Source organism: Bufo bufo, chromosome 6, assembly GCF_905171765.1.
Source record: "Bufo bufo chromosome 6, aBufBuf1.1, whole genome shotgun sequence".
Classification (NCBI taxonomy): Eukaryota; Metazoa; Chordata; class Amphibia; order Anura; family Bufonidae; genus Bufo; species Bufo bufo.
The window spans coordinates 225,632,576-225,920,933 of NC_053394.1; positions in this window are offsets into that span (position 1 = coordinate 225,632,576).

Consider the following 288,358-nt stretch of genomic DNA (forward strand, 5'->3'; position numbering starts at 1 on the left):
TATATGTGTTGAAAGCAGTTAGTGGCCAATTTCAGTACAAACAGAAAAATGCATTCTCAGTTCACATTGGTGGCAGTTATATGTGTTGAAAGCGTTTACTGGCCTATTTCAGTACAAACAGAAAAATGCATTCTCACTTCACATTGGCGGTTATACAGTCAGGTCCATAAATATTGGGACATCGACACAATTCTAAGATTTATGGCTCTATACACCACCACAATGGATTTGAAATGAAACAAATTAAATTTGCTTTAACTGCAGACTGTCAGCTTTAATTTGAGGGTATTTACATCCAGATCAGGTGAACGGTGTAGGAATTACAACAGTTAGCATATGTGCCCCTCACTTGTTAAGGGACCAAAAGTAAGGGGACATAATAATAATAATCATAAATCAAACTTTTACTTTTTAATACTTGGTTGCAAATCCTTTGCAGTCAATTACAGCCTGAAGTCTGGAACGCATAGACATCACCAGACCCTGGGAGTCACGGATGGTGTTGCAGAAAGCTGGAACTTATAAATAAACATCCATCTGGCTTGATCACAAACTAAGGAGCATATGGGTGAGCCCTATAAAATTCCTAGAGCTCTCCCTCACTGCTATGCCCATGCAAAGGTCTTTATGGTAGTCGATTGCATGACCACATACCTTATACTGTGTGACACCTGAAAACCCTATAATAACGAGGGGACACGACCACCGGCTCCCTGCACTTAATACGGACGGAGTCAGGGTCACCTAGAATCAAGCCAGCAAGGAAACACAAATAAAGGAAAAGGACTTATCTAAGAAATCAGCAGTAGCAGCCTCCAGCAGGGAACAACTCATCCAGGAAGAAGTATAACTCCAGCACACACCAAGGCTGGAGTACAACTGACTCCTGGCCAAAGGCCACAGGTATAAGAAGCACCTAGTGACCACACCCAATCAGGGGGTTAACCCTTACAGCACCAGACAGGGGAAGGCTACAACTTAAAGGGGGAGTGCACACACAAGCCACCACGTTGCCAATGGCAACAGCATGCGTGGCAACCATGTCACGGCGCACACAGCCAAAGCCAAGACACTGCCACCACATGCCATAACAGCAACACAAGTGTCACGGCGCACACAGCAAAGGCCGTGACACTGGGTTTCATCCCTGGTGATGCTCTGCCAGGCCTCTACTGCAACTGTCTTCAGTTCCTGCTTGTTCTTGGGGCATTTTCCCTTCAGTTTTGTCTTCAGCAAGTGAAATGCATGCTCAATCGGATTCAGGTCAGGTGATTGACTTGGCCATTGCATAAAATTCCTCTTCTTTCCCTAAAAAAACTCTTTGGTTGCTTTTGCAGTATGCTTTGGGTCATTGTCCATCTGCACTGTGAAGCGCCGTCCAATGAGTTCTGAAGCATTTCGCTGAATATGAGCAGATAATATTGCCCGAAACACTTCAGAATTCATCCTGCTGCTTTTGTCAGCAGTCACATCATCAATAAATACAAAAGAACCAGTTCCATTGGCAGCCATACATGCCCACGCCATGACACTACCACCACCATGCTTCACTGATGAGGTGGTATGCTTAGGATCATGAGCAGTTCCTTTCCTTCTCCATACTCTTCTCTTCCCATCACTCTGGTACAAGTTGATCTTGGTCTCATCTGTCCATAGGATGTTGTTCCAGAACTGTGAAGGCTTTTTTTAGATGTCGTTTGGCAAACTCTAATCTGGCCTTCCTGTTTTTGAGGCTCACCAATGGTTTACATCTTGTGGTAAACCCTCTGTATTCACTCTGGTGAAGTCTTCTCTTGATTGTTGACTTTGACAAGCATACACCTACCTCCTGGAGAGTGTTCTTGATCTGGCCAACTGTTGTAAAGGGTGTTTTCTTCACCAGGGAAAGAATTATTCGGTCATCTACCACAGTTGTTTTCCGTAGTCTTCCGGGTCTTTTGCTGTTGCTGAGCTCACCGGTGCGTTCCATCTTTTTAAGAATGTTCCGAACAGTTGTTTCTGCCACGCCTAATGTTTTTGCTATCTCTCTGATGGCTTTGTTGTGTTTTTTCAGCCTAATGACGGCTTGCTTCACTGATAGTGACAGCTCTTTGGATCTCATCTTGAGAGTTGACAGCAACAGATTCCAAATGCAAATAGCACACTTGAAATGAACTCTGGACGTTTTATCTGCTCATTGTAGTTGGGATAATGAGGGAATAACACACACCTGGCCATGGAACAGCTGAGAAGCCAATTGTCCCATTACTTTTGGGTCCTTAACAAGTGGGAGGCACATATGCAAACTGTTGCAATTCCTACACCGTTCCCCTGATTTGGATGTAAATACCCTCAAATTAAAGCTGAAATACTGCAGTTAAAGCACATCTTGTTCGTTTCATTTCAAATCCAATGTGGTGGTGTATAGAGCCAAAAATGTTAGAATTGTGTTGATGTCCCAATATTTATGGACCTGACTGTATGTGTTGAAAGCATGGCTGGGATTCAGCAGGATGGGAGGTCGGGAGCCTAACGTGTCCGTGGTAGAGCACCTGCTTTGCAGCAACCTACCTACCCGGCAAGTAGTGGTGCAGGGGTCCACGGAAGTAGCGGCGGTAGCAGTCAGTCAGTGCTGCAGTTATATCTGGTAAAATCTTTATTGAAGTATTTTGTCGAAAAACAAAATGTATTCATCGGTTAGTGCTGCGGTTATATGTTGTAAAATCTCCATGATGTCTCCATGATAATACTGCAGAGTGCTGGCCCTGTGTGGTTTCTACACACTTTCAAAATAATACTTCAGGAGAGCGAATAGATGCCGGATGACCGGAACGCTCCATGACTTTCCCAGGAGCTGCTGTCCGGAGCAGCAGTTCATTTCTGAGATGTCCGTATAGTGCAGGGGGAATCCGAAGACACTTCAGCGCTGCAGTTAAAGGTGGTAAAAAATGTTGCGACTTATTTCAGTGGGAAACAAAATTGTATTCAGCGTTCAGTGCTGCACTTATATGCAGCAAAATCTTTTCTGAATTATTTTGATGGAAAAATTTTCACCTCCTCCATTAACTTCCATCTCTCTTCATTCTCATCCTCAACACACACACACTGACTTGACCCCCCCCCCCCCCCAGCTATACAGTACAGACCAAAAGTTTGGACACACCTTCTCATTCAAAGAGTTTTCTTTATTTTCATGACTATGAAGGCATCAAAACTATGAATTAACACATGTGGAATTATATACATAACAAACAAGTGCGAAACAACAGAAAATATGTCATATTCTAGGTTCTTCGAAGTAGCCACCTTTTGCTTTGATTACTGCTTTGCACACTCTTGGCATTCTCTTGATGAGCTTCAAGAGGTAGTCCCCTGAAATGGTTTTCACTTCACAGGTGTGCCCTGTCAGGTTTAATAAGTTGAATTTATTGCCTTATAAATGGGGTTGGGACCATCAATTGCGTTGAGGAGAAGTCAGGTGGATACACAGCTGATAGTCCTACTGAATAGACTGTTAGAATTTGTATTATGGCAAGAAAAAAGCAGCTAAGTAAAGAAAAACGAGTGGCCATCATTACTTTAAGAAATGAAGATCAGTCAGTTAGCTGAAAAATTTGGGAAACTTTGAAAGTAAGGGCTATTTGACCATGAAGGAGAGTGATGGGGTGCTGCGCCAGATGACGTGGCCTCCCCAGTCACCGGACCTGAACCCAATCAAGATGGTTTGGGGTGAGCTGGACCGCAGAGTGAAGGCAAAAGGGCCAACAAGTGCTAAGCATCTCTGGGAACTCCTTCAAGACTGTTGGAAGACTATTTCAGGGGACTACCTCTTGAAGCTCATCAAGAGAATGCCAAGAGTGTGCAAAGCAGTAATCAAAGCAAAAGGTGGCTACTTTGAAGAACCTAGAATATGACATATTTTCAGTTGTTTCACACTTGTTTGTTATGTATATAATTCCACATGTGTTAATTCATAGTTTTGATGCCTTCATAGTCATGAAAATAAAGAAAACTCTTTGAATGAGAAGGTGTGTCCAAACTTTTGGTCTGTACTGTATATTTTAGTGGTGCCAGCACCACCAAGTGTGAATAAAGGTAAATGACACTGCCAGCCTGTTAAAGGGAATTACAGCATGATACCACAACACATTTGATATGACATTTAGAAAGAGTTTTACGTGCCCACATATAGCACATAGTAGGACACTGTATCAAGATGAATCAGGCGTGGATCAGCCAGGATTTCCACACACCAATGCTTGATGCATCAGGCTAGATAATCCATGGTGCCACACCAACAATTTGACAAAAGAGACCGGTTTCTTCTGGCTAACTGCCTCAGCTACTATTCTGATGCTGTTACCCGCCTGGTGCCTCACATCTGATGCCAAGTGCTCCTTCTTTCACCCACCATCTTCAGTGGGTACTGGTATTGCCACCCACCTCCACAGTATGTCACTTTGCCACTCTGTGGCCTCCTGATGCTGATGCCACCTCCAGACTCTGTCTTTGTGCCGCTCTGTGGTCTCTTCATGCTGCTGCCACCTCCAGACTCTGTCATTGTGCCACTCTGTGACCTCCTCCTGATGCTGCTACTGTCGCCACTGCCAGACTAGGGCTTCTGTAAACAATTATTTTAGTAATCAAGTATTCTATTGATTATTTTTTACTATTAATCGAGTAATCTAATAAGAAAAAATGAATTAATAGACTGTTTTCCTTTATAAAAACTCAGACCCCCTGTCATCAGTCCCCAACACCCTTCATTCCCCCATGTGCGATCAGCCCAAGTGCCATCAGCTCCACTATCCCCCAGTGCCATCAGCTCCCCCTCACCCGTGCCATCAGCCCCGTTCCCCCAGTGCCTTCAGCTACACTGCCCCAGTGCCATCAGCCCCTCCAGACCATCAGTGCCATCAGATCAGCCCCTCCATGTCCCTCAGTGCCATCATATAATGCCCTCTATGTCCCGGAGTGCCATCAGATCAGCCCCTCCATGTCCCTCAGTGCCATCATATCAGCCCCTCCATGTCACCCAGTGCCATCAGATCAGCCCCTCCATGTCCCCCAGTGCCATTAGATCAGCCCCTCCATGTCCCCCAGTGTCATCAGATCAGCCCCTCCATGTCCCCCACTCCCATCAGATCAGCCCCTCCTTGTCCCCCACTCCCATCAGATCAGCCCCTCCATGTCCCCCACTCCCATCTGCCCCTCCATGCCATCCATTGCTGGCTGTCACCTTTCAGTGCCATGTCCCCAGTGCCAGTGAAATAAAATACCTTTCCTGTAGGGGCACCGCTCCACAGCTCCTTCCACTTGCTGCACTGGATCCTGACGTCACACAGCGTCGGGTCATAGTGTTAGCTTACGTGCACTATGACCTGACGATGTGTCAGGATCTAGTGCAGCGCGGTACGGGCCGGCGGGTGACCATGGAGCGGTAAGAAATAGCCCCATGGTCACATGACACAAACCAAAAAAAATTTGCATCAATGATTTTTTTGTGTCGAATAACTTGATTCAATCGAGTAATCGTTTCAGCCCTACTCCAGACTCTGTCATCATGCCACTCTGTAGCCTTCTCATGCTGCCGCCACCTCCAGACTCTGTCATTGTGCCGCTCTGTGGTCTCCTCATGCTTCTGCTACCTCCAGACTCTGTCATTGTGCTGCTCTTTGGCCTTCTCCTAATGCTGCTGCCACCTACAGACTCTGTCATTTTGCCACTCTGTGGCCTTCTCATACTGCTTCCACATCCAGACCCTGTAATTTGGCCACTCTGTGGGCTCCTCATGCTTCTTTCACCTCACTACTATGTCATATGTCCACTCTGTGGACTTCTCATGCTGTTCCCACCCTCCCCACTTCATGACTGGTCCACTATTTTGGCTTTTGGCCTTGCTGACATCATCACTTATTTGACACTTCTTCTAATCTGTCAGAAGGAAGGAAAAATGAGACGCACAACGAATCCTGTCTGTGTAGCAGCTTTAAGGCCTGTATGATCCCATCAGAATTGGCTTATGATTTAGTAGCTAAAAGCAGGAGTGGGTAGAAAACACAGAAGACATGCAAATATTCCATTCATGTGTCATCTCTGACCGAGTGAAAGCATATGCTCCACAGACATGATACATTTTTTCTGGGTAATTGTTCTGACGGATCTGAGAATGGGCAAAATTAATCAGTGACGTCAACACAAACTTACCGCTGACACCCTCTCCACTCTGTCGGGGGGCTCTACTTGTATAAGCGTTTAAGAGAACAGGTTCTGTAGACATCTAAGTGGAATCAGCTGACGACGTTGTAAAAGGAGTGCGCTTCTTCTTGACGCTAACATCTACCTGTAAGGCTGAGTTTATACTTAACTTATTTGGGTGGTCAGGGGGCCAAAACTGACCAAATAACTCAAGTATGCAGTGATTCTAAGAGTGACGCCTGTCATCTGCATGTCATATAGAGATAGCAGTACTATTTCACTACCAAAGCAGACTCCCTATGCGTGCTACTGCAAGGCACAGTGTTCTACACCACTATAAAGGCTCTCAGCAGCCAACCGTTTTTTTTTTGTTTGTTTTTTATAAATTCTTTATTTTCAGTATTTTTAATAAAGGTACAAACAGATAGTATCCTGAAGGCATTAATATGCCAGCTATAGAAAGGAAGTTACAAATTTTACAGGGATAACAAAAATAAGTAACACAAAGTAATGTCATATTCATTCAAAGGATAGCTGCCAGCAATGATGAAAAAGGTACATAACCTTGTGCTATATCTAAATAGACATTCCTAGTTCCAAGGTACCATAAGTCTGACTATTTAGGGTCGTCCTGGCATCATGAATCTATGTAGAACAAATTTTAAGTATATGCAGTAGGAGACATATACAATAGTACAAAGAAAATAATATAAGATAAAGATATAAGAAAAAAGGGAGAAACTACGGGAAAGAGTGGGGAAGGAGGAGGGAGGGGGGAGATGAATGCGCCGGTTCACAAGAATAGTGCGTCTATCAATGTCCTGAGAAACCTAACAAATGTTTGCTCTGACGATTGTGTAATGGTCGTCTCCTCTGAGTGTGGTCTCGATCCATCCCTAGATCAAGCCACTTCACTCACCCTCGTTCAGTGACCTCCAAGGTTGCCAAGTTTTTAAGAATTTCTCGTGGCTTCTATTAATCCAACTCGTCATTTCTTCGAATTGGGCTATTTGATTGACTTTAGCTTTCCATTCCTGTATTGAAGGAGTATTGGTTTTTCCTCCAATGGAGGGGGATAATGGCCTTGGCTGCCGCTATGAGATGAGTCACTAAATTACGTTTAGATGGCCTATATAAGTCAGTTGGTAGGGAAAAGAAAACCATTTCTGGTGTGATCTTGAGCTCAGGAGTGGTAACTTTATTAATTATCTTGGAGATATTCTCCCAGAAGGGTATAATGAGTGGGCAAGACCACCATATGTGAGACAGTGAGCCTGCACCTCTGCCACATCTCCAGCACAGCCGATCAGGGGCCATACCACACCTGTGTAAGAACTCTGGAGTTCTATACCATCTGGAGAGAAGCTTGAAATGATTTTCCTGTAAACGTATACATGGTGATGTTCCATCTGAGAAAGCTAGAATCTTTTTGAGATCCTGATCCGACAAGACAGTGTCAAGCTCTCTTTCCCATTCCCTGATGTAAAGAGGTTTCTTCGCCTCGCCCTCAGCTCCCACCAAAGCATAAAGTGATGCGATTCTCCTCTGCTTAGGGAGTGATGAGGTTATGATCTTTTCAAAGTCAGTTAAAGATCTACTTGGGCTGCACCTCTTATCCAGTCCGCCACACAGCACCTCGGCGAGTTTTTAATTTGCTCCGGAAGTCTGCTCAAAATATCTGATTTTGTGTCCGGAAATAAATCTCCTATTTTAACTTGGGTTAATGAAGACCAGATTTCCGGGTGGATATCACTGCTTTTACCTAGTAGGTCAGGGATGAGGTTTGCTGGCATGAGTGGAGATGGGTTGGGGGCTAGTGTTTTATTTAGCTCTTTCCAAGTCTCCCTGAACCCTTTCAATAAGGGGTCGAGATCTTTAATCTTGTTGTGGCTTATGTCTGGTAACCAGAGGAGTCCCTGAAGCATGGGCCCTACATTTTGTCTCATTAAGTCTTGTACATCTGGTTGTCTCTTAGGATCCACTGATTCTAGCCATCTGTTTAGCTGTATAGCCTGATAATATTTTGAAACTTCCGGGAGACCCAAACCACCCCTATCTTTATGTCTAACTAAAAGATTGTGTGAGAGTCTAGATCTCTTCCCGTTCCATAAGAACCTAGAAAAGATTTGTCTTATCTCCTGGAAGAATATTTTTGGCAAGTGGATCGGGACCATTTGCATTACATACAGTATCTTGGGGAAAACATAAGCTTTAATTACATTCTTCCGACCCATCCAGGATAAATATGGCAAATTGTATTTTTGTAGCAGTCGTGTGATATCGCCTTTGAGAGGCTTAAAATTGCATCTAAATAGATCCTCCAAGTTTCTTGGTATCAATATCCCAAGGTATTTTAGAGGGCCCTTGGTCCAATGGAATGGAAGTTGGGACTGTAGAGAGGTTGCTCTTGATTCTAAAAATGAGATGTTTAATATTTCGGACTTAGAATGGTTGACCTTATAATCTGAGATTTGGCTAAAAGTTTCAATCTTTTCGGTTAAGTGGTGTAGTCCTGTCTCAGGGTTAGTCACCAGAAATAAAAGATCATCTGTGAAGGCAGTGCATTTCAAGTCTTCTTGACCATGACTAACTCCTTTAATTTCCGGGGCCTGTCTGACTAGCTGGATGAGCGTTTCTACAACCAAGATAAATAGGGAGGGGGACAATGGGCACCCCTGTCTTGTACCGTTTGAAATCTCAAAGGTCGGAGACAGCATGCCATTGACCTTCAGTCTAGCATGGGGCTGCTGATAGAGAGTGAGTATTGAGTCTATGAAAGGTTCTGGTATGGCAAATTTTTCTAGCGTCATTTTCATGAAGTTCCAGTTGACCCTGTCAAACGCCTTCTCAGCGTCTATGCTCAACAGGGTCAACGGGAACCTTTTTGTTTTAGCTGCATGAATTGCATGGAAGATTCTATGGGCGTTATCTTTCCCTTCTCTACCCTAAATGAATCCCGACTGTTCTGGGCCTATTAGGTAGGGAAGTAGCTTACCTAGTCTGGTTGCTAAAATTTTGGCCCAGATCTTCAGGTCTAGGTTCAGGAGGGAAATCGGCCTGTAGCTCCCACAATTCTGGGGATCTTTGCCTTCTTTATGGATGAGAGTGACATAAGATTCTTGGGTCTGTCTAGACATTTGGCCTCCTCGTAAAAGCGTATTACATACGTCAGTAAGTCTGGGCGATAGGATGTCTTGAAAACTCTTATAGTAGAGAAGAGGCAGACCGTCTGGTCCGGTGGGAAACTGCTCATAATGGAGTTCACTTCCTCTAATGTAATTGGGGTAGTTAGGGAGTCTAAGTCAGCTGTGCGCACTACCGGAAGCTTTAGGGAATCTAGAAAATTTTTGATATGTGTCCGTCTAATTTCATTTTGGTTTAGGGGTTTATCTTTGTTTAGGTTATAGAGCTCTTCATAAAATTTTTGAAAGGCCTCAGCTATTTCGGGTGTTTCCTGTGTGACGTTTCCGTCTGCCTTTTTTATTTTGGGAATGTGTGACATACTTTTGGTCTTTTTTAAGATCGAGGTCATGAGTTTGCCTCCCTTGTCACCATGTGCGTACACTTTGTGCTGAAAATTTAGCCACTGTTTCCTCACTCCTTGGGTTAATAATTTTTTAAGCTGGGTTCTGAGCTCCACTAGTTCATCTTGTTTTTTTTTTACATGCAGACACTTTGTTTAGCTTTTCAATCTTCGATATCTGAGCTAGTATGGAATCGAGAACCTTCTGCTGCTCTTTTTTGACCCTGGTCCCAATAGAAATGAAGCATCCCCTAATGTATGCCTTGTGTGTTTCCCATTCAATAGGAGAGGTGCTGTGTGTGGTGGAGTTGGTCTCAAAGTACATCTCCAGTTGAGATCTAACCTGATCAATATGTAATCTGTTGTTCAGCAGGGATTCGTTGAGTTTCCAGTTCCACTCTCTTCTTGGTAGGGAGGCCAGGGCGAGGGTCACATGGCAGGGAGCATGGTCAGAAATGGTGATACTCCCAATCTCGGCCGCGCTAGAGATAGGCAAAAGAGAAGCAGAAGTTAAGATGTGGTCAAGTCTCTGATAGGAACCATGTGGATTGGAGAAAAAGGAATAATCCTTAACTGAGGGGTTGCTAGTTCTCCATATATCAATCAATTGAAAGTTCTGTAATTTTTTATGCAATCTGCTAATATGTTTCTGAGCGATGTGTGATTTGGCAGTAGAGGAATTAAGTTCTGGATTCAGAACCAGATTAAGATCAGCGCCCAATATCACCTGGCCCTCTGCAAAATGTTTGATGGTTTCCAAAGCTTTGAGAAGCCATTGGACCGTAGCCTTGTTGGGGGCGTATAGATTAACTAAGGTGCATTTTCGCGAGGCTATTTCCCCTTTCAGGATCAGAAGTCTACCTTCTTCATCCGAGTGTTGCTTGTGTAGTATGAATGGTATAGAATGGTGGATGGCAATAGAGACTCCCTTGGAGGCTGAAGTAGGGTGAGCGCTGTGGAACCATTGGCTAAATACGCGAGATGGTAATTTTGGTATTTTTTTCTGTCGTAGGTGTGTCTCTTGTAGGAAGACTATGTGAGCACCCATTTTTCTTAAGGCTAGCAGTACCTGAACTCTCTTTTGAGGAGAGTTGAGGCCTTTGACGTTAAATGTTGTTATTTTCACTTCCGCCATTAACTCTTAGGTGACAAGACTGTGATTATTCTCACTAATGTAATGGAATCGTGAGTGTCAGCAGAATGGGGAGGGGAAGGGGGAGGGGTGGTAGTGGATAAAATAGAACTAAGGAGACAGAAGGAGGAGAGAGAAGAGAAAAAAACAAATAAAATGCAAGTAATAAACAGTACAACAGTATCTGGTAAGTAGGAGTCGGGAGAGAGTAAGAAACTTAACTTACCCCTCACACTCCAAGCCTGCAAACCAGGCTACATTTTTCTAACTGGTTGGTGATCCCACTAACTAAACAAGATTTCACCTTTTCCTTGGGGTGAAAAGAACATTATTTGTCAAAATCTATTACATGCAAATGGGTCGTATACCTATGCGTGCCAGGTGTGGCAGGTGGGGATGTATATCAACATGTATGTTGGGGTTATATTAGCCCTTTTTTTTTTTTTTTTTTAGGCTTAAGTGTAAATAAAGGGATGTGGGGAAGAGAGGAGGGAATGAAAGAGGGGGGGGGGGTGAGGGAGGGTGGGGGATAGGGAGACAGGGGGGTAGAAGGTGGGGGGAGGGGGAAGAGGAATATGTAATAGTGGTCCAGCTACTGGGAAGCATTAGAGTACCACACAATATAGGGATAATTTCAGTCCGAACACACTGGAATCTGTCTGGACTATTACAATATAGATATACATTAGGATCTAGAATAGGCGCATTAACCCTCCTTTTTTTTTTTTTAACAAACATCAAAGCTCCCATAATAGCATGTTATGTTAAATAACAGGTGACTAAAACAAAATGGAGAAACTCTGAACTCAAACCCTGTAGAAGGTAGCAGCTCACTAAGGACCGGTCATCCACTATTGTTAAACCGACTGTCCTTCATACGATGTGGCCTGTGATCTCAGGTTCCGCTTTCAGGTCGGAGGGGAACGCATGTCAGCCGCCACTCTGTTCATCTTGGACTTCTGTTTCTGTGTCTTCCTCCAAGGTTCCATCTGCGGGAGGCTCGGTAAGTCAATAGATTGCAGTATCGGCATCCATGAGGAGACTTCTACTGGACGAATGCCGATGGCATCCCAGGCTCTTTCCAGGTCGTCTGGGGTGTGGATCGCGATGCGCTTTCCGTTTTTTATAATCGCTATTCCGAAAGGGTATAGCCAAACATATGGAATCTTTTGCGCTCTCAGCTCATTCAGAAGTGGCTTCATTGTGCGCCTCTTTGCAAGTGTGGCAGGCGCTATGTCTTGGTAGAGTGCTATGTCTGTTCCTCCATAAATTATTTGCCTTTTTTCCCTGGCAGCTGCTATTATGCGTGCGGTATCCACGAATAATAACAGGCCACAAATGACATCTCTAGGCCTTTCAGTCGGCTTCGGGGTAGGCCTTAGTGCCCTATGGATCCGCTCAATTATTATCGAGCCCACAGACTCCTGAAGCATCCGGTCGCCATATTTGATTTGTACATGACTACCCTATATACCCTATATATGCTGTAACTGCACTGGATCACGATGATCATATGATGATATGCGATTAAAACATAACTTTATGGCAAAGAAAAATACTGTGTGCTGCAATTTTCTACTACTTGATTACGACTAGGAAGTCCTTGCAGGCCCCAGCAAAAATGGTGTGCGGTACTCCAAATTTAACAGATTATTTTGTTAATATGTCATGACTCATAGACTTCAATGGGCATCACGGATTAAAGTAGTGTATGTCGTCGTGATATTTTCACTGACCCATGGTCAGTAAAAAAATACTGAAATGTGAACAGACACATTTAAATCAATGGGTACTTGTGCTGTCTGCAGAAAATGCGTACCGCACATGTTAGTAAAAAATAGAAAGGTGAACGAGGCCTTATTGCTTAAAATGCTAATCACTGTGGTACTCTGTAAATCTTGAACCTGATGAATCATTTCTACCATCATCTTTTCTATAATAGGGAATTTACTGAGGACATAAGGTACAGCATGATAGAGTGCGAGAGATTTGCCATATCAGACATTGCATATTTAAACAGAACATGCCTATACAGTTTTATGTACAATATAATCGAAAATAATTACATTATTTAATTGATTTCACATAGTTATGAAATAAATCTGGGTGTAATGCAACAAGTGTGGACCCAATGTCCAACTGTATGGATTTGACTTAGGTCTATTTATATGGCTATTTATGAGTTTTCAACCTTTTAAAAATGTCCAGTGATGTGGACTTTTGTTTTTGGGGAACCACCATTCCACTACTTTTAACGTAGTCTCTGTCGAGGGCGTACATAGAAATCACTGGGCCCCATAGCAATAATCTGAATTGGCCCCATAGCCCCGCCCACTACTCACCTCTGGTCCATCCCACCTCCTGTCCTGGCTCCTCCCATGCCACACCCCCATTTGCTAATAATGAAATGTATACATGACCTACTGAAACTGTTAGGGATAAATCTTTTTATTTTATTTTTATTAACCAACTTTGTTGCAGTAACTAAAAAACAATGAATACATATTTTCCAATAAGGATTTGACCTGTGAAATACAACAGAAATGAAATATTATAGATAAGCTATATTTAAAATATCCGAAAAAAATAATAATATAAAAATGATTAATTTACTTTGAAAAATATGTTCTGCATCTAAAAGTCCAAGTCAAAAAAAAGTGGCATGGCAGGGATCAGAAAATAAACCTGAAAGAGTAAAACATTCTGCATATCACATGTTAAGTCGAGCTGTTACAGCTTATTCAATGCATTTGTTGTCAATAGTAATACTGGATTTACCTCCTGTTATATTAGCCAAAACAGACGATCCTGCCAAGTTTTGTGCAAAGTAAACATTTCAAAACCTAAAAAAATATTTTCTTACTACAAATTTTACACAGGATATCTATTCCATTTGTGACCATTCACACAACCATATCTGTTTTGCACAAAGCAAATTGTAGTTCTACAAAATACGAATGATATATGTGTACTATCCACATCTATATGTCCGTTCTGCAAAGGATAGAACATGTCAATGGCTCCACATCAAAATGTGGATGCCAAATAGACTGCAAAATATATAGGGTTGTATGAATGCACCCTTACACTCAGAATACTTACAGTAATTACTGGTGAATTTTCAGATATAAATCAAGTGACATTTTTCATCCAGAACCAACAGTAGAGCTTCAGATTTTCCATATTCAACAAATTTTGATAACTTTCAAACTTTATATTAGTTTATTTTCTCAGGTTTGAATTTCTGTTCCCATGTAATATGTACGGCTTCTTTATATCCTACAATCAAAAACTTTAATATTGACAGATATTATTGCCATCCTCTTCTTTAAGATCGTACACTGATAAATTTTCAAATACATTTTAGTCAGGCCTGAAAACTAAGAACTTATTTTTAATTAACAGGCATGGCACTTTTCTGTGCAATATAACAATCGAAAAAATGGTACTAATCATTGTACCATATTTTTCGCCCCATAAGACGCACTTTTCCACCCCCAAAAGTGGGGGAAAAATGCCCCTGCGTCTTATGGGGCTGATGCTGACATTTTACATCGCAGTCTGCGATGTATCAGCTGGACAGGGGAGGGAGGAGGGGCCGGTGTCATGCAAATGCGGCGGGGCCGGTGCGGTCACTGTACTCCGGCCCCACCGCTCACTCAATGCTTTATTGTCTAAACATTTTATAATAATAGCTTTCATTGAAGTTCCGATCCCCAGCCCCATCTGTACTACTTACTAAATATCCTGTAGCAGGCAGGGCGGCCGGCCGTAACTCACTGATATCACGTGGCTGCTCTGCCTGCTACAGGACATTTAGTAAGTAGTACAGATGGGGCTGGGGATCGGAACTTCAATGAAAGCTATTATTATAAAATGTTTAGGCAATAAAGCAGTGAGTGAGCGGCGGGGCCGGAGTAAAGTGACCGCACCGCCCATCCGCATTTTTATGCCACCGGCCCCTCCCACAGGTTATTAGGGCATCTGTGGATGCCACTATTATGGGGTGGGGGATCTGTGGATGGCACTGTTATGGGGGGTGATCTGTGGATGAAACTATTATGGGGTGGGGGATATGTGGATGGCACTGTTATGGGGTGGGGGATCTGTGGGTGACACATATATAGCAATGCCATCCACAGATCCACCCCCCATAACAGTGTCATCCACAGATCCCCCTCCATAACAGTGCCATCCACAGATCGCCCCATAACAGTGCCATCCACAGATCACCCCCCATAAAAGTGCCATCCACATATCACCCCCCCATAACAGTGCCATCCACAGATCACCCCCATAACAGTGCCATCCACAGATCACCCCCCATAACAGTTCCATCCACAGATCACCCCCATAACAGTGCCATCCACAGATCCCCCATAACAGTGCCCCCCTCAGATCCCCCCATAACAGTGCCCCCTCAGATCCCCCCATAACAGTGTCATCCACAGATCCCCCCATAACAGTGCCACCCACAGATCCCCCCCATAACAGTGCCATCCACAGATCACCCATAGTAGTTTAATGCACAGACCACCATTAGTTCAAAACCAACCAAAAGCACACCTTTTAGTTAAAAAAAATAATTTCTTCTTATTTTCCTCCTCAAAAACCTAGGTGCGTCTTATGGGCCGGTGTGTCTCTTAGGGCGAAAAATACGGTAATTAGTGGCATCTACAAAATCATAAATTTAAGAGCTAGATTTATGTGAATTCCTTTTTTTTTCCATTGTTATTTCACATGCTACAAGCAAAGGCATATAGTTATATTAAATAGGGCATACATTAGCTGTATACATATCTGGAAAAATATAACTTTTAAGGGCTGCAAGGAGCAGAACAACAAAAACAGCGGAAATGCTGGATAGGGCACATAACTGACACAAACAAAGCTGAACAGATTCTATTGACTACAATGGAATTTGTTCTGTTTCCATTCAGTATCCATTTTTTTTTTTTGCTGTTTTTTACTGGAGAAAAAAGTCCTGCATACAGGATTTTTCTTTCCGCTTTTTCTGACAAACTCTATGTGTCTGTCAGGAAGGCCCCAAATGAAGCCTCCAACGCAGACATAAACAAGCCCTAATTAATATGAAAAAGAACAAGTTCATGTAAATATCACACTACTGATAGAATGAAAACTAATCAACTTTCATAAACAGAAAAGGGTGAATTAATGAAAACTGTTAACATTTACAGGTAATCTGGGTTGGTATGCATTCTGAATATGAAACAATAAAATTTGTAATGTATAAGATTGAACCACTCTGCCAGGTTTGATATATGACTTAGGCTAGGTCTACACGACGACATTTGTTGCGCAACATTTTGACGCACCAATGTCGCGCAACAATTTTTATAATGGTAGTCTATGTTGTCGCACTGCTACATGCGACATGCTGCAACTGCGACACGACAGTCACAAAATAAACATTCAAGATGGATTTTTCTTCGACTGTCACATCACAGTCGCAGCATGTTGCATGTCGCAGTGCGACACCATAGACTACCATTATAAAAATTGTCACGCAACTTATTGTTGTGGTGTAGACCTAGCCTATAACCGATTCAAACCCTGGCAAATACTGTAGTAAAAATCACTTAGTCACCGATTTATGTAAGAAAAACTTTTCCAACCTGCATGCTCACGGTGTACATTAAATTTCAGAACTGTTGTCTACGTGCTTTCTGCAAAAGTGTTTATTATGTGGTCTATGTCTAGCTGTTTTGCCCTGGCATTTTTATAGAGGACCTTTCACCAGAATAAAACATCTAAACTAACTATACAGACATGTAGAGTGGCGCCCAGGGATCCCACTGCACTTACTGTTATACCTGGGCACCGCTCCGTTCTCCCAGTATAGGCTCCGGTATCTTCATAGTTAGGCTCCACCCAGGGGAACCTGACGGTGTCTCATTCTCCCATGCTGTAGCGCTGGCCAATCGCAACGCTCAGCTCATAGCCTGAGAAAAAAAAAAACTCTCAGGCTATGAGCTGAGCGCTGCGATTGGCCAGCGCTACAGCATAGGAGAAAGAGACGGCGTCAGGTTCCCCTGGGTGGAGCCTAACTATGAAGATACCGGAGGCTATACCAGGAGAACGGAGCGGCGCCCAGGTATAACAGTAAGTGCAGGGGGATCCCTGGGCGCCGCTCTACATGTCTGTATAGTTAGTTTAGATGTTTTATTCTGGTGAAAGGTCCTCTTTAATGCTTAGGATAGCAAGGCCAGAAAGTCTTTGCTCAGACATTGTACTTCTCCAAAAAAAATATATTAACTTGAGTTTTGAAAAGGATCTTTCTGTAGAAGCCATAGTAACTGGTAGAGTTAGGAACAACAGAAAAGCTATCTGGCAGATGGGATGAAAGTGCATTGTTCTCCACGAAAAGCAAATCTGCAATCTTCTTTCACAGAAGACTACTTTTCAATTTCAGTTTTAAGTGCAGACCTAAAGCTAAGAAGCTGCCCTGGAAATTCTGGTGACAGATCTTTTTCATATTTTTTTTTGCAGATTTGACGCAACTTCAAACAAAGTGTCATCTGATACGGCAGCCAAAGCTGCTGACTGAATGATATTAAAGCGCTCCACAACCTTCATTCCTTAAAATCTGTTAGTTAGTTGATGTATGATGATGCCTAAGCAGTTGTAAAAAACTGTGATTTTGAACCTCTTTTCTGGATTTCGCAATCTGTGATCAACACAAATCTCATCAAAATGAGTTTTCACCTTGGGAGTTTGTTTGTTTTCAAAATGTGGAGACATGTTTCAAGTGCTTGCTAGTGAGACAGCACTTTTTTGGCCATTTCAAAATTGTTTCTGTAGCTTGAAAAATCATCAGCTACATTCTTTTTCAAATTTGCTGCTTTGGATAAATCCATGCTTTTAGCCTGGAGCATGATAGACAGAGCATTAACAATCTTAAAAACTTTTGTCTGAAGGACAATCAGGAAAACAAACTGAAATGACTCCATTTTCTTTTTAAGTCTCATTGCTTCATCTTTTTCACTTTTTTTGGTGGAAGTAAGAATAAGTTTTGACAATGATTTCAAAACATCTGGAAAGCGAAAAAGAAGGGCAAGCAATGTTTCATAGAGAGATCGTGTTGGGCACAATTTCTTTAAAGTTACAGAAGACTAACTTTGGAATGAAGAAAGAATTTCCCAACGCCTTATACTTATACCCCAAGCAATCAGACAGAGGTTAAACAATAGTGAATTTATTAAATAAACGGTATTACAGTCCAAAACAGTAAGCATATACAGGTAACCAACCCGAATAATAACCAGTGCAGGGAAACACCAAGGGGATAGCCAGTGACCAGGTCAAAGTTCATATGCACAGTATTAGTCAGTGTAACATTGTACCTAGGGATGAGATGTCAGGATTTCCAGGGTCCGATCGAAGTAAGTAATTATAAAAATAAAAAAAACGAGTATGATAGGCAATTTTATAAGATTAGGCAGACAGAGGCCAAACAAGTTATAAGAGAGCTTCTAAAGCACAGGCAGAAGATAAATTAGATACATAAATGAAAAAAGGAAACTAAAACAAGGCATTACCAAATTAAAAACAAAAGAAGGAAGGTATATGGAAGAAGATAAAGAACTAGCTGACTGCCTCAATAAATACTTCTGTTCAGTTTTTTCAAAGGAAAATAAAGGAAAAGGACCTCAGTTAGGAAGGAAGACTAATGAATCTTTTGATGCTTGTGTCTTTACAGAGGAAGAGGTTTTAAGTCAGCTGTCTAAAATTAATAAAAATACGTCACAGGGGCCTGATGGGATACACCCAAAGCTATTAAAAGAGCTCCGCGGTGAACTAGCAAAACCATTAAAAGATTTATTTAACCAATCACTGGTAACAGGAGTCGTCCCAGAAGATTGAAAATTAGCAAATGTTGTGCTTATTCACAAGAAATGTAGTAGGGAGGAATCGGGCAACTATAGGCCAGTAAGCCTGACATCAATAGTGGGGAAATTAATGGAAACGATACTTAAGGAGAGGATTGTGGAACATCGAAAATCCCATGGATTCAAAAATGAAAAACAGAATGGGTTTACTTCAGGGAGATCATGCCAAACTAATCTTACAGATTTTTTTGATTGGGTGATTAAAATAATAGATGGCGGAGGTGTAGATGACATCGCTTATCTAGATTTTAGTAAGGATTTTGATACTGTCCCACATAGAAGGCTTATCAATAAATTGCAGTCTTTGGGCTTGAACTCCCATATTGTTGAATGGATTAGGCAGTGGCTGAGGGACAGACAACAGAGGGTTGTAGTCAATGGAGTATATTCAGACCATGGTCTTGTTACCTGTGGGGTACCTCAGGGATCTGTTCTGGGACCCATATTGTTTAATATCTTTATCAGCAAAATTGCAGAAGGCCTCGATGGTAAGGTGTGTCTTTTTGCTGATGACACAAAGATTTTTAACAGGGTTGATGTTCCTGGAGGGATACACCAAATGGAAAAGGATTTAGGAAAACTAGAGGAATGGTCAAAAATCTAGCAACTAAAATTTTATGTTGATGAGTGCAAGATAATGCACCTGGGGCATAAAAACCCAAGAGCAGAATATGCAATCAGTGATACAGTCCTAACCTCAGTATCTGAGGAAAGGGATTTAGGGGTCATTATTTCAGAACACTTAAAGGTAGGCAGTCAATGTCATAGAGCAGCAGGAAATGCTAGCAGAATGCTTGGGTGTATAGGGAGAGGCATTACCAGTAGAAAGAGGGAGGTGCTCATGAAGCTCTAGAGAGCACTAGTGAGACCTCATTTGGAGTACTGTGCGCAGTACTGGAGACCAGTATCTATTGATACTTTTGAGAGAGTTCAGAGAAGAGCTAATAAACTAGTACATGGATTGCAGGATAAAACTTACCAGGAAAGATTAAAGGACCTTAACATGTATAGCTTGGAAGAAAGATGAGACAGAGGGGATATGATAGAAACTTTTAAATACATAAAGGGAATAAACAAGGTTAAAGAGGAGAGAATATTTAAAAGAAGAAAAACTGCTACAAGAGGACATAGTTTTAAATTAGAGGGGCAAAGGTTTAAAAGTAATATCAGGAAGTATTACTTTACTGAGAGAGTAGTGGATGCATGGAATAGCCTTCCTGCAGAAGTAATAGCTGCAAATACAGTGAAGGAGTTTAAGAATGCATGTGATAGGCATAAGGCCATCCTTCATATAAGATAGGGCCAGCGGCTATTCATAGTATTCAGTATATTGAGCAGACTAGATGGGCCAAATGATTCTTATCTACCGACACATTCTATGTTTCTATGTTTCTATACACAATACAAACTGTTCAGCAAAGATGAGGTATCCAGAGGCAGTCTCTAGAGATAAATCAAGGAAGGCAGAGGTCATGTACAGGTAAGTCTGGGAGAATATGAACCGCGACATACACCCGGGTTTTCAAAACAACAGTGGGCATTGACCAGCCAGGGAGATCACCTTTTAAGTACCTACTAGCCAATCACAAAGTGTTATGTGTCTATTCCTCATAGGTCATATAATGATCCTAATCCCTGACACTTGTGCAGCCTAGGCTGATCCTTAGTCACTTAACCAAGGCTTGCCCTCTAATCTACTAGAATTTCCGTACAGGTATTTTCCCTGTCAGCGGCCAGCGTAGCGAATAATATGCGCGTGCGTTCGGCCGCATATCCTTTTGCGAAACTCCTCTCGAGCATGCACGCGGATGATCGAGCGGCTGAGCGTGAATACACGTTTGCGTCGGCATGGACGCCGGAACAGAACCCGCAGGTGATACCAGAGACAGGACCGGCCGCTGAATGCTGCCACCAGTCCAGTCAATCTGCCTCCGAGACCTCGGCGGTCTTCCCCTCTGGCGATAATGCGGGCGCACTACCGCGTCTGCCTGCAACGGAGTCGGAACCGAAGATTCCCCAGGCACATGCGTGACCTGTCCCACTATTCCAACGGGGACCCCACAGGCCAAGCCCCACAAGGACCCCTGGGGGCCCCAGTGGATAGCGGAACAGGAGAGTGTCTTACATTACCCCCTACTCAAGGAGGCAGCTCGGAAGACTAAAAAATGGGCTTTCCTCGAATTTTTACTGTGGAAAGCTGTCACTAATTCATCCGCATGAACCTGGCGGGCAGGTACCCAACATCTCTCCTCTGGACCATAACCCTTCCAGTCCACTAAATACTGGAGGGACCTCTGGACAAAACGGGCGTCCAAAATCTTATTGACCTCAAATTCACTCTCCCCTTGAACCTCCACCGGAGATGGAGTTCGGATGAAGGGAGCTGACTCGGCTGCCAATTTGAGCAGTGAAACATGGAAGGTGTTCACTCCATGAATCGACGGAGGAAGAGCAACCTTGTAAGTAACCCGGTTGATCTTCTGTGTCACCCGGTATGGACCAATGAATCTAGGCCCCAAATTGGCAGATGGTTGGTGCAAGGGAATGTTCCAGGAGGAGACCCACACTGGATCTCCTACCTTAAACTCTTTATTCCGCCGCACCAACAACCAAATGGGTTTTCTATCCTGGAACTATTGGTCCACCACCGGTAAGTTGGTGGAGGCCCCTGCCAGAGGAGAGTCTTGGGTTCCTGCCCTACAAGCACCTAAATGGAGACATCTTGGTAGAGGCATGTTCGTAGTTATTATCTTTTCTTTTCAAAATCTTTTTATTGATTTCAAAGGTATGAATAATTTCAAAAGTACATAGACTTTTAAATGTATATAAACATTTTAAATGTATGTAAACATTTCAAACATATGTAACCATTTTAAACATACGGCATACAAAGAGGAATGAATGGCATAACCAATAAGCGCACAAACATAGAGACAGATCAACATTGTCAGGCGATCCAAAAGGTACATCATATCATAATAATACCTCTCATATCTGCAAATATATGACACATTAAGGTTCAAAAGTATAACTTATAGTACCAGTGTGGTCAAAATAGCTGTGTTGTTCACAGAAGATTAGTTAGGACTAAAAATAGCATGAAGTAAATCTGGATGCTTCAGAGTAGAGGTGGGACAAATCCAATTTTTTTCAAATCCGAATCCGAAAAGGTTCTAGAATATATTGAATCTTTCGAATCTCGAATCCTACGAATCCTGTACATAATTGTGTGAACGGTGTAAGAAACAAAATCAGACCGCGTCAGTTTGTCTGAACCTCCACCTCCCAGTCACGGTCGCACCCTATATGACCACGATCGTTACGCCCCTGCTCCTATCACTACAGAACATACAGGGTGATACAGCGCCACATACCTCTTACATCCAGTGACGTCTCCTTTGATGTAGATGTTCTCTTTCCTCATCTTCTCCTTTCAGACCTTCAGACCAGACCACCATTTTTCAGCCATTTTTCGTCTCTGCAGTTTGACAAAAAAAATCTTAGTTTACTACTTTTCCATCATCCTCCCATCTTCTGGACAAATCATCCTAACACCCCCAATACTGTTCTCCTGTGCTCCCCAATACTATACTGCAGAAACAGATAATACCCCTGATAATACTAGTACCACACAGAGCCCCCCATATAAAATACCCCTTCTTTGTGGCCTCAGTAAATGCCCCCATAGTGCCCCCCAATTATGTGCCAATAAGAAGTGGCCCCACAGTGCCACCCAATAATGTGCCGGTAAGTTTCCCCATAAATGCCCTCCTAATCATGTGCCAGTATCAAATGCCTCTCTCCTCCCCCATGTGCCAGTATCAAGTGCGGAGTGCCTCTCTCCTCCCCCCCATGTGCCGGTATCATAGTGCCATCTCCCCCCCAATGTGCCAGTATCATAGTGCCATCTCCCCCCCAATGTGCCAGTATCATAGTGCCACCCCCCAATGTGCCACTATTATAGTGCCATCTCCCCCATAATGTGCCAGTATCATAGTGCCATCTCCCCCCCAATGTGCCAGTATTATAGTGCCATCTCCACCCCATAATGTGCCAGTATCATAGTGCCATCTCCCCCCCAATGTGCCAGTATCATAGTGCCATCTCCCCACCAATGTGCCAGTATTATAGTGCCATCTCCCCCCATAATGTGCCAGTATCATAGTGCCATCTCCCCCCATAATGTGCCAGTATCATAGTGCCCCCCCCCCAATGTGCCAGTGTCATAGTGCCATCTCCCCCAATGTGCCAGTATCATAGTGCCATTTCCCCCCATAATGTGCCAGTATTATAGTGCCACATCCCCCCATAATGTGGCAGTATCATAATGCCATCTCCACCCATAATGTGCCAGTATCATAGTGCCATCTCCACCCAATGTGCCAGTATCATAGTTCCATCTCCCCCATAATGTGCCAGTATTATAGTGCCACCTCCCCCCATAATGTGCCAGTATCATAGTGCCATCTCCCCCATAATGTGCCAGTATTATAGTGCCACCTCCCCCATAATGTGCCAGTATCATAGTGCCATCTCCCCCATATTGTGCCAGTGTTATAGTGCCACCTCCCCCCATAATGTGCCAGTATCATAGTGCCATCTCCCCCATAATGTGCCAGTATCATAGTGCCATCTCCCCTCATAATGTGCCAGTATCATAGTGCCTCCCCCCCAATGTGCCAGTAGTATCAGTGCGATCTCCCCCCATAATGTGCCAGTGTCATAGTGCCTCCCCCCAATGTGCCAGTAGTATCATAGTGCCATCTCCCCCCATAATGTGCCAGTAGTATCATAGTGCCTCTCACCTCTCCCCCTCGCCAATGTGCCAGTAACAGATAAAAAAGAAAAAAACACTTTTACTTACCTCCCCTGCAATGCAGGCCTCTTCTGGCCTGTGTCCCGCGCTGTACGGCTCAGGCGGCGCGATGACGTCATCGCGCCGCCTGCACCGGCCTCTGATAGGCTGCGGGCCTATCAGCAAGATTCGAGGGATTCATGGATTCGACGAATCCCCCGTCCCATCTCTACTTCAGAGGAATCCAAGTTTTAATGTCAACAACCTATGCCATAAGATAAAGCCATGCCGTGTGGCAGGGGAGGGAAAAAAAACAGAGACATACTATTTAGACAAGGGAATAAGAACAGGAGGGAAGAGGGGAAGGGTAGAGGGTAGAAAGTGGATATTGTAGACTGGTCTATGCAGGAACCTGCCTCGAAATGTCCTATATATGGATAGAGGGTATAAGTCAGCCAGCTATGAAGACTTGTCTCTACTAAAGGTCAACAATGGTGAATATAAAAGTGTAAGGTCATAGGAAACTGAAACAATTAATTGTCATTTATGCCTACCCCCAAACTTTTTCTCCAGAGTCTCCATCTATGCCATATGGCTACATATTTATCATGGTATCTCAGTTCCCAGTGGGATAATTCTAGCAAGAGATTCTACTCTGTCAACCCAGTCTGACACTTTGGGGGACACATTCGATTTCCAATTTGAAGCGATCAGGGTCCTAGCTACATCAGTTGTCTAATTAACCGTTTCTGTACGTAGGGAATAGTGTCTGGGAGTAAATTTAAGAGAGCTATTTTGGGGCATGGAGGTAGTGTGCGATGTTTGTCATTAAGGATGGTGTTGAGAATGCCTAATATTTCTGTCCAGAAAGTACCTATTTTAAAGCAGGACCACCATATGTGCAGGTATGTGCCTCTATCAGTATGGCATCTCCAACAACGATCAGAAGCGGAACTGTACATCTTACTTAATCTGACCGGGGTAAGATACCATCTAGTTATTACTTTGCATGTGTTTTCTTGAATAGTAATAAATCTAGATGTATTTTTTGGCGATGTAAGTATGGTGTTAATTTCTGATTTGGAGAATTTCCTATTCTCTCAGAAAATACAGAGAGGGTGGGAATTCTAAAGTAAGTAAGTTCTTGCAAATAACAGACACCAATTTTGAAGGTTGTTTAGTTTGTATAAGAAGGTCTTCAAACCATGTATTGTTTTTTAACCAATTATCATTTGAGTATAAAGGTTTTAGTGTGGTGCGTAGGTATATATATTGGAGGTCATTAAGTGTTGGGAGTTTAAATTTGTCCTTGATAGTATTTAAGTCTAAGATAGCTCCATCAGGATCTAATAACTCTATAAGGGCCATTTGTGAATTCTGGAGTTGAGGTGGTAAAGATTGAAAACCATCTTCGGACGTTTTGAAGCAATCTCCGATGGTTAACAGTGGAGATGGGTATTTAGAACAAAGGTCTCATATTTCCGGATGATGCCAGATACCGTAGGTAGCTGAGGGAAGGTTATTATCTCTAGGAGTAGGGATGAGTGTTGAATGGTCTGAGAAAATCAGCTTCCTCAGGGGGGATTCTATTAGACTCTCCTCTAATGTTATCCAGTGTTTTTGGGCTGGTTTGTGAATCCAGTCAACTATACGGCTGATGTGAAATGCTTTGTAGAATCTTTCTAAAGAAGGGAGTCCAATTCCACCCCTATCTGAAGGGAGTATGAGGATTTTATGAGCAAGCCTGGGTTTTGTCGCTCCCCATACATATGATGAGCAAATCTTTCTAAAGGAGGCAAAAAAGCTACGCAAGAGTTTTAATGGGAGTGCTTGTAAAAGATATGTGACTTTCGGGACTATTAGGGAATTAAATATATTCCTACGTCCTAACCAGGATATAAAGGAAGGTGACCATGAGCTAAGAGTCTCCGGGATGTCTCTCAGTAGTGGACGGTAATTAAGCTCATAAAATTTGTTATAGTTCGCTGAAATGTTGACCCCTAGAAATTTTAAAGAGGAGGGGGTCCTTTTAAAGGAAGAGATGGTCTTTAAGGTTCGGATTTCTATATCTGGGATGTTTACACCTAGCGCCTGTGATTTTGAAATGTTAATTTTAAAATTAGAGATGTAGCCAAAGTCATGAAACAGGTTAACAATCGCCGGAAAAGCTCGTATGGGGTTAGTGATCATTAAGAGAAGGTCATCTGCGTAAGCAGCTTGTTTGAATTCCATTCCATTGCAAATTAAACCCTTGATTTCCTGGGATTGCCTAATGGATTGTAACAAGGGTTCAACTGTCAATATGAAGAGAATTGAGGATAAAGGGCAGCCCTGTCTAGTTCCATTGTTAATATTCACCGCTGAAGAAATGATATCATTTATTTTAATAAAGGCACTCGGTTTTTCATACATTGTGAAGATTGCTTTAATGAAAGAAGATGGGAAGCCCATCGCGGACATCGTGTTTCTGATAAAGGGCCAGGCCACTCTATCGAATGCCTTCTCTGCGTCTGTACTTAGTAGAACCATGGAACCCTTAACTTTTTTCACTAAAGCAATAGAATTTATTATCTTGTAAGTATTGTCTTTCCCTTCTCTCCCAGGTATAAACCCTGTCTGATCTGGGTGTATCAAGTCTTTTAATAGCGGTTTTATCCTTGCTGAAAGAATGCGAGCAAAAATTTTAATGTCTAGATTCAGCAATGAAATAGGTCTATAACTTGAGCACATTGTAGGATCTTTCTGTGGTTTGTGGATTAGGGTTATATGGGCATTTAGAGTTTGTGGTGAGAACGGGCTACCAGACAAGGCCGCATTATATGTCTTAAGCATAAAAAGTGTTAAGGTGTCCCTGAAGGCTATGTAGTAAAGGACAGGTATACCATCTGGGCCAGGGGACTTTCCCTTGGCTATTTGAGAAAGAGTTGAGGTAATTTCTGTTTCAGTAATAGGTAAGGTAAGTTTAAGAGCTTGTTCTTTGGTGATGGAGGGTAGGTTAATTTTCTGTAGAAAATCTCTAGTTCTAGCTAGTTTATCTGCTTTGACATTTTCAGAGTCAGACTCATTTATATTATATAGGTCAGAGTAAAACTTTCTAAACGCGTCTGCTATGTCTTTGTCATCTTCAGTTAATGTGTTGTCTACTTCGACAACAATGAATACTTATTTTCAGTCTTTACAAAGGAAAATGAAGGGAAAGGACCTCAGTTAGGAAAGAAGACTAATGAATCTTTTGATGCATGTGTCTTTACAGAGGAAGAGGTTCTAAGTCAGCTGTCTAAAATCAATACAAATAAGTCACAGGGGCCTGATGGGATACACCCAAAGCTATTAAAAGAGCTCAGCGGTGAACTAGCAAAACCATTAACAGATTTATTTAACCAATCACTGGCAACAGGAGTCGTCCCAGAAGATTGGAAATTAGCAAATGTTGTGCCCATTCACAAGAAATGTAGTAGGGAGGAATCGGGCAACTATAGGCCAGTAAGCCTGACATCAATAGTGGGGAAATTAATGGAAACCATACTTAAGGAATGGATTGTGGAACATCTAAAATCCCATGGATTGAAAGATGAAAAACAGCATGGATTTACTTCAGGGAGATCATGTCAAACTAATCTTATTGATTTTTTTGATTGGGTGACTAAAATAATAGATGGAGGAGGTGCAGTAGACATCGCTTATCTAGACTTTAGTAAGGCTTTTGATACTGTCCCACACAGAAGGCTTATCAATAAATTGCAGTCTTTGGGCTTGGACTCCCATATTGTTGAATGGATTAGGCAGTGGCTGAGGGACAGGCAACAGAGGGTTGTAGTCAATGGAGTATATTCAGATCAAGGACTGGTTACCAGTGGGGTACCTCAGGGATCTGTTCTGGGACCCATATTGTTTAATATCTTTATCAGCAAAATTGCAGAAGGCCTCGATGGTAAGGTGTGTCTTTTTGCTGATGACACAAAGATTTTTAACAGGGTTGATGTTCCTGGAGGGATACACCAAATGGAAAAGGATTTAGGAAAACTAGAGGAATGGTCAAAAATCTGGCAACTAAAATTTTATGTTGATAAGTGCAAGATAATGCACCTGGGGCATAAAAACCCAAGAGCAGAATATGCAATCAGTGATACAGTCCTAACCTCAGTATCTGAGGAAAGGGATTTAGGGGTCATTATTTCAGAACACTTAAAGGTAGGCAGACAATGTCAAAGAGCAGCAGGAAATGCTAGCAGAATGCTTGGGTGTATAGGGAGAGGAATTACCAGTAGACAGAGGGAGGTGCTCAAGCCGCTCTACAGAGCACTAGGGAGACCTCATTTGGAGTATTGTGCTCAGTACTGGAGACCATATCTCCAGAAGGATATTGATACTTTGGAGAGAGTTCAGAGAAGAGCTACTAAACTGGTACATGGATTGCAGGATAAAACTTACCAGGAAAGATTAAAGGACCTTAACATGTATAGCTTGGAAGAAAGACTAGACAGAGGGGATATAATAGAAACTTTTAAATACATAAAGGGAATCAACAAGGTAAAAGAGGAGAGAATATTTAAAAGAAGAAAAACTGCTACAAGAGGACATAGTTTTAAATTAGAGATGCAAAGGTTTAAAAGTAATATCAGGAAGTATTACTTTACTGAGAGAGTAGTGGATGTATGGAATAGCCTTCCTGCAGAAGTGGTAGCTGCAAATACAGTGAAGGAGTTTAAGCATGCATGGGATAGGCATAAGGCCATCCTTCATATAAGATAGGGCCAGGGGCATACTCAGTATATTGGGCAGACTAGATGGGCCAAATGGTTCTTATCTGCCGACACATTCTATGTTTCTATGTTTCTATGTCTGGGCCATTAATAGCTGATATTCTTTGTTTGCGTTTACTTTGACGTAGTGTGGCTAACATGAATTTAGTGGGCTTATTCCCATGAGCAAAATTTTTTGGTCTCAATGACAGGTATATTTTAGCTGATTGGATATTTAATATCTTTTTTAACTCATTTCGGGTTGACATAAGCTCTTCTAGTTTTTTACTATTCAGCGATCTTTTGTGTAAATTCTCCAGTTTGGATATCTTACTACAAAGATTCGCTATTATCTCTTTCCTTTTCTTATTTAAGTAGGAAGCCACAGAAACAAATTCTCCTCTTATCACTGATTTATGTGCCTCCCAGACAATGTTGGGGGAAGTATCTTCTCTTGCGTTAATAGAGAAGTATTCCTCTAGCTTATTCTTTATCTTAGCTTTTACCTCTGAGCTATCTAAAAGTGTTTCATTTAATCTCCACAGGAAGGTCTTGGGGTAGGTACTATGTTGTTTATGTGACATAAAAATTGGAGCATGGTCTGAGTGTAATATTGAGCCAATATGGGCTTCCGTGCATACCTGTAGTTTGTCTTATGATATTAATATGTAGTCAATTCTATGGTAAGAGTTGTGTGGCGCCGAGAAATGAGTGAAATCCACTGAAGTGGGGTTAAGAGAGTGCCATACATCTGCTAGGGAACTTTTATGTAAAAGTTTTTTAACATTGACTAATGTGGACTTCGGAACGTTTGATCTACCTGTAGACGTATCAATCCTTGGGTTGAGAGCTAGATTAAAGTCTCCAGCTAAGATCAGTATGCCCTCTCTGAACCCCTCCAGTTTTTCCCAGAATGAACTAAACCACTGACTATGTTTTGAGTTTGGAGCGTAGATGTTTGCCAATGTAAACCTTTGCTTATTGATGTTTCCTTTCACGAGAATGAATCTACCTTCATTATCAACTTTGGAGTCAATTAAGTCAAAATCCAGATATTTATGAAAGCCTATACTGACCCCTAATCTGTTTGAATATGGAGATGAGCTATGGAACCATAGATTATAATAAGAACGGGACAAATTGGGTATTTTATTGTGTTTGTAATGTGTTTCCTGTATAAATATGATGTTAGCTTTCTCTTTATGCAGTTGTTTTAGGATTTGACAACGTTTAGCGGGGGTTTTAAAGCCCCTAACATCGTACGAAGCTATCCGTGTCTCAGCCATAAAACAAGTGCATGGCTGTGAATGTAAGACTCGTACATACCCCTGAGTGTGCATGTTGTAGTTGACGTCTTCCAGACAAGGCTGAAGGCTGGTGGACTTAAATATCCCAGGACACAGAAAGGAAAGAGGGGGGGGGGGGGAAGAGCTGTAACAACTAAGACAGAACAAAAATAAAACAGAATATTATTGAGAACATAAAGACAGTTGGTCCTCCTGTTTGCTAAAACTGCAGGAGGAGCTGTTAGTCCTAAAAGGGACTTAGTAAATGTTAACCTTCTTAAAAGTATCAGAGGAAAGCAGGTCACTATAAATTTAGGGAGCTGCATAGTAGTTGTAGCAAACCCTGAAGAGGCAAAATTTAAAACATTTGAACTGAGTCATAAACATAGTAAGTGAAGGAGTATTCATGTGTTAAATGAGATCAGGCGGACCCACTTCAGCCCATATCATCTCTCCAGATAGGAGACCATCTGTGAGATGAACAAGGCATACTAGGAAAAAGAAAAACCTGTGGGAACGCCTGCTCGTGAATCAGGCCATATGAGATCTATAATGTGTTGATGCAATGCCTGCTTATTTGCAGGACTGTAAGGTCTCATCTGGACTTTTCTGTCAGTCCTCTTCCATAATGATGCGTCGTGGAGTCATCTTCCCATGTTTCTTCTTATTCTTCAGAGCTTTTCCCGTAGGTACCGTCTCCCACGGTGTAGATGGGGGGATCTCCTCTGGAATAATGACATCGTTAGAGGTGGTCCAATCAGAAATGTCCACATCCACAATATTCATGGCGGACAATATCTCAGGTAGGTCCCTCGGGGTTCTAATGATGAATTTCTTATCTCGCCAGGTTGTTAGCAGGCCAAATGGGAACAGCCATCGATAAGGGATGCGTTTGTGTCTCAAATAGTCCGTCAAGGGTTTGAGAGCGCGTCTTTTGTTGAGGATGACTGGTGCAAGATCTTGGAAAATAAGTATTGTTGAGCCCTCATATTCAACTTGTGCACCTTCTCTTGATTTTTTCATAACTTGTTCTTTTTGAGCAAAGTTAAGGAGTTTACATATGACATCCTTGGGTGGTTCATTCAATTTAGGTTTGGGTCTCAAAGCCCTATGTGCTCTTTCAATAATTATAGGATCTGAGTAATCTTCACCTAGCAATGATAGACAGATCTCTGAAACCGCTTTTGGTATTGCGTCTGATGCTACTGTTTCTGGAATTCCTCTTAGATGTATATTATTCCATCTGCCTCTATTGTCTTGATCTTCTATATAGTCATATAACTGGTCTATATGCAGTTTGTAGACAGCTAGGGCTTCTGAGTTTTGTTTTGTGTAGTTGATTAAAGTCGACTGTGTAGCTTATAAAGCTTCTACTCTGTGGCCGATCTGTCTCATTTCATTTTTGATTACATTAAGTTCTTCCATCACTGGGTTTAAAGCTTTTGACAAAGCTTGAGAAATGAATGACCTGGATATAGGTAGGTCTGATTGGGTCTCCACTTGATCTTCATCATCGCTATCTCTTTCAAGGCGTTCACTTTCTAGGTGAGACAACGTGCCTTTTGTTGCGGCTGGGTGCAATGATGTTGGTGGTTGAGATTTTTTCATGACGTATTTGTCTACGTCGGATTGAGCTAAAGCTGAATTTTTGTAGGGCTTTTGAGACTCCTGCATATGGCCCTTATATTTGCCTATTTTCACCATATGTGCACGTGTGTGGACTCTTTTTATTTAGCTTCTAAATGCCTCTTCTGGTATGTTAGGTTAGTACATTGGCATGTGTGAGCTGATTCTCTGGATTAGGAGGTGGGACTTCCTTTTATGGTTGACGGGGGTCCCAGAAAAAATTAGGGCATTGGCCCTTTAAATAAAATTGTTTATGCAGAGTGTCTGATTAATACTATCAGTAGTGGACTTCTCACAAACAGGAGTGCAATGTCCCTTTAAATATATTTGTAGTGTAGATCTCCTATATTAAATGTGGAGATCTAAAAAAAAATTAAGGCTAGGCCTTCAGTAGGGGTGAATGGAGCGTGGTTTAGGAGATGTGGAGGATGAAAGACCACTCAGTCCCGTGGGGATTGATCTGAATCCCAATCAGGTCAGTACCTCTTTACCAAAACCCTCAGGCCAGCACCTTCTCCTGTGAGAGCTCAGTAGCGCTCCTGAGGTCAGTCTGACCAGTTTATCTGTTAATATGTATGTGGCCTGGGGTTAAAAGGTGGGTGCTTTATGCTGGGGGATCCTGTCGCTATATCTGCGACTGACAATAAATTGGGTCTTCTTAGGTCCTAGTGGGATTACCGCAGCAGCGCTAGGCAGCTACGCAGAGTGGTGACAGAGAAGCAGATCTCTTACCGGCTCCCTCCTGCAGGACAAGATGGCGGGTCTCCACGTTGCCCAGGTAAGTGCTGTTAATGGCAGTAACCTGGAATGCGGCACTTGTGATGATTCTCCGCACGGCGGCTTAGTGAAGATTATCTCTTCCGATCACAGGGAAGAATATATAGGATGTAACCGCCGGTTCTGTATATAGGTCTACCTCGGTGCTGTGTGCTCGCACCGAAACTTCAGGACGCTGCCTTTCTGCAGTGCAGGCCCGAGCTAGCGCACCAATCTAGGATGTACATGGCTCCTCCAGGACAGGTCGGAATGTGCCTTGATGTCCCACAACTCCTCCCGTGTATCAGCGGCGCTGTAGTCCCTGCCGGTTGGGTCAGAGGTGGGGTTCTGTAGTCATCCGATCAATCTAGGCCGGGGATTCCTCCTCCGCTAGGCCTCACTTGTAACTCCGGACCGGAGCTGTTCTGTGAACCCAGACAGGTCTTAAGTCAGAGCAGATGTTAACAGCTAACACTGGGGATCTGAGATGAGGCCTCTTAACTTTGAATAATGGATAGATTGTGACCGATTAGGACTGCAGTAATGGAGCTGAGGAGAGAGACATCTTCCTCAGTCAGCAGCTAGCCACGCCCCCGTGTTCATAGTTATTATAAGCAACCTCTGCAAAGGGGAGGTGAGCTGCCCATTCCTCCTGGCAGTCTGACACGAAACACCGGAGATATTTTTCCAAAGTCTGGTTCGTTCTCTCCATCTGCCCGTTGGTCTCTGGGTGAAAGCCAGATGAAAATGACGGCCCAATCCCCAACCGGGAGCCAAAAGAACGCCAGGATCGGGAGATAAACTAGACTCCTCTATCTGAAACAATATCCTCCAGCTCCCCCGTGTAATCGGAAGACATACTTCACAAACAGATCTGCCAACTCTCCAGCCGATGGCAATCCGGGGAGTGGTATAAAATGGGCCATCTTACTAAAACGGTCCACCACTACCCAAATTACCCTACAACCGGAAGACCTAGGCAGATCTGTTATGAAGTCCATAGACAAGTGGGTCCATGGTCCCGAAGGAATAGGCAGTGGAAGCAAAGTATCAGAGGGGGGCGGACCGAGCCGGTTTACACTGAGCACAAATACTACATGCCTGAATGTAGGCTTTGATATCAAAAAACATGCCACCAGACATGGAATTTACAAAGGGACATGGTCTTTTTTATCCCCAGATGCCCGGCCGACTTAGAATCATGTAACTGTTGTATAACACTGAGCCTGAAATTTAAAGGCACAAACAGCCGACCTTCAGGTTTGTTAGGAGGGCTCTTCGTCTGTAAAGGTAGAAGAAGAAAAGACAAGTCCTCCATTATACCTGGGGTGTTCAAAGCGGCTACGAAGCACCTCGCAGGAAAAATGGGCTCAGGCTCAGAGTCACATACCGAGATAGTTTTTGGGAAACATCGGGAGAGAGCATCTGCTTTGACATTTTTGGGCCCCGGTTTGTAAGTTACCCGGAAATTAAAGCGAGTGAAAAATAATGCCCAGCGAGCTTGACAAGAATTTAACTTAAAGTAGTACGCCAAAGGGAGAAAAACAGGGCTCGCACTCAATAGTATTATATATGTATAAATTTTATTAGCGTCTCCATATGAGACAAATCACAATAAAAACACATAGAAAACAATAGATGGTGGTAAAACGAGCACACAAGATGGCACGGAGCATGACTAACACCTGGAATGGCAAATGAATACAGACAATAGATGTATAAATATAGCACATATGTGCATGTAGGCCAAGCCGGATATCAAAAATACATATAGTCAGGCAAAACTATAGAGGCTAAATAAAGGTCTCATATATGGTAACCAAGATATACATATAAAGTGCAAAGTGCAAATATAACAAAGTACATGGATAACTAAAGCTAAATAGTTCACTGTAAAGCCATAGACAAAATACCTGTGTAGTGCTCCAGCAACCCCAACGTACGTTTCACGCAAGGCTTCTTCAGATATAATTTAACTTAAAGCTCTTGGTACCTTCGATGTATTCAAGGTTTTTGTGGTCGGTGTAAACCGTAATGCTATGTTCCGCACCCTCTAGCCAATGTCTCCATTCTTGAAAGGCCAACTTAACTCCCAGAAGCTCTCTTTTGCTCATGTCATAATTGCATTCAGTTGGTGAGAGCTTCTGGGAGAAAAAGGCACAAGGATGAACCCTCTCAGGATTTCCAAAATACTGAGAGAGAACGGCCCCCACACCAACCTCAGAGGCGTCAACCTCGAGGACAAAAGGTCGAGAAGTTTCTGAATGAGTGAGGATTGGTGCGGAGCAGAAAGCTTGCTTCAGCATCTCAAAGGTTTCACCAGCCTCTCGTCCACTTAGAAGGGTTCGCTCCCTTCTTAGTGAGGTTCGTGAGATGCACTATCACCGCAGAAAAGTTCTTAATAAATTAGCGGTAGAAGTTGGAGAAACCTAAGAAACGCTTTAATCCCTTCAGGTCCTTAGGGTGAGGCCAATCCAGAACAGCTGAAAGCTTGGATGGATCCATTGCCAATCTGCGTCCAGAGACAATATATCCTAGGAAGGGCAATTCTCTCACCTCACACAGGCACTTCTCAAGTTTGGCATATAGGCGATTCTCCCTCAGCTTCTGGAAAACCTGAAACACATGATCCCGGTGAGTCTGCAGGTCCGATGAGTAGATTAGTATATCATCTAAATAGACGACCTCAAATCTACCCAAGAGGACATCATTGATGAACTCCTGGAAGATCGCGGGGGCATTACAGAGACCGAAAGGCATTACGAGATACTCGTAATGACCGTCCCTGGTGCTAAATGCGGTCTTCCATTCGTCGCCCTTTCGAATGCGTACCAAATTGTATGCACCTCGCAAATCGAGTTTCGCACCACCGCAACAGGCTGGAAGAGGCAGTGGGGTGACAAAAGGAAGAAGGCGGGCCACACCCAACAGGCCCGCAACTGTTCCACGGAGCACCCCCTTGCATAAATCTCACTTGCCAAGGAGTAGGTGTCCCGCAGTATGGCGCTTTTTTTAGGAAACTGTGGACGACAAAAAAACTGTAGTTTGAAACCTGTGCCACACCAAAATGAGCCGGGGCGTGACCACAAGCAACCTCACCACCACCAGCATGATCCACCACATGGCATCCAAGTTCCGTAATAAGTGGGATGAATTCCTGGGTCCCCAATCTGTGTCTGTGGGTTACAAAACTGCCTCCTCTTCCCCTATGGTACGTACTGGCCAATCGCCTGTCGAAGGGGCAGGCGAGGATGCCTCCCAGCCTTCACCTGGACCTTCGTAAGCACCATCAGTGACCACATCCACTCCCCTGTTCCAGCGCAGCATCCAAATGTCCTTACGCCGGGTATTTGAACGCAAGCGCAAATACCCAGCCACCCACCCACAGGCCATAGCACTTAATGCACACCTTTCAAAATTACTGGCCCTGAAAATGTTGCCATTTAGGCTTGTGGACACTGAGGTCTTCCGAAGCCTGATGTTGGTGGCCATCCCCAGTTGCCACTATTTTTCAAGGTGTGCCGTGCCCACCTTACACCAACATGTGTCCTGAAACGTCACATGTGCCCTGACCAACGCAGTTACTGAGAAGGTCCACTTAACCATGGACACATGGACAAGTGCATTTGGCCAGGGACGCTACATTTCCCTGAGGGCACACTGGGTGAACGTTGTGGAGGCCTGGAGCGAGTCATACCCTGGGATGGCACAGGTGCTACCGACGCCGAGGAATGCGGGCCCTACATCGATCAGGGTTTCTGCCAGCACCTACGTTAATGGCTCCAAACCCCACTTCTCCTCCTCCGCCTCCTACTCCACTTCCACCTCTGAATTCTCATCTTGCAGCACCAGTCAGCCATCAGTCAGTAGCTGGAAGCAGAGTAGCACTGCAGTTGGGAAGCGTTAACAGGCCGTGCTGAAGCTGATATGCTTAGGAGGCAAACAGCACAGCGCCGCAGAGCTGTTGCAGGGGATAAGACACCAAACTGAGCTGTGGCTCTTGCCACTCAACCTACAACCAGGCATGGTTATGTGTGATAATCGCCGTAACTTGGTGGCGGCTTTGGAGCTCGGCAAGCTCACACACATTCCATACCTAGCCCACATCATAAACTTAGTGGTTCAGCGTTTTTTCAAAAATCTACCCCAATTTGCCTGAGCTACTGGTCAAGGTGCGCCGCGTGTGTGCTCATTTCCACAAGTCATCGACAGCTTCAGCCGGTCTGTCAATGCTGCAGCAGAGGTTGTAATTGCTAGCTCACCGGCTGTTGTGCGACTTGAGCACGTGCTGGAACTCCACGTTCCACATGTTGGCCAGGCTTTGTGAGCAGCAGAGGGCTGTAGTGGAATACCAGCTGCAACATGGGCGTCGCCTTTCCAGTCAGCTTCCACTATTCACAAGCGAGGAGTGGGCATGGATGTCTGACCTCTGTGAGGTTTTAAGAAACTTTGAGGAATCAACACAGATGGCGAGCGGCGATAAAGCTATGATCAGCGTAACCATCCCTCTTCTGTGTCTACTCAGACGCTTTGCATATGGAATAGGTGGAACTGGGGGAAGACATTACACAGGGTGATAGCCAGACCACCCTCAGTTCGTCTTCTCAGTGTGAATTGGATGATGAAGAGGAGGAGGAGGAGCAGGAGGCGGTTGCCTCCACTACGGAGGGTAGTACCCATGGAAGTTTAATTCTGTTCAGCATAGGTGGGCAGAAGAGGAGGAAGAGGATGAGGAGATTAAGAGTCATCCTCTGATGACGACAGCGAAATCTTGCCTGTTGGTACTCAGGCACACATGGCTGACTTCATGTTAGGCTGCCTTTCCTGCGACCTGCGCGTTATACGCATTTTAGACAACACGGATTACTGGGTGTTCACCCTTTTCGACCCCCGGTGGAGAGGTGGAGAGGACGAGCAGAACGATGCAATACCAGAAGGTCCTGTAAAAAATTTCCATCTGACTACGCTGGCGGCAGAGTCCGTACTTCCTTGGCCAACCGAGGAGGGGAGACAAGGGCAGCAAACAGCAGTTCCAACAGAGGCAGGGCAACACTCTCCAAGGCCTGGGACAGTTTCATGACACCTCGCCAGCACCCTCACCCTGATGCGCAGCCTAGTGTCACAAGGAGGGAACAGTTCTGGAAGATGATGAAGGAGTACGTAGCAGACCGTGTCAGCGTCCTCAGTGATCCCTCAGTGCCTTACAACTACTGGGTGTCCAAGCTGGACACGTGGCACGAACTGGAGCTCTACACCTTTGAGGTGCTGGCCTGCCCTGCCGCCAGCGTTTTGTCTGAGCAGGTATTTCGTGCTGCTGGTGGCATTATAACAGGTAAAATGCTGACAGGTTGACTCTTATAAAATTGAACAAGGCCTGGATTGCCCCTGACTTCTTCGCGACTCCACCAGAGGAAAGCGGATGAACATAAAGGCACTTTAAATGTGTTGTTTATAATGTACTGAATATTCTGTATTCCCATGCACCCCTTCCACCACAAAAAGGGGTATATGGTTGAATCTTCCTTTTCTCCTCCTCCTCTTCCATCATATCAACATGCTTATACGTCACATTTAATGCCCTAGTATATATGCCCTCTTATATAATTTTTTACACGGTCAGCTCACCCGTAGGCCCTCTCATTTAATTTTTTACAGGGTCATCTCACCCGCAGGCCCTTTCATATAATTTATTACAGGGTCAGCTCATCTGCAGGCCCTCTCATTTAATTTTTTACAGGGTCAGCTCACCCGCAGGCACTCTCATATAATTTTTACAGGGTCAGCTCACCCGCAGGCTCTCTCATATAATTTTTTACAGGGTCAGCTCACCTGCAGGCCCTCTCATTTAATTTTTTACAGGGTCAGCTCACCCGCAGGCTCTCTCATATAATTTTTTACAGGGTAAGCTCACCTGCAGGCCCTCTCATAAAAAATTTTACGGGGTCAGCTCACCCGCAGACCCTCTCATATAATTTTTTACAGGGTCGCATTTAATGCCCTCGTATATATGCCCTCTTATATAATTTTTTACACGGTCAGCTCATCTGCAGGCCCTCTCATTTAAATTTTTATAGGGTCAGCTCACCCGCAGGCCCTCTCATATAATTTTTTACAGGGTCAGCTCACCCGCAGGCTCTCTCATATAATTTTTTACAGGGTCATCTCACCTGCAGGCCCTCTCATTAAATTTTTTACGGGGTCAGCTCACCCTAGGCCCTCAGAGAAAATCTTTTAGAGGGTCAGCTCACCAGCATGCCCTCACCCATAATGTTTTAGATGGTCAGCTCAGCAGCAGACCCTCACCCCTAATGTTTTTGAGGGTCACCAGCAGGCCATCAATCATACTTTTTCCATAGACGGTGTCCGCTGTGGACAGTTAAAATATCCACGCCACATCTGCTGTGTAAAGTGTGCGGATATATAAAAATAAATTCTTTTAGAGGGTCAGCTCACCAGCAGGCCCTCAGTGGAAATCTTTTCAAGGGTCAGCTCACCAGCAGGCCCTCAGCGGAAATCTTTTAGAGGGTAAGCTCACCACAGGCCCTCAGCGGAAATCTTTTAGAGGGTCAGCTCACCTGTAGGCCCTCGTATATCTGTGAGATACAGTGTACCTTTGCCGTAGATGCTGCGAACAGTGTCATTACTTGTGGTACCTCTCCTGTATAACGTTTCCTCATCCTAAATACCTATGATATTCCCTGTAATTTTTAGCACTCATTACAATGACAGAGCCTCTTAAGAGTCCTGTATTGTTATTTATCGTCACTACTTCCCTAAGTTAGGAGTGGGTAATTTGCGCGCCCCAGCCTGTTTTTCTTGGAAGTGGTAGCCGTAGGCGTTACTCAGGCTCATTCTCCGGAAGCAAACCCTGATTCCCCGTTACCCGTGGTCACTATGGTAGGCGCATAAAAGAACATCGAAAGTTGATAGGGCAGACATCCAATTGGATCGTTGACATCACGGGGACGTCCGATTACCCAGAAGTTATCTAGAGTCAACAAAGCGGCAGCAGGCCCTTGCACATAATGTTTGAGAGGGTCAGCTCATCAGCAGGCAATCACCTACAATCTTTTACAGGGTCAGCTCGCCAGCAGGCCCTCAACTACAAGTCCAGTCTCACTATCCAAGAGTCTGGTCAACACAATCCTCACCACCGGGAGTCACGTAACTACTTAGCACGGAGGAGTATCATTGGTTATCAGAATGAACCACACAAATCGTCTCAATCCACCCACTCACAACGACCATGCACCACCACCCACAGAATCTAGAAAAAGGTAATCTGTCAATCCTTTTCGTGTCCGGGTCGGGTGAGGTTTCCCGTGCGTAGTCAAATTAAGCCGCAGGCTCCACTCCTGGTGGTGCCCTTCCATCAATTAGTTTAAGTTTCAGCTTTGCAACCATACTCCCCCCGGAACCCAAAAAGTCTGTTTTCCCAGAAACTGCTCGGCGGGTAATGGGAATAACGCGGCCGGATCGCCTGTGGGATCGTCTCTGAACCTCCGACTTTCATTGTTGATTAATGAAAACATTTGTGGCAACAAATGCTTTGGCTGTGGTTCGTCTTGCGCCGGTCCAAGAATTTCACCTCTAGCGGTACAATATGGATGCAACAGGCTGTCCCTCTTAATCATGGTCCCAGTTCCGAAAATCAACAACATTTTTGGCTGAACTTGCACTTTATATACAAGAAAATATACAGGAAAGAATGATTACTAACAATTTTTACTCTACAATCGATTTTATCTTTGGTTTTGTGCGTATTTTTGTCAGTCTGTAAAAGTGGCGTACTACTCGGACAACATCGCTCCTAGCAGCAACATGGGAGTCCAAGATGCATCCTCCCTATGCTGTTCCCGAACCGTTTCGGTGGTGTTTCCATAAATTTCTGAACTTTTCATATGAACCAGGCACACTGCCCTTTTCAGAGCAGGGGGTGTCTGGTTTATAGCTCAGGTCCTCCCATTGACTTCCATTATACCAAACGAGCACCCGAGCATCCTGATGTGTTCAGCCAGAGCACCCGAACACTAAGGTGCTCGATCATCACTAGTAAGCATGTACAGGTAACCAACCCGAATTATAACCTGTGCAGGGAAACACCAAGGGGACATCCAGTGACCAAGCCTAAGTTCATATGCGCAGTATTTGTCCGTGTAACGTGGTACCTAGGGATGAGACGTCAGGATTTCCAGGGTCCGATCCAAGGTCATACACGATACAAACTGTTCAGCAAAGGTATGATCCCTGACACTTGTGCAGCCTAGGCTGGTCCTTAGTCACTTAACCCATGCCTACCATCTAATCTACTAGCATTTAAGTACAGGTATTTTCCCCGTCAGCGGCCGGCAAATAAGATGCGCATACATTCAGCCGTGTATCCTTTTGCAAGCCTCCTCTCGAGCGTGCACTCGGACGCTCGAGCGGCCCAGCATGAATACACGATCGCGTCAGCACGGACGCCGGCACAGAACCCGCAGGTGATACCGGAGATGGGACCGGCAGATGCGTGCCGCCACCAGTGCGTTCAATCTGCTTCCGAGACCCCGGCGGTCTTCCCCTCCGGTGACCATGCGGACACACTACTACGTCTGCCCGCAAAGGAGTCCCAGGCACATGCATGACCTGTCCTGCTATTACCATGGGGTCCCCCACAGTCCGAGCCCCACTAGGACCCCTGGGGGCCCCAGTGGATCGCGGAACGGGAGAGTGTCTTACAATGCTTATATTATATCATTAAAACTGGACATTTCTGTGATTTCAGAAACGGCATCCTGCAGCACTAAATTCAAATTATGCTCTGCACAATGAACATAGAGAGTATTTTCTTCTCTTTGGAAAATGCGAGTCTGCCAAGAGTGTGCAAAGCAGTAATCAAAGCAAAAGGTGGCTACTTTGAAGAACCTAGAATATGACATATTTTCAGTTGTTTCACACTTGTTTGTTATGTATATAATTCCACATGTGTTAATTCATAGTTTTGATGCCTTCAGTGTGAATCTACAATTTTCATAGTCATGAAAATAAAGAAAACTCTTTGAATGAGAAGGTGTGTCCAAACTTTTGGTCTGTACTGTATATACATACAAACTTCTGTGGCTCTCATGTTTTTACATGGTCTATCTTTGCAGCTAACTTTAGCTAATGTGATAGAACAGGCAAATATAAGACACTTTAATATATACTCTGTATAATCAGGAGAAAATGCCCTTATCTCCATTTATCAGCTCCTTTCTTCCATCCCTCACCTCCTAATTTGGTTTTCATTCTGCAAAGGCAGCTGGGGGTAATACTGAATTGTCAGATTACAGGTAATATAGAGGTCTATGGAAAGGTGAGGGGGCATGAGTGAACTAAAGAGTGAACAGTCATAGGCAGAGAAAGACACATACACGCTGCAGCAAGAAATAGTTTTATATCTTACTGCCAAGTTGTTGTAGTTAAAATTGTTCAACTTCCTTATAACCTACATATGCAGCAAAATTTAACTTGACCATAAAGGGATTCAGCTGCTACCTGGCAAATATGGTAGGATTTTGGGGAGCAAATAATGCTACACGCAAAGGTTTTTGTCTGACCGATTCCTGGCATTATCTGCCAGAACAGCCTGCAGGAGAGTTGTGCCGCACATATGAAAGAGCAGACAGAGAGAAAGAGGAAGAAAAACAGGAGAGAGCAGTGTCCTTAAGACAAATAGATTGGAGCATACCAAATAGAATTGGTGGTCTACAGTGTCAAATAAAGCAGAGAAATCCAAGAGAATGAGGAGAGAGTAGTTGCTGTTGCATTTGTCTGTCAGGTGGTAATTTGTCGCTTTGTTAAGGACAGTTTCAATGGAGTGTAGGGTACAGAAATCATATTGTAAGTGGTCAAAGAGAGAATTAGCAGAGAGATTGCAAATAAGGTGGGAGTATACGGTGTACCTGTTGTGACAGAAATTTAGAGATTAGGCGGAGGGTAAAGACAGTTCTGTAGTTGTGTAGCTGTGCAGAAGAGGTCATGAAACTTTTTCAGTATTGAAGTTATAACATAATGTTTTAAAGAGGAGGGCAAGATACCAGAAAAGATAGAAAGGTTGAAAATTCTAGTTAGGTGAGTAGTGACAGCAGGGGAGAGAGACTGGAGGTGTGAGAGAATAAGGGCAGTAGTATAGTTTGAGAAGAAGAGATGAGCCTGCAGACTTTTGTGACTGGGTCAAATGTAGAAAGAGAACCAGTGGAGGTGTGGAAGGGAATAGGTGCAGCGATGCTTGGAGACTGGGAGCTAATTTAATGCTGGATTTTTTCAATTTTTTCTTTGAAGTAGGTGGCTAGATCTTCAGCACAGAGGTCAGTGATGGTCACCTGCACTTTAGGACTGAGGAGCGAGTGAAAGGTGTTGAATAGTTTTTTTTAATTATTGGATAGTGGAGAGGTGAGAGAGGTAAAGTAGGTATGTTTGGCGAAGTGGAGGACAGACTTATATGTCTTTAGTATATACTTATACCCATCTTCGGGTATGTTAGCTTTTCTCCATAGATGTTCAGCACTCCTGGAGGGTCATTGAAGAAATCGAGTTTGAGGGTGTATGCCAGGGTTGGTTTCTTCAATATGGAATGGTTCTAAGTTTAGGGGCTGCCACTTCATCCGGGGTGCTTCTGAGCGTGTCATTGTAGTGTTTTGCAGCCAATTACGGACAGGAAAGGGAAGAGATTGGGACAATGATGTCTGTAAGTTTCTTAATGTTAATGGCATGTAGATTTTTGAATATGAGATATGTAGGAGTGTGCTGAGATGGATGAGGGTTTGAGACAGAGAAGGAGAGAAGGTTGAGGTCATAGAGTTTGAGAGAAGGGTTAGTGAAGTTAGAAACAGAGCAAAGCCAGAAGAAGACCAGGTCAAGTGTTTCACCATCTTTATGTGTCTGAGAGTTAAAAAGTTGTAAAAGGCCACTGGAGGAGAATAGAGATAAAAGCTGGGATGCAGATTGGTAGATAGACCTGTCTATGTGGATGTTAAAGTTGCCTAAAATGAGAGCTGGTAATTCAGAAGACAGGAATTGGGGAAGGCAAGCGGAACGTGATCCAGGAATTGGGTGTGTGAGCCAAGGGAAAACTCTGAGGTTTTGAACCCCAAAAGATAGAAATGTACTGTAAGTGATGGTACTGGGGGAATGACTTGAAAGGTGCGTTGTGGGGAAAATATACCGACTCCACCACCAAATCTGTTCTCAGGTCTGGGGCTATGAGAAGCTACAGTAGCTATGCATTTCTCTATTGTTTTAATCGGAAGAAATGGAAACAAAGGCTTCAGTATCATTGAGTTACATCAGAGATATACAGTAGTGAGCCTGTGAAGTGTGTGTCAGCTGCTACTACCAGCTTTACAATTTATTTTTGTGTTTGAGGAGTAAAATCAGTATTGATTATATCTGTAGCTGTAATTGAAGCTTGAAGTCCTTAGGGAGTCAGAGCAGTGAGAGGAGATACATTGTACTAGAAGGAAAAATGCAACTTTCTGCAGCGAGAAAAAATAGTAATGTCTAAAGAGGATGGACAACAAGATCCTTCCATTAGTTTTTTTCTTTTCTTTTAGGTAGACTGATTGAACAACAGATTTTATGGTTGCCATTTGCTAGTGACATAATCTATTAATGTCTTATAAAACATAATTATTTAACCACTTGTGGACTGCCCATACACTATAAATGTACAGGTGGTCGGAATTTAAAAAGAACCAGTCACCTCACCTGGGGCAATGGTGCTTCATGCTCCAGTTCCAGCGATTTCAATGATTGTCAGTAGAATTCATTCATTACAAAAAAATATATAAAAATTTGTTAAAATGTTACTTATAATGCTTCAAAAGTTATTTTATGACTTTAAGGGAGGCACAAAGTGTAAGTTTAAAAAAAAACTAAAAAAACAAACAACAACAAATAAATAAGGACAAAATAATAAATTATATAAAATAACAATAACAATGAAAAAAGAATGCGACTAGTAGCTCACAATGCAGCTTTTACCCTCGCCCCAGAAATCATATACTATATATGATGGAATGGAGAAACAATAAAAAAAAAATTATATTAGTTATTTGCATTAAAAATCTGAATAAATACATAAAAAAAACAAAATGCAGACTATTTACACTTTTTTAAAACATTTTTCCAGGTATAAACCATTTAAATCAAAAATGGTAAAATAAAAATTTCTTAATTTCAGGCACACTAACAGCTTAGCATTATATCAATTTGGTCGTGGAACTGCCATTTTTTAAAGTGGCGAAGGAGCCTTTTTTCAATGCCAGGCCGCATGTTGCTCATGCTACTATGAGCAGCTGCATGGCCTAAACATGCTACCATGGCCTCGTCATCTCTGGACTCGTCACCTATTGCTCACATCTAGGACATCATTAGTTGACAAATGCAAAGGGAGCGTGGCAGGACCTCCCTCAGAAAACCATTAATAGTGTAATTGATAGCATGCCAAGGTGTGTAAAAGCATGCATTTCTGCTGGTGATGCTCAATAAATTAAGGTGTTTGAATATTTTGTCTCCATTTTTCATCATTTGCTTATAATTAAAATATCTATTGCACCTGTGATTTCCATATTTTCATGACTTTTCCTTTTTGGTCTTGCAATTTCAATGTTGAGGAGGGTATTTAAAAAAAAATTATATATATTTTTTTATATTGTGCATGTCCCTACCTATATTTAAAAAATGCTAAAATAATGCAGATATCACACTGGCCACTAAGACTAAAATATGTCAAGACTTCTGATCCTTTGAGAGCAGTCACATGGGTCACATATACAATAGACTAGAAAGCAGCTCATTGATTTCTAAGGGAGATTTTGGTAGGCATGCGACCTGTGTAGAGATAAAGAGGGCTGGTTAGTGTGTTATCTATATATGTATGATATCTGTCTTTGTAAACCTGTCTGTAATGATAATGTGATGGCTGATGAAAACTTACCTGTAGAGAGCAGTACTGCATTATTTATTTTTTATTTATTTATTTTAAATATCAATGGTGACATAAACACATGATTTAAACAATAGGTCATTTTCTAGATAGTGCAACTTTCAGTACCATATCTTTTCTGAGACAACTGATTGGCGGGGTGGGGAGTGTCAGGATGTCAACATAAAAGGAGTGGACAACCCGTTTAATATGTACTATCATAAAGCTGTACAACCTTTAACAGATATTTCAGGCTGTACTATATTTTAAATTTCAGCCCCTCCCCATGAGACCTGTGAAAGGAAGCATATATACCTGCTTCCTGCGGCTGTGTTCCAACTCCATGAGTCTCTGGATATCTTCACCGTTCTTCAGTCTCTGTATGTAAACTTCCAGCATGGACGAGATCAAGTACACGCTGCAGTCAATGACTGGCCTCAGTATGACCTGTCCCCAAGGAGCACGTGACCCAACAATGGAATGCCACTTGAGGACACATGACCTTGCCCATGCCAGAAAAATACCTGTCAAAATAAAGTAAGTCAATCCTGGAATAACTCTTCATCCCTTATTACGGTATTAGTGTTGAACAAAGCATCTGAAGCAGGATTCAGTCCGAAGTTTTGGATAACTTTGATTTGCAACAAAGTTAAATTTCCTCACCCTTCGTGGTAACAAATCAGTTTAACTAAAATGGTGGCTTTGTGTTACAAAGTGAAAGTAAGAAGCCCAGGAATGTGAGATCACAGCCCTATAAAAGCCTCATTCCATACTGTCTCCGTCATCTTCCTGTGAGCTGAGCATAGGGAAAGATGTGGCAAGCGTTCATACGCTAGGGGCAGTGTTGCTGCAAAGTGTTAATAGGAAAATATTGGAAACGGAGAGTGCAAGGACAGTGTATTGCAATGTGCATCACTGTGCATTGCACTGACATTCAGAATTAATCCGTCATTTTAGTCATACAGTTACTATGCCTCAGTATTAAGGGCAGGTGTCATATATCTCCGTGGGCATCACATTCTAGTGCCCCGACATTCACAGTAAATCTGTCATTTTAGTGATCCATTTAGAGTGCCATCAGTATTAAAGGCAGGTTTCATATCGTCATGTGCATCACAATGTAGTGCACTTACATTCAGAGTTAATTGGTTATTTTAGTGATACAGTTAATGTGCCTCGGTATTAAAGGCAGGTGTCATAGATCTCCGTGGGCATCACATTCTAGTGCCCCGACATTCACAGTAAATCCGTCATTTTAGTGATACATTTAGAGTGCCATCAGTATTAAAGGGTACAAACACAAACAGTGTTATTATGTTCACCCGAAGTCTTGCGCGACTTCGGGTGAAGCGAATTTTGCCTCCACGGAGGCAATACATTTTAATGCTGTACGGAGACAGGTCTCTGTATAACATTAAAACAAAGTGTCAGAACAAATCAACTTCAGATCTATGATCTGAAGCTCTATTCACTCAACACTACTCTTGACACTTAGGCCTTTTTCAGACGGGCGTTGCGGGAAAATGTGCGGGTGCGTTACGGGAACACCCGCAATTTTTCCGCGGGAGTGCAAAACATTGTAATGCATTTTGCACTCGCGTGAGAAAAACCGCACATGTTTGGTACCCAAACCCGAACTTCTTCACAGAAGTTGGGGCTTGGGTTAGGTGTAGATTGTATTATTTCCCCTTATAACACAGTTATAAGGGAAAATAATAGCATTCTGAATACAGAATGCATAGTAAAATAGCGCTGGAGGGGTTAAATTTTTTTTTTTCATAATTTAACTCACCTTAGTCCACTTGATCGCGATGCCCGGCATCTCCTTCTGTCTCCTTTACTGAACAGGACCTGTGGTGAGCATTCATTACAGGTCAAGGACCTGTGGTGACGTCACTCCGGTCATCACATGATCCATCACCATGGTAAAAAATCATGTGATGGATCATGTGATTACCAGAATGACGTCACCACAGGTCCTTGACCTGTAATGAATGCTCACCACAGGTCCTGATCAGTAAAGGAGACAGAAGGAGATGCCGGGCATCGCGATCAAGTGGACTAAGGTGAGTTAAATTATTAATTATTATTTTTTAACCCCTCCAGCGCTATTTTACTATGCATTCTGTATTCAGAATGCTATTATTTTCCCTTATAACCATGTTACAAGGGAAAATAATAATGATCGGGTCTCCTAGCAACCGTGCGTGAAAATTTCACCGCATCCGCAGTTGCTTGCGGATGCTTGCGATTTTCACGCAACCCCATTCACTTCTATGGGGCCTGCGTTGCGTGAAAAACGCAGAATATAGAGCATGCTGCGATTTTCACGCAACGCACAAGTGATGCGTGAAAATCACCGCTCATGTGAACAGCCCCATAGAAATTAATGTGTCGGTATTCAGTGCGGGTGCAATGCGTTCAACTCACGCATCGCATCCGCGCGGAATACTCGCCCGTGTGAAAGGGTCCTAAGTCTCAGCAGTATTTCCCCCTCCTGGCAGTAAGCAGGACCAGCCCACCCGTACCAAAAGGGGGGGAACAGGGTGACTAGACCTGTTCCTTGCTATCCATAACATTACTGGAACAGACAACCATAAAATACAAAATACATAACAATATATAACATAATACACTGCTCAAAAAAATAAAGGGAACACTTAAACAACACAATGTAACTCCAAGTCAATCACACTTCTGTGAAATCAAACGGTCCACTTAGGAAGCAACACTGAGTGACAATCAATTTCACATGCTGTTGTGCAAATGGGATAGACAACAGGTGGAAATTATAGGCAATTAGCAAGACACCCCCAATAAAGGAGTGGTTCTGCAGGTGGTGACCACAGATCACTTCTCAGTTCCTATGCTTCCTGGCTTATGTTTTGGTCACTTTTGAATGCTGGTGGTGCTTTCACTCTAGTGGTAGAATGAGACGGAGTCTACAACCCACACAAGTGGCTCAGGTAGTGCAGCTTATCCAGGATGGCACATCAATGCGAGCTGTGGCAAGAAGGTTTGCTGTGTCTGTCAGCGTAGTGTCCAGAGCATGGAGGCGCTACCAGGAGACAGGCCAGTACATCAGGAGACGTAGAGGAGGCCGTAGGAGGGCAACAACTCAGCAGCAGGACCGCTACCTCCGCCTTTGTGCAAGGAGGAACAGGAGGAGCACTGCCAGAGCATTGCAAAATGACCTCCAGCAGGCCACAAATGTGCATGTGTCTGCTCAAACGGTCAGAAACAGACTCCATGAGGGTGATATGAGGGCCCGACGTACACAGGTGGGGGTTGTGCTTACAACCCAACACCGTGCAGGACGTTTGGCATTTGCCAGAGAACACCAAGATTGGCAAATTTCGACACTGGCTCCCTGTGCTCTTCAAAGATGAAAGCAGGTTCACACTGAGCACATGTGACAGATGTGACAGAGTCTGGAGACGCCGTGGAGAACGTTCTGCTACCTGCAACATCCTCCAGCATGACCGGTTTGGCATTGGGTCAGTAATGGTGTGGGGTGGCATTTCTTTGGAGGGCCGCACAGCCCTCCATGTGCTCGCCAGAGGTAGCCTGACTACCATTAGGTACCGAGATGAGATCCTCAGACCCCTTGTGAGACCATATGCTGGTGCAGTTGGCCCTGTGTTCCTCCTAATGCAAGACAATGCTAGACCTCATGTGGCTGGAGTGTGTCAGCAGTTCCTGCAAGACGAAGGCATTGATGCTATGGACTGGCCCGCCCGTTCCCCAGACCTGAATCCAATTGAGCACATCTGGGACATCATGTCTCGCTCTATCCACCAACGTCACGTTGCACTACAGACTGTCCAAGAGTTGGCAGATGCTTTAGTCCAGGTCTTGGAGGAGATCCCTCAGGAGACCACCTCATCAGGAGCATGCACAGGCGTTGTAGGGAGGTCATACAGGCATGTGGAGGCCACACACTACTGAGTCTCATTTTGACTTGTTTTAAGGACATTACATCAAAGTTGGATCAGCCTGTAGTGTGGTTTTCCACTTTAATTTTGAGTGTGACTCCAAATCCAGACCACCATGGGTTGAAAATTTGATTTCCATTTTTACATTTTTGTGTGATTTTGTTGTCAGCACATTCGACTATGTAAAGAACAAAGTATTTCAGAAGAATATTTAATTAACTCAGATCTAGGATGTGTTATTTTTGTGTTCCCTTTATTTTTTTGAGCAGTGTACATACATAATACAAAGCTATATACAATGATAATACCCCCAGGTCTGGGCTACTACAAATGGAAAGCTTCAAAAATGAGAGCAGCTCCTCATGATGTTTTCTCTGTTCTGAAAGAGGAGACTCTATCTGATCATAGATCCCTTATTAAAATATCCCGTGGAACACATTGTCCAGAGCTGGCAACATTATAAAAAATAATATTGGCTTCTAAGATGTTTTGCTGGATGTCATTACAAAGCAATTATTAGCATTCAATATTAGATCACGAGAGTTAGAATTTTAGTACTAGGCCAATCGGTTGATTCAAAGGACTTCTTGGGAGAATGCTTTGGCCTCTTCATTTATTACATTGCTCCATACACCTGACTGGCATACATTTAGTAGGGGTCATACTGAATTTTGCAGATTTGTACCATTCACTTGTAGGTAGGCAGTTAATATTGTAATCCAGGAAAACCCCTTCAGGTGTAAAGATATGGATCATTTGCCTATTCTGTTGTACACATTCTGTAACATGTTACAGTATACAGATGAATAAACTGAGCAAACAAAATGTTAATTTTCTTAGCTTTTTTTTTAATGTCATCTCATTGCTAGATTTACTGCAGCATGTGTTTAGTGTTTGACTTTTGGCATATTACATGTAAATAGATGGAGATAGAGCAGTAATTCTTTGCATAAGCTATTCAGCGCTATCTAGAAATGAACATAACATCTGGACAGTCTCCACATGATCCTCAGCACAGTCAGTAAAACTCATCAGTCTTGTGTAATGAAGCACACCTATATTGAGCAGAAATGCCCAGGTGAAGGGCTCCCTATTGAGTCCTAATGTTTAAAATATACGCTCCAACAAATGGCCGCTAAAGCAGCACGTGGATCACTCTGGCACAAAACTGCAATTATCTCTCTGCTGGCCATGTCAGCCTTTTATTTTGTGAATAAATTAGAGTCCCCAGTTGCACTAACGTGGCATAAGATCTCACTGTCATGAAAGTATTCGGCCTCACCAGATTAGCTTACTGTCAGTAATCTTGTTTAATGCCTGTAATGTCTTTTGTTCATTTAAGTGTTTACACATATTTATTTCTCTGCCAAATAATCAAGCAGTTTCAGCAGTTAAAAGATTAGAGTCAAATTCAGAAGGTTGTCATGGCAACTGTTCCGACTGAAGGCCGACAGATCTTTGTCATTTTTATTGCATCATCATCTGGATGGAATATTCAAATTTTGTTTCTTTAATAACTTGGAACAGCTGCAGACAGTTAAACATCTCCCAGATTTACCCAGCAGCAGTGAAGGGGCAAGTATGGAAGTCTGGGATGCCATGTTGTTTCCTATTAATTGCATGCTTACAGACCATCTGGGCCATATATATATATACATACACACAGTGCCTTGCAAAACTATTCACCCCCCTTGACTTTTTTCATATTTTGGTGCCTCACAACCTGGAATTAACATGGATTGTTTGAGGATATGCATCATTTAATTTACAGAACATGCCCACAACTTTGAAGATGTTTTTTATTTATTTATTGTGAAGCAAACAACACATAGGACAAAATAACAGAAAAAGTCAATGTGCATAACTATTCACCCCCCTAAAGTCAATACTTTCCAGAGCCACCTTTTGCGTCAATCACAGCTCCAAGTCACTTTGGATAAGTCTCTATGAGCTTGCCACATCTTACCACTGGGATTTTTGCCCATTCCTCTTTGAAAAACTGTTCCAGCTCCTTCAAGTTGGATGGGTTGCGCTTGTGAACAGCAATTTTTAAGTCTGACCTCAGATTTTCTATTGGATTGAGACCTGGGCTTTGACTAGGCCATTCCAACACATTTACATGTTTCCCCTTAAACCACTCAAGTGTTGCTTTAGTAGTGTGTTTGGAGTCATTGTCCCAATGGAAGGTGAACCTCCATCCTTGCCTCAAATCACGTATAGAGTGGTACAGGTTTTGCTCAAGAATATCCCTGTATTCAGCACCATCCATCTTTCCCTCAACTCTGACCAGTTTCCCAATCCCAGCTGCTAAGAACATACCCCCAGCATGATGCTGCCACCACCATGTTTCACTGTGGGGATGGTGTTCTTTGGGTGATGTGATGTGTTGTGTTTGCACCAGACATCCAGACATAGCGTTTTCTTTGATGGATGAAAAGTTTAATTTTAGTCTCATCAGACCAGAGCACCTTCCTCCATACATTTTGGGAGTCTCCCACCTTTTTCGCAAACTCACAACGTGCCTTTTTGTTTTTAGCTGAAAGTAATGGCTTTCTTCGGGCCACTGTCACAAAGCCCAACTCTTTGGAGCGTACGGCTTATTGTCGTCCTATGTACAGATACTCCAGTCTCTTCTGTGGAACTCTGCAACTCCTCCAGGGTTACCTTAGGTCTCTGTGCTGCCTCTCTGATTAATACCCTTCTTGCCCAGTCCGGGAGTTTTGGTGGGCGGACGTCTCTTTGCAGGTTTGCTTTTGTGCCCTGTTCTTTCCTTTCGGTTATGATAGATTTGATGGTGCTCCTGGGGATCATCAAAGATTTGGATATGTTTTTATAACCTAACCCAGACTTTTACTTCTCAACAACATTGTCCCTGACTTGTTTGGAGAGTTCCTTGGTCTTTATGGCAGTGTTTGGTTAGTGATGCCTCTTGCTTTTCGTTTACGTTCTGTTTTTTGCGTTCCGTATACTGTCCGTATGTGAAACCATTCATTTCAATGGGTCCTCAAAAAAACTGAAAGTACTCCATATGCATTCAGTTTCCGTATTTCCGTTTTTCTGTTCCGTTCAAAAATAGAAAATGTCCTATTATTGTCCGCATAACGGACAAGGATAGTACTGTCCTTATTGTGGCCAGATGTTTCGTTCTGCAAAAAACAGAATGCACACGGATGTCATCCGTATTTCTTGAGGATCAGTTTTTTGTGGACCGCAAAACACTGAAAAAGTCATACGGTCGTGTGTAATAGGCCTTAGATTACACACAGGTGGACATAATTTCACTAATTATGTGACTTCTGAAAGTAATTGGTTGCACCAGAGCTTTTTATGGGGTTCCTAACAAAGGGGGTGAATTCATACGCACTTGGCAATTTTATGTTTTCTATTTCTAAGCAATAGTTTTATTTATATAGTTTTCTCATTTCACTTCACCAACTTAGACTATTGTGTTCTGATCCATCACATAAAATTTAGATTAAGAAAACATTGAAATTAAGGCTGTAATGTAACAAAAAACAAAAAAAAAGTCAGGGGGTGAATACTTTTCAAGGCACTGTAAATATATACAGTGCCTATTAATTGCATGCTTACAGACCATCTGGGCCATATATATATATATATATATATATATATATATATATACACACACAGTGCCTTGCAAAAGTATTCACCCCCCTTGTCTTTTTTCATATTTTGGAGCCTCACAACCTGGAATTAATATGGATTGTTTGAGGATTTGCATCATTTAATTTACAGAACATGCCCACAACTTTGAAGATGTTTTTTATTTATTTATTGTGAAGCAAACAACACATAGGACAAAATAACAGAAAAAGTCAATGTGCATAACTATTCACCCCCCTAAAGTCAATACTTTCCAGAGCCACCTTTTGCGTCAATCACAGCTCCAAGTCACTTTGGATAAGTCTCTATGAGCTTGCCACATCTTACCACTGGGATTTTTGCCCATTCCTCTTTGAAAAACTGTTCCAGCTCCTTCAAGTTGGATGGGTTGCGCTTGTGAACAGCAATTTTTAAGTCTGACCTCAGATTTTCTATTGGATTGAGACCTGGGCTTTGACTAGGCCATTCCAACACATTTACATGTTTCCCCTTAAACCACTCAAGTGTTGCTTTAGCAGTGTGTTTGGGGTCATTGTCCCAATGGAAGGTGAACCTCCATCCTTGCCTCAAATCACGTATAGAGTGGTACAGGTTTTGCTCAAGAATATCCCTGTATTCAGCACCATCCATCTTTCCCTCAACTCTGACCAGTTTCCCAATCCCAGCTGCTAAGAACATACCCCCAGCATGATGCTGCCACCACCATGTTTCACTGTGGGGATGGTGTTCTTTGGGTGATGTGATGTGTTGTGTTTGCACCAGACATCCAGACATAGCGTTTTCTTTGATGGATGAAAAGTTTAATTTTAGTCTCATCAGACCAGAGCACCTTCCTCCATACATTTTGGGAGTCTCCCACATGCCTTTTTCGCAAACTCACAACGTGCCTTTTTGTTTTTAGCTGAAAGTAATGGCTTTCTTCAGGCCACTGTCACAAAGCCCAACTCTTTGGAGCGTACGGCTTATTGTCGTCCTATGTACAGATACTCCAGTCTCTTCTGTGGAACTCTGCAACTCCTCCAGGGTTACCTTAGGTCTCTGTGCTGCCTCTCTGATTAATACCCTTCTTGCCCAGTCCGGGAGTTTTGGTGGGCGGACGTCTCTTTGCAGGTTTGCTTTTGTGCCCTGTTCTTTCCTTTCGGTTATGATAGATTTGATGGTGCTCCTGGGGATCATCAAAGATTTGGATATGTTTTTATAACCTAACCCAGACTTTTACTTCTCAACAACATTGTCCCTGACTTGTTTGGAGAGTTCCTTGGTCTTCATGGCAGTGTTTGGTTAGTGATGCCTCTTGCTTTTCGTTTACGTTCTGTTTTTTGCGTTCCGTATACTGTCCGTATGTGAAACCATTCATTTCAATGGGTCCTCAAAAAAACTGAAAGTACTCCATATGCATTCAGTTTCCGTATTTCCGTTTTTCTGTTCCGTTCAAAAATAGAAAATGTCCTATTATTGTCCGCATAACGGACAAGGATAGTACTGTCCTTATTGTGGCCAGATGTTTCGTTCTGCAAAAAACAGAATGCACACGGATGTCATCCGTATTTCTTGAGGATCAGTTTTTTGTGGACCGCAAAACACTGAAAAAGTCATACGGTCGTGTGTAATAGGCCTTAGATTACACACAGGTGGACATAATTTCACTAATTATGTGACTTCTGAAAGTAATTGGTTGCACCAGAGCTTTTTATGGGGTTCCTAACAAAGGGGGTGAATTCATACGCACTTGGCAATTTTATGTTTTCTATTTCTAAGCAATAGTTTTATTTATATAGTTTTCTCATTTCACTTCACCAACTTAGACTATTGTGTTCTGATCCATCACATAAAATTTAGATTAAGAAAACATTGAAATTAAGGCTGTAATGTAACAAAAAACAAAAAAAAAGTCAGGGGGTGAATACTTTTCAAGGCACTGTAAATATATATATATATATATATATATATATATATACACAGGGAGTGCAGAATTATTAGGCAAGTTGTATTTTTGAGGATTAATTTTATTATTGAACAACAACCATGTTCTCAATGAACCCAAAAAACTCATTAATATCAAAGCTGAATATTTTTGGAAGTAGTTTTTAGTTTGTTTTTAGTTTTAGCTATTTTAGGGGGATATCTGTGTGTGCAGGTGACTATTACTGTGCATAATTATTAGGCAACTTAACAAAAAACAAATATATACCCATTTCAATTATTTATTTTTACCAGTGAAACCAATATAACATCTCAACATTCACAAATATACATTTCTGACATTCAAAAACAAAACAAAAACAAATCAGTGACCAATATAGCCACCTTTCTTTGCAAGGACACTCAAAAGCCTGCCATCCATGGATTCTGTCAGTGTTTTGATCTGTTCACCATCAACATTGCGTGCAGCAGCAACCACAGCCTCCCAGACACTGTTCAGAGAGGTGTACTGTTTTCCCTCCTTGTAAATCTCACATTTGATGATCGACCACAGGTTCTCAATGGGGTTCAGATCAGGTGAACAAGGAGGCCATGTCATTAGATTTTCTTCTTTTATACCCTTTCTTGCAAGCCACGCTGTGGAGTACTTGGACGCGTGTGATGGAACATTGTCCTGCATGAAAATCATGTTTTTCGTGAAGGATGCAGACTTCTTCCTGTACCACTGCTTGAAGAAGGTGTCTTCCAGAAACTGGCAGTAGGACTGGGAGTTGAGCTTGACTCCATCCTCAACCCGAAAAGGCCCCACAAGCTCATCTTTGATGATACCAGCCCAAACCAGTACTCCACCTCCACCTTGCTGGCGTCTGAGTCGGACTGGAGCTCTCTGCCCTTTACCAATCCAGCCACGGGCCCATCCATCTGGCCCATCAAGACTCACTCTCATTTCATCAGTCCATAAAACCTTAGAAAAATCAGTCTTGAGATATTTCTTGGCCCAGTCTTGACGTTTCAGCTTGTGTGTCTTGTTCAGTGGTGGTCGTCTTTCAGCCTTTCTTACCTTGGCCATGTCTCTGAGTATTGCACACCTTGTGCTTTTGGGCACTCCAGTGATGTTGCAGCTCTGAAATATGGCCAAACTGGTGGCAAGTGGCATCTTGGCAGCTGCACGCTTGACTTTTCTAAGTTCATGGGCAGTTATTTTGCGCCTTGGTTTTTCCACACGCTTCTTGCGACCCTGTTGACTATTTTGAATGAAACACTTGATTGTTCGATGATCACACTTCAGAAGCTTTGCAATTTTAAGAGTGCTGCATCCCTCTGCAAGATATCTCACTATTTTTGACTTTTCTGAGCCTGTCAAGTCCTTCTTTTGACCCATTTTGCCAAAGGAAAGGAAGTTGCCTAATAATTATGCACACCTGATATAGGGTGTTGATGTCATTAGACCACACCCCTTCTCATTACAGAGATGCACATCACCTAATATGCTTAATTGGTAGTAGGCTTTCGAGCCTATACAGCTTGGAGTAAGACAACATGCATAAAGAGGATGATGTGGTCAAAATACTCATTTGCCTAATAATTCTGCACACAGTGTATACACATATGCAACTGCAACTGCAAAGGGCAGGGAGAAAGCTGGGTGAGCTATTCATTAGTAGGCACGGACTGACAATCTGCCCATCTGCCCAACTATGCCTGATCATATAATGAGCTATCTGTCTTGTCCCCAGGGGCGTTGCTAGGGTCTCAAAAGATCCGGGGCCCAAGCATCAATGCATAGGGCTCAATTCTCTAAGTTGAACAACCGCATCCCCCCCTCCCCCGCAAACACTAGAACTGAAGACATTTTACTGTACTTGCTATACCTCTTACATCCAGGGCCTCCCAGGGGACGTCTTTTCTGATAAAGATCTTCCCTATCATCATCTTCTCCATTCGGTCCGGTACTTCTCTCAGTCGCCTCATCTCTGCAGACACACATCTTAGCTCCCTTACTTTTCTGTACCCTTAAATACTATCCTAATGAAAAATGAGTGCCCCCCATAGTAACAGTACTCCTCATAGTCCAACCAATAGTAATTCCTTTCTAGAATGCTCTCATTAGTAATACTGCCCCCTACTGGACCCAACAGTGATAATGCTCCACAAGACTGCCTCCATTAGTAGAAGAGCCCTCCAGTATTAATAATACCCTCACAGAGCCCCCAGTAGACATAATGCCCCCTATTATTCCCCCAGTGGTAATACAGCTCCCTACAGACCTCTCAGTAGTAATAAGGCCCCCATTGTGCTCTTAGTAGAAATAATGCTGATCCCTCCTATAGAGCCCCCAGTAGAAATAAGAATGCCTAATGTCCCCTGGATTTAAAATGCCCCCACAGTGCCCCAAGTATTTATACTGCCCCCTACTGTTATATTGCTCACCCTGAAGTGCCCCCAATACTTATAATGCTGCCTGCAGTGCCCACTGAAGTTATATTGCCCCCTACTGTTATAATGCTTGCCCTGAAGCGCCCCCAATATTTATAATGCCACCTGCAGTGCCCCTTGTAGTTATATTCCTTCGATTAGTGTCCTCAGAAATTATAATTCCTCAGCACCTCCGCCATACAGTCCCATGTTAATAACACTATTTCCCTCCCTCCGCCATAGAGTCCCATATAAATACCATCACACCATCTCTCCAGCCGCCTCCAATATAAAGTCCCATGTGAATAACATCCCTCTCTATCTACAGCCCCCTCCAAAATACAGTCCCATGTAAATAACATCACACCATCTCTCCTGTCCCTTCCAACATACAGTCCCATGTAAATAACATCACCTCCTCAATATGCAGTCCCATATAGATAACATCACTCCCTCCCCCAGACACCTTCAACATACAGTCCTATGTAAATAAAATCACCCCTCCCCAGCCACCTCCAACATGCAGTCCCATGTGAATAAATAAACATTTCCCCTAAACATTCAATCCCATGAAAATAATATCACTCCCTTCCACAGCTGCCTTCAACATGCAGTTCCATATAAATAACATTACGCCTCAACATACAGTCCCATGTAAATAATATCACCCTACCCCAGCCACTTCCAAATTTCAGTCCCATGTAATTAACATCACTCCACCTCACTGTCCCATGTAAATAACTTCTCTCCCTTCAGCCCTAACACAGTCTCAGTTAAATAACTACAACTCCCAACATTGCTCTGCCTCTCCCACTGAGTAATCTTCACTTACCTCTCCTCATGTAGCAGACCTTACCTCATCCTCTTCCCAGGGCTTCTCTTCACTGCTGAGCCATCCTCTCCTGCACTGGTCACATAATGGTTGTATCATCCCAAGTCCTTTTCAGCTACTGCTTTTAGAACTGATCACATGACCTGTGAGGTCATCACAGGTCCTTCAGCTCTTGCAGTGCATTAGATTCAATTGTATTGCCATCCTGAGGACGGCAATACAGGTATATCTAACAGGCAGGCAGGGCATTCGGGGCCAGGGACAAAACATCAGAGGCCCAGGCCCTGAATGTTTTGACCTAGCAACACCCCTGCTTGTCCCCTTTAAATTTCATAATTGATATCTGTCAGTTTCTGTTCCTGATGGGCTACGCACTCACAAAGTCCTCCAGTCAGGATGTTCTGGGCAGGTGGAGCTACAGCTGCCTGTCACTGTCCTATGACTCACTTTACTTTTGTCTCCACCTCCTTCTGAAAACCTCATTCACATGTCCGTGTCCAAATCCATGAAAAGTTGGTCAGTGATTCCTCCGTTAGGCATTTCTTCCTAATGATCCGTGAAACAAGGATGGCATCCGTGTTGCATCTATGGTTTTCACGGACCGACAGACTATAATGGGCATAATGGATTTGCGAACACAAGCAAAATAGAGCATGCATCTGTGCTAAAAATACAGACCCACGGGCCGTGTTAAGAAACTAATGTGTGAATATACATATTAAAATTAATGTGCACATGTGCTGTCCATGGAGAAGACATACGGCACACATATGTAAAACACTGACATGTTAATGAGGCTTAACTCTGGCACACTCCTGCCGTTCCTTCATGGGGAAATCAGATGAGAAGTATAGACTCTTGCAAACAATCCACTGTACTCTTGCAGACAGACCACAATCTGTTCCTGGTGAATGTGAGAGTCGGTCCAGTAGGTTATCTCTGTGGGCCAGTGTCCATGTGTAGCGATAGCAAGAACATCATTAAGCAGCAGACTAAAGCCTGTATTACACCAAGCAATTGTCAGGCCAATCATCCCAAACAAGCATCCATATGAACAGTTGTTAAGGATGATCTGGCAGTCTAAGGCCTATTGCACACGTACCATATGGCTTTTTCAGTGATTTGCGGTCCGCAAAAAAACGGATCCGCAAAAAAATACAGATGACATCCGTGTGCATTTTGTGGAACGGAACATCTGGCCCCTAATAGAACAGTACTATCCTTGTCCACTATGCGGACAATAACAGGACATGTTCTATCTTTGAACGGAACGTAAATATGGAAATGGAATGCATACGGAGTACATTCAGGGTTTTTTTGCGGACCCATTGAAATGAATGGGTTTGTATATAGAATGGAAAAAAACGGAACGTAAACGAAAAAAACAAAAAACGTTTGTGTGCATCAGGCCTAATACCGCTGCCGAATACTAATTGGGATCTATCAGAACAAGGGATGTAATTTACAAAGACTGGCGTTTTACACTGTTAGTGCCTAATTTATGACAAGGTTCAGAGTTTTCACTCTGCTTTTATGCCTGTGTGTCAAAGATAGTAAATGTGTTGGGCCCTACGTCCCGTCCTCCCCCACCCCCATGTCACTCCCTCGATTCTACTAAGTAGTGAGCATGGCGCAAGAACACCTGTATGACAGAATTTTGTCACATATGCACTTAAAAACGGGGTCCTTATAATTGCATACTGTGGCACCCATTGTAAATGACCCCAAAGAGCTTTGCGGCTATTGAGACATAATTATACAGGCAGAAGCATTTTTGTGCTTGGATGGTCCAGGGAGACCTATAAATAGAGTACAACGTATTTCTACAGCACTCCAAAACTAAAGTTGATGTAAAAAGGTATTTATTGACTCAACATTTCAGTTTTATCACAGGACGTTTATTCTCTAACATGTCAAAAAGGTACTGGCTAAAAAAAAAATCCCCTTTTCAAGATTTTACTTTTTGAGTGCTTTGTTTGTATTGGATTTGACTTTCCTGGTCATCTTTCTGCTGGCACTATTTATTTTAATTTTTTTACACTGTAGTGTTGCTTCTTTTGCCTGCTCTATATACAGTATATATATCAGGTCGGTGGAGGTCTGACACCAGGCAGCCCTCACCAATCAGCTGTTTGAGAGGGTCTCAGGGCTTGTCTTTGTGCTGCATCCTCTTCAGTGTTTATCTACATGCCATTGAGATTGTAGTGGTGCTGCAGGGTAATTTCATCTTCCTTTCACCTTCCCTTGAGTAGGATTCAGAGCTGTAATTACACTGCACAGCCGCTACAAAGTAGTTGGCATGCAAGTAAACGAGGAAGAGGATGCAGTGCTGTTGCAAAATTGATGGCCAATTCTGGGGATAGGCCATCAATATCCTGACACTGCACAACCTCTTTTATGTAATTCCATTAATCCTTGATTCTGTAATCGGGGTGAAATTATGGTCTGATACTACTGATTTTGGGGTGTTCACGTAGCTCATTTACACGTCCGTGTCTGTGCTTAAATTTGCGAGCAGATGGTCAGTGATACATCCGTGAAGCTGTCCATGAAGGATCTGTGTGTCCATTTTTTGCTGTCTGTGTTGCATCCGTGTTTCACTGACACTAAACAGCTAAAAAATAATTTTTAAAGAATATCTTCTTAATGATCCGTGAAACACGGATGCAACACGGATGGCATCCATGGTTTTCACGGACCCATAGACTATAATGGGCGTAATGGATCCGTGAACACGGACAAAATAGAGCAGGCATGGACAACCCGACAGGTGTGATGTCACACAGGAACCGTTCTTGGACTTACTTTCTTTGGCTTCCCCGTGCTTACACCAGCTACCGGCCGGAGCGGCGCGTGCAGGAGAGGGGAGTCGAGAGGACAGAGCAAGTTAACTACAATGAGGAAAAGTAAAAGGAAGAATAGAGAGAGGAAAAAGGGACTTGGGACAGTACACACATCCCACTTACATCACCGGGAACTTGGAGTCAACTGACAACATTCTATTGCAGGTGAGAATGCTGCATATACAGATTGTGTCTAACAGGATTGTTACATCAGGTCATATCTTTTGTAGTATCCAAGGGAAGTGTCTTTTTAACCTTATAGTTTATGTTTTAGATTTTAATTGTTAAGTCCAGGCAGGGCTTTCTATCGGAACCCAGCAGCGGCCCCCGGAATTATTCCTAGGGCAATATCAAACATGTGGGAGCCTCATGTTCGAGTTTCGCCTAAGGCCTCACAAAGTCTAGAGTCTGACTGTAGGCCAGTACAGACGCAAAAATTAGGCCTTTACCTGACACAAAAGAACAAGTGATTATGTGGCTGGAGGTACTTTAGGCGGTCACAGGATAACAATTTTACTGTAGGCCACTGGAGTATAGGCCCCAAAAATTTGGTCTTCACCTGACAGAAAAGGCCTTTTATGCTGCTGTATATACATAAGACAAGGACCATTCTTTGTTATGTGTGGTGGCGGATATGTATGGGCTGGCATGAGTAAATTCAATTACACGTGGTCATCATAGGTGTTGAATTCTTCCGAGATCCATGCCTCATTCATTTTTAGAAATGTGAGGTAGTCCACACTGTCGTGAGCTAGGCAAGTGTGGTTATCAGTCACAATCCCCCCTGCTGCGCTGAATGTCCTTTCGGACAGGACACACGACGAGGGGCAAGACAAGAGTTCCATGTAAATTGTGCCAGCTCTGGCCACAGGTCAAGCCTGCACCCCCAGTAGTCCAGGGGTTCCTTGCTTCTCAAAGCGTCCACATCGGCCGTTAACCCGATGTAGCCGGACACCTGTCGATCTAGGCGTTCCCTGAGGCTGAATCTGGAGAGCGGCTGTCGATGGGTTGGTTGCAAGAATGATCTAATATCCAAAGTGACCAACACAACTTCAAACCGCCCTCTTCTTGCAGGCGCAGTAGGATTGGTAACTGCACCTGTTTCGCTGTGGGTGGAAATTCCTTTGCCAGCGCCTGCAACAGCAGAATGCAGCATCTTTCACAGCAAGGCCTAGAAATGCTGCATTCTGACAGCCCTCTGTGATGCTGGTAACATGTCCGCCATTTTGTGTTTGTACCGGGGGTTTAAGTACATTGCAACCCAGTACTGGTCTTTGCCCTTTATGCTTTTTATACGGGGGTCCCTCTTCAAACACTGGAGCATGAAGGCCCCCATTTACACTAAATTGGAAGTGCTGGAGCAGCCTGGCTCCTGCTCATAGCCCAGGAGAATGTGATCCTCGATCTCCTCCCCCCATCCACGGACACACCAGGGATCCCAGAAAAGTTTAAAGTCCCCCTCAAAGACTGCTCTTCTTGCTCCACCTCCTTCTCCTCCCCCCAGCTACCATCCTCCTCTGACTCCTCTTCAGACTAATGCTGACTTGTCTCAGATGGAGTAACCCCCCCCCCCCCCCCCGGAATTCATTCAGCATTGCGACTTCCTCATCTTTCAGTTCCTGCTCCCCGACGGCTTAATCAATGACACGACGCAATGCACGCTCCAGAAAGAAGGTGTAAGGTACGATGTCACTGATGATGCCCTGGCTGCGACTGACCAGTTTGGTGATCTCATCAAATGGTCACAGTAGTCTGCATGCGTCGCGCATGAGCAGCCACTGGCGTGGTGAAAAGAAACCAAGCTCCCCAGACCCTGTCCTGCTGCAGAGTTCGTACAGGTAGTTGCTAACGGCACGTTGCTGTGGGAGCAGCATATCTAGCATATTCAAAGTGGAGTTCCAGCACCTCGGGCTGTCACAAATCAGACGTCTGACGGGTAGGTGGTGTCGCCGCTGAGTGTCAGCAAGGCGAGCAATGGCCGTGCAAGATCTTCTAAAATGGCCCGAGATTTTCCTGCCCTGTCGCAAGACGTCCTGGACCCCGGGGTATTTGGCAACGAATCGCTGCATGACTAAGTTCAGGACATGTGTCATGCCCGGCACGAGTGTAATTTTGCCCTGTTTTAGCGCGCTTAGCAGATTGGCACCGTTGTCGCACACTACTTTACCAACTGTCAAATTGAGCGAGTTAGCCACTAATCGGCCTGTAACCACAGAGCTGAGAGCAGTGCAGGACCGGTGTGGCTCTTGGCTTACAGGAACAACAGCTGCAGCACAGCATGGTAATGTCTCACCTGGCACGTCAAATATGTTCTGGAGAGCTTGGTCGGTGCAGCGGAAGAGGCGATAGCAGTGGAAAAGGAGGAGTCAGCCGAGGAGGAGACAGAGGATGGAGGAGGAGAAGAAGAGGCATCCTGCATGCAATCCATGGTGGTAACAGCAAATCCACACGGGTGCCATGAGTTGCATGCTTAAGGGCCATCACAAGGTTCACCCAGTGGGCAGTAAAAGTTATGTACGGTACCTTCCCTGCCAATGTTTGCTAGACCACGTCTCGGAGGTCAGATGTATCATGACACGACACTGTGTGCCAGAGATATATTCACTTGCCACTGAACGTGGCCATATAGCTCTGGGATGCCCTTCTGGGAGAAATATTTCCTTCCCGGGACTTTCCATTGTAGTGTGCCAATGCCACACATTTTCTAAAGGCCTCCGAGTAAACCAGTTTATTTGGCAATAGTAGGTGAGCTAGCAGTTCTGACAAGCCAGCGGTCAGCAGTTGTTCAAGAGGGTTATCCGGCGTCATCAACTTTTTACGCTTGAACATTTGGGCCACGGAAGAATGCCTTCTGCCAGATGAACATGACGATGACACGGTGGAGAGAGGAGAAGGAGAAGAGGCAGGACGTGGAGCGCTGGGAGTGTGGCTTTGTGGGTTCTGACAGTGTTGCTCCCACTGGGGTCGGTGATGGGAGGCAGTTCTCGCTAGGTGAGTGTTGGGCTTACAGCGACTTATGCGTTGACAGCACAGGCTGCAGATTGCAACACTATTGTCAGCAGCAGACACGTTAAAAGAAAACACACTGCAGAGCTTTGTGCCGGTGTCCTGGAAGTGCCAGATGCCACCTTGCATGGTGGATGGCTCATTCCAGATACATTAGCAGTCTGCTTTTTGCCTCCTGTGCACTGTAAGTTCTGTCTGCTTATGTTCTGAACTCCCCTCCTCTTCCTCTCTTGTGGGCACCCTTGTGACGTCCATCAACACGTAATCATCGTCACCTTCACCAACACTGACATTAGAGATCTCGGAGTAGGCAGCAACAGCGAGGGCCACCCTCCTTGGGCTGATCTGGGTACTGTCCTCCGAACACTGGGTGATGGCTGTTGCTATCTCCTCTTCCTCATCCAATGCCAAGAATGACTGCGCATTGGTAAGGTCTGGAAATGGATGGAAAATTATTCCTCTGACGCGAGTGGAGGGGCTATGGTGGTGGTGGTGTCTTTGGGGGTGCACATAGCAGAGAGTGAGGATGGTGCAGATAAAGAGGATGAGGAAGGTGCAGAGGCGGAAGGCTGAGTGAGCCACTAAACGAACTCTGGTGCATCCTTTGATGTAATCGCACACACCTTCTCCAACTTCCCACTTAGGCTCTGGCCTGGTGCACCTGACCGAGCCCTACCACCCCTGTGGAACGGACTGCCTCTTCCTCTGCCTGTCATTTTTAAAATGACCCTATGCCAAAGTCCCTAGAGAAGAGCAATATTTATGGAAGCAGATATATCGCAGGCCTCAATCAGTATTTGGTGGAAGCTGGTATATCAAACCCCTTAATCAGTATTTAGTGGAAACAGGTATCTCGCAGGCCTCAATCAGTATTTGGTGTAAGCAGGTATATCAAACCCCTTAATCAGTATTTTGTGGAAGCAGTTGTATTTTAGGCCTCAATCAATATTTTGTGGAAGCAGGTATATCAAACCCCTTACTCAGTATTTTGTGGAAGCAGGTATATGGCACCCCTCAATCAATATTTTATGGAAGCAGGTATATAGAACTCATTAATCAATATTTGGTGGAAGCAGGTATATCAAACCCCTCAATCTGTATTTTATGGAAGCAGGTATATCAAACCCCTAAATCAGTATTTTGTGGAAGCAGGTATATCGGACCCTTCAATCATAATTTTGTGGAAACAGGTATATAGAACTTCTTAATCATTATTTTGTAGAAGCAGGTATATCACACCCCAAAATCAGTATTTTGAAGAAGCAGGTATGTCACAGGCCTTAATCAATATTTGGAAGTAGGTATATCGCATCCCCCAATCCGTATTTTGTGGAAGCAGGTATATCAAACCCCTTAATCAGTATTTTGTTGAAGCAGGTATCTCACAGGCCTCAATCAGTATTTCATGGAAGCGGGTATATCAAACCCCTTAATCAGTATTTTGTGAAAGCAGGTGTAAGGCAGGCCTCAATGAATATTTGGTGGAAGCAGGTATATCAATTCCCTTAATCAGTATTTTGTGGAAACAGGCATATCAAACCCCTTAATCAATATTTGGTGGAAGCAGATATATCGCAGCCCTCAATTTGTATTTTGTGAAAGCAGGTATATCAAACACTTAATCAGTATTTTGCGGAAGCAGGTATATCGCAATCCTCAATTAATTTTGTGTGGAAGCAGGTATATCAATACCCTTAATTAGTATTTTTTTGAAGCAGGTGTATCGCAGGCCTCAATCAATATTTGGTGGAAGAAGGTAAATCAATCCCCTTAATCAGTATTTTATGGAAGCAGGTATATGGCACCCCTCAATCAATATTTTATGGAAGCAGGTATATAGAACCCATTAATCAATATTTGGTGGAAGCAGGTATATCAAACCCCTCAATCTGTATTTTATGGAAGCAGGTATATCAAACCCCTAAATCAGTATTTTGTGGAAGCAGGTATATTGGACCCCTCAATCATAATTTTGTGGAAACAGGTATATAGAACTTCTTAATCATTATTTTGTGGAAGCAGGTATATCACACCCCAAAATCAGTATTTTGAAGAAGCAGGTATATCACAGGCCTTAATCAATATTTGGAAGTAGGTATATTGCATCCCTCAATCCGTATTTTGTGGAAGCAGGTATATCAAACTCCTTAATCAGTATTTTGTTGAAGCAGGTATCTCACAGGCCTCAATCAGTATTTCATGGAAGCGGGTATATAAAACCCCTTAATCAGTATTTTGTGAAAGCAGGTGTAAGGCAGGCCTCAATGAATATTTGGTGGAAGCAGGTATATCAATTCCCTTAATCAGTATTTTGTGGAAACAAGCATATCAAACCCCTTAATCAATATTTGGTGGAAGCAGATATATCGCTCCCCTCAATTTGTATTTTGTGAAAGCAGGCATATCAAACACTTAATCAGTATTTTGCGGAAGCAGGTATATCGCAATCCTCAATCAATTTTGTGTGGAAGCAGGTATATCAATACCCTTAATTATAATTTTTTTGAAGCAGGTGTATTGCAGGCCTCAATCAATATTTGGTGGAAGAAGGTAAATCAATCCCCTTAATCAGTATTTTGTGGAAGCAGGTATATAGAACCCCTTAATCAATATTTAATGGAAGCAGGTATATTGAAACCCTCAATCTGTATTTTGTGGAAGCAGGTATATCAAACCCCTTATTCAGTATTTTCTGGAAGCAGGTATATCGCACCCCTCAATAAAAAAATTGTGGAAGCAGGTACATCAAACCCCTTAATCAATATTTTCTGGAAGCAGGTATATCACACCCCTCATTCAGTTTTTTGTGGAAGCAGGTATATAAAAAAACCTTAATCAGTATTTTGTGGAAGCAGGTATATCGCACACCTCAATCTGTATTTCGTGGAAGCAGGTATATATAACCCTTTAATCAATATTTGATGGAAGCTGGTATATCACACCCCTCAATCAGTATTTTGTGGAAGCAGGTATATCACAGACCTCATTTAATATTTGGTGGAAGCAGGTATATCAAACCCCTCAATCAGTTTTTTGGGGGGCAACAGGTATATCACACCCGTTGCAAATTGTTATTCCAATAGCGCTTGTCCCTCTATATACCTGCAGTATTGCAGCAGAACTGCACACAACTGCTGCACAATACAAATGAACTATATACTTTTTATGTTAGAAAGTATAATATAGGTATATCACAACCCTTCTTAAATTTTTTTTGGGGGCAACAGGAAAATCACAACAGTTGCAATTAGTTATTCCAATAGCGTTTATCCCTCTATATAGCTGCGTTATCGCAGCAGAACCGCACACACCTGCTGCACAATACAAATGCACTATAATATACTTTCTATGTTAGAAAGTATATTATAAGTATATTGCATCCCTCAGTATATCACACCTATCGATAGCACACCTATACCAGTCCTTAAAAGTACTTTTGTGGCCCTATTAGCTAGCGTTTGGTGTCCCTAACAGTCTGTCCCTGCTCCACAAAGCAACCTCTCCCTACACTGGCAAAACACAGAATGTAAAATGGCTGCCAGATCGGGTCCTGTTTATGTTGGGGGAGTGTCCATGTGCTGAAATGTCTCAATTGGCTGTCCTGTCCCACCTGATGTGTGTGTCATGGGTCAAAGTTCAGTGCAATGCAAAAGAATATGGCACCAGTGGACATCGCCATATGTTTGCATTTTCAATGAATCGCGAACGCACAAAGTTTGCCACAAAATGACCCCCGGACAAACCGCAAGGCCATTTCTAGAGCTCAGGAGGTGTGTGTGCTGGGATCTGAGGCTTGTGCCATACTGAAGGGCTGAGACCTGTCTGTAAGAGAAACGGGCCCCCTAAAAGCCTGCTATGGACTGCTAGAGGCAGAACTGCCAACAAGGTGATTTTTCCTATGTGGACTTTCCATTGTTTGTGAACTAACATCAAGACTGCAAAGTGACATTTTGTTTTTGCTAGAGGTGGGACGATGAATCCGTCGAATCCATGAATCCCTCGAATCTAACAAGATTCAAGGGATTTGTGGACTCGAATCCCGACCTATTTTGTAAAATTTGAATCCGACGAATCCCAATAGCAAGGACCGGTGCAGTTCCTGTATTCCAATGCACCAGCCCCGCTCACTGTTGTATAATCTTATTCTTATCTAACCTATAGGCATTGTTATAAAATAATAATCATTTGTAATCCAACTGTACTTAAGTTCAGTAGCAAGGAGGAGGGTGGAGGCAGGCAGGAGGCAGGCCGGGAGGACAGGCGGGCGGCGCATCACTCACTACGTCATGCGCCCGTGCCACCTGCTTCATTTATAAAGTGGGTGGCGCAGGTGCATTTGAATACACAGACTGCACCGGTCCCCGCTGTCAATACTAATCCAGATGCTGGCCCGCAGCCCCTGTATTGGGGGTCATTCCCACTGCAGGGACACTGTTATGGGGGGGATCTATGGATGGCACATAGCATAAGATGCATATGTGTCATCCACAGATCCCCCATCACAGTATCATCCAGAGATCCCCATAACAGTGCCATCCAGAGATCCTGCCATAACAGTGCCATCCAGAGATCCCCCATAACAGTGCCATCCACAGATCCCCCATAACAGTGCCATCCACAGTTCCCCCCCATAACAGTGCCATCCACAGATTCCCCCATAGCAGTGTCATCCACAGATCCCCCCCATAAGTGTTTGGATCACTTTGTTTTTTACACCGTTCACACAATTCTTATGTACAGGATTCGTAGGATTCAAGATTCGAAAGTTTCAATAGATTCAAGAACCTTTACTGATTCGGATTCGGATTAGAAAAAAATTGGATTTTTCCCACCTCTAGTTTTTGCTTTAGGTGTGAATAAATACGGAAGTTTGATTTAAGACCTGGTAATTTGCCTCTATACTGCGTCCGCACACCCAGTCTACCAGAACGAATCCCCACAATTGGTGGAGGATGAGTGCAACAGCAGTGAGGTTGGTGTGAACGCCAATATTTTTGGGTTCTCCATTTTTCCAGGCACGGTTTCAACCCCGAACATCCACCATGCCCGTAAGGCAGTCCATGCCACGATTCCTAAGATGAGTCCCACAGACGACATCGAAATCTATCTGGCGATGTATGAAAAAGTGGCCATCAGGGAGAAGATGCCCCGAGACCAGTGGGCTGAAGTCGTCGCTCCGTTCCTGGCATCCGATTCCAAGCAAGTGTATTTCGACTTGCCGGACGATCAAGAGGCCGACTACCAAAAAGTAAAGGGTGAGATTTTCGCAAGACTGGGGGTGAATGTGTTGGTCTGGGCCCAGCGAGTACATCACTAGGGGTTTAAGCCGGTAGAGCCTGCGAGACGCCAGTATTATAACTTATTCCACCTCTTGCAAAAGTTTCTACAGCCTGATATACTGAGTCCCACGGCTATGCTGGATAGTCTATTGCCTGATATGTTCTGGAGGGCTTTGCCACCCCCTCTCCAGCACTGGATCGGCCAGGTGTCTCCTGGCAATGCCCTGGAAATAGTGGAGTGCTAAGAGGCTACTAAGAATCTTACGAGGGGTTATTTTGGGAGGGGGGCAGTCAAACCCCGTAAATATCCATCCCAGACCCGGCAACTTAACCATATTTCTTTTTATTGAAAGAAAAAGCAAAGGCCATAGGCCTAGACATGACAGCAGTATGATGACAATACGTTTCAAGATGGCTATCATACAAGCATATCATGTATAAAAATAAAATATGATCACATTTGTCAAATCAGAGTATAATAGCAAAAAGGGGAAAAAGGAAGGGAACATTCAGGAGGTAAGGGGGGGAAGGGAGAACAGGGAAGTAGGGAACTTCTGCTCTTTCTATGTAAAATTCCTATATGCTTTCCACGGAGACCATAAAAGCGGTAGATCTGGTCCACCTTATCAGTCCACATGGGGAGATTCGGAGGGGAGTCATTTTTACAAAGGAAAGGGATAAGCAATTTAGCTGCTGTAAGCAGCATCGTCGGGAGATTATTTTTGACAGGCGTGAATGTGTTGTTAGGGCACCATAACAGTATAAGTTTAGCATCCAAGATGATCTTGGTGTTACATAATTGATTAATTAGTGTCTTAATTGACTTCCAGAACGGTTGGATTTTCTGGCAGAGCCACCAAATGTGTGACAGAGAGCCAGTTTCTATACCGCATCTCCATTCTCCAACATGCTTCTGGAACTTCTGGGTTCAGTCTGTGTAAGAACTCGGGTGTTTTGTACCACCTACTAAGGAGCTTAAAGGAATTCTCCTGAATCCTTACGCAGCGGTTGAAGCCGTGCGAATGTGCCAGGATAAAGGGTCTTTCCGGCTCCGTGAGGCTCAAAGAGAGCTCCTGTTCCCAGGATGTCACAAAACGGAGTTCCGGGGGCAATGAGGAGAGCAGTTCTTTATACATAAGAGATAGCGGTCTAAGAGGAGGCTTAGTGGCCATGATCTTCCTCTGAAGCCAGGAGGGTGAGCTTCTGCCAGAAAAGGATCCAATACATAATTTAGTATCTCTTCTAAAATTCGCTATATGGTATAGTGGCGCATCCTTAACCTCCCAATTTAAACTGCCGTCCGGGAGAAGGACATCTCGCAGAGTTATATCAGCGAGCCTAGACCAAATCCAGGAGGGGGTTAAAATGGAAGGATGAATGTGGCTTTGTAGTAGTTTAAGTCGCATACAGGGATTGGGGAAGCTAAACTCCTGGGACTGAACCATTTTGGACCACTCTACCAGCATGCCCTTCCAAACCGGGGAGGTGGAATAGTGATTGGCTGAGAAAGGTCTAACACCCCATAAAGTAAGTCGTTCTTGGTTGGTAAGTAGTGCAGTCTCGAGGCGAGAGCAGAGGGAGCTAGACTGATGGGACACAACACCTACACATCTACAGAGTTGAACAGCAGTATAATATAGTTTTACATCTGGCAACCCAAAACCTCCGAACCTCCTATCTCTTGTGAGAACTGAGTAAGCAATACGAGGTGATTTGCCATTCCAGAGGAAGCGTGTGAACACTCTGCGGACTTCTGTAAAATATGAGTTTGGTAGCCAAATAGGGAGGGATTGCAGCAAATATAGGAATTTTGGGAGGATAAAGGTTTTAAGATAGTTTTTCCTTCCAACCCAGGAGACAAATGGAAGTTTCAGATTTTGTAGGTGGGTACGGACTGATTGAAGGAGTGGGGTATAGTTAAGGGAAGCTAGGTCTTGGACATTAGCCGATATATGTGTCCCCAAGAATGTAATGTCTCGGGAGGCCCAAGTGAACGGAGTACTATGCTTGAGAGCATTGATCACAGATGAGGAGCAGGAGATGTTGAGTGCCATAGATTTCCCATAATTAATCTTAAAGTTGGAGACAAATCCAAAGTCTTCAAATATATTCAGCAATTTGGGCAAGGCCTCTCTAGGATTGGAAGTCATGACTAAAAGGTCATCCGCAAATGCTGCAGTAACATGAGCCCACCTGGAGGCCTTTAATATCCAGGTCCGCCCTAATTTTACATAAAAGAGTCTCCATAACTAATATAAATAGTGCAAGAGACAGGGGGCACCCTTGTCTTGTCCCATTGGTAATGTGAAATGGTGGGGACAATGCACCATTAACTTTCACCATGGCAGAGGGGGCCGAATATAAAGTGTGTATGGCAGTAATAAACTGGTCAGGTAGGCCAAACCTCGACAGGGTCCGAGACGTATACTGCCAACTGACCCTGTCGAAGGCCTTTTCCGCATCCGTGCTCACCAAAACCAAGGCCTTCAAGGATCTCTTGGCCCAGTTTATAAGGTGGAGTAGCCGCACTGTGTTCTCAGACCCCTGTCTGCCATGGACAAAGCCTACTTGTCCATTGTCTTCATGAACAATGTCAGGGAGAACATCTTGAAGCCTAGTGGCCAAAATTTTCGCCCACCATTTTACATCATTATTAAGCAAAGAGATCGGCCTATAGTTACTGCAGCAAGTCGGATCCTTATTCTCCTTATGTAGGACAGTAATGTGTGCCAATAAGGAATGAGGAGCAAGGGAGCCTCCAGTGAGAAGGTAATTGCACAAATTCCTGAAACGGGGGATTAAGACGTCCTGAAAGGATTTGTAATAAGTGATGGAAAAACCATCAGGGCCCGGTCTTTTACCCGAGGGGATAGACATGAGAACCTTATGGATCTCAGAGTCAGTGATGGGCCTAGTCAGGTGAGATGCCTTGGTTGAGGATATGGAGGGAAGGTCCAGGGTCTTCAAAATTTATCTGTGGCTTCTGAGAGGTCACTAGGAGTGGCCCCGTTAGGGGAAGGTAAATTATATAGTGCCTCATAAAAGGCGCAAAATGCCTTGGCGATGTCTGGGGTGGATTTATGTACGTTTCCCTTGGAGTCCTTAATAGAGGAAACAAAGGAGTCAGAGAACTGCTTCTTAGCTATGGCCGACATCAGTCTGTTTCCTCTATTCCCATGGGCGTAGGTCTTAAACCGTGAGCGCAGCACCAGCTTCGCTGAAGTGACATTTAGCAAATTTTTCAGATGTGTTCTGGCTTCGGTGAGTTCTGCTAGGGTGTGAAGAGCCTGTGATTCCTTATGAGAGGATTCAAGACGGGCAATTTTTGTCAATAAGGCATCTAAAGCTTGTGTCCTCTGTTTTTTCACATATGCCCCTAAGGCAATGAGTTCTCCCCTTAGTACTACCTTATGAGATTCCCATAATATGGAAGGAGAGGGGGGGAGTCCTGTGTATCATTAAGCATGAAAAATTCTGAGATTGAGGCTTTGATTTTAGAAGCGTGGGTGGTGTCTAATATCAAAGTGTCATTTAGATGCCATAAACGTTCCTTTCTCTGTGGGTTAGACAGGGAGAAATTAATGAGAACAGGAGCGTGGTCGGATAATGTGATGCTACCTATTTGGGCCCCAGAGACATTACGTATATGCGATTCAGATAGGAACAGATAATCCAATCTGTGAAAGGAAGTTTTGGCATGAGAATAATATGTAAAATCTCGACCATTGGGGTTCAAAGTGCGCCATACATCTAAGACTTTTAGTTTTCTCAGGGAAATTTTTAGCCTTCTCAGGAGCTTATAGGACACAGATGGTCTGCCTGTGGAGGTGTCGATAGCCGGATCCAGGGCAACATTAAAATTGCCCCCCAAAACCAGTAATCCTTCAAAAAAGGATGCCAATTGATCAAGGGTCTGAACGAGCCATGGTACTTGGCCTCTATTAGGGGCATATAAGTTGGCGAATGTCACTGGGGAATCACCTAGAACACCTTTTACAAAGATGTACCTGCCCTCTGGATTCACAGAGGTAGCGGTGTGCTTGAAGGAAAGGCGTTTGTGCACAGCCACACTTATCCCCCTACTGGTAGAACTATATGTACTGTGGAACCATTGGGCAAACCGCCTAGGAGGGAGGTTGGGGATTTTACCCGATTTAAAATGGGTTTCTTGCAAAAAAGCTACTGAGACTTTGTCTCTCAAAAGGAGAGAGAGGATTTGAGACCTTTTGCATGGCTCGTTCAGCCCATGTACATTTAATGAAGCAACTACAATAGATGTCATTTCAACAGGTAATCACGGAGTTGCCTGTATAGGTTATCCATGGAGGCGCTTAGTAGCATACAATAGGCAGGAGCAGAGGGGGGAAAAGGGAAAAAGGGGAGCAAATAAAATAAAATAAGGTAATAAACATTTAACATGTTGAACCGGTAGGTAACCAGCTCAGATGGAACTAAAATCTAATGTGAAGTGAGTGCTTCACTTGTCACCAGTCAAGACAGGATTGAGCTGGCGAGGGGGCAAGTAAAGCACCTTGCGGTCTCAAACAAAAGACCAACAAAAAATATGTCCAGCACAGGTAACTAGCCGGTCTTTACCCTTCATGCGGGGAGCAGGTTCTGCAAACAGCCGGAGTAAAGTTAAGCAAAAACATAGGAGTGCCTCCATTCCGTCGTGCTATGTTAAGCAAAACATCAAGCACATAATACGTAACATACTCCAAAAAGTAGAAAAGAAATAAAAATAAAAATTGAAAAGGAGACAAGTTCTTCCATAATGAACAATTAAACAGGAAGATGAAAGGCAGTCATCTCCAAGCCTGGAGAAAGTAGACAGCGACAACACAGACCTACATACGTAGATTAAAGAAATGGAGTTCAGGTGAGGGCCTTATCCATCCTACCCCTTCCCGGACGGTCCGGTTTGCCGGCTGAGGATTTCTGCCAGGCAGCAGCACGAGGTGGTGCCGGTAAGGGGCCATCTTGGTCGGCTGGTAGCCATGAAGGAATATCAACAGGAGGGACATCCAGAGATTTCCAGACAGAAGCGAGATCTTGGGGAGAACATACGGTAAGTAGTTTACCATTCTTTGAGCCCGCCAGACCGAAAGGGTACAACCATCTGAATGGCGTCGATGTTTTCTTCAGGACATCCAGAAGAGGCCTCAATAGGCGTCGCTTGGCCAACGTAGATGGCGCAAGATCTTGGAACATTTGAATCTGGGTGTTCTCATACTCCAGGACCTCTAACTCCCGTTGTTTTTTCAGGAGAGCTGCGGTGTCGACATAGCTCAACAAGCCACAGATCACGTCCCGCGGTGGTTCTTGTGGCTTTGGTCTGGGGCGCAGTGCCCTATGAATCCGCTCTATAACGATTCCAGTCGCCCTGTCTGGGCTTAGCAGCTTAGAGAATATTTCGCGCACCACTGTCGGCAAGGCCTCAGCCGCGATCGTCTCTGGTAAGCCACGTATGCGGATATTTCGCCTGCGGCTGCGGTTCTCTTGATCTTCCAGTTTTAGGAACGCTTAATTCAGCAAGGTCTTGTGCGCCGCTAGCACCTCCGAAGCTTTACCTTCATAGGCCATGATGGTTTCTCTTGATCTTCCAGTTTTAGGAACGCTTAATTCAGCAAGGTCTTGTGCGCCGCTAGCACCTCCGAAGCTTTACCTTCATAGGCCATGATGGTTTCTTGGGCGGACTCTAGTGTGACGACTCTCTGGCCTAGATGCTTCAGGTCATCTTTTATGTCTGACAAGTCCTGCTTAAGAGGCGAGAGGGCTGATTCAAGGACTCGCCTGAGTGTCCGTTCTGATATTGGCGGGTCTCTGGGTCGCCTTTCCGAGACATCGGAGCCACTTCCCCCGTCGGAGAAGTCTCCTATATCGGAGTCGTGCGTAGTGGACGCCGCCATGTTAGAGCCTTTCTGTGCAGTAAGCCTCTGCGTTTTCCGAAGAAACTTTTCCATCTCCGGTTGTTTGGAGTGCAGTGGGGTTGTCTCTGAACTTCCTCTGGTCTTATCCTTGCCAGTCTTCCCCATAATAGGGCAAATTTTAAGCTAATTTAGGGCAAATGAGCCGGGATGCTGGAGGAGCTCAAGTGTGTGTGGTCATTCAGCAGCGTGGCTAGGCTCCGCCCCCCCAGACCCGGCAACTTGTACCAACCAAACCCACCCGGGATGTACCCCCTACGAATCTGGCTCCAATAGTCTGCTGGTGGTGTCAGGAGCCTGGGATGTAAGAGCTGACTGTCCACATCAGGTGGAACCCATGGATACTAACTATGGCTACCGTCAGTCATTATATGCCAGGAAGCTGTGTACAGCAGGTACCCCAGAAACTCTAAACCACTTGTGCCGGGTGGAAGTGGAAGACACTCCAGCGGAGGCTCTGCTGGACTCAGGGAGTCTGGTGTCCCCAGGCCCGGCGCTATAATAAGGCAGACCAAGCGGTTGCCTTAGTGCGCAAGACGCCGAGCCAAGGGGGAGGGGCGGATAAATGAAACTTAAAAAAAAAAAAAAATCACAGTAAGTTCCTGGCCAGGTGGCAGGGGCCCTACGAGGAAATTGAAAAAATTGGAGAGGTAAAATACAAGCTACACCAGCCAGGGAGGCGAAAGCTGGAGCAGGTGTACTATGTGAATCTATTCAAACCATGGAAAGATAGGGAAACCTATACTAAAGACAGCCCGCGGGCAGGTTTTCTAGGGGAAACGGTTTCGGCCCCTCTGTCTGAAGCAAGGGAAGCAGCGGTCACAGTAAGAATTGCTGACAGACTCTCCTGTAAGCAGGCTCAGGAGGCCAGGGAGTTTATTAGCCGTAATGCGGATGTGTTTTCGGATCTTCCTGGACGCACTTCCACAATTCGGCATGACATTGTCACTAAGCCTCAGGCAAAAGTCTGGCTAAAACCATACCGGGTACCCAAGGCTCGGCGACAAGCCATCTCAGATGAAGTGCAGATGATTCTGAGGCTAGACGTTATTGAGGAATCTAAAAGTGAGTGGGCTAGTCCTACAGTGCTAATACCCAAGCCGGACGGGACACTCGGGTTCTGTAATGATTTTCGTAAACTGAACAAGATTTCCAAACTCGATGCATATCCCATGCCCCGGGTGGATGAGCTTATCGAGAAGTTAGGACAAGCCCGGTATTTTTCTGTTTTGGACCTCACGAAAGGGTACTGTCAGGTGCCCTTAACGGAGGCTGCCAAAGAGAAAACTGCCTTCATCACACCTGAAGGGCTGTATCAGTACAAGGTGCTACCCTTTGGTCTGCATGGTGCCCCCACCCCTTTTCAATGGCTTATGGACATTGTGCTGCGTCCACATCGTCGGTACGCTTCGGCATACCTGGACGATTTTGTCATCCACAGTACCGATTGGGAAAGTCATCTACCCAAAGTGCAGGCTGTTTTAGACTCCCTTCGAAAAGCTGGACTAACCGCTAACGCAAAAAAATGTGCGACAGCGTTAGAAGAGACAAAATACCTGGGGTATGTCATTGGGCACGGAGTGATCAAACCCCAAGTAAACAAAATAGAGGCGATAAGAAATTGACCCCGACCTGTCACGACTAAACAAGTAAAGTCATTCCTAGGAATGATAGGCTATTACATGAGATTTATTCCCCACTTTGCTACTGTAGCCACGCCATTGACAGGGAATGCAAGTCAGTGATGGTTCACTGGAATTACCGGGAGGAAGAGGCTTTCTCCACTTTGAAGTCGGCCCTTTTTGGGTCTCCGGTTTTGGTGTCGCCCGACTTCAAGCGGGAATTCATATTGCTGACAGACGCCTCCGAAGTAGGCCTAGTTGCTGTACTGTCTTAGGAAGTCAACAGGAAGGAGCATCCCATTTTCTTCCTAAGCCATAAGCTCACCCCAGCCGAGACCAGGTAAAGTATAGTGGAGAGAGAGTGCCTGACTATCAAGTGGGCACTCGAGTCTCTCCGCTATTATTTGTTGGGGAGAACATTCCGCCTGGTGACTGACCACTCCCCTCTCAAGTGGATGAGCCAGACCAATTAAAGAGAGAAATGCCAGAGTCACCAGGTGGTTCCTGTCCTTACAAAACTTTAAGTTCTCTGTAGAACAGAGTCCCGAGTATACTGTAGGACATGTGTTTACCCCCTCAGGGTTGAACAAAGGAGGGAGTTATGTAAGAAGGTACAAGGAATCATCGTGGATGATAGGTACGTGTCTCCGAGGTTCCTGGCCTCGGTGGAGTAAGAGACGTTTTTTATGTGTCAGCAGCAGTTGCTGTTTGACACCTTAAATGGGATCTTTCACCTAAAGTCACCATTATAGAACACTAACATCAGGATCTCCATTACATTCCCCATATTAGAATGCTACCTTCCATATTGCTGTTCATCGCCGAGTTTCTCAGAAAAACACTTTTATTCAATATGTTAATTAGCTTCTGAAGGTGCCCAGGGGCGGTGCTCATGAGGCGGTGCTTATGAAAAGCGCCGAGTGGCCTGGGCAATGGCCGCATGAACGCCGCCCCTGGGCAACTTCAGAAGCTAATTAACATATTGAATAAATGTGTTTTTCTGAGAAAACCGGCGATGGACAGCAATATGGAAGATAGCATTCTAATATGGGGAATGTAATGGAGATACTGATGTTAGCGTTCTATAATGGTGATTTTAGGTGAAAGCCTCCTTTTAATACTTAGTATGGCTGTATAGCTGATCTGGGACGGCTGTTACTGGGAGTAGTTAAAGTGCTGGACGGGTGACTACTCCCCATATTCCAGGCCAGGTTTTGCCAGGCCTAAAAACTAGCCAGAAGAGCCAGGTGAGGAGGATTACCTCAGTCTGACAGTGGAGCTCAGGAGGTGTGTATGCTAGGATCTGAGGCTTGTGCCGTGCTGGAGGGCTGAGACCTGTCTGTAAAGGAAACGGGACCCCTAAAAGCCTGCTATGGACTGCTGGAGGCAGAACTGCCAACAAGCTGATTTTTTCCTATCTGGACTTTCCATTGTGTGTGAACTAACACCAAGACTGCAAAGTGACATTTTTTTTTCTGCTTTATGTGTGAATAAACACAGTTATCCCACCTTCTCATTTCCATGCCGAGAAACTGCTCAGTCAGGGGGGCGTTTACTGACTCTGCCTCCTTGTTTGGCATGCGCGCTCCCGTGTGAGCAGGAAATCATTCGCTCAGCCGCCGCAGCTACAAGCACAGGAGAACTAACAAGCGCGCAGGCGCAGAGAGTTCTCTGCAAAAAAAACACAGGACGAACTAAAGGAATTCACCGCGCAGGCGCGAAAATCGGGCTGCGTAAAAAAAAAGAAGAGGATAGCGTGCAAGCGCGACAAATGCTCAGATGTTGCTGGGGTGGCCGTAACCTATAACGACCGGCAGTAAACAAGGCTACAAAAGAAGGTCAAATATATAAGAAGGGAGGACGAATCTCTAATAACTTCTATTGGGTAAGTTGATACTGGTGTCAAAAACTACACAATTAGGCAGACTTCAAAAGATGGGATAACCCCTTTAAGAACTGGTAATTTGCCTCTGTACTGCGTCCGCACACCCTGTCTACCAGAGCGAATCCCCATAACACATTAAAATGAATGGAGACGTGTGCTGTCTGTGGAGAACACGTACATCACACGTCCATGAAACACTGACGTGTGAATGAGGCTTTATACTACTGATTTTGGGATGTTTGATGATTTTGGGATGGTGCAATTGCAGTCTAATACTACTGATTTTGGGGTGTTCACATTGTTTTTTGCATAAGTAATTCCCTTAAACCTTGATTCTGTAATTGGGGTGAAATAGAGCTCGATTTTTTCATGCATTTGGTTTTACGCCTTGTGTTTTACATAAGTAATTACACTAGGATTAGTTTTTTGGGGGTTGTTCTTGTGACGGATCAGAAGAAAGGAAAAATAAATAGTGAAGTCCACACAAACTTACTGCTGACAACCTCTCCACTCTGTCATGGGCCCACTACTTACATCAGCGTGTAACAGAACTGGCTCTCTAGCATTCTATGTGGAATCAGCAGATGGTGTTAAAGGAGAATGCTTTTTCACTCTACAGTAGAATCTTGGGTCACTGCACAAGTAAGTTCTTTATACTTAACGCTAACATTTACTACACTTCAGTTATTTGGTCAGTTTTGGACCAAGTTTTATTTTCATATTCAATTTTTCTCATGCTGTTGCTTGCATGTTTACATAATCTCTAGAACAGAATAATATTGTATCTTCACTATTATGAGAGTTTTACTGCTTTTTGGCCTAGAGCCATAATGTGTCACGGCACAGTGTGGGTGGCAATCTCCACACCGAACACAGGAGGGAAGGGAAGAGGTACTAGGCCTGGAAACTAGGGAAAGGGGAAAGATCACCACCTAGTGAATCCCTAAACCGCCCTGAATACTATCAGTATGAACAGACCTCGATGGTAGGAACGTTCATACGCAGAAACCTAAAGCCCTATCTGACCCTCAAGGGCCCTGGAAATAGTGTCAGGACAAAATATGACCTGTTCCTTCCCAGCTGAAGGAACAGGAGACTCCCTAAGGCCTAATACCAAAAGATAGGGGAATACAACAAACCAGAAATAGGAAAAAGACAATTAACTCTGAACATTCCTGCGGATGAGCAGGAACTCAGAGGAGAACCAAACACCAGCACTTCCACAACCAGAAAGGAGCTATGAACCGCATAGCATAACGGGGGGTAGTGATGGACGAACATCGGCCGGGACGATTCGAGAACCGCGTATTCACAGCGGGCCCTATTCACTTTAATGGCAGGCAAATCTGAAAAACCTTCAGGTCTTATTTGCAGCCAGCAAACAATTACTAGAAGTACACAAATAGTTCCACAACACAGACACTTATATACCAAAGGGGGATCATTGGCAATCATTCCCAGAAAAAAATATGTATTTTAATCAGGGGCCATTTTTATGCGTCTTAAAGGGAAACTCTCAAAAATATGCCATGCTAGAGCCTAGAAATTTTTTATTTTATGCCACGGGATTACGTGCCCCAAAAATTAGGCATTCACCTGACAGAAAAGTACTTGTGATTATGTGGCTGGAGGTAGATTAGGCGGTCACTGGCTAAAAAACGTTACTGTCGGCCAGTACAGGCCCCAAAAATTAGGCGATATATAGGAGGCCACGCGTTTTCTTCAGCACAACTTATCACAGGTATTATCACTCTTCCTCTCCCACAGAGGATTCGAGGAGAGTCGATGAGAGGACGCGGGAGTTTTTATATTATATGCTTGTTTTAAAGGACCTTTGTGAGTATAATAAATGTATTTATATCTACTGTGACTTACGGTACTTCACTATGGGGAGGGATTTTTGATATCCTTAGGATTACGACAACATCAAAGACAGGAACAGAAAAACAAAGTAGATTTCTATTTACCTGATGTGCCTACATTCTGTCTGTGCTTGTGAGTATGCTTGTGAAGTTACAGCTGGGATTGTATAAACGGTGCTTCACCATCAATGCACCTTCTCTGATGTTTCATAGGATGTTTTAAAATAGAAGACGTCTGTCAGACTCGACTCCTCTGAGGGAGAGTGATAATACCTATGATAAGTTGTGCTTAAGAAAACGCACGGCCTCACATACTGTATATCACACTTTATTCTGTGTGAACTGAAGCCACATCACGTTTGAGACACGCAGCGACAAGCCATCACAATTAACGGACAGAAAAGAACTTGTGATTCTATGGCTGGAAGTACATTAGGCGATTACTAGATAAGAATAGAACTGTAGACAACTGGAGTAGAGGCCCCAAAAATTTGTCATTCACTGGACAGAAAATAACTTTGGCTGATGTGGCTAGAGGTACATTAGGCCCCAAAAAGTAGGCATTCAACTGACACAAAAGAACTAAGGCCCCTTTCACACGGGCGAGATTTCCGCGCGGATGTGTTGCGGGAGGTGAACGCATTGCATCCGCACGGAATCCTGACCCATTCATTTCTATGGGGCTGTTCACATGAGCAGTGATTTTCACGCATCACTTGTGCGTTGTGTGAAAATCGCAGCATGCTCTTCTTTGTGCGTTTTTCACGTAACGCAAGCCCCATAGAAATGAATGGGGTTGCGTGAAAATCGCAAGCATCCGCAAGCAAGTGCGGATGCGGTGCGATTTTCACGCATGGTTGCTAGGAGACGATCGGGATGGAGACCCGATCATTACTATTTTCCCTTATAACATGGTTATAAGGGAAAATAATAGCATTCTGAATACAGAATGCAAAGTAAAACAGCGCTGGAGGGGTTAAAAAAAATAAAAAATCATTTAACTCACCTTAATCCACTTGATCGCGATGTCTGAATCTCCTCCTGTCCCCTTTACTGAATAGGACCTGTGGTGAGCATTAATTATAGCTCAAGGGCCTTTGATGACGTCACTCCGGTCATCACATGGTACGTCACATGATCACGGTAAAAGATCATGTGACTTACCATGTGATGACCAGAATGACGTCACCACAGGTCCTGTTGCTGCACAGAGATCAGATGAAGCCAGAAGGAGATGCCGGCCCGCGAACAAGTGGACTAAGGTGAGTTAAATTTTTTTTTATTTTTTTTTAACCCCTCCAGCGCTGTTTTACTATGCATTCTGTATTCAGAATGCTATTATTTTCCCTTATAACCATGTTATAAGGGAAAATAATACTATTTACAGAACACCGATCCCAAGCCCGAACTTCACTGAAGAAGTTCGGGTTTGGATACCAAACACGCGTGATTTTTCTCACGCGAGTGCAAAACGCATTACAATATTTTGCACTCGCGCGGAAAAATCGCGGGTGTTCCCGTAACGCACCCGCACTTTTTCCCGCAACGCCCGTGTGAAAGAGGCCTTATAATTCTGTGGCTGGAGGTACATTAGGCGGTAACTGGGTAAATATTTTACTGTAGGCCACTGGCGTACTGGTCCCCAAAATTTGTCATTCACCTAAAACAAAAGAACTTGTGATTCTGTGGCTGGAGGTACATTAGGCGGTCACTGGATAAAAATGTTACTGGAGTACAGGCCCCAAAAATTTGGCATTCACCGGACAGAAAAGAACTTTGGCTGATGTGGCTGAAGGTACATAAGGCGGTCACTGGATAAAAATGTTACTGTAGGCCACTGGAGTAGAGGCCCCAAAAATTAGGCATTCACCTGACACAAAAGAACTTGTGATTCTGTGGCTGGAGGTACATTAGGCGGTCACTTGATAAAAATTTCACTGTAGGCCACTGGTCTAGAGGCCCCAAAAATTAGGCATTCACCTGACAGAAAAGGCATTTTATGCTGCTGTATATACATAAGACAGGGATCATTATTTGTTTTGGGTGGAGGCGGATATGTGTGGGCTTCAATTACATGTGGTCGTCACAGGTGTTGAATTCCTCCAAGATCCATGCCTCATTAATTTTTAGAAATGTAAGGAAGCTCACACTGTTGTTAGCTAGGCGAGTGCAATTATCGGTCAGGATCCCCCCTACTGCGCTGAACGTCCTTTCGGACAGGACACTCGACGAGGGGCAAGCCAAAAGTTCCATGGAAAATTGTGCCAGCTCTGGCCACAGGTCAAGCCTGCACACCCAATAGTCCAGGGGTTCCTCGCTTCTCAGAACGTCCACATCGGCCATTAACCCGATGTAGTCGGACACCTGTCTGTCTAGGCATTCCCTAAGGCTGGATCCGGAGGGCGGCTGTCGATGGGTTGATTGCAAGAATGATCTCATATCCATACTGACCAACACATCTTAAAACCGCCCTCTTCTTTTAGGCACGGTAGGATTGGTGCCCACACCTGTTTCGCTGTGGGTGGATATTCTTCTGCCAGCGCCCGCAACAGCAGAATGCAGCATGTCTCACAGCAAAGCCTGGAAATGCTGCATTTTACAGCCCTCTCTAAGTCTAAGTACGTTGCCACCCAGTACTGGTCCTTGCCCTTTATGCTTTTTATACGGGTGTCCCTCTGCAGACACTGGAGCATGAAGGCCCCCATTTGCACTAAATTGCTAAATTGGAAGTAGTGGAGCGTCCTGGCTCCTGCTCATGGAGAATGTCGTCCTCGGTCTACTCCGTCAACCACGGACAACACCATGGATCCCCGAAAAGTTTTAAGTCTGCTCTTCTTGCTCCTCCTCCTCCTCCCCCGCCACCATCCTCCTCCTCCTCCTCTTCAACTGCACTACATATAAAGTATATTATAGGTATATCACACCCCTGCCTCAAGCTGTATTTTTGGGGGGCAACTGGTATATCACAGCCGTTGCAATTAGTTGTTCCAATAGCGTTTGTCCCTCTATATAGCTGCCGTATCGCAGCAGAACCGCACACAACTGCTGCAAAGTACAAATGCGCTATAATATACTTTCTATGTTAGAAAGTATATTATAAGTATATCACACCCCTCTGTATATCACACCTATCGATAGCACACCTATACCAGTCCTTAAAAGGACTTTTGCGGCTCTATTAGCTAGCATTTGCTGTCCCTAACAGCTTGTCCCTGCTCCACAAAGCAACCTCTCCCTACACTGACAATATACAGAATGTAAAATGGCAGCCAGATTGGGTTCTGTTATAGGGTAGGGGTGTACCAATGTGCTGTAACGTCTCAATTGGTTGTCCTGTCCCACCTGATGGATGTGTCATGGATCAAAATTCTTAAAGGGAACCTGTCACGTGGATTTTGTGTATAGAGCTGAGGACATGGGTTGCTAGATGGCCGCTAGCACATCCGCAATATCCAGTCCCCAAAGCTCTGTGTGCTTTTATTGTGTAAAAAAAAAAACGATTTGATACATATGCAAATTAACCTGAGATGAGTCAGAGCTTGAAAATATGACTCTTCTCTGGTCACATAAGTAAGATATGACTCTTTTATGCTAATTTGCATATGTATCAAATCGGGTTTTTTTACACAATAAAAGCACACAGAGCTACGGGGACTGGGTATTACAGATGTGCTAGCGGTGATCTAGCAACCCATGTCCTCAGCTCTATACACAAAATCCCGGTGACAGGTTCCCTTTAAATTCACAGGCTACCACCCTTAAAACTTAGCTTTTAATATTTATCTAAAATATACACAAAAGACCCTCCAACATAGAACAAAATAATGAACAAACATAAAAAATGAAGCAATAGCGCTGGGTTAGTACTTGATAATAGGGTTAGTGTGTAGCAGGGATAGGGCCTAGTAATAAGCTATGGGCTCTCTCCCTATAGCTGACCCTCTCACTAGTTATGCCCTGCCTATAAACGGAATAGCCGCCCCGATAGGGGTGATACCGTATCAGGAACCTCCTGGATACCCTAGGATGGCCCTGATTAGGGATGCCCCTAATAGCTGATATATGCTATCCTATTAATAAACCATTATTAGGATACCTAATTGCAAATTGCAAAAAAACAAAAACAAATATACTATGAAAGATATATATAAATATTATAAGAGAAAAGATCCAGAGATAGGTAATGTAATAATCAATCCATCTCCTGACTGTGATCATAAATTCTCATTGTCAATAATCAAATAGCACAAAGAAACCATCCTCTCGTATAGCAGAGTGTTTCGCGTCAACCAAAATTGGTGACACCAATATCCCTTAAATACAAGAACATTAGGGTGCCATCTAAATTGATGACCCCCTCATCCCAACACGTTTCACCCGTGTTGTCTTTGGGTTCCTCAGGGGACAAATTACATACAGAATGATAGGGGTATAAGTAGTGCCTTAATATTCAAATGATATTTGAAATGATAGTATATGACATTGATAGAAAAGCAGAGACTAAAGCAGGGGCAAAGACAGTAATCATTGTTACTCCAGTGTTTTATAAGAGCTAAAATACCTGTAAAGCAGTCTGTCCATATGTGTGCGGCATCTGACAGCCTCCCGGAGTCTGCAGTAGACCTTTGAAGACCTGCGATCATGTGACTGGTCACATGATCGGATCCCGATCATGTGACCTAGTGATGTCATCAGCCAGGGGCCATTTTAAAGCGCTGGACACAGCATACCGACGCTCTGTACTACTGCAGACACCGCACTCATATGGACAGACTGCTTTACAGGTATTTTAGCTCTTATAAAACACTGGAGTAACAATGATTACTGTCTTTGCCCCTGCTTTAGTCTCTGCTTTGACAGAGTAGGGTCGACCTTATAGGATATATATTAAACTTGGTCATTTATTTATACCATCTTGATCCTTTTGTATATTGCATCATAACATATTGGCAGTCTGCTCATATCTATTGGGCCCATATACACTCACCTAAAGAATTATTAGGAACACCTGTTCTATTTCTCATTAATGCAATTATCTAGTCAACCAATCACATGGCAGTTGCTTCAATGCATTTAGGGGGGTGCTCCTGGTCAAGACAATCTCCTGAGCTCCAAACTGAATGTCAGAATGGGAAAGAAAGGTGATTTAAGCAATTTTGAGCGTGGCATGGTTGTTGGTGCCAGACGGGCCGGTCTGAGTATTTCACAATCTGCTCAGTTACTGGGATTTTCACGCACAACCATTTCTAGGGTTTACAAAGAATGGTGTGAAAAGGGAAAAACATCCAGTATGCGGCAGTCCTGTGGGCAAAAATGCCTTGTGGATGCTAGAGGTCAGAGGAGAATGGGCCGACTGATTCAAGCTGACAGAAGAGCAACGTTGACTGAAATAACCACTCATTACAACCAAGGTATGCAGCAAAGCATTTGTGAAGCCACAACACGCACAACCTTGAGGCGGATGGGCTGCAACAGCAGAAGACCCCACCGGGTACCACTCATCTCCACTACAATTAGGAAAAAGAGGCTACAATTTGCACAAGCTCACCAAAATTGGACTGTTGAAGACTGGAAAAATGTTGCCTGGTCTGATGAGTCTCGATTTCTGTTGAGAAATTCTAATGGTAGAGTCCGAATTTGGCGTAAACAGAATGATAACATGTATCCATCCTCTGATGGCTACTTCCAGCAGGATAATGCACCATGTCACAAAGCTCGAATCATTTCAAATTGGTTTCTTGAACATGACAATGAGTTCACTGTACTAAAATGGCCCCCACAATCACCAGATCTCAACCCAATAGAGCATCTTTGGGATGTGGTGGAACGGGAGCTTCGTGCCCTGGATGTGCATCCCTCAACTCTCCATCAACTGCAAGATGCTATCCTATCAATATGGGCCAACATTTCTAAAGAATGCTATCAGCACCTTGTTGAATCAATGCCACGTAGAATTAAGGCAGTTCTGAAGGCAAAAGGGGGTCCAACACTGTATTAGTATGGTGTTCCTAATAATTCTTTAGGTGAGTGTATATACAGTCAGGTCCATAAATATTGGGACATCGACACAATTCTAACATTTTTGGCTCTATACACCACCACAATGCATTTAAAATGAAACAAACAAGATGTGCTGTAACTGCAGACTGTCAGCTTTAATTTGAGGGTATTTACATCCAAATCAGGTGAACGATGTAGGAATTATAAAAGTTTGCATATGTGCCTCCCACTTGTGAAGGGACCAAAAGTAATGGGACAATTGGCTTCTCAGCTGTTCCATGGCCAGGTGTGTGTTATTCCTTCATTATCCCAAATACAATGAGCAGATAAAAGGTCCAGAGTTCATTTCAAGTGTGCTATTTGCATTTGGAATATGTGGCTGTCAACTCTCAAGATGAGATCCAAAGAGCTGTCACTATCAGTGAAGCAAGCCATCATTAGGCTGAAAAACCAAAACAAACCCATCAGAGAGATAGCAAAAACATTAGGTGTGGCCAAAACAACTGTTTGGAACATTCTTAAAAAGAAAGAACGCACTGGTGAGCTCAGCAACACCAAAAGACCCGGAAGACCACGGAAAACAACTGTGGTGGATGACCGAAGAATTCTTTCCCCGGTGAAGAAAACACCCTTCACAACAGTTGGCCAGATCAAGAACACTCTCCAGGAGGTAGGTGTGTGTGTGTGTCAAAGTCAACAATCAAGAGAAGACTTCACCAGAGTGAATACAGATGGTTCACCAAAAGATGTAAACCATTGGTGAGCCTCAAAAACAGGAAGACCAGATTAGAGTTTGCCAAACGACATCTAAAAAAGCCTTCACAGTTCTGGAACAATATCCTATGGACAGATGAGACTAAGATCAACTTGTACCAGAGTGATGGGTAGAGAAGAGTATGGAGAAGGAAAGGAACTGCTCATGATCCTAAGCATACCACCTCATCAGTGAAGCATGGTGGTGGTAGTGTCATGGCGTGGGCATGTATGGCTGCCAATGGAATTGGTTCTCTTGTATTTATTGATAATGTGACTGCTGACAAAAGCAGCAGGATGAATCCTGAAGTGTTTCGGGCAATATTATCTGCTCATATTCAGCCAAATGCTTCAGAACTCATTGGACGGCGCTTCACAGTGCAGATGGACAATGACCCAAAGCATACTGCAAAAGTAACCAAAGAGTTTTTTAAGGGAAAGAAGTGGAATGTTATGCTATGGCCAAGTCAATCACCTGACCTGAATCCGATTGAGCATGCATTTAACTTGCTGAAGACAAAACTGAAGGGAAAATGCCTCAAGAACAAGCAGGAACTGAAGACAGTTGCAGTAGAGGCCTGGCAGAGCATCACCAGGGATGAAACCCAGTGTCTGGTGATGTCTATGCGTTTCAGACTTCAGGCTGTAATTGACTGCGAAGGATTTGCAACCAAGTATTAAAAAGTGAAAGTTTGATTTATGATTATTATTCTGTCCCATTACTTTTGGTTCCTTAACAAGTGGGAGGCACATATGCAAACTGTTGTAATTCCTACACCATTCACCTGATTTGGATGTAAATACCCTCAAATTAAAGCTGACAGTCTGCAGTTAAAGCACATCTTGATCGTTTCATTTCAAATCCATTGTGGTGGTGTATAGAACCAAAAATGTTAGAATTGTGTCGATGTCCCAATATTTATGGATCTGACTGTATATATATATCAACTATAAGTCGGCTGAGATACATTTGAAGCACCACTAAGTTGCCTTTAATACCGGACCCCGGCAATATTATCTGTATTGGATATATACGTCTCTTTATACAGTCAGGTCCATAAATATTGGGACATCGACACAATTCTAACATTTTTGGCTCTATACACCACCACAATGGATTTGAAATGAAACTAACAAGATGTGCTTTAAATGCAGACTGTCAGCTTTATTTACATCCAAATCAGGTAAACGGTGTAGGAATTACAACAGTTTGCATATGTGCCTCCCACTGGTTAAGGGACCGAAAGTAATGGGACAGAATAATAATCATAAATCAAACTTTCACTTTTTAATATGTGGTTGCAAATCCTTTGCAGTCAATTGCAGCCTGAAGTCTGGAATGCATAGGCATCACCAGGTGCTGGGTTTCATCCCTGGTAATGCTCTGCCAGGCCTCTACTGAAAACTATCTTCAGTTCCTGCTTGTTCTTGGGGCATTTTCCCTTCAGTTTTGTCTTCAGCAAGTAAAATGAATGCTCAATCGGATTCAGGTCAGGTGATTGACTTGGCCATTCCATACCATTTCACTTCTTTCCCTTAAAAAACTCTTTGGTTGCTTTGGCAGTATGCTTTGGGCCATTGTCCATCTGCACTGTGAAGCGCCGTCCAATGAGTTCTGAAGCATTTCGCTGAATATGAGCAGATAATATTGCCCGAAACACTTCAGAATTCATCCTGCTGCTTTTGTCAGCAGTCACATCATCAATAAATACAAGAGAACCAGTTCCATTGGCAGCCATACATGCCCACACCATGACACTACCACCATCATGCTTCACTGATGAGGTGGTATGCTTAGGATCATGAGAAGTTCCTTTCCTTCTCCATACTCTTCTCTTCCCATCACTCTGGTACAAGTTGATATTGGTCTCATCTGCCCATAGGATGTTGTTCCAGAACTGTGAAGGCTTTCTTAGATGTCATTTGGCAAACTCTAATCTGGCCTTCCTGTTTTTGAGGCTCACCAATGGTTTACATCTTGTGGTGAACCCTCTGTATTCACTCTGGTGAAGTCTTCTCTTCATTGTTGACTTTGACACACATACACCTACCTCCTGGAGAGTGTTCTTGATCTGGCCAACTGTTGTGAAGGGTGTTTTCTTCACCAGGGAAATAATTCTTTAGTCATCCACCACAGTTGTTTTCTGTGGTTTTCCGGGTCTTTTGGTGTTGCTGAGCTCACCGATGCGTTTCTTCTTTTTAAGAATGTTCCAAACAGTTATTTTGGCCAAACCTAATGTTTTTGCTATCTCTCTGATGTTTTTTTTATTTTTTTTCAGCCTAGCTAGCTTGCTTCACTGATAGTGACAGCTCTTTGGATCTCATCTTGAGAGTTGACAGCAACAGATTCCAAATGCAAATAGCACACTTGAAATGAACTATGGACCTTTTATCTGCTCACTGTAATTGGGATAATGAGGGAATAACACACACCTGGCCATGGAACAGCTGAGAAGCCAAATATCCTATTAATTTCGGCCCCTTAACAAGTGGGAGGCACATATGCAAACTGTTGTAATTCCTACACCGTTCACCTGATTTTGAAGTAAATACCCTCAAATTAAAGCTGACAGTATTCAGTTAAAGCACATCTTGTTTGTTTCATTTCAAATCCATTGTGGTGGTGTATAGAGCCAAAAATTTTAGAATTGTGTCGATGTCCCAATATTTATGGACTTGACTGTATGTCACAATCAGAGGCCAGCTGTAACCAGGTACCTAATTATGAAAGTACTGAATGTGAATGTATACTACTTTAATGTGAGTTGGAGGCTTTATAGGAAAATATCGGGTATACTACCCACGTCTATGATACGCAAGTAGACAATTTTCTATCAATGTCATATACTATCATTTCAAATATCATTTGAATATTAAGGCACTACTTATACCCCTATCATTCTGTATGTAATTTGTCCCCTGAGGAACCCAAAGACAACAAGGGTGAAACGCATTGGGACGAGGGGTCATGAATTTAGATGGCACCCTAATGTTCTTGATTATTTAAGGGATATTGGGGTCACCAATTTTGGTTGACGCGAAACACTCTGCTATACGAGAGGATGGTTTCTTTGTGCTATTTGATTATTGACAATGAGAATTTATGATCACAGTCAGGAGATGGATTGATTATTACATTACCTATCTCTGGATCTTTTGTCTTATAATATTTATATATATCTTTCATAGTATATTTATTTTTTACAATTAGTCACTAGGTATCCCAATAATGGTTTATTATTAGGATAGCATATATCAGCTATTAGGGACATCCCTAATCAGTGCCATCCTAGGGTATCCAGGAGGTTCCTGATACGGTATCACCCCAATCGGGGCGGCTATTCCGTTTATAGGCAGGGCATAACTAGTGAGAGGGTCAGCTATAGGGAGAGAGCCCATAGCTTATTACTAGGCCCCATGACTGCTACACACTAACCCTATTATCAAGTACTAACCCAGTGCTATTGCTCCATTTTTTATGTTTGTTCATTATTTTGTTCTATGTTGGAGGGTCTTTTGTGTATATTTTAGATACATATTAAAAGCTAAGTTTTAAGGGTGGTAGCCTGTGAATTTAAGTGCTAGATTTTGCCACCTTATACAAATCAATACCTTCAGACGGGTTATAGTCTGTACTGTTATACACATGGGTCAAAGTTTGGCACAGTGGAAAAGAATATGGCGTGTGCAAACATCGTCATATGTTTGCATGTTCGTCTGATCGCGAACCGCAAGGCCGGGCGAACCGCAAGGCCGTCACTAATGGGTGAGACCAGACTAAATAGAGGAGTTGGAATGACCACTTAAGCTACACCTGAGACAAGAGGTGTGGTCATAACCAGCAACAACATAGAAACAAGTGAAACCAAAGAGGCTGTCAGATCACTTCACGTGCAGCCAATCTCTTAGATCTTCTGACCCCTGTCACGGGAGAGACCGTGACAGTACCCCCCCTTCAACGGGTGGCCTCCAGACACCCAGGACCAACTTTATCTAGAAGAGCTCTGTGAAAGGCTTTCACCAGACGACTAGCATTAACTTCGGCTGCTGGAACCCACATCCTCTCCTCTGGTAATTCTTCCAGTGAACGAGATACTGGAAGGATCTATGGAGAATTCGGGAGTCCACTCTCCTGGCGGTCTGAAATTCCAGATTACCGTCCTCCAGGACAGGAGCGGGAGGCAAGGAGGACGCTTCAACTGGTTCGACATATCTCTTCAACAACAACTTATGGAAGACATTATGAATTTTCAAAGCCTGAGGAAGTTCAAGACGAAAGGCTACCGGGTTAATTATGGCAGCGATCTTATATGGACCAATAAACCTTGGACCCAACTTCCAAGAAGGCACTTTCAACTTAATGTTTCTTGTTGACAGCCACATAGATTCACCCACTCTCAGATCTGGACCATTCATACTTCTCTTGTCAGCCATATGTTTATACTTGTTGCCCATTTTTTTTTTCTGATTATTTTGAATTTTCCGCCAAATAGATGACAAAGAAGAGGAAAATTGTTCCTCTTCAGGTATACTAGTAGTCTCCATATCAGAAAATGTGCCAAATTGCAGGTGGAACCCATATGCCCCAAAAAATGGCGACTTATCAGTGGACTCCTGTCTACAGTTATTTATGGCAAACTTGGCTAAAGACAAAAATGAAGACAACTCCTGGTTCTCCAAGACAAAACATCTCAAATAAGACTCCAAATTCTGATTAGTGTGTTCAGTCTGTCCGTTCAACTAAGGATGAAAGGCTGAATATGAGGGCAATTGTACCCCCAGATGAGTGCAGAATTTTCTAGAAATTGGAAACAAACTGAGTCCCCCTATCAGACACCACATTTGAATGAATACCATGTAATTTCCACCTGTGCAAATGATAAAATACATGGATAAATGAGTCCAAGGTCGGGACTCGATGGGCAACGGAAGTAAAGATCCGGAAGGCTGAGTATGTGTCACCTCAGCACGTGCACAAGTACTAAAAGCAGACACATTGTCCTCAACACACTTACACAACCCCAGCCAACAGAATCTATGATAGATGAGATTGTCAGTGGATCTGCTCCCATGGTGTCCTGTGAGAACTGTACAGTGATGTTCCTCGAACACCTTGTGATGTAATTCAGAAGGAACAAACAACTTCCCCGGAAGACAAAATTCCAGTGCATCTCCCTGGGCCTCTAAAATCTCTGCCTCAAGGTCGGATATAACTACCTCTTCAGACAATATCGGACCAGGATCTTCCGAATCAGCATCGGCTTTTGACGTTCTTAACCCCAGGGTGATAGGTGACAATGAAATTAAATCTGGTAATAAATAACGACCATCTGGCCTGCCTTTGGTTCAGCCGTTTAGCGGACTCCAAGCCAGATCAGTGAGCACAGTAATAGGATGGATTGCTCCTTCCAACCAATGATGCCACTCCTCAAAAGCCAACTTAATGGCCAGTAACTCTCTTTTACCCACGTCATAATTCCTTTCTGCAGCCGAGAGTTTTTTTAGAGAAGAATGCACATGGGCACCATTTACTAGGTGAAGGACCCTGCGACAAGACTGCTCCTACCCCTACCTCGGATGCGTCAACTTCTACAATGAATGGCTGTGACACATCAGGTTGCACCAGTATAGGAGCAGAAGCAAAACATTCCTTCACCGCAGAAAAAGCTTGTATTGCTGCATCAGTCCAGACTGGGACATCCGAACCTTTCCTAGTCTTGTCCGTTAAAGGTTTAACCACAGTCGAGTAGTTCAAAATGAATTTACGGTAGTAGTTGGTGAATCCCAAAAACCGAATAAGCACTTTCAGATTTTCGGGTCGATCACAGTCCAACACAGCATAGTCCTTCTCTGGATCCATACGAAAACCTGAAGATGAGAGTAGGTAACCCAGGAATTGCACTTCCTGAACTTCAAATACACACTTCTCCATCTTAGCATACAATTTATTCTCTCTTAGGATCTGTAACACCTGTCTCTCATGATCCTGATGAGTATCCATATCTGGAGAATAAATTAGTATGTCATCCAGATACACAACAACAAACCTCCCCACCAGATGAAGAAACATATAATTAACAAAATGCTGGAACACCGCAGGAGCATTAGTTAACCCAAACGGAATGAGCAGACTCTCAAAATGACCCTCTGGGGTATTAAACGCCATCTTCCATTCATCACCTTCCTTGATCCTGACCAGATTATATGCCCCCCTTATGTCCAACTTGGAGAACACCTTGGCACCAACAATCTGGTTAAACAATAGTGTTGATTGCAAATATTCTAATCGCGAATATTCTAGATAATTTTTCATCAGTAACCTCCCTTCTTGCTTGTGGGCCAATGAGAAGCCTGCACTATCTTTGTCAGAGCTTAGCAACATCTCTAGCAACCAATAGGGAATTTGCCTACCCCTTTACTATATAGAAACTCCCCAGCAGCCATTTTCTAATGTTTTTTGCAGTTCTGAGAGAGAGAAAGCAGTGAGTCGACATTGCTGTGCTCTGTGCTTTGCTGAGTCATCTGGATCCTTATTTAATTACATTAGATAGTTTGCTCATATATATAATACAGATAGTTAGTGGGAGATAGTCAGTGTAGGTTAGATACTGATATACTGTAGCTGATAGGTTTTAGTGCAGGGTGTTAGGTAGTGTGATAGGAATTACTGTTTCTCTGCTGTCCATACATACATGCTACAGACATAGTGCTGTGATGTCACAATAATACTTAGTGCACCTATCAGTAATATCTTCTCAGACCTGACAAAATGTGAAATTGCATGTATTGCACAAAAAATATGTGCATCATTAGTGCCGATTTGCTCAATCGTGAAAATAATGACGAGATCATGAATTTTAGAATTCACAAATGTATTGTGAAAAATTTGCGAAATATCACGAAAACAAATATAGCTTATGCCACTCACCACTATTAAACAAGTCAGAAATCAAAGGAAGGGGGTATGGATCACGGACTGTAATCGGATTGAACTCACAAAAGTCCAGACATGACCTAAGAGTACCGTCTTTCTTTTTTACAAAGAAAAATCCTGCTGCCACTGGGGACTTAGACAGTCTAATATGTCCCTTATCCAATCTCTCGGCAATATACTCTCACATGGCCTCTCTTTCAGGTTCAGAAAGGTTATATAACCTAGATTTGGGCAACTTCGCTCCGGGAAAAAGATTGATAGGACAATCATATTCCTGGTGTGGGGGTAAACCCTGGCAATCCCTCTCAGAAAATACATCAGAAAAATCAGAAATGAAAGAGGGAAGAGTGTTGAGCGTGAATATTCGAATAGCGATTTTTTATCGCGAATATCGCCACTTCGAAAATTTGCGAGTATTTAGAATATACTGCTATGTGTTCATTATATTGAGCATTCAGCTTTTTATTCCATCTGAACACATGATTCCTCTCTGCTTCTTGCTTGTGTGCCAATGATAAGGAAGCAATGTCAAGTTCACAACAATACTTAGTGCACCAATCAGTAGTCAGACCTGCTAAAATGTGAAGTCGCACGTAGTGCAAAAAAATATTCTAACCACTGCCGATTAGCACAATCATGAATATATTGGAGCACTTGACTCTATCTGCATATAAAGCTATTGTAATGTTCTGCTGTGCCAACCACTTTCTCCAGTCTCAGGAGAAACTCATGAAACTAGCAGCTTGAAAAATGTAGCCAGAGTGACCCACGCCTGTATCCCTCGTTACAAATTTGCATTAAACGATTTTTACATTGCCGATTTTTCGCATTCAATAAAATAATTTTGAATTCTTGAATTCGCAAATATATGACGAATATTCTACAAAATATTTGTGAAATATCGCAAATTCGAATATAGCCCCTGCCGCTCATCACTAAGAGAGAACAGCTTTAGTGGTCAAGGCAGAAAGAGATGTATTAAGACAGTTGTCCATGCAATTAACACTCCAATCAAGAATCTGTCTCGCTTGCCAGTCAATGGTAAGCTTATGTTTGCTCAACCATGGTAAACCCAGAACCAACGGAGCAGGCAAAACCTCCAGCACAAAACACGAAATGGATTCCTGATGAAAATCACCCACTCTTAAACGGATGTCCTGCACCATCTCTGACAAACATTTCTAAGTGGTGCGGAGTCCATTGCAAACACAGAAATATTTTTCTCTAATGCACTTGTTGTCAACCCATGCAAACGGACGAACTGACCATCAACTAGGTTAACGCCTGCTTTCAATAAACACCTCAATTCCCACAGTTTTGGACTCTAGCCCCACCTCGGCAGACAGGAGAAATCGGGTACTACCAGTAACTGACAAAAGTGAGTTCTCTGACTCCCCACCGACACCACCAAGTGTAAGAAGGGAATTAAATGTTTGGTTTTTTTTTTCTTTATTTTCACCTTGACGCTGAACGTAAGGAAAAAAATTAACAAAATGTCCCCTTTTTCCACAGAAAAAAAACATACTCCCTTTTTATGACTAAAACTCTTGCAAGTAGGCCCAGGCGTATCTCCGCCTTACTGCAAAGGTTCATCACTCAGGAGTCTCTCCACCCAAGGTGTCAGAGGAAGCCGCCATGTTATATGATAGTTTATCTTGAGAGTGATCCATACCTATAGCAAGGGACATAGCTGCATCCAATAACTCAGGATTTTCATGAAAGGCCAATGCATCCTTTAGCCTCTCAGATATTTAGGGGCAGGGAGGCAATTGACCCCCAGGCCGCCCTAAAAAAACAGCCGCTGGGCCATCTTTAACAAATAAATATTATTTTTATTTATTTTTTATTCCTCAGGGCCGCCTTGCCGATCAGTACAGGCGGCGCAGCCCTGGATGTAATTGTGGTGGCGGTGGTGGCGGCGGGCAGTAGGAGATAATCTCCGTATTCAGGACAGCGATACAGATGCCTATGCTGCGGCAGGGCAGGGGAAGGAGAGGCGTCTCCCTTCGCTGTTCTTCTGATAGACCGCAGGCACTAATGCCTGCAGTCTATCATTGGCTGGCTCAGGCAGCGCGATGACGTCATTATCATCGCGCCGCCTGAGCCAGGCAGCACACAGCGGGGGACAGAGGCCGGAAGAGGCCTGCATTACATCGCTGCTGATGGAGGTAAGTATTCGTTTTTGTTTTTTGTTTTTTTTTTCTTTGCAGGGAGAGCTGGCACTATGGGGGGAGCTGGCACTATGGGGGGGGGGGCTGGCAATTATTACAGCCCCATTTTTTTGGGGTGGCATTCTGGGGGCATTTATTTCCCTATTTTGTGGGGGCTCTATGGGGGCATTTCTTACTGGCACATTATGGGGAGGGCACCATGGGGGAGAGAAGCACTATGGGGGCTATAAAGATTTTTTTTATTATTGGCACATTATGCGGGGCACTATAGGGGAGAGCGGCACTATGGGGCATCTGTTGGCACTATAGGGCCATTATTTGGGGGCACTATGGGGAAGTTGGGGCTCTAAAGGGGCCTTTTTTATTGGCACATTATGCGGGCACTATGGCATCTGGTGGCACTAAGGGGACATTTTTTACCGGCACATTATGGGAGGCATTATAGGGGAGAGCGGCACTATGGGGCATTATTTGGGGGCCCTATGGGGGAGTGGAGCACTATTGGTGCATCTGGTGGCACTAAGAAGGGGCATTTTTTACTGGCACATTATGGGGGACACTATGGGGAAGGGGGAGAGGAGCACTATGAGGGCATTTACTGGGGCACTATATAGGGGTATTTTATACTGGCATACATTATGGGGACATTAGCTCAACTGCGGGCACTAAGCTGGGGTATTTCATGTACTGTCATATTATAGGTAGAGATGTCGCGAACATAAAATTTTCAGTTTGCGAACGACGAACGCGAATTTTCGCAAATGTTGGCGAACGGGCGAACCGCCATAGACTTCAATAGGCAGGCGAATTTTAAAACCCACAGGGACTCTTTCTGGCCACAATAGTGATGAAAAAGTTGTTTCAAGGGGACTAACACCTGGACTGTGGCATGCCGGAGGGGGATCCATGGCAAAACTCCCATGGAAAATTACGTAGTTGACGCAGAGTCGGGTTTTAATCCATAAAGGGCATAAATCAACTAACATTCCTAAATTGTTTGGAATAACGTGCTTTAAAACATCCAATGTGTGTATACGATCAGGTATGATGTTGTATCGATCAGGTAGTGCAAGGGTTACGCCCGCTTCACAGTGACAGACCAAACTCCCCGTTTAACGCACCGCAAACAACCACAAACAGTCCATTTGCACAACCGCAAACTCCCCATTTGCACAAGGTTGGATACCAAGCTAGCCATGTCCCGTTCCTTGTCCTCAATGACGTCATTGAAGGTCTCTTCCTCCACCCACCACGTACAACACCAAGGGTCCCTGAAAGGTGACAACAAGCCCCCTGGGACGCCTGATGTGGTTGGTCTTCCACCTCCTCAAAGCCACCTTCCTCCTCTGACTCCTCTTCTTCAGACTCCTCTCTCTGCATTGCCACAGGTCCAGCAATCGAAGACGACAAGGCTGCTTCTGGTGGTGATTGATGACCACAACTTTTCCTCTTCATGCTAATCTATGGCCTGATCCAGCACTCTTCGCAGGGCACGCTCCAGAAAAAACGCATATGGGATGAGGTCGATGATGTTGCCTTGGGTTTGACTGACCAGGTTTGTCACCTCCGCAAAAGGATGCATGAGCCTACAGCCATTGTGCATGAGCGTTCAGTAGCGCGGCCAAAAAATACCCAGCTCCGCAGAGGCTGTCCTCTTTTTTTTTTTTTTATAAAAAAAAATCTGTTCTTAACAGTTTAATCTCTGTTTTGTCCCCTATCAGGGGCCGGTGTATGGAATAGATTTTAGGAACCGGGAGATGGAAAAAGATGCTTGGTCGGTCCTCTTACTTCCAATTTGGTGCACTGCGCGTACGCCTTGCAATGTACTGTGCCACCAGATATGAGTGGTGTGTTTAAGTAGTACTATTCCTATCAGTTTAATCCCTGCTATGTCCCCTATCAGGGGACATGTATGGAATAGATTTTAGGAACCGGGAGATGGAAAAAGATGCTTGGTCGGTCCTCTTACTTCCAATTTGGGGCACTGCGCGTGCGCCGTGTAATGTACTGTGCAATCCCAATATGAGTGGTGTGTTTAAGTAGTACTATTCCTATCAGTTTAATCCCTGTTACGTTCCCTATCAGGGGACAAGTATGGAATAGATTTTAGGAACCGGGAGATGGAAAAAGATGCTTGGTCGGTCCTCTTACTTCCAATTTGGGGCACTGCGCGTACGCCTTGCAATGTACTGTGCCACCAGATATGAGTGGTGTGTTAAGTAGTACTATTCATATCAGTTTAACCCCTGTTACAACCCCTATCAGGGGCCAGTGTATGTAATAGATTTTAGGAACCGGGAGATGGAAAAAGATGCTTGGTCGGTCCTCTTACTTCCAATTTGGGGCACTGCGCATACGCCTTGCAATGTACTGTGCAACCAGATATGAGTGGTGTGTTAAGTAGTACTATTCATATCAGTTTAACCCCTGTTACAACCCCTATCAGGGGCCAGTGTATGTAATAGATTTTAGGAACCGGGAGATGGAAAAAGATGCTTGGTCGGTCCTCTTACTTCCAATTTGGAGCACTGCACGTACGCCTTGCAATGTACTGTGCCACCAGATATGAGTGGTGTGTTAAGTAGTACTATTCATATCAGTTTAACCCCTGTTACAACCCCTTTCAGGGGCCAGTGTATGTAATAGATTTTAGGAACCGGGAGATGGAAAAAGATGCTTGGTTGGTCCTCTTACTTCCAATTTGGGGCACTGCGTGTGCGCCGTGTAATGTACTGTGCAATCCCAATATGAGTGGTGTGTTTAAGTAGTACTATTCCTATCAGTTTAATCCCTGTTACGTTCCCTATCAGGGGACAAGTATGGAATAGATTTTAGGAACCGGGAGATGGAAAAAGATGCTTGGTCGGTCCTCTTACTTCCAATTTGGGGCACTGCGCGTACGCCTTGCAATGTACTGTGCCACCAGATATGAGTGGTGTGTTAAGTAGTACTATTCATATCAGTTTAACCCCTGTTACAACCCCTATCAGGGGCCAGTGTATGTAATAGATTTTAGGAACCGGGAGATGGAAAAAGATGCTTGGTCGGTCCTCTTACTTCCAATTTGGGGCACTGCGCATATGCCTTGCAATGTACTGTGCAACCAGATATGAGTGGTGTGTTAAGTAATACTATTCATATCAGTTTAACCCCTGTTACAACCCCTATCAGTGGCCAGTGTATGTAATAGATTTTCGGAACCGGGAGATGGAAAAAGATGCTTGGTCGGTCCTCTTACTTCCAATTTGGGGCACTGCACGTACGCCTTGCAATGTACTGTGCCACCAGATATGAGTGGTGTGTTAAGTAGTACTATTCATATCAGTTTAACCCCTGTTACAACCCCTATCAGGGGCCAGTGTATGTAATAGATTTTAGGAACCGGGAGATGGAAAAAGATGCTTGGTCGGTCCTCTTACTTCCAATTTGGGGCACTGCGCATACGCCTTGCAATGTACTGTGCAACCAGATATGAGTGGTGTGTTAAGTAGTACTATTCCTATCAGTTTAATCCCTGTTACGTCCCCTATCAGGGGACATGTATGGAATAGATTTTAGACAACCGCAAAGAGTTGTCAATAGTTGATACACTCATGACATAAATTTTATTCCTCTATGCGTCAATCTTGGTGTAGTGATGACTGTGCTCGTGCGCACGTTTGGGAGATTGCAGGCTATGGGGGTTTTTCAAAGTCTATGGTCGTGGTGAGGTAGTTCAGTGACAGTTAAGTGACCCAGAAAACAATGATTCTGCAGTGTGGGCCCATTGTTGGCCTAGTAGGCTTTAATGATCACCTTAGATGATCACAAAGAAAATTCATGTTTTTTCTATGCAAAATTATCCAGCCGATCGCTTTTGGTCTGTTCACAATGAAGCAACGACCTTATCATCTGGGGTGTGCCAACATTGCCAACACACTCATAGAGGTGGTCGCTTCATTGTGATACGCAAGCCCCTTCACCACAACAAGGTAACAATCACGAAGGGGAATTGACACATGTATGTGCCTTTTTTTTGTTTTGTTTTTGCTGCCACAGTGCAGCACCAGAGGCCAGAAAAATGAGGCATGAACACATGCCAGAAAAATTAGATATTGCTGCAGCCGCTGCTGTAGCAGCGGCCAAAAAAAATTATGTTTTCCAGGCAGAAAGTGCACTAAAACATTGCAGCTTGAACCCTAGTTGGTGGCAGATAAGTCACGCAAGTCATCCGGCATGCAGAGATAGCATACAGCAGCGGGTGGACCATTTTTAGCCCAAGGCAGCTCATCTCATCACCAGGCCTTTTTTAGTCAAATGTATCGCCCACTGTCAGTCCCTTCGGGATCCATGCCTCATTCATCTTAATAAAGGTGAGGTAAGCTAGACTTTTTTGACCTAGGCGACTTTTCTTCTCAGTGACAATACCTCCTGCTGCACTGAAGGTCCTTTCTGCTATTCTATTACAGTCAAAAATTATATATTTTTTTAAAGTATAATCTACTGTGACACCAGATATGAGTTGCGCTGGTGACACTATGCACTTGCAGGGCCTGAAGCACACACGCGTGCAAGCAACTGACTGCTATTCTATTAAAGTCAAAAAATTATTATTTTTTTAAATGGAATCTACTGTGACATCAGATATAAGTTGCACTGGTGTGACACTGTGCACTGGCAGGGCCTGAAACACACACACGTGCAGGCAACTGACTGCTATTCTATTACAGTCAAAATATATATATTTTTTTTATGTAATCTACTGTGACACCAGATATGAGTTGCACTGGTGTGACTCTATGCACTAGCAGGGCCTGAAACACACACGCGTGCAAGCAACTGACTGCTATTCTATTACAATCAAAAATATATATATTTTTTAAATGTAATCTACTGTGACACCAGATATGAGTTGCACTGGTGACACTATGCACTTGCAGGGCCTGAAACACACACACGTGCAGGCAACTGACTGCTATTCTACTACAGTCAAAATTGTTGTTGTTTTTTTAATGTAATCTACTGTGACACCAGATATGAGTTGCACTGGTGTGACACTGTGCACTGGCAGGGCCTGAAACACACACACGTGCAGGCAACTGACTGCTATTCTATTACAGCCAAAATGTATTTTTATTTTTTTATGTAATCTACTGTGACACCAGATAAGTGAGGCCGGACGGAGCCGCAGGTTCAGAGGAGGCCAGCATGAGAGGTTTGGTGGAGCGAGGGCTGGGCTCCACCAAACCGTGCATAAGTGAGTGTCACATTAAGGCCAGAAATACTGCTTTGTGCTTACTGGGGTAAAAAAAAACTTCTGATATACTGCACATCTGGGATTAGACATGCATAAGTGAGTGTCACATTTAGGCCAGAAATACGGCTTTGTGCTTACTGGGGTGAAAAAACCCTCTGATATACTGCACATCTGGGATTAGACATGCATAAGTGAGTGTGAAATTTAGGCCATAAATACGGCTTTGTGCTTACTGGGGTGAAAAAAATACATCTGTTTCATATAGTGCACATCTGGGATTAGACGTGCATAAGTGAGTGTCACATTTAGGCCAGAAATTTGGCTTTGTCCTTACTGGGGTGAAAAAAATGCATCTGTTTCAAATAGTGCACATCTGAGATTAGACGTGCATAAGTAAGTGTCACATTTAGGCCAGAAATACGGCTTTGTGCTTACTTGGGTGAAGAAAACCTCTGATATACTACACATCTGGGATTAGACATGCATAAGTGAGTGTCACATTTAGGCCAGAAATACGGCTTTTTGCTTACTGGGGTGAAAAAACCCTCTGATATACTGCACATCTGGGATTAGACCTGCATAAGTGAGTGTCACATTTAGGCCAGAAATACGGCTTTGTGCTTACTTGGGTGAAGAAAACCTCTGATATACTGCACATCTGGGATTAGACATGCATAAGTGAGTGTCACATTTAGGCCAGAAATACGGCTTTTTGCATACTGGGGTGAAAAAACCCTCTGATATACTGCACATCTGGGATTAGACGTGCATAAGTGAGTGTCACATTTAGGCCAGAAATACGGCTTTGTGCTTACTAGGGTGAAAAAAATACATCTGTTTCATATAGTGCACATCTGGGATTAGACGTGCATAAGTGAGTGTCACATTTAGGCCAGAAATACGGCTTTGTGCTTACTGGGGTGAAAAAACCCTCTGATATACTGCACATCTAGGATTAGACTTGCATAAGTGAGTGTCATATTTAGGCCAGAAATATGGCTTTTTGCTTACTGGGGTGAAAAAACCCTCTGATATTCTGCACATCTGGGATTAGACGTGCATAAGTGGGTGTCACATATAGGCCAGAAATACGGGTTTGTGCTTACTGGGGTGAAAAAAATGCATCTGTTTCATATAGTGCACATCTGGGATTAGAAGTGCATAAGTGAGTGTCACATTTAGGCCAGAAATACGGATTTGTGCTTACTGGGGTGAAAAAACCCTCTGATATACTGCACCTCTAGGATTAGACATGCATAAGTGAGTGTCAATTTTGGCCAGAAATACGGCTTTTTGCTTACTGAGGTGAAAAATCCCTCTGATATACTGCACATCTGGTATTAGACGTGCATAAGTGAGTGTCACATTTAGGCCAGAAATACGGCTTTGCGCTTACTGGGGTGAAAAAACCCTCTGATATACTGCACATCTGGGATTAGACCTGCATAAGTGAGTGTCACATTTAGGCCAGAAATACGGCTTTGTGCTTACTGGGGTGAAAAAAATACATCTGTTTCATGTAGTGCACATCTGGGATTAGACGTGCATAAGTGAGTGTCACATTTAGGTCAAAAATACAGCTTTGTGCTTACTGGGGTGAAAAAAATACATCTATTTCATATAGTGCACATCTGGGATTAGACGTGCATAAGTGAGTGTCACATTTAGGCCAGAAATACGGCTTTGTGCTTACTGGGGTGAAAAAACCCTCTGATATACTGCACATCTGGGATTAGACGTGCATAAGTGAGTGTCACATTTAGGCCAGAAATTTGGCTTTGTCCTTACTGGGGTGAAAAAAATGCATCTGTTTCAAATAGTGCACATCTGAGATTAGACGTGCATAAGTGAGTGTCACATTTAGGCCAGAAATACGGCTTTGTGCTTACTTGGGTGAAGAAAACCTCTGATTATACTGCACATCTGGGATTAGACATGCATAAGTGAGTGTCACATTTAGGCCAGAAATACGGCTTTTTGCTTACTGGGGTGAAAAATCCCTCTGATATACTGCACATCTGGTATTAGACGTGCATAAGTGACTGTGAAATTTAAGCCACAAATACGGCTTTGTGCTTACTGGGCTAAAAAATACATCTGTTTCATATAGTGCACATGTGGGATTTTATGTGCATAAGTGAGTGTCACATTTAGGCCAGAAATACTGCTTTGTGCTTACTGGGGTGAAAAAAACGTCTGATATACTGCACATCTGGGATTAGACATGCATAAGTGAGTGTCACATTTAGGCCAGGAATACGGCTTTGTGATTATTGGGGTGATAAAACACTCTGATATACTGCACATCTGGGATTAGACGTGCATAAGTGAGTGTCACATTTAGGCCAGAAATACGGCTTTGTGCTTACTGGGGTGAAAAAACCCTCTTATATACTGCACATCTTGGATTAGACTTGCATAAGTGAGTGTCACATTTAGGCCAGAAATACGGCTTTGTGCTTACTGGGGTGAAAAAACCCTCTGATATACTGCACATCTGGGATTAGACCTGCATAAGTGAGTGTCACATTTAGGCCAGAAATACGGCTTTGTGCTTACTGGGGTGAAAAAAATACATCTGTTTCATGTAGTGCACATCTGGGATTAGACGTGCATAAGTGAGTGTCACATTTAGGTCAAAAATACAGCTTTGTGCTTACTGGGGTGAAAAAAATACATCTATTTCATATAGTGCACATCTGGGATTAGACGTGCATAAGTGAGTGTCACATTTAGGCCAGAAATACGGCTTTGTGCTTACTGGGGTGAAAAAACCCTCTGATATACTGCACATCTGGGATTAGACGTGCATAAGTGAGTGTCACATTTAGGCCAGAAATTTGGCTTTGTCCTTACTGGGGTGAAAAAAATGCATCTGTTTCAAATAGTGCACATCTGAGATTAGACGTGCATAAGTGAGTGTCACATTTAGGCCAGAAATACGGCTTTGTGCTTACTTGGGTGAAGAAAACCTCTGATTATACTGCACATCTGGGATTAGACATGCATAAGTGAGTGTCACATTTAGGCCAGAAATACGGCTTTTTGCTTACTGGGGTGAAAAATCCCTCTGATATACTGCACATCTGGTATTAGACGTGCATAAGTGACTGTGAAATTTAAGCCACAAATACGGCTTTGTGCTTACTGGGCTAAAAAATACATCTGTTTCATATAGTGCACATGTGGGATTTTATGTGCATAAGTGAGTGTCACATTTAGGCCAGAAATACTGCTTTGTGCTTACTGGGGTGAAAAAAACGTCTGATATACTGCACATCTGGGATTAGACATGCATAAGTGAGTGTCACATTTAGGCCAGAAATACGGCTTTGTGATTATTGGGGTGATAAAACACTCTGATATACTGCACATCTGGGATTAGACGTGCATAAGTGAGTGTCACATTTAGGCCAGAAATACGGCTTTGTGCTTACTGGGGTGAAAAAACCCTCTTATATACTGCACATCTTGGATTAGACTTGCATAAGTGAGTGTCACATTTAGGCCAGAAATACGGCTTTGTGCTTACTGGGGTGAAAAAACCCTCTGATATACTGCACATCTGGGATTAGACCTGCATAAGTGAGTGTCACATTTAGGCCAGAAATACGGCTTTGTGCTTACTGGGGTGAAAAAAATACATCTGTTTCATGTAGTGCACATCTGGGATTAGACGTGCATAAGTAAGTGTGTCACATTTAGGCCAGAAATACGGCTTTGTGCTTACTGGGGTGAAAAAACCCTCTGATATACTGCACATCTGGGATTAGACGTGCATAAGTGAGTGTCACATTTAGGCCAGAAATTTGGCTTTGTCCTTACTGGGGTGAAAAAAATGCATCTGTTTCAAATAGTGCACATCTGAGATTAGACGTGCATAAGTAAGTGTCACATTTAGGCCAGAAATACGGCTTTGTGCTTACTTGGGTGAAGAAAACCTCTGATTATACTGCACATCTGGGATTAGACATGCATAAGTGAGTGTCACATTTAGGCCAGAAATACGGCTTTTTGCTTACTGGGGTGAAAAATCCCTCTGATATACTGCACATCTGGTATTAGACGTGCATAAGTGACTGTGAAATTTAAGCCACAAATACGGCTTTGTGCTTACTGGGCTAAAAAATACATCTGTTTCATATAGTGCACATGTGGGATTTTATGTGCATAAGTGAGTGTCACATTTAGGCCAGAAATACTGCTTTGTGCTTACTGGGGTGAAAAAAACGTCTGATATACTGCACATCTGGGATTAGACGTGCATAAGTGAGTGTCACATTTAGGCCAGAAATACGGCTTTGTGATTATTGGGGTGATAAAACACTCTGATATACTGCACATCTGGGATTAGACGTGCATAAGTGAGTGTCACATTTAGGCCAGAAATACGGCTTTGTGCTTACTGGGGTGAAAAAACCCTCTTATATACTGCACATCTTGGATTAGACTTGCATAAGTGAGTGTCACATTTAGGCCAGAAATACGGCTTTGTGCTTACTGGGGTGAAAAAACCCTCTGATATACTGCACATCTGGGATTAGACCTGCATAAGTGAGTGTCACATTTAGGCCAGAAATACGGCTTTGTGCTTACTGGGGTGAAAAAACCCTCTGATATACTGCACATCTGGGATTAGACCTGCATAAGTGAGTGTCACATTTAGGCCAGAAATACGGCTTTTTGCTTACTGGGGTGAAAAAAATACATCTGTTTCATGTAGTGCACATCTGGGATTAGACGTGCATAAGTAAGTGTGTCACATTTAGGCCAGAAATACGGCTTTGTGCTTACTGGGGTGAAAAAACCCTCTGATATACTGCACATCTGGGATTAGACGTGCATAAGTGAGTGTCACATTTAGGCCAAAAATACGGCTTTGTACTTATTGGGGTTATAAAAATCCTCTGATATAGTGCACATCTCGGATTAGACGTGCATAAATTACTGTGAAATTTAGACCACAAATAACGTTGTCATATAGAGTTAAAAAAATAATAATTGTGCAATACCCTACATCAGAATTTTCATTGGCGGTTAATTATTTTTAACAGACTTAACCACTTTTTACTTTGCTTTGTGAATGCTAACTATGAGGCAAACATCTAATAAGGGACGCGGTCATGGTCGTGGTGTTGGTGGAGCCTCTGGTGCAGGGAGAGGACGTGGCCGTTCTGCCACAGCTACACGTCCTACTGAACCTACTACCTCAGGTCCCAGTAGACGCCATAATCTACAGTGATATTTGGTCGGGCCTAATGCCGTTCTAAGGATGGTAAGGCCTGAGCAAGTACAGGCGCTAGGCAATTGGGTGGCCGACAGTGGATCCAGCATGTTCACATTATCTCCCACCCAGTCTTCTGCAGAAAGCACACAGGTGGCGCCTGAAACCCATGCCCATCAGTCTGTCACATCACCACCGTGCATATCGGGGAACCTGTCTGACCTCAAGTCATGCAGCAGTCTCCTATGCTGTTTTAAGACTCTGCTGGCAGGGTTTCCCAAGGGCATCCACCTAGCCCTTCCCCAGGGGTGGAAGACATAGAATGCACTGACGCACAACCACTTATGTTTTTTGATGAGGACATGGGAATACCACCTCAGCACGTCTCTGATGATGACGAAACACAGGTGCCAACTGCTTCTTCTTTCTGCAGTGTGCAGACTGAAAACATAGAATGTGTCGGCAGATAAGAACCATTTGGCCCATCTAGTCTGCCCAATATACTAAATACTATGGATAGCCCCTGGCTTTATCTTATATGAAGGAAGGCCTTATGCCTATCCCATGCATGCTTAAACTCCTCCACTGTATTTGCAGCTTCCACTTCTGCAGGAAGGCTATTCCATGCATCCACTACTCTCTCAGTAAAGTAATACTTCCTGATATTACTTTTAAACCTTTGCCCCTCTAATTTAAAACTATGTCCTCTTGTAGCAGTTTTTCTTCTTTTAAATATTCTTTCCTCTTTTACCTTGTTGATTCCCTTTATGTATTTAAAAGTTTCTATCATATCCCCTCTGTCTCGTCTTTCTTCCAAGCTATACATGTTAAGGTCCTTTAATCTTTCCTGGTAAGTTTTATCCTGCAATCCATGTACCAGTTGAGTAGCTCTTCTCTGAACTCTCTCCAAAGTATCAATATCCTTCTGGAGATATGGTCTCCAGTACTGAGCACAATACTCCAAATGAGGTCTCACTAGTGCTCTGTAGAGCGGCATGAGCACCTCCCTCTTTCTACTGGTAATTCCTCTTGCTATACACCCAAGCATTCTGCTAGCATTTCCTGCTGCTCTGTGACATTGTCTGCCTACCTTTAAGTCTTCTGAAATAATGATCCCTAAATCCCTTTCCTCAGATACTGAGGTTAGGACTGTATCACTGATTTTATATTCTGCTCTTGGGTTTTTACGTCCCAGGTGCATTATCTTGCACTTATCAACATTAAATTTTAGTTGCCAGATTTTTGACCATTCCTCTAGTTTTCCTAAGTCCTTTTCCATTTGGTGTATTCCTCCAGGAACATCAACCCTGTTACAAATCTTTGTGTCATCAGCAAAAAAGACACACCTTACCATTGAGGCCTTCTGCAATTTCGCTGATAAAGATATTAAACAATATGGGTCCCAGAACAGATCCCTGAGGTACCCCACTGGTAACAAGACCTTGGTCTGAATATACTCCATTGACTACAACCCTCTGTTGCCTGTCCCTCAGCCACTGCCTAATCCATTCAACAATATGGGAGTCCAAGCCCAATGACTGCACTTTATTGATAAGCCTTCTATGTGGGACAGTATCAAAAGCCTTACTAAAGTCTAGATAAGCGATGTCTACTGCACCTCCTCCATCTATTATTTTAGTCACCCAATCAATAAAATCAATAAGATTAGTTTGACATGATCTCCCTGAAGTAAACCCATGCTGTTTTTCATCTTTCAATCCATGGGATTTTAGATGTTCCACAATCCTCTCCTTAAGTATGGTTTCCATTAATTTCCCCACTATTGATGTCAGGCTTACTGGCCTATAGTTGCCCGATTCCTCCCTACTACCTTTCTTGTGAATGGGCACAACATTTGCTAATTTTCAATCTTCTGGGATGACTCCTGTTGCCAGTGATTGGTTAAATAAATCTGTTAATGGTTTTGCTAGTTCACCACTGAGCTCTTTTAATAGCTTTGGGTGTATCCCATCAGGCCCCTGTGACTTATTTGTATTAATTTTAGACAGTTGACTTAGAACCTCTTCCTCTGTAAAGACACATGCGTCAAAAGATTCATTAGTCTTCTTTCCCAACTGAGGTCCTTCTCCTTCCTTTTCCTTTGTAAAAACTGAACAGAAGTATTCATTGAGGCAGTCAGCTAGTTCTTTATCTTCTTCCATATACCTTCCTTCTTTAGTTTTTAATTTGGTAATTCCTTGTTTTAGTTTCCTTTTTTCATTTATGTATCTGAAGAATGCCTTATCGCCTTTTTTTCCCTGACTGAGCTAATTTCTCTTCTGCCTGTGCTTTAGAAGCTCTTATAACTTGTTTGGCCTCTCTCTGCCTTATCTTATAAATTTGTCTGTCATCCTCGTTTTTTTTTTTTTTTATAATTCCTAAATGCTATCTTTTTGTTTTTAATGATTTTGGCCACTTCTGCTGAGTACCACAGTGGTCTCTTCCTTTTTTTGCTTTTACTGACAAGCCTAATGCAATCTCCTGTTGCCTTCAATAGTGCCACTTTTAAGTAGTCCCATTTCTCCTGGACTCCAATGAAACTGTTCCAGTCTGATAGGGACTCGTATACCACTAATCTAATTTTAGAAAAGTCAGTTTTTCTAAAATCTAAAACTTTTGTTTTTGTGTGGTGTGACTCAGTCACTGTACTTATAGTAAACCACACTGACTGGTGATCACTAGATCCCAAGCTTTCCCCTACAGTAATATCAGATACCAAATTCCCATTTGTGAATACTAAATCTAAAATGGCCTCCTTCCGGGTTGGCTCCTCCACTACTTGCTGTAGAGAAAATCCCAGTAGGGAATTTTGAATATCTGTACTCTTGGCAGAACTAGCTATTTTGGTTTTCCAGTTTACATCTGGAAGATTGAAGTCTCCCATAATGATAACTTCCCCCTTCAATGTCATTTTAGCTATTTCCTCAACTAGTAGATCATTTAATTCTTTGACTTGGGTAGGTGGTCTATATATAACACCTTCACGAGTTACCTTATGATTATCAAGCTGCAAGGTAACCCAAACTGACTCTAAATTGTTCTCGCTAACTTGTATCAAATTCGATTTTATGCTATCTTTCACATACAGGGCCACCCCTCCCCCCTTCTTGCCTTCTCTGTCTTTCCTGTATAGAGAGAACCCTGGTATTGATATATCCCAGTCATTACTCCCCTTGAACCACGTCTCAGTAACAGCCACTACATCTATATTCTCAGATGCCATTATAGCCTCAAGCTCATTGATCTTATTCCCTAGACTGCGAGCATTTGTAGACAAGACTCTGAGCTTGTCATTTCTTAACCTTTGTGCTACTGGCCTCTTCTGGCATTGTTCCGGGGGGCAGTCGGACTGCTGGATTATCACTCTTTTGCCCTCCTTTCCTAGTTTAAATGCTTCTTAGCAAATACTTGGAACTGTTCACCGAGGACATTCGCTCCCTTGAGAGAAAGATGCAAACCATCTTTCTTGTACAGTTCTTTTCCATTCCAACAAGAGCTATCATGAGACACAAAGCCAAACCCTTGGTTCAGACACCATTCACCAAGCCATACATTGAATTCCTTAATGCGCATCTTCCTGTCATGCTGAAGGTTATGCACAGGCAAAACTGCAGAGAATGAAACAGTTGATGCAACCTCCCGTATATCCTTTCCAAGTGTATGAAAAGCTTCTTTCACCTTTGAAACCTCATTGCAAGCCAGATCGTTTGTCCCAAGATGGAGAATAACATCCACTTCCCTTTCCTGCTTTGCTTGCCTAACTATATTTAGGATCCGTCGTCTATCCCTGCTAGCGGTAGCACCAGGGAGACATCTCACAACACCATTCTCCTCAAACTTCACACCTCTTATGATGGAATCGCCCACCAACAGCTGCTTACTATCAATCCTCACCTTCTCCTTTTTGTTTTGGCTGCAGTCTTGCATACTTTAGGCATGGGAGATGATTGTTTCTCACCCACTGTGCTTGAGCCATCCTCCATGTTGCTCTTGCACTCTGAAAGTGCTGCAAATGAATTATGGAGAGCCACAGACTGTGGGACATGCCTTCTATCCACAACTCTCAGTCTACCTGAACCTACAGTAACCCATCTTCCATTTCTAGGGGGCCTCTGTGGCAGTGGCATTGCAATGTTCTCAGCCTGAGTTTGTTTAGTGGTTAATTAAAAAATCTCATATTTCAAAAAGGTAATTTCCTGCTGCATTATGGAGAGCTGTCTACAGATCAGACAGTATCCAAACCTTTGAAGAGTGGAACCTGAAATAAAAGCACAACAATTCCTGCACAGAACCAGATCTGCCATTGTAAAGAGGGGAAAGATTTTAAACAAACAAATCTTACTTGTTTAGATTGTATCCACCTCCAGATTACCTCCTGAGTATCTCCAATGCACTTATACAGCAGCACTTGAACTAGCAGCCTTGGAAAAGCAGCAAGCTATGATTAGCAAGCTAATACTGTGTGGATATATATACCCACACTCCCACAAAGGCTCCTCCCCCAACAGCAAATTAACACCTTACTTGCCTATGCTCATTTGCAATCAGACAATAGAGATACTGTTTGTGAAAAGTATGTGGATAGCTCACCACCCTCCTCAATAAGGTAGGGGTGCTCTAACCGAAAGACTGTTCACTCAATCAGTCCAGGGAAGATATGTAAAAAATAGAAAAAAACGGCTGGCACTCACTATGTGGTTTCACATCAAACAACAATTTATTAACTGCTGATTCAACATTGGAATAATAGCAGCAATGCATACAATATTACAGTTAAAACATAGATATTAAAAAACCCCTAAAAAATAAATAATATAAAATACAATGTACTGATGGTAGCAATATTTGCAAAAAAACGCACTAGAGTATAATCTCCTGAAGATGTATTGAACAACAGTGGTCCTTTGCCTGATGGCAGTGTGTATCCAAATTAATTATATCAGGGATACTGTCGCTTTAAATAGAGAATATAGCCAAATCCACAGGCTGTATTGGCTGCTGCTGGGGGATATCGTCTCTCTCAATAAGTTTATCTTCAGCAGTTCCTTTGTTAGTTAATATTATAGCCTTTAATAGTTAGGTATGTTGTGGGTTGTTGGGAAGTATTGCTTACCCACATTGGACGAGTCTCCGGAAAGGGGGGGTACTGTCACGGGGTTCCGAAGGTGCACTCGGTCCCCCATTGCCCGCAGAACTGTTGCTTAGCTTTTGGAATGAGGTTCTGTGTTTGACCTCATTCCCAGGGCGGCTTTACTAAAGGGGGGGTACTGTCACGGGGTTCCGAAGGTGCACTCGGTCCCCCATTGCCCGCAGAACTGTTGCTTAGCTTTTGGAATGAGGTTCTGTGTTTGACCCTTAAAGGGGGGGTACTGTCACGGGGTTCCGAAGGTGCACTCGGTCCCCCATTGCCCGCAGAACTGTTGCTTAGCTTTTGGAATGAGGTTCTGTGTTTGACCCTTAAAGGGGGGGTATTGTCACAGGGTTCCGAAGGTGCACTCGGTCCCCCATTGCCCGCAGAACTGTTGCTTAGCTTTTGGAATGAGGTTCTGTGTTTGACCCTTAAAGGGGGGGTACTGTCACGGGGTTCCGAAGGTGCACTCGGTCCCCCATTGCCCGCAGAACTGTTGCTTAGCTTTTGGAATGAGGTTCTGTGTTTGACCCTTAAAGGGGGGGTACTGTCACAGGGTTCCGAAGGTGCACTCAGTCCCCCATTGCCCGCAGAACTGTTGCTTAGCTTTTGGAATGAGGTTCTGTGTTTGACCGGAGACTCGTCCAATGTGGGTAAGCAATACTTCCCAACAACCCACAACATACCTAACTATTGAAGGCTATAATATTAACTAACAAAGGAACTGCTGAAGATAAACTTATTGAGAGAGACGATATCCCCCAGCAGCAGCCAATACAGCCTGTGGATTTGGCTATATTCTTTATTTAAAGAGACAGTATCCCTGATATAATTAATTTGGATACACACTGCCATCAGGCAAAGGACCACTGTTGTTCAATACATCTTCAGGAGATTATACTCTAGTGCGTTTTTTTGCAAATATTGCTACCATCAGTACATTGTATTTTATATTATTTATTTTTTAGGGGTTTTTTAATATCTATGTTTTAACTGTAATATTGTATGCATTGCTGCTATTATTCCATTGTTGAATCAGCGGTTAATAAATTGTTGTTTGATGTGAAACCACATAGTGAGTGCCAGCCGTTTTTTTCTATTTTTTACATAGAGATACTGTGTCTAGCAAATTCCTTACCTCTTGAAACACAGTGTCTGAATATTCACCAGAAACACCACTGAAGATCTGCTACAGTGGAAAAACTCTGAGTTAGACTGTTAGTCTCCTGAATATCTCCAATGCACTTATACAGCAGCACTTGAACTAGCATCCTTGGAAAAGAAGCTGGAGGTCAGGGAGGAAGACTGGGTGGAAGACTATGCAGGGGACGATGAGGTCCTAGACCCCAAATGGAATGAAGGTCGTGCCACTAACTTTCAGAGTTCGGAGGAAGAGGCAGTGGTCGGACCGAGCCAACAGCGTAGCAAAAGCTGGAGCAGGGTGCAAAAGTAGAGCAGCCGTCGCCAAAACTGTTCGCCTGCTACTGGCCGTCATCACGGCCAGAGCATTCCCGACTGACGCCGGGGGACAGGTGGAAGCACAAGGCGAAGGCAGGGGAGGAGGAAGAGGTCGCCAATGCAGCTGTGTCAGCGCCAGCACCCCAGAAGGCAGGGTTAGCATGGCCGACATGTGGAAAAGCTTTGTCACCTCACCGCAACAACCGGCCCCAACTGCTAATATGCGTGTTAGTAGGAGGCAGCATTTGAACAACATGGTGGAACAGTACCTGTGCACACGACTATACGTACTGACTGATGGTTCTGCCCCATTCAACTTCTGGGTCTCCAAATTGTCCACATGGCCAGAGCTTGCCCTGTATGCCTTGGAGGTGCTGGCCTGGCCTGCAGCCAGTGTACTCTCTGAACGTGTATTTAGCACGGCAGGAGGCGTCATTACAGACAGACGCAGCCGCCTGTCCACAGCCAACGTGGACAAGCTTACGTTCATTAAAATGAACCAGGCCTGGATCCCTCACGACTTGTCTGTACCTTGTGCAGAATAGACAGTTCTAACAGCCTCAACCATCCATCCTTGTACTCAAGTGCACTTATTCCTTTTTATTCTTATATGTCCCAATATTTTGGGGGATAACCCTATGTAAAAATGCAAAATAACACACATCTGTGTTGGCTACTTATTCCTCCTTCGCGCCGCTTCCACCTAGACCGCCACATGAGCCTACACGACCACATCTACCCATTCGCCGCCTCCTCAATAGTGATGTCGCGAACATAAAATTTTCAGTTCGCGAACAGCGAACGCGAGCTTCCGCAAATGTTCGCGAACTGGCGAACCGGGCGAACCGCCATAGACTTCAATAGACAGGCGAATTTTAAAACCCACAGGGACTCTTTCTGGCCACAATAGTGATGAGAAAGTTGTTTCAAGGGGTCTAACACCTGGACTGTGGCATGCCGGAGGGGGATCTATGGCAAAACTCCCATGGAAAATTACGTAGTGGACGCAGAGTCGGGTTTTAATCCATAAAGGGCATAAATCAACTAACATTCCTAAATTGTTTGGAATAACGTGCTTTAAAACATCCAGTGTGTGTATACGATCAGGTATGATGTTGGCACTGGCAGTGGGCACACTACAGTCAGTGGAAGAGGGCCTGACACACTGACTGGCAGCAGGCAAGCAACTGAATTTAGACTACTGTCTAAAAATTAAATGCCTTATTTATCGGCAAGCTACTGTGCCACCCGGTATCAGTGGTTGGCACTGGCAGTGGGCACACTACAGTCAGTGGAAGCGGGCCTGACACACACTGGCAGCAGGCAAGCAACTGAAATTACACTAAAGTGTAAAAATTAAATGCCTTATTTATCGGCAAGCTACTGTGCCACCCGGTATGAGTGGTTGGCACTGGCAGTGGGCACACTACAGTCAGTGGAAGAGGGCCTGACACACACTGGCAGCAGGCAAGCAACTGAATTTAGACTACTGTCTAAAAATTAAATGCCTTATTTATCGGCAAGCTACTGTGCCACCCGGTATCAGTGGTTGGCACTGGCAGTGGGCACACTACAGTCAGTGGAAGCGGGCCTGACACACACTGGCAGCAGGCAAGCAACTGAATTTAGACTACTGTCTAAAAATTAAATGCCTTATTTATCGGCAAGCTACTGTGCCACCCGGTATCAGTGGTTGGCACTGGCAGTGGGCACACTACAGTCAGTTGAAGTCGGCCTGACACACACTAGCAGCAGGCAAGCAGCTGAAATTACACTAAAGTGTAAAAATTAAATGCCTTTTTTATGCAAAGTCCTGTGCCAGCCGGTATGAGTGGTGGGCACTGGCAGTGGGCACACTACAGTCAGTGGAAGTCAGCCTGACACACACTGGCAGGCAACTAACCTTAGATTAAAGTGTAAAAATTAAGTGCCTATTTTTTAAGCAAAGTCCTGTGCCACTCGGTATGACAGGGGTGGGCACTGGCAGTGGGCACACTACAGTCAGTTGAAGTCGGCCTGACACACACTAGCAGCAGGCAAGCAGCTGAAATTACATTAAAGTGTAAAAATTAAATGCCTTTTTTAAGCAAAGTCCTGTGCCAGCCGGTATGAGTGGTGGGCACTGGCAGTGGGCACACTACAGTCAGTGGAAGTCAGCCTGACACACACTGGCAGGCAACTAACCTTAGATTAAAGTGTAAAAATTAAGTGCCTATTTTTTAAGCAAAGTCCTGTGCCACTCGGTATGACAGGGGTGGGCACTGGCAGTGGGCACACTACAGTCAGTTGAAGTCGGCCTGACACACACTAGCAGCAGGCAAGCAGCTGAAATTACATTAAAGTGTAAAAATTAAATGCCTTTTTTAAGCAAAGTCCTGTGCCAGCCGGTATGAGTGGTGGGCACTGGCAGTGGGCACACTACAGTCAGTGGAAGTCAGCCTGACACACACTGGCAGGCAACTAACCTTAGATTAAAGTGTAAAAATTAAGTGCCTATTTTTTAAGCAAAGTCCTGTGCCACTCGGGATGACAGGGGTGGGCACTGGCAGTGGGCACACTACAGTCAGTTGAAGTCGGCCTGACACACACTGGCAGGCAACTAACCTTAGATTAAAGTGTAAAAATGAAGTGCCTTTTTTTTAAGCAAAGTCCTGTGCCACACGGGATGACAGGGGTGGGCACTGGCAGTGGGCACACTACAGTCAGTTGAAGTCGGCCTGACACACACTAGCAGCAGGCAAGCAGCTGAAATTACATTAAAGTGTAAAAATTAAATGCCTTTTTTAAGCAAAGTCCTGTGCCAGCCGGTATGAGTGGTGGGCACTGGCAGTGGGCACACTACAGTCAGTGGAAGTCAGCCTGACACACACTGGCAGGCAACTAACCTTAGATTAAAGTGTAAAAATTAAGTGCCTATTTTTTAAGCAAAGTCCTGTGCCACTCGGGATGACAGGGGTGGGCACTGGCAGTGGGCACACTACAGTCAGTTGAAGTCGGCCTGACACACACTGGCAGGCAACTAACCTTAGATTAAAGTGTAAAAATGAAGTGCCTTTTTTTTAAGCAAAGTCCTGTGCCACACGGGATGACAGGGGTGGGCACTGGCAGTGGGCACACTACAGTCAGTTGAAGTCGGCCTGACACACACTAGCAGCAGGCAAGCAGCTGAAATTACACTAAAGTGTAAAAATTAAATGCCTTTTTTATGCAAAGTCCTGTGCCAGCCGGTATGAGTGGTGGGCACTGGCAGTGGGCACACTACAGTCAGTGGAAGTCAGCCTGACACACACTGGCAGGCAACTAACCTTAGATTAAAGTGTAAAAATTAAGTGCCTTTTTTTAAGCAAAGTCCTGTGCCACACGGAATGACAGGGGTGAGCACTGGCAGTGGGCACACTACAGTCTGTGGGCCTGCAGCTCCTCACACACAGGCAGGCCAGGCAACTGCAATATGTATATAAAGGAAAAAAAAAAAGCAGACTAATGTTGCAGCCCTAAAAAGGGCTTTTTGGGGTGCTGTCAGGACGCTGTCCTTACAGCAGAGATCAGATGAGTCTTTCAGGACTGGAGTGGACACTGAATTCACTAGCCTAGCTATCGATTTCCCAATTAAATCAGCAGCAGTTACAGTCTCCCTTCTCTCACTAAGACTGCAGCTTCAGAATGAATCTAAAATGGATGCTGTGCAGGAGGTGGGAGGGTCTGGGAGGGAGGGTATGCTGCTGATTGGCTGGAATGTGTCTGCTGACTGTGAGGTACAGGGTCAAAGTTTGCTCAATGATGATGTATAGGGGGCGGACCGAACATCGCATGTGTTCGCCCGGCAGAGGCGAACGCGAACAAGCTATGTTCGCCGGGAACTGTTCGCCGTCGGATAGTTCGGGCCATCTCTACTCCTCAACCTCTTCCTCCTACATCATTCCCAATTATTTTTTTTAAGGCCTTTTATTTTTTCTTAATTCATTTCCCTATCCACATTTGTTTGCAGAGCATTTGCCATGCTGTTAAGCACATTTTGCTGCCTTTTGCAGCCCTCTAGCTCTTTCCATTACATTTTTACAGCCATTTTAGTGCTCAAAAGTTCTGGTCCCCACTGACTTCAATGGGGTTTGGGGTCAAGTTCGGGTCCCGAACCCGAATTTTTTTTTCAAGTTCGGCCGAACCCGAACATCCAGGTGTCCGCTCAACAGAATAGAACACCAGTATCTAACGCGTGTATTTCACACTGACAGATGCAGCAAAGGCTGCAATATTAAGTACTTTGCCCAAAATGGGTGTTTTTTCAAACCCAGAATATTATTGTTTTATTTCAAGCTTGTATCTCACACTGACAGATGCAGCCAAGGCCCAAAATTTTTTATTTTTTTTAATAACAGAATAGAACATCACTATTTAACGCGTGTATCTCAGACTGACAGATGCAGCAAAGGCTGCAAATTAAGTTTTTTGTCCAAAATATATATTTTTTTAATAACAGAATAGAACACCAGTATCTAACGCGTGTATCTCACAATGACAGATGCAGCCAGGGCTGTAAAATGTAGTATTTTACACAAAAAGTTATTTTTTTTTAATAACAGAATATGATAGCAGTATGGCCCCTTTCAAATGAGTGAGTTTTTCGCGCGGGTGCAATGCGTGACGTGAACGCATAGCACCCGCACTAAATCCTGACCCATTCATTTCAATGGGGCTGTGTACATGAGCGTTGTTTTTCACGCATCAGTTCTGCGTTGTATGAAAATCGCAGCATGTTCTATATTCTGCGTTTTTCATGCAGCCCTGGCCCCATAGAAGTGAATGGGGCTGCGTGAAAAACGCATTGCATCTGCAAGCAAGTGCGGGTGTGATGAGTTTTTCACTGATGGTTGCTAAGAGATGTTGTTTGTAAACCTTCAGTTTTTTTATCACGCATGTGAAAAACGCATCGAAACGCATTGCACCCGCGCGGAAAAGACTGAACAACTGAACGCAATCGCAGACAAAACAGACTGAACTTGCTTGCAAAATAATGCGAGTTTCACTGAACGCACCCTGAACGCATCCGGACCTAATCCGTCACGCTCGTGTGAAAGAGGCCTTTCTAACGCTTGTATTTCACACTGAAAGATGCATCAAGAGCTGTACAATTTAGTATTTTGTCCCAAAAAGGTGTATTATAAAACCCAGCAAATGAATGCAGTATTTCAAGCTTAAACTTCACACTGACTAATGCTGCATAGGCCCCAGATGGAGGGTATTGCCAAAAATGGGTGCTTTTTTAAACCCAGAAAATTATTGCAGTATTTCAAGTTTATATTGCACACTGACAAAACCCGCATAGGCCCCAGATGGAGGGTATTGCCAAAAAGGGGTGTTTTTTTTTTAACCCAGAATATATTGCTGTATTTCAAGCTTGTATTTATCAATGACAGATGCAACAAGGGCTGTAAAATTTAGTGTTTTGCCCAAAAAGGGTGTTTTTTAAACCTAGAAAATTATTGCAGTATTTCAGGCTTAAATTGCACACTGACTAATGCTGCACAGGCCCTAGATGGAGGGTAGTGCCAAAAATGAGTGTTTTTTTTTAAACCCAGAAAATTATTGAAGTATTTTAAGCTTGTATTTAACAATGACAGATCCAGCAAACGCCGCAAAATTAGGATTTTGCCCTAAATGGGTGTTTTTTTAACCTCTTCCAGACAAAGGGCGTACCGGTACGCCCTGATGTCCTGGTACTTAATGACACAGGGCGTACCGGTACATCCTGTGTATTTCCGATCACCGCCACGCGGCGGGCGGTGATCAGAAATAGAGCCAGCTCAAATCATTGAGCAGGCACCTTGGCTAAATGCGCGGGGGGGTCCCGTGACCCGACCCGTGTCGGCGATCGCCGCAAAACGCAGGTCAATTCAGACCTGCGGTTTGCGGCTTTTACCTGGTGCGGCGGCGGTGGGCGGCGGTGGCATCGGATCCCCATGCGGCTGTAGGGGGGACCCGATGACATGGAAGGCAGCGCGATGCCTTCCTGAGGCATCGGCGCTGCATTCCTGTGATGAGCCTGTGAGATCCAGCCCCCTGGATCTCACAGGCCGGAAGCTGTATGAGTAATACTCACTGTATTACTCATACAGCCAATGCATTCCAATACAGAAGTACCAAAGTGGGACAAATAATAAAGTGAAAATAAAAGTAGAAAAAATAAAGTTTTCTCCCCAAAAAATTAAAAGTTTTAAGCAAAAACGTCATTTTCCCCAAAATAAAGTTAAAAAAAAATTGGTAAAAATTAAGGCAAAAAAAAAAAGTTTACATATTAGGTATCGCCGCGTCCATATCGACCGGCTATATAAACATATCACATGACATATTCCCTCAGATAAACACCGTAAAAAATAAAAACTGTGCTAAATAAACCATTTTTTTGTCACCTAGCATCACAAAAAGTACAACAGCAAGCGATCAAAAAGGTGTATGCCCACCAAAATAGTACCAATCTAACCATCACCTCATCCCGCAAAAAATGAGCTCATACCTGAGACAATCACCCAAAAAAATTAAAAACTATGGCTCAGAATATGGAGACACTAAAACATCATTTTTTTAATTTTAAAAAAGCTGTTATTGTGTAAAACCTACATAAATAAATGAAAAGTATACATATTAGGTATCGCCGCGTCCGTATCGACCGGCTCTATAAATATATCTTATGACCTAACCCCTCAGATGAACACCGTAAAAAAATAAAAAATAAAAACTGTGCTAAAAATTACATCACAAAAAGTGTAATAGCAAGCGATCAAAAAGTCATACGTACCCTAAAATAGTGCCAATCAAACCGTCATCTCATCCCACAAAAAATGAGACCCTACCTAAGATAATCGCCCAAAAACTGAAAAATTATATTATTGTGTAAAACTTACATAAATAAAATAAAAAAGTATAGATATTCGGTATCGCCGCGGCCGTATCGACCAGATCTATAAAAATATCACATGACCTCAGGTGAATACCCTAAAAAAATAAAAATAAAAACAGTGTAAAAAAAGACATTTTTTGTCATCCCATATCACATAAAGTGTAATAGCAAGCGATCAAAAAGTCATACGTACCCCAAAATAGTGCCAATCAAACCATCATCTCATCCTGCAAAAATCATACCCTACCCAAGATAATCGCCCAAAAACTGAAAAAACTATGGCTCTCAGACTATGAAACACTAAAACATGATTTTTTTTGTTTCAAAAATGAAATCATTGTGTAAAACTTACATAAAAAAAAAAAAGATACATATTAGGTATCACCGCTTCCGTGACAACCTGGTCTATAAAAATACCACATGATCTAACCTGTCAGATGAATGTTGTAAATAACAAAAAATATAAACGATGCCAAAACAGCTATTTCTTGTTACCTTGCTTCACAAAATGTGTAATATAGAGCAACCAAAAATCATATGTACCCTAAAATAGTACCAACAAAACTGCCACCCTTTCCCGTAGTTTCTAAAATGGGGTAACTTTTTGGGAGTTTCTACTCTAGGGGTGCATCAGGCGGGCTCAAATGGGACATGGTGTTAAAAAACCAGTCCAGCAAAATCTGCCTTCCAAAAACCGTATGGCATTCCATTATGGGGTGTTTCTGCAAACTACAGAAACTACAGAATCAGAGCCATAATTATTAAAATGGAAAATCTGCCAAAAAAGTGAAATTTTGAAATTGTATCTCTATTTTCCATTCATTCTTGTGGAACACCTAAAGGGTTAACAAAGTTTGTAAAATCAGTTTTGAATACCTTGAGGGGTGTAGTTTCTAGAATGGGGTCACTTTTTTGGAGTTTCTACTCTAGGGGTGCATCAGGGGGGCTTCAAATAGGACATAGTGTCAAAAAACCAGTCCAGCAAAATCTGCCTTCCAAAAACCTTATGGCATTCCTTTCGTTCTGCACTCTGCCGTGTGCCCGTACAGCAGTTTACGACCACATATGGGGTGTTTCTGTAAAAAACAGAATCAGAGCCATAAATATTGAGTTTGGTTTGACTGTTAACCCTTGCTTTGTAACTGGAAAAAAATTATTAAAATGGAAAATCTGGCAAAAAAGTGAAATTTTGAAATTGTATCTTTATATTCAATTAATTCTTGTGGAACACCTAAAGGGTTAACAACGTTTGTAAAATCAGTTTTGAATACCTTGAGGGGTGTAGTTTCTAGAATGGGGTCATTTTGGGGTGGTTTCTATTATGTAAGCCTCGCAAAGTGACTTCAGATCTGAACTGGTCCTTAAAAAGTGGGTTTTTGAAAATTTCAGAAAATTTTCATAATTTGCTTCTAAACTTCTAAGCCTTGTAACATCCCCAAAGAATAAAATGTCATCTCAAAATGGTCCAAACATGAAGTAGACATATGGGGAATGTAAAGTAATAACTATTTTTGTAGGTATTACTATGTATTATAGAGGTAGAGAAATTGAACTTGGAAATTTTTTCACAATTTTTTGCAAATTTGGTATTTTTTTATAAATAAAAACAATTTTTTTTACTCCATTTTACCAGTGTCATGAAGTTAAATATGTGACAAAAAAAACCATTTCAGAATGGCCTGGATAAGTCAAAGCGTTTTAAAGTTATCACCACATAAAGTGACACTGGTCAGATTTGCAAAAAATAGCCTGGTCCTGAAGGTGAAAATGAGCCTGGTCCTTAAGGAGTTAATAACAAAATATGACAGCAGTATATAACGCTAGAATTTCACACTGACAGATACAACAAGGACTGTAAAATTTAGTATTTTGCCCAAAAAGGGTGTTTTTTAAAACCCAGAAAATTATTGCAGTATTTCAAGCCTAAATTGCACACTGACTAATTCTGCATAGGCCCCAGATGGAGGGTATTGCCAAAAATTTGTGTTTTTTAAAACCAAGAAAATTATTGAAGTATTTCAAGCTTGTATTTAACAATGACAGATGTAGCAAACACCGCAAAATTAGGTTTTTGCCCAAAATGGGTGTTTTTTTTATTACAGAATATGACAGCAGTATCTAACACTTGTATTTCACACTGACAGATGCAACAAGGGGTGTAAAATTTAGTATTTTGCCCAAAAAGGGTGTTTTATTTAATAACAGAATATGACAGCAGTATTTAACGCTTGTATTTCACACTGACAGTTGCAACCAGGGCTGTAAAATTTAGTATTTTGCCCAAAAAAGGGTGTTTTTTTAAAACCCAGAAAATTATTGCTGTATTTCAAGCTTAAATTGCACACTGACTAATGCGGCAGAGGCCCCAGGTGGAGGGTATTGCCATAAATGGGTGTTTTTTAAAACCCAGAAAATTATTGCAGTATTTCAAGCTTAAATTGCACACAAACAAATGCTGCAAAGGCCACAGATGTAGGGTGTGTCCTGAAGCCACAGAAACCAATGTTCTTTGCTGTTAGGTGAATGCCTAATGGCAAATTTTTGGGGCCTGTACTAGCCGACAATAATTTTTTTTTTTATCTCTAGCCACATAATAACACTCTTGTCTCACTCCTCTGTTTCTCATTATGGTGTCATATGATCCGCATTCACCATAAGGACCTTCTAATGTCACAGGGTCATGTGACTGTGCCCCCACCCCGTACTGTGCCCCTCATTCCGTACTGTGCCCCCTTATACCCTGCATTGTTCTCTCTTACCACACCCTGTGCAGTGCCCATAGTTTTTCCCTATACTGTGCCTTCTTATACCCTTTTATCTGGTCACGGTATGGTGGTGTTATCTGGTCACTGTACAGAGGTGTTATCCATTCAATGTATGGCGGTGGTATCCAATAACTGGATGGCCATAACTGTATCCCTTTCCCTGCCCACGCCATCCTTTTTTAGACCTGGCGTGAGTGGGAAAAATATGCAGATTGCGGCGTTAAGGACCTTTGCGCCACAATCTTTGTCAGAAATATGCCTAACATAGACAAACTATATAATAAATGACAACCTAATTGTATTTTTATTCAGGGGTGGGGCTAATATCTTTAAATTATATATATTCTCGTGTATTATACTGTGCCCTGTATTTCCCAGTAGAAAAATGATCCTTGGGAAACACAGTCCTCATCCCTGACCACCAGGACCAGGTAGCACAAAGTCAGTACATGGCGGCCTCTCCTCTCCGTCACGCTGCTCCGCTGTGCACTGGTGCTTATTCTGACACTAGGGCTGGATTCACATCCAATTTTTGCCATCCATTTAATGCATACCAAAAATGTATGCGTTAACAGATGCCTCAGAGTAATGCCATACAGTGGCGTCCGTTCACCATACAGTTCCATGGTAGAAAAAATTGTTTACGTTAACGTATGCATTTTCTTACTGGACTCTGCAGGATACAAAAACGTGGAGTGCTGCACATCTGCATACATCAAACCGATAGGAAATAACATTTTCTAGGCTCCAGCAGGGTACATTTTTGAGTTTCCCTTTAAGACGCATAAAAATGGCCCTTGATTAAAATAGATATTATTTTTGGGAATTTTTGCCAATGATCCCCCTCTGTTATATCACTGTCCATGTTGTGGGACTATTTATTCACTCATAGTTTCTATTTTGTGGCTGCAAATATGACCTGAAGGCTTTTCAGTTTCGCCTGCGATTAAAGTCAATGGGGCCCGCCCCGAACGCGCGGTTTGCGAACATTTGATCGCCGATGCTCGTCCATCGCTACTGCTGGTGAGCTGATCCTGTTAATCATTATATGCGAGGGCCTGCTGGTGATCTGACCCTCTAAAAAATTATATGCGAGGGCCTGCTGGTCAGCTGACCCTGTAAAACATTGAAGTTGAGGGCCTGCTGGTGAGCTGACCCAATAAAAAATTATATATACGAAGGCCTGCAGCTGAGCTGACCTTGTGAAACATTATATGTGAAGGGCATATATGTGAGGGCATTATATGCGACGAATAAGCATGTTGATATGATGGAAGAGGAGAAGGAGAATGAGAAAAGGAAAATTCAACCATATATCCTTGTTTGTGGTGGAAGGGGTGCATTGGAATACAGTGTATTCAGTACATTATAAACAACACATTTAAAGTGCCTTTATGTTCATCAGTTATCATCTGGCGGAGTCGAGAGGTCATGGTGAATCCATGCCTTGTTCATTTTTATAAGAGTCAATCTGTCAGCATTTTCAGTTGACAGGAGGATACGCTTATCTGTTGTAATGCCACCAGCAGCACTAAATACCCGCTCAGACAAAACGCTGGCGGCAGGGCAAGCCAGCGCCTCCAAGGCGTAGAACGCCAGTTCCTGCCACGTCTCCAGCTTGGACACCCAGTAGTTGTAAGGCACTGAGGAATCATTGATGACGCTGACACGATCTGCTATGTGCTCCTTCACCATCTTCCAAAATGTTTCCCTCCTTGTGACAGGAGGCTGCACATCAGGGTGAGGGTGCTAGTGGGGTGCCATGAAACTGTCCCAGGCTTTGGAGATTCTTGCCCTGCCTCTGTTGGAACTGTTGTGTGTTCCCCTTGTCTCCCCTCCATCTGCCGCCAGCGTTGTCAGATGGAAAATTTTGGAGCAATTTTTCAACAAGGATCTTCTGGTATTGCACCGTTTTGCTCGTCCTCTCCACCAGAGGAATAAGATATGAGAAGTTCTCTTTGTAGCTGGGGTTGAGAAGGGTGAACACCCAGTAATCTGTGTTGTTTAAAATGCGTATAACACGTGTGTCGCGGGAAAGGCAGCCTAACATAAGTCATCCATGTGTGCCAGAGTACCAACAGGCAAGACTTCGCTTTCATCATCAGGAGGATCACTCTCAATCTCCTCATCCTCTTCCTCCTCTTCTGCCCACCCACGCTGAACAGATGGAATTAAACTTCCATTTGATCTACCCTCTGTAGCGGAGGCAACCACATCCTGCTCCTTCTCCTCTTCATCATCCAATTCACGCTGAGAAGACGAACTGAGGGTGGTCTGGCTATCACCCTTTGTAATGTCTTTCCCCAGTTCCACCTCTTCCATATGCAAAGCGTTGTCAATAGACACAGAAGTGGGATGGTTAAGCTGATAATAGCTTTATCGTCGCTCACCACCTGTGTTGATTCCTCAAAGTTTCTTAAAACTTCACAGAGGTCAGACATCAATGCCCACTCATCGCTTGTGAATAGCGGAAGCTGACTGGAAAGGCGACGTCCATGTTGCAGCTGGTATTCCACTACTGTCCTCTGCTGCTCACAAAGCCTGGCCAACATGTGGAACATCGAGTTCCAGCCCGTGCTCACGTGGTACAACAGACGGTGAGATGGCAATTTCAAAAGCTGCTGTAGCATTGACAGACCGGCTGAAGCTGTCGATGACTTGCGGAAATGTGCACACACGCGGCACACCTTCACCAGTAGCTCAGGCAAATTGGGGTAGGTTTTGAGAAACCACTGAACCACTAAGTTTAAGACATGGGCTAGGCATGGGATGTGTCTGAACTTGCCGAGCTCCAAAGCCGCCTCCAAGTTACGGCCATTATCAGACATAACAATGCCTGGTTCTAGGTTGAGTTGCGAGAGCCACAGCTCAGTCTGGTCTCTTATCCCCTGCTACAGCTCTGCATGGTGTGCTGTTTGTCCCCTAAGCATATCATCTTCAGCACGGCCTGTTGCCGCTTCCACACTACAGTGCTACACTGCTTCCAGCTACTGACTGATGACTGACTGGTGCTGCACGCGGATAATTTGGAGGTGGAAGTGGCAGAGTAGGCATGGGGGATGGAACCAATAACGTAGGTGCTGGCGGAAACCCTGATCGACGTAGGGCCCGCAATCCTTGCCGTCGGTAGCACCTATGCCATCCCAGGGTACGACTCGCTCCCAGCCTCCACAACATTCATCCAGTGTGCAATCAGGAAAATGTAGCGTCCCTGAGCGAATCCACTTCTCCATGTGTCCGTGGTTAAGTGGACCATCCCAGTAACTAGGTTGGTCAGGGCACGTGTGATATTACGGGACACATGTTGGTGTAAGGTGGGCAGAGCACACCTTGAAAAATAGTGGCGGCTGAGGACTGCGTAACGCAGGACGGCCGCCGACATCACGCTGTGGAAGGCCTCAGTGTTCACAAGCCTAAATGGCAACATTTACAGGGCCAGTAATTTGGAAAGCTGCGCATTTAGTGCTATGGCCTGTGGGTGGGTGGCTGGGTATTTGCGCTTGCGTTCAAATGCCTGGGGTAAGGACATTTGGACGCTGCGCTGGGACACTGAAGTGGATGTGGTCGCTGATGGTGCTTGCGAAGGTCCAGGGCGGGAGGCATCCGGGCCTGTGTCTTGGACAGGGGATTGGCCAGCATGTAACACAGGGGAGGCAGTGGTGTGACCCACAGACACAGATTGTGGACCCAGGAATTCGGCCCACCTATTACGTTGCTTTGTTGCCATGTGGCCGATCATGCTGGTGGTGGTGAGGTTGCTAGTGTTCATGCCCCTGCATATTTTTGTTTGGCACATGTTTCAAATAACAATTCTTTTGTCGTCCACACTTTCCTCAAAAAAGCACCAGACTGCGGAACACCTACACCTTGGCAAAGGAGATTTCCGCAAGGGTGTGCTTCGGGGAACAGTTGCGGGCCTGTTTGGTGTGGCCCACCTTCTCTCTTTTGCCACCCCACTACCTCTTCCAGCTGTTGCGGTGCAGCAGATCCCTCCCCCTGTGTACTGCTGTTCTCGCTTGGCTTTCCACCTTCCCAGTTTAGGTCAGTGACTTCATCATCCACCACCTCCTCTTCCACTTCCTCACTCTGCTCATCCTCCTGACTTGTTGACCTAACCACTACCTCAGTGATTGCAACTGTGTCTCATCCTCTTCATCAACTTCTTGAGTCTGTAATTGCCGTTGAGTTATTGGCAACTGTGTCTCATCATCATACAGCTCAATAAACAGTAATTGTCATTCCCCACCGTCATGTTCTTGTGATTGTGGATGCTCAAGAGTTTGGGAATCAAGGCACAAAATCTTTCCCTTTTCAAGCATGCTTGTGGAGAGGGCCAAATCAAGGAATGGCGCTAAAAAGAGCTCCTCCCGAGTGTGGGATCACTTGTTTGCCCAGACTCTCCATGGTGGGAGGAAGGAGAATCAGGGTGAGGATTGGGTTGAGCAGACTCCTGGCTACTGAGCCTTGACTTGGTGGAAGACAGGATGGTGCTTAAGCGACTGGAAGCATTATCTGCTGCAATCCAACCGACCACCTGGTCACACTGGTCTGACTTCAAGAGTGGTGTCCTGCGCTGCCCTGCAAACTGGGATATGAAGCTAGGTATCATGGATGATTGTTTTTCTTATGCTCTAGCAGCATACACAGTTTCACCGTGCCCAGGGCCACAGCCTCTGCATGCACTATCAGCATCACGGCCACTACCCCGTCCCTTTCTGCTCTCCTTCTTCATATTAAATGTTATATATGATTGAAAGTTTGTCACACGTACAGATGCGTAGGATTTTGAAGTGTATGCGCAAACAAATTTAAAAGGGTATTTTGGATGTGGAAACGTCATACAGGAGATATCCTGCAGATAATGTAAATGCTGTCACAAGAGGCTAACGAAAAATTACAGGGAATGTCACAGGTGTTTGGGATGAGGAAACATTATACAGGAGAGGTACAACCGGTAATGTCACTATCCGCAGCGTCTACGCAAAAAAGTACACTATACGTCACAGATAAATTTTTGAAGCACACACGTTACACTGCAGATGTGGCCTTGGTAAGGTCGCTGTGAGAAGCGGACACCGTCTACGGAAAAAGTACACTGCATGTTGCAGAATTTTTTTTTAAGCGCACAAGTTACACTGCAGATGTCGCCCTGGTAAGGTCACTGTCAGAAGTGGACACCATCTATTGACAAAGTGCACTGTATGTCACAGATACATTTTTAAAGTGCACACTCTACACTGCAGATGTGGCCCTGGTAAGGTCGCTGTGAGAAGCGGACACCGTCTACGGAAAAAGTACACTGCATGTTGCAGAATTATTTTTTAAGCACACAAGTTACACTGCAGATGTCGCCCTGGTAAGGTCACTGTCAGAAGTGGACACCATCTATTGACAAAGTGCACTGTATGTCACAGATACATTTTCGAAGCGCACATGTTACACTGCAGATGTGGCCCTGGTAAGGTCACTGTCAGAAGCGTACACATTACACTGTATGTCACAGATACATTTCTGAAGTGCACACGTTACACTGCAGATGTGGCCCTGGTAATGTCACTGTCAGAAGCGGACACCGTCTATTGACAAAGTACACTCTATGTCACAGATCCTTTTTTGAAACGCACATGTTACACTGCAGATGTGGCCCTGGTAAGGTCGCTGTGAGAAGCGGACACCGTCTATGGAAAAAGTACACCATATGTCACAGACATTTTTTTGAAGCGCACACGTAACACTGCAGATGTGGCACTGGTAATGTCACTGTCAGAAGCAGACACTGTCTTTTGACAAAGTACACTGTATGTCACAGATAAATTTTTGAAGCGCACACGTTACACTGCAGATGTGTCCCTGGTAAGGTCACTGTCAGAAGCAAACACGGTCTACGGAAAAAGTACACTGTATGTCACAGATACATTTTTGAAGCACACACGTTACACTGCAGATGTGTCCCTGGTAATGTCACTGTCAGAAGCGGACACCGTCTATTGACAAAGTACACTCTATGTCACAGATACATTTTTGAAACGCACATGTTACACTGCAGATGTGGCCCTGGTAAGGTCACTGTCAGAAGCGGACACCGTCTATGGAAAAAGTACACTGTATGTCATAGAATTTTTTTTGTAGCGCACCCGTTTCACTGCAGATGTGGCACTGGTTATGTCATTGTCAGAAGCGGACACTGTCTATTGAAAAAGTACACTGTATGTCACAGATATTTTTTGGATGCGCACACTTTACACTGGAGATGTGGAGCAGCTAATGTCACTGTCTGCAGCGGACACCGTCTATGGAAAAAGTACACTGGATGTCAGATATTTTTGGGATGCGCACACTTTACACTGGAGATGTGGCACAGATATTTTAACTGTCCCCAGCGGACACAATCTACGGAAAAAGTACACTGGATGTCACTGATATTTTAGGGATGCGCACACTTTATACAGAAGATGTGGAGTGGATAATTTAACTGTCTGCAGCGGCCTATTAGACGCTATTTAGCGCAGGATGTGCTAAAAATATATATTGCTGCTGTCACATACAATTGTCCTTAACCCCTTAAGGACCCATGACGTACCGGTACGGCATGTTTCCCAAGTCCTTAAGGACCCATGACGTACCGGTACGTCATGAGTTTAAAATGAGATTGCGGCGCCCCGGGGGTTAATCCTAACGGGATGCCGGCTGAAATCATTCAGCCGGCATCCTGTCACAACGACGGGGGGGAGGTCATGTGACCCCCCCCCCCCGTATCGGCGATCGCAGCAAACCGCAGGTCAATTCAGACCTGCGGTTTGCTGCGCTTTTAGCCGATTCTGATCAAACTTTAAAATGCCTGAAAAAATGTTTTATTAACCCCCCCTGCACCCCTGAATGATATTATGTGGGCGGGTGGTGCAGGGGGGTGTCGCAGGCGGTGTGGGAGGTGCGGGAGGCGGGCGGTGCGGATCCCCCCGCCCACCTCCCCTTGAATAATCGTTGGTGGACAGTGGTTATTCCAGGGTGTCAGCACATTGCTGACACTCTGGTATAAACGGCTGCCATCAGTGATGCGATGTCAGCTGTTTAACCCTTTCCATACAGTGGTCCGTATGGACCGCTGTATGGAAAAAGTTAACAGTAAGAGGGAGCTCCCTCCCTCTCCCATCGGGGGGCTGCTGTGCCTTTGCAGCCCCCCGATGGAGAGGGAGAGAGCCCCCGTCCTTACCCTTCCCTGTCTGCGAAGTTCTGACAACTACTGATCAGACAGGGAAGGTTCCCATGGCAACAGGACGCCGTCTCAGGCATCCTGCTGTCCATGGTGCTAAACAGATCTGTGCTAAAGGCAGAGATCTGTTCAGACAAAGTGTAAGTAAAATACAGTACAGTACAATATATATTGTACTGTACTGTATTATACAGACATCAGACCCACTGGATCTTCAAGAACCAAGTGGGTCTGGGTCAAAAAAAAGTGAAAAAAAAAAAGTGAAAAAAACACATTTATCACTGATTAAAAATGAAAAAAAGAAAATTCCCTACACATGTTTGGTATCGCCGCATCCGTAACGACCTGATCTACTTTACCCGAACGGTGAACGCCATAAAAATAAAAAAATAAAAACTATGAGAAAATAGAAATTTTGCCCACCTTACTTCCCAAAAAAGGTAATAAAAGTGATCAAAAAAGTCGCATGTACGCCACAATAGTACCAATCAAACCGTCATATCATCCCGCAAAAATCATACCCAAGATAATCGGCCAAAAACTGAAAAAACTATGGCTCTTAGACTATGGAAACACTAAAACATGATTTTTTTTGTTTCAAAAATGAAATCATTGTGTAAAACTTAAATAAATAAAAAAAAGTATACATATTAGGTATCGACGCGTCCGTATCGACCGGCTCTATAAAAATATCACATGACCTAACTCCTCAGGTGACCACCGTAAAAAAATAAAAATAAAAACGGTGTAAAAAAAGCAATTTTTTGTAATCTTACGTCACAAAAAGTGTAATAGCAAGCGATCAAAAAGTCATATGCACCCCAAAATAGTGCCAATCAAACCGTCATCTCATCCCGCAAAAAATGAGACCCTACTTAAGATAATCTCCCAAAAACTGAAAAAACTATGGCTCTTAGACTATGGAGACACTAAAACATTTTTGTTTTAAAAATGAAATCATTGTGTAAAACTTACATAAATAAAAAAATTGCATACATATTTGGTATCGCCACGTCCGTGAAAACCTGCTCTATAAAATTGCCACATGATCTAACCTGTCAAATGAATGTTGTAAATAAAAAAAATAAAAACGTGCCAAAAAATCTATTTCTTGTTACCTTGCCGCACAAAAAAGTGTAATATAGAGCAACCAAAAATCATATGTACCCTAAACTAGTGCCAACAAAACTGCCACCCTATCCCGTAGTTTCTAAAATGGGTTCACTTTTTTGGAGTTTATACTCTAGGGGTGCATCAAATGGGACATGGTGTCAAAAAAAACAGTCCAGCAAAATCTGCCTTCCAAAAACCGTATGGCGTTCCTTTCCTTCTGTGCCCTGCCGTGTGCCCATACAGCGGTTTACGACCACATATGGGGTGTTTCTGTAAACTACAGAATCAGGGCCATAAATAATGAGTTTTGTTTGGCTGTTAACCCTTGCTTTGTAACTGGAAAAAAATATTAAAATGGAAAATCTGCCAAAAAAGTGAAATTTTGAAATTGTATCTCTATTTTCCATTAAATCTTGTGCAACACCTAAAGGGTTAGCAAAGTTTGTAAAATCAGTTTTGAATACCTTGAGGGGTGTAGTTTCTTAGATGGGGTCACTTTTATGGAGTTTCTACTCTAGGGGTGCATCAGGGGGGCTTCATATGGGACATGGCGTCAAAAAACCAGTCCAGCAAAATCTGGCTTCCAAAAACCAAACGGCGCACCTTTCACTCTACGCACCGCTGTGTGGCTGTACAGTAGTTCACGGCCACATATGGGGTGTTTCTTTAAACGGCAGAGTCAGGGCAATAAATATACAGTCTTGTTTGGCTGTTAACCCTTGCTTTGTTAGTGGAAAAAATGGGTTAAAATTGAAAATTTGGCAAAAAAAATTAAATTCTCAAATTTCATCCCCATTTGCCAATAACTCTTGTGCAACACCTAAAGGGTTAACGAAGTTTGTAAAATCAGTTTTGAATACCTTGAGGGGTGTAGTTTATAGAATGGGGTCATTTTTGGGCGGTTTCTATTATGTAAGCCTCGCAAAGTGACTTCAGACCTGTAGTGGTCCCTAAAAATTGGGTTTTTGTAAATTTCTGAAAAATTTCAAGATTTGCTTCTAAACTTCTAAGCCTTGTAACATCCCCAAAAAATAAAATATCATTCCTAAAATGCTACAAACATGAAGTAGACATATGGGGAATGTAAAGTCATCACAATTTTTGGGGGTATTACTATGTATTACAGAAGTAGTGAAACTGAAACTTTGAAATTTGCAAATTTAAATATGTAAATATGGTATTTTTTATGTCAAAAAAATTAACTTTTTTGACCCAATTTTAGCAGTGTCATGAAGTACAATATGTGACGAAATAAACAATCTCAGAACGGCCTGGATAAGTCAAAGCGTTTTAAAGTTATCAGCACTTAAAGTGACACTGGTCAGATTTGCAATAGGGCTGAGTCCTTAAGGGGTTAAAAGGACTTTTGGGTCTCTGAAAAGTTTTTCAAATAAAAATCTTCCAATAACCCTCCCTACACTGTCTGTCCCTTCCTATGCTCAGATCTTCCTGACTAACACTGAGCCAAACACGTGTTATCGGGTGCTTTATAGCACCCGATGACGAGTGCCGGCCAGCCAATCACTTTAATACCAGTAGCCAACATGGCTTTTGGCATTACAGTACGTTCCAGTAACACCCTGCACATTTATTAGCTGCGTATCAGCCAAGAAACGTGCAGGGAGGAGACTCGAGAATTGCGCTCGAGTACATGCGGTACTCGTCCGAGTACCGCCATGTGCTGAGCATCAAGATGCTCGAGCCGAACTGATGTTCGGATGAGCATGCTCAATCAATACTAGTCACTATCACCCCTACTCCCCACCTGTGCTGTTATGCAGGGGAGGGCTGGCAGCCTTAGTCCTGGGGGGCAATTCCAGTCAAGTGGCCCATTGCACCACCGAATCAGCTCACCATCCACGCCAACCTTTTCCTTGTTTTATAATGGATATTGATGTTATGAAGCAAGACAAATATGATACAATGTGGTAAATGTTGTGTTAGTAAATGTTTGCTGGTTTTATTTAACTCATTGTCATATTTTCAAAAGGCAGTATTTACAGTAAAAGGCTTGCAGAGACATGGTATAGAAACTAGAACTACAGCGTAGCTGTTGTGGTTCTGGTGACTATAGTGTCCCATAATATAGATGGGGAAAAAAAGAATCAGCACAAAAATATCAAATAAAATGGCTGTATCATTATTCTAAAAATTAAAAAAAAAGCACAACTTCTGACACAAATATATAGTATTTTGCAGATGACTTTTTTGTTTTACAATGTGCAGATAGTACTGTACCCCTCCATCCACCACCACCCCCTTCTCCAACCACCCAGCACCCTTACCCACATAAAACAAGTAATATACTGTATATAATATAGCTTACAGTGACTTACTATAAATACTTACAGTTTTCAAAACTCCAGCAGGCTCAGGATTAGTGCTCTGGGCAGCTGGGCTCAGGGTGGAAGTGGGCACCACTCTGAAGTTCAGGAAGGAGACCGGGGTTCACCCTAGCATTGCAGTGCCTCCGTGTGATGTCACGGTGCGTGGTGTACGCGAAGCAGGGGAGATCAGGAGGAGGAGCAAGCAAGTTTGTATTTTTAGCCCAATAAGACGCACCGGCCCATAAGCCGCACCTAGGTTTTAGAGGGGGACAATAAAAAAAAATATTTTTCATTATACCTCGGGTCAGACCACCAATTAGACCCCCAATATTAATCAGACCTCAGCTAACAGCCCCAATAATATCCCCAATGTTAATAGGACCTCAGATCAGACCCCCAATCAGACCTAAGCTCAGACCTCAATATGAATGACCCCCAATCAGACCTCAGATAAGAGCCCCATGCCTCTCATAATCCCCCAGTAGCCTCATATCAGCCCCAAGTTGCTTCTCAGCCCCCAGAATCCTCTCCATCAGTCCCCAGTGCCTCTCATCTGCTCCCAGTGCCTCTCATCTGCCCCCAATGCATCTCATCTTCCCCCAGTGCCTCTCATCTGCCCCCACTGCCTCTCATCAGCCCCCAGCAGCCTCTCCATCAGTCCCCATTAGCTTCTCAGTCCCCAGCAGCCTCTCCATCAGCCCCCAGTGCCTCTCATCTGCCCAGAGTGCCTCTCATCTGCCCCCAGTGCCTCGCATTAAAAATACCGGAATGCCGGATCGCGCATTAAAGGTAAAAATAAATAAATGCCGGATCCGTTTTTACGGATGACACCGGAAAGACGGATCGGTCATTTCAATGCATTTTTCTGACTGATCAGGCATTTTTCAGACTGATCAGGATCCTGATCAGTCTTACAAATGCCATCAGTTGGCATATGTTTTGCCGGATCACTCTGCCTCAAGTGTGAAAGTAGCCTTAGGAACACTACAGCAATGAAGAGGTTAAGACTATAGGCATACAGAAACAGTAGGCAGAATGCTGATCAGTCCAGACTGCGAATCAGCAGAAAATAAGTGAAAAAGAAGACCAAAGAAAATTCTGAACATAAAATAATACACATGCACAAGACAGGAAAGTTCTGCATAATAAAATCTTAGGGGGTCATTTATGAAACTGATGTAAAGTAGAACTGACTTAGTTGTCCATAGCATCCATCAGATTCCTTCTATCATTTTCCAAATGAGCTATCCAAAATAAATGGTGGAATCTGGGCAACTAAGCCAGTTCTACTTTACACCAATTTGATAAATGACCCCCTAAGTGTTTAGATATCCAAATGACCACTATGGGAACAATTGTAAGGAAATGAGTGATGTAGTACAGTTAGGTCCATATATATTTGGACAATGGCACAATTTTTGTTTTTATTACCTGTTTACTGAAACATATTCAGGTTATAGTTATATAATAGACAAGGACATAAAGTCCACACTTTTAGCTTTCATTTGAGCATATTCACATTAAAATTGGATGAAGGGTTTAGAAGTTTCAGCTCCTTTGCATGTGGCACCCTGTTTTTAGATCAAAGTAATTTTTATTGGTGTTTTCATCATTGATAAAGAAAACATATCTTGCATATATGTATACTAGAACAGTAAAAACAAGTGAGTTGCATTGTCTACAATATCTATAAGTGACATTTTTTTTTACATGTACATAGTTAGTTCTGTATACAATAAGTTTCAGTTATGCTGATATTCATCAAGTTTTATAGTTTGATCTAGGAAAGATGGCAAAACTAGATCGTTAACGAAGAAATATAAGAAGAAAAGGAAGTAAAAATAAAAAAAGAACTATAAGAAATAGAAAATTTAGAAACAGTTATTTAACGTTCCTCGACTAAAGGTCCATATTCACGTCATATGGTGTTGCGTCGTATGTTGTTTTGTTATATGTTGTTCTGTTTCAAAGGGACCAAAAGACAATTAACTCAAAGGCTGTTTCATGGGCAGGTAGGGGCAATTCCTTCATTATTTTATTCTCAATTAAGCACATAAAAGGCCTGGAGTTGATTTAAGGTGTAGTGCTTGCATTTTGAAGATTTTGCTAAGAAGTAAACATGCGGTCAAAGGAGCTCTCCATGCAGGTGAAACAAGCTATCCTTTATCTGCAAAAACAGAAAAAAAACATCCAAGAAATTGCTACACAATTAGGAGTGGCAAAATCTACAGTTTGGTACAAAAAAAACCTGTAAGCCCATTGAAGACAACAGTGGTGGATGATCGCAGAATAATTACCATGGTGAAGAGAAACCCCGTCACAACAGCCAATCAAGTGAACAATACTCTCCAAGATATAAGCTTATCAATATCCAAATCTACCATAAAGAAAAGACTGCATGAAAGTAAATACAGAGGGTTCATTGCACGGTGAAAGCCAATCATAAGCCTCAAGAATAAGAAGGGTAGATTGAATTTTGCTGAAAAACATCTTAAAAAACCAGCACACTTCTGGAAGAACATTCTTTGGACAGATGAAACCAAGATCAACCTCTACCAGATTGATGGAAAGAAAAAAGTATGGCAAAGGCATGGTACAGCTCATGATCCAAAGCATACCATATCATCTGTAGAACAAGGCAGAGGCAGTGTCATGGATTGGGCAGGCATGGCTGCCAGTGGCACTGGGTCCCTAGTGTTTATTGATGATGTGACACAGGACAGAAGCAGCCAGATGAATTCTGGGGTTTTCAGAGACATACTGTGTGCTCAAATTCAGCCAAATGCAGTCGAATTGATTGGTTGGCGTTTCATAATACAGATGGACAATGACCCATAAAACCAAAGCAACCTAGGAGTTTATTAAAACAATGAAGTGGCATATTCTTGAATGGCCAAGTCAGTCACCTGATCTAAACCCAATGGAGCATGCATTTCACTTGTTAAAGACTGAACTTCAGACAGAATGGCCCACAAACAAACAGCAACCCGAAAACTGCTGCAGTAAAGGCCTGGCAGAGAATTAAAAAGGAGGAAACACAGCGTCTGTGATGTCCATGAGTTCAAGAATTCAGGCAGTCATTGCCAACAAAGGGTTTTCCATCAAGTATTAAAAATTAACATTTTATTTACAATTATTTAATTTGTCCAATTACTTCTGAGCCCATGAAATGAAGGGATGGAGTTTAAAAATGCTTTAGTTTCTCATATTTTTATGCAGTCATTTTGTTCAACCCACTGAATTAAAGCTGAAAGGCTGAACTTCAACTGCACCTGAATTGTTTTGTTCAAAATCTATTGTGGTAATGTACATAACAAAAATTAGAAAAATGTATATGGACCTAACTGTATGTCCAGTTCCAATGAGTCTTCAACAGCTTTAAAAGAAGCCCACAGCTAGGCTAGAAGCAAAGCACACAAAGGCCTGAGTACTGCCATTGGAAAGGTACAGTGCTGCCCATAATTATTCATACCCCTGGCAAATTGTGACTTAACCCCTTAGTGACCAAGCCTGTTTGGGCCTTTATGACCAAGCGTTTTTCTTCCTTTTTTTATGGTCTCGTTCCAAGAGCTATAACTTTTTTATTTTTTCATCTATATAGCTTTATGAGGGCTTGTTTTTTACGGGACAAGTTGTAGTTTTTAATGGCGCCATTTTGGGGTACACATAACTTTCTGATTAACTTTTATTAACTCTTTCTGGGAGGGAGATGGGGAAAAATAGCAATACTGCCACTGCGTTTTTACATTATACATTTTTTGGCGTTCATTTTTCGGTACAAATAACATAATATCTTTATTCTCTGGGTCAGTACGATTACAGTGATACTAAATACTTATAATTTTGTTTACGTTTTACTACTTTTTTTGCAATAAAACACCTTTTATTAACCCCAAAAATTATTTTGCATTGCCACTTCACAAGACCCATAACTTTTTTTTTTTTTTTTGTATGGAATTGTGTGAGGGCTTGATTTTTGAAAGACGACTTGTATTTTTCATGGGTATGATTTTGGAGTAAATGCCGCTTTTTGATCGCTTGTTATTACGTTTTTTTTCGGTGGAAACTAAGAATAAATTCGAAATTCTGTCTTTTTTTATTTTTTATTTTTTACGGCGTTCACCATAGGGGATAATTTATGTAATATTTATGTAGTCCCGGTCGTTACGGACGCGGCAATACCAAACATATGGGGGATATTTTCTTTTTGCAATTTTTTTCATTGAAAAGCGTATTTTCAATGGAAAAAAAGGCATATTTTTTATTTTATGGAATTTTTTTTATTTAATAAATGTGTATTTTTTTTCTATTTTTTTTACTACTTAATAGTCCCACAAGGGGACTATAATATACAGTATTTTGATTGCTTTTAAAATGTAATGCATTATCTCTATAATGCATTGCATTTCAATAGCAATGCTATTCGAACATTGACCAGCAGGCTGCGCCAGAGAGGCACAGCCTGCTGGAAGTAACTGAAGACAGGCTCGGGCCCTCATCGGAAGCAAGGTAAGCTTCCCAGCACATCAGCACCCCGCGATCGCATTTTCGGGGTGCTGATGGGAGACAGAGGGAGTCCGCTCCCTCTGTCACCACTTTACATGCAGCGGGCGCCATTGCGCCCGGCATGTAAAGGGTTAAACAGCCCGGATCGGCACTCCTGCCGTTCCGGGCTGTTAGAGCAGGGACCCGGCTCTCATGTGAGAGCCAGGTCCGCGCTCCCTGCTGCACGGGGGAGCCGCGCGGCGCTTAAACTGGGCCGCCGTAAAAACGCGGCGGCCCAGCCTAAGGCCCCTTAGTGACCGCCGTAAAAACACGTATGGGTGGTCACTAAGGGGTTAAAGTTACTTTTATTCAACCAGCAAGTAATTTTATGACGGGAAATGACATAGGTATCTCCCAAAAGATAATAAGACGATGTACAAGAGGCATTATTGTGGAAAAAAAACATTTCTCAGCTTTTATTTACATTTGAGCAAAAAGTGTCCAGTCCAAAATTATTCATACCCTTCTCAATAATCAATAGAAAAGCCTTGATTGGCTATTACAGCAATCAAACGCTTCCTATAATTGCAGACCAGCTTTTTGCATGTCTCCACAGGTATTTTTGCCCATTCATCTTTAGCAATGAGCCCCAAATCTTTCAGGTTGGAGGGTCTTCTTGCCATCACCCTGATCTTTAGCTCCCTCCACAGATTCTCAATTGGATTCAAGTCTGGACTCTGGCTGGGCCACTCCAAAATGTTAATGTTGTTGTCTGCTAACCATTTCTTCACCACTTTTGCTGTGTGTTTTGGGTCATTGTCATGCTGAAATGTCCACTGGTGCCCAAGGCCAAGTTTCACTGCAGACTGCCTGATGTTGTCGTTGAGAATCCTCATGTATTGCTCTTTTTTTCATGGTGCCGTTTACTTTGTGATTAGGTTCCCTGGTCCATTGGCTGAAAAACACCCCCAAAGCATTAGGTTCCCACCACCATGTTTGACAGTGGGGATGGTGTTCTTTGGGTTGAAGGCTTCTCCTTTTTCTGACCATAACACAGAAGACCAGAAGTCTTATTCTTTGTGATGAGCTTTAGCGAGTTTTTGTGTGCCTTATCTGAAAAAAGTGGCGTCCTCCTTGGTCTGCATTGTGCAGTGTCCGTTGAATTGTCTGCCTTGAGACATTGCCACCAGCAGAGACCAGATTCACCAGGATCGCCTTGGTGGTGATCCGTGGATTCTTTTTCACCTCTCTAACTATCCTCCTGGCCAGCACAGGTGTCACTTTTGGCTTCCGACCACGTCCTCTGAGATTTTCCACAGTGCGGAACATCTTGTATTTTTTGCTCAAATGTAAATAAAAGCTGCAAATTTTTTTTTTCCCCACAATAATGCCTCTTGTACATCGTCTTATTATCTTTTGGGAGACACCTGTCCTTTCCCATTAAAAAAAAAACTACTTGCTGGTTGAATAAAAGTAACTTTAAGTCAAAATATGTCAGGGGTTTGAATAATTATGGGCAGCACTGTAGCTGTCCAGCCAGTTGAATACTAACTGAGTGAGGCATAGGGAGGCAGAATCAGTGGGGGGTTGACAATTATTTAAAATAATAGATGGAAATAATTGGACATATATATGTAAACCACAGGGGCTCAATGCAATTCAATTTAGTCAGAAAAGATGCTCTGTTCAGCTGGAGGATAATGACAAGCACAAGGTCAAAGCAACACAGGAGCAGCTGAACAATGAAATTGAAAGTCTTTAGCATAGCACATTGCAGTCCACAAGGGTCACCCACCAACAACAGATTACAACACATTTGTGGGAAAACTAAAGTGAAATTTATACTGAAAGTGTGCACAAAGCTGAAAAAAAACTTACTACAATATAACTTAACCTGATACTAGTTCAACCAAGTACAGATATAGTTAAACTAACAGCCAGTCCACTACACTATTAACGTAGCTTGGCACTCTAAGTATTGTGATAGAATGGCACACTGTTCTAATGGGATAGTTAGTTTAAAGATTTCTAGGTTTGTATGTTTTTTCTAGATTTTAACCACTTCATGACGTACATATTTTGGTTTTGTATTTATTTTTTCATCCCTCCCTTCCAAGAGCCAGAAGTTTGTTTTGCTTTTTCATTCGCATAGTTATAGGGCTTGCTTTTTGTGGGTAAAGTTGTATTTTTAATTGCATAATTTAATTAGCCATTCAATTTATTTAAAAAGATAATAAATATTTGAAGGGTAAAAAATATTGCAGTGTTTATTGGGCACTCAAACTAACCGTTACCTTTATTATGTGGTCATAATGAGCACAGAGATCAATTTTCTTATGCTTTACTACTTTCTTATGCTTTACTACTTTAAAAAAAAAATACATTTTCTTTAGTCCCTTATGGAAAGTTACAATGGCAGACCTGGGAGCCTGCACAAAGCTCCAGGTTGCAATTACAAATGATCGTCGTCGTCCCCTGTTCCTGCATGACCAACGGGGCTGGGAGACTGCAGAAGCTGTTGGGTCTTCCATAGACCTGGATCAGTTCTGTAGTAAGGCTGTACAGTATAAATCAATAGTAAAAAAAAAAAAAAAAAAATATATATATATATATATATATATATATATATATTAATAATGTAATGTTAAATGTCCCCCAGAGGTCTTGTATGACCTTATGAGGGACAAAAAGTGTAAAATAAAAAAATAAAAAATAAAACTGTTTTATAAATTAAAAGTTCCATATGCATCTTGCCTCCCAAAAAACATATCAAGTCATGTTAGAGTCATATGTACCTGAAAATGGTACCAATACAAAGTACAGTCTGCCCTACAAAAGGCAAGCCCTTGTACATCTACATTGGCAGAATTTTTTTATTTTTTTATGGATGTTAGTATATAGTAAATTGCAGTGTGTCTCGAAACACTGTGCTTTTGGAACTTCTTTTTCACATTTGACCTATGTTTATTTGATCTATTACATAATGTCTGTATTGTGCTCCCCACATATTGTAGGCCACATGGACATTCTAGAACATATATCACTCGTGTAGAGTTACAGTCCAGTGTGCCAGATATTGCGAAGGTTTCTCCATCCTTTTTGTTTTTAAAAACAGTGGCTTGGCAGATTATCTTGCAGCATAGACATCTACATTGAGCAAAAATATAAATGCAACACTTTCGGTTTTGCTCCCATTTTGCATGAGCTGAACTCAAAGATCTGAAACATTTTCTACATACACAAAAGACCAATTATTCTCAAATATTGTTCACAAATCTGTCTAAATCTGTGTTAGTGAGCACTTCTCCTTTGCCTAGATAATCCATCCCACCTCACAGGTGTGGCACATCAAGGTGCTGATTAGACAGCATGAATATTGCACAGGTGTGCCTTAGACTTCCCACAATAAAAGGACACTGTGAAATGTGCACAGTTTTGCCTTACTGGGGGGGGGGAGGGGGGGGATTGGTGTCAGAAAACCAGTCCGTATCTGGTGTGGCCTCTATTTGCCTCACGCAGTGCAACACATCTCCGTTGCATAGAGCGGATCAGGTTGTTTATTGTGGCCTGTAGAATGTTGGTCCACTCCTCTTCAATAGCGGTGTAAAGTTGTAGAATATTGTCAGGAACTGGAACACGCTGTTGTAGATCCAGAGCATCCCAAAACATGCTCAATGGGTGACATGGCCGGTGGGTATACTGGCCATACAAGAACTGGGATGTTTTCAGCTTCCAGGAATTGTGTACAGATCCTTCCAATATGGGGCCGTGCATTATAATGCTTCAACATGAGGTGATTGTCGTGGATGAATGGCACAACAATGGGCCTCAGGATCTCTTCACGGTATCTCTGTGCATTCAAAATGCAATCAATAAATCAATAAAATGCACCTGTGTTCGTTGGCCATAACATACACCTGCCCATACCATAACCCCACTGCCACCATGGGCCACTCGATCCACAACACTGACGTCAGCAAACCGCTCACCCACACGATGCCACACACACACTGTCTACCATCTGCTCTGAACAGTGAAAACCGGGACTCTTCCATCAAAAGAACGTCTCTCCAACGTGCCAGACGCCATCGAGTGTGAGCATTTGCCCACTCGAGTCAGTTACGATGATGAACTGCAGTCAGGTCCAGACCCCGATGGGGACGACGAGCATACATGTAAGCTGTGTACCGGGGCGGGCTCCCCAGAATACAGCGAAGTCACAGACAAGGAAAGCGACACTGACACCAGAGAAACAGAAAAACTTTACTTAGACAACAAGTAATAACATAAACATCACCAAAGCATTACAAACATGCATATAAAAGCTATATCCCGGACCCACAGTCAATGTCCCTGCCTACTAGACAGGCCTAGCCGATGGCTGACACACCAGAGTCTGAAAGTCGTGCTGTGCCGCTACAGAGGACACCCCTAGCTGGTGGCAAACGCAGCAGAGCCTGCAAGTCAATAACTGCGCTGCTGTCCAGTACAGTACAGCCTAGCAAAATGATGTAACCCTAACTAGAAAACTAATGCGAGGCTTAGGCTAGTCTCTGTAACTTCAGGTGCCACATAATATATCACAATCAGTAACCAGGTGTACTGACCTGCATCCGTTCTGGGCCCGAGGATGCAGCCTACCAGAGATGACCACCAACTTCTCAGCAACCGTGCGGCCTTGCTTGATGAGGAGGCCTTCTGTCCACACACTGAACTGGTCTTCCTGGGGCAACCTCTCTTTAAAAAGAGCTGGATACAGAAAGGATATAACAGCTACTCTCCTTCTGAGTGTCCATTAATTGTCGGACATCTGCAAGCCAGGATGGAATCGGATTTAGTCCCTCACAGCACAATCCTCCCACCATGCCAGATCAACACTTCCTGGTTCACTCTCAGGCAGCAGCATGAGTCATTATCTGTTTTGCATATTCAAATCTCAGAGTGTGCTGGCTGTAGCTGCAAAACAGTGGCCTCTAGTGCCTGGAATGGCAAATGACAGTTTAAATACAGACATTATGCAGAAATAGCTGTTTCACAATCTCACATGCCACCCCACTAGAAGTTGTCGACCACGGCAACTCTTCCCATACAAACTCATCCTGAGCATAGCGCTGTGGAGGCACACCAGCATTGGGCCTCGCTGACCTTCTCAGATTGGGGGTTTCAGAAATACCGGGGACATCAGGCATGACAAGAGAGAAGCTGTTGATTGCTCAGCATTGCATTTGGGTGGCAAACCTGCCACGGCCGGGACCTCTGTGGACACTTGAGCAGGGACGGCCCACCATTCCTCCTCTTCCTCGTCTGAGGGACTTTCCTCCATACCCTGAGCACACCGGCTCATCAAAATTGCAACGTCTCAACATATTACGGTGTAAGTTCCGTGAGGGTCCACCTGTCCCTACTGGCTCTACCTCATAGACTGGAATAGCGGGGCCTACCCTTCTCTTCACCGTGTATGGAACTGCCTCCCACCTTCCATCCAACTTCCCTGACGGCCGTTTGGCTTTGACCATCACCCGATCACCAGGGACATACCCATCTTTCTGCACTGGTCTTGGGTTAGAGTGTACCATCTGTCCCAGGCGCTCCCGCACAACCTTGTGTACCGCTCTCAGCCGTTGGCGGTGCTCCTGCACCCATGCGGTGGTACTTCTCGGTGGGGGCTCAATCGGGTTAGGCATGTGGAGATCTTCAATCTCCCGTCCGACTCGTCTAAACATGAGCATATGTGGAGAGTATCCGGTGGTACTGTGTACTCTGTTATTATAGGCCCACATCAACTCAGGTAGGTATGCAGGCCACTGGGCTTCTTGACTGTCTTCCAGAGTCCACAGCATCTGAAGCAAGGTGCGATTGAAGCGTTCGCACGCCCCGTTTCCTTGTGGGTGATATGGAGTGGTTTGGGAGCGTTCAATCCCATACAGTTGGTACAGTTCATTCATTAGAGTACCCTCAGAATGTATCCTCCATGGACACCCGAACACCTGTATAAAGTGTCTACAGACAGCTTCGGCGGCCGACTCTGCGGTTTGGTCTCTGGTGGGCACAGCCACCGCATACTTGGTAAAGTGATCTGTCATAACTAGACAGTACGAGTGTCCCGAGGTAGAATATCTGATCTGTACTTAATCGATCATCAGAAGTTCTAGAGGCGCTGAGGGGCGGATGGTCTACACAGGAGCCCGCTGTTCAGTACTTTTACTCAACCCACAGGATCGACACTTAAGACATGCCGCGGCCACCATGACGGCCAGATCTGGACAGTACACCAGCCGTTGGAACCACTTGAACGTTTTGTCGCTCCCGAAATGAGCTCCCTTTTCATGAGCTTCTCTGGCGGCCTCCGGTCCCAACGACATGGGAATGACAATCTGTTGCCGGTACTGCAGCTCTGACTGTAAGTATATGATCTGGCACAGGAGGCCCTGAGTAATTGTCAGCTTGTCCCACTGCCTTAACAACTTCTGACCCTCTGGGGTCAGAAGGGCTCGTTCTTCTGGCCGAGGCCAGATCTTGATCCGAACCCATTCTTTCACCTTCCACAAATCCCGGCAGCTATCCTGGACTCTCTCCCAATCAGTCAACGTTTTCCCCAGCACCAGCGTCATTCCAGATGCCACCCCACTTGAATGTGCCACATCCGGGAACAGAGGTAAGCGACCAAGGTCAGGAGTTTCAGTATCCTCTAACTCCTCATCGGCTCTCTGAGTCGACTGTCCTACTGGAACTCGAGAGAGTGCATCGGCGTTGCCATTTTCCCTACCGGACCGGAACTTGATTCAGTATTGGTACTTAGAGAGGCGGGCCAACCATCTTTGCTCGAGTGTGCCGAGCTTGGCATTTTCCAGGTGTGCCAACGGGTTGTTGTCCGTCATCACTTCTGTACCAGTCAGGTATTCTGCAAACCTTTCGGTCATGGCCCACACCAGGGCCAGTAGTTCCAGTATAAAGGAGCTATAGTTATCAGGGTTGCGTTCTGACTCTCTTAGGGACCAGCTCCCATAGGTGATGTCTCTCTCGTCCATCCTGGACTTGGGATAAGACGGCCCCCAGACCATGTAAGCTTCCATCAATATACAGCAGGAATGGGGTATCAAACCGCGCGTAAGCCAGGATCGGGGCATTGGTCAGCGCCTCTTTCACCACTTCAAAGGCCTCTTGTTGCCGGGGCCCCCAGTTGATGGGGCGTTTCTTTGGGCCCCCAGCCGTGCCTCTTAGCAACTCGTTTAACGGGCCCACAAGATGAGTGAATTTGGGTATAAACCTCCTGTAGCAGCCGGCCAGTCCCACGAACGCCCGCACCTCCCATAGCGTACTTGGCCGGGGCCACTTCTGAACGACCTCCACCTTGCTGAGGGCCGGTTTTACCCCCTCCTGGGGGACCACATGTCCTAAGTACTCTATCTGCTGTCGGAACAGCTGGCATTTCTTTGGCTTGATCTTGAGCCCATGGTCTCGTAACCGTCCCAAGACTTGTCGCAGCTTTTGGAGGTGATCTTCAAAGGAGGCCCCGAACACTACTATGTCATCCAGGTATATCAACACTGATTCGAAGTTGAGGTCCCCCAGACAGTGTTCCATCAATCGCTGGAATGTCCCCAGAGCATTGGAGAGGACGAAGGGCATACGGTTGAACTCGTAGAGTCCCATAGGTAGAATGAAGGCCGTCTTGGCTTTGTCCGTTTTGGCCACCGGCACCTGCCAGTACCCACTAGCCAAGTCAAGGGTTGAGAAGAACTTAGCTTGGCTTAGGGCTGATAATGACTCCTCAATCCGCGGAAGGGGGTAGGCATCCCGGACGTTCTGAGCATTCAGCTTCCGATAATCCATGCAGAACCGGAGACTCTAGTCTTTCTTCCGCACCAAGACTACCGGAGCAGCCCACGGTTCTCTCCTGGATCACCCGGTTCTCCAACATGCTGGCCACCATATCTTTCACCTCCTGATTCATCTTAGGTGGGATCTGCCGGTAGCGTTCCCTGATCAGTGCAGCATCGCCGGTTGGGATTTCATGTTCTATGGCAGTAGCACACCCAAAATCCTCATCATGTCTTGAGAAGACCTCCTGAAATTCCCAGAGGGTGTCTTCCAGCAGCTTTTGTTCCCCCGGGGTCAGGGTTCTGCAGTCCACCCCCATACAGGACATGATCACTCGACCGTTCCACTCCGCTGTCGGGGTTTCCCTTGAATGGATCTCCACAGCATAGGTCCAGGCAGATCTCCTATCTGGCTGCAGCGTAAAGCCCCTTCGTCGAGCGATACCCCCTTCGGACACATAAACTTTGGCCAACAGGGGATGGTTAACTCGCAGTCCTCAACATTACAGCAGCGTATAGGCACACATCCGTCTTTCACAATGGGAAGGGCCCGGGCTACCAGTGGACGAATCTGCATTTCTTCTTGATAAGAGGGCTCGATCAGGACCTCCAGTCCATTCAATCGTCGTCCAGCCCCCACTGACAGCATCAATATTCGCTCCTGTCGAGGTGCGATCTTCAAAGGAGTCCTCCGTGGCACCCTCACGTCTCCAATGGCCCGTCCGGACAGGTTATTCTTTTGCAGGCTACAGCTCCTCACCATTTGTTGTAAGAACTTCTGGGTAGGCCAGTGTGCGGTGGCCCGTTGCCAGTACTTCAGCCCTTCATTGGCATAGAGTTGATGATCTAGGTCTCTCAGTATATTCATGCCCAGGGTTATGTTTATTCCTTTCCGGGACAAATGGTCCACCAACAAGACCCCCTTATTGCTGATGTCTTTGCCAACAGTCGGACCCGCATCCAGACAATCCCTCGAACATCCATCTGTCTATTATCGTCAGCCGTCAGCCGGATGTGGCCTTGGAGTGTAGCAACAACGGAGTGTCCAGAATACCCTATACCCCAGGCTTATAGAATCCACTGGATGCCAGTCATGGCAGCTCCACCGGATGTTGTACAGAAGACTCCTATGTCCTAAGCTGACGGTCAGTGACCTCCTCCTGCATGTTACCATGGAGTGTGGTGGAGGAGGAGCTGCTGGGACCACACCGCATCCTCACTCCATACGAGGCACGCTGAGGCGACACTACAACTCCTGCTCATCCCACACTGTTCATCCAGCACAATGCTTTGCCGCTACAGAGGACACCCCTAGCTGGTTTCAAACGCAGCAGAGCCTGCAAATCAATAACTGCGCTGCAGTCCAGTACAGTACAGCCTAGCAAAACGATGTAACCGTTACTAGCAAACTAATGCGAGGCCTAGACTAGTCTCTGTAACTTCAGGCGCCACACAATATATTACAATCATTAACCAGGTGTACTGACCTGCGTCCGTTCTGGACCCGAGGATGCAGCCTACCAGAGATGACCACCAACTTCTCAGCAACCGTGCGGCATTGCTTGATGAGGAGGCCTTCTGTTCACACACTGAACTGGTCTTCCTGGGGCAACCTCTCTTTTGAAAGAGCTGGATACAGAAAGGATATAACAGCTAGTCTCCTTCTTCTGAGTGTCCATTAATTGTCAGACATCTGCAAGCCAGGATGGAATCGGATTCAGTCCCTCACAGCACAATCCTTCCACCATGCCAGATCAACACTTACCGGTTCACTCTCAGGCAGTAGCATGAGTCATCATTAGAGTTGAGCGGACACCGGGAAGTTCGGGTTTGGTAGGTTTGGCCGAACTTGAAAAAAAAGTTCGGGTTCGGTACCCGAACTTGACCCCGAACCCGAACCCCATTGAAGTCAATGGGGACCCAAACTTTTGGGCACTAAAATTGCTCTAAAATAGTCCTGGAAAGGGCTAGAGGGCTGCAAAAGGCATCAAAATGTGCTTAAGAGCATGACAACTGTTCTGCAAACAAATGTGGATAGGGAAACATAACATAAAATACTGAAAATTTTAAAATAACAATCTGGATCTAGGAGTAGGAGGTTCAGGAGGCGGTGGATGGGTGGGTGTGGCGGTGTAGGTTGACGTGACGGTGTAGGTCAAGCGGCGGTGAAGGAGGAGTAGGTAGCCAACACAAATTTGTGCTATTTTTTATTTTTTTTATTGGGACATATAACAAAATAAAACAAAGAATAAGTGCTCTTGAGTACAAGAATGGATGGTTGAGGCTGGTATAAATGTCTATTCTGCACAAGGTACGGACAAGTCCTGTGTGATTCATGCCTGGTTCATTTTAATAAATGTAAGCTTGTCCACATTGGATGCGGCCTATGACAATGCCGATGACTTTATGCAACAGCTCTGACATGTCGGGGTAGTTGTGAATGAATTTCTGCACCACCAAATTCAGCACATGCGCCAGGCAAGGGATGTGCATCAAATCGGCTAATCCCAGAGCTGCAACGAGATTTCACCCATTATCGCACACCACCAGGCCTGGCAGCAACCACTCGTCAGTCTGTTGTTCTATACCCCACTACAACTCCTGCGTGGTGTGGGGCCTGTCCCCCAAACACATCAGTTTCAGAATGGCCTGCTGACGTTTACCCCTGGCTGTGTTGAAGTTGATGATGAAGGTCTGTCGCTGACCGGATGAGGAGGTGGTAGAAGAGGAGGAGGAAGCCGAGTAGGAAGAGGAGGCAAATAATGATGCCCTGCGATCCTTGGCGGCGGAAGGACGTGCGCCAAACAGCTTTCTGCCTGGGGCCCAGCTGCCACTACATTTACTCAGTGTGCAGTTAGGGAGATATAGCGTCCCTGGCCGTGCTTACTGGTCCACGTATCTGTGGTTAGGTGGACCTTGCCACAGATGGCATTGCACAGTGCACACTTGATTTTATCCGATATTGGTTGTGCAGGGAGGGCACGGCTCTCCTGGAGAAGTAGTCGCGGCTGGGAACGACGTACTGTGGGACAGCAAGCAACATGAGCTGTTTGAAGCTGTCCGTCTCCACCAGCCTGAATAACAGCATTTCAAAGGCCAGCAGTTTAGAAATGCTGACATTCAGGGCCAGGGATCGAGGGTGGCTACGTGGGAATTTACGCTTTCTCTCAAAGGTTTGTGAGATGGAGAGCTGAACGCTTCCGTGTGACATGGTGGAGATGCTTGGTGATGGAGGTGATGTTGTTGGTGGCACATCCTCTGTTTGCTGGGCGGCAGGTGCCAACGTTCCTCCAGAGGCGGAGGAAGAGGCTAAGGCAGCAGCAGAAGAGGGAGCAGGAGCGGCCTGAGCCCTTTCTTGGTTTTGAAGGTGCTTACTCCACTGCAGCCCGTGTCTTGCATGTAGATGCCTGGTCATGCAGGTTGTGCTAAGGTTCAGAACGTTAATGCCTCGCTTCAGGCTCTGATGGAACAGCGTGCAAACCACTCGGGTCTAGTCGTCAGCACATTGTGTGAAGAAGTGCCATGCCAGGGAACTCCTTGAAGCTGCTTTTGGTGTGCTCGGTCCCTGTTGACGGTGGCCAGTAGCAGGCGAACTGTTTTGGCGACGGCTGCTCTGCTTTTGCACCCTGCTTCAGCTTTTTCTACGCTGTTGGCTCGGTCTCACCACTGCCTCTTCCTCCGAACTCTGAAAGTCAGTGGCACAACCTTCATTCCATGTGGGGTCTAGGACCTCATTGTCCCCTGCATCGTCTTCCACCCAGTCTTCCTCCCTGAACTCCTTTTTGGTCGGCACACTGCAGAAAGACGCAGCAGTTGGCACCTGTGTTTCGTCATCATCAGAGAGGTGCTGAGGTGGTATTCCCATGTCCTCATCAGGAAACATAAGTGGTTGTGTGTCAGTGCATTCTATCTCTTCCACCCCTGGGGAAGGGCTAGGTGAATGCCCTTGGGAAACTCTGCCAGCAGAGTCTTCAAACAGCATAAGAGACTACTGCATGACTTGAGGCTCAGACAGGTTCCCCGATATGCACGGGGGTGATGTGACAGACTGATGAGCATGGGTTTCAGGCGCCACATGTGCGCTTTCTGCAGAAGACTGGGTGGGAGATAATGTGAATGTGCTGGATCCACTGTCGGCCACCCAATTGACTAGTGCCTGTACTTGCTCAGGCCTTACCATCCTTAGAACGGCATTAGGCCTAACCAAATATCGCTGTAGATTCTGGCGGCTACTGGGACCTGGGAGGTGTAGCTGTGGCAGAAAGGCCACGTCCTCTCCCTGCACCAGAGGCTCCACCAACACCATCACCACGACCATGACCGCGTCTCTTATTAGATGTTTGCCTCATAGCGTTCACAAAGAAAAGTAAAAAGTGGTTAAGTATGTTAAAAATAATTAACCGCCAATATAAACCCTGATGTAGGGTATTGCACTCAATTTTTCTTACTCTATATAGAAACATAGAAACATAGAAACATAGAATGTGTCGGCAGATAAGAACCATTTGGCCCATCCAGTCTGCCCAATATACTAAATACTATGGATAGCCCCTGGCCCTATCTTATATGAAGGATGGCCTTATGCCTATCCCATGCATGCTTAAACTCCTCCACTGTATTTGCAGCTACCACTTCTGCAGGAAGGCTATTCCATGCATCCACTACTCTCTCAGTAAAGTAATACTTCCTGATATTACTTTTAAACCTTTGCCCCTCTAATTTAAAACTATGTCCTCTTGTAGCAGTTTTATAGAAACAGCGGTATTTGTGGCCTAGATGTGCAGTATATCAGAGGGTTTTTTCACCCAAATAACCAAAAAGCCCTATTTCTGGCCTAAATGTGACAGTCACTTATGCACGTCTAATCCTAGATGTGAAGTATATCAGAGGCTTTTTTCACCCCAGTAACCAAAAAGCCGTATTTCTGGCCTAAATGTGACAGTCACTTATGCATGTCTAATCCCAGATGTGCAGTATTTCAGAGGCTTTTTTCACCCCAGTAACCAAAAAGCTGTATTTCTGGCCTAAATGTGACAGTCACTTATGCATATGTAATCCCAGATGTGCATTATATTAGAGGCTTTTTTCACCCCAGTAGCCAAAAAGCCGTATTTCTGGCCTAAATGTGACAGTCACTTATGCTTGTCAAATCCTAGATGTGCAGTATATTAGAGGGTTTTTTCACCCCAGTAGCCAAAAAGCCGTATTTCTGGCCTAAATGTGACAGTCACTTATGCTTGTCAAATCCTAGATGTGCAGTATATTAGAGGGTTTTTTCACCCTAAACAAAAAGCTGTATTTCTGTCCTAAATGTGACAGTCACTTATGCACGTGTAATCTTAGATGTGCAGTATATGAGAGGCTTTTTTCACCCCAGTATGCCAAAGCCGTATTTATGGCCTAAATGTGACAGTCACTTATGCACATGTAATCCCAGATGTGCAATATATTAGAGGGTTTTTTCACCCTAACCAAAAAGCTATATTTCTGTCCGAAATGTGACAGCCACTTATGCTTGTCTAATTCCAGATGTGCAGTATGTTAGAGGGTTTTTTCACCCTAACCAAAAAGCTGTTTTTCTGTCCTAAATGTGACAGTCACTTATGCACGTGTAATCCCAGATCTGATGTGCAATATATTAGAGGCTTTTTTACCCCAGTAACCAAAAAGCTGTATTTATGGCCTAAATGTGACAGTTACTTATGCTTGTCTAATACCAGATATGCAGTATATTAGAGGGTTTTTTCACCCTAACCAAAAAGCTGCATTTCTGTCCTAAATGTGACAGTCACTTATGCACGTGTAATCCCAGATGTGCAGTATATGAGAGGCTTTTTTCACCCCAGTATGCCAAAGCCGTATTTATGGCCTAAATGTGACAGTCACTTATGCATGTGTAATCCCAGATGTGCAGTATATTAGAGTGTTTTTTCACCCTAACCAAAAAGCTGTATTTCTGTCCTAAATGTGACAGTCACTTAAGCACATGTAATTCCAGATGTGCAGTATATGAGAGGCTTTTTTCACCCCAGTATGCCAAAGCCGTATTTATGGCCTAAATGTGACAGTCACTTATGCATGTGTAATCCCAGATGTGCAGTATATTAGAGTGTTTTTTTCACCCTAACCAAAAAGCTGTATTTCTGTAATAAATGTGACAGTCACTTATGCACGTGTAATCCCAGATGTGCAGTATATGAGAGGCTTTTTTCACCCCAGTATGCCAAAGCCGTATTTATGGCCTAAATGTGACTGTCACTTATGCACGTGTAATCCCAGATGTGCAGTTTATTAGAGGTTTTTTTCACCCTAACCAAAAAGCTGTCTTTCTGTCCTAAATGTGACAGTCACTTATGCACGTGTAATCCCAGATGTGCAGTATATGATAGGGTTTTTTCACCCTAACCAAAAAGCTGTATTTCTGTCCTAAATGTGACAGTCACTTATGCTTGTCTAATCCCAGATGTGCATTATCTCAGAGGCTTTTTTCACCCCAGTATGCCAAAGCCATATTTATGGCCTAAATGTGACAGTCACTTATGCACGTGTAATCCCAGATGTGCAGTATATTAGAGGTTTTTTTAACCCTAATTAAAAAGCTGTATTTCTGTCCTAAATGTGACAGTCACTTATGCATGTGTAATCCCAGATGTGCAGTATATGAGAGGGTTTTTTCACCCTAACCAAAAAGCTGTATTTCTGTCCTAAATGTGACAGTCACTTATGCTTGTCTAATCCCAGATGTGCATTATATCAGAGGCTTTTTTCACCCCAGTATCCCAAAGCTGTATTTCTGGACTTGCAGATAGCCTATGCTGGTGCACTATCGTTGCATAAAATGGCTGCTGATTATGTATTGTTATTGACTAACTGAAGAAAAAAAAGTTTGTTTTCAGCAGTAGTTGACTCAGGGCAGGCTTAAAAAAATTGTGCACTGCACCCACAAAACACTTTTTCTGTCGATTGCTGAGTACATAAACCAGTTCTTGATCAGATTTTTCCCTGATCTCTCCCTCACAGCAGCTGCAGCCTCTCCCTACACTAATCCGAGCACAGTGACGGGCGGCGCTACGTGACTCCAGCTTAAATAGAGGCTGGGTCACATGCTGCAGTTGGCCAATCACAGCCATGCCAATAGTAGGCATGGCTGTGATGGCCTTTTGAGGCAAGTAGTATGACTCTTGTTGATTGGCTGCTTTGCAGCCTTTCAAAAAGCGCCATAAAAATCGCCGAACACTAAACCCGAACCCGAACTTTTACGTAAATGTTCGGGTTCGGGTCCGGGTGCCGAAAACCCTAAAGTTCGGTACGAACCCGAACTTTACAGTTCGTTTTCGCTCAACTCTAGTCATCATCTGTTTTGCATATTCAAATCTCAGAGTGTGCTGGCTGTAGCTGCAAAACAGTGGCCTCTAGTGCCCGGAATGCCAAAGGACAGGTTAAGTACAGACATTATGCAGAAATAGCTGTTTCACAATCTCACATACAGATGAGCTTCCCTGAGACTGTTTCTGACAGTTTGTGGAGAAATTCTTTGGTTATGCAAACCGATTGTTGCTGCAGCTGTCCGGGTGGCTGGTCTCAGACGATTATGAAGGTGAACTCATGCTGGATGTGGAGGTCCTGGGCTGATGTGGTTACACGTGGTCTGAAGTTGTGAGGCCGGTTGGATGTACTGCCAAATTCTCTGAAACGCCTTTGGAGATGGATTATTGCAAGAAATGAACATTCATTGCACGGGCAACAGCTCTGCTAGTCTGCATGCCAATTGCACGTTCACTCAAACGTTGCGACATCTGTGTGCTGTGTGATCAAACTGCACATTTCAGAGTGGTCTTTTATTGTGGGCAGTCTAAGGAACACCTATGCAATATTCATGCTGTCTAATCAGAACCTTTATATGCCACACCTATGAGGTGGGATGGATTATCTCGGCAAAGTAGAAGTGCTCACTAATAGTGTTGAGCGCGAATATTCGCATAGCTAAAATTAATCGCGAATATTGCAACTTCGATAATTCGCAAATATTGCGAATATAGTGCTATATATTCGTTATATCGAATATTCGTCATTTTCTCTATCTAAACACATGATTCCTTCCTGCTTAAAATGCTTGTGGGCCAATGACTCATTGGCCCACAAGCAAGAAGCAGGGAAGAATCAAGAGTTTAGATGGTAAAAAATAACTAATATTCTAAAAAACAAATATATAGCACTATGTCAAATATATTCGTTTTATAGAATATTCATTTTTTCCCCCCAATTAGTACAATTATTGCCCTTCGGCATACTCCTCCCCGACAAACGGGAACGCCTGGTGGTTAGAATATACCATCGGATCAGAGTTTTCACGATCTCAGATCCGATGGTATATTCTAACCACCAGGCTTTCCCATGGTGATGGGGACGCTTGAAGTTTGAATATACTGCCAGGGCGCTGTGATTCGTGCAATTAACCCCTCAGGTGCGGGTTAATTGCACTGATCACAGCGCCCTGTGCGCCCTCCCCCCCACCTCCCCTGCCTGCTGCCACCAATGATGGGGGGGGGAAGGAGGGACACTGTGGCCACTGCCAGGGGGGGAGGGGGACCCTGTGGCCACTGCCACCAATGATTTTAATACTGGGGGGAGGGGGGCTTAGGGCGCACTGGCCACCAATTATTTTAATACTGGGGGAGGGGGGGTAAGGGCGCACCGGCCACCAATTATTTTAATACTGGAAAGGGGGGGCGCACTGGCCACCAATTATTTTAACACTGGGGAGGTGGGGGGGAGGGCACACAGGGCGCTGTGATCCGCGCCCTGGAGGTATATTCTAACTTCAAGCGTCCCCATCACCATGGGAATGACCGGGGTTAGAATATACCATCGGATCTGAGCTAGATCGTGAAAACTCAGATCCGATGGTATATTCTAACCACCAGGCGTTCCCATGGTGACGGGGACGCTTGTCGGGGAGGAGTATGCCGAAGGGCAATAACTGTACTAATTGGGGAAAAAAAAAAATAATATTCAAAAAAACTAATATATGTGATATAGTGCTATATATTCGTTTTTTAGAATATTCGTCATATTGTAAGACAAGAATATTTAGCAACATAGCGAATATTACACATATAGACTGAAATTTCACTAATGTAGTGCTATAATCTTTTTTTTTTGTCTAATTTGTTTTGTCTCTTTCTGATTCAGAAAGAGACAAAAAATAAATTGCCAAAAAAAAAAGATTATAGCACTACATTAGTGAAATTGCAGTCTATATGTGTATTTTACGAATATTCGCTATATTGCTATAACTTTGTTTTTTTGAATATTCGTCATATGGTAAAACAAGTATATACACTCACCTAAAGAATTATTAGGAACACCTGTTTTATTTCTCATTAAGGCAATTATCTAGTCAACCAATCACATGGCAGTTGCTTCAATGCATTTAGGGGGGTGGTCCTGGTCAAGACAATCTCCTGAACTCCAAACTGAATGTCAGAATGGGAAAGAAAGGTGATTTGAGCAATTTTGAGCCTGGCATGGTTGTTGGTGCCAGACGGGCCGGTCTGAGTATTTCACAATCTGCTCAGTTACTGGGATTTTCACGCACAACCATTTCTAGGGTTTACAAAGAATGGTGTGAAAAGGGAAAAACATCCAGTATGCGGCAGTCCTGTGGGCAAAAATGCCTTGTGGATGCTAGAGGTCAGAGGAGAATGGGCCGACTGATTCAAGCTGATAGAAGAGCAACGTTGACTGAAATAACCACTCGTTACAACCGAGGTATGCAGCAAAGCATTTGTGAAGCCACAACACGCACAACCTTGAGGCGGATGGGCTACAACAGCAGAAGACCCCACCAGGGACCACTCATCTCCACTACAAATAGGAAAAAGAGGCTACAATTTGCACGAGCTCACCAAAATTGGACTGTTGAAGACTGGAAAAATGTTGCCTGGTCTTATGAGTCTCGATTTCTGTTGAGACATTCAAATGGTAGAGTCCGAATTTGGCGTAAACAGAATGAGAACATGTATCCATCCTCTGATGGCTACTTCCAGCAGGATAATGCACCATGTCACAAAGTTCGAATCATTTCAAATTGGTTTCTTGAACATGACAATGAGTTCACTGTACTAAAATGGCCCCCACAGTCACCAGATCTCAACCCAATAGAGCATCTTTGGGATGTGGTGGAACGGGAGCTTTGTGCCCTGGATGTGCATCCCTCAAATCTCCATCAACTGCAAGATGCTATCCTATCAATATGGGCCAACATTTCTAAAGAATGCTATCAGCACCTTGTTGAATCAATGCCACGTAGAATTAAGGCAGTTCTGAAGGCAAAAGGGGGTCCAACACCATATTAGTATGGTGTTCCTAATAATTCTTTAGGTGAGTGTATATAGCAATATGGTGAATATTCGTAAAATACACAAAATCGCAAGGCGGGATTAATTAAATCGCATATTATTCGCGATAAATAGCATAATGATGAATATTCGATTTTGACGAATATAGACAAATATTCAATCGAAGGGGGGGAGGGGGACCCTGTGGCCACTGCCACCAATTATTTTAATACTGGGGGAGGGGGGCTTAGGGCGCACTGGCCACCAATTATTTTAATACTGGGGGAGGGGGGGTAAGGGCGCACTGGCCACCAATTATTTTAATACTGGGGAGGGGGGGCGCACTGGCCACCAATTATTTTAATACTGGGGAGGTGGGGGGGAGGGCACACAGGGCGCTGTGATCCGCGCCCTGGAGGTATATTCTAACTTCAAGCGTCCCCATCACCATGGGAATGACCGGGGTTAGAATATACCATCGGATCTGAGCTAGATCGTGAAAACTCAGATCCGATGGTATATTCTAACCACCAGGCGTTCCCATGGTGACGGGGACGCTTGTCGGGGAGGAGTATGCCGAAGGGCAATAACTGTACTAATTGGGGGAAAAAAAAAATAATATTCAAAAAAACTAATATATGTGATATAGTGCTATATATTCGTTTTTTAGAATATTCGTCATATTGTAAGACAAGAATATTTAGCAACATAGCGAATATTACACATATAGACTGAAATTTCACTAATGTAGTGCTATAATCTTTTTTTTTTTGTCTAATTTTTTTTGTCTCTTTCTGATTCAGAAAGAGACAAAAAAAAATTGCCAAAAAAAAAAAGATTATAGCACTACATTTGTGAAATTGCAGTCTATATGTGTATTTTACGAATATTCGCTATATTGCTATAACTTAGTTTTTTTGAATATTCGTCATATGGTAAAACAAGTATATATATAGCAATATGGTGAATATTCGTAAAATACACAAAATCGCACGGCGGGATTAATTAAATCGCATATTATTCGCGATAAATAGCATAATGATGAATATTCGATTTTGACGAATATAAGACGAATATTCAATCGAATATTCGCGAAATATCGCGAAATCGAATATGGCACCTCCCGCTCATCACTACTCACTAACACAGATTTAGATAGATTTGTGAACAATATTTGAGAGTAATGAGTCTTTTGTGTATGTAGAAAATGTTTCAGATCTTTGAGTTGAGCTCATGCAAAATGGGAGCAAACTGAAAGTGTTGCGTTAATTTTTTTGTTCAGTGTAGATTGTCCGCATTTGTTGCTACCTTGTCTTTGCGGGATGTCTATGTGTTCATCTGTTTTGCTTGCTGCTAAGATATTTTTTAGGGTGCATGCCCTTCTGTAGGTGAGGTGGGATACTCGTGGGTAGTGTTGGGCGCGAATATTCGAATCGCTAATTTTAATTGCGAATATCACCACTTTGAGAATTCGCGAAGATTTAGAATATAGTGCTGTATATTCGTATTTTTGAATTTTCATGATTTTTTTTTCATCTGAACCCTTAATCTCCCCCTGCTTTTTGCTTGTGGGCTAATGAGAAGGCTGCAATGTCTTTGTCTGAGCTTAGCAACATCCCTAGTAACCAATAGGAAAGTTGCCTACCCCTTACTATATAAGAACCTCCCCAGCAGCCATTTTCTGCAGTTTTTTGCAGTTCTGAGAGAGACAGCAGTGTCATTGCTGTGCTCTGTGCTTTGCTGTATCATTACATTAGATAGTTAGTTTGTTAGCTTATATATGTAATACAGATAGTTAGTGGGAGATAGTCAGCATAGGTTAGATTGTGATATAGTGTAGCTGATAGGTTCCAGGTGTTAGGTAGTGTGATAGGCTCTGCTGTCCATACATACATGCTACAGACATAGTGCTGTGATGTCACAACAATACATAGTGCACCAATCAGTAATATGTAGTCAGACCTGCTAAAATGTGAAGTTGCACGTATAACTGTTGTAATGGCATACAAGGGAATGCTCCAAACTACTGAACGGAACCTCACGAATAGCTGCAAGCAGACGAATAGGAAACGCACCCAAGCGGCTTACACTCCTAGCAATCAGTCTCTAACAGCATACAGTGAATCCCCCCAAGAACGAGACCAGGCTCCGTGTTGAGGGTAAAGCAGTGGACAGCCAGAGCTGTGTTTTTATTGTTCTTATATAACACTGTTACACACTAGTACCACCCACAGGGTTTTGTAAAAACAACCAATAAACACGTACAATACAGTAAAACACTCCCACACAAAATCCTCCCCTCTGCCTGTGATACAATTACCTTACACAATGGGTTCTTGTAATTATCACAGGCAGGAGAATACACAATGTCTTCTGTTCTGGAGACAACCGAGGAGTAATTCAATTATCTCTCAGGACAAAGGGAAATCGCCAATACACACGTGGAGACAATAAGACAGACATCACTACTCAAATATACAATGTCCCAATCATTACAGTAAACATAGACATTTAACATATCCCCAGATGGCTTGGATCTGAGCGCTCAATATATCCAAACAGCGCTCAGATGCCACAAACACAGTCAAATCGCCATGGGGTTTAAGTTTAGCATGGGCTGATGAGAGGGCCCATATACCTGGGGCAAGAGGCTGGCAACCAGGCTTCTCCACCACCCAGTGGCGAGGTTGGTTTTCGCCGCAACTGTCTATTTATTAACTATTCTTTTACGCGAAATAATCACCACTCTGTTTATGCCACATAAAATCCCCTCTCTCAGTGCTATATTTTATATTTTCTATCTGTTTTCATCATCACCATTTTTTACTTTTCATTTACCTTTACCTCCAACCAACAATTTTGTGCAATACATTTTATCATAAATATATTTTATTATTATTATATTTATCATCAGTTACCCCCTCCAATTGTTGTCATACCACAACCAATCTGAATACAATGTTTACACAACTATTTAATTTTATTCATACAATACATTGTATATATTCTTCTGCACACGGGTATGACCAATAATCTCTATTTAATAATATTTAATAATATTTTATCAGTGATTTTATTTCCCTTTATTCAAAATGCATATTTATTGGTTTATCTATTTATTCATTTAATATTCATCTTAACTTCATATTATCCATAACTTCATACTATCCATAATGCATTTTTATCCACTTATTTATTTATTCAATAAATATCTTAACTCTATTCTTCTTATTTCTAATTTATATAATTGTGTTTCCTCCTTTTCAGCCTTCTATAAGCCTTACACAGTGGCCCCAGCGCGGTCTACAATCCCCGGAGTCAGAGGCGTCTCCTTACCATGATAACGAGTCAGGTGATCGCACTCTGCTGGTCACGTGTGCCTGGCAGTAGCGCACATGTAACCGAACTGTGTTGATTCGGCACCCTAACAACCAGTCAGGTGATCTCTGCCTCCGATCACGTGACCTAGTCTCCATTCATGAAGTCCGGGTCCGGAAGTGAACTGATCCGTTCCCCGGCAACGTGTCTACGCATATTAAGCTGAGGGGTCACGTGACCGCTGGTTTTGCGATCCCGTGACCTACAACAAATACACTCTTTTATCCATTCTCTAACACCAAATAATGAAATCACCTCATGTTCATAAGATCTCACTGTACCTTCATCATTAAATACACTTTGAGCTTCTATTTATATATGCTAATGAGGGCACACCTGGAGGGTGTCTCCTCCCACCAGGAGCCGCCCCCAGGTGCGTTTTTCGGGTGTTTTTTTTTTTTTAAGGTATAAATAAGTGTTCTATATATTTAGTTTTTACAGAGCATTTCAACCTGATGAAGGGGACCTAAGTATCCCCGAAATGCTTTGTTTTTACCTGCTTCACTTGATGAGCAAGTTCTAATAAAGAAGAAGAACATTCTTCATATCCGAATCTGTCCGGTGTTTCTGCGCCTTGACTGCGACCCCATTAAGCCAGATTTGCAAAATTAGGCTTGATCAGGAAAGGAGCAAATGGCCTGGTCGAGAAGTAGTTAAAATATAAAAGTATTTATCCCATAAGGCAAACAGCGAAATGGAAAAAAAGGCAGAATGGCAAATTTGTAATTTTTGGTCACTTTACCTTCCACAAAAAAATATAAAAAGTAATCGCAAAGTCATACACAGTCCAAAATGGTATCAATAAAAAGTATAGATCACCCCACAAAAAATGATCACTAACATACCTTTATACACATACAAATAATATGTATGGTATATGTATGTATAATAAAGTTATGGGGGTCAGAATATGGTAATGCAAAAGTATTAGGTCAGTTTTACTGCATAGGAAACTTTTTTAAAACAAAACCCGTAAAACAGTTTTTTTTATAATTCCACCCCATTTAGAATTTTTTTCCCGCTTCCCTCTACATTGTATGTAAACATAAATTGTTCCATTATGAAGTACAACTTGTCCTGCAAAAAAAAAGTCCTTATGCACTTATTGTTAATAAAAATAATTAGTTATGGCATTGTGAGGGCTGGTGGTAAAAAACAGAAAATCACCTGATCGTGAAGGGGTAAAATGTTCATGTTGTCTACTATTTGTTACTTGGTATAACTTTAAGACAGGGACTGAGACTAAGAAGATGCTCCATACTGTGTTCAGCTTCTGAACTGAAAGGAGTGTGTCTGGCAGTGCCTGATATGATACTCTTCATGCATACTGAGCACCCTCCATAAGATGAAATAGTACCCTAACCTAGACCTCTCAGGCAGCCAGGCAAAATGTCTTCGTTTAGCTCTGTTAAAGGGTAGTTACCCAGAAAAAAACTTGTTTCCTGGTAGGAAACACTCTGTTTTCCATTACTTTTGGAAAGGATATTAGCCTTCATGTCTCTTTTCTAGAGAAGCTTTGTGTGGAGACAAATAAAAATTGGAAAACTTAAAGGATATAAATGGGGAAAATTGATTTATGAAGCACAATAATATATGTATAAATATACATACTAGTGATGATGAGTAAATCAATTCTATCAATATGGAATTCATAAAAAAATGGATTCCAACAAACCCAAATATTTTGTAATTCAAGGGGGAGACCCATATGTGGAAAACATGTGCAATTCAGCTTTTTTTTTTCCCCTAAAAGGATTAACAAAAGCTTAGTGTTTCACAACTACAGCATAGCTTTCCAGTCATTGCTCAGTCTTAATTAGAGCAAAACAGATAGAATCAGCTTTTCTAGTTGATAGGTTTTGGTGGGACTTCTGCCTGGGTACTATTTCAGGATCCTTCTGAATTAGTTCACTCTTCCTTAGGCCTCATGCACACGACCGTTGTGTGCATCCGCGGCCGTTGTTCCGTTTTCAGTTTTTTTTCGCGGACCCATTGACTTTCAATGGGTCCGTGGAAAAATCGGAAAATGCACCGTTTTGCAGCCGCATCCGTGATCCGTGTTTCCTGTCCGTCCAAAAAATATGACCTGCCCTATTTTTTTGACGGACAACGGTTCACGGACCCATTCAAGTCAATGGGTCCGTGAAAAAACACAGATGCACACAAGATTGGCATCCTCGTCCGTGGCCGTAGCCTACTTTCACACAGATGGATCCGCAGATCCGTCTGCATAAAAGCTTTTTCAGAGCTGAGTTTTCACTTCGTAAAAACTCAGATCCGACAGTATATTCTAACACAGAGGCGTTCCCATAGTGATGGGGACGCTTCTAGTTAGAATATACTTTGAACTGTGTACATGACTGCCCCCTGCTGCCTGGCAGCACCCGATCTCTTACAGGAGGCTGTGATCCGCACAATTAACCCCTCAGGTGCTGCACCTGAGGGGTTAATTGTGCGTATCATACCCCCCTGTAAGAGATCATGTGCTGCCAGGCAGGAGGCGGCACACCCCCCTCCCTCCCCAGTTTTAAATTCATTGGTGGCCAGTAAGCCCCCCCTCCCTCCCCTGTAGTTAACACATTGGTGTCCAGTGTGGCCGGCCCCCCCTCCCTCCCCTGTAGTTAACACATTGGTGGCCAGTGCGGCCGGCCCCCCCTCCCTCCCCTGTAGTACTGTAGATTCATTGGTGGCCAGTGGGCCCCCCTCCCTCCCCCTCCTAATTAAAATCTCTCCCCTATCATTGGTGGCAGCGGAGAGTACCGATCAGAGTCCCAGTTTAATCGCTGGGGCTCTGATCGGTAACCATGGCAACCAGGACGCTACTGCAGTCCTGGTTGCCATGGTTACTTAGCAATTTTTAGAATCATTATACTTACCTGCGAGCTGCGATGTCTGTGTCCGGCCGGGCGCTCCTCCTACTGGTAAGTGACAGGTCTGTGCTATAAGCAATGTGCCGCACAGACCTTTCACTTACTATTAGGAGTAGCGCCCGGCCGGTCACAGACATCGCGGGGGGGCCGGCCGTGTGGATTTTTGGGAATTTGATTAGGAAAAGCTTTGTGGGAGTGAGGGACGTCACAGTGTGCTTAATACAGATGCTTGCTGCTGACTGCTACATGAACTTAGCCTGGTAGTTCTGAATTACAAAACCCCCTGCAATAATTTTTTTTTAATTTTTACTTTTTCAGATTATGAATAGAGAAACAACTTTTTTTAAAACCTCTGTTTTCTACATAGGCTTATTGCCAGCACAGCCCCCAATAGCATTCTGCTGCAAACGCTGAGCAATTGCACATTTTTTCCAGTGAATTGAATCTATGTTATTAAATGGGTTGTAATTTATTGCGATGAGACCATTTTCATACACGTGTTATTGAAAGCATAGTTCAAAGACATTTTATTGGAAACACTGCATTTTTATTTCCATGTTAGCTGATGCATAACTGCATTAGGTCATGTGTATCAAATAAATTTAACCTAAAAAATGTTAATGTTAAATCAGTGATATTAAAACCATAGTTCAAAGATATTTCCCCACAAACACTGCATTGTATATCCGTGTTAGCGGATGCATTACTGCATCAGAGTGTGTGTCACTGCATAATTTCAAAAGTGAATTGTCAATACCAGGGTTCAACATGTTTGTAGAAGAGAGGGAAAACTTTACATTACAGAAAACACACTTGCATTTTTACTTAAACCGTTTAATAATCTGTGTGTACCAAACCCATGACTTCATAATAAAATGTCTAGAAAATGGAATGTAAAATGAAAGACCCATGTATTGTCCTCCCAAAGTCAGAACGTGAGTTGTAGCAGAAGTAGCATCACCAGCCATCCAGCAAGTAGTATATAGTGGGCCACATTTCTCCCTGGCCCCTAAAAGATGCAATATTATTATTGAGGAGAAAGAGGATGAAATTGTCAATTCAGTTGCATATTTTCTGTCTTCACTGCCCTCTCCTAATAGTATGCCTTAAATATTCCTAAGAAGAGGCAATATAATCCTACCATGCACTATGGAATACACTCAAGAAGGTGGATGACTCCATCCATAGCTGTGTTAGTGATGTTGGTAGTAGTTGCACCTACAGTACAGACCAAAAGTTTGGACACACCTTCTTATTTAAAGAGTTTTCTTTATTTTCATGACTATGAAGGCATCAAAACTATGAATTAACACATGTGGAATTATATACATAACAAACAAGTGTGAAACAACTGAAAATATGTCATATTCTAAGTTCTTCAAAGTAGCCACCTTTTGCTTTGATTACTGCTTTGCACACTCTTGGCATTCTCTTCATGAGCTTCAAGAGGTAGCCCCCTGAAATGGTCTTCCAACAGTCTTGAAGGAGTTCCCAGAGATGCTTAGCACTTGTTGGCCCTTTTGCCTTCACTCTGCGGTCCAGCTCACCCCAAACCATCTCGATTGTGTTCAGGTCCGGTGACTGTGGAGGCCAGGTCATCTGGCGCAGCACCCCATCACTCTCCTTCATGGTCAAATAGCCCTTACTTTCAAAGTTTTCCCAATTTTTCGGCTGACTGACTGACCTTCATTTCTTAAAGTAATGATAGCCACTCATTTTTCTTTACTTAGCTGCTTTTTTCTTGCCATAATACAAATTCTAACAGTCTATTCAGTAGGACTATCAGCTGTGTATCCACCTGACTTCTCCTCAACGCAACTGATGGCCCCAACCCCATTTATAAGTGAAGAAATCCCACTTATTAAACCTTACAGGGCACACCTGTGAAGTGAAAACCATTTCAGGTGACTACCTCTTGAAGCTCATCAAGAGAATGCCAAGAGTGTGCAAAGCAGTAATCAAAGCAAAAGGTGGCTACTTTGAAGAACCTAGAATATGACATATTTTCAGTTGTTTCACACTTGTTTGTTAGGTATATAATTCCACATGTGTTAATTCATAGTTTTGATGCCTTCAGTGTGAATCTACAATTTTCATAGTCATAAAAATAAAGAAAACTCTTTGAATGAGAAGGTGTGTCCAAACTTTTGGTCTGTACTGTATGTCTATGGTGGTGGTGGTAGGGGCAGTGGTAGTGGCTGTGACAGTGGCACTCAGGGCAAATATACAGCAAGGAATCAGGAAAAGGACCAACGACCCCATAATGACATAACAAATGCTTGCTTTGATGCAACAGGGGATGGTGGAAGAAGAAAAGCTTACACATCTTGCTGTCCTTCCTGTAGTTGTTGGGGACCCACATGGAGAAAGTCAAATGGAGGAAATGAAGAAAGAGAATGGGAGCTCCTACTGGAGAAGGAGAAGTAGGAGGGAGAGTCACTTGTGCAGGAGGACAAGTCTGCTGCTGCTGATGGCAACATCGGCCCTGATTGCCAATTATCTCACAGGGGCAGAGCCGAAAAGATGCTGAAACAAATCAGCAAACAGAGTTATGCCACCTTAACATCCAGGTTCAGTCCTACCTGGACTCTGGCATATTTCTGGCACATACCATATTCCCTGACCCCCATGTACTTCTGGGTAGGTAAATTGGAACAGTAGCCCCTACTACCCCAGTATGCTCTCTCTGTTCTGTCTTGTCAAGCCTTTAGTGTCATCTCAAAATGGGTTTTTTACATGATTCATCATGACACCCAAATAGACTAAGTTGTCCTCTTCTTTTGTTGAAATGAATAAAGCATGCATCCGTGAGTAGATTAGATATTGATGATGGTGCCACATCATGCAACTTTTGCTTTCTGCCTGCCTACCATCATGTGCTATACCAACTGGCTGCTGCCTCTGCTGATGCCATCATGCCTCTGCCTCATGTTCCATACCATATGGCTGCCATTGTGCCATTGCCATTGTCTACCTGCCTACCATCATGTTCTGAACCGTATGGCTGAGGCTGTTTTGGCCACTTCAACAGCTGCCACTCCCTGTTGCCACTTACTTAGCCCTACTGCCACTAGCATAATCGCTACACTGCAGCTACTACTACTACTTAACAGCTACACACACATCTACAGTGGCGGAAATAATTATTTGACCCCTCACTGATTTTGTAAGTTTGTCCAATGACAAAGAAATGAAAAGTCTCAGAACAGTATCATTTCAATGGTAGGTTTATTGTAACAGTGGCAGATAGCACATCAAAAGGAAAATCGAAAAAATAACTTTAAATAAAAGATAGCAACTGATTTGCATTTCATTGAGTGAAATAAGTATTTGAACCCCTACCAACCATTAAGAGTTCTGGCTCCCACAGAGTGGTTAGACACTTCTACTCAATTAGTCACCCTCATTAAGGACACCTGTCTTAACTAGTCACCTGTATAAAAGACACCTGTCCACAGAATCAATCAATCAAGCAGACTCCAAACTCTCCAACATGGGAAAGACCAAAGAGCTGTCCAAGGATGTCAGAGACAAAATTGTAGACCTGCACAAGGCTGGAATGGGCTACAAAACCATTAGCAAGAAGCTGGGAGAGAAGGTGACAACTGTTGGTGCGATTGTTCGAAAATGGAAGGAGCACAAAATGACCATCAATCGACCTCGCTCTGGGGCTCCACGCAAGATCTCACCTCGTGGGGTGTCAATGGTTCTGAGAAAGGTGAAAAAGCATCCTAGAACTACACGGGAGGAGTTAGTTAATGACCTCAAATTAGCAGGGACCACAGTCACCAAGAAAACCATTGGAAACACATTACACCGCAATGGATTAAAATCCTGCAGGGCTCGCAAGGTCCCCCTGCTCAGGAAGGCACATGTGCAGGCCCGTCTGAAGTTTGCCAATGAACACCTGAATGATTCAGAGAGTGACTGGGAGAAGGTGCTGTGGTCTGATGAGACCAAAATAGAGCTCTTTGGCATTAACTCAACTCGCTGTGTTTGGAGGAAGAAAAATGCTGCCTATGACCCCCAAAACACCGTCCCCACCGTCAAGCATGGGGGTGGAAACATTTTGCTTTGGGGGTGTTTTTCTGCTAAGGGCACAGGACAACTTATTCGCATAAACGGGAAAATGGACGGAGCCATGTATCGTGAAATCCTGAGCGACAACCTCCTTCCCTCTGCCAGGAAACTGAAAATGGGTCGTGGATGGGTGTTCCAGCACGACAATGACCCAAAACATACAGCAAAGGCAACAAAGGAGTGGCTCAAGAAGAAGCACATTAAGGTCATGGAGTGGCCTAGTCAGTCTCCGGACCTTAATCCAATCGAAAACCTATGGAGGGAGCTCAAGCTCAGAGTTGCACAGAGACAGCCTCGAAACCTTAGGGATTTAGAGATGATCTGCAAAGAGGAGTGGACCAACATTCCTCCTAAAATGTGCGCAAACTTGGTCATCAATTACAAGAAACGTTTGACCTCTGTGCTTGCAAACAAGGGTTTTTCCACCAAGTATTAAGTCTTTTTTTGTTAGAGGGTTCAAATACTTATTTCACTCAATGAAATGCAAATCAGTTGCTATCTTTTATTTAAAGTTATTTTTTCGATTTTCCTTTTGATGTGCTATCTGCCACTGTTACAATAAACCTACCATTGAAATGATACTGTTCTGAGACTTTTCATTTCTTTGTCATTGGACAAACTTACAAAATCAGTGAGGGGTCAAATAATTATTTCCGCCACTGTACTTGTCTGTTCCATGCTATTCAGCTGCTGTTGCTATTACTATTTCACCCATGTGCCAGTATTACCCTAACCTTTAACATCCACACTGTAGTGCTGCTGCTCACAGTTACAAGGTAACATTTTTCCAGGCTCGTTCACAACAAGCCAATCTTTCTTTTGACACTTGTGCGTATATAAATATGGGCAGGAATTCTGCCTCCATTAATACATAATTTGTTGGATGTTTGTGCAGAACAAGCTACTGTTTTTCTAGGATTTTTATTTTATTAACATGTGTTGGTGTATAAAGAGAAACAGTGATCTGCCCTCTTTAAGGCATAATGTTTTGGATGATTAGTCACAACAAGCCACAGTTTTTTCCCATAACACTGTAAACACCACTTGTCCCTGAAAAGGGACAATTTTTGGAAGTTGTCTAATATGAAAAAGCATAACACATGTAAAGGTGCAGTGTGTTTTTAAACACACTGTTTGTTACCATCATCAACCATGCATTTACCATATATGTCAGTGTCACTATGACATTATTTGTGATCGCTGTTATTGTGTTTGAAAGTTTAAAAGACAATGGAGCAGGAGAGAGAACAAAAAATTGCTAAAATTAACACAAAGAGATATCATCTTTTCCTAAAAAATATGAGCCCTAGGAGATGTCAGAGTGTCATATACCAATTGATTTGAATCATTTTTTTTATTCACCAAATCCGACAAGAAACGAATCTCAAGAAGTTCACTCATCACTATTATATACCATCACCATCTTTTGTCTACTCCATTCTTGGACTACCATTTCCTCCCATTATCATTTAGTTTCCATTATATGTTGGAGAGTCTGATTCTGTTTTCTTGTTCTCCATTGTTGATACATGCTTTATAATTGTATTCCAGTTTTTATCAGTTCAGTCCTGCAGTAAGTTCTGGGGTATCTGAGTACCGGGAGGCACAGTCAGTGCCAAGAAATGGTGACTGCTATAGGTTAAGGCCAGTTCTACAGTCTTGGAAACAACCAGATCTGTTACACACGCAGGTTTCTGAACCAGATGTTTGCCCATAGCAACACATACTGTCCACTCTCACACTGTGCTGACTCCAGGCTCCTCATGATGTGGCCATTAGCCACAGGACAGTCTCCTTTGTGTCAATTGCATGTCATGATGCACTTGTCAGGCCTCTACTCACAGTTTTCAGTACTCAATTAGTTGTAGGACAACCTCAAATTATGCCCTTAAGGAATGCATTGACATTTTTTCAGGCTAAGGGCCTGAAAATGAATAGGTAATATTTGCATACAACGGTTGGGTGGAACCTTAGAGTTAATTCTACATGTGGGCCTAGACACTTCTGTCTGACTCTGGAATAGAAGGGTGCTCTTTAATGTGGCAGATTTTGCTGCAGAAATTTCTGCCATTGAAAATCATCAAATTTTTTTTTCTGAACAGGGCTTGCAGACATGCATGCTCCTGTTGCTAAAGCAAACCCATTCAGATGAATGGATCTGATGCTTTTGAAAGCACCTGGACTGTTATAGCAGCACATGGGGAACCTACACAATAATAACTATGGAGCACATTTATTAAGACAGGCGTCTTAGACGCCGTTCTTACTAAAGCCCTATAAGTGGCGGTGGATCGCTGATGTTATGAAGAGGTGCTAGGCTCTTCATAACTTCAATGGATCCTCCACCAGTTCTAAATGTAAGACAGCTTCCTTGCTGTCTTACATTTAAATCTTTTTCTACGCCTGCTGGCCCGTCCCCTTTCCCGCCCCTACCACAACCACTTTTTTAGACTTGGAGTGAGCAGGGAGAATTCTCGGATTGCGGCGCAACTAGTTGTTGTGCCACAATCTACGCCTGAAATACGTCTAATTTAGGTGTATTTCAGATTGATAAATGATCCTCTATTGGGATCATTTATCAAACTTGTGTAAAGTAGAACTGGTTTAGTTGCCCATAGCAACCAATAAGATTCCAACTTTCATTTTTGACAAATCCTTTGGAAAATGAAAGGGGGAATCTGATTGGTTGCTATATGCAAGTAAGCCAGTTCTATTTTACACCAGTTTGATAAATGATCCTGTATACATTTATAATGTTATGGCCTATTTTATTTCTGTAGAGCAGATATAATATAAATTAAAAAAATACAAATTGTTCCTTTCCAGAATATCAGTGTGAACTGCTACTTGGAATCAAGCAGATTGGAATTTGATTTATATTCTGCTTACGTACTCAATTTGACAATGATAAAGTTAAGTGTATTTGATAGCCACTGGCTATGCAAAATGTACTAAATGAGAAGTTACTTGTGGCTAAGACTTGCTGGACCGGCACTTATGTAGACTGTAATGTTTAATGGGACAGATGTCATCTCTTGCATAATCAGTGTGAAACAGTTTGAATCATCATCTTCATTTAAAAATACAATCAGGCCTGACAGAGTCCAGCTGTGTTCTAGAATTGTTTGAAAATCTTTAGAGTATCCTCAATGGATGGCTTCAATAAATAAAATGATTTTTTAAATCTTGCACTATGACGAAAATGTCGCATCTGTCACTAAAATCAAAGAATGTCAATAAAGAACAATAATAATGACAGTGGTAACAATTAACAAGGTTTAATTCTGTAACAACTATTCAGTTTTGTATGTTTGACTTTTGCAAGTATTGCTTTGATAGGAGTCATATCATGGGTCATCCCATATGTTGCAAATCTGTTCAAAGCGCCATAGTTTCTGCCACAGTTGTTCACTTCTGAATGCTGTGTACCCAATTATGGCTTGGCTCCTTAGAATGAAGCTAAACTGCAGGCAGACACCACGCAGCTGCCCTCCAAATTTTGGTGTGGTGTTCATTTCACTATTGCACAAGCAGATTCCGCCATGTGAATAGGCCCATAAAGGTCATAAATAGGGTTGAGCGAACCCGAACTGTAAAGTTCGGGTTCGTACCGAACTTTAGGATTTTTGGACCATGGACCCGAACATTTCAAAAAAGGTTCGGGTTCGGTGTTCGGCGATTTCATGGCACTTTTTGAAAGGCTGCAGAGCAGCCAATCAACAAGTGTTTAACTGTGTGACCTTAGAAGCCATCACAGCCATGCCTACTAATGGCATGGCTGTGATTGGCCAGTGCAGCATGTGACCCAGCCTCTATATAAGCTGGAGTCACATAGCGCTGCACGTCACTCTGATTTGCTTAGTGTAGGGAGAGAATGCTGCTGTGAGGGAGAGAATAGGAAAGAATCTGTTATCAGAACTCCAATTGAACTCAGCGATCTACAGGGTGGGCCATTTATATGGATACACCTTAATAAAATGGGAATGGTTGGTGATATTAACTTCCTGTTTGTGGCACATTAGTATATGTGAGGGGGGAAACTTTTCAAGATGGGTGGTGACCATGGCGGACATTTTGAAGTCGGCCATTTTGAATCCAACTTTTGTTTTTTCAATAGGAAGAGGGTCATTTGACACATCAAACTTATTGGGAATTTCACAAGAAAAACAATGGTGTGCTTGGATTTAACGTAACTTTATTCTTTCATGAGTTATTTACAAGTTTCTGACCACTTACAAAATGTGTTCAATGTGCTGCCCATTGTGTTGGATTGTCAATGCAACCCTCTTCTCCCACTCTTCACACACTGATAGCAACACCGCAGGAGAAATGCTAGCACAGGCTTCCAGTATCCGTCGTTTCAGGTGCTGCACATCTCGTATCATCTGAAGGCAATTGTCTATGCTGTGAAGATACGAGATGTGCAGCACCTGAAACTACGGATACTGGAAGCCTGTGCTAGCATTTCTCCTGCAGTGTTGCTATCAGTGTGTGAAGAGTGGGAGAAGTGGGAAAATGTCTGCCATGGTCACCACCCATCTTGAAAAGTTTCCCCCCTCACATATACTAATGTGCCACAAACAGGAAGTTAATATCACCAACCATTCCCATTTTATTAAGGTGTATCCATATAAATGGCCCACCCTGTACATAGACTTAGTTGTGTGGGTGCAGGGCACAATCTTTTTAGCCTGCCCTGAGCCCAGTGACAGAGAAAAATAACTTTTATCCATCTGTTAGTTAGGTGGGCGGCGGAGGCCATTTTATGGCACCAGCACTGCATCTGTGCTTTTGTGACATTCAAATCCAAGCTTGAAATACTGTAATAATAATCTGGTTTTTTAAAAAACACAGTTTTTTGGCAATATCCAACATCTGGTGCCTTTGCAGGATTAGTCAGTGTGCAATTTAAGCTAGAAATAAAGCTATAATTTTCTGGGTTTTTAAAAACACCCTTTTTTGGCAAAATACACTATTTTACAGCCCTTCCTGCATCTGCACGTGTGAAATTCATATATAGCTTTCATATTCTGTTAGTAAAAAACACCCTTTTTTGGTAAAATACTTAATATTGCAGCCCTTGCTGCATCTGTCATTGTTAAAAACAAGTTTAAAATACTTCAATAATTTTCTGGCTTTGAAAAACCTTGAATAACCTTCATTTTCGACTTCTGACTCATTCGTCAGTGTGCAATTTAAAGGGATTCTGTCATGAGATTTGAGCCCTATAAGCTAAACATATGGCCAGGTCCGTACTAATAACATGAATCCGAAACTGCCCTTATTAAACCTGCTTGGGGCTCTATTAGCCCAAAAAACAGGTTTTTATAAGCTGTCACTCACCTACCTAAGGTGCCCAAGGGGTTTTACGTTAACCCAGGGTGCCCGCCCGCACCCTCGCCGTCCTGCCAGGAGTCCGCGGCGCATCAGGCTGAGCTTAGTGCGCAGGCGCCGGATCTAGCAGAGGGACGGGAGGATTGCGGAGGCGGGGCTGAGGTGAGGAAGGCGGCGCTGGGCACCAGACGGCGAGGGGTGCGGGCGGGCACCCTGGGTTAACGTAAAACCCCTTGGGCACCTTAGGTAGGTGAGTGACAGCTTATAAAAACCAGTTTTTTGGGCTAATAGAGCCCCAAGCAGGTTTAATAAGGGCAGTTTAGGATTCATGTTATTAGTACGGACCTGGCCATATGTTTAGCTTATAGGGCTCAAATCTCATGACAGAATCCCTTTAAGCTATAAATACAGCTATAATTTTCTGGGTTTTAAAAAACACCCTTTTTGTGCAAAATGCACAATTTTACAGCCCTTGCATCTGTATGTGCGAAATTCAAGCGTTAGATACTGCTGTCATATACTGTTATAAAAAAAACACCCATTTTGGACAAAAAACTAAATTTTTCAGCCTTTGCTGCATATGTCATTGTGAGATACACCCTTTACATACTGTGGTTCTATTCTGCTATTAATAAAACACCCATTTTGTGCAAATATCTTTAATTGTGGCCTAGTTTGCATCTGTACGTGTGAGATACACCCTTTAGATACTGTGGTTCTATTCTGCTATTAATAAAACACCCATTTAGGGCAAAATCTTAAATTTGAGAAATATGAGGAGAGCATCAAATAAGGGATGTGGCCCAGGTCATGGTGCTGCTGGTGGAGCTCCTGTTGCAGGGAGAGGACGTGGTCGATCTGTGCCAACTACACGCACAAGTGAAACCCCTTCCTCAGGTGCGAGTAGGTGACAGAACCTGCAGCGGTATTTGGTCGGGCCTAATGCGGCTCTACGAATGGTGAAATTAGTAGATTGGGTTGCTGACAGTGCCTCCAGTTCCTTCACATTGTCTCCCACCCAGTCTCCTGCTGAAAGATCAGAGTTGGCACCTACAGCTGATATCCATCAGTCTTTCACCTTACCCCCTTGCAAATCAGCCAAGCAGTCTGAGCCCCAAGTCATGCAGCAGTCTCTTCTGCTTTTTGATGACTCTGTTAGCAGGGTTTCCCAGGTCCATCCACCTAGCCCTGCCCCAGAAGTGGAAGAGATTGAGTGCACCGACGCCCAACCACTTATGTTTCAAGATGAGTACATGGAAGGACCATATCCCACCGAAGCGTTCAGCTCTCCATCTCCCAAACACTGGACTGGAAAAGGAAGTACCCCCCTACCCACCTGCGATCCCTGGCCCTGAATGCAAGCATTTCAAAATTACTGGCCTTTGAAATGCTGTCATTCTGTCTGGTGGAGACAGAGAGTTTTAAATGCCTTATGGTGGTGGCTGTCCCACAGTACGTTGTGCCCAGCCGCCACTACTTTTACAGGTGTGCCATCCCTTCCCTGCACAACCAAGTGGGGACAAAATCAGGTGTGCACTGCGCAACGCCATCTGTGGCAAGGTCCACCTAACTACGGATACGTGGAGCAGTAAGCACGGTCAGGGCCGTTATATCTCCAGAACAGCACACTGGGTAAATGCAGTGGCAGCTGGGTCTGAGGCGGATAGCAGTCTGGCGCATGTCCTTCCATTACCGAGGATTGCAGGGCGCTTCAGTTTGCCTCCTGTTGCTTCCTCCTCCTACTCTGCTTCCTCATCCTCTACCGCCTCCTCAACCGGTTAGCGTAACACCTTCACCACCAACTTCAGCACAGCCAGGGGTAAGCGACAGCAGGCAGTTTTAAAACGTATCTGTTTGGGGGATAAACCCCACAGCGCAGGAGCTGTGGACGGACCTTAAACAACAGACCAATGAGTGGATGGTGCCAGTGAGCCTCAAGCCCGGCCTGGTGGTGTGCGATAATGGGCGACATCTCGTAGCAGCTCTGGGACTAGCCGGTTTGATGCACATCCCTTGCCTGGCTCATGTGCTGAATTTGGTGGTCCTTAAAAATTACCCCGATATGTCAGAGCTGCTGCATAAAGTGCGGGCAATCTGTGCGCGCTTTCGGCGTTCTCACCCTGCTGCTGCTCGCCTGTCAGCGCTGCACCGTAACTTCGGCCTTCCCGCTCAACACCTCATATGCGACGTGCCCACAAGGTGGAACTGCACCTTGCACATGCTGGCCAGACTGTGTGAGCAGAAGCAGGCGATAGTGGAATTTCAGCTGTAGCACGCACGGGTGAGTTGCTCTGTGGAACAGCACCACTTCACCACCAATGACTGGGCCTCCATGCGAGACCTCTGTTCCTTGTTGCGCTGTTTCGAGTACTCCACCAACATGGCCAGTGCCGATAACGCTGTTCTCAGCGTTACTATCCCACTTCTATGCCTCCTTGAAAAAACGCTGCTGGCGATGATGGATGTGGCACAGGAGGAGGAAGAGGGATCATTTCGTAGGGTTTCCGGCCAGTCATTCACAAGTGGCTCCGAGGGTGGGTTCCTGCACCCACAAACGCCAGGTACAAAATTGTCCAGCCACGGCACAGTTCTGGAGGATGTCGAGGTGGAGGATGAGGAGGAGAAGATGGAGGAGGAGGAACCTTGTTCACAGCAGGGTGGCACCCAGACCAGCTCATGGCCATCACTGGTGCGTGGATAGGGCGATACACAGGACACAGACGATACACCTCCCACAGAGGACAGCTTTTCGTTGCCTCTGGGCAGCCTGGCACACATGAGCGATTACACGCTGCAGTGTCTCTGCAATGACCGTTGAGTTCTAACTTGGGCTGATTACTGGGTGGCCACGCTGCTGGATGCCCGTTACAAGGACAACGTACTGTCCTAAATTCAGTCACTGGAGCGTGATCGTAAGATGCGCGAGTTCAAGCGCACACTGGTATACGCGCTGCTGGTGGCATTCCCACCTGACAGTGGGGGCACAGTGGAAGCACAAGGTGAAGGCAGAGGAGGAGGAAGAGGTCGCCAATGCAGCTGGGGCACCGCCAGCACCTCAGAAGGCAGGGTTAGCATGGCCGAAATGTGGAAAAGCTTTGTCAGCATGCCACAACAACCAGCTCCACCAGCTGATATGAAACATCTTAGCAGGAGGCAGCATTTTACTAACATGGTGGAGCAGTATGTGTGCACATGCCTACACGTACTGAATGACGGGTCTGCCCCTTTCAACTTCTGGGTCTCCAAATTGGGCACATGACCTGAGCTTGCCCTTTACGCCTTGAAGGTGCTGGCCTGCCCTGCAGCCAGTGTATTATCTGAACGTGTGTTAAGCACGGCAGGGGGCATTATCACAGACAAGCGCAGACGCCTGTCCACAGCCAATGTGGACAAGCTCACGTTTATTAAAATGAACCAGGCATGGATCCCACAGGACTTGTCCATACCTTGTGAAGAATAGACATGTATTCCAGCCTAAACCAGCCATTGTTATACTACAGCGCAATTGCTCATTCTTGTATTTTGGATATTTCACACTCTTTTTAAGTGTACCCTAATAAAAATTAAAAAAATTTAAACCAAAAACCAGTGTTGGCTACCTCGTACTCCTCCACCGCTGCTTCCACCTACACTGCTACGTTCACCACCTCCTTAAACTCCTACTCCATATGGACCTCCACCTCATAAATCAAGATTTTATTTTTTTATTTTTGCGTATTTTATTTTATGTCATTTCACCAATTTGTCTGTTACATTTCCTGGTGAAATTCACCAATTTTTGGGTGTGATATACCAATGCTATACCTATTAGACAGGTAAAAAAAAACACTAATTTGTCTGTTGCAGTTTCGGGTGAAATTAACCAATTTTTGGCTGTGATATACCCCTACTCTACCTAGTTGACAGCTTAATAAATTTAACAAATTTTTCTGTTACATTTTCAGGTGACATTAAACAATTTTTGGCTGTGATAGGCCCCTGCTCTACCTAGTAGACAGGTTAATAAATTTCACAAATTTTTCTGTTACATTCTTGGGTTGACATTTTACAGTTTTTGATGTGAATAAACCCCTGCTCTGCATAGGTTATAGAGAAGATATCCAAATGGATGGTGGACGTCATGGGGGCACCTCTGCATAGGTGACAGGAACATAAATTTAAAAAAAATGATCGTATGTTACATTGTCAGGTGACATTTTACCAATTTTGCCGAATATAAACCCCTGCTCTGCATAGGTGACAGGGACTTAAATTTCTAAAATTCGTCTTTAATTTGCCCTTTCTTTCAATCCTTCTGCTTTAATAATTTGTCCCACATTTCCTCTTCATCCCATTGCAGCCATTGACCTCCCTTGGATGAGGTCTCCCTTTCTCACGCTCCCTCTCTGGCGTGGAACCCAGATTCGCCGATAACCGTGATCAACATGGTAGGCTCAGAAAAGAACATTGAAAGTTGATAGAGAACTTCTGCATAGGTGACAGGAACATAATTTTTTTACATATTTTGCAGGATAGAAATCCCTGCTCTGCATAGATGACAGGGAATTAAATTTCAGAAATTCTTCTTTAATTGATGCGCGCCACCTCCTTTCATTCAATGTTTAAACTTTAACAAGTTGTCCCACATTTATGCTTCAATAGTTTGTCCCACATTTCCGCTCTATCATATTTAGTTTGAAACAATTAACCTCCCTTGGATGTGGTCTCTCTTTCTCACGCTCCCTCTCCGGCGTGGAACCCTGATTCACCGATAACCGTGATCAACATGGTAGGCTCAGAAAAGAACATCGAAAGTTGATAGAGAAGATATCCAAATGGATGGTGGACGTCACAGGGACGTGCGATCAGGCAGAAGTGAGCTAGAGTCAACAAAGCGGCAGCAGGGCCTCTCCTGTCTAACGTTTCCTAATCCAAAATACTGCAGTGACATTCCCTGTAATTTTTTATTAATCATTCAAATAACAGGTGATCTTAAGAGTCCTGTATTGTTATTTAACGTCACTACCTCCACAAGTCGGGAGTGGGTAATTGCTGCTCGATCACAATTAAATTTTATCCATTGATCTACCTTGGTTGTGGTCTCTCTTTCTCATGCTCCCTCTCCGGGGTGGAACCCTGATTCGCCGCTAACTGTGATCAACATGGTAGGCGCAGAAGAGAACATAGGAAAGTTTATGGAGCAGATATCCAATTGGATAGTGATGTGCGATATGGTGGGGCAGTATGTTTGCACATGCCTACACAAACTGACTGATGTTTCTGCCCCCTGCAACTTCTGGGTCTCCAAATTGGGCACATGGCCTGAGCTTGCCCTTTACGCCTTGGAGGTGCTGGTCTGCCCTGCAGCCAGTGTATTGTCTGAATGTGTGTTTAGCATGACTGGAGGGGGTTATCACAGGTTATATTTCCCAATGTTTTGGGGTGTACCCTAATAAAAAAAATCTATAAATGAAAAACCAAGTCATTTATAGAGTTGAGCGAACCCGAACTGTAAAGTTCGGGTTCGCACCGAACTTTAGAGTTTTCGGCACCCGGACACAAACCCGAACATTTACGTAAAAGTTCGGTGTTCGGCGATTTTTATGGCGCTTTTTGAAAGGCTGCAAAGCAGCCAATCAACAAGCGTCATACTACTTGCCCAAAAAGGCCATCATAGCCATTCCTACTATTGGCATGGCTGTGATTGGCCAACTGAAGCATGTGACCCAGCCTCTATTTAAGCTGGAGTCACGTAGCGCCGACCGTCACTCTGCTCGGATTAGGGTAGGGAGATGCTGCAGCTGCTTTGAGGGAGAGATCAGGGAGAAATCTGATCAAGAACTGGTTTATGTACTCAGCGATCTACAGAAAAAGTGTTTAGTGGGTGCAGTGCACAATTTTTTTGAGTCAGCCCTGAGCCAACTACTGCTGAAAACGAACTTTTTTTTCTTCAGTTAGTCAATATCAATACACGATCGGCAGCCATTTTATGCAATGATAGTGCACCAGCATAGGCTATCTGCAAGTCCAGAAATACAGCTTTGGCATACTGGGGTGAAAAAACCCTCTAATATACAGCACATCTGGGATTAGACAAGCATAAGTGACTGTCACATTTAGGACAGAAATACAGCTTTTTGGTTAGGGTGAAAAAACTCTCTAATATACTGCACATCTGGGATTACATGTGTATAAGTGACTGTCACATTTGTCACATTGAGGACAGAAATACAGCTTTTTGGTTAGGGTGAAAAAACCTTCTAATATACTGAACATCTGGGATTACATGTGCATAAGTGACTGTCAGATTTGGGACAGAAATACAGCTTTTTGGTTAGGGTGAAAAAAGCCTCTAATATACTGCACATCTGGGATTACATGTGCATAAGTGACTGTCACATTTAGGACAGAAATACAGCTTTTTGGTTAGGGTGAAAAAAACCTCTAATATACTGCACATCTGGTATTAGACAAGCATAAGTGACTGTCACATTTAGACCATAAATACACCTTTTTGGTTACTGGGGTGAAAAAAGCCTCTAATATATTGCACATCTGGGATTACACGTGCATAAGTGACTGTCACATTTAGGCCATAAATATGGCTTTGGCATACTGGGGTAAAAAAGCCTCTCATATATTGCATATCTGGGATTACACGTGAATAAGTGACTGTCACATTTAGGACAGAAATACAGCTTTATGTTTAGGGTGAAAAAACCCTCTAATATACTGCACATCCGGTATCAGACAAGCATAAGTGACTGTCACATTTAGGCCATAAATACGGCTATTTGGTTACTGGGGTGAAAAAAGGCTCTAATATATTGCACATCTGGAATAAGACGTACATTTAGGCCACAAATACCGCTGTCATATAGAGTTAAAAAAAATATTGAGTGCAATACCCTACATCAGGGTTTATATTTGCGGTAAATTATTTTTAACATACTTAACCACTTTTTACTTTGCTTTGTGAACGCTAACTATGAGGCAAACAACTAATAAGGGACGCGGTCATGGTCGTGGTGGTGGTGTTGGTGGAGCATCTGGTGCAGGGAGAGGACGTGGCTGTTCTGCCACAGCTACACGTCCTACTGAACCTACTATCTCAGGTCCCAGTAGCCGCCAGAATCTACAGCGATATTTGGTCGGGCCTAATGCCGTTCTAAGGATGGTAAGGCCTGAGCAAGTACAGGCGCTAGTCAATTGGGTGGCCGACAGTGGATCCAGCACGTTCACATTATCTCCCACCCAGTCTTCTGCAGAAAGCGCACAGATGGCGCCTGAAACTCATGTCCATCAGTCTGTCACATCACCCCTGTGCATATCGGGGAACCTGTCTGAGCCTCAAGTCATGCAGCAGTCTCTTATGCTGCTTGAAGATTCTGCTGGCAGGGTTTCCCAAGGGCATCCACCTAGCCCTTCCCCAGGGGTGGAAGACATAGAATGCACTGACGCACAACCACTTAGGTTTCCTGATGATAACGAAACACAGGTGCCAACTGCTGCATCTTTCTGCAGTGTGCAGACTGAAAAGGAGGTCAGGGAGGAAGACCGGGTGGAAGACGATGCAGGGGACGATGAGGTCCTAGACCCCACATGGAATGAAGGTCGTGCTACTGACTTTCAGAGTTCGGAGGAAGAGGCAGTGGTGAGACCGAGCCAACAGCGTAGCAAAAGCAGAGCAGCCGTCGCCAAAACAGTTCGCCTGCTACTGGCCACCGTCACCAGGGACCGAGCACACCAAAGGCAGCTTCAAGGAGTTCCCTGGCATGGCACTAACACTAGACATTAATGTTCTGAACCTTAGCACAACCTGCATGACCAGGCATCTACATGCGAGACACGGGCTGCAGTGGAGTAAGCACCTTCAAAACCAAGAAAGGGCTCAGGCCCCTCCTGCTCCCTCTTCTGCTGCTGCCTCGGCCTCTTCCTCCGCCTCTGGAGGAACGTTGGCACCTGCCGCCCAGCAAACAGAGGATGTGCCACCAACAACACCACCTCCGTCACCAAGCATCTCCACCATGTCACACGGAAGCGTTCAGCTCTCCATCTAACAAACCTTTGAGAGAAAGCGTAAATTCCCACCTAACCACCCTCGATCCCTGGCCCTGAATGCCAGCATTTCTAAACTGCTGGCCTTTCAAATGCTGTCATTCAGGCTGGTGGAGACGGACAGCTTCAAACAGATCATGTGGCTTGCTGTCCTGCAGTACGTCGTTCCCAGCCGCCACTACTTCTCCAGGAAAGCCGTACCCTCCCTGCACAACCAAGTATCGGATAAAATCAAGTGTGCACTGCGCAACGCCATCTGTGGCAAGGTCCACCTAACCACAGATACGTGGACCAGTAAGCACGGCCAGGGACGCTATATCTCCCTAACTGTACACTGGGTAAATGTAGTGGCGGCTCTGCCCCAGGCGGAGAGCTGTTTGGCGCACGTCCTTCCGCCGCCAAGGATCGCAGGGCATTATTCTTTGCCTCCTGTTGCCTCCTCTTCCTACTCGGCTTCCTCCTCCTCTTCTACTACCTCCTCATCCGGTCAGCGACAGACCTTCACCATCAACTTCAGCACAGCCAGGGGTAAACGTCAGTAGACCATTCTGAAACTGATGTGTTTTGGGGGACAGGCCCCACACCACGCAGGAGTTGTGGCGGGGAATAGAACAACAGACCAATGAGTGGTTGCTGCCAGTGGGCCTCAAGCCCGGCCTGGTGGTGTGCAATAATGGGCGAAATCTCAATGCAGCTCTGGGACTAGCCGGTTTGACGCACATCCCTTGCCTGGCGCATGTGCTGAATTTGGTGGTGCAGAAATTCATTCACAACTACCCCGACATGTCTGAGCTGCTGCATAAAGCGTGGGCCGTCTGTGCGCGCTTCCGGCGTTCTCATCCTGCCGCCGCTCGGCTGTCTGCTCTACAGCGTAACTTCGGCCTTCCCGCTCACCGCCTCATATGCGATGTGCCCACCAGGTGGAACTCCACCTTGCACATGCTGGAGAGACGGTGCGAGCAGCAGCAGGCCATAGTGGAGTTTCAGCTGCTGCACGCACGGGTCAGTCGCACTACGGAACAGCACCACTTCACCACCAATTACTGGGCCTCCATGCGAGACCTGTGTGCCCTGTTGCGCTGTTTCAAGCACTCCACCAACATGGCCAGTGGCGATGACGCCGTTATCAGCGTTACAATACCACTTCGATGTCTCCTTGAGAAAACACTTAGGTCGATGATGGAAGAGGATGTGGCCCAGGACGAGGAGGAGGAAGAGGGGTCATCTCTAACACTTTCAGGCCAGTCTTTTAGAAGTGGCTCAGAAAGAGGATTTTTGCAACAGCAGAGGCCAGGTACAAATTTTGCCAGCCAGGGTCCACTACTAGAGGAGGAGGAGGATGAGGAGGAGGATGGGGATGAAGCATGTTCACAGCGGGTTGGTATCCAACGCAGCTCGTGCCCATCACTGGTGCATGGCTGGGGGGATACGGAGGACGCAGACGATACGCCTCCCACAGAGGACAGCTTGTCATTACCTCTGGGCAGCCTGGCACACATGACCGACTACATGCTGCAGTGCCTGCGCAACGACTGCAGAGTTGCCTACATTTTATCGTGTGCTGACTACTGGGTGGCCACCCTGCTGGATCCCCGTTACAAAGACAATGTGCCGTCCTTAATTCCCTCACTGGAGCGTGATCGAATGATGCACGACTACAGGCGCATGCTGGTAGACGCGCTCCTGAGAGCATTCCCGACTGACGCCGGGGGACAAGTGGAAGCACAAGGCGAAGGCAGGGGAGGAGGAACAGGTCGCCAATGCAGCTGTGTCAGCGCCAGCACCTCAGAAGGCAGGGTTAGCATGGCCGACATGTGGAAAAGCTTTGTCACCTCGCCGCAACCATAGGCCCAACTGCTGATATGGAGCGTGTTAGCAGGAGGCAGCATTTGAACCACATGGTGGAACAGTACCTGTGCACACGACTACACGTACTGACTGATGGTTCTGCCCCATTCAACTTCTGGTCTCCAAATTGTCCACATGGCCAGAGCTTGCCCTGTATGCCTTGGACGTGCTGGCCTGCCCTGCAGCCAGTGTCCTCTCTGAACGTGTATTTAGCACGGCAGGAGGCGTCATTACAGACAGACGCAGCCGCCTGTCCACAGCCAACGTGGACAAGCTCACGTTCATTAAAATGAACCAGGCTTGGATCCCACAAGACTTGTCTGTACCTTGTGCAGAATAGACATTTATACCACCATCAAACATACATTCTTGTACTCAAGTCAAGTGCAATGATTCTTTGTTTTCTTTTTTTTTATTTGTCCCAATATTTTGGGGGCTACCGACCCCAATAAAAAATAAAAAAAACATTGTTGGCTACCTGTTTCTTCTCCATTGCTGCCTCCACCAACAACACCACATTCACCGCCTCCTCAACCTCTGACTCCATATCCACCTCCTTCTCTGAGTTGCAGGTTAATAATTTGTAATTTTTAGTTATTTTATTTCATTTTAAGTTATTTCCCTATTCACGTTTGTTTGCAGAGCAGTTGCCAAGCTCTTAAGCACATTTTACTGCCTTTTACATTCCTCTAGCCTTTTCAAGGACTATTTTAGAGCCATTTTAATTTAAAAAAGTGCCAATATTTGTGCCCTAAATTGAAAAAAATCTTATTTTCAATTGTCGGGTGACATTTTACCATTTTTGGCGTATACAAACCCCTGCTGTGCCTGGGTGACAGGGGCCTAAATCTCTCAAAATCCTCTGTTGTATTGCTGGGTGACATGAACCCCCTTTTGCCGTGAATGAACCCCTGCTCTGCATTGCTGACAGGGGCCTAAATCTCTCAATATCCTCTGTTCTATTGCTGGGTGATATGAACACCCTTTTGATGTGAATGAACCCCTGTTCTGCATTGCTGACAGGGGCCTAAATCTCTCAAAATCCTATGTTCTATTGCTGGGTGACATGAACCCTCTTTTGCCGTGAATGAACCCCTGCTCTGCATTGCTGACAGGAGCCTAAATCTCTCAAAATCCTCTGTTGTATTGCTGGGTGACAAGAACCCCCTTTTGCCGTAAATGATCCCCTGCTCTGCATTGCTGACAGGGAACTAAATTTTGTGAAAACATCTGTTACTGATCGGAAGATGTGCGACTACAAGCGCACGCTGATTATAGCATTCCCACCTCACAGCGGGGGCACAGTGGAAGCACAAGACGAAGGCAGAGGAGGAGGAAGAGGTCGCCAATGCAGCTGGGGCACCACCAGCACCTGAGAAGGCAGGGTTAGCGTGGCCAAAATGTGGAAAAGCTTTGTCAGCCTTGGAGGTGCTGACCTGCACTGCAGCCAGTGTATAGTGTGAACGTGTGTTTAGCACGGCAGAGAGCATTATCACAGGCCGCAGCCAATGTGGACAAGCTTATGTTTATTAAAATGAACCAGGCATGGATCCCACAGGACTTGTCCGTACCTTGTGCAGAATAGACATTTATACCAGCCTCAACCATCCATTCTTGTACTCAAGTGCACTTATTCTTTGTTTTAATTTGTTATATGTCTTAATATTTTAACCTGATACTGCGATATATCAATATATAATGCTCTTACTGATTTTCGTTCTGTAGTTTCTTCAAAAAACGGACTTTTATAATATGTAAATTACCTCTTTACCAGCAAGTAGGGCGGCTACTTGCTGGTTGCAGGCGCATCCTCCTTTCATAATGACGCTCCCTCCTTATGTTGATTGACAGGGCCAGCGAACGCGCTCGTCCTCTGACTGGCTCTGTCTGCGTTCAAAATTTCGAGCCTGCACCGTACCGGTCTTCAGTCGGCGCACTGAGAGGAGGATGCTCGCTCGGTCGCTCCATCCTCAATGCGCCTGCGCCGATGACGTCACCTCTACACCCGGCGCAGGTGCACTGAGGAAGGAGCGGCTGAGCGAGCTTCCTCCTCTCAGTGCGCCTGCACCGACTGAAGACCGGTACGGCGAAGGCGCGAGATTTAAAACGCAGACAGGGCCAGTCAGAGGACGAGCGCGTTCGCTGGCCCTGTCAATCAACATGAGGAGGGGGCGTCATTATGAAAGAAGGATGCGGCTGCTACCAGCAAGTAGCCGCCCTACTTGCTGGTAGAGAGTTAATTTACATATTATAAAAGTCAGTTTTTTTAAGAAACTACATAAAAAAAATCAGTAAGAGCATTATATATTGATATATCGCAGTATAAGGAATTTAAGTAGCCAAAAAATAATAATGACTTTAGTGGGGTGACAGAAGCCCTTTAAAGTATAATAGGGAGAGAGGAGAACAATGCTGCCAGACAACTCTGGCACCGGCTGATATCCAAGAAAACAAATGGATCAGGTTAAAATATTAATTTCACCTGATACTTCTCTCTTCAAACATTATCTGTTGGGGTAGAATCAAGGCTCCGCACACCCATATTTGGCTGAACCTGCCATTTTTGGTGGGATTCAAATGACAATACTCAATTTCTTTTGGAGCCTTTAGAAAGCACCCTTGACAATAAGCTATTCCCAAGGTTTCCTACTGATTTAGAGTATTTAGGCCTACTTCTCATGGCAGTATTTTAATGAATACAGTATTTTACGTTAATACTTAATAGCCAAAATCCAGGAGTGTAACTTAAACAATGAAAAAGTTGGTACCACATATATTTTTAATCCATTTCTGGTTTAGCCTACACATATTGATGCAAAATACTGGGCAAAATACTTTTGTATACAAGTGGCCTTCGTGTTTAATTACCCTGTAGTGCCACAGCAGGAGATGTTAAAGAGATTGTACAGGAGTTTCCAAAACCTTCAGCGGAGAAGAGGGGTTTATAAAACAAAGAATAAAGCTTTACTTACCTGCTACATTTCCTTCCAATCCCCACCAGAGTGATTGTATCCTATATATTGCTCACATGACTGCTCTGCCAGTCGCTGGTCTTAGCAGTCATTTGCCATTTATGCATGTGCTCGACCTCACTTTTCGTTTTAAAGTGCATACAAATATTGTTTTCATTTTTTGATACCTTTTGATTTTCTGTTGGGTATTTGGTTAGAAGCCAGGATAACATCTAGATGTGTAGGAATAATACCACAATAAAGCTCTTTTGAGCATAACTCATGTTGTAAAGAGCTCCTAACAGATGCAGGTAATACAAAATGTTCTCATTAGAGAAGGATTAAGAATTATTCATCTAAGAGTTATCTGTCAATGGCAATGTGTCCTGAAAAAGGCCAGGTTTGCTTTGTTATGGAATAACTAAACATATGTTGGCAAGAGAAAAGCTGCAAGCGTAGGATAATGGTACCGGAGAGGATTAATGGAAAGAAACTTAATTTACTGTAGGATAATATTTAAATACTCTTGATATACAAAGAAGAGCAGAAATAAGATATTTAAAAAACAGCTAGTTTTTGTTCGCCATTTTTTAAATTAGAAAATACAAAGTAGCAGGTACTGTAGCTCACCATTCCTTTGTAACCGTTTCCCATCTCCCATGCATGGACTGAAAGCAGGGCTGGCATCCTGAGATTAATCCAATATGTGAAAATCCAGCTCTGGTTATATTTTAATTAAAAGTCCTTTATTTGTACATGGAAAAGAGATGCATTTAAAACGTAACTGGAGCCTACATGTTTGGAGCAAATCACACACTGTTACTCCTGGCATTAAAATATAGCAGCAAAATCACCTTCTTACAGTGGGATGCAAAAGTTTGGGCAACCTTGTTAATCGTCATGATTTTCCTGTATAAATCGTTGCTTGTTACGATAAAAAATGTCAGTTAAATATATCCTATAGGAGACACACACAGTGATATTTGAGAAGTGAAATGAAGTTTATTGGATTTACAGAAAGTGTGCTATAATTGTTTAAACAAAATTAGGCAGGCGCATAAATTTGGGCACTGTTGTCATTTTATTGATTCCAAAACCTTTAGAACTAATTATTGGAACTCAAATTGGCTTGGTAAGCTCAGTGACCCCTGACCTACATACACAGGTGAATCCAATTATGAGAAAGAGTATTTAAGGGGGTCAATTGTAAGTTTCCTTCCTCTTTTAATTTTCTCTGAAGAGTAGCAACATGGGGGTCCCAAAACAACTCTCAAATGACCTGAAGACAAAGATTGTTCACCATCATGGTTTAGGGGAAGGATACAGAAAGCTGTCTCAGAGATTTCAGCTGTCTGTTTTCACAGTTAGGAACATATTGAGGAAATGGAAGACCACAGGCTCAGTTCAAGTTAAGGCTCGAAGTGGCAGACCAAGAATAATCTCGGATAGACAGAAGCGACGAATGGTGAGAACAGTCAGAGTCAACCCACAGACCAGCACCAAAGACCTACAACATCATCTTGCTGCAGATGGAGTCACTGTGCATCGTTCAACCATTCGGTGCACTTTACACAAGGAGATGCTGTATGCGAGAGTGATGCAGAGGAAGCCTTTTCTCCGCCCACAGCACAAAAAAGTGCCGCTTGAGGTGGGCTAAAACATATTTGGACAAGCCAGCTTCATTTTGGAATAAGGTGCTGTGGATTGATGAAACTAAAATTGAGTTATTTAGCCATAACATGGGGCGTTATGCATGGAGGAAAAAGAACACAGCATTCCAAGAAAAACACCTGCTACCTACAGTAAAATATGGTGGTGGTTCCATCATGCTGTGGGGCTGTGTGGCCAGTGCAGGGACTGGGAATCTTGTCAAAGTTGAGGGACGCATGGATTCCACTCAGTATCAGCAGATTCTGGAGACTAATGTTCAGGAATCAGTGACAAAGCTGAACCTAGGCCTGGGCTGGATCTTTCAACAAGACAACGACCCTAAACACTGCTCAAAATCCACTAAGGCATTTATGCAGAGGAACAAGTACAACGTTCTGGAATGGCCATCTCAGTCCCCAGACCTGAATATAATTGAAAATCTGTGGTGTGACTTAAAGAGGGCTGTCCATGCTCGGAAGCCATCAAACCTGAATGAACTAAAGATGTTTTGTAAAGAGGAATGGTCCAAAATACCTTCAACCAGAATCCAGACTCTCATTGGAACCTACAGGAAGCGTTTAGAGGCTGTAATTTCTGCAAAAGGAGGATCTACTAAATATTGATTTCATTTATTTTTTGTGGTGCCCAAATTTATGCACCTGCCTAATTTTGTTTAAACAATTATAGCACACGTTCTGTAAATCCAATAAACTTCATTTCACTTCTCAAATATCACTGTGTGTCTCCTATATGATATATATAACTGACATTTTTTATCATAACAACCAACGATTTATACAGGAAAATCATGACGATTAACAAGGTTGCCCAAACTTTTGCATCCCACTGTATGTCAATCCCCTCAATCAGTATTTTCTGGAAGCAGGTATATCGTAGGCTTCAATCAATATTTCGTGGAAACAGTTATATCAAACCCCTTTAATCAGTATTTTCTAGAAGCAAGTATATACAGTTGCAATAAAAAGTATGTGAACCCTTTGGAATGATATGGATTTCTGCACAAATTGGTCATAAAATGTGATCTGATCTTCATCTAAGGCCTCATGCACACGACCGTATTTTTTTGCGGTCCGCAAAACGGGGTTCCGTTTTCCCGTGATCCGTGACCGTTTTTTCGTCCATGGGTCTTCCTTGATTTTTGGAGGATCCACGGACATGAAAAAAAAGTTGTTTTGGTGTCCGCCTGGCCGTGCGGAGCCAAACGGATCCGTCCTGAATTACAATGCAAGTCAATGGGGACAGATCCGTTTGACGTTGACACAATATGGTGCCATTTCAAACGGATCCGTCCCCATTGACTTTCAATGTAAAGTCTGGAGTCCCTTATACCATCGGATCGGAGTTTTCTCCAATCCGATGGTATATTTTTTCACTTGAAGCGTCCCCATCACCATGGGAACGCCTCTATGTTAGAATATACTGTCGGATATGAGTTCGATCGTGAAACCTCATTTCCGACAGTATATTCTAACACAGAGGCGTTCCCATGGTGATGGGGACGCTTCTAGTTAGAATATACTACAAACTGTGTATATGACTGCCCCCTGCTGCCTAGCAGCATCCGATCTCTTACAGGGGGCCGTGATCAGCACAATTAACCCCTCAGATTCCGCACCTGAAGGGGTTAATTGTAGTATAATATCCCCCTGTAAGAGATCAGGGCTGCCAGGCAGCAGGGGGCAGACCACCCCCCTCCCCAGTTTGAATATCATTGGTGGCAGTGCGCCCCCCCCTTCCTCCCTCTATTGTAATAATTCGTTGGTGGCACAGTGTGCCCCCCCGCCCCCCCTTTCCTCCCTCTATTGTAATAATTCGTTGGTGGCACAGTGTGCGCCCCCCCCCCCTCCTCCCTCTATTGTAATAAATCGTTTGTGGCACAGTGTGCGCCCCCCATTGGCCCCCCTCCCTCTATAGCATTAACAACATTGGTGGCCAGTGTGCGGCCTCCCATCTCCCCCCCCCCCGATCATTGGTGGCAGCGGGTTACTAGCAATAGTACAATAGTAAAAGGTTCATACTTACTGGGAGCTGCGATGTCTGTGTCCGGCCGGGAGCTCCTCCTACTGGTAAGTGACAGTTCATTTAGCAATGCGCCGCACAGACCTGTCACTTAACAGTAGGTGGAGCTCCCGGCCGGACACGAACATCGCAGCAGCCGGTAAGTATGAATCTTCTACTATTGTACTATTGCTAAGTAACCATGGCAACCAGGACTGTAGCAGCGTCCTGGTTGCCATGGTTACCGATCTGAGCCCCAGCGATTAAACTGGGACTCCGATCGGAACTCCGCTGCCACCAATGATGGGGGGGGGGGGGAGATGGGAGGCCGCACACTGGCCACCAATGTTGTTAATGCTATAGAGGGAGGGGGGGCCGATGGGGGGCGCACACTGTGCCACCAACGAATTATTACAATAGAGGGAGGGAGGAGGGGGGGGCGCACACTGTGCCACCAACGAATTATTACAATAGAGGAAGGGAGGGGGGGGGCGCACACTGTGCCACCAACGAATTATTACAATAGAGGGAGGGGGGGGGGCCGCACTGGCCACCAACCTATTATTACAATAGAGGGGGGGGCCGCACTGGCCACCAATAATATTCAAACTGGGGAGGGAGGGTCTGCCCCCTGCTGCCTGGCAGCACCCGATCTCTTACAGGGGGCCGTGATCAGCACAATTAACCTCTTCAGGTGCCGCACCTGAAGGGGTTAATTGTGCTGATCACGGCCCCCTGTAAGAGATCGGGTGCTGCCAGGCAGCAGGGGGCAGTCTTGTACACAGTTTGTAGTGTATTCTAACTAGAAGCGTCCCCATCTCCATGGGAACGCTTCTGTGTTAGAATATACTGTCGGTTCTGAGTTTTCACAAAGTGAAAACTCAGCTTTGAAAAAGCTTTTATGCAGACGGATCTTCGGATCCGTCTGTATAAAAACTAACCTACGGCCACGGATCACGGACACGGATGCCAATCTTGTGTGCATCCGTGTTCTTTCACGGACCCATTGACTCGAATGGGTCCGTGAACCGTTGGCCGTGAAAAAAATAGGACAGGTCATATTTTTTTCACGGCCTGGAAACACGGATCACGGATGCGGCTGCAAAACGGTGCATTTTCCGATTTTTCCACGGACCCATTGAAAGTCAATGGGTCCGCGAAAAAAAACTGAAAACGGCACAACGGCCACGGGTGCACACAACGGTCGTGTGCATGAGGCCTAAGTCACAACAATAGACAATCGCAGTCTGCTTAAACTAATAACACACAAAGAATTAAATGTTACCATGTTTTTATTGAACACACCATGTAAACATTTACAGTGCAGGTGGAAAAAGTATGTGAACCCCTAGATTAATGACATCTCCAAGAGCTAATTGGAGTGAGGTGTCAGCCAACTGGAGTCCAATCAATTTGATGAGATTGGAGGTGTTGGTTACAGCTGCCCTGCCCTATAAAAAACACACACCAGTTCTGGGTTTGCTTTTCACAAGAAGCATTGCCTGATGTGAATGATGCCTTGCACAAAAGAGCTTTCAGAAGACCTAAGATTAAGAATTGTTGACTTGCATAAATCTGGAAAGGGTTATAAAAGTATCTCCAAAACCCTTGCTGTTCATCAGTCCACGGTAAGACAAATTCAACACTGCTTCTACGCTACCTAGGAGTGGTCGTCTTGTAAAGATGACTGCAAGAGCACAGCGCAGACTGCTCAATGAGGTGAAGAAGAATCCTAGAGTGTCAGCTGAAGACTTACAAAAGTCTCTGGCATATGCTAACATCCCTGTTAGCGAATCTACGATACGTAAAACACTAAACAAGAATGGATTTCATGGGAGGATACCACAGAGGAACCCACTGCTGTCCAAAAAAACATTGCTGCAAGTTTACAGTTTGCACAAGATCACCTGGATGTTCCACAGCAGTATTGGCAAAATATTCTGTGGACAGATAAAACCAAAGTTGAGTTGTTTGGAAGAAACACACAACACTATGTGTGGAGAAAAAGAGGCACAGCATACCAACATCAAACCCTCATCCCAACTGTGAAGTATGGTGGTGGGGACATCATGGTTTGGGGCTGCTTTGCTGTGTCAGGGCCTGGACGTATTGCTATTATCGAAGGAAAAATGAATTCCAAAGTTTATCAAGACATTTTGCCGGAGAACTTAAGGCCATCTGTCCACCAGCTGAAGCTCAACAGAAGATGGGTGTTGCAACAGGACAACGACCCAAACCATAGAAGTAAATCAACAACAGAATGGCTTAAACAGAAGAAAATATACCTTCTGAAGTGGCCCAGTCAGAGTCCTGACCTCAACCTGATTGAGATGCTGTGGCATGACCTCAAGAAAGCGATTCACACCAGTTATCCCAAGAATATTGCTGAACTGAAACAGTTCTGTAAAGAGGAATGGTCAAGAATTACTCCTGACCGTTGTGCACGTCTGATCTGGAACTACAGGAAACGTTTAGTTGAAGTTATTGCTGCCAAAGGAGGTTCAACCAGTTATTAAATCCAAGGGTTCACATACTTTTTCCACCTGCACTGTGAATGTTTACATGGTGTGTTCAATAAAAACATGGTAACATTTAATTCTTTGTGTGTTATTAGTTTAAGCAGACTGTGATTGTCTATTGTTGTGACTTAGATGAAGATCAGATCACATTATATGACCAATTTGTGCAGAAATCCATATCATTCCAAAGGGTTCACATACTTTTTCTTGCAACTGTAGTAGCCCTCAATCAGTATTTTGTGGAAGAAGGTATATTGTAGGCCTCAATCAATATTTTGTGGAAGCAGGTATATCAAACCCCTTAATCAGTATTTTGTGGAAACAGGTTTCTTGCAGGCCTCAATAAATATTTGATGGAAGCAGGTATATCAATCCCCTTAATAAATATTTTGTGGAAGCAGGTATATCGCAGGCCTCAATTAGTATTTTTGGAAAACGGGTATATCAATCCCCTTAATTAGTATTTTGTGGAAGCAGGTATATTGTAGGCCTCAATCAATATTTTGTGGAAACAGGTATATTAAACCCCTTAATCAGTAATTTGTGAAAGCGGGTATATTGCAGGCCTCAATCAATATTTTGTGAAAGCAGTTATATCAAACCCCTTAGTCAGTATTTTGTGGAAGCAGGTATATCGTAGCCCTCAATTAATATTTTGTGGAAGCAGGTATATCATCCCCCTTACAAAGTATTTTGTGGAAGCAGGTATATCGCAGGCCTCAATCAGTATTTTGTTGAAATAGGTATATAGCAGGTCTCAATAAATATTTGGTGGAAACAGGTATATCAAACCCCTTAATCAGTATTTTATGGAAGCAGGTAAATCGTAGGCCTCAATAAATATTTTGTGAAAGCATGAATATGAAACTACTTAAAAAGTATTTTGTGGAAGCAGATATCTCATAGGCTTCAATCAGCATTTTGTGGAAGTAGGTATATCAATACCCTTAATCACTATTTTGTGGAAGCATGTATTTTGCAGGCCTCAATCAATATTTGGTTGAAACAGGTATATCAAACCCCTTTATCAGTATTTTGCGGAATCAGGTATTTCGCAGCCCTCAATCAGTTTTTTGTGGAAGCAGGTATATGAAACCACTTAATTAGTATTTTGTGGAAGCAGTTATATCGTAAGCCTCAATCAATATTTTGTGAAAGCTTGTATATCAAAGCCCTTAATCAATATTTTGTGGAAGCAGGTATCTCGCAGGCCTAAATCATTATTTTGCGGAAGCAGGTATATCATACCCCTTAATCAGTATTTTGTGGAAACAGGTATATCATAGGCCTCAATCAATATTTTGTAGAAAAAGGTATATCAAACCCGTTAATCAGTATTTTGTGGAAGCAGATATCTCGCAGGCCTCAATCAATATTTGGTGGAAGCAGGTACAGTGGCGGAAATAATTATTTGACCCCTCACTGATTTTGTAAGTTTGTCCAAATACAAAGAAATGAAAAGTCTCAGAACAGTATCATTTCAATGGTAGGTTTATTGTAACAGTGGCAGATAGCACATCAAAAGGAAAATCGAAAAAATAACTTTAAATAAAAGATAGCAACTGATTTGCATTTCATTGAGTGAAATAAGTATTTGAACCCCTACCAACCATTAAGAGTTCTGGCTCCCACAGAGTGGTTAGACACTTCTACTCTATTAGTCACCCTTATTAAGGACACCTGTCTTAACTAGTCACCTGTATAAAAGACACCTGTCCACAGAATCAATCAATCAAGCAGACTCCAAACTCTCCAACATGGGAAAGACCAAAGAGCTGTCCAAGGATGTCAGAGACAAAATTGTAGACCTGCACAAGGCTGGAATGGGCTACAAAACCATTAGCAAGAAGCTGGGAGAGAAGGTGACAACTGTTGGTGCGATTGTTCGAAAATGGAAGGAGCACAAAATGACCATCAATCGACCTCGCTCTGGGGCTCCACGCAAGATCTCACCTCGTGGGGTGTCAATGGTTCTGAGAAAGGTGAAAAAGCATCCTAGAACTACACGGGAGGAGTTAGTTAATGACCTCAAATTAGCAGGGACCACAGTCACCAAGAAAACCATTGGAAACACATTACACCGCAATGGATTAAAATCCTGCAGGGCTCGCAAGGTCCCCCTGCTCAGGAAGGCACATGTGCAGGCCCGTCTGAAGTTTGCCAATGAACACCTGAATGATTCAGAGAGTGACTGGGAGAAGGTGCTGTGGTCTGATGAGACCAAAATAGAGCTCTTTGGCATTAACTCAACTCGCTGTGTTTGGAGGAAGAAAAATGCTGCCTATGACCCCCAAAACACCGTCCCCACCGTCAAGCATGGGGGTGGAAACATTTTGCTTTGGGGGTGTTTTTCTGCTAAGGGCACAGGACAACTTATTCGCATAAACGGGAAAATGGACGGAGCCATGTATCGTGAAATCCTGAGCGACAACCTCCTTCCCTCTGCCAGGAAACTGATAATGGGTCGTGGATGGGTGTTCCAGCACGACAATGACCCAAAACATACAGCAAAGGCAACAAAGGAGTGGCTCAAGAAGAAGCACATTAAGGTCATGGAGTGGCCTAGTCAGTCTCCGGACCTTAATCCAATCGAAAACCTATGGAGGGAGCTCAAGCTCAGAGTTGCACAGAGACAGCCTCGAAACCTTAGGGATTTAGAGATGATCTGCAAAGAGGAGTGGACCAACATTCCTCCTAAAATGTGCGCAAACTTGGTCATCAATTACAAGAAACGTTTGACCTCTGTGCTTGCAAACAAGGGTTTTTCCACCAAGTATTAAGTCTTTTTTTGTTAGAGGGTTCAAATACTTATTTCACTCAATGAAATGCAAATCAGTTGCTATCTTTTATTTAAAGTTATTTTTTCGATTTTCCTTTTGATGTGCTATCTGCCACTGTTACAATAAACCTACCATTGAAATGATACTGTTCTGAGACTTTTCATTTCTTTGTCATTGGACAAACTTACAAAATCAGTGAGGGGTCAAATAATTATTTCCGCCACTGTATATCAATATACTTAATCAGTATTTTGTGGAAGGAGGTATATCGCAGACCTCAATCAGTATTTTGTTGAACCAGGTATATCAATCCCCTAATCAGTATTTTGTGGAAGCAGGCATATCGCAGGCCTCAATCAGTATTTTGTAAAAGCAGGTATATCAATCCTCTTAATCAGTATTTTGTGGAAGAAGTTATATTGCAGGCCTCAATCAATATTTGGTGGAAACAGGTATATCAAACCCCTTAATCAGTATTTTGTGGAAGCAGGTATATTGCAGGCCTCAATCAATATTTTGTGGAAGCATGTATATCAAACCCCTTAATCAGCTTTTTATGGGAGCAGGTATCTCGCAGGCCTCAATCAGTATTTTGTTAGAAAGTATATTAAAGGTACATGATACCCCTCAATCAGTTTTTTTGGGGGCAACAGGTACATCAGACCCATTGCAATTAGTTGTTCCAATAGCACTTGTCCCTCTATATAGCTGTGGTATTGCAGCAGCACCGCACACAACTGCTGCACAATACAAATGCACTATATACTTTCTATGTTAGAAAGTATATTATAGGTATATCACACACCTTAATCATTTTTTTGGGGGGCAACAGGTATATCACACCCATTGCAATTAGTTGTTCCAATAGCATTTGTCCCTCTGTATAGCTGCGGTATCGCAGCAGAACCGCACACAACTGCTGCACAATACAAATGTACTATAATATACTTTCTATGTTAGAAAGTATATTATAAGTATATCACACCCCTCAGTATATCACACCTATCGATAGCACATATATACCAGTCCTTAAAAGGACTTTTGTGGCCCTTTTAGCTAGCGTTTGGTGTCCCTAACAGCCTGTCCCTGCTCCACAAAGCAACCTCTCCCTAAACTGGCAAAACATAGAATGTAAAATGGCTGCCAGATCGGGTTCTGTGTGTCCATGTGCTGAATAGTGTTGATCGAGCATGCTCGGCCAAACACCAGTTCGGCTTGAGCATCTCGATGCTGCCCTTCACTGCAATGCCGTAGCCATGTTGGTTACTGGCATTACAGTGATTGGCTGGCCAGAACGCGTCATCGTGTGCTATATACTGTAGCACCTGATGACACATGTTCGGCTCAGTGTTTGTCAGGGAGAGCTGTGCTGAAGAATGGAAAGATAGTGTAGGGAGTGAAATATAATTTTTTTTAAAGTCCTTTTAAGGACTATTGTTGTGTATGGCAGCAGCAATATATATTTTTAGCGCAACCTGTGCTAAATTGCTAAAACTTTACAGACCCAAAAGTCCTTTTAAGGACTATTGTGTGTGGCAGCAATATCTTTTTTTAGCGAATCCTGAGCTATAAATGTGCAATACTGAGGCCGCTGCAGACAGCGACATTATCTGCGCTACATCTCCTGTGTAATGTGTGCACATCCCAAAAATATCAGTGACATCCAGTGTAATTTTTCCTTAGACGGTGTCCGCTGCGGACAGTCAGATTAGCTGCGCTACATGTCCTGTGTAACATGTGCACATCCCAAAAAAATCTGTGACATCCAGTGTACTTTTTCCTTAGACGGTGTCCGCTGCGGACAGTGAAATTACCTGGGGTACATCTCCTGTGTAACGTTTCCACATCGTAAATTCCTGTGACATTCCCTGTAATGTTTTATTAGCCGCTGATGACATCAGCAACATTATCTGCTGTATTTCTCCTGTGTAACGTTTCCACATCCCAAATACCTGTGACATTCCCTGTAATTTTATATTAGCAGCTGCTGACATCAGCAACATTATCTGTGGTATTTCTCATGTGTAACGTTTCCACATCCCAAATACCTATAACATTCCCTAAAATTTCTTATTAGCCGCTGGTGACAGCATTTACATTACAGCATCTGTGGTATATCTCCTGTGTGACGTTTCCACATCCCAAATATCTGTGACATTCCCTGTAATTTTTTATGAGCCGCTGGTGACATCAGCAACATTATCTGTGGAATTTCTCCTGTGTAATGTTTCCACATCCCAAATACCTGTGACATTCCCTGTAATTTTATATTAGCCGCTGCTGATATCAGCAACATTATATTCGGTATTTCTCCTCTGTAACGTTTCCACATCCTAAATACCTGTGACATTCCCTGTAATTTTATATTAGCCGTTGCGGACATCAGTGACATTATCTGCGGTATTTCTCCTGTGTAACGTTTCAACAGCCAAAATACCTATGACATTCCCTGTAATTTTATATTAGCTGCTGCTGACAGTATTTACAATACAGTATCTGCGGTATATCTCCTGTGTGACGTTTCCATATCCCAAATATCTGTGACATTCCCTGTAATTTTTTATGAGCCGCTGGTGACATCAGCAACATTATCTGTGGTATTTCTCCTGTTTAATGTTTCCACATCCCAAATACCTGTGACATTCCCTGAAATTTTATATTAGCTGCTGCAGATATCAGCATTCTCTTCGGTATTTCTCCTCTGTAATGTTTCCACATCCCAAATGCCTGCATCATTCCATATAATTTTATATTAGCCGCTTCTGACATCAGTGACATTATCTGCGGTATTTCTCCTGTGTAATGTTTCCACATCCCAAATGCCTATGACATTCCCTGTAATTTTATTTATTAGCCGCTGGTGACAGCATTGACATTATCTGCTAAAAATCTCCTGTGTGACATTTCCACATCCCAAATACCTGTGACCTTCCCTATAATTTTTTATTAGCTGCTGCTGACAACAGCAACATTATCTGCGGTATATCTCCTGTGTGACGTTTCCACATCCCAAATATCTTTTTAAAATGTTTTGCGCATACACTTACAAATCCTACGCTACTGTACATGTGACATACTTTCAAGCATATATAACATTTAATATGAAGAAGGCGAGCAGTAAGGGACAGGGAAGTGACCGTGATGGTGCACGCAGAGGCCGTGGCCCTGGGTGCGCTGAAACTGTGCCTGCTACCAGAGCACAAGAAAAACAATCATCCAAGATACCTAGCTTCATGTCCCAGTTTGCAGGGCGGTGCAGGACAACGCAAGTCAGGACAAGTCAGACCAGTGCGACCGGTCGTTTGGATTGCAGCAGATAATGCTTCCAGTCGGTTAAGCACCACCCTGTCTTCCACCAAGTCCAGTCTCAGTAGCCAAGACTCTGGTCAACACAATCCTCACCCTGATACTCCTTCCTCCCACCATGGAGAGTCTTGCCAAACAAGTGATCCCACACTCGGATATTCAGAGGAGCTCTTTTCCGCACCATTCCTTAATTTGGGCCTCTTGACAAGCCTGCTTGAAGAGGGACATGAGATCTTGTGCACTGATTCCCAAACTCTTGAGCATCCACTCTCACAAGAAGATGACGGTGGGAAATGCCAATTAGTGTTTCACAAGGTGGATGATGATGATGAGACACAGTAGCCATTAAGTCAATGGCAATTAGTGTCTCGAGAGGTTAATGATGAGGATGAGACACAGTTGTCAATAACTGAGGTTGTTGTTAGGTCAACAAGTCAGGAGGATGAGCAGAGTGACAAAGTGGAAGAGGAGGTGATGGACGATGAAGTCACTGACCCAACCTGAGAAGGTGACAAGCCAAGTGAGGACAGCATTACAGAGGGGGAGGGATCCATAGCACCGCAACAGGCTAGAAGAGGCAGTGGGGTGGCAAAAAGGAGAAGGCAGACCACACCAAACAGGCCCACAACTGTTCCCCGGAGCACACCCTTGTGGAAATCTCCCTTGCCAAGGGGTAGGCGTTCAGCAGTCTGGTGCTTTTTTGAGGAAAGTGCGGACAACAAAATAATTGAAATTTGAAACCAATATTTTAGATTGTCAGATCAGCAGCAGGCCCTCGCCCCTAATATTTTAGATGGTCATCAGCAGGCCCTTGCTCCTAATGTTTTTGAGGGTCACCAGCAGGCTATCAATCATAATTTTTCAAGGCTGTGCATGATGCCCTCCTTTATGTGTAATAAAGGTTGTATTGGAGTGCCGGTTCCTTGTAATTTTTGGCAGACCTTTCACTTAGTGCATAGGCTTTATGTGTTTAGGAATCCCACTACCTGAACAATTGTACCCCAATGTGAAGGAGGCAGTCCTTTATGTGATATTCAGGTTGTATCGGAGTGCCTCTTCCTTGTAATTTTTGACAGCACTTGCACTTTATATACAAGTAAATTAATATTTCCTAACAATTTTTCCTCTAAAATAGATTTTATCTTCGGTTGTGTGCGTATTATTGTCAGTCTGTAAAATTGGCGTACTACTTTGACAATATCGTTTCCAGCAGCGACCTGGGAGTCCAAGATGCACCCAAACATACTCCCCATGCTGTTCCTGAACAATTTCAGTGGTGTTTCCATCAATTTCTGACCTTCTCATGTGAACCAGACACCCTCACCGATTCAGAGCAGGGGGTGCCTGGTTCAATGCTCGGGTTCTCTCATTGACTTCCATTGTGCTCGGGTGCTCGGTAGAGCACCCAAGCATCCCGAGATGTTCTACTCGAGCACCCGAGCACTTTGTTACTTGATCAACACTAGTGTAGAAGTGTGCGTGTAAAAGATGCAGCTTGGTTCTGTTACTGTCTCTCTACACACAGCTTGGTTCTGATACTGTATCTATACTCATAGCTTGGTTACGTTATTGTGTCTATACACACAGCTTGGTTCTGTTACTGCATCTATGCACACATCTTGGATATGTTACTGTATCTATACACACACAGCTTGGTTCTGTAAGGGTACTTTCACACTAGCGGCAGGACAGATCCGACAGGCTGTTCACCCTGTCGGGTGCGTCCTGCCGCTATTTCGCCGTGCCGCCGCTCCATCCCCATTGACTATAATGGGGACGGGGGCAGAGCTCTGGCACAGCACGGCAGTTCGCGGTGAGAGGCCACCGGACTAAAAATAGGAAACAAAGAGAGGATTTGCACCAACAAGAAATGCTACTGACTAAACAGGGGAGTCATACATGCAGGTATTAAAAGCTGAGACTTCCGCCAATATGTTCCAGTAAGGAAGATATCAGAGCCCATCACTGCACCACGTCACGGTCACTCAGCATGGCAGAGGGTCCTAGCCGCTGCTCTAACTATGGTGTGAACACAGTCTGGGGGTGTTGTAATTCAGCACACAGCCAAGCCTCCACACAAAGGCCCAGCATGAATACTGTGGCAGTGCAATGTGAATGAGGCCAGGCCGTGAGCCACACCTATACCAGACCATGTGATGGAGGTTACCAGGTGCAACAGAGTGTCCAAACACACCCAAATCTAACAAGACAAATACACAGAAATGAAGTGGCAATTCTGGAGGAGCCGCTCAGCCCCTGACACTGTGGCGTGTCTATTTAATGGAGGAGCAGCCCCACCGCATGTGGACCGCAATAATCGACTAACCCCAGCAAAATATGCATACAATGGAGGACGTCGACGCGGTCCACATGCACCACAAGAGCAAACTACACAGAATGTAGTAAATAAACATAGGAAACAAAGAGAGGATTTGCACCAACAAGAAATGCTACTGACTAAACAGGGGAGTCATACATGCAGGTATTAAAAGCTGAGACTTCCGCCAATATGTTCCAGTAAGGAAGATATCAGAGCCCATCACTGCACCACGTCACGGTCACTCAGCATGGCAGAGGGTCCTAGCCGCTGCTCTAACTATGGTGTGAACACAGTCTGGGGGTGTTGTAATTCAGCACACAGCCAAGCCTCCACACAAAGGCCCAGCATGAATACTGTGGCAGTGCAATGTGAATGAGGCCAGGCCGTGAGCCACACCTATACCAGACCATGTGATGGAGGTTACCAGGTGCAACAGAGTGTCCAAACACACCCAAATCTAACAAGACAAAACCGGACTAAAAAGTTGGACATGCATTACTTTTAGTCCGGCGGCCTTTTGTCGCGCACTGCTGTGCTGCGCCGGAGCTCCGCCCCGTTCCAATTATAGTCAATGGGAACAGAGTGGCGGTCCGGCGGCATGGCGAAATAGCGGCAGGAGGGATCCGACAGGGTGAACAGCCTGCCGGATCCGTCCTGTCCCTAGTGTGAAAGTAGCCTTACTGTATCTATACACACAGCTTGGTTTTGGTACTGTATCTATACACGCAGCTTGGTTCTGTTATTGTGTCTACATACACAGCTTTGTTCTGTTACTGTATCTATATAAACAGCTCGGTTATGTTACTGTATCTGTACACAGCTTGGTTCTGTTACTGTATCTATGCATGCAGTTTGGTTCTGTTACTGTATCTATGCATGAAGTTTGGTAGTTCTTTTGCTGTATCTATACATGCAGCTTGATTCTGTTAGGCCCCTTTCACACGGGGGGCGAGATTTCCGTGCGGGTGCAATGCCTGAGTGAACGCATTGCACCGCACTGAATCCGGACCCATTCATATCTATGGGGCTGTGCAGATGAGTGGTGATTTTCACGCATCACTTGTGCGTTGCGTGAAAATCGCAGCATGCTCCTCTTTGTGCGTTTTCCATGCAACGCAGGCCCCATAGAAGTGAATGGGGCTGCGTGAAAATCGCAAGCATCCGGAAGCGAGTGTGGATGCGGTGCGATTTTCATGCACGGTTGCTAGGATACGATCGGGATGGAGACCCGATCATTATTGTTTTCTCTTATAACATGGTTTTAAGGGAAAATAATAGCATTCTTAATACAGAATGCATAGTACTATAGGGCTGGAGGGGTAAAAAATAAATAAATAATCATTTAACTCACCTTAATCCACTTGTTCGCGCAGCCCGGCTTCTCTTCTGTCTTTACAGGAAAAGGACCTGTGGTGGCGTCACTATGCTCATCACACGGTCCGTCACATGAGCCATCACCATGGTAAAAGATCATATGATGGACCATGTGATGAGCGCAGTGACGTCATCAAAGGTCCTATTCCTCAAAGAAGAAGACAGAAGAGAAGCCGGGCTGCGCGAACAAGTGGATTAAGGTGAGTTAAATTATTTAAATATTATTGTTTTAACCCCTCCAGCCCTTTTGTACTATGCATTCTGTATTAAGAATACTATTATTTTCCCTTATAACCATGTTATAAGGGAAAATAATACAATCTACACAACCCCGATCCCAAACCCGAACTTCTGTGAAGAAGTTCGGGTTTGGGTACCAAACCTGCCGATTTTTCTCACGTGTGTGCAAAATGCATTACATTGTCTTGCACTCGCGCTGAAAAATCGCGCATTTTCCTGCGCCGCACCCGCATCTTATCCGGGCCAAAAACATGATGCCCGTGTGATAGAGGCCTTACTGTATCTATACACAAAGATTGCTTCTGTTACCTTATCTAAGTACAGAGCTTGGTTCTGTTATGGTATCTAAGTACTGAGCTTGAAGGGGGTGCCTAAGTTCATGTCACGCATCTCTATATACAGTGGTGGGGGTCATGCATCTCTATATACAGTGGTGGGGGTCACACATTACTGTGTACAAGGGTATCTTATAAACAGTATAACTGAAGAAATTCCACGGCACATACCAAGAAGTAAAATAAATATAATGGCTTTATTCACCAGACATGCAACGTTTCGATCCGCTTTCTGGGATCTTTCTCAAGCAATGATCCCAGGAAGCGGATCGAAACGTTGCATGTCTGGTGAATAAAGCCATTATATTTATTTTACTTCTTGGATGTGCCGTGGAATTTCTTCAGTTATTCGTTTGGAGCAGGATCGTCTCCTCAGCCACTGGCACTCCGCTTATACGCAAGATACTGCAGTGCTGCCCAACTCTTATTTTTTTCTATATATATATATATATATATATATATATATATATATGTGTGTGTGTGTCCTAACTATACACTGTATAAAGTGATATGTGACACCCCCTTCCCCCCATACACTGTATATAATGATAATAGTGTGATCCTCCAGTGCAGGGGGTCGTATATCTCTGTAGACAATGTACAGTGGTGGGGGTCATATATCACTGTATAGGGGGTCACCTATCACTATATACAGAGTGCAGAAATTCTTAAAAGTGTCAGACCACTATCCGGCGTTGCAGGCATAGAAATCAGTCCTTGAGATGATTAAAATTCTTTTTTATTTTGGTCAACGCGTTTCAAGGGCAAAGAGCCCCCTTCGTCAGGACAATATACAGAATGCAGATACAATTGTGATCGGTATATTTAAAACGCTGTTTTGGCGGGTTAAAAAGGGGGAGGTACAGGGGGTGGGGTGGGCGTGCTTGGTATAATGAGCCTAATTGCCATTATCTTCTAGTGATCTGTGGCAATTACTATTAAGTGTCCGACCTTTACTGTGGTATACAGACTGGGTGGCGCAGGGTCAAGCGCTTCACAGTCTGGTTCTATGCATTGTTACATTGTTACAACCGTGGATTTCATAATACACCTAATGATACATTTAATGATACATTGTGTGGCAGCATGCGATGATACTTGTAGTGGTGCGTTCAGAGTAGCAGCAGCGCTGCTGACCCCGCACTAGTTCAGCACCGCAGTGAACATTGTTCTTTTACATGGGGCTGAGGGCATATCTTGCTCCCCGCTTTTACTCTATAGTGGTTCGTCTGTCCGTTATTCAAGTTATTCAAGCAGGATCTCTCGGCTTCTCCTGCATGCTGTGACCCTCAGCGCTGTCTATCAGTTATTTATGCAAGATCTCCCGGCTCCTCCTGAATGCTGTGGCACTCAGCGCTGCCTGATCTCTCAGACCCGGATCCTCACGGTCCCCAGATCGGTATGGTGTTGCGCTGATGTTTATATTAGTTTAATTTAGCATAGCGCTAATTTAGTTTAGCATAGCGCTGATTTAGTTTAGTGTAGCGCTGATGTTTATATTAGTTTAATTTAGCATAGCGCTGATTTAGTTTAGCATAGCGCTGATTTAGTTTAGTGTAGCGCTGATGTTTATATTAGTTTAGTTCTCCATGTTAATTGGTGCAGTCGCTTCTGAGGGGTTCTAAATTCTTATTCCCAGGGGTTGGCATAAATTAAATATATGTAGCAGATGGGGTATTTTTAGAGAACGCCAATACTAATCCAAACATAACTTATCCCACCATGAGACACCACACAGTACCCACCATACCCCACCCACACCCATACCCATAAACACCATTATAGGATCCCCCCCCCAGGGCTGGGACAAGGTCCACCACCAACAGAGGCTGAGCTGCCCAAGTGCGCCCCCCCCCCCCCCTTGCCTGCGCCCAGGGCCGGTGCAAGGTTTTTTACCAACACAAGCGAACCTACATTTTGGCGCCCCCGACCCCCCCCGACCCCTTCAGCTCACCTGGGGGAAGGGGGGGGGGGGTGCGCCAAAATGTAGGTTCGTCCCATAAGATGCACCTAGGTTTTAAAGGAGGATAATAGGAAACAATATTTTTCATTCCACCTCAGGTCAGACCAGCCATCAGACCCCAGCTCAGAGGCACAGCCCCAATGCCTCAGATCAGACCCCCATGTCAGCCATCAGCCCTCCATGTCATATTTCTCCCCGTCCATGGCACAGACAGACTACAGACATTGTCTCCGGCCCATCATGTAACCCCATCCTCACCCATGTCACATTTCTCCCCCTCCATTTGATTGCTCTAACACCTAAAGAAATTTTTTTTTTTTTTTAAAACCTGATGTTTCTCCAGACGATCTTATGCTAAAAGTAGTGGTAATAGAGTCTCAAAGGTCTATAGAATCAGGTACACTATTTTTACAAACCTTTGAGACTCTATTAACACTACTATAAACATCAGGTCATTTAGAGAAACAGCAGGTTTTTTTAATTATGTTTTTCCATTAGGTGTTAAAACATAACTTTCATTTGATTGCTGTAACACCTAAAGGAAAAATATTTTTAAAAACCTGCTGTGTCTCTAGATGACCTTATGTTGATAGTAGTGTTAATAGAGCCTCAAAGGTCTGTAAAAATAGGGTAACTGCTTCTATAGACCTTTCAGACTCTATTACCACTGCTATCGACATAAGGTCATCTTGAGAAACAGCAGGTTTTTAATTTGATTTCCTTTAGGTGTTCAAGCAATCAAATAAGTTATGTTTTAACACCTAAAGGAAAAAGATAATTTAAAAAACTTGCTCTTTCTCTAGGTGACCTTATGTTTATAGTAGTGTTAATAGAGTCTCAAGGGTCTATATAAGCAGTTACCCTATTTTTACAGACCTTTGAGACTCTATTAACACTACTATCAGCATAAGGTCATCTTCTAGAGAAACAGCAGGCTTTAAAAAAATCCCTTTAGGTGTTAGAGTAGATTGGAATCAAATGAACATTGTGTGTTAAGATTAGGGTCAGAAGCAGACAAGCAGGGTTTTGTTTAGCCTCTTGGCTATTAGTTTTTACATTCATAAAGCTCCACATTGAGCTTCCAACAGCAGACAGATGCCAGGGCACTTCTGTGGTCACCTCACCTGGGCACATGGTCTTTGCTCAGCAGAGTCCTGCCATACATGCTGGGTAGACATGGCAGACGGCTTTCAATACCCCTGAGGGCCATTTTGAGAATTTGGTTATGCCTTTTGGTTTGATGAATGCCCCAGCCGTTTTTCAGCATTTCGTCAACAGCATTTTTTATCATTTAATGGGAAAATTTGTATTAGTGTATTTGGATGACATTTTGATTTTTTCTCCTGATTTCAAGACTCATAAGGAACACTTACGTCAGGTCTTGCTCATTCTGCGGGAGAATAAATTATATGCGAAACTGGAAAAATGTGTGTTTGCGGTTCCACAAATCCAATTTCTGGGGTTTCTTGTCTCCGCTTCTGGTTTTCGCATGGACCCCGAGAAGGTCCGCGCTGTGCTTGAGTGGGAGCTTCCTGAGAACCAGAAGGCGCTGATGCGTTTTTTGGGCTTTGCCAATTATTACAGGAAATTTATTTTGAATTATATCTCTGTTGTTAAACCACTCACTGATATGACCAGAAAGGGGGTAGATTTTTCTTCCTGGTCGGTAGAGGCGCGTAAGGCCTTTTCTAATATCAAGGAGAGTTTTGCTTCCGCTCCCATCCTAGTACAACCTGATATTTCGTTACCCTTCATAGTTGAGGTTGATGCTTCTGAGGTAGGGGTGGGTGCGGTCTTGTCTCAGGGTTCCTCTCCTGCCAAATGGCAACCGTGTGCCTTTTTCTCAAAGAAACTCTCCACCGCAGAGAGAAATTATGATGTGGGAGATAGGGAATTGTTTGCCATCAAGTTGGCTTTTGAGGAATGGCGCCATTGGCTAGAGGGAGCCAGACACCCTATTACCGTGTTTACTGACCATAAAAATCTGGCCTACTTTGAGTCAGCCAAGCGTCTGAACCCGAGACAGGCCAGATGGTCTTTGTTCTTTTCAAGGTTTAATTTTGTTGTTACGTTCCGCCCTGGGGTTAAGAATGTGAAGGCAGATGCCCTGTCACGTTGTTTTCCGGGAGGTGGGAATTTTGAAGACCCGGGTCCCATTTTGGCTGAAGGTGTGGTGGTCTCTGCTCTTTTTCCTGAATTGGAGGCAGAGGTGCAGGCAGCCCAGTCAGAAGCTCCTGATCTTTGTCCTCCTGGGAGGTTGTTTGTGCCTCTTGCTTTGAGACACAAGATTTTTAAAGAACACCACGACACGGTCCTTGCTGGGCACCCGGGGGCAAGAGCCACACTGGATCTCATCGCTCGGAGATTCTGGTGGCCTGCGCTTCGTAAGTCGGTTGAGGGTTTTGTGGCAGCTTGCGAGACTTGTGCTCGTGCCAAGGTCCCTCATTCACGGCCATCAGGTCCTCTCCTTCCTTTGCCCATTCCTTCCCGTCCTTGGACACATCTGTCCATGGACTTCATAACGGACTTGCCTCGTTCCTCGGGGAAGTCTGTGATTCTGGTGGTGGTGGAACGTTTTAGCAAAATGGTGCATTTTATCCCTTTTCCTGGTTTGCCCAATGCTAAGACGCTGGCGCAGGCATTTATTGACCACATTGTCAAATTGCATGTGATTCCTTCAGACATAGTTTCTGATAGGGGCACGCAGTTTGTTTCCAGATTCTGGAAGGCTTTCTGTTCTCGCTTGGGGGTTCGGTTGTCATTCTCTTCTGCTTTCCATCCGCAGTCGAATGGCCAGACAGAGCGCGTCAATCAGAATCTGGAGACATATCTGCACTGTTTTGTGGCGGAGAATCAGGAGGATTGGTGTTCTTTTTTGTCCCTTGCTGAGTTTGCTTTAAATAACCGCCGTCAGGAGTCCTCTGATAAGTCACCATTTTTTGGTGCATATGGGTTCCATCCGCAGTTTGGGACTTTCTCGGGAGAGGGCTCTTCTGGTTTGCCTGATGAGGACAGATTCTCCTCGTCTTTGTCATCTATTTGGCAAAAGATTCAGGATAATCTAAAGAGCATGAGTGAGAGATATAAGCGTGTGGCGGATAAGAGACGTGTGCCTGGTCCGGACCTGAATGTTGGTGATCTGGTGTGGTTGTCTACCAAGAATATCAAATTGAAGGTTCCCTCCTGGAAGTTGGGTCCTAGGTTTATTGGGCCTTACAAGATCCTGTCTGTCATCAATCCTGTTGCCTACCGTCTTGATCTTCCTCAGACTTGGAAGATCCATAATATTTTTCATAAGTCCTTATTGAAACCTTATGTTCAACCTATTGTACCCTCGCCTTTGCCTCCTCCTCCGATTATGGTTGATGGAAATCTTGAATTTCAGGTCTCAAGGATTGTGGATTCTCGTCTTGTCCGCGGTTCCCTCCAGTACCTCGTTCATTGGGAGGGTTATGGTCCTGAGGAGAGGATGTGGGTCCCAGTGACGGACATTAAGGCCTCTCGTCTCATCAGGGCTTTCCATAGGTCCCATCCTGAGAAGGTGGGCTCTGAGTGTCCGGAGTCCACTCCTAGAGGGAGGGGTACTGTCACAGCCAGACAGCTGAGAAGCGCTCACAGGAGCTTCTCAGATCCTCCTCCTTGAATTTCTTTGTTTTGGTTTAGTTTCTCATCTCGTTAGTCTATCTCAGCTGTCATGCAGTTGGACTGATTGCTACCCTTTAAGTTCCTCCCCATAATGCAGTAGTGTGCGGCTGATACAACTTCCTGGAGTGTGTGTGCATGCTGTTCCCAGTTCCCAGTCCTCAGTCGTCTGCAAGATAAGGGCTGTTTATGTATTTATGATTTTGTCTTTTCTGGATCCAGGTGACCCTGACTCCCTCCGTGTCAGTGTAGGGAGCCGGTGGTCGTGTCCCTTCACTATTGTAGGGTCTTCAGGTAATAGATAGCCGAGGAACGTGGATATGCGGCCATCCACCTTTGGGGTGTTCGCATAGGCTGAGCAGTGAGGGAGAGCGGCAGGTCTTTTGCAGGGGTCTCCCTTTGTTCCTTAGTTGTGGATCCAGAGAGACATTGTTTATATGGTATTGTCTTGTTTCCTGTACACCATCCGTGACAACCTCTTTATGGGTGAATTTGAAGAAAAATTCATCACCAATCACCCAGAATGTCACAAACAGATCGTGTATTACAAAAGATACATTGATGATTTGTTCATTATCTGGGATGGGAATGAAGATACGGCAAAAATCTTCTGCAGCTCCCTCAACAATACAGATTGGGGTATCTCCTTTACTCCAAATTACAATAAAATAGAGATAGAATTTTGGGATATTATCATCTCATGCCATAACAACCATCTAAGCACAAAAACATACTTCAAAACAGTGGACACCAATAGCTATATTCACTATTCCAGTTTCCATCACAAAAAGTGGCTTCAGAATATACCTTACAGTCAATGCAAAAGGATTAGACGTAACTGTACAAAAAATGAGGATTTTAAAACCCAGACCAAAATCCTTGAAAATAGGTTCCGTGATAAGGGCTACCCCAAAAAACTAGTTAAAGACGATATAAAAAAGAGCAGCCTACAGTCACAAGATGAATGCCTATCGATCACCACCAAACAACAGGATCCTATAGAAATAGTCCGGTTCATCACACAATACAATACATCCAATAGACAGATACAAAAAATCTTGAAAAATCACTGGCATATCCTTCTTCAAGATCCGTATATAGCAAAATACCTACCTATAATACCGAATATCACTTACAGACGAGCACCAACTATAAAAAATATACTAGCCCCAAGCAAACCCAAACAACATACCCAAAGAATAGAGGTAGGCGAACCGAGCCGGGTAAAAGGGAAAGATAAAGAAAAAGGGAACTATAGGTGCGGAGCTAAGAATTGTCTGTGCTGTAAAATTATCACACACAAACAAACGTCCTTTACCTCCAACTGCAATGGCACATCATTTCCCATAAAACATCACCTCACTTACCATTCCACCTACGTCATTTACCTCATTGAATGCGGATGCGGCCTGCAATATGTAGGCCGCACGACCCAAGCCCTTCATTGCCGGGTGAACCAACACAGGTACAATATCCGCAAACAGTACTTGAAACATGGGGTGTCCAGACATTGCGCATCCACACCGGAAAAAGAAAAACATGAGATTAAAATTAACCCAATTGATTTCATACCGGAGAACCCTTTTAACCGATTTGAAAGACTACAAAAAAAGGGAAGTGTATTGGATGTACCAATTGGACACACTGAGCCCACGAGGCCTAAACAAAATCAATGAGACCATCTTATGACAAACAACATACATATATAGGTCAAGGGTTAGCCAACACACATCAACTCGACCTAGGCTCCCGGACAGACACCGATATACGACCGTGTGCGTGTATGTATCTGTCATGGTCTTACCTGCTTGCTGCTCTCCTTCGTTTGACATGTGCTGGCGGCCATCTTGGTTTCTGGGTTTCTTGTAGCCTTTCACCCTGCGGCTCCTCCTTCCCCTGGGAGGAGCTGGATGCCTAGCTCATATATATAGGAGGTCTGTGGCTTCAGTTCCTTGCTTGGTCCTCTTGTGTTCACATGCTTCTAAGACTGCTGCTGCTTCTGGTTCCTGATCCTGGCTTCGTCTGACTACCCTGCTGGTTCCTGATCCTGGCTTCGTCTGACTACCCTGCTGGTTCCTGATCCTGGCTTCGTCTGACAACCCTGCTGGTTCCTGATCCTGGCTTCGTCTGACTACCCTTCTGGTTCCTGACCTCTGGCTTCGCAAAGACTCTGCTCGGTTTCACCATCCGTTTGGACTTTTGCTTTACAGCTTTATTTTCAATAAAGCCTTCTTATTTTCACTTATCTCTTGTTGTACGTCTGGTTCATGGTTCCGTGACATTAGGACCAAGCCATGAATTCTGACGGTACAGGGCCATCCTCGCTACCCACGCTGGTTGCCAGACTTGATCAGCAGGATCACCTGTTGGGTCGGTTCGCTGTGGCGTTGCAAACCCTGCTTGAACGCACGGCTCATTTCGCTCCCGTTGCCGATGGGTCGGTTGTCGCTCCTGGGCTCGCTCCTACTGCCGCTCCGGTTGTTGCGCCAGAGTCTACCCCGACACCTGTTGTTGCGCCTGCGGTGTTTCGGGGTATGACCGGTTCTGCCCCTCTTCCACAGCGCTTTGGGGGAGAGCCAACTCAGTGCCGAGGTTTCCTTAACCAGGTGGGCATTTATTTCGAGTTGCTGCCACATGCCTTTCCTACTGAGAGATCAAAGGTGGGCTTCTTGATCTCGCTGCTCTCGGACAAGGCCTTGGCCTGGGCCAGCCCTTTATGGGAGAACAACAATCCGGTGGTTGCCGAGTTTTCCGGTTTTGTTGCTTCTCTTCGGAAGGTATTCGATGTGCCGGCTCGTGCTGCCTCTGCTGCGAAGCTCCTTATGTCCATCAGACAGGGTTCACGATCCGTAGCTGAATACGCCATTGAGTTTCGTACCCTGGCAGCAGAGGTGGGCTGGAATAATGAGGCTCTGGTCGCTGCTTTCTCTCATGGTCTCTCGGATGCCTTGAAGGATGAGGTTGCAGCTAAGGACCTACCAGTTGAGCTCGAGTCTCTTATTTCTTTCCTGATTTTGATTGACACCAGACTCAGGGAGAGACCTTCCTTTAAGGAGAACCTGCGGAGGTCTTCTAACAGATTGGTGCCTACGTTTGCTGTCCCACCCGTGCCTCCCTCTCCTCCCACGCCTCCTGGGGATGACTTGTCTGGGGGTGAACCCATGCAGCTGGGGTTTGCTCGCCTGTCCGAGGGGGAGAGGGCACTCCGGAGACGCGAGGGCCGATGCATGTACTGTGGTCTCGGTGGGCATTTTCGGTTGGCATGTCCGAACCGTCCGGGAAACGCTCGTACCCTGAGATCCTGTCGGGGGCAGATCTTGGGTGGAGTCTCCTCGTCCCCGGTTTCCCGTGTTGACAAACCACTGATCACTGTTGTCCTCTCCTGGGTCGGGGGCTCGGTGACGACCCAGGCGTTGGTGGACTCTGGTGCTGGTGGTTTGTTCATTGATAGTGTGTTCGCTGCCGCCAATTCCATTCCTCTGCAGGCTCGAGGTTCCCCACTGGCTCTTGAGGCGATAGACGGCAGACCCCTTCTGCCGCCACACGTGACTCATGAGACCCTTCCAGTGGGGATAGCCATTGGTGCCGTTCACAGAGAGTCGGTCTGCCTCCAGGTTATTTCGTCTCCACACTACTCGGTGGTCTTGGGGTACCCCTGGCTCCAGAAGCATAATCCGACTTTCGATTGGAGATCGGTCGAGATCCTCTCGTGGTCACCGCAGTGTGGGGCTAGTTGCATCCATGGGTCTGTCAAGTTGCTGTGTACTTCCTCGGACTCTCTGTTGCCTCCTGAATACGAGGAGTACCGGGATGTATTCGATAAGGTGCGCGCGGTTGCCCTACCTCCGCACCGCCCATACGATTGTGCCATAGAGTTACAATCTGGTGCCGTTCCTCCTCGTGGCAAAGTCTATCCACTGTCGGTAGCGGAGAATGAGGCCATGGAGGAGTACGTGAGGGAGGCGCTTTCACGCGGACACATTCGCAAATCTTCGTCCCCGGCAGGGGCTGGATTTTTCTTTGTGAAAAAGAAGGGCGGTGAGTTGAGGCCTTGCATCGATTACAGGGGTCTCAATCGCATCACGATCAAGAACGCTTACCCGATACCCTTGATTTCCGAGCTGTTCGATCGCCTTAAAGGGGCCACGGTCTTTACCAAACTCGACCTGAGGGCGGCATATAACCTGGTAAGGATCAAGGCGGGTGATGAGTGGAAGACCGCGTTTAACACCAGGACCGGTCATTACGAATCCTTGGTTATGCCCTTTGGGTTGTGCAATGCGCCCGCAGTCTTTCAGGAATTCATCAACGATGTTTTCCGTGACCTGTTGCAGCAGTGTGTGGTAGTCTATTTGCATGACATCTTGGTATATTCTGAATCCATGGAGGCCCACATTCTGGATGTCAGACGAGTGTTGCAACGGTTACGAGAGAACAAGCTGTTCGGTAAGCTTGAGAAATGCGAATTTCACCGATCCCAGGTAACCTTCTTAGGTTACATCATTTCCGCTGAGGGGTTCTCCATGGATCCTGAGAAGGTTTCGGCTGTCTTACAGTGGCCCCAGCCCAGTGGTCTTCGTTCCCTGTAGCGCTTTTTGGGCTTCGCCAATTATTATCGGAAGTTCATCAGGGACTTTTCCATGCTGGCCAAGCCTCTCACGGATCTGACCAGGAAGGGCAGTAATTCCCAGGTCTGGCCGCTCGAGGCCATCCGAGCTTTTGAGGCCCTAAAGTCCGCCTTTGTGTCGGCTCCGATTCTGTCGCATCCCAACCCTGGGTTGCCCTTTGTCCTCGAGGTGGACGCGTCTGAGACGGGAGTAGGCGCCCTTCTGTCTCAGCGTAGAACACCAGAGGGTCCTCTGCTTCCTTGTGGGTTTTACTCCCGGAAACTGTCTTCCGCGGAGTGCAACTATCAGATTGGTGACAGGGAGTTATTGGCCATCGTGCAGGCCCTTAAAGAATGGAGGCACTTGCTCGAGGGTTCGGTGGTTCCGGTTCTCATCCTGACGGACCACCAGAATCTGACCTACCTTTCTGAGGCCAAGAGATTGACACCACGTCAGGCCAGATGGGCTCTGTTCTTGTCACGTTTTAATTACGTGGTCTCCTACCTACCCGGTTCCAAGAACATCAGGGCGGATGCCTTATCACGGCAGTACTCCGAGCTGTCCAGGGAGGAGTCGATTCCGACTTCGGTCATACCTCCGAATCAGATCCTGGCCGCCATTCGCACCAGCCTGACCTCTCCCCTGGGTGAGCAGATTTTGGCGGCTCAATCTGGTGCTCCCTCTGGGAGACCCAACGGCAGATGTTTTGTGCCTGAGGAGTTGCGCACTCGGTTGTTGCGAACCTACCATAACTCCAAGACCGCGGGGCATCCTGGAAAGAATCAGCTGTCCTGGGCTGTTTCACGTCTGTTCTGGTGGCCTTCCCTACGTTCCGACATCGCCGCATATGTAGCGGCATGCTCCGTTTGTGCCCAGAGTAAGTCCCCTCGGCACCTTCCGTTGGGCCTTCTGCAACCCATAGCCACCGGGGAGCGCCCATGGTCACACCTGGGGATGGATTTCATTGTGGACCTCCCTGCATCCCGAGGCCATACGGTCATTCTCATGATTGTGGATCGGTTTTCCAAAATGTGCCACTGTGTTCCTCTCAAGAAGTTACCCTCTGCACAAGAGTTGGCCACGATTTTTGCCAGGGAGGTCTTCCGGTTGCACGGTTTGCCTAAGGAGATTGTGTCGGATCGGGGGAGTCAGTTTGTGTCCAGGTTCTGGCGCGCCTTTTGCTCCCAGTTGGGGATTCATCTCTCCTTCTCCTCGGCCTACCACCCTCAGTCCAATGGGGCCGCAGAACGATCCAATCAGGCCTTGGAGCAATTCCTTCGTTGCTATGTCTCCGATCACCAAGACAATTGGGTTGACCTCCTGCCTTGGGCTGAGTTTGCCAGGAACACGGCGGTGAACTCTTCCTCTGGGACGTCTCCCTTCATGGCCAATTATGGGTTCCAACCTGCCGTGTTACCGGAGGTATTCTCTCCCCAGGATATTCCGGCTGTGGAGGATCACCTTTCCGTCCTACGTGCTTCTTGGGTACAGATCCAGAAGTCCCTTGAGGTCTCTGCGCAGCGCCAGAGACTCCAGGCTGATCGCAGACGAGCGCCTGCTCCTTCCTACCAGGTCGGAGACCGTGTATGGTTGTCCACCCGCTACCTCAACCTTCGAGTGCCCACTCCCAAGCTGGCGCCTCGCTTTGTTGGTCCCTTCCGAGTGCTTCGCAGGGTAAACCCGGTAGCCTATGCCCTTGCGCTTCCTCCTGGCATGCGGATCTCCAACGTGTTTCATGTCTCCCTGTTGAAGCCACTGGTGTGTAATCGTTTCACTTCCTCGGTTCCTCGGCTTCGTCCGGTCCAAGTGGGCAATCGTGAGGAATATGAGGTGAGCAATATCCTGGACTCACGCCTGGTCCGCGGTCGGTTGCAGTTTTTGGTCCATTGGCGTGGTTATGGTCCAGAGGAGCGTTCCTGGGTTCCCTCCGCAGATGTCCATGCTCCTGCCTTGCTCCGAGCCTTCCACGCACGCTTCCCTCAGAAACCGTTTTGTGCTCCGCGGAGGAGGGGCCCTTGAGGGGGAGGTACTGTCATGGTCTTACCTGCTTGCTGCTCTCCTTCGTTTGACATGTGCTGGCGGCCATCTTGGTTTCTGGGTTTCTTGTAGCCTTCCACCCTGCGGCTCCTCCTTCCCCTGGGAGGAGCTGGATGCCTAGCTCATATATATAGGAGGTCTGTGGCTTCAGTTCCTTGCTTGGTCCTCTTGTGTTCACATGCTTCTAAGACTGCTGCTGTTTCTGGTTCCTGATCCTGGCTTCGTCTGACTACCCTGCTGGTTCCTGATCCTGGCTTCGTCTGACTACCCTGCTGGTTCCTGATCCTGGCTTCGTCTGACTACCCTGCTGGTTCCTGATCCTGGCTTCGTCTGACTACCCTTCTGGTTCCTGACCTCTGGCTTCGCAAAGACTCTGCTCGGTTTCACCATCCGTTTGGACTTTTGCTTTACAGCTTTATTTTCAATAAAGCCTTCTTATTTTCACTTATCTCTTGTTGTACGTCTGGTTCATGGTTCAGTGACAGTATCCATACACACGTGTATATAGAGAGAGACATATATCTGTTTAACATCTCAGAGAACTAGGGCCAATAATATAGCAATTGAAGTATTGCGAATATACACCACAATACCTAGACAATACCTATATACAGACTTAGTCACGTATGCACCTCGCATACGTACATATTAGTAGTATTTATTTATTATTTATATTTATTATTATTATTATTATTATTATTATTATTATCATCATTATTATATTCCCCTACCAGTTATTATCCTATTGACTCATGTATTGGACTATAATATACACATAGATATATGTCAGCTCCATTTGAACGTATCTCAATATATGCGTACCAGAAAGCACGCCATACAACCCTGCCTTATTGGAGTACATCCATCATGCCCACAAATAAGGGATCAGTTAGAGATCTAGTGATCCATCTCATTATAATTATAGGCACATTATGACAGCCTTGAGACCGCAGTGATAGTCACCAGTATAATACCAACAGATGCCTCTTATTTCATTTTATACATATTTTATAACTTATTATGGATCTTGTATTGTATAAGAGTTCCTTCACTCTTTTAATAGATTTTACCTACTTCCCTAAAAAGACCATAGCTGGTCATAATAGGGTTTTAAACAGTATCACTCATACCCCTGTACCGCATATAAGTGGCTGGCATATGATGATGATAAATGCACCCCATAGCCTGGCGTTCTCTAAAAATACCCCATCTGCTACATATATTTAATTTATGCCAACCCCTGGAAATAAGAATTTAGAACCCCTCAGAAGCGACTGCACCAATTAACATGGAGAACTAAACTAATATAAACATCAGCGCTACACTAAACTAAATCAGCGCTATGCTAAACTAAATCAGCGCTATGCTAAATTAAACTAATATAAACATCAGCGCAACACCATACCGATCTGGGGACCGTGAGGATCCGGGTCTGAGAGATCAGGCAGCGCTGAGTGCCACAGCATTCAGGAGGAGCCGGGAGATCTTGCATAAATAACTGATAGACAGCGCTGAGGGTCACAGCATGCAGGAGAAGCCGAGAGATCCTGCTTGAATAACTTGAATAACGGACAGACGAACCACTATAGAGTAAAAGCGGGGAACAAGATATGCCCTCAGCCCCATGTGAAAGAACAATGTTCACTGCGGTGCTGAACTAGTGCGGGGTCAGCAGCGCTGCTGCTACTCTGAACGCACCACTACAAGTATCATCGCATGCTGCCACACAATGTATCAGTAAATGTATCATTAGGTGTATTATGAAATCCACGGTTGTAACAATGTAACAATGCATAGAACCAGACTGTGAAGCGCTTGACCCTGCGCCACCCAGTCTGTATACCACAGTAAAGGTCGGACACTTAATAGTAATTGCCACAGATCACTAGAAGATAATGGCAATTAGGCTCATTATACCAAGCACGCCCACCCCACCCCCTGTACCTCCCCCTTTTTAACCCGCCAAAACAGCGTTTTAAATATCCCGATCACAATTGTATCTGCATTCTGTATATTGTCCTGACGAAGGGGGCTCTTTGCCCTTGAAACGCGTTGACCAAAATAAAAAATAATTTTATTCATCTCAAGGACTGATTTCTATGCCTGCAGCGCCGGATAGTGGTCTGACACTTTTAAGAATTTCTGCATATCTATTCCCCTGGAACCATTTGGACAGGAAAAGACCCAGGCAGCAGCACGGCATCCCCTAATGCTGGTGGGGAAATATACCAGCTAAGGCACATCTAGCTGTTGTGACTATTCACAACAGAATCCGGTAAGCGAATTACGCACCATAACTGTATATTCCTTATAAGGCGTTACCACACATGAGGCGCTGTGTTTTTTTGTCTTTTCTCCTTTCTATATACAGAGTGCAGGAAGGATAGGTCACACATTTACAGATGGTAACACTAGTGACTACTGCTGATATCACAGATCATAGTTATTACAGCGATACTTACAGCTCAGAACCAGTTAGCTCATGTCTGTGATATGATCACAGAGCAGAGGAGCCATAAACAGGACAGACACTTGGATCCCTCACAGTTTGTGGTCCTCAGCACTTCCCTGGCTCTGCTATGTCCTCACATGCCAGCAGGAGCCTCTCAGTAGAGAAGAGACAGAGGGAGCGGAGTCTGTAGTCAGCGTGCTCCACATCAGCCATCAGAGCCTCTCACAGTCTCCCTTCCCATGCAAAGTGTCTTTATTCCTGCTTTTCACAGGTGTTCCTGCTAAGACCACTACATCCCTGCACAGCCAGCAGTGCCAATCACAGCAGAAGGTAAATCTGACACCAGCACGGTGTGCTTCTAGGACCCAGGAAGCAGCAAATGCACACTCCTAACCAGGGCCGGATTAAGAGCATCATGGGCCTGGTGCTGAGGATTTTGCTGGGCCTTTTTATGGAACTGCACTCAGTGTCTAAATTCCATATATATTTTATCGATACCATTAAAGTATTTTGTTCCTGCAACTACCCCTTCATTTGGCGTCTATCTTGGCAACATGGAGGGGGACCACGGGAGGGGGACCCTGAGGGTGGGGGCACCCTCAGGGCACTATAGTGTCAGGAAAACCGCTTTGTTTTCCTGACACTATAGTGATCATTTAACATGACTATGAAGATTACTGTTTTCTAGCTGCTGTGGACTGTGGACTGTGGACAACAGCAGCTAGAAACAGTAATTTTCATAGAGCTGTTATGATTTATGGACACAGCACTCAGCATGCTTAGCCAGTCAGATAGAAGGCCGGCTAAGCATGCTGAGAGCTGTGTCTAAATAACATAACACATTAAAGGGATTCTGTCACCAGGTTTGACCCCTGTCAGCTAAAAATATGCTGATGTTCAGGGCGTCTGCACGATTCCTAATGTGGGCTTATAAATGTCATCTGTGGGCTTATTTAGCTAAAAAAAACTGCTTTTACTAACCTGTCAGTCAAACAAAGGGGATGTTAATGGATGCAAGGTGCCGGCCGCACCCGCCGCCGTTCGTGCCCAGCGCCGCCTTTCCAGACTTCTGCGCCGCCTCCTAATCCTCTGTGCCGCCTCTCGCTCTCCCTCCCTCCCCCCTCCCCCCTCCTCCTGCTGTAAGATCTCGCGCATACAGGGGTTGAGCGAAGTGCCGGCGCATGCGCACTTCGCTGTAAGAAGCCAAATGGAGAAGTCCGCACGGGCGCATCAGGCAGAGCCCTGTGCGCAAGCGCGAGATCTTACAGCAGAAGGAGGGGGGAGGGAGGGAGAGCGAGATTTCGCACAGACGATTAGGAGGCGGAGCAGAAGTCCGGAAAGGCGGCGCTGGGCACGAACGGCGGCGGGTGTGGCCGGCACCTGGCATCGCTTCACATCCCCTTGGGCACCTTATTTGTTTGACTGACAGGTTAGTAAAAGCTGTTTTTTAGCTAAATAAGCCCACAGGTGACATTTATAAGCCCACATTAGGAATCGTGAAGACGCCCTGAACATCAGCATATTTTTAGCTGACAGGGGTCAAACCTGGCGACAGAATCACTTTAAAGAAATTACTGTTTCTAGCTGCTGTGGACTGTGGACTGTGGACTAGCAGCTAGAAACAGTAATTTCTTTATGTGTTATGTTATTTAGACTGAGCTCTCAGCATGCTTAGCCAGTCAGTAATTTTCATAGTGCTGTTATGATTTATGGACACAGCTCTCAGCATGCTTAGCCAGCCTTCTATCTGGCTGTGCTTCTTGAGAGTCACAGTCCACAGGCTCAGAAACAGCCTGTGGACTGTGACTCTCTAGATGCAAAGCCAGATAGAAGGCTGGCTAAGCATGCTGAGAGCTGTGTCCATAAATCATAACAGCTATATGATTGCCCTCCCTTCCAACTGGATGAGTTTATCTGATACCTGCCCTGCTCCAGAAGCTCCTGCTGTCTCGCGGGCTGGTGTGGCTGAGCGCTGTGGGCCGTGTGCTGGTCGAAACTGCTGAGCAGGTTGTACACAGCGCAGCGTGCAGGAGGGATACGGTTATCCCTCCTGCACGCTGCGCTGTGTACAATAGTGATGGGAAGTTCGGATCTTTTAGATGAATCGGTTCATTTGAATCAGCTCATTCAAATGAACCGATTCATGAATCGGATCTTCGGTTCACTTGCTGAGTCACTGACTGCTGAGCTGACTCGCAAGTGAACCGAAGACTCTAGGTGCCGATGTGCATGCGCAGATGCTATCCATTCGATTCACTTGCTGCTGCTGACTCAGTCGGCTCTTCAGCTCTCTAATGAGTGAGTCAGGATCAGGAAGAGTGATTGATTATAGTGATAGTGAAGGGAAGCTGAGGCTGACGCCGGACAGGAGGACTCAGGACAGGAGTCAGGAGCTGTCACTGTGGTGTGCATTGTTGTCTGTTGTGTATTGTTACCCACAGTGACAACAGTCTGACACTGACAGTAGTACAACGAACCAAGTGAAGTGAAATGTGAATGCACGCACAGGGAAAACTATGTGCTGAATTGATAACAGTATTACAGTAACACAGTCACTGGCTGATAATAAAATAGTCCCCACAGTCCACAGATGCCTTTAACATATATATCTCCTGAGAAGCCAATTTGATCCTAAAGGGTTAATTCAACCTGTAATCTAAACTCTGTGTCACCTGTCACTTCTCTTATGTCTCTGCTCCTGTCCCTTAATCTTATCACTGCTGCAACAAAAGCATCAGCCGAGAGCTGAGAGCCTCAGTGTAACCTGTTCTAGTGACTCACGGCTCTTTTAACTCAAAGAGTCGAATGAGTCACTAAGTCGGATCTTTAGATTCTTTTAACCTGAGACTCATTCGATTCATTTCTATTCTTAGACTCCCTGTACAGAGGACTCAGAGCTGCTAGTGCTTGCCTTGCCTCAGCTCTGATTGGTTGGTGGGCGGGGAGGGGCTGGCAGAAGCAGCTTCCACTCTAGGATCATATTACGCTCCTCCCGAGTCCCTCCCTCAGGCTCTCTGCTGCCAGCGTGAGGTGAGCGTCTCTGCATTGTCTGTGCGCTATGTGACAGCTGACAACAAAGGACTTTTAGCGCGGGCCGCTCCCGACGGCCTTTTGGCTGGCGGATGGGCCTATTTTATGGTAGGGGCCTGGAGCTGCAGCTCCATCAGCCCCTACGTTAATCCGGCCCTGCTCCTAACATGGACGAGGTAGCTCCTCCGTGACATGTGCAGTGATGGATGAGAGAGGCTGTTGTGAGAGCAGGACAGGAGGCTACAATAGCAAGAAAACCAGGCATATTTGCTTAAGAAGATAAAGTAATGTAATATGTATTGATAGTTTTAATAAGTGCTAACAGAGTGGCCAACCCCTTTAAGGTGATCCAGACCCTGCTGCCCGAGAGGGATAACAGTTAAGACACACTATGCACCCCAGAATAGTGGATACTACAGCCATAGTTGCCAAAGCACAACTATTAGCCAGAGATCCCTTTAGCAGATATTTCAGAATAATCTGAGGACTGATGCTTTAATTATCTGCTTAGCTCATGCTGGGACATCTGGGGAGATTTTGCATTGTATGCACACTACTGTTGGATGTACCAGAACTTCAATCCTGCATAACTTTCATCTGGCTTGGTCTATGATACTCTTGACACCAAATGCTGTCCACTGCACCTCCAAAACGTGCCCTGCCCAGCGCATGGACAATAACACAATGGGCACCCCCGAATTACCATTAGATAGGGAGCTCACAGCTACAGGAAAGGCCCCGAGGGAACACAGAGTGCCCTTCCTTCCCTGTACTGACCCCAGGGAGAGAAAAAAAAAGTTCTTTTAATCGATGTTGTGGCAGTGCAAACACATGCTTTTGAATCCCTTCTGTTAGCTGTAGAATGACTATGCATCACTATTAGGCTTAGCTCATGCTTCACTTAGACTACTTTCACACTAGAGTTTCTATTTTCCGGTATTGAGATCCATTATAGGGTCTCAATACTGGAAAAAAAACGCTTCTGTTTTGACCCCATTCATTGTCAATAGGGACAAAACCTAACTGAACAGAATGGAATGCTCCAAAATGCATTCCGTTCCGCTTGGTTACATTCCCATACCGTAGAGCAAACTGCGGTTTTCTTTCCGTCATAGGATGCGGAGCAAAACGGATGAATCATGACCCACAATGCAAATCAATGGGGACGGATCTGTTTAACTCTGACACTATCTGAAACAATAGAAAACGGATCCATCCTCCATTGACTTTCAATGGAGTTCATAATGGATCCGTTTTGACTATGTTAAAGATAATACAACCGGATCCGTTCATAAAGGATACAGATTGTTGTATTATCAGTAACGGAAGCAGTTTTCCTGAACCCTGCCGGATCCAGCAAAAACTCTAGTGTGAAAGTAGCCTTATTTGGTCAGTTATTTTCATCAGTTACTGTCAGCTCAAAGCAGGTGCAGGTCAAAACCACAGAATAGGTGCAGATCTATTCATGATAACTAATCTATTCATTAGAACAAGAGTATGCTTGGCTCTTAAATTTGGCTCACAATCAGCGATGGAAATAACTGACCAAATAACTGAAGTGTGCACTCAGCCTTACAGGTCAATGTTAGTGTCAGGTCTAATTTATCGGTGTGGCCTTAACCGTGTAGTGACCTAAGATTCAAGTAGTGGCCCCATGATATTGGAGAGGGTGACAGTAGTAAGGGTGTGTTCATATCACTGTTTATTTTTCTGTTCTTCTGATCTTTAAAGAAAAATAGCCCAAAAAAGCAGATAATCTATTTTGAGCATTCACCTTCAAACTGTCAGTATTTGGTCAGCATTTGTTCGGTATCTGTAAGGCAAAAAAAGGAGTGGGTCCAAAACAGAGATAAAATGTGATTAGAGTTGATCGAACCCGAACTATAAAGTTCGGGTTTGTACCGAACTTTAGGGTTTTCGGCACCCGGACATGAACCAGAACATTTACGTAAAAGTTCGGGTTCGGTGTTCAGCGATTTTTATGGCGCTTTTTGAAAGGCTGCATAGCAGCCAATCAACAAGCGTCATACTACTTGCCCCAAAAGGCCATCACAGCCATGCCTACTATTGGCATGGCTGTGAATGGCCAACTGCAGCATGTGACCCAGCCTCTATTAAAGCTGGAGTCACGTAGCGCCGCCCGTCACTCTGCTCGGATTAGTGTAGGGAGAGGCTGCAGCTGCTGTGAGGGAGAGATCAGGGAGAAATCTTATCTAGAACTGTTTTTTGTACTCAGCTATCTACAGAAAAAGTGTTTTGTGGGTGCAGTGCACAATTTTTTTAAGCCTGCCATGAGCCAGCTACTGCTGAAAACAAACTTTTTATTCTTCAGTTAGTCAATATCAATAGATGATCGGCAGCCATTTTATGCAACGATAGTGCACCAGCACAGTCTATCTGCAAGTCCAGAAATACAGCTTTGGCATACTGGGGTGAAAAAAACCTTTAATATACTGCACATATGGGTATGGACAAGCATAAGTGACTGTCACATTTAGGACAGAAATACAGCTTTTTAGTTAGGGTGAAAAAACCCTCTAATATACTGCACATCTGGGATTACACATGCATAAGTGACTGTCACATTTAGGCCATAAATACGGCTTTTTGGTTACTGGGGTGAAAAAACCTCTAATATACTGCACATCTAGGATTACACGTGCATAAGTGACTGTCACATTTAGGCCATAAATACGGCTTTGGCATACTGGGGTGAAAAAACCCTCTAATATACTGCACATCTGGGATTAGACGTGCATAAGTGACTGTCACATTTAGGCCACAAATAAGGCTATTAGGTTACTGTTGTTAAAAAAAAAAACTTTTTTTTCATATACTGCACATTTAGGCCACAAATAAGGCTTTTAGGATACTGTGGTGAAAAATCTCTCTGATATACTGCACATCTGGGATTACACTTGCATAGGTGACTGTCACATTTAGGCCACAAATACCGCTGTCATATAGAGTTTAAAAAAAATATGCAATACCCTACATCAGGGTTTATATTGGCGGTTAATTATTTTTAACATACTTAACCACTTTTTATTTTGCTTTGTGAACGCTATGAGGCAAACATCTAATAAGAGACGCTGTCATGGTCGTGGTGATGGTGTTGGTGGAGCCTCTGGTGCAGGGAGAGGACGTGGCCACAGCTATACATCCTACTGAATCTACTACCTCAGGTCCCAGTAGCCGCCAGAATCTACAGCGATATTTTTTTGGGCCTAATGCCGTTCTAAGGATGGTAAGGCCTGAGCAAGTACAGGTGCTAGTCAATTGGGTGGCCGACAGTGGATCTAGCACGTTCACATTATCTCCCACCCAGTCTTCTGCAGAAAGCGCACAGGTGCGCCTGAAACCCATGCCCATCAGTCTGTCACATCACCCCCGTGCATATCGGGGAACCTGTCTGAGCCTCAAGTCATGCAGCAGTCTCTTATGCTGTTTGAAGACTCTGCTGGCAGGGTTTCCTAAGGGCATCCACCTAGCCCTTCCCCAGGGGTGGAAGACATAGAATGCACTGATGCACAACCACTTATGTTTCCTGATGAGGACATGGGAATACCACCTCAGCACGTCTCTGATGAAGACAAAACACAGGTGCCAACTGCTGCGTCTTTCTGCAGTGTGCAGACCGAAAAGGAGGTCAGGGAGGAAGACTGGGTGGAAGACGATGCAGGGGATGATGAGGTCCTTGACACCACATGGAATGAAGGTCGTGCCACTGACTTTCAGAGTTCGGAGGAAGAGGCAGTGGTGAGACCGAGCCAACAGCATAGCAAAAGCGGGAGCAGGGTGCAAAAGCAGAGCAGCCGTCGCCAAAACAGTTCGCCTGCTACTGACCACCGTCAACAGGGACCGAGCACACCATTGGCAGCTTCAAGGAGTTCCCTGGCAAGACCTGAGTGTTTTGCATGCTGTGCCATCAGAGCCTGAAGCGAGGCATTAACGTTCTGAACCTTAGCACAACCTGCATGACCAGGCATCTACATGTGAGACACGGGCTGCAGTGGAGTAAGCACCTTTTAAAACCAAGAAAGGCTCAAGCCCCTCCTGCTCCCTCTTCTGCTGCTGCCTCGGCCTCTTCCTCCGCCTTTGGAGGAACGTTGGCCCCTGCCTCCCAGCAAGCAGAGGATGTGCTGCCAACAACACCACCTTCGTCACCAAGCATCTCCACCATGTCACACGGAAGCGTTCAGCTCTCCATCTCACAAACCTTTGAGAGAAAGCGTAAATTCCCACCTAGCCACCCTTGATCCCTGGCCCTGAATGCCAGAATTTCTAAACTGCTGGCCTTTGAAATGCTGTCATTCAGGCTTGTGGAGACGGACAGCTTCAAACAGCTCATGTCGCTTGCTGTCCCACAGTACATCGTTTCCAGCCGCCACTACTTCTCCAGGAGAGCCGTGCCCTCCCGGCACAACCAAGTATCGGATAAAATCAAGTGTGGACTGCGCAACGCCATCTGTGGCAAGGTCCACCCAACCACAGATACGTGGACCAGTAAGCACGGCCAGGGACGCTATATCTCCCTAACTGCACACTGGGTAAATGTAGTGACGGCTGGCCCCAGGCGGAGAGCTGTTTGGCGCACGTCCTTCCGCCGCCAAGGATCGCAGGGCATCATTCTTTGCCTCCTATTGCCTCCTCTTCCTACTCGGCTTCCTCCTCCTCTTCTACCACCTCCTCATCCGGTCAGCGACAGACCTTCACCACCAACTTCAGCACAGCCAGGGGTAAACGTCAGCAGGCCATTCTGAAACTGATGTGTTTGGGGGACAGGCCCCACACCGCGTAGGAGTTGTGGCGGGGTATAGAACAACAGACCGACGAGTTGTTGCTGCCAGTGGGCCTCAAGCCCGGCCTGGTGGTGTATGATAATGGGCGAAATCTCGTTGCAGCTCTGGGACTAGCCGGTTTGACGCACATCCCTTGCCTGGCGCATGTGCTAAATTTGGTGGTGCAGAAATTCATTCACAACTACCCCGACATGTCAGAGCTGCTGAATAAAGTGCGGGCCATCTGTACGCGCTTCCGGCGTTCTCATCCTGTCGCCGCTCGGCTGTCTGCTCTACAGCGTAACTTCGGCCTTCCCGCTCACCGCCTCATATGCAATGTGCCCACCAGGTGGAACTCCACCTTGCACATGCTGGACAGACTATGCGAGCAGCAGCAGGCCATAGTGGAGTTTCAGCTGCAGCATGCACGGGTGAGTCGCACTGCGGAACAGCACCACTTCACCACCAATGACTTGGCCTCCCACAGAGGACAGCTTGTCCGTACCTCTGGGCAATCTGGCACACATGAGCGACTACATGCTGCAGTGCCTGCGCAACGACTGCAGAGTTGCCCACATTTTAACATGTGCTTTCTACTGGGTGGCCACCCTGCTGGATCCCCATTACAAAGACAATGTGCCGTCCTTAATTCCCTCACTGGAGCTTGATCGGAAGATGCGCGACTACAGGCGCACGCTGGTAGACGCGCTCCTGAGAGCATTCCCGACTGACACCGGGGGACAAGTGGAAGCACAAGGCGAAGGCAGGGGAGGAGGAAGAGGTCGCCAACGCAGCTGTGTCAGCGCCAGCACCTCAGAAGGCAGGGTTAGCATGGCCGACATGTGGAAAAGCTTTGTCACCTCGCCGCAACAACCGGCCCCAACTGCTGATATGGAGCGTGTTAGCAGGAGGCAGCATTTGAACAACATGGTGGAACAGTACCTGTGGACACGCCTACACGTACTGACTGATGGTTCTGCCCCATTCAACTTCTGGGTCTCCAAATTGTCCACATGGCCAGAGCTTGCCCTGTATGCCTTGGAGGTGCTGGCCTGCCCTGCAGTGTACTCTTTGAACGTGTATTTAGCACGGCAGGAGGCGTCATTACAGACAGACGCAGCCGCCTGTCCACAGCCAACGTGGACAAGCTCACGTTCATTAAAATGAACCAGGCTTGGATCCCACAAGACTTGTCTGTACCTTGTGCAGAATAGACATTTATACCACCATCAAACATACATTCTTGTACTCAAGTCAAGTGCAATGATTCTTTGTTTTATTTTTTTTCATTTGTCCCAATATTTTGGGGGCTACCTACCCTAATAAAAAAATAAAAAAAAACATTGTTGGCTACCTCCTCCTTCTCCATTGCTGCCTCCACCTAAGACACCACATTTACCGACTCCTCAACATCCGACTCCATATTTACCTCCTTCTCTGAGTTGCAGGTTAATAATTTGTAATTTTTAGTTATTTTATTTAATTTTAAGTTATTTCCCTATCCACATTTGTTTGCAGAGCAGTTGCCATGCTCTTAAGCACATTTTACTGCCTTTTACATCACTCCAGCCTTTTCAAGGACTATTTTAGAGCCATTTTTTTTTTTTGGGGATTAATTCTTTTTTTTCAGAATTTTTCAATATGAATACATACCAACAATAGCTTGTTGGCCATAGATTGATATTATAAAGATAATGTTACAAATAATCAGGCAGAACATATAGTAACTTCGTAAAATAACATCAAAAGTTTTCAAAAAGAATAGTTGCCAGAGATGTTGCAAAATTCACATATCCCTGTACAACACCCATAGATTCAATAATATGTCAAAGATGTAATAAATCTGAGTGTTCAAGGTGGTATTGGTTACCTTGATATTGAGCATAATATACATTAGATAAATGTATGCAGAACAGAGAACAGTGTGAAGGAAAAGAACTTTAAGAAGACAGGTAAAAGGAGAAAAGAAGGGAAGAGAGGAGAGAGAGAAAGAAGGGGAGGGGTTCACATAGACTTCTGTAACCAATAGGTCTAGATAGAGTTTGAAATGCTAGTCAGACGCTTGCAGTGCTGATCAGGTGATGCCAGTCTTCCCAGAGTGCGCTATTGAGCTGTCACCATAAAGGTTCACATCACTCACTATCAATCAATGACCTCCAAGGTTGCCAGGTTTTCAAGAATTTTTCATGGCTTCTGTCAATCCAACTCGTCATTTCTTCAAATTGACAAATTTTATTAACTTTAGCCTTCCATTCTTGTATTGAGGGAGTATTAGTATCCCTCCAGTGAAGAGGTATGATGGCTTTAGCAGCTGAGATGAGATGGGTTACTAAATTGCTTTTAGATGGCCTATAAAGATCAGTTGGTAGTGAAAAGAAGACTATTTCTAGCGTGATCTTTAACTCCGAATCTGAGACTTTATTTATTATCTTAGTAACACCCTCCCAGAAAGGGATGATCAGTGGGCATGTCCACCATATGTGGGATAATGATCCCACTCCTTTGCCACATCTCCAGCACAGCCGATCAGGGGCTATCCCACTTTTGTATAAAAACTCTGGAGTTCTGTACCATCTGGAGAGAAGCTTGAAATGGTTTTCTTGTAGACGTGTGCATGGTGACAATCCATGAGAAAAAACTAGGAGCTTTTTAAGTTCCTGCTCTGAAAAGACTATGTCAAGCTCTCTCTCCAATTCTCTGACATATAAAGGCTTCTTCGCCTCACCCAATTTTCCTCTGTTTAGGAAGTGGAGATAATAGTATCTTTTCAAAATCAGTCAATGGTCTTCCCAAGCTGCACCTCTTTCTCAGTCCACCGCACACAGCACTCACATATGATTTAGTGAGAAAAAAGCTTGGGGAGTTTTTTATTCGCTCTGGGAGCCTGTTCAATATAGATGTTTCTGTTGTCAGGAATTAATTCCCCTAGTCTAACTTGGGCTAATGATGACCAGATCTCCGGGAGAATGTCTCTGTTGTTTCCTAATAAGTCAGGGATAAGATTTGCTGGTAATAGAGGAGACGGGATGGGAGATAAATTTTTGCCTAGCTCTTTCCATGTCTCTCTTATTCCCTTCAATAAGGGGTCAAGGCCTTTATTCTTATTTTGGTTTGTGTCAGGTAACCAAAGAAGCCTCTGGAGTGCGGGTCCTACACTATATTGCATTAGCTCTTGTACATCTGGTTGTCTCTTGGGATCCACTGACTCTAACCATCTGTTTAACTGTATGGCATGGTAATATTTTGAGACGTCCGGGAGTCCCAAACCTCCTCTGTCTCTATGCCTGACTAAAAGGTTGTGTGAGAGTAGGCAGTAGTATTCCCATATCTGAGATTAGGGATGACCATAAGGAGGAAAGGGTAATATCTATCCGAGCGTACTGATTTCTATTAGATCATATACTTATAGTGGATAGCTGAGACTGTCTATCAATGTGTATACTTTTCCTTAACAATATACTGGGACTATGGTACCTTTTTTTTATATATATTTTTTAATTAATTGCTATAGGGGATGTGAAGGAATAGGAGGGGGAAGGAGGGAGTGGGGGGGGGGAAGGAGGGAGTGGGGGGGGGGGGGGGGGGGAGGGGGGAGGGGGGGGGGGGGAGTAATAATCCCCTGACTGAGACTTATATTATCTATCGTAAGAACATCAATCAGATCAAATGCTTTTTAGGTACAAGTGAGAACATATGTCAAATATATAAAATCTTTTTTTTAATTTTTTTAAATGATATATCAGAATCCTAATAACTCTTAATAACTGGCGCATTAAGACATTTAACATAAGACCAAAACTCAGAGTTCAAACCCTGTGTGTAGGAGAAATTCTCAACGGGTCTGCGTACAGCCACTTCTGATCCGGCTGTCCATTGTAAACTGAGGCCTACAGTCCCTGGATCCATCTTCAGGGTGGAGGAGAACGTGCCTCGGCCGCCACTTTATTCATCCTGATCTTCACCTTTTGCACCTTTTACCAGGGTTCAATCTGCGTGAGTTGTGGTAGGTCTGCAGGGTGAGCTATTGGCATCCATGAGGGTATTTCTACCGGGTGTATTCCTATAGCTTCCCAGGCTCTTTCCAGGTCGTCAGGAGTATGGATCGCAATGCATTTTTCGTTTTTTAAAATCGCAATGCCAAAAGGGTATATCCTAATATATGGTATTTTTTGAGCTCTCAGCACATCAAGCAGTGGTTTCATGATGCGACGCTTTGCAAGCGTAGTAGGCGCAATGTCCTGGTACAGTGCAATGTCCGCTCCATCATATGCAATCTGTCTTTTCTCTCTGGCTGAGGCCTTTATGCGGGCCGTGTCTACGAATGACAGTAGGCCGCAGACAACATCTCTGGGCCTTTCATTCGCCTTCGGAGCTGGTCTCAAGGCCCTGTGGATCCTCTCTATTACAATCGAAGCGGCCGATTCCTGGCCTAAAAGATTGGCAAATATTTTCAGAGCTACTTTACGCAGCGATTCAGAGGTCCAGGACTCAGGTAGCCCTTTGATGCGAATATTTCGCCTTCTGCTTCTATTCTCTTGGTCCTCAAGCATTAACATCGCTCTATTAAGCTCTGTAGTGTGGAAGTCGAGGTACTCCACTACTTCTGTTGAGTGTGTCACTAGCTCCTGCGTCGCAGTTTCGAGAGTCTCCACTCTATGCCCCATTTGTGCAATCTCTGATTTTATATCAGAGAGTTCAACTAGCACTGGCTTTATTGCCTTTTCAAGCGCCTGCCCCAGTATTTTCGTGAGAAAGGATTTCGATACTGGTGAGGGGTCTCTAGATTCTGCTGCATCTTCTTGTGAGCTGTCTGCATCAGAGCCTTCTCCTTCCTCAGCGCATGCTGCTGCCGCCGACATCTTGGGATCCGTGCCTGGTGAGATGAGAGCTTTCTTTTTAAGGAAGCGCTGCATAGCTTGCTGGCTCTTTTGGGTTCTCGGTGTATCAGGGGTATCATACCCCTGTCTCTCCCGTATTTGACCATTTTGGAGTGGGTCATCGCTGTATAAATGGTTTAATTCGCTTGGGTGTGGAAGAGCCGAGGTCTCACACAGCCATCTGCATTCACGGCTAGGCTCCGCCCCATTTTAGAGCCATTTTAATTTAAAAAAGTGCCAATTTTAGTGCCCTAAATTGAAAAAAATCTTATTTTCAATTGACGGGTGACATTTTACCATTTTTGGCGTATACAAACCCCTGCTGTGCCTGGGTGACAGGGGCCTAAATCTCTCAAAATCCTCTGTTGTATTGCTGGGTGACATGAACCCCCTTTTCCCGTGAATGAACCCCTGCTGTGCCTGGGTGACAGGGGCATAAATCTCTCAAAATCCTCTGTTGTATTGCTGGGTGACATGAACCCCCTTTTGCCGTGAATGAACCCCTGCTGTTCCTGGGTGACAGGGGCCTAAATCTCTCAAAATCCTCTGTTCTATTGCTGGGTGACAAGAACCCCCTTTTGCCGTGAATAAACCCCTGCTGTGCCTGGGTGACAGGGGCCTAAATCTCTCAAAATCCTCTGTTCTATTGCTGGGTGACATGAACCCCCTTTTGCCGTGAATGAACCCCTGCTGTGCATGGGTGACAAGGGCCTAAATCTCTCAAAATCCTCTATTCTATTGCTGGGTGACAAGAACCCCCTTTTGCCGTGAATGAACCCCTGCTGTGCCTGGTTTACAGGGGCCGAAATCTCTCAAAATCCTCTGTTCTATTGCTGGGTGACATGAACCCCCTTTTGCCGTGAATGAACCCCTGCTGTGCCTGGGTGACAGGGGCTGAAATCTCTCAAAATCCTCTGTTCTATTGCTGGGTGACATGAACACCCTTTTGCCGTGAATGAACCCCTGCTGTGCCTGGGTGACAGGGGCTGAAATCTCTCAAAATCCTCTGTTCTATTGCTGGGTGACAAGAAACCCCTTTTGTAGTGAATGAACCCCTGCTGTGCCTGGGTCACAGGGGCCTAAATCTCTCAAAATCCTCTGTTGTATTGCTGGGTGACAAGAACCCCCTTTTGCCGTAAATGAACCCCTGATGTGCCTGGGTGACAGGGCCTAAAAATCTCAAAATTGTCTGTACTATTGCTGGGTGACAAGAACCCCCTTTTGCCGTGAATGAACCCCTGCTGTGCCTGAGTGACAGGGGCCTATAGGGCCTAAATTTCTAGAAATCCTCTGTTCTATTGCTGGGTGACAAAAACGCCCTTTTGCCGTGAATGAACCCCTGCTGTGCCTGGGTGACAAGGGCTTAAATCTCTCAAAATCCTCTGTTGTATTGCTGGGTGACAAGAACCCCCTTTTGCCGTAAATGAACCCCTGATGTGCCTGGTTGACAGGGGCCTAAATCTCTCAAAATTGTCTGTTCTATTGCTGGGTGACATAAACCCCCTTTTGCCGTGAATGAACCCCTGCTGTGCCTGGGAGACAGGGGCCTAAATCTCTCAAAATCCTCTGTTCTATTGCTGGGTGACAAGAACCCCTTTTGCCGTGAATGAACCCCTGCTGTGCAAGGGTGATAGGGGCCTAAATCTCTCAAAAGCCTCTGTTGTATTGCTGGGTGACAAGAACCCCCTTTTGCCGTGAATGAACCCCTGCTGTGCCTGGGTGACAGGGGCCGAAATCTCTCAAAATCCTCTGTTCTATTGCTGGGTGACAAGAACCTTTTTTTGCCGTGAATGAACCCCTGCTGTGCCTGGGTGACAGGGGCCTAAATCTCTCAAAATCCTCTGTTCTATTGCTGGGTGACATGAACCCCCTTTTGCCGTGAATGAACCCCTGCTGTACCTGGGTGACAGGGGCCTAAATCTCTCAAAATCCTCTGTTCTATTGCTGGGTGACAAGAACCCCCTTTTGCCGTGAATGAACCCCTGCTGTGCCTGGTTTACAGGGGCCAAAATCTCTCAAAATCCTCTGTTGTATTGCTGGGTGACATGAACCCCCTTTTGCCGTGAATGAACCCCTGCTCTGCATTGCTGACAGGGGCCTAAATCGCTCAAATGCCTCTGCTCTATTGCTGGGTGAAATGAACCCCCTTTTGCTGTGAATGAACCCCTGCTGTGCCTGGGTGACAGGGGCTGAAATCTCTCAAAATCCTCTGTTCTATTGCTGGGTGACAAGAACCAACTTTTGCCGTGAATGAACCCCTGCTGTGCCTGGGTGACAGGGGCCTAAATCTCTCAAAATCCTCTGTTGTATTGCTGGGTGACATGAACCCCCTTTTGCCGTGAATGAACCCCTGCTGTTCCTGGGTGACAGGGGCCTAAATCTCTCAAAAGCCTCTGTTGTATTGCTGGGTGACATGAACCCTCATTTGCCGTGAATGAACCCCTGCTGTGCCTGGGTGACAAGGGCCTAAATCTCGTAAAATCCTCTGTTCTATTGCTGGGTGACAAGAACCCCCTTTTGCCGTGAATGAACTCCTGCTGTGCCTGGTTTACAAAGGCCAAAATCTCTCAAAATCCTCTGTTCTATTGCTGGGTGACATGAACCCCCTTTTGCCGTGAATGAACCCCTGCTCTGCATTGCTGACAGGGGCCTAAATCGCTCAAATGCCTCTGTTCTATTGCTGGGTGACATGAACCCCCTTTTGCCGTGAATGAACCCCTGCTGTGCCTGGGTGACAGGGGCTGAAAACTCTCAAAATCCTCTGTTCTATTGCTGGGTGACAAGAACCAACTTTTGCCGTGAATGAACCCCTGCTGTGCCTGGGTGACCGGGGCCTAAATCTCTCAAAATCCTCTGTTGTATTGCTGGGTGACATGAACCCCCTTTTGCCGTGAATGAACCCCTGCTGTTCCTGGGTGACAGGGGCCTAAATCTCTCAAAATCCTCTGTTCTATTGCTGGGTGACAAGAACCCCCTTTTGCCGTGAATGAACCTCTGCTGTGCCTGGGTGACAGCGGCCTAAATCTCTCAAAATCCTCTGTTCTATTGCTGGGTGACATGAACCCCCTTTTGCCGTGAATGAACCCCTGCTGTGCCTGGGTGACAAGGGCCTAAATCTCTCAAAATCCTCTGATCTATTGCTGGGTGACAAGAACCCCCTTTTGTCGTGAATGAACCCCTGCTGTGCCTGGTTTACAGGGGCCGAAATCTCTCAAAATCCTCTGTTCTATTGCTGGGTGACAAGAACCCTTTTTTGCCGTGAATGAACCCCTGCTGTGCCTGGGTGACAGGGGCTGAAATCTCTCAAAATCCTCTGTTCTATTGCTGGGTGACAAGAACCAACTTTTGCCGTGAATGAACCCCTGCTGTGCCTGGGTGACAGGGGCCTAAATCTCTCAAAATCCTCTGTTGTATTGCTGGGTGACATGAACCCCCTTTTGCCGTGAATGAACCCCTGCTGTTCCTGGGTGACAGGGGCCTAAATCTCTCAAAAGCCTCTGTTGTATTGCTGGGTGACATGAACCCTCATTTGCCGTGAATGAACCCCTGCTGTGCCTGGGTGACAAGGGCCGAAATCTCTCAAAATCCTCTGTTCTATTGCTGGGTGACAAGAACTCCCTTTTGCCGTGAATGAACCCCTGCTGTGCCTGGGTGACAGGGGCCTAAATCTCTCAAAATCCTCTTTTCTATTGCTGGGTGACATGAACCCCCCTTTTGCCGTGAATGAACCCCTGCTGTGCCTGGGTGACAAGGGCCTAAATCTCTTAAAATCCTCTGTTCTATTGCTGGGTGACAAGAACCCCCTTTTGCCGTGAATGAACTCCTGCTGTGCCTGGTTTACAAAGGCCAAAATCTCTCAAAATCCTCTGTTCTATTGCTGGGTGACATGAACCCCCTTTTGCCGTGAATGAACCCCTGCTCTGCATTGCTGACAGGGGCCTAAATCGCTCAAATGCCTCTGTTCTATTGCTGGGTGACATGAACCCCCTTTTGCCGTGAATGAACCCCTGCTGTGCCTGGGTGACAGGGGCTGAAAACTCTCAAAATCCTCTGTTCTATTGCTGGGTGACAAGAACCAACTTTTGCCGTGAATGAACCCCTGCTGTGCCTGGGTGACCGGGGTCTAAATCTCTCAAAATCCTCTGTTGTATTGCTGGGTGACATGAACCCCCTTTTGCCGTGAATGAACCCCTGCTGTTCCTGGGTGACAGGGGCCTAAATCTCTCAAAATCCTCTGTTCTATTGCTGGGTGACAAGAACCCCCTTTTGCCGTGAATGAACCTCTGCTGTGCCTGGGTGACAGGGGCCTAAATCTCTCAAAATCCTCTGTTCTATTGCTGGGTGACATGAACCCCCTTTTGCCGTGAATGAACCCCTGCTGTGCCTGGGTGACAAGGGCCTAAATCTCTCAAAATCCTCTGATCTATTGCTGGGTGACAAGAACCCCCTTTTGTCGTGAATGAACCCCTGCTGTGCCTGGTTTACAGGGGCCGAAATCTCTCAAAATCCTCTGTTCTATTGCTGGGTGACAAGAACCCTTTTTTGCCGTGAATGAACCCCTGCTGTGCCTGGGTGACAGGGGCTGAAATCTCTCAAAATCCTCTGTTCTATTGTTGGGTGACAAGAACCCCCTTTTGCCGTGAATGAACCTCTGCTGTGCCTGGGTGACAGGGGCCCAAATCTCTCAAAATCCACTGTTCTATTGCTGGGTGACATGAACCCCCTTTTGCCGTGAATGAACCCCTGCTGTGCCTGGGTGACAAGGACCTAAATCTCTCAAAATCCTCTGTTCTATTGCTGGGTGACAAGAACCCCCTTTTGCCGTGAATGAACCCCTGCTGTGCCTGGTTTACAGGGGCCGAAATCTCTCAAAATCCTCTGTTGTATTGCTGGGTGACATTAACCCACTTTTGCCGTGAATGAACCCCTGCTCTGCATTGCTGACAGGGGACTAAATCGCTCAAATGCCTCTGTTCTATTGCTGGGTGACATGAACCCCCTTTTGCCGTGAATGAACCCCTGCTGTTCCTGGGTGACAGGGGCCTAAATCTCTCAAAATCCTCTGTTCTATTGCTGGGTGACAAGAACCCCCTTTTGCCGTGAATGAACCCCTGCTGTGCCTGGGTGACAGGGGCCTAAATCTCTCAAAATCCACTGTTCTATTGCTGGGTGACATGAACCCCCTTTTGCCATGAATGAACCCCTGCTGTGCCTGGGTGACAAGGACCTAAATCTCTCAAAATCCTCTGTTCTATTGCTGGACTTTTTTATTAAAATATAAATAAATAACTTACATAATGGAAAACTTATCCAAACATAGCAATAAACCAAACAAGTGACATAACACAGAGTCTAGCAAAAATACTATTCCCTTACCCGACCAGTCTCCCACCCCAAAACCCCCTATTTTACATATTTATATATTAAAATGCTTTCATGCTCATCTAAAATCCATTTATTCAAAACATATATACAGACATATATACAAAATGTAATAATTATATGCCAGCCGTATATAAAAAACAAATATACAAAACACAAGCAGAAACCTTAACTTAAATACTAACTATTAAACCCTTCACCAACCCCCACTGCAAACGGACAAACTGACCACCCTCAAAGTTCAAAGGGAAAAGAAAACCCTGAGTTCTGTCAGTCCGTAAGTTCATCCCCAGTTGGACTGGGGTCGACCAGTTTGTATCACACACAATTATTATTATTTTTTTTTATATATATATATATACATATATATATACACATACACATACATATACATATATATATATATATATATATATATATACATATATACATACACATACATACACATTTTTTATTTTTTTTAATATATTTTCCTTTTATTATTTTATTTTATTTTTTATATATATCCCCCCCTTATATACACATATATACATATACCCCACCTCCTCCCCCCACACCCCCTCCCAACCTAACTAAGCCCCACTACACCTCTACTAATATAATACAACATATTATTACCCTAACCACTGCACTGACTAAAAATAAAGTGCGACGGTCCCTCCCACCAAGATCTTTGAATGCGCCATAGGCCCATTCCGCATAAGACAAGGCGGCCAGCCTGGGCCAACCGATGGAAGCCCCCACCCTTTTGTACACCTCTATATTAAAGGGACAGTGAAGCAGGAAGTGGTCCATGCTTTCCAGCACGCCCCCACACCCCTCCCGGGGACAACCCCTTTCCTCGGGGTTCCTGCACTTCATATTATCCCTTACATATAGCTTTCCATGAAAGCAGCGCCAAGTCACATCCCAAACCTTCTTAGGGATCCTTTCTGAATTAAGCAAAAGTAGCCCACCCTCCAGATCCTGACTTGGGCAATCCTTCAAGGCCAGCGGCGCCTGGAAGAAAGAAGACAGGACCCCCCTGTCAAGGGAACCCCTCGACATGGTCTCTATCTCAGTCCTTCTCAGGCCCCACCGCCTTATGATCTTCAGAACCGGGGCAACGTAAGCCGGGAGATGTCCATGTGACGCACGCAGGTCTTTCACACGCCCTCCTGTCTCCCATTCCTGGAAGAAGGGCCGGAACCATTCCCTACAGGAAATTACCCACAAAGGAGCCCTCTCTTTCCAGAGGTTTGCAATGTTTATTTTCAAGAAGGTATTTGTTAAAAATACCACTGGGTTGACCATATCCAACCCGCCTAGTCTCCTTGTGCGGTAAGTCACCTCTCTCCTGATTAGGTTTAGCCTATTTCCCCATAACATCTGGAAAGAGAGGCTGTAGACCGTTGCCCAGAGAGAGCCTGGCAAGACACAGACACTGCTCAGATATAAAAGCACAGGAATCAGGTAAGCTTTGCACAAGTGAACCCTTTCCCTGAGGGATAAAGACCACCCCTTCCAGCGGTCCACCTTTTGGGCGACATCTTTCAGTCTACCCTCCCAATTTTGTTGATGATAATCCTCATCTTGGCCAAAGTTGATGCCTAAGATCTTTACTGATTTCTGGGGTTCTGGAAGAGTGCCCTGGAGATCGAAGACAGGATCCCCTTCCCCCAGCCAGAGAGTCTCACATTTGTCCCGGTTAATCTGGGACCCGGAAACTTCCGAATAGCGATTCACCTCCGACATCACCCATCCCACCTCCTCTTCCGAAGAGGTAAAAATAGAGACATCATCGGCGTACGCTACCACTTTCAGAGATGGCCCCCCCCCGCCAGTTCCATCCTCACCCCCGCCAACGGTCCACGATCTACCCTTCTGATGAAAGGATCGATTGCAAACACGTACAGCAGAGGGCTTAAAGGACATCCCTGGCGGACACCCGAAGCCACCTCAAAAGGACGACCCAGCCAACCATTAACCAACGGGAAACTCTCGGCCCCTTTGTACAAGGTTTTTAGCCAATCTACAAACCTCCCGGGTAGACCATACCACAAGAGGACAGACCACAGGTATTCGTGATTCACTCGGTCAAAAGCCTTAGCCTGATCCAGGGATAACAAAAGCCCCTTCCAAAGACCCGCCCTGCCCCGTTCCACGGCCTCTCGGACACTGAGAACGGCGCTAAAAGCGCTCCACCCGGGAACTGAACAATGCTGGGACCCCGAAAGAAGCTTTGGCGCAAATTTCGCCAATCTGCAGAAGAGTATCTTTGCCAAAATCTTTCTGTCCACATTGAGAAGCGATATGGGTCTCCAATTCTCAATGCGGGACGGATCCTTATGCAGCGTACTCAAGTTATGTTTAGAAATGTTCCTGGGTGTTGTAGTGCAATAGTGACACTAACCTGAGACGGCTGACTCTCTGCAAGGGCAGGGGATGATAGGAAATGTTCGTGACGCCAGTGCCAATTAAACGGTGGCACGCCGTTTGCTGATAGCAGGAATAACTGAGGAACCACGTGATGTTAAAGCAGAACTCAAACTTTAGTAGTCATCATATAGGGACATTGACGGAAACGCAGTTCCTTTGCAGACAGTCGATTTTCAATACAGTTGATGCAGGCAATATATGTATAGCAAGGTGACTTCAGAGTGTTAAACACAGGACTTGCAGTACAGGCAGCTTGCACTCTATTCCTGACTGATCCTGGAACATAGAAAATCTTCTCCAAGGCCCAATACCCTAGCTCTGGCGTATATCCTTGGTTTTATCTTTATCAAGTACCTCCTCTGTTGTCTTGAGTACCTCTTGCTTTTCTGAGCTTTGCCTCTGTCTCTCTCTCAGCTTCCTCAGGCTCTTTAACTGCGGTATTCCTGTTACTGCATATGGGAACTCAGGAGGGGAACCTTCTCCTTGAATCTGGAACCCGGTTACAGGGACTGCAATACCCTCTCCTGGTCTGCAGGCTTCAGGCCTGGACTAGACTCTGACATGGTCTAGTCTCCAACTCCAGACTCCAACTACAACTTTAGACTCCCACTTTAGACTGACTTTCCTTTCCCTGACTGGGCCTTATATAAACTAGGGCTCCCTAGCTCCCTCTAGTGACTAAGAGCTGGAATGACACCCCTAGCAGGCCTGTACATGCAAGTTTCACAGTAACAGGGAAATACATAGCATTACAGTTTATAAAGATGACTTATACCAACTTCCCCATAAATAAGGGGGACGACAGCACACAAGTGACCCTTCTGTAGTGACGGGCATTACAGTCCCCGTACACTATATACCCCACTGCTTTAAGCTGAGTACGACCTCGTACCCCATCAGGGCTCGCCCAACTGGAATCTCTACCTGAAACAGAAAAAGAGACATGCAGGCATACATATATGTAATTCATCTGCATTTACATTCATATCAGGTCCAATTGGCAAAGGTGAATGGAAGGTGACAAGGGGCGTCGTTCTCTTCTTCTCAGGATAGTTAATGGAACTGGGGCGCTGACCTGGCACAGCGTAACATTATAACCAGGATAGTCCATGACAATGAATAAGTCCATAATAGAACAGCAAAATAGATAAAACAGTATAAAAGTTCTTGGAGGCTCAAAGAACAAACATGAGTCCGTACCCAGGTTATTTTCCTATTAAATCACAGAGGCTCTCGTGCGGTGGAGTCCATCTCTGGGCACATTTCCTTTAAAAAGAGTAAGAATCTCAGAGGCTCAGGTTCTTTTGAGTCTGTCTCCGGGCACGGTTCCTTAGTATCAAGTTGCACAATATAAAACAAGTGCTGTAATACCCCTGATCAACCTGAAAAGGGGGTTAAGGGTAAAAGGTGCAACTAAGGAACAGGCACAACTTGGCGTGGGGTAGCAAAAGCAGGAAGGAGATCCTGGAAACAAACTTGGCTTTGTTGACCTTGTGATTTCAGTGGTTAACACCTACCACTGAGCCGTGGATGAACTGGCAGCAGCAACAAAGAACCAGAAAACATAGGACTCCTGTCCTGGAAGGGTTAACAACATCATTCTTTGGTGAAATAAATCAAAGGCCTAGCAGGCTGATTCACAGTGGCATGTCATAATCACTTGGCTCTGCTGGCAAATACGGCCTGTAGGTGTCCTCTACAGGAGGATGTGCCCACATAACGGTGTCAGGAGGCAGCTGCAAGGTAAAGGGGCCCCTAATAGGTATTGGCCCCATGGGCCTAGGGGTAAACCCTCGGGTGGACCGTACCGGTCCCGGCATACTGATTGTGGGTGGTGCTGCATTGGGTACCGCCGCCGCAAGCGGTCCGGTGGGCTCTGTGCAGCAGTTCACAGCAATAGCGGGTCCTCTTTGGGGCCGCAACGGAGCGGTGGTGACAGAAGGTGGTCTACGGGTGGTGACAGGCACCCTTACCTCGTCCTTCTTTGGCGGCGTCCGGATCCTGGTGGTCGCGATCTTGCGCAGCTCCCGCAACTTCTCTTCCAGCCGGACAATCTGGTGACCGATGCTCTCCGTGTCAGAGTCGCTGTCATCTGCTGGCGCCGCCGGCGCAGGTACAGTCAACGATGGCTCGGACTCGGCCTCTGCAGGTTCTGGTGGCGCATCGGGTCTCCGACCCTTCCGGATGTTCTCCAAGGTAACCCGAAGTCCTTTTAAGTTCTCCAGGTCCTGTATGGTCTTCTCCCGACGAGGCAGCTCGGGGGAAGGATAAGGGATCACCCATTTTTCCAACACGGTTGGCTGCCAGAAGACATTAGGCCCAATGAAGGAGCTCCGCTCCTGGAAGGCGTGATGGGCCGGCTCTGGAGAGCGTTCCGGTTCCCGCTCGCAGCCAGAGTAGTCTTCTTCTGCCTCCCAGTCCTCAGGTTCTCGCTTGGGACGGGTCACGGCAGTTGCATAAGGGCCTCTCAGGCTCTCGGCAGGGGTGAACTCCACTTCCTCTCCCTCGCGGAGGCTGTGCTGATAGGAAGGGAGGTAGTCTCTCTTGACAGATCTTCTGTTAACATATAAGTCTCTGCCAGTTAGATAATCTTGGATGAACCCGTAGCCCCGGGTTTTGTCAAAGGACACCACCAACCCCTTTCTCCTTTCCAGGCGGGGTTGGGTGTCGGTGTGTCGTTCATGGATAGTCTTGGTCAATTCCTCATAATAGATTTTAGTCTTTGTATTCCGCTTTATAGCGGCCTCCCGGATCTCTGCCATTAGTGAAGACCACTTGAAAGAGGGCTGAAAGAAGTCTCTCCAGGAGCCATAGCAGGGCTCTGGTTCTTTCTCCCGTGGCGGGCAGGCGGGTTTCTCCGGTCCCGGAGAGTAGGCCGGTGGAGCCTCCTCTGGCTCTACACCAATATCAGTCATCTTTGGTATTTCAGGCGCGGACGTTGCAGCAAAGCTGTGCTCACTCTCCAACATGCTCGATCCTTCTCTGGAGAGCGATAGGGTGGCGCCAATAAGATCAGCCAGCTCCTCCCATTGCACTGGGAGGCCGCCCCCCAGGTATTCCAGTATATGGACGGCGGAGTCCATGCTAGCCGACATGCAAATGTCCAGATAAGCAGTGGCGCCTGACCTTGAACTCCTTCCCGCTATTTCCTCAAAAAGGCGCCAATTTTTCCCGCCTTTTCGGGATGAAGATGACGCAGCAGCTATTTCAGTAGCCTCAGCGGCCATCTTTGGTAGAAGCGCGGTCTATTCACTGACAGCAAGCAGGATGATGAAAAGTCCGCAAAACCACACTCCGATGTGGCGATTTCCTTCCTCTTGATAGCGCAACACTGCACAGCGCTTTTTGGAGGTTTTAGGTACACTTTGGGTAGGATTTTCAGTCCACAAAGTCCACTTTAAATAAACAGGCAATTTGTCACTTTGGTCACAGGGCAACTGTATAAGGCACAAAGTTCACGCTTCTTGCACTAGAAAGCGTGCGTATCCTGTTCGTGACGCCAAAAGAGAGATGCAGCGTACTCAAGTTATGTTTAGAAATGTTCCTGGGTGTTGTAGTGCAATAGTGACACTAACCTGAGACGACTGACTCTCTGCAAGGGCAGGGGATGATAGGAAATGTTCGTGACGCCAGTGCCAATTAAACGGTGGCACGCCGTTTGCTGATAGCAGGAATAACTGAGGAACCACGTGATGTTAAAGCAGAACTCAAACTTTAGTAGTCATCATATAGGGACATTGACGGAAACGCAGTTCCTTTGCAGACAGTCGATTTTCAATACAGTTGATGCAGGCAATATATGTATAGCAAGGTGACTTCAGAGTGTTAAACACAGGACTCGCAGTACAGGCAGCTTGCACTCTATTCCTGACTGATCCTGGAACATAGAAAATCTTCTCCGAGGCCCAATACCCTAGCTCTGGCGTATATCCTTGGTTTTATCTTTATCAAGTACCTCCTCTGTTGTCTTGAGTACCTCTTGCTTTTCTGAGCTTTGCCTCTGTCTCTCTCTCAGCTTCCTCAGGCTCTTTAACTGCGGTATTCCTGTTACTGCATATGAGAACTCAGGAGGGGAACCTTCTCCTTGAATCTGGAACCCGGTTACAGGGACTGCAATACCCTCTCCTGGTCTGCAGGCTTCAGGCCTGGACTAGACTCTGACATGGTCTAGTCTCCAACTCCAGACTCCAACTACAACTTTAGACTCCCACTTTAGACTGACTTTCCTTTCCCTGACTGGGCCTTATATAAACTAGGGCTCCCTAGCTCCCTCTAGTGACTAAGAGCTGGAATGACACCCTAAGCAGGCCTGTACATGCAAGTTTCACAGTAACAGGGAAATACATAGCATTACAGTTTATAATGATGACTTATACCAACTTCCCCATAAATAAGGGGGACGACAGCACACAAGTGACCCTTCTGTAGTGACGGGCATTACAGTCTCCGTACACTACACTTACCCTTTGACAGAAGAATCAGGGCGGACTTACCCATTGACCTTGGCAGAGTGCCCGAGGAAAGACATTCATTATACACCTCGGTCAAGAGAGGAACTAATTGTTCCCTAAAAGTCTTATACCACTCGGATGTTAAGCCATCCGGACCTGGCGATTTTTTGGGCCTAAGCCCATCAATGGCCAGTCTCACTTTCTCTTCCCTGATAGGTTCTGTCAAAATATCAAGAGAGGGGTCCATTCCCGCCCCGGGAATCGCCCCAGCCAAGAAAGCTGAAAGACTGTCCCGATTTAGTTCTTTCCTACCCAAGAGGTGAGAGTAGAAGGACCTGACGACCTCCAGGATCCCTGATTTGGACCTATTCAGGGAGCCCGTACTGTCAACCAGGCCCAACACTAGTTTACTTCTTACTGCCATCTTACAGTTCCCGTAAGGGTCGGGCGAGCGGTATTTCCCGAAATCCCTCTCGGTAACCAAAGAGGCGTACCTATCATACTGACACCTCTTGAGCAAGGATTTCACACGAGAGATATCCTCGCGGCTATCTCCCGTCGACACAAGTCTTTCAAGTTTCTTCCTCAGTTCCTGGTACAGACGGTATCTGTCCCAGCTCCTGAGGTAAGAGAGCTTTCGGAAAAACCTTGCCGTCCTTTTTTTAAACATCTCCCACCACTCCGACTTACTGTTGCACATGTCCACCAAAGGTACCTGGCTCTGAAGGAAATCCTCAAAGGATTGTCTTACCATCGCTTCTTCCAGGAGAGACGAATTCAACTTCCATATTCCTTTTCCCATGCGGGGAGTCTCTGTAACATTCAGAGAGAAACTAATTAAACAGTGATCGGAGAATTCCACTTCCTCAGCTTGTAAAGCCGAAAAAACAGCCTCCTCCTTCAAATAAAACCTATCTATTCTAGACCTACGATTTCCCTGATTAAAGGTGAAATCCACGTGATCCGGTTTGTGCCGTAAATGAGCATCCACCAGACGAGCTTCCTCAACTATTCTACTCAAGACGACGCCATCAGCATCCAGCCCACCTCTGGGGACCCCCCTATCACAGACTCTAGTCACATTGTTAAAGTCTCCTCCAAAGATCACTTGTCGGCTGGTAAAAAGAAAAGGCTTAATCCTCATAAGAAGACATTTACGGTCCCACCTACTTTGTGGTCCATAGATGTTGATTAATCTTAATTCTGGTCTTCCCATGAGGACATCTAGAATCAGGCACCTTCCCATTTCCAACTCGATAATCCTCCTGCATTCTACTCTTTCGGCGGTTTTAAAAAGGACCGCCACCCCGCTACGTGGCTCGGCCGCAAGAGACCAGAATGACGGACCGAGCCGCCATTCCTGCTTGGGTTTCGCCAGCAACTCAACACTTGTTAACCAGGTCTCTTGCAAAAATAAAATATCAGCATCAATACGGCTGAAAAAATCAAAGGCCATAAAACGGGCCACGTCTGACTTAATGCTAGCAACATTAATACTTGCTAGCGTCAACAGGGTGAGTTCCGCCATCATACATGATCGAGTTGGATAGTAATATAAGGAAGTATTACTTTACTGAGAGAGTAGTGGATGCATGGAATAGCCTTCCTGCAGAAGTGGTAGCTGCAAATACAGTGAAGGGGTTTAAGCATGCATGGGATAGGCACAAGGCCATCCTTCATATAAGATAGGGCCGGGGGCTATCCATAGTATTCAGTATATTGGGCAGACTAGATGGGCCAAATGGTTCTTATCTGCCGACACATTCTATGTTTCTATGTTTCTATGTTTCCCCCCTCCACCACCACTCTCCTCATCATTATCTCCTGATCCTTCATTTTCCTTTTGCCTTTTCAGACACACTGATACATCCATACCGTTCTGTTTGCCCACGGAATCAGGCTTAGCCCCCCCTCCAGAAGAAGGAGGGCAGGGCCCGGCAACCTGCGAGGAGGCCTTTGCGCCCTCCGGTACCACATCCTCCTCCTCCCCAACTGGAGTTGGGGGATCCTTGTCAAGGACCTGATACCGGTTGGAGAGATCCACAGGAGGGGCCCCGACTAATTCTTCCTCTGGCATCTGGTCAAGGGTGAGTGGGACAGATGAATCCCACTCCAGAGAGGGCTTGCGACCCTCTCCTTTCTTTTTCCTCTTGCTCCGTTTGTTCCTCCTATCCCTCAACCACATCCTGTAATCCTCATCCATGCTTTTGCCGTACGAGGATGCGGATGTAGCAGAGGGGTTGGCTTCCTCAGGCTGAACCCCAGGTCCTCCCTCCTCATCGCTGTACCCTGGGTCGCTACAACCTGGATCCCCAGCCAAAAGGCCTGCCAGAGGATCAACCAAGGGACCAGCTGCCGCCTGCTCCCTATCTCTACGGCGTTTTTCTTGCCGTTTAATCTTGGAAGGCCTTAAGTTCTTAACTGTACCCTGTCTGCTTCTTCCAGTGCTGGTATCACCGGCACTCGTCCCTTCACCAACCGGCCCAGTCACGGCAGCAGGCCCTTCTTCAACAAAAGACCCAGCTTCATGGCTAGCATCCGCTTGAGTCCGGGCCCGGCCCTGAGCCTTGTTGGAAAAGGCAAGTGGACAACAACTGAAGGGATGACCCAGGTCCCCGCACAGGTTACACCGAATCCGTCTACAGGATGCGGCAAGATGGCCAATGTCCCCACACTTTGCACACTTGCGAACGTCGCATTGTGCGCTAAAGTGGGTGGGACTACCACACCTATAGCAGACCTTCCGCTGTCCCTGATAGAAAACCATAATTCTATCTCTACCCAAGAAAGCAGAGGAGGGGATATGAGCAACTGAGTTGCCCTGTGCCCTCAGCTTTACGCTGAAGGTCCAGGCACCTGACCAGATGCCGTGATCATCCAAAACTTTGGCGGGGAATTGTCCAACCTCGCCATAACGACTGAGCCATGTCATAATGTCCACGCTAGAAAGTGATTCGTTACAGGTTAATACTGTCACTTTCTTGACCATCGTCTGGCGGGTTATAGCCTGGACAGAAAATCCCCGCCAGGCCGGGGTGTTCTTTGCCAGTTCATATTTAGACCAGAAGAGCTCAAGCCCCTCTGGTCTAACAAAACTAACATCAAAACTCTTGGTGCCGTAGGGATGGATTAGGGCAAAGATGTCATTTGCCACAAAGCCTATCCCCAGGAGAAGCTCTACAACATCTTTCCTAGAAGGCGTTGCTTCTTCACTCCTCCAAGAGAGACGGGCCACATTCCTACGGCTCCCCCCGGATGTAGGGAGAGACCAAACGGTCTCTCCCGCTCTTTGCTCTCGGAAGGTTCTCAGACCATGTCTCTCTGTCCAAAAAGACAGGTTAACCGGTTCACCCTCCACCTGCATGGAAGTCTCTTTCCCCTTCCTCAAAGCCTCCAAGAGGCGCCGTTGCAAGTTACCATTACCTGATTCCCTGGGCAAAGAGTCACCTGCAGCCACACTAGCATATGATCTCCTATTTGGACTTACACAATCCCCTGCTTCCCTTGCAACCTGCCTCCTCCCGTCAGCCTCTTCCTCAGCCTCTTCCTCCTCGACTTCCGTATCTGCTGCATAAGCAGCTACCAATTCCTCGTTCATACTCTCACCAGTTATATCTTCATTTGCCTCGCCATTCATTTCACTATTTCCATCCTTATTTGTAACAATGTCCTCATTCATACTCTCATTCATACTCTCATTCATACTCTCATTTGCGTCTCTTCCTAAGTTACCACTCGCAACATCTTTTACCTTGCTTACAATCCCATCGCTCTTCACTCCCCTCAGACTGGTCGGGTTCCCTAGAGAAGTACTGGCGTCATTGGGGGCAGGGTTTGAAGGGCCCCCCATTTCAGGAACTGCAGAGGACCTCTTATCCTCCACACCCCTCACCCTCTCTGCAGCCCGCACAGTCCCTGAAGATTCTGCAACCTCCACAGACTTTAATGGTTTCTTTACTGGTTTCTTTACTGGTGTCTTTATAAACCTTCCAGATTTTGCCCTGGCCCTTTCTAATGCCTTTTTCTGAGCCTTGTCCGCAGCCATTCCATCCTTCACCTTGTCCGCAACACTGTCAGGGGTTTTAACCCTGTCTGCTCCTGTGTTCTCCTTTCCACTGCAGGAAAGGGGGACACCTTCTGCCACCATCTCAGATTCATTCTCCCGTGCTGTTTGGCCTGATTCCACTACAGGAACCGGGTTGGGCTCAGCAATGGGTTCAGAAGGCACAAAACGTAATACTTCTTCTTTTATGATCTTCTTTTTCTTTTCTATTACCACCTCGTCCTCCGGGACCTCCTCGTCACCGAAATACAATTTGCCCACTGGGGATTCCAGCTGCCTGATCTCCACCATTAGTCCCCCCCCCAGACCTGCCTTCATCCCCAGAGGATGACATAACTGGTTCAGAGGGGTCCCCTTGGCCACCCGGTAATGAGTCCACCTCTGATTCCACCGCCAACTCCTTCACCTTCCCCTAACGGACTGGATCCAGACATGCTTTCAAACCGACAGTCATTTTTTAATTTTTCCATAAACGGCCCTCCATTTTTCACTATAGAGGCCCTCTTTTCCTCCAAAGTCGCAATCTCCTCCTCCAGCTTCTCCAGCCTGGAGGAGAGGACCGCTTTTTTACTTCTTGGTAACATGTTGTCCTGAACTTTCACATTCTTATACTGCAATTTAAGTCGTTTTAATTGCTTCTTTACCTCCTCATACTGGTTTAAAAAATATGCCACCCTTGATGAGTATAATGAGGGGGTTTCAGTGGGGCTCATGACACCCCAATTAAACAGTCTCCTGGCCTCTCCAGCTTGTACACCAGAGGAGATACCAGGAGAAGAGCCAGAAACACCAGCAACCACACCAGGAGCTAAGTCACTACTAGTTACACCTGAAGCACCCCTTCTGGGCTGAGGCACAGAAACACTACTCCCAGCTTCACATACCTCACCCTTTGGGGTTCCAGGCTCTATTCCTGCAGCTTTTCCTGGTCCAGAGACTTTGCAGGCTGCTTGTTCAGCAACCTGACCCGCCGGCTCTGCTCTCTGCTCATCCGCTGCCTGCTCAGCAGCGAACCTTTCTTTTTCATCCAGCTTTCCTGGGTGCAGAGTTATCTGCTCTGAAGAGGAGCTCAGAGAGGATCCTAGGCTTGTTTTCCTCCCAGGACCTCTCCTGACCCTGCCCGGTGCATTGCTGGAGTCACACAGGGATTCCTGCAGTGGATCTCTGCTGCTCCTGGTTGCTGCTCCTCTCCTGCCCGCAGTCTGAGCGGGGCTGTCACCTGTTCCCTGCGGCTTTGCAGCCGCACGCTGCGGGGTTCTCTGAGGCTTTCCACTGGCCGCCGATGTCACATTGCCGCTGTTTCTTGATGGTGGAGAATCAGGAGGTAAGTCTCCAGTTTCAGGGGGTCTTCCTGCCGCACACGGGGTTCCACTATGGCTGCCGGCACGTGTAGATAAACGGCGGCAGTCAGGGGCTCGAGGATCCATACCTGGAGAACACGCCACCCCCTGGGGAAAGGGCAGCGTATCCCCCAGCACACGATGTCAGGCTCTGGATCCTCTCACAGAGTGCAGCACAGAGGCAGAAACACAGCTCCTCCTCCTCCTTTTGCTGTGAATGAACCCCTGCTCTGCATTGCTGACAGGGGCCTAAATCTCTCAAAATCCTCTGTTCTATTGCTGGGTGACATGAACCCCCTTTTGCCGTGAATGAACCCCTACTCTGCATTGCTGACAGGGGCCTAAATCTCTCAAAATCCTCTGTTCTATTGCTGGGTGACAAGAACCCCTTTTTGCCGTAAATGAACCCCTGCTGTGCCTGGGTAACAGGGGCTGAAATCTCTCAAAATCCTCTGTTCTATTGCTGGGTGACAAGAACCCCCTTTTGCCGTGAATGAACCCCTGCTGTGCCTGGGTGACAGGGGCCTAAATCTCTCAAAATCCTCTGTTGTATTGCTGGGTGACAAGAACCCCCTTTTGCCGTAAATGAACCCCTGATAAGCCTGGGTCACAGGGCCTAAATCTCTCAAAATTGTCTGTTCTATTGCTGGGTGACATAAACCCCCTTTTGCCGTGAATGAACCCCTGCTGTGCCTGGGTGATAGGGGCCTAAATCTCTCAAAAGCCTCTGTTGTATTGCTGGGTGACATGAACCCTCATTTGCCGTGAATGAACCCCTGCTGTGCCTGGGTGACAGGGGCCGAAATCTCTCAAAATCCTCTGTTCTATTGCTGGGTGACAAGAACCCCCTTTTGCCGTGAATGAACCCCTGCTGTGCCTGGGTGACAGGGGCCTAAATCTCTCAAAATCCTCTGTTCTATTGCTGGGTGACATGAACCCCCTTTTGCCGTGAATGAACCCCTACTGTGCCTGGGTGACAGGGGCCGAAATCTCTCAAAATCCTCTCTTCTATTGCTGGGTGACATGAACCCCCTTTTGCCATAAATAAACCCTTGCTGTGCCTGGGTGACAGGGGCTTTAAATCTCTCAAAATCCTCTGTTGTATTGCTGGGTGACATGAACCCCCTTTTGCTGTGAATGAACCCCTGCTGTGCCTGGGTGACAGGGTCCTAAATCTCTCAAAATCCTCTCTTCTATTGCTGGGTGACATGAACCCCCTTTTGCCGTGAATAAACCCCTGCTGTGCCTGGGTGACAGGGGCCTAAATCTCTCAAAATCCTCTGTTGTATTGCTGGGTGACATGAATCCCCTTTTGCCGTGAATGAACCCCTGCTGTGCCTGGGTGACAGGGGCCTAAATAGGCATAAATAGCATTCCCACCTGACAGCGGGGGCACAGTGGAAGCACAAGGCGAATACAGAGGAGGAGGAAGAGGTCTCCAACGCAGCTGGGGCACCACCAGCACCTGAGAAGGCAGGGTTAGCATGGCCAAAATGTGGAAAAGCTTTGTCAGCCTTGGAGGTGCTGACCTGCCCTGCAGCCAGTGTATAGTGTGAATGTGTGTTTAGCACGGCAGAGAGCATTATCACAGGCCGCAGCCCATGTGGACAAGCTTCCGTTTATTAAAATGAACCAGGCATGGATCCCACAGGACTTGTCCGTACCTTGTGCAGAATAGACATTTATACCAGCCTCAACCATCCATTCTTGTACTCAAGTGCACTTATTCTTTGTTTTATTTTGTTTAATTCCTCCTTCACTGCCGCTTCAACCTACAACTCCACATCCACCCATCCACCGCCTCCTCAACCTCCTACTCCTAGATCCAGATTGTTATTTTTAATTTTTTAGTATTTTATGTTATTTTAAATCATTTCCCTATCCACATTTGTTTGCAGAACAGTTGTCATGCTCTTAAGCACATTTTGATGCCTTTTGCAGCCCTCTAGCCCTTTTCAGGGCTATTATAGAGCCATTTAGTGTCAAAAAGTTCGGGTCCCCATTGACTTCAATGGGGTTCGGGTTCGGGGTCAAGTTCGGGTCCCGAACTCGAACTTTTTTTTCAAGTTCGGCCGAACCTGCTGAACCCGAACATCCAGGTGTCCGCTTAACTCTAAATGTGATATATATTTGCAACTGTTATGTGTTTTGGACCCACTCCTTTTAGCTTCTAAATCATGATCAAATCCTGATGCAAAATTCTGACTGTTTGATACAAGCCTCTTACTCAACTTACATTAATTTGGCCATTTGCATCTGAAGTTGGTTTTATTCACTTGAAAAAGAAGTCATGCATGCAGGACTTTAATAGCCTCTACCACACGGTCAGTATTTGGGCAGTTTTTTATTATTAGTATTTGATCATCATTGGTAAGGCAAAAACAAGAGTGGGTCCAAAACAGCCATAACATGTGATGGAAATATTTGCACGTCTTCTGTGTTTTTGGACCCACTCCTGCTTTTGGCTTCCAAATCATGATTAAATCCTGATGCTAAATACTGACCTTGTGATACACACCTTACAGACTCTCAAATGACAGGACCCATTTTTTTATTTTTCTGTTCTTCTGACGGATCAGAAGAACGGAAAAATAAAAAACAAACAGTGATGTCAACAGGGAGTGTCCATGTAACAGATTGGTGAGGGTGACAACAGCATGAAGAGTCACAATAGTGGCCTCAGAACAAAGTGGAGGGGGGCAGCAGTGGCAGTTACAGTACAAGATGGTGGCAGACCACAGTAGGAGAAGATGACAGTAGAGGCAGCACGTATGTGGCATCAGGAAGGTGTCCGCAGCATGTGGGCAGAAGTAGCAGGCCATTTGTAACAATGTTCCAGTGTATCAGCACACTACAGTCAGATCATTACTGCCAGAATGATCTAGTCTGTTCCTCTAGTCAACAGAGTCTGGAAATCCTGGTTGATCCATGCTTGATTCATCTTTATGAAGGTTAGTCTCTCAACATTTTGTGTTGAATGGCAAGTTCTCTTTGGGGTAACTATGCCACCCGCAGCACTAAAAACCCGCTCTGATACCACACTACTGGCCAGGTAGGAAAGTTTACCCAGGGCAAATGTGGCCAGTTACTGCCACAATTCAAGTTTGCAGGGGCTGCCCTGTAGTCCAGAGGATCCTGTATCTGGGGTGACAGAGTGCAGTCCAAGTATGCCACCACCTGCTGGTTCAGGTTCTGCTCCATTTCCTGCAGCTGGGTGGTTTCTTCAGTGGGCAAATGAAGAAAAGTGCCCATCAGAGACTCAAAACTTAAGTTGATGCTGATGAAGCTGGTGCTGTTCCTGCATTAAATCCCCCCCCCCTCCCAAGCAGTCATGGCAGTGGAGCATGAGCTCAGAGGGTCCCCCCGGTTATACCTTTGTAAGGATGGCCGATGGCACATGTAGGCATCTACAAACCAACTACAAATTATTTCTCAATAGAAGATAAGTTTTCATCCCTCTCAGAAGGTATAAAAAGCCCCCATTTTGGACCGATAGTAAGAGTCTAACATTGTGGATAGAGATGGTCTTGCGGTTCGCCCAGCGGTCGTTTCTCGGCGAACTTTGCTCTTTTCGATTCGTCGAACATGCGAACATATGGCGATATTCACACGCGCCATATTTTTTGGGCTGAACTTTGACCCATGACACATCCATCAGGTGGGACAGGACAGCCAATTGAGACGTTTCAGCACATGGACACCCCCCCTACCCTATAAATAAACCTGATCTGGCAGCCATTTTACATTCTGTTTTTTGACACTGTCCCTACACTGTTCCTGCAGTCTTAGCGTTTTGCATTTAGGTAAAAAAATGTTTGCTTTGTCCCCTACATGGCTTACGACAAACTGCAATGGCTTTCTTCTTCACACTCTTCCATAAGGGCCAAATTTGTGGAGTACATGACTAATAGTTGTCCTGTCGGCAGATTCTCCCACCTGAGCTGTGGATTTATGCAGCTCCTCCAGAGTGACCATGGGCCTTTTGGCTACTTCTCTAATTATTGCTCTCCTTGTCTGGGCTGTCAGTTTAGTTGGATGGCTGTCTTGGTAGGTTTGCAGTTGTGCCATACTCTTTCCATTTTCGGATGATAGATTGAACAATGCTCTGTGAGATGTTCAGAGCTTGGGATATTTTTTTTTATAACCTAACCCTGCTTTACACTTCTCCACACCTTTATCAATGACCTGTCTGGTGTGTTCCTTGATTTTCATGATACTGTTTGATCACTCATGTTTTCTAACAAACCTCTGAGGCCTTCACAGAACAGAATAAATTGAACATTTAGTTGACTTCTGAAAGTAATTGGTCACATTGGATTTAATTTAGGGGTATCTTAGTACAGGGGGCTGAACATTTTCTTTTCACGTAACACGTACTTTGTGTTGGTCTATCACATAAAATCCCAAAAAAATACATTTAAGTTTGGTGTAAATTTCAAAGCGTATGAATATTTTTTCAAGGTACTATAAAAATATATTGCAGACTATGTACGCAAACATACATTTGTGGACTTTGTGTGTGTAAAATATACAAACATACAGATTTTTTAATCCTTTTTGCTTTCTTAAAATATTTAAAAATGTAGAAATATTTAGTCTCAATCTTTTTATAACATTCAGAAAAAAGAGAATTATAGGAAAGGAAATACCAATTTTTTCATCATTTTCACAGTTTTTCCTTAAATATTTTTTCTAATACTATATTTGTCATCTAATGGGACAAAAGAAAGGTCTAAGGTTTCCCATGAAAACTAATATCAGATACATGGACATTGGGTCATAAATTATTTTCAGTTAGATAAACCCATTGATAAAACTGAGAAATTAGCCTGGGGGGGGGGGGGGGGCTAAATACTCCGGTATTGAAGCAGTTAAGGGTGTTTATCATAAAAATATATTAAACCTCTTGTGTTTTCTGATGTTGCATAGCTATAGCCAAGTTAATATATATTCACATTGCACATTTTTCTTCAAAAAGTCTATTAGGGCAGTGTTTAAATCTCTACCTTATGCAATTATAGAGAATTGAATGTAGATTACACTAGATATTTCATGCATCCCAACTCCATGGGGCTTTATTGGCAAGCAATTTTTTTTATATAAATGTGAGCAGTAATGTACTGTTATTTAGAGAATGCCAATGCAAATTAGTCCAGGGGAAATATTTAGAGAGAAGGGAAATCATATACAGAATTAATACTAAACAAAACATTGAGATGGAGGGGGCTGTTTTCGAACTAGCATTTAATGAATTCCACCCCCAGTGTATGTTTAGCTCTGTATGTTCCTACTTCTCTATGATTATAATTCATTGGCATAAATACTACTAACTAAATGGTATAAATACTGCTTTGTGAAAAGCAGGGATTCTTGAGTGAAATTATTTCATTTAAAATTATTTCATTATTGCCTTGAATACAAAAGAATGAGATTAAAGGGACGTGTACAAACACTGTTTTCACTATTACCGACCTTGTATTAATGTAATGCATCCCTCCCATTTTATTGTTCAACCTGCTTAATTTTAAGACATTATGTTTTAGTTTACTCCCTAGGCTTTATGTGGGTTTTATTTATTGTTTTTCTTTTATGGTTTTTCAATTCTCGCATTTTTTCTCTTGAATGTTATGTACTATAACAGAATGAGATTGTTATTCTGCTGTATTTCTCCTTCTATGGTCTAATAAAACATTCTTAATAACAGGAATCATTCATGTCAGAAAATGGTACTTAAATATGTAAACGTGGATTATTATAAAAACACAAAATTAATTTTTAGCATGCAGTTCTCAAAACTTGTCTTAAATGTATCTTAAAAATATCATGAAATACATTAATACAGAGTTCATAAAATATGGTAATTTTGGCTTAGATAATACACTTATTATATCCCCAAAATTAGAAAACCCTTTCTAAACCACCTCTTCCATTTTATACTGCTCATGGTGTTTAGAAAACACATCGGTATAGTTCCTGGAAAAGGAGGCTGCATGACAAACAACATTTTTATGCAATCATATTTAACCCCTTCCCAACCAGTGCCGTACTAGTACGACGCTGGCCCAGTCTTTAAAGATGGCACCCCCTCCTGAGCGGAGTGGCCACCATATCCGCAGGTGTGTGCTGTTTCATACAGCAGACACCTGCGGCTAATGTTTTATGCGGCATCTGAGCACGCAAAATACCGGAGGCGCGTGCTTCCGCTGTTGCTCCTGCTCCCCTGTGCAGCTATTGGAGGAGCCGAAGCTTGTGTGCAGCAGTTCCTGTCTTAATGAATTACAAGAGGCTGCTGCACAGTGTTTCCTATGGAGCACTGGCCTGTAATAGGGATCCATAGGAAACTAGTAATTTTCTCATAGACTCCAATGCTAATGCATTGGGGTCTATTAGAATAGCAATCTAATGATTGCTTGTTATAGTTCCCTGGGGGAACTATAAAAAAGTGTAAAAACAAACAAAGTTTAAAAAAAAAATAACCCCCAAGGGTCACAGAGTCCCTCAGGAAACACTTCCTATTTAAATGGCAAGCGTCAGTTAAAATACTTAGGAATATAAATTACCAATAGCACAAATCTCTACAAAGCTAACTACATACCTTTATTGGAACAAGCGAAAACACAGCTACAATCTATCTCTCTCCCATATGTCACCTGGATGACACGCAAAAACATACTCCAATCCTATGTCCTACCAAAATTCCTATATCTGCTCCAAATGGTGCCCATACATCTGTCAATGTCCTTCTTTATACAGGTCCGTTCTATTTTTACAATCTTCTTGTGGAGAAACAGGAGGCCCAGGATAGCTTATGACAGATTACTCATGGGTTGAGTGAAAGGGGGCTTTGGCCTCCCAGACCTCAGAGCTTATTATAAAGCAATTCAAATGAAAAGGTGGTTACACCTTTGCTGCCCAAAGTTTCAAGTTTTAGGTACTGACAATGAACTGGTCAATATATCAAAAACCCAACTATCGAGGCTTTGAGGAATCACTATGCCTCCACAACCAGTGGGGGGGATTAACAAAAGGCATTCTCCTTGCCATGCAGTCCATATCGGCTGGCTCACCTTTACTCTCCACACCATCCAAGGTAATGCTGGCAGCCTTAATTCCCTACCTACTCTACCCCAACATACATCAACACCATAGTTTTGGGCAGAAACTCAAAAAGATGACTCTAGACGATTTCATTCTAGATACTGACTGTGGGGACAAATTGGAGGCTTTCTGCTTCAACCACATACCATAAGGGAATTTTCTAGATGAAAAAAAAAAAGTGAGCTCTCCCAGGCTAGCAAAATTCTAAAGGCAAAATACTCCTAAATACAGAATGAGACCTGGTGGGAAGGGATAGTACGAAGCGACTCCGTCTCCAAACATGCAATCTCCCTTTTCTACCAGTATGTGGTGTCTCTTCAATGTCACTGAACACCGTCCTATATTAGGGGATGGGAAAAGGACCTGGGCAGGTCCTTCAGAGGCAGAAATCACCCAAATTCACCTACGGTCACATGGGTTCCCCAGGTGTGTGCAAATTCAAGAACATTCGTATAAGTCCATGACAAGATGGTATAAAGACCCACAAAAACTATTCCGAAAGGGTTTGAGCATGTCAGACACATGTTGGAGAAGTGGGAATGAGCAAGGCTCTCTGAGTAATATTGGGTCATATCTTGCCCAAATATTCAGGGGTACTGGACATAGATAGAAAGTAAAATTAATAGTATTAAGCTTCTACCTGAATCAGTCATATTGTGGTTGCCATCTCCAACCTGGACACCAGGTAGAATAGACTTACCAACTATTTGATCCAAGCTGCAAGACTGCTTATCCCCCTGAAGTGGTTAAGCAGCACACCACCCACCATTGAATTGTGGCACACAAAAGTTGACCAAATCTGTTTAATGGAAAAGTTAGCTAGCTGGGAGTCCAGGAATCACCCCAGGTTTCTTAAACTATGGGGCCCATGGAGAGAAGCTAGAAGGGCCTGTACAGAGGGTCTTTGCCACAAGACCGAGCAGTTGGAGGACCCCCGTGACCAAATGTACTTTTGATTTCTTTATTTTGTTACTTTATTATGTTACTGATACCACTGCAATATCTGTGATAGAGATCTCTATTACTACCTCTTTTGTCGCAACCAAAGCAACCCTACAATTATCAGCCATGTATATTTGATTTGTTTTTCTTATGCAATGTTATGCTTTCCGGAGCTTTGCACCCCTTGTATACTCCCTTACCCCCCTTTTTGTCACGGACGTACCTGCGACAGTGAGTGGCAGGAGATCTTTGAGACTGGCAACACATGGTTTGATTTGACATGTTAACCTTGTGGATCTGGTGTAGTTTCTGGTACTGGCCACACCCTTAACCTCCAGGTGTTGGTATTGTGGTCATTTAACTTTCCCCATTTATAGTTGTTTCTCCTACAATGCTGTGCAGTTTATAGCTTCAGTTGGACCTGTGGATAGCTGGTGTTTGGATCTCAGCTAAGTTCCTGGTGCTGTCATAGATTCTTGGAAATTAAGTGTTACCTTTCCCTTTGCATTTTGGCTTTTCTGTGTGTTGCATCTCTTTGTTGTTTGTAGGCTTTAGGGAGACTCCCATTCATCTTTCCTTTTGGAGGAACAGGATGTCTCATTCCTGTCATTAGTACCAGGGTCCTTTAGGGTTAGGTAGGACTGTAGGTATTCCTATATATGAACTAACCTACTTCTGGGGTCTGTTCATACTGGTAGTCAGACAGTGCTTTGATTAGAGTTTTCACTAGGAGGTGTCCATCTTCCTTTCCTAGTTTTTCAGGCCTTATTTCCTTTCCCCTTTCCCTCCTATGTTCGGTGTTGGGTTTCCTTCCACACTAGAGCATGACATTAGAGTGTGACAGTTTTTTCCTCTTCCCACTACATCATATGCAATATTAAATAGTGGTGTTGGAAAGTACAACTTGTCCCGCAAAAAACAAGCCCCCCCATTCGGCTATGTGAACGTAAAAATAAAAAAAGTTATGGCTCTGGGAATGCAGGGAGTGCAAAATAAAAATGAAAAAACAATAAAACCTCCAGGTTAGAAGGGTTAAATAAAATGAGAAAAATATTCTGTTCTCTTGGCCTTCTGGATCACTTTAATTTTAATCCCAATCAAGCTTTTGAACCTTTCTTCTATTTTATCCAGGAGTCTTTTCTGTACTGGAATTTTATTTGCTGACTTCTGCCATCATTTGGATGAAGCTGCTCTGTCATTGCATTGTGCCTTCCATAGCACAACCCCAGTATCACAGACCTGAGAAGTCTACCCTCAGTGTATCCAAAGATCTGGGAAAAGTACTCAAAATATATAACGGAAAGCAAAAAAAACTTCCCCTAAAACATAACCTTTATTATTACAAAAATATAACCAAGGAAAACTCCATAGCATAACCCCATCGGGTTAGAGAAGTACTTACCAATTACTTAATGTACTAAGGGGCACATCTGCGCCTGCGCTGGAGTTGGATCACTGAAGTTATGAAGAGGTACCAGTCCTCCCCCCGCCCCCTTTTTTAGACCTGGTCTGAATGGGGAAGAAGTCACAGAATCTGCCGCAACATGGCGTGCGACAGAATCTGCGCTAGATATACGCCACAAAAGTGGTGTATATCTGTTTGTAAATGACATCCTAAATTTGCTTTTCTCGACAGTTAAGATGATGTATATACTAGAGCATAGGCAGTGACAAATTCTGCAGAAATGTCACTTTGATGTTTAATAGCTAATTATGTGTGTCAGTCCTGTTACTCTTGCTGCTTCTAGTCATTTAATATTAAAGGGCTTCTGTCACCCCACTAAACTCATTTTTTTTTTGTGTACTTATAATCCCTATCCTGCCATATTTCCATACATTATGTTATTAATAATTTTCGTTCAGTAGATTTAGCAAAAAACTTACTTTTATGATATGCTAATTACCTTTCTACCAGCAAGTAGGGCGTCTACTTGCTGGTAGCAGCCGCAGAAAACCGCCCTCTCCTTCTGTTGATTGACAGGGCCAGCCGCGATCTCCTCCTCCGGCCAGCCCTGTCAGCATTTCAGAAATCGCGCGCCTGTGTTGATTCGGCGCAGGCGCTTTGAGATAAGGAGGCTCGCCTCCTCAGCACTCCCTCAGTGCGCCTGCGCCGATGACGTCACCGAAAAAGAAGACATTTTGTACAAAATCATTTGAACACGTCTGCCGCACGCCAAGGCAATCTCTAATAAGACGGGTCCTAACACTAAAGCTCACCTGTTGGGTGCCATAACAGCGACCATGAAATCCAGGAAATGCAGGTCCCACATGCATGCTGGGCCCCTGTTGATCCATATCTGTGTGGAGCCAAAATGGCCTTCATGGAATCCAGGGACTACAAATACCAGCATGCATGCTGAGCAAACTATATACTCAAGCTAATTAAAATCAGCCTGTGAGGCAGAAGAGGCTAGGGAGTGCACGGTCCTGCATCTCTAATAACTTAGAGATGCTTAGCAAATTTTGTACAAAATCATTTGAGCCCGTCTGCCGCACGCCAAGGCGATCTCTAATAAGACGGGTCCTAACACTAAAGCTCACCTGTTGGGTGTCATAACAGCGACCATGAAATCCAGGAAATGCAGCAGACGGGCTCAAATGATTTTGTACAAAATTTATTTGCCAAGCATCTCTAAGTTATTAGCATAGCATTTACTATGTAATATACTTTTGTACTCTACCTTTGGTTTGTAGAGTGCTGTTGCCCTATGTGTTTGTCAAATGTATATTTGCAGCCACACTGCGACGTGCACCTACGCATTGGGATGCGCTGACCCCCCTTTTTTGTGTTTGTAGTATTATATATGGGAGTAGTGGCTGACTCCCATATGCAGGGTCGTGCACTCCCTAGCCTCTTCTGCCTCACAGGCTGATTTTAATTAGCTTGAGTATATAGTTTGCTCAGCATGCATGCTGGTATTTGTAGTCCCTGGATTCCATGTAGGCCATTTTGGCTCCACACAGATATGGATCAACAGGGGCCCAGCATGCATGTGGGATCTGCATTTCCTGGATTTCATGGTCGCTGTTATGGCATCCAACAGGTGAGCTTTAGTGTTAGGACCCGTCTTATTAGAGATCGCCTTGGTGTTCGGCAGACAGGCTCAAATGATTTTGTACAAAATGTATTTGCTAAGCATCTCTAAGTTATTAGCATAGCATTTACAATGTAATATACTTTTGTACTCTACCTTTGGTTTGTAGAGTGCTGTTGCCCTATGTGTTTGTCAAATGTATATTTGCAGCCACACTGCGACGTGCACCTACGCATTGGGATGTGCTGACCCCCCTTTTTTTTTGTGTTTTTAGTACCGAAAGAGAAGACGTCATCGGCGCAGGCGCACTGAGGGAGTGCTGAGGAGGTGAGCCTCCTTATCTCAGAGCGCCTGCACCGAATCAACACAGGCGCACGATTTTTGAAATGCTGACAGGGCTGGCCGGAGGAGGAGATCGCGGCTGGCCCTGTCAATCAACAGAAGGAGGGGGCGGTTTTCTGCGGCTGCTACCAGCAAGTAGACGCCCTACTTGCTGGTAGAAAGGTAATTAGCATATCATAAAGGTAAGTTTTTTGATAAATCTACTTAACGAAAATTATTAATAACATAATGTATGGCAATATGGCAGGATAGGGATTATAAGTACACAAAAAAAAAAAAAATTAGTTTAGTGGGGTGACAGAAGCCCTTTAAGGCTTAACCACCTCCGGACCGCTGTACGCACAGACGCGTCCTGGAGGTGGTTGATTTATTCCTCCTGGACGCGCCGGCGCGTCCTCTCGCGAGACGCGAGATTTCCTGTGAACGCGCGCACACAGGCGCGCGCGCTCACAGGAACAGAAGGTAAGAGAGTTGATCTCCAGCCTGCCAGCGGCGATCGTTCGCTGGCAGGCTGGAGATGTGTTTTTTTTAACCCCTAACAGGTATATTAGACGCTGTTTTGATAACAGCGTCTAATATACCTGCTACCTGGTCCTCTGGTGGTCCCCTTTGTTTGGATCGACCACCAGAGGACACAGGTAGCTCAGTAAAGTAGCACCAAGCACCACTACACTACACTACACCCCCCCCCCCGTCACTTATTAACCCCTTATTAGCCCCTGATCACCCCTGATCACCCCATATAGACTCCCTGATCACCCCCCTGTCATTGATTACCCCCCTGTCATTGATCACCCCCCTGTAAAGCTCCATTCAGACGTCCGCATGATTTTTACGGATCCACTGATAGATGGATCGGATCCGCAAAACGCATCCGGACGTCTGAATGAAGCCTTACAGGGGCGTGATCAATGACTGTGGTGATCACCCCATATAGACTCCCTGATCACCCCCCTGTCATTGATTACCCCCCTGTCATTGATCACCCACCTGTAAAGCTCCATTCAGACGTCCGAATGATTTTTACGGATCCACTGATAGATAGATCGGATCCGCAAAACGCATCCGGACGTCTGAATGAAGCCTTACAGGGGCATGATCAATGACTGTGGTGATCACCCCATATAGACTCCCTGATCACCCCCCTGTAAAGCTCCATTCAGATGTCCGCATGATTTTTACGGATGCACTGATAGATGGATCGGATCCGCAAAACGCATCCGGACGTCTGAATGAAGCCTTACAGGGGCATGATCAATGACTGTGGTGATCACCCCATATAGACTCCCTGATCACCCCCCTGTAAAGCTCCATTCAGATGTCCGCATGATTTTTACGGATGCACTGATAGATGGATCGGATCCGCAAAACGCATCCGGACGTCTGAATGAAGCCTTACAGGGGCATGATCAATGACTGTGGTGATCACCCCATATAGACTCCCTGATCACCCCCCTGTCATTGATTACACCCCTGTCATTGATCACCCCCCTGTAAAGCTCCATTCAGATGTCCGCATGATTTTTACGGATGCACTGATAGATGGATCGGATCCGCAAAACGCATCCGGACGTCTGAATGAAGCCTTACAGGGGCATGATCAATGACTGTGGTGATCACCCCATATAGACTCCCTGATCACCCCCCTGTCATTGATTACACCCCTGTCATTGATCACCCCCCTGTAAAGCTCCATTCAGATGTCCGCATGATTTTTACGGATGCACTGATAGATGGATCAGATCCGCAAAACGCATACGGACATCTGAATGAAGCCTTACAGGGGCATGATCAATGACTGTGGTTATCACCCCATATAGACTCCCTGATCACCCCCCTGTCATTGATTACACCCCTGTCATTGATCAACCCCCTGTAAAGCTCCATTCAGATGTCCGCATGATTTTTACGGATGCACTGATAGATGGATCGGATCCGCAAAACGCATCCGGACGTCTGAATGAAGCCTTACAGGGGCGTGATCAATGACTGTGGTGATCACCCCATATAGACTCCCTGATCACCCCCCTGTCATTGATCAACCCCCTGTAAAGCTCCATTCAGATGTCCGCATGATTTTTACGGATGCACTGATAGATGGATCGGATCCGCAAAACGCATCCGGACGTCTGAATGAAGCCTTACAGGGGCGTGATCAATGACTGTGGTGATCACCCCATATAGACTCCCTGATCACCCCCCTGTCATTGATTACCCCCCTGTAAAGCTCCATTCAGACGTCCGCATGATTTTTACGGATCCACTGATAGATGGATCGGATCCGCAAAACGCATCCGGACGTCTGAATGAAGCCTTACAGGGGCATGATCAATGACTGTGGTGATCACCCCATATAGACTCCCTGATCACCCCCCTGTCATTGATTACCCCCCTGTAGAGCTCCATTCAGATGTCCGCATGATTTTTACGGATCCACTGATAGATGGATCGGATCCGCAAAACGCATCCGGACGTCTGAATGAAGCCTTACACGGGCGTGATCAATGACTGTGGTTATCACCCCATATAGACTCCCTGATCACCCCCCTGTCATTGATCACCCCCCTGTCATTGATCACCCCCCTGTCATTGATCACCCCCCTGTCATTGATCACCCCCCCTGTCATTTATCACCCCCCCTGTCATTTATCACCCCTCTGTAAGGCTCCATTCAGACATTTTTTTGGCCCAAGTTAGCGGAATTTTTTTTTTTTTTCTTACAAAGTCTCATATTCCACTAACTTGTGTCAAAAAATAAAATCTCACATGAACTTACCATGCCCCTCACGGAATCCAAATGCGTAAAATTTTTTAGACATTTATATTCCAGACTTCTTCTCACGCTTTAGGGCCCCTAGAATGCCAGGGCAGTATAAATACCCCACATGTGACCCCATTTCGGAAAGAAGACACCCCCAGGTATTCCGTGAGGGGCATATTGAGTCCATGAAAGATTGAAATTTTTGTCCCAAGTTAGCGGAACGGGAGACTTTGTGAGAAAAAAATTAAAAATATCAATTTCCGCTAACTTGTGCCAAAAAAAAAAAATTTCTATGAACTCGCCATGCCCCTCATTGAATACCTTGGGGTGTCTTCTTTCCAAAATGGGGTCACATGTGGGGTATTTATACTGCCCTGGCATTCTAGGGGCCCCAAAGCGTGAGAAGAAGTCTGGTATCCAAATGTCTAAAAATTCCCTCCTAAAAGGAATTTGGGCACCTTTGCGCATCTAGGCTGCAAAAAAGTGTCACACATCTGGTATCGCCGTACTCAGGAGAAGTTGGGGAATGTGTTTTGGGGTGTCATTTTACATATACCCATGCTGGGTGAGAGAAATATCTTGGTCAAATGCCAACTTTGTATAAAAAAATGGGAAAAGTTGTCTTTTGTCAAGATATTTCTCTCACCCAGCAAGGGTATATGTAAAATGACACCCCAAAACACATTCCCCAACTTCTCCTGAATACGGCGATACCACATGTGTGACACTTTTTTGCAGCCTAGGTGGGCAAAGGGGCCCATATTCCAAAGAGCACCTTTAGGATTTCACAGGTCATTTACCTACTTACCACACATTAGGGCCCCTGGAAAATGCCAGGGCAGTATAACTACCCCACAAGTGACCCCATTTTAGAAAGAAGACACCCCAAGGTATTCCGTGAGGGGCATGGCGAGTTCCTAGAATTTTTTATTTTTTGTCACAAGTTAGTGGAAAATGCTGATTTTTTTTTTTTTTTTCATACAAAGTCTCATATTCCACTAACTTGTGACAAAAAATAAAAACTTCCATGAACTCACTATGCCCATCAGCGAATACCTTGGGGTCTCTTCTTTCCAAAATGGGGTCACTTGTGGGGTAGTTATACTGCCCTGGAATTCTAGGGTCCCAAATGTGTGGTAAGGAGTTTGAAATCAAATTCTGTAAAAAATGACCAGTGAAATCCGAAAGGTGCTCTTTGGAATATGGGCCCCTTTGCCCACCTAGGCTGCAAAAAAGTGTCACACATCTGGTATCTCCGTACTCAGGAGAAGTTGGGGAATGTGTTTTGGGGTGTCATTTTACATATACACATGCTGGGTGAGAGAAATATCTTGGCAAAAGACAACTTTTCCCATTTTTTTATACAAAGTTGGCATTTGACCAAGATATTTATCTCACCCAGCATGGGTATATGTAAAAAGACACCCCAAAACACATTCCTCAACTTCTCCTGAATACAGAGATACCAGATGTGTGACACTTTTTTGCAGCCTAGGTGGGCAAAGGGGCCCATATTCCAAAGAGCACCTTTCGGATTTCACAGGTCATTTTTTACAGAATTTGATTTCAAAATCCTTACCACACATTTGGGCCCCTAGAATGCCAGGGCAGTATAACTACCCCACAAGTGACCCCATTTTGGAAAGAAGAGACCCCAAGGTATTCGCTGATGGGCATAGTGAGTTCATGGAAGTTTTTATTTTTTGTCACAAGTTAGTGGAATATGAGACTTTGTATGAAAAAAAAAAAAAAAATCATCATTTTCCACTAACTTGTGACAAAAAATAAAAAATTCTAGGAACTTGCCATGCCCCTCACGGAATACCTTGGGGTGTCTTCTTTCCAAAATGGGGTCACTTGTGGGGTAGTTATACTGCCCTGGCATTCTAGGGGCCCAAATGTGTGGTAAGGAGTTTGAAATCAAATTCTGTAAAAAATGACCTGTGAAATCCGAAAGGTGCTTTTTGCAATATGGGCCCCTTTGCCCACCTAGGCTGCAAAAAAGTGTCACACATCTGGTATCTCCGTACTCAGGAGAAGTTGGGGAATGTGTTTTGGGGTGTCATTTTACATATACCCATGCTGGGTGAGAGAAATATCTTAGCAAAAGACAACTTTTACCATTTTTTTATACAAAGTTGGCATTTGACCAAGATATTTATCTCACCCAGCATGGGTATATGTAAAAAGACACCCCAAAACACATTCCTCAACTTCTCCTGAATACAGAGATACCAGATGTGTGACACTTTTTTGCAGCCTAGGTGGGCAAAGGGGCCCATATTCCAAAGAGCACCTTTCGGATTTCACAGGTCATTTTTTACAGAATTTGATTTCAAACTCCTTACCACACATTTGGGCCCCTAGAATGCCAGGGCAGTATAACCACCCCACAAGTGACCCCATTTTGGAAAGAAGAGACCCCAAGGTATTTCGTGATGGGCATAGTGAGTTCATAGAAGTTTTTATTTTTTGTCACAAGTTAGTGGAATATGAGACTTTGTAAGGAAAAAAAAAATAATAAAAAAAAATCATCATTTTCCGCTAACTTGTGACAAAAAATAAAAAGTTCTATGAACTCACTATGCCCATCAGCGAATACCTTAGGGTGTGTACTTTCCGAAATGGGGTCATTTGTGGGGTGTTTGTACTGTCTGGGCATTGTAGAACCTCAGGAAACATGACAGGTGCTCAGAAAGTCAGAGCTGCTTCAAAAAGCGGAAATTCACATTTTTGTACCATAGTTTGTAAACGCTATAACTTTTACCCAAACCATTTTTTTTTTACCCAAACATTTTTTTTTTATCAAAGACATGTAGAACAATAAATTTAGAGCAAAATTTATATATGGATGTCGTTTTTTTTGCAAAATTTTACAACTGAAAGTGAAAAATGTCATTTTTTTGCAAAAAAATCGTTAAATTTCGATTAATAACAAAAAAAGTAAAAATGTCAGCAGCAATGAAATACCACCAAATGAAAGCTCTATTAGTGAGAAGAAAAGGAGGTAAAATTCATTTGGGTGGTAAGTTGCATGACCGAGCAATAAACGGTGAAAGTAGTGTAGGTCAGAAGTGTAAAAAGTGGCCTGGTCATTAAGGGTGTTTTAAGCACTGGGGGCTGAGGTGGTTAAGTGCACAGAAGAAACCATTTCCAGGTGATGGGAGTCCACCAAATGTGATTTCAGCCAAAAGGTCAACTTCTCATCCCTCACCAGATGTGCATAAGGACATAATTGCACATTTCCCAGTGAAAACCACGTGAGGACGCTGCAGACACTGTGATAAAGAATATACCAGCACACTGTGCAGCAAGTGCAATGTCCATCTCTGTTTTTCAGATGACAAGAACTGTCTTTGGGACTATCACTGCAAATGAACACTGTCATGAATGATTTACATTCTAATCCTATTTTACAAAATTATTATTATTATTAATAAATCATAGTTGAAAAAATGCAAATGTGTGCAGTTATTAATCATAACATACTGTATAGTTTTATGGGGAAACATGAGCAGTCAAACATGCAATTATATCTTTAGGTGTTTATATTTGTTTATAGAATGTGAGTGCAAAATTTAGAAGTTCTGCTCCCAACCAAGCCCAACGTTGCAATATTACAAATTCCGAAAAACGAACACAATTTTTTTTAAAACTCTTCAATTTCTACATCAGAGGCATCCTACAACAACATTTGAAAAATGAAAAAAATAAAAATAATATTTTTTTTTCTATATTTGGGTTTCACAGGGCTTAATCGTGCAAAGCCAAAGTTGCCTCCTCATGCTGCTGTCATCTCCTTACTTTGTCGTCGTGCCACTCTATGGCCTCCAATTGCTGCTGACACCTCCACAATCTCTCGTTGTTGAGAGGCCGATTCTCTCCTGTCTCAGGCAACACTTATTTTTTTATTAAATTTATTAAATATTTAATATTAAATGGAACCAAAACTTGATTAAAATTATAAGAAACTAAACTTAAATTTGCCAATATTCCAATCTTCAATGGAAATTCCCAGACAATCAATTTGCCAAGCCTTTTGTGCCGGAGAACATGTATTATTAAATTGAGATGAAGTGGCCTCCTCATGCTGCTGCCACCTCCACAATCTTTCGTCGTTGTGCTACTCTGAGGCCTCCACAATCTCTCATAGTCGTGCTAATCTGGCCTTCTCATGCTGCTGACACCTCCACACTTTGTTGTCCTGCCACTCTGTGGCCTCCTCATGCTGCTGCCACCTCCCCATTCTCTCATAGTCGTGCTACTCTGTGGCCTCCTCATGTTGCTGACATCTCCACAATCTCTCGTCATCATGCTACTTTGTGGCCTCCTCATGTTGCTGACATCTCCACAATCTCTCGTCATCATGCTACTCTGTGGCCTCCTCATGTTGCTGACACCTTCACAATCACTCTTCGTCGTGCTACTCTGGCCTCCTCATGCTGCTGACACCTCCACACTTTGTCGTCGTGCCACTCTGTGGAGGTGGCAGCAGCATTTGGAGGCCACAATCTCTCGTCATCGTGATACTCTGTAGTCTCCTCATGCTGCTGACACCGCCACAATCCCTCATCGTCGTGCGACTCTGTGGCCTCCTGATGCTACTGCCACCTCACCACTATGTCAGAAGGCCACTCTGTGGACTTCTCATGCTGTCCCCACCCTCCTCACTTCATGACTGGTCCACTATTTTGGCTTTCGGCCTGGCTGACATAATTTATTTGACCTTTATTCTGATCTGTCAGAACGAAGGAAAAATGAGACGCACAATGGATCCTGTCTATGTATAAGCCAGAATTGGCTTATGATTTGGTAGCCAAAAGTAGGAGTGGGTACAAAACACAGAAGACATGAAAATTTTCCATTCACGTGTCATCTATGTTTATTTTGGGCATTAGCAATACTGATGGATTATTGAGCAACTACTGACTGAGTGAAGGCCTATGTTCCACAGACAGGATCTATTTTTGTGGGTTATTGTTCTGACGGATCAGAGGAAGAGCAAATTAATCAGTGACGTCAACACAAACTTACTGCTGACACCCTCTCCATTCTGTTAGGGGGGCTCTACTTGTATAAGCATTAAATAGAACAGGTTCTGTTGACATCTATTGCCAAATAAGTGAAGTGTGCAGTGATTCTAAGTGTGACCCCTGTCATCTGCATGTCATACGAACTCACAGTATTATTTCACTACCAAAACAGACTCCCTATCTGTGTTACTGCAAGGCACAGTGTTTTACACCACTATAAAGGCTCTCTGCAGCTAGAAAATAGCTGTTTTTTAATGTAATTTGCCGCAAATAAATTCGGATCTAACCAAATTTTTCCACAAAAAATTGGTAAACCGGCAAGATTTTTAAAAATTCGCTCATCTCTAGTCAGATCTATGACTGTATTACCAGACAAATTGCTCCACCAACTAGACCCAAAATTATTATTGCTATTATTTCTGTTATGGAAATTTTTATTCTGCATCATTCTTACAGACACAACAAATTTTAAACAAATTGTACTGTGCCGTGCAACAAAATAATAGCCCTTGTAGATCCTTCTACAAGGTCCCTCTGTACTATGAATTTAATTGTATTTTGCTTTCAACACGTATTTGAGTTAAAACCAGATGGAGGAAAAACTGCCTAAACGGGTGGAAATGCTCCAAACCCAAACACTGTAGCGCGTCTATAACCGGGGGAATAATTCCTCCGCATGCGGTCCGCAGATAACGGCAATCCCCAGCAAAAAATCCGTACATGCACCACAAGGACATTTTACAAAAATATAGGTCATACCACTATGGAGGCATGTGAGAGTCTGGCAGTGAGTTAGTTTCTAACACTGTTCAAACCCTGTTCACACACCACGGGTAGTTTAGTGGTAGTACCCCATGTTTGCTGAGACACCGTGATGAGGTGCATGATGGGCTCCGATATGTTCCTGACTGGAAGATATTGGCAAAGTTCTCAGCTTTTAACATCGACTTGAGGAATTAGCTAGTATTGTCAGTTGCGTATCATTTTGGTGCATTTTCTGCAGTGATTTTTAAAACCAGATGGACTAAACTTGCAGGATAAATCAAACATGGCATCTGGAATATTACCATATGGGAGGAGTGTCATTGGTTATTTTAATGAACCACACAAATCACTCCACTAACTCGACCCAAATTCATCATAGCTAATATGTTCCTTTATTCAGTGTTTAAAACACAGATGAGATGCAAATAATAAAATTGTATTTGTTTTGGACCCACTCCTGTTTTTGGCTTACAATTACTGATCAAATACTGATACAAAACACTGACAAAATGCTTACCATCTAAAAGAGGCTTTATGGATGCTTAAAATACAGGATTGTTTTTTTTTTTTTTTTTATGTTGTTCTGATGGATCAGAAGAATTCAAACATAAACAGTAATAGGGGCACTGCACGGTTAAGTCCACAGTGATAAATTAGACCTGACGCTTTTATTGACCTGTAATACTGAAGCACAGTAATTCAATAGCTAACAGAAGGGATGTTCTATGTGTCATAGTGCCCTATGACTGTGATGTCGACAATGATAAACTACAACTGCCTGTAATACTGATACCTACCCAGAATTGAATAACTATGCATGTGGGTGCACATGGCGATACCTTCTCCCTACAATCTCCCTGCACTGTCCCAGTTTAAGTTCCAAGCCTTCACACTGAGATTGGGCCACTAAGTGGGATGCATATGACTAGGCAGAGTGGCCTGTGTATACCAGATTTATCCCGATTTGCGACAAATTAATTTGAAACAAATTACATTTCTTGAAGAACTTTGGCGAATTGTCCAAATCAAAATTTTTCAAAACTTCGCTCATTTCCAGTCAGATGTATATATTTTATGTGGATTTATAGGAATGCAAAGGGGGCAATAAATGACAAAAAGAAAGCATTTAAATCACTTAACGGAAAAGTAGTGAAAACTAGTAGAAAAACTATAAGGAAAAAAAATAGCACCTGAAAACGACAGATAAAAGCAGCCAAGCTGGAGACAGGGTGATTGATTGACAAAGACAGTAAAACTAAACCTAATATGTTCTTTAATTATATAAATGGTAAAAAGTTTAATCTGGAAAGTGTGATGAGGTAGAATTATAGGGTGATACTATTTTTTTCTGTATGTGGCTAAGTAACTGGCTCAGTGATAGAAAACAGAGGATGGTTATTAACAGTACACACTCAGATTGGGTCACTGTCACTAGTGAGGTACCACAGGGGGCAGTATTGGGCCCTATTCTCTTCAATATATTTATTAATGATCTTGTAGAAGGCTTGCACTGTAAAATTTTTGCAGATGACACTAAACTATCTAAAGTAATTAACACGGAAGAGGACAGCGTACTGCTACAGATGGATCTGGATAGATTGGAGGCTTGGGCAGAGAAGTGGCAGATGAGGTTTAACACTGACAAATGTAAAGGTATGCACATGGGAAGGAAAAATGCAAGTCACCAGTAAATACTAAATGGTAAAACACTGGGTAACACTGACATGGAAAAGGACCTGGGAATTTTAGTGAACAGCAAACTAAGCTGTAGAAACCAGTGTCAGGCAGCTGCTGCCAAGGCCAGTAAGATAATGGGTTGCATCAAAAGAGGCATAGATGCCTGTGATGAGAGCATAGTCCTGCCGCTTTACAAATCACTATTCAAACCACACATGGAGTACTGTGTACAGTTCTGGGCTCCTGTGAACAAGGCAGACATACCAGAGCTGGAGAGGGTTCAGAAGAGGGCAACTAAAGTAATGAATGGAATGGGTGGACTACAGTACCCTGAAAGATTATCAAAATTAGGGTTATTCACTTTAGAAAAAAGACAACTAAGGGGAGATCTAATAACTATGTATAAATACACCGCCTGTCCAAAAGTTGCCACCTGGATTTAACTAAGCAAATAGTTATGAGCCTCCTATTGGATAATTACTGAATGGGTAATTATCTTTCAGCTGGCAATAAGTTATTTAACCCCAACTGGTGCAATGAGTTTCTTCTCATTTCTTAAACAACCATGTCGAAAGACACATCTCGTGGTCGTGGAAAAGATGTTAGTCTGTTTGAGAAGAGTCAAATCATTGGCATGCATCAAGCAGAGAAAACATCTAAGGAGATTGCAGAAACTGCTAAAATTGGATTAAGAACTGCCCAACACATTATTAAAAACTGGAAGAATAGTGGGGACCCATCGTATTCAAGGAAGAAATGTGGCGGGGAAAAAATCCTGAATAATCGTGATCGGCGATCACTTAAACGTTTGGTGAAATCAAATCGAAGAAAAACAGCAGTAGAACTCAGGGCTATGTTTAATAGAGAAAGTAAGAGCATTTACACATGCACAATGTGAAGGGAACTCAAGGTATTGGGACTGAACAGCTGTGTAGCCATAATAAAACCACTAATCAGTGAGGCAAACCAGAAAAAAAGGCTTCAATTTGGTAGGGAGGATAAGGATTGGACTCTGGAGCAAATGAAGAAGGTCATGTGCTCTGATGAGTCCAGATTTATCCTGTTCCAGAGTGATTGGCGCATCAGGGTAAGAAGAGGGTCAGATGAAGTGATGCACCCATCATGCCTAGTGCCTACTGTACAAGCCTATGGGCGCAGTGCTATGATCTGGGGTTGCTGCAGTTGGTCAGGTCTAGGTTCAGCAACAGTATGTGCTCCAAGAATGAGGTCAGCTGACTACCTGAACATACTGAATGACCAGGTTATTCCATCAATGGATTTTTTATTCCCTGATGGCACGGGTATATTCCTAGATTGCAATGCCAGGATTCATTAGGCTCAAATTGTGAAAGAGTGGTTCAGGGAGCATGAGACATAATTTTCACACATGGATTGGCCACCACAGAGTCCAGACCTTAACCCCATTAGGAATCTTTGGGATGTGCTGGAGAAGGCTTTGCGCAGCAGTCAGACTCTACCATCATAAATGCAAGATCTTAATGCAACACTGGATGGAAATAAATCTTGTGACATTGCAGAAGCTTATCGAAACAATTCCCCAATTATGTGTGCCATAATCAAAGCGAAAGACGGTCCAACAAAATATTAAAGTGTGTGACTTTTTTTTTTGGTGGCGACTTTTTTTTTGGACAGGCAGTGTATATCAGGGGTCAGTACAGAGATTTCTCCCATCATCTATTTATCCCCAGGACTGTGACTGTGACGAGGGGACATCCTCTGTATCTGGAGGAAAGAAAGTTTGTACACAAACATAGAAAATGATTCTTTACGGTAAGAGCAGTGAGACTATGGAACTCTCTGCCTGAGGAGGTGGTGATGGTAAGTTCACTAAAAGAGTTGAAGAGGGACTTGGATATATTTCTCGTGTTGGGAAGGATTTTTTTCTGCCTTATAAACTATGTTACTGTGTTCAACGAGGAATATCAAATGTCAGATAAAATGCTGTGTCAAATAAACTCCCTATAAAATGTGTTCTGTCTGACCCAGGAAAAAGTGCAGAGGTATCTGAAAAAGATTAAAATAGACAATTAACTGGATCCAGATGGCATACACCTCATATTCTGCAAGAATTAAAGAGGACCTTTCATTGGTTTGTAGTAAGGGTGCTGCCACCCTGCCTGTTTTTTTTTTAAATAGAGCTCCTGCACTCTGTTATGGCCCCCTGCAAATTTTGCGCTCAGTATGCTAATACTGAGCATCGGACCAATGGGGAGGAGATGCAGTCTTTCTCTATGGGTGTCTCCTTCTCCCCTGGCTGTAGCTCTGTCCAATCGCAGCGCAGAGCGATGAAAGGTTCTCTTTAAGTAATATCATAGAGAACTCACTAGTCAGAACGCACTTGGAATATTGTGTACAATTCTGGGCTCCTGTGAACAATGCAGACATAGCAGAGCTAGAGAAGGTTCAGAGGAAGGCAACTAAAGTAATAACTGCAATGGGTGGACTACAGTATCCTGATAGATTATCAAAATGAGGGTAATTTCACTTTAGAAGACATTTTACAGTGGATATAAAAGTCTACACACCCCTGTTAAAATGTCAGGTTTCTGTGCTGTAAAAAAATGAGACAAAGATAAATAATTTCAGAACTTTTTCCACCTTTAATGCAACCTATAAACTGTACCACTCAATTGAAAAACAAACTGAAATATTTTAGGTGGAGGGAAGAAAACAAAAAATAAATAAAATAATGTGGTTGCATAAGTGTGCACACCCTCTTATAACTGGGGATGTAGCTGTTTTCAGAATTAAGCAATCACATCCAAAATCATGTTAAATAGGAGTCAGCATACACCTGCTATCATTTAAAGTGCCTCTGATTAACCCCAAATAAAGTTCAGCTGCTCTAGTTGGTCTTTCATGAAATTTTCTTAGTCGCATCCCTCAGCATAAGCCATGGTCCACAGAGAGCATCCAAAGCATCAGAGGGACCTCATTGTTAAAAGGTATCAGTCAGGAGTAGGGTACAAGAGAATTTCCAAGGTATTAGATATACCATTGAACACAGTGAAGTCATCATCAAGTGCAGAAAATAACCTCCAAAATTGATAAAAAGACGAGAAGAAAACTGGTCTGGGAGGCTACCAAGAGGCCTTCAGCAACATTAAAGGAGCTGCAGGAATATCTGGCAAGTACTGGCTGTGTGGTACATGTGACAACAATCTCCAGTATTCTTCATATGTCTGGGCTATGGGGTAGAGTGGCAAGACGAAAGCCTTTTCTTACGAAGAAAAACATCCAAGCCAGGCTACATTTTGCAAAAAACATATCTGAAGTCTCCCAAAAGCATGTGGGAAAAGGTGTTATAGTCTGATGAAACCATGGTTGAACTTTTTGGCCATAATTCCAAAAGATATGTTTGGTGCAAAAACAACACTGCACATCACCAAAAGAACACCATATCCACAGTGAATCATGGTGGTGGCAGCATCATGCTTTGGGGCTGTTTTTCATCAGCTAGAACTGGAGCCTTAGTTAAAGGGAACCTGTCACCAGTTTTATGGTGTCCTAACTAAGGGCAACATAAATAAGTGACTGATTCTCTTAGCACAATGCTGGGTCACTTTCTTTAATTGACCCAGTCAATCTGCCAACATCTTGTATTGAAAAGCTCGAGCTGATAATGATGAGTCATGAATATTTATGAGCTCCTGACTCTCCCCGCCCACCTGCTGCTGAATGACAGTTTTTTTCCATATGAATCAGCAGCAGGTGGGCAGGGGAGTGGCTATAGCTCTGAATTAAATATACGCTGCACTCAATGACATCACGCTGGACTCAAATCAGCTCATTAGCATGCGGCATCTTTGTGTGTATATTATGAGGTAACCATCTGTCACACTAGTAAGTGAATACATCTAAGGCACTTTTTAGTAGTTAATGATTGTATATAATTAGTTAGATTATAATCAAATATCCACATGACAGGTTCCCTTTAAGCTAGAGGGAATTATGAACAGTTCCAAATACCAGTCAATATTGGCACAAAACCTTCAGGCTTCTGCTAGAAAGCTGAACATGAAGAGGAACTTCATCTGTCAGCGTGACAACGACCCAAAGCATACATCCAAATCAACAAAGGAATGGCTTCACCAGAAGAAGATTAAAGTTTTGGAATGCCCCAGCCACAGCCCAGACCTGAATCCGATTGAAAATCTGTGGGGTGATCTGAAGAGGGCTGTGCACAGGAGATGCCCTCACAATCTGACAGATTTGGACCGTTTTTGCAAAGAAGAGTGGGCAAATCTTGCCAAGTCAAAATGTGCCATGCTGATAGACTCATACCCAAAAAGACTGAGTGCTGTAATAAAATCAAAAGGTGCTTCAACAAAGTATTAGTTTAAGGGTGTGCACACTTATGCAACCATATTATTTTATTTTTATATTTTTTCTTCCCTCTACTTAAAAGATTTAAGTTTGTTTTTCAATTGAGTTGTACGGTTTATAAGTCACATTAAATGTGGAAAAAGTTATGAAAGAATTGATCTTTGTCTCATTTTTTTACAGCACAGAAACCTGACATTTTAACAGGGGTGTGTAGACTTTTTGTATACACTGTATATTTCACTATGTCTCTGGATTTTATTCCTACTGTGAATTTACTGCTAAACCCAAGGGTTCTTGCCTGTACTGCTAGAATATGTTTATGAGTGATTCACAGTCTAATGTGTATTTATTTATATATAAAATAAAAAGACAACTGAATGGCAATCTAACTATGTATAAATATATCAGGGGCAGTACAGAAATCTCTCCCATCATCTATTTACCCCCAGGACTGTGACTGTGACGACGGGATATCTAAATCCTCTACACAAACATAGAAGAGGGTTCTTTACTGTTAGAGCAGAAAGGGTGGTAATGATGAGTTCAAGGGTGGTCTGGATGTATTTCTGGAGTGTAATAATATTAAAAACATAAAATGCAACAGCACTCTGCAAACACAAATAACAAAGTAAATACAATAGTGCCATACTAACCATAGAAAATGTACTAGTACTACTGCTATGTTCATTATATAAATGTGAGATTCCAGACAAATACATTTTGTACAAAATTATTTATGCCTGTCCGGCCCGGCAAGGTGATCTAATTAGGACAGAAACCTACACTAAATACTAACCTGTTTGGTTCCATAATGGCCTCTATTAAATTTAGGGAATACAGGTTCCATATGCATGCTGAGCCCACTCTGTATTTTACCTCTCCTGGTGCCAAATGGCCAAATAGAGGGAGAGCAAACCTCCGCATTATACTTGCACTAATTAACATCTGCCTAATGGATAGACAGGTAAGTTAGGTAAGTTAGGTAAGTTGCATGACCAATGGAGACAGCCACATCTCCAATGCATATTGCAAAGAAAAAAGGGGGTTAGTCAGCAGATCGTACTGCGCAGGTGCACAATGCCATGGCTGAAAGCACAACAACAAAAATAAATAAATGCAACAGCACAAATAACAAATTAAATACAATAGTGCCATATTCACAATAGAATATATACTAGTGTGAATGCTATGCTCATTATATAAATGTGAGATTTTTGGCAAATACATTTTGTACAAAATGATTTGTCTCCGTCCACCCCAACAAGGCAATCTCTTTAGGACAGGAACTTACTCTAAATACTACCTCTTTCGGTGTCATACCGGCCTCCATTAAATTTGGGGAAACACAGCCTCCATTCTTCTTGGGTATGGTGCCATAAGGTTTGCATATCTGGATTTGAAGATTTTCTGCCATTTTTCTTTGCAGATCTTCCTTAAGTTCTGTCGAATTGGAGGGGAACAATGGGTGGACAGCTATTTTCAGGTCTCTTCAAAGATGTTCGATTAGGTTCAAGTTAGGGCTCTTGCTGGGGCACTCAAGGACATTCACAGAGTTGTCTCTAAGCTAGTCCTACAGTATGTTGTCTTGAATGTATTCTTAGGCCCCCTTCACACGGGCGTTGCGGGTGAGGGCCGGATGCATTCAGGGTGCATTGTGGGAAACCCGCACAAGTAGGCACGCAATTGCAGTCAGTTTAATCTGCGATTGCGTTCCGATGTTCAGTTTTTTCCGCGCGAGTGCAACACGTTTTGCACACGCGTTAGAAAAAACTGAATGTGGTACCCAGACCCAAACCCGGACTTCTTCACTGAAGTTCGGGTTTAGGTTAGGTGTTTTGTAGATTTTATTATTTTCCATTATAACATGGTTATAATAGAAAATAATAGCATTCTTTAATACAGAATGCTAAGTATAATGCCAATTGAGGGTTAAAAAATAATAAAAACATAACTCACCTCATCCACTTGATCGCGCAGCCGGCATCATCTTCTTTCTTCTTCATTCAAGACCTGCAAAAGGACCTTTGATGACTTAATCGCGCTCACCACGTGGTGAGCGTGGTGACGTCAGTGCAGGTCCTGCTGAATGAAGATAGAAGGATCTTCTATCTTCATTCAGAAGGACCTGCGCTGACATCACCGCGCTCACCACATGGTGAATGTAATTACGTCATCAAAGGTCCTTTTGCAGGTCCTGAAAGAAGAAGATAGAAGATGATGCCGACTGCACGATCAAGTGGATGAGGTGAGTTTTTTTTTTTTTTTAACCCCTCAAGGCACATTTTACCGGGGTTGCTCATCCCTATCATCTCCTAGCAACCATGCATAAAAATTGCACCGCATCCGCACTTGCTTGTGGATGTTTGCGATTTTCACGCAACCCCATTCTTTTCTATGGGGGCCTGTGTTGCATGAAAAATGCAGAATAAAGAACATGCTCTGATTTTCATGCAACGCACAAGTGATGCGTGTAAATCACCGCTCATCTTCACAGCCCTATTAAAGTGAATGGGTCCGGATTCAGTGCGGGAAGGTAAACCTTTGGCCCAGTCTGAGGTCCAGAGCACACTGGATGAGGCCACCACCATGCTTCACTGTAGAGATGGTATTCGGCAGTGGTTTCCTCCAGACACAATGCTTAGAATTAAGGTTATAAAGTTCAATCTTGGTTTCATCAGACCAGTAAATCTTGTTTCTCACAGTCTCAGAGTTCTTTAAGTGTTTTTATTTTTTTTTTGCAAACTTTCATGTTTTAAGTAGAGGCTTCTTTCTGTCCACTCTGCTATAAAGCACAGATTGGAGGAATGCTGCAGTAATGGTTGACATTCTTGAAGTTTCTTCCATCTTCACACAGGATCTTTGGAGCTCAGTCACAGTGGGCTTCTGGATCTTGGTCACCTCTTACCAAGGCGATTTCCTCCATTGGTAGTTTGGAGAGGTAGACAACTTTAGGAAGAGTCCTAGTTGTTCCAAACTTTTTCCATTTAGGATTTATGGAGGCAATTGTGCTCTTGGGAAATTTCAGTGGAGCAAAACTTTTTGTACCCTTGTCCAGAGCAATTCCTTCCTCCTCATAGCTTGATTTTTGCTTTGATATGCATTGTCAATTGTGAGACCTTATATAGACAGGGGTATACCTTTCCAAACCATGTCCAATCAACAACGTACCACATGTGGACTCTAGTCAAGGTGTAGAAACATATTAAAGATGATCAAGAGAAATGGGGGGTCCCAGGAGCTAAATTTCAGTGTCATAGCAAAGGTTCTGATAAACTTATGTCCATGCAAAATTAGTTTTTTCCTTTTAATAAAATTTGAAAAAATTGCTAAAATTCTGTTTTCACTTTCTTATTATACCCCATAATAAGAAAGTGAAAACAGAATTTTAGCAATTTTTTCAAATTTAATTAAAAGGAAAAAAATAATTTTGCATGGACATAAGTTTATCACCCCATTGGGTGGCATTTGATGGAGGAAAGCTTGATTTTATCAATTTTTTTATTTAGCACAAGGCACAACATAACTTTCTGAATGCACTCTGTGTACAGTTGCAAGAAAAAGTATGTGAACACTTTGGAATGATATGGATTTCTGCACAAATTAGTCATAAAATGTGATCTGATCTTTATCTAAGTCACAACAATAGACAATCACAGTCTGCTTAAACTAATAACACTCAAAGAATTAAATGTTACCATGTTTTTATTGAACACACCATGTAAACATTCACAGTGCAGGTGGAAAAAGTATATTAACCCCTAGACTAATGACATCTCCAAGAGCTAATTGGAGTGAGGTGTCAGCCAACTGGAGTCCAATCAATGAGATGAGTTTGGAGGTGTTGGTTACAGCTGCCCTGCCCTATAAAAAACACACACACAAGTTCTGGGTTTGCTTTTGACAAGAAGCATTGCCTGATGTGAATGCTGCCTCACACAAAAGAGCTCTCAGAAGACCTATGATTAAGAATTTTTGACTTGCATAAAGTTGGAAAGGGTTATAAAAGTATCTCCAAAAGCCTTGATGTTCATCAGTCCACGGTAAGACAAATTGTCTATAAATGGAGAAAGTTCAGCACTGCTGCTACTCTCCCTAGGAGTGGCCGTCCTGTAAAGATGACTGCAAGAGCACAGTGAAGACTGCTCAGTGAGGTGAATAAGAATCCTAGAGTGTCAGCTAAAGACTTACAAAAGTCTCTGGCATATGCTAACATCCCTGTTAACGAATCTATAATACGTAAAACACTAAACAAGAATGGATTTCATGGGAGGATACCACAGAGGAAGCCACTGCTGTCCAAAAAAACACTGCTGCATGTTTACAGTTTGCACAAGAGCACCTGGATGTTCCATAGCAGTACTGGCAAAATATTCTGTGGCTAGATGAAACCAAAGTTGAGTTGTTTGGAAGAAACACACAACACTATGTGTGGAGAAAAAGAGGCACAGCACACCAACATCAAAACCTTATGCCAACTGTGAAGTATGGTGGTGGGGGCATCATGGTTTGGGGCTACTTTGCTGCGGCAGGGCCTGGACGGATTGCTAACATCGAAGGAAAAATGAATTTCCAAGTTTATCAAGACATTTTGCAGGATAACTTAAGGCCATCTGTCCACCAGCTGAAGCTCAACAGAAGATGGGTGTTGCAACAGGACAACAACCCAAAGCATAGAAGTAAATCAACAACAGAATGGCTTAAACAGAAGAAAATACGCCTTCTGGAGTGGCCCAGTCAGAATCCTGACCTCAACCCGATTGAGATGCTGTGGCATGACCTCAAGAAAGTGATTCACACCAGACATCCCAAGAATATTGCTGAACTGAAACAGTTCTGTAAAGAGGAATGGTCAAGAATTACTCCTGACCGCTGTGAAAGTCTGATCTGCAACTACAGGAAACGTTTGGTTGAAGTTTTTGCTGCCAAAGGAGGTTCAACCAGTTATTAAATCCAAAAGTTATACTTTTTCCACCTGCACTGCGAAAGTTTACATGAAGTGTTCAATAAAAACATGGTAACATTAAATTCTTTGTGTGTTATTAGTTTAAGCAGACTGTGATTGTCTATTGTTGTGACTTAGATGAAGATCAGATCACATTTTATGACTAATTTGTGCAGAAATCCAAATCATTCCAAAGGGTTCACATACTTATATATATATATATAGAAAAACAAAAAGTTCAGTGGCAGCACCGTCAATGGAATAGATGCGGGTGCAGCTGGCCCTGTGTAGATATAAGCCAATCCAGATAGATAAAAAATAACAAAAAGGGCAGCACTCCAGGAAGAAAAAAAATGAAAAATACTTTATTTACCCATATGGGACAAGCGACGTTTCGGCTCAGTATGTGAGCCTTTCTCAAGCAGTGAGTACAGACAAAATACTGAGTATATATACCAGTGGGGTGAATACAATCAATGTGCAATACAGGTGTGATCAATTCATAATAAATAAATTAATTGAATAAAAAATACAATACATATATCACATTTACAGTATATCTCATGGTGGACATCAGTGCATAATCATACAATAAATAATCAATTATAAAATGAATATATTATTCTGTGAAGTACACAAATATATGCAAAAATTCATAATTGTCAATCATCTAGTGAACAGTGTCAGCTGTATGTGCTGATAAAGTGCTTAATGCTTACTGCGTAGGTCAAGCAGACGGAGGGTGAAGGAGGATGTATAGCATAGACAGTTGTCATAATTCATGCGGTTCGGCGTGCCTGTAGCGCAACTGCGCATGTCTCGATGACGTATATGGCGTACTTCCGGGTTATGATGTGCCTGCAGTACCGCAACTGCGTGTTAGCCTTCTGATGTATCTTGCGCCATCTTAATTCAGGGCATCTTGCCTTTATTATCAGAAACTTCTGATATTAACAACCGATGTATAGCAAAGCAAGGTAATGGCACATATTAGTGCTCTATAACCTATAATGGTGGCTGGGTGAGTTCAGATACGGGACGCAACAACATCAGAGCTGCAGCCCACATCCGTGACCCGAGATCAGTTGCGCACCAACACGCTAGTGTAGGGTCACACTGCATCTGCGATCAAAGCCCACCCATTACCACCTGATAGGGAGGGATCTCCTCATAAATACCTGCCATTGTACACAACGGACTGTGATTGCAGAAGCACCAGGTGCATACAAAAGCAAAAAAATTAAAAAAATTATACTATGAACAAGAGACAGTCCTTGTATGAGCATGCCGTCCATAATTACAGCCCCATATTTCCTCACTTCATACTCCGTGGCCCACCTACTGCAGAAGAAAAAAAGAAAAAGAGAAAGAAAAAGAGAAAAATCAATTTGTTGTATTAAAAATGAAAATTCATAAAGAACATATTTTTTGTCCTGTACAAAAAAATTCACACAATATACATGGATGCGGTCGACATCACAATATGCAACAAAGAGGCAAACCACAAACTTAACCCACCCCGATTTTATAGTCCACATTTAGACCATGTGGTTTAAGCGAATTAAGTGTGTGGATCCACTTTAACTCCCGTTTTTTTAAAAGATTGGCTCTATTGCCACCTCTCCTGGGCATTGGTATGAAGTCAATGATGCAACACCTAAGGTCTCTTTCTGTGTGTTTGAGGTCCGCAAAGTGTTTAGACACTGGCAAGTCAAGCCGCTTTTTACGTATACTCAACCTGTGATTATTGAGCCGTGACTTAAAGTCAGTGGTTGTCTCACCCACGTAAATTAAATTACAGGGACATGTGAGTGCGTAGATGATGTAACTAGAATCACAGGTTAAGTAGTGTCGTATTGGGTATGTCACCCTGGTCTGCGGATGCACAAAATTTCTACCTTTTAGGATGTATTTACAATTTACGCATGATAGGCATGGGAAGCATCCTGTACTGTTTGTTGTCAATGTTGTCTGTCTTGATTTTTTTGATGTGCCTACATCAGCCTTGACTAGTTGGTCTTTTATGCTTTTGGACCTGCGGTAGGACATTAAGGGTGGGGAATGAAATTCCTTGACGGCACTATGGCATCCACCCAGTATATTCCAGTGGCGTCGGATGATATTCCCTATCGCTAAACTCTGTTCCGAGTGCATGGAGATGAAAGGAATCCTGTCCGGTTTTGTTTGTTGTACTTTAGTTTTAAGAGTGTCATTCCTATTTAGTTTCCTGACCAGTTCTTTTTTATCCAGGAGTAACTTAGAGGGATACCCTCATTTCTTGAACTTATTAGTCAGTGAATCCAGTGTATCATCAAACACATCTGGGTCTGAAACTATGCGTCTTGCCCTTAAAAACTGGGAATAGGGCAAGGATTTGATCATATTTTTAGGATGATTACTGCTGTACGTCAATAGTGTGTTCCTGTCGGTCGGTTTCGTAAAAAGTGCAGTATGCAATTTACCGTCCGCCAGGATCACACATGTGTCGAGAAACTGCATTTCACTGTGGGAATGCACTAAGGTGAATTGAAGTGCATCATCAATCCCATTGAGAAATTTGTGGAATTCACAAAGTTGTTCGACAGTACCAGTCCAGATGAGGAAGATGTCGTCTATGTACCGCCACCACGCCCTGGCGTGTTTGAAATGGTGGCTTCCATGGACGACATCTTCCTCAAATCGACGCATAAATATGTTGGCATAAGTTGGGGCCACATTGGACCCCATTGCCACGCCCTGTTCCTGCAAATAGAAAGAATCTTGAAAAAGAAAATAGTTGGACCTCAGGACAATTTCAAGAAGGGACAATACAAACTGTTGGGCCTGAATAGTCAAAGAAGATCTATCTAACATGTACGCAACTGCTGATAACCCCTTGCAGTGATCAATTGAGGTGTACAGCGAGGTGACATCAAAAGATGCTAACGTCACCTCCTGTGCATCCGTCACATCGATCATCTGCAATTTAAGTAGAAAATCGGTAGTATCTTGTATATAGGAACTACCTCCACATGCAAAACTGCGTAGTATCCTGTCTAAAAAGATAGCAACATGACTGAAAATTGAATCAGAACCTGATACAATAGGTCGACCGGGGGGATCGATGAGAGACTTGTGGATCTTAGGCAACACATACAGCACCGGAGTGACTGGATGCGTTACAGTAAGGTAATCCACAAGTCCCTCATCGATGACCCCCGCGTCTAGGGCACTAGCCAAGACATTTTTGATCAATTCAGCAATTTTGAACTTAGGGTCAGCATCAATGGGTCTGTAGATGTTATTGTCACTCAATTGCCTCAAAATCTCTCCAATGTATTTGCAGGTGTCTAGTACAACCACCGCACCGCCTTTATCTGCGGCCTTAATAGTAAGTTCGGGGTCACGTTTTAATTCATTGAGGGCAACAATCTCATCAACAGTCACATTGGGGCGACCAAAATGTTGTGGAGAGTGTGTCTCTCTCAATGTCTGAATATCAGACTTAACTGCAGCCATGTACGCCTCAATTGCAGGATCACAGATGACATGATTGAAGTTACTACCAAGTGAGAGATCGAACATGCCAAGAGATAACTCACTCATCTTGGCATGCTCGATCCGCTCCTTGTTCTGGAACCAGACCTTTAGTTTAATGGCCCGGAAAAAAACATGCAGATCAAAATCAAGCTCAAACCAGTTTGCAACAGTTCTAGGGCAAAACGAAAGTCCCTTACTAAGAACACTCACTTGAGAGTTGGTTAAGTCCTTTGATGAAAGGTTTACCACAATCATTTCTTCTTCGGTGGAATGTTCCTGCCTGGTGTTGGTCGTGGCTTGTTGCTGCGCAGCCTTTTGGTACCTTCGATGTCTGTGGCCTCCACGTCTGATGCGTTGTTTCCGGACAATTCCGGTTCTTTCAACCCTAAAAAAGATTGATCTTGACCCCGAACTTACTATTAAGGCCGCAGATAAAGGCGGTGCGGTGGTTGTACTAGACACCTGCAAATACATTGCAGAGATTTTGAGGCAATTGAGTGACAATAACATCTACAGACCCATTGATGCTGACCCTAAGTTCAAAATTGCTGAATTGATCAAAAATGTCTTGGCTAGTGCCCTAGACGCGGGGGTCATCGATGAGGGACTTGTAGATTACCTTACTGTAACGCATCCAGTCACTCCGGTGCTGAATGTGTTGCCTGAGATCCACAAGTCTCTCATCGATCCCCCCGGTCGACCTATTGTATCAGGTTCTGATTCAATTTTCAGTCATGTTGCTATCTTTTTAGACAGGATACTACGCAGTTTTTCATGTGGAGGTAGTTCCTATATACAAGATACTACCGATTATCTACTTAAATTGCAGATGATCGATGTGACGGATGCACAGGAGGTGACGTTAGCATCTTTTGATGTCACCTCGCTGTACACCTCAATTGATCACTGCAAGGGGTTATCAGCAGTTGCGTACATGTTAGATAGATCTTCTTTGACTATTCAGGCCCAACAGTTTGTATTGTCCCTTCTTGAAATTGTCCTGAGGTCCAACTATTTTCTTTTTCAAGATTCTTTCTATATGCAGGAACAGGGCGTGGCAATGGGGTCCAATGTGGCCCCAACTTATGCCAACATATTTATGCGTCGATTTGAGGAAGATGTCGTCTATGGAAGCCACCATTTCAAACACGCCAGGGCGTGGTGGCGGTACATAGACGACATCTTCCTCATCTGGACTGGTACTGTCGAACAACTTTGTGAATTCCACAAATTTCTCAATGGGATTGATGATGCACTTCAATTCACCTTAGTGCATTCCCACAGTGAAATGCAGTTTCTCGACACATGTGTGATCCTGGCGGACAGTAAATTGCATACTGCACTTTTTACGAAACCGACCGACAGGAACACACTATTGACGTACAGCAGTAATCATCCTAAAAATATGATCAAATCCTCTCCCTATTCCCAGTTTTTAAGGGCAAGACGCATAGTTTCAGACCCAGATGTGTTTGATGATACACTGGATTCACTGACTAATAAGTTCAAGAAACGAGGGTATCCCTCTAAGTTACTCCTGGATAAAAAAGAACTGGTCAGGAAACTAAATAGGAATGACACTCTTTAAACTAAAGTACAACAAACAAAACCAGACAGGATTCCTTTCATCTCCATGCACTCGGAACAGAGTATAGCGATAGGGAATATCATCCGACGCCACTGGAATATACTGGGTGGATGCCATAGTGCCGTCAAGGAATTTCATTCCCCACCCTTAATGTCCTACCGCAGGTCCAAAAGCATAGAAGGCCAACTAGTCAAGGCTGATGTAGGCACATCAAAAAAATCAAGACAGACAACATTGACAACAAACAGTACAGGATTCTTCCCATGCCTATCATGCGTAAATTGTAAATACATCCTAAAAGGTAGAAATTTTGTGCATCCGCAGACCAGGGTGACATACCCAATACGACACTACTTAACCTGTGATTCTAGTTGCATCATCTACGCACTCACATGTCCCTGTAATTTAATTTACGTGGGTGAGACAACCACTAACTTTAAGTCACGGCTCAATAATCACAGGTTGAGTATACGTAAAAAGCGGCTTGACTTGCCAGTGTCTAAACACTTTGCGGACCTCAAACACACAGAAAGAGACCTTAGGTGTTGCATCATTGACTTCATACCAATGCCCAGGAGAGGTGGCAATAGAGCCAATCTTTTACAAAAACGGGAGTTAAAGTGGATCCACACACTTAATTCGCTTAAACCACATGGTCTAAATGTGGACTATAAAATCGGGGTGGGTTAAGTTTGTGGTTTGCCTCTTTGTTGCATATTGTGATGTCGACCACATCCATGTATATTGTGTGAATTTTTTTGTACAGGACAAAAAATATGTTCTTTATGAATTTTCATTTTTAATACAACAAATTGATTTTTCTCTTTTTCTTTCTCTTTTTCTTTTTTTCTTCTGCAGTAGGTGGGCCACGGAGTATGAAGTGAGGAAATATGGGGCTGTAATTATGGACGGCATGCTCATACAAGGACTGTCTCTTGTTCATAGTATAATTTTTTTAATTTTTTTGCTTTTGTATGCACCTGGTGCTTCTGCAATCACAGTCCGTTGTGTACAATGGCAGGTATTTATGAGGAGATCCCTCCCTATTAGGTGGTAATGGGTGGGCTTTGATCACAGATGCAGTGTGACCCTACACTAGCGTGTTGGTGCGCAACTGATCTCGGGTCACGGATGTGGGCTGCAGCTCTGATGTTGTTGCGTCCCGTATCTGAACTCACCCAGCCACCATTATAGGTTATAGAGCACTAATATGTGCCATTACCTTGCTTTGCTATACATCGGTTGTTAATATCAGAAGTTTCTGATAATAAAGGCAAGATGCCCTGAATTAAGATGGCGCAAGATACATCAGAAGGCTAACACGCAGTTGCGGTACTGCAGGCACATCGTAACCCGGAAGTACGCCATATACGTCATCGAGACATGCGCAGTTGCGCTACAGGCACGCCGAACCGCATGAATTATGACAGCCGTCTATGCTATACATCCTCCTTCACCCTCCGTCTGCTTGACCTACGCAGTAAGCATTAAGCACTTTATCAGCACATACAGCTGACACTGTTCACTAGATGATTGACAATTATGAATTTTTGCATATATTTGTGTACTTCACAGAATAATATATTCATTTTATAATTGATTATTTATTGTATGATTATGCACTGATGTCCACCATGAGATATACTGTAAATGTGATATATGTATTGTATTTTTTATTCAATTAATTTATTTATTATGAATTGATCACACCTGTATTGCACATTGATTGTATTTACCCCACTGGTATATATACTCAGTATTTTGTCTGTACTCACTGCTTGAGAAAGGCTCACATACTGAGCCGAAACGTCGCTTGTCCCATATGGGTAAATAAAGTATTTTTCATTCTTTTACTTCCTGGAGTGCTGCCCTTTTTGTTATTTTTTTAATATATATATATATATATATATATATATATATATACAGTACAGACCAAAAGTTTGGACACACCTTCTCATTCAAAGAGTTTTCTTTATTTTCATGACTATGAAAATTGTAGATTCACACTGAAGGCATCAAAACTATGAATTAACACATGTGGAATTATATACATAACAAACAAGTGTGAAACAACTGAAAATATGTCATATTCTAGGTTCTTCAAAGTAGCCACCTTTTGCTTTGTTTACTGCTTTGCACACTCTTGGAATTCTCTTGATGAGCTTTGGATAAGTCTCTATGAGCTTGCCACATCTTACCACTGGGATTTTTGCCCATTTCTTCTTGCAAAACTGCTCCAGCTCCTTCAAGTTGGATGGTTTTTGCTCTTGTGAACAACAATATTTAAGTCGGACCACAGATTTTCTATTGGATTGAGATCTGGGCTTTGACTAGGCCATTCCAAAACATTTACATGTTTCCCCTTAAACCAGTCAAGTGTTGCTTTAGCAGTGTGTTTGGGGTCATTGTCCTGCTGAAAGGTGAACCTCCATCCTAGCATCACGCACAGAGTAGTACAGGTTTTGCTCAAGAATATCCATGTATTTAGCACCATCCATCTTTGCCTCAACTCTGACCAGTTTCCCAATCCCGGCTGCTGGTGTCCTTTGGGTGATGTGATGTATTGGGTTTGCACCAGACATAACGTTTTCTTTGATGGCTGAAAAGTTCAATTTTAGTCTCATCAGACCAAAGCACCTTCCTCCATACATTTTGGGAGTCTCTCACATGCTTTTTCGCAAACTCACAATGTGCCTTTTAGTTTTTAGCTGAAAATAATGGCTTTCTTCTGGCCAAGCTGCCATTAAGCCCAACTCTATGGATCGTACGGCTTAGTGTCGTCCTATGTACAGATACTCCAGTCTCTGCTGTGGAACTCTGCAGCTCCTCCAGGGTTACCTTAGGTCTCTGTGCTGCTTCTCTGATTAATGCCCTCTTTGCCTGGTCCATGGGTTTTGGTGGGCGGCCGTCTCTTGGCAGGTTTGCTGTTGTGTCATGTTTGGTTATGATAGATTTGATGGTGCTCCTGGAGATCATCAAAGATTTGGATATTTTTTCATAACCTAACCCTGACTTGTACTTCTCAACAACATTGTCCCTTACTTGTTTGGAGAGTTCCTTGGTCTTCATGGCAGTGTTTGGTTAGTGATGCCTCTTGCTTAGGTGTTGCATCCTCTGGGGCCTTTCAAAAAAGGTGTGTATATGTAATGACAGATCATGTGACACTTAGATTGCACACAGGTGGGCATCATTTCTTTAGTTATGTGTTTTCTGAAGGAAATTGGTTGCACCAGAGCATTTTATAGGCTTCCTAACAAAGAGGTTGAATACATACGCACATGCCAATTTTCTGTTTTCTATTTCTAAACAATAGTTTTATTTATATATCTTTCTCATTTCACTTCACCAACTTAGACTATTGTGTTCTGATCCATCAAATAACATTCAGATTAACAAAACATTGTACTTAAGGCTGTAATGTAACAAAATACGAAAAAAGTCAAGGGGTGAATACTTTTGCAAGGTTTACTGATGTGTACGGGTTTTGTTACAAAGAAGTGTCTGTATATCAATGTACGCAGTTTACGCTATTAATAAGTGCTAATGATAATATTGAGGAGATCCCTCTTTGGTATTAATACCCTTTTTGGACTATGGAGGTGGTCATGGTATTCCTTGTAAATGAGATTCCGTGTTTGGACCTCCTCCTGTAGAGATTGGATGCATGTTCCTTTTTTGGGCATGTGTTTCTATCACCTACTGTCCTGGGGTTCAATTGCCCTATCATGGTTCCAGGAGCACCCTGTGGGAGCCTTGTTTCGCTTTTCTTATTTTATTTATGTGCTTAATTTCATATTTGAACCAACACTTAAAGGGGTATTCCCATCACAGACATTGGGGGCATATCGCTAGGATATGCCCCCATTGTCTGATAGGTGCAGGTCCCACCTCTGGGACCCGCTCCTACAATGAGAACGGAGTGGGGAGAGCTGTGATTTCCTGGGGTCTGTCCACCACCAAGAGCTGCTCCCCGCTGCTCCCATAGAAGTGAATGGGAGCGCACTGCGCACGCACGGCCCCTGCTCCCATTCATTTCTATGGGGCAGATGGAAATAGCCGAGCCAGTGCTCGGCTATTTTTGGTGGCCCCATAGAAATGAATGAAGGGTGGCTGCACATGCGCAGTGCACCCTCCGTTTATGTCCCTCTCCGTTCTCATTGTAGGTGCAGGTCCCAGAGGTGGGACCCACTCCTATCAGACAGGGGGCATATCCTAGCGATATGCCCCCATTGTCTGTGATGGGAATACCCCTTTAAGATTCGGCTGTGGTTATGGTGTAACTTCTGCGCAAGTGCCAGTATTTAATGACCATATTTCCTTTACTCTTATGGCAGCTGTACTGTTTGTGCACTACTGCGCATGTTCTTGCTGCCGCCCTCGCTCTGTTGCTCCCTGCCATCATGTGACATCACCCGGACATGCGCAGTGCCCATTGCCAAGCTCCCGGGTTGGCGCTCTTTGAGCAACATGTTGTCCCTCCATGTTGTCTCTCCTGTGGTGAGCACACCTGAGTCTCCTAACACCACTGTATCTCTATTTATTATTAGGAATTGGTTGCACTAGTCACTTCATTGGTTTTCACACATGACATCATTTTTAATTATGATCTTTAATAATGACCATCATTATTTTTTATCTGTTATGTTTATAATTATGTTTTGAAATGTATATATATGTTGATGAATTATATTAATCATGGTTTATGGAATTTAGTATATTATTAATTGTTTATTGTGTGATTTTATTCATTTATCGATTATGAATTGTTAATTATGTGTAAATATGGAACTTGATTCACATTACAATATATATCTTGTATCATGATCCTGTTCTTTGCTTGAGAAAGGCTCTATTGTTGAGCTGAAACGTTGCTGTTAGCACATGGGTGAATAAAGTACTTCTTTTTTTTTTTTTACAGCCCTTTTTTTTTTCTTTTTTCCTAGATCCGAAGTCGCTTCAGTCCAAACTTTATGTATGGGCTCCGGCGAGGTGAAGTGAGTTATCACCAAAATCTTGCGCGTTATCACCAATATCTTGCGAGACGAAGTGTGACTAATGCTAATGCCCTCACTTTCTGAGTGGTTAAATATTTCCATGCGTCTCAGGCTTCCTGACATTTGCAGTGACGCTATCTGAATGCCGAGTTTCGTGTAGCGACTTCAATATATTAATCACTGTCTCCATAGTGGTGGTAAGTGACCTAAAATGTTTCTCTGCCCAGTCTTTATGTTTTATTCTGGATTATTAATATCTTTTATGAAAATAGTGTGACACTATGTACATACAGTAGTTGTTTGTATGCATATTATTCTAGTCATTTTCTAAGTCGTAATGCTTAACGAGGGTCGTGTGATAGGACTGAAATGCACATGGGTGAACAAATATTTTTTCCTTTTTTATCATCTGGATTCCTGCAATTTTCGACTTTTTTATCAAATTTCTGGATTGTAAATTGCTGTCCTTTTGCTGGCATCCTTTTCTTCACTGTAGTGCTGCTTTTTGCCTTGGATATATACAGTTGAGTCATATTATTATAACCACCAGCTAATATCCAGAGTAACCAGCATGTGCAGCAAGGACAGCAGCTAGATGGGGTGGGAGTGACTTAATAAGGTCCAAGTAGGTTATCCTAAAAGACTTTAGGGAAAGGCTACAGAGAGGAAGAAATGTGTAGAATAGAGGAAGGCAGGGAAAACTTTCAGCCAGGGAGAGAGAGGTGAGGAGCTGAGGCTGGGTGTGCCTGGCAGTACCTTCTAGCCACAGTTTCTGCCTTATAATACAGCTGCTGCAAAACCTAAAAAGCAGCCATCTGCAAGAATATTTATTTATTTTCTTATTTGAACATAAGCAATTTTTTTTTACTCTAAGCTGTAGTTTCTCTAGGTTATTTCCAGCTTTTTCCCCAGTACAATTAGCAGTTATGATGCAGTGCTAACTGCTGAGCAACTGGTGTATAATATTATTATTTTTTTATGTAGTGCATTATATCTGTCTGTGCTAAGCAACATTGAAGCTTTTTTTTCTCTCCACAGCATAACTTCGGTATTATTTTTTAAAGTGTTACAGTGTTTGTAAAAGCAATAACACAATTTTCTATCTGTGAAATAGCATGTAAATTACACTGTACACAGAAATCAAACCACCTTCCTTGCACAGTTCAAGTATTGGTATAAGGGGAATGCCCAGGTATAAAAAAAAGGGAGTGTGGCGTGTGCAGGGGAGGGAGGCTGGCCAGGCGGCCCATCTCACTTACCATTTTCTATGCCTGTTTTTGGCATAGATTTAGACACAAGGTATATGCTCCTAAGTTATGTAGAGCC